At 34.2% G+C, this 226459-nt stretch overlaps 5 protein-coding genes and 3 long non-coding RNA genes across 12 annotated transcripts; 3 read left to right on the forward strand and 5 right to left on the reverse strand.

Moving 5' to 3' along the window:
* Positions 1-4409: 4409 nt before the first annotated feature.
* On the reverse strand, positions 4410-6765 carry LOC141483710 (uncharacterized). Its single transcript, XR_012466238.1, has 3 exons — positions 6277-6765; positions 6031-6179; positions 4410-4543 (listed from the first exon to the last, which is right to left on the reverse strand). It is a non-coding gene; the product is annotated as an uncharacterized lncRNA (long non-coding RNA).
* Positions 6766-13956: 7191 nt separating this feature from the next.
* On the reverse strand, positions 13957-39350 carry LOC111513589 (uncharacterized). The gene is made up of 4 exons (XM_023169812.2): positions 39112-39350; positions 32311-32452; positions 32046-32246; positions 13957-14280 (listed from the first exon to the last, which is right to left on the reverse strand). Exons 1-4 carry the CDS (start codon positions 39289-39291, stop codon positions 14114-14116), a joined length of 690 nt encoding a protein of 229 aa, XP_023025580.1. The 5' UTR covers positions 39292-39350; the 3' UTR covers positions 13957-14113.
* Positions 32405-39641, forward strand: LOC111513590 (uncharacterized). The gene is made up of 2 exons (XR_002723236.2): positions 32405-32542; positions 39383-39641. It is a non-coding gene; the product is annotated as an uncharacterized lncRNA (long non-coding RNA).
* Positions 39642-40988: 1347 nt separating this feature from the next.
* Positions 40989-44878, reverse strand: LOC141483712 (uncharacterized). 2 transcript variants are annotated; one of them, XR_012466241.1, is made up of 3 exons: positions 44739-44878; positions 44234-44476; positions 40989-43890 (listed from the first exon to the last, which is right to left on the reverse strand). XR_012466241.1 is itself a non-coding variant. In XM_074178508.1 (2 exons), exons 1-2 carry the CDS (start codon positions 44875-44877, stop codon positions 44295-44297), a joined length of 321 nt encoding a protein of 106 aa, XP_074034609.1. In that variant the 5' UTR covers position 44878; the 3' UTR covers positions 44029-44294. The 2 variants fall into 2 exon arrangements, 1 of the variants encoding a protein (XP_074034609.1); XM_074178508.1 differs by lacking the exon at positions 40989-43890 and having other exon boundaries at positions 44029-44476.
* A 12415-nt stretch (positions 44879-57293) lies between these two features.
* LOC111513592 (uncharacterized) lies at positions 57294-58273 on the forward strand. Its single transcript, XM_074178512.1, has 2 exons — positions 57294-57454; positions 57718-58273. The coding sequence occupies exons 1-2, from the start codon at positions 57298-57300 to the stop codon at positions 57897-57899; spliced, it is 339 nt and encodes a 112-aa protein (XP_074034613.1). The 5' UTR covers positions 57294-57297; the 3' UTR covers positions 57900-58273.
* Positions 58274-62257: 3984 nt separating this feature from the next.
* LOC111513591 (uncharacterized) lies at positions 62258-77583 on the reverse strand. Of its 4 annotated transcripts, XM_074178511.1 has the most exons (11): positions 77428-77583; positions 75807-75869; positions 75697-75741; positions 71783-71824; positions 71586-71627; positions 71359-71400; positions 70949-70990; positions 63669-64256; positions 63270-63614; positions 62825-62947; positions 62258-62744 (listed from the first exon to the last, which is right to left on the reverse strand). In XM_074178511.1, exons 1-11 carry the CDS (start codon positions 77486-77488, stop codon positions 62410-62412), a joined length of 1728 nt encoding a protein of 575 aa, XP_074034612.1. In that variant the 5' UTR covers positions 77489-77583; the 3' UTR covers positions 62258-62409. The 4 variants fall into 4 exon arrangements, with proteins under 4 accessions (XP_074034612.1, XP_023025581.1, XP_074034611.1 ...); XM_023169813.2 differs by having other exon boundaries at positions 63270-64256; XM_074178510.1 differs by lacking the exon at positions 71586-71627 and having other exon boundaries at positions 63270-64256.
* A 6234-nt stretch (positions 77584-83817) lies between these two features.
* On the reverse strand, positions 83818-210296 carry LOC111513588 (sodium channel protein Nach). The gene is made up of 10 exons (XM_074178497.1): positions 210214-210296; positions 198413-198607; positions 197779-197938; positions 197592-197722; positions 197450-197537; positions 194886-195011; positions 147746-147908; positions 105543-105708; positions 105388-105485; positions 83818-84391 (listed from the first exon to the last, which is right to left on the reverse strand). The coding sequence occupies exons 1-10, from the start codon at positions 210294-210296 to the stop codon at positions 84201-84203; spliced, it is 1401 nt and encodes a 466-aa protein (XP_074034598.1). The 3' UTR covers positions 83818-84200.
* A 2725-nt stretch (positions 210297-213021) lies between these two features.
* On the forward strand, positions 213022-214539 carry LOC141483711 (uncharacterized). Its single transcript, XR_012466239.1, has 4 exons — positions 213022-213544; positions 213619-213812; positions 213922-214081; positions 214282-214539. It is a non-coding gene; the product is annotated as an uncharacterized lncRNA (long non-coding RNA).
* Positions 214540-226459: the final 11920 nt, after the last annotated feature.

Below are 226459 nucleotides of genomic sequence, written 5' to 3' on the forward strand. Positions count from 1 at the left end.
AATCAAATTTCAGCAACTTTTTCAAGCAAACGAAAAAACTGTATTTTTTTACCACCCTGTATTGAAGTAACGGAGATTAGGCTGATGTGTGGGAAGTGTCCAAGTATCACCTAACTCCAAACCAAATTTCGATATCATAGTACTTCTTAACTAAAAGATATCGGCATTTCTAGAAGTCATGATTTTCGAAGAAAAAAATTGAAATTAATTTTTATTTCGAAAACGGTAACAGATAGGTATAGGGAAATATCAAGAAAAGTTGTCGGGCAATTGTTGGAGATTCCAAAAATAATATTATATACAGAGTGTTCTATTTGAAAAATCAAAGTTGCTACTGCTTTCTAATAGAAGCGGCAACACCGCATTGTCGAAAATATTTTAGTTGGCTAGAGAATGTCCGAATATGCCCTCCATTAAATTTTCAAAGTGATCCGTTGTCTGGTTCACCAGAAACGTCTAATGTGCCATCCACCGTGAATCAGCCTGTATAGTCATTGTGATTTTTATATAATCAGAAATGATTATTGAATAACGAAATCAGTTAACCCCCTAACCCTATTATTAAAGGGGAGTTTAAAGCAATGTATAATACATTTCTGAAATGAGCTCAGCTAGGGTAATGCGGAAATTGAGAAAAACATAGGCTGTTTCATTTAAAAAACTTGTGAAGACATCATTACATGAAGGTCGACCGTGTCGGTGCTAGATATCTCGTTTATCGTTGGGTTTGGAAGAAAATATTATTTTTAAAACTAGCGGTTATCGCCAAGAGGCAGATTTTATAAACAAATATAAATATGTAGGATGTTCCAAAATTGAGTGAAAAACTAAACTCAAGTAAATATAGGGGCATTTAAGCCCTCAAAATAATCAATAGTTTAAGCTGAAAAATCTTTGAAGTTGAAAAAGTGATTTTCAGCACCCTGGATTTTAGAAACTGAAACACAGTTGACCCCAAGTACTATAGTTTTTCGAAATCAGCACTTAGAAAGGAATCGAAACATGTAACATATAAACTATATGTTTGGTTCGTCTCTGAATTTTGGAGCAGACTATATATTTATGAATATTTTTAAAATCTGGTCCTCGACGATATCTACTTACTACTTTCAATTATAATGTTTTTTCGTGGCGCTAAGGATAACCGAGATATCTAGCTCCGTCTGATGCATTCGAATTTCATTTTAACCAGTTGATGTACTCAGCATATGACTTTACCTTATGCACAAGGCTATTAGTTTGCATCCAACATTTTTATTAATACGAGGATTTTTTTTTGATACGAGGATTCCAAAAAATTTGTCAATCGTTCGTAAAAAAACAATTATTTCGGGTGGAAAATTAAGAAAAATATATGAAAATGGAATTTTTCGAAAAATTGTAACATCAGATTTTGCTCATTCGCAAACTTAGCCTCAGTTTTTACGTTCTCAACCTACATTTGAAATTTCATTAAGAATTTTGGTAGCGTTTCTGAGTTATCGTGTTGACAGACCGACCCACCGATATTTTTCAAAAGTAGATTTTTTGGACTGGAAAATCGACCCGTTTCGGAAATTTCCAATTTTAGCTAATAATAAAGGTATGCTTTACTTTACGGAGTATATATCCAGTACCCGTCTCAGAATCTATTCAATATTTCGAATATATCGAGCGACCCATTCACGACATACAAGAAACAACTTTTCAAATTAGAATTCAAAAGTCAATCACTGTTACACGATATTACCTTCATGTTGAATATCTCTCATCCTTCGCTTCACAGTTATTAAACATTTTCTTAATATTGTGACGTCGAGAATAGCCTTTTGATAAAGGAATATCACCCCATACTCCGTGCTGTAAAATTGGATAACATTTTATTTTGTATCGGAGGAATCAGTCCAGTAATCACCCGAAGACGATTGTAGATACTAACAATCGAAACGTCGTGAACTAACGTGCCTTAACAACATTTTCTTTTTTCATTCCTTTATTTTTATTCTGTTTTTATTTATTCAATTGTTATATTTTTACTTGTAGTTTATTTCACTATTTCATTTCAGGTTTATTTTGCTTAATATAATTGTTATTTTCAGCTATTCATTTTTAATTATTCCTTTTCAGTTGTTTCAGGGATTTCAAATCATTTTATATAGAAGACAATGGAAGTCCGAACTAGTGAAATTCATCATGAAACATTGTCAGTCACCTTCAAACAATAAAATTGACGCTCTAAAGGCTATCATATATACGTAATGCTGAATAAGAGACGCCCAATTGTATATCGACTGAAAGGGCGCTATAATGTTTAGAAAATATACAGCAATATTTTGTTTTCCGTGCCGAAGTCCTTTTTTTTATTCATTTCCATCATCCTTCATCTATATCAAGAAGCTCAATTAACACTATTTCTGCAGATAACAACGGTGGACGCTATAAAGCGCATTTTTGTCTGGACGCTTCAACGATAGAAGGATTTATATATATATATATATATATATATATATATATATATATATATATATATATATATATATATATATATATATATATATATATATATATATATATATATATATATATATATTGTCAAATATAGGAAATAAACATGAAATAATTCAGATTCATTTGAGTAAATATATGAATTGAAAGATATTCCAACCTCACTTCAATATTTTAACACAAGAACACTCAGTATTCAGAATTCCATCTTTTGATATTTCAAGTTCATAGACATCGAAATTGATCCGATCACAGGATATGGAATATAAAACAATCTCCAAATATGCAAACTTGGCACAGATTGCATGCTGTGCATTTTACCTCAGTACAGTGACCGGATCAAAGTCGCAATGTCAGCGTATAATTCTTTATAAATATTGAGGGAGGTCAAGATCATGGATCAGAGTTAACAGTTAACAGTCAACAGACAGTATTCATTTACGTATCGATTGGGTCATCAGAAATGCAGCACATCTCCTTTTCTTCAATCCTGCTGGGTGGCAGTGTAATGTAAGTTTTTTGATTATTTTAATGTATTTTTTTTATTAACATTGAGTGTGAGTTTATTTAAAGTATTTTTCCGTTTCTTTCACAATAAATATTTTATTAAGTTTTAAATGAGTTCTTTCATTATTTGGGATGAATAAATGAGCGGGTGAAACAGCAAATAAAAATCCTCTCGTTAATAGCCAAGCGAGAACTGAGTTGCGACACGTGGTGGAGGCGCCTCTCTCGTTCTCGGGGGCTCCATTCTTCATAATGGGCCTGTGAAACTAATTTTATGATACAAAAAGTTGAATTGTTCAAGTTTTGAAAATATGTTGTGATAATTAGCAGAAAAGTGTATTTTTCTTTTGTTTTCCAATAATGAGAGAATTTAATAGCTGTTTCATCCAGTAAAATTACAGTTTTTCCTTCTTTTTAATATACTTCAAATAAATGTTTTTTTTTGATAGTTTGATAATTAGTTTTGAATATGTTATAAGTTGGTTTTGTGCTTCAATTGTTTTTTTTTAAATCCAAATATAACCTATCATTTCAGTCAACTTTCCATGTTTCCCTTCTCCTCAAATTATGAGTAATACACTTCCTAATAACTGTCATCAGCTTAGAAAGAAAAGTATTACTGAAGTTGAGCAATCATAAAGAATATCTGTTCATTCAGCTTCTTAAGATTGCCAATGGAATAATTTGAAAAAATTTTCATTTATCGTCTGTAAATTTCGAAAGTATGAGCGGTACATTTTCCAATATCTGTTTCATCAGCTTGGAACTGTACTGTTGAGATTGGCTAAACGTATGGAATATCTATTCATCCAGCTCCGTACGATTACCCATTACATGATTTCGAAATTTTGCCTACGTATCTGACTTTTTGAAAAATAAATGATACACCTACCAATATCTGTTTCATCAGCTTGGGAATGTGTATCATAGTATCAATTAGTTGGATTCATAAGATATTCCTTATTCCCAATCATCCTTCAACATTTTATTGGTAATGACTCGAAAAAAATTATAGTAGTCATCAATATCAGCTATTAAGTAATTAATACATTTAATTTAATCAATGAGAATATTGACACAAGAAAAAGGTCCATTTTTGAGTTTTATTAACTTTTTGAAAACTGTTGAGATAAAGAACGCCATCATGATCGCCAACATGAAAAAATCCTCATTTTTGAAATACAGTATAAATATGAACCCGTGTCGATTGGTTTATAATGTTGTTTTCGATACAGCGCAACGTAAAATATTCAAAAAGTCCCTCAGATTTACTATTTTTAGTAAATTCTGGAAATAGTTTCATTTTAATATAACCGGCAAATATTCAAACTTTTTTTTCTTTGAGTTTGAAGAGTAACAATTCATTTGCTATAAATAGTGATTGCGAGACTGATATCAAGAGGTAGTAAAAGATGATGGTCTTCAAAAATTTTATTAAAACATGTTTTACATGGCAGTGTTACACTTCAAGCATACTTACCTCTCTTTCACAAAAAGTGTTTTCCTCAAATACTATTGTTCACTATTTTTTGCATAATCTTAAGCGCCACGCCTAAAACAAAATGAAACTTGTTGAACTATACTCTGTAAATGCATGTAATCCTTCATGAAAATGTTCAGTTAATAATGTCCAGAGTACATATAATATTAAACAAAAATTAATTCATCTAGTTAAGTATGTGTTATACAAAAAAATTTCAGAAATCTGAATTGTTTTATGAATGAGTATCTTGACTCGAATTGCAATATACACTTTTAAACATATAAGAATCCAGAATAATTAGGGTATAATAATTAGAGAATAGTAATTAAATGAAAATGCAGATACAAAATATTTTTTCAGTTGCATTTTTCAAATAAAATTTCACATACAATTAACTAAGGAAAAATAAGCAGTAATTACATAAGAAAAGAAACATAATAATAATGAATGCATTATTGACACACCCTCTTGCCAGAAGTAGTACAAACAATTCAATGTCACCACATAGTTTTATTTTTTTATTTTGTATGGAAAGTAATAGGAAGTAGCATCTCAGACTGATGATCTACAAACAGTGAAGTTTGTAATATTATGAGAAATAAAAGAAGCGTATAGATATATTGAAAAGGTGAGAATTGATGATTATGTATTGAAGAAGAATCATTTATATAGGTAGACTATACACACAAGATGAAAAGGCAGACTGTGGAGGACGCTCCCAAAACAGCATGAAATTTTTCATTTTTGAAGGTGTGTAAAATATGTTAGATGTTCATGAGAAATGATGATGATTATAATATGAATTTTGTATGAGGCATGAAATGAAATGCGCATACATGAGGTCTTCGGAGGAAAGACAGGTACGATGTTGTAGAAAGTACGACACAGAAAGTTGTCTTAAGAAAAGACAAATATGATGTTTCAAGATGTAGAAAGTTACTACGTCATGGTAATTATGAAAAAAGGTGAAAGAGTATAAAGAGAATAATGATATATGCAAAATCTGAGAGATGCAATTTTCATGTGGTTTCTAATATATATATTCATCAGATATAATTCAATATTCGTCGTTGGTACTAGCCAGGAAAGTAGTTGTTTTCGATAAATATTTCCAATAGCTGTTTATTTTCATTGAAAAGAAAATAAATTGCTATTGCTATTTTCAATTTCCTATTATTCAGTGAAATGTATATCACATGAGGTGACAATTGAATAGGCAGGTGATAATGACTGTAAGGAATCAGTAAAAAATTGTACAAAAGAAATTAATGTTAAAATGGGTGTGTCATAAAGAACCAATGAATTTTGAAAGTATGCTCAAGCATAAATCAAAAAGTATGTTTCAAAGTTGAAAAAGAAAGTCTGTAAGCTATTTGCTATTTATTGTCAAATTAACTTAAAAGTATATTATATGTACTCTTAACGAATTAGATTAAACTGTCAAATGATTGTTAACTATAGAATGCAGTGATTTTTGTTGATTTTTTTTTTATTATCGAATTTAATAGTAACATAACCTAGCTATAAGAATAAAAGTATATCATGAAAGAACTTACTGCCGAATTTCTCTCTTGTTTCATGCAATCGAGGCAACACCACACCCCAAGGCACTTCGAGGCAGTCACTACTCCACTACTCCATCACCCCTGTTACGGTTTTCCACTCCAGGACATTCAGCAGATCGTACCACAGACAGCACGATGACCTAGGGAAACATTAAGTTGAACATCATGGCTCAAATGAATGGACTATAGGAATATCGCAGTCACTAGTGCCATATTCAACCAGAAACAAATACTTACGTTGTTGCGTTACCAGTTGTTCTGAGTAGCTGATAAACAGTTCCTGTGTGGGCAGACATCATCCACAGACATATTATGTGAATAAAATTGTAATACTCAAAACAATTCAGAATCACCATCATACCGTTGAGTACCAGGATAATCCAAATCCCAAGCAGCCTACAGAAAATATTTCGCAAGTAATTTATGAGAACGACGCTAGTTTCATAAATGCTGACACAACAGACGATGATGTTTGAAGTTTCCCAAAAGCTCTCGAAGGGGTAATTTCTATAATCCAGGGCCGCTAATAACTCGATCACACTATTACACGATGAACACACAGATATAAATATATTTCAAAGTGTAAAAACAAAATCACTTCATTGAACGAAAAATGGCGCTGAATATTCTCATATTCGTCAAATTATATGTATGTCATATGTCATGTCAAATCGTAACTCTACTTCTCTATACACAATTGAGAGAATAGGCATGGAACAGAATGACAAATACATTTCACGGAAACCATAAAAACATGTTCTGGTAATACGAGAAAACGCAAAGCACAACGTAATACGTAATTATAGTCCAGTCCAATTCAGTCCAGTGTTACGTTGCCAATGTTTCCATCCAGTTGAGTTGTGGTAGCCGAGCAGCCGTCAACCAAAACAGTATCAGAACCAAGACACGGAACGATGTGCGGACAGATTGGTGGAGTGACACAAAGACAGATAAAGTTCAGTGCCGGACTATGACAATATTAGTGTGGGAACTCATAGTTGCAGAATCAATTGGACAATATAGTTTTTTCTAACTTTTATAGGACATGTAGTTTGTAATTTATGTTTATGATCATATTTTAAACCCATTGTTTTTTATTATTGAAAATATTTTTATTGAGTTGTGAGTTTTCATTTGAATTTCAATTTGTTTTTTTTGTTTTTCATTACCACCCAGAAAGCTGGGGGCCAGCTTTAACGTGGAGGGGAGATGTGTCAAATATAGGAAATAAACATGAAATAATTCAGATTCATTTGAGTAAATATATGAATTGAAAGATATTCCAACCTCACTTCAATATTTTAACACAAGAACACTCAGTATTCAGAACTCCATCTTTTGATATTTCAAGTTCATAGACATCGAAATTGATCCGATCACAGGATATGGAATATAAAACAATCTCCAAATATGCAAACTTGGCACAGATTGCATGCTGTGCATTTTACCTCAGTACAGTGACCGGATCAAAGTCGCAATGTCAGCGTATAATTCTTTATAAATATTGAGGGAGGTCAAGAGTTAACAGTTAACAGTCAACAGACAGTATTCATTTACGTATCGATTGGGTCATCAGAAATGCAGCACATCTCCTTTTCTTCAATCCTGCTGGGTGGCAGTGTAATGTAAGTTTTTTGATTATTTTAATGTATTTTTTTTATTAACATTGAGTGTGAGTTTATTTAAAGTATTTTTCCGTTTCTTTCACAATAAATATTTTATTAAGTTTAAAATGAGTTCTTTCATTATTTGGGATGAATAAATGAGCGGGTGAAACAGCAAATAAAAATCCTCTCGTTAATAGCCAAGCGAGAACTGAGTTGCGACACGTGGTGGAGGCGCCTCTCTCGTTCTCGGGGGCTCCATTCTTCATAAAGGGCCTGTGAAACTAATTTTATGATACGAAAAGTTGAATTGTTCAAGTTTTGAAAATATGTTGTGATAATTAGCAGAAAAGTGTATTTTTCTTTTGTTTTCCAATAATGAGAGAATTTAATAGCTGTTTCATCCAGTAAAATTACAGTTTTTCCTTCTTTTTAATATACTTCAAATAAATGTTTTTTTTTGATAGTTTGATAATTAGTTTTGAATATGTTATAAGTTGGTTTTGTGCTTCAATTGTTTTTTTTTAAATCCAAATATAACCTATCATTTCAGTCAACTTTCCATGTTTCCCTTCTCCTCAAATTATGAGTAATACACTTCCTAATAACTGTCATCAGCTTAGAAAGAAAAGTATTACTGAAGTTGAGCAATCATAAAGAATATCTGTTCATTCAGCTTCTTAAGATTGCCAATGGAATAATTTGAAAAAATTTTCATTTATCGTTATTTTTTATCTTCTATTAATTATCTGCGAGCGCGAGAGCGCGAGATAACAGGATGACCAGTTCAGTTTGAGGAGTGCCAGAAGATGACAGTACTACCAACTGTCGAAAGCGCTCGCAGATAATTAATAGAAGATATAAAGCTTCAAATCCTTTTTGTATAATTTAATATTGAAATATATATATATATATATATATATATATATATATATATATATATATATATATATATATACTGACGGTACTGACGATGCCCAATAGGCTGAAACAGATGTATACCGGTGGCTCTTAAATTGAAATCAATATGGGAATGATCAAGGAGTACTTATCTATTTATTTTTTGATTTTCATATATATATATATATATATATATATATATATATATATATATTTATATCCTGGACTCGGAAGTCACGCAGGTAGCTGTAGCTGCTTCCATGGTGATGTTATGATATCCTAGAAATTCTAGGTCTCCTAATTGAAATCACAAATGTGCGGTGGGCTCCTGTTGGTGACTCCGTTCGTTTTGTGCTGTTTTTTCGTTTTTGACAACCAAGTGCTGCCCATCTCTGCACTTGGCTACACCGCGCTGATGAGGCCAATAGCCAGAAACACGTTACCGCGGTTTGCCAATAATTTTTCTTGAGTGCTGTTCCGACTAATCCTTTCCTTTTTGAATTAAATCATAGACACTCGATAACACCTCCTTATATATATATATATATATATATATATATATATATATATATATATATATATATATATATATATATATATATATATATATATACCCTCAATATCTCCCTTCCAGTACATAATATGAAAAAATGGTCAGACAGGTCAACTTTATTTGCAAGGGGGACACTCTGAATGAATATTTTCAACCCTCGGGGTTCAACCCCCTAGGAGGGGTGGATGTTACCCTCAGAATTTCAAATGGAAAGGGGGGTCAAGTGGCACATCATTTTGAAGGGCATTCAATTCGCTTGCCGACGGTGCCCTCATTTATTATTTTCCGATCAGCAGTATCCGAAAATGTAGTTCTAAACTAATAGAAGTAATTAGAATTGGCCTATACTAAAATGCCTGGTTATCAAGTTAGTATGCAAAGAAATACAATTTATTGACTCTCTTATAAGTAAAACTTGTGATGACGGGTCAGCTTTTCAACTTTCCATCAGGGGTAAAATTAGACAAGCCTCAAAAAATTTACATTAATTAGTTATCTGATTTCGGTGACTTTCATTTGGGTTTATTATCGGATTTAAAACTCTTATCCCTTTTTTGTTACTTCTGCTATAAAAAGTATCGTTTTTTGAGCAAAAAAGGTGTTCATCGCATTCAAGCCATTTGGTAGTACTATCATTTCAGTTTCATTTGTTGAGCTGATCAGCGATACCTTAGAAAGTGTATAAATTGTAAGAATGGTTTACACTATCCAAGACCGAATTGAAATAATTTTTATTTATGGAGAGGTGGGCAAGTGCGCACGAAGGGCGGCATCTCTTTTTAATGAAAGAAATCCAAATCTTAATATAAGTCACCGGTATGTGCTTGATTTGGTGACAAAGTTTTCCGAAACTGGTTCGGTGAAGAATAAAAAAAGGAATAACCCCAGAGTACTGAATGAGGATGCTCAAATTGAGGTGTTGGGAACATTTGCTGCAGAGCCGACTAGCTCCTTACGATCAGTAGCAGAACATACGGGAATGTCACACGAGACTGCAAGGAAAGCACTGAAAATGCACAAATTTCATCCATATAAAATGCAGATTCTCCACGAGCTCCATGAGGATGATTATGACAGAAGAATAGAATTCTGTGAAATCATGACTCTTCGAATCAATGCTTTACCTAATCTTCTGTTCAATATCTGTTTCAGTGATGAATGTTCATTTTTCCTGAATGGCAATGTTAATAGGCAAAATTGTCGCTATTGGAGTGACGAAAACCCTCACAATTTTCGAGAAGGACATACACAACACCCACAAAAAGTTAATGTTTGGGCTGGTATTCTTGGAAATGCCATTATCGGACCTTTATTTTTTGAAGAAAACTTGAATGGTGATCTGTACCTAGATATGCTTCAAGCACCTATCGATCCACTTATAACTCACGAGCTCGAAACTCAAATTGATGCACACGGTAATTTACTGTTGCAGGAAGATTTGTTACATTTCCAACAGGACGGTGCGCCACCTCATTATTTTCGCCCCGTCCGACAATGGTTGAACGAGCGATTCCGGGAGAGATGGATTGGCAGAAGGGGATCAATTGAGTGGCCACCGAGATCACCGGATTTGACTCCATTAGATTTTTTTCTTTGGGGATATCTCAAATCTGTCGTTTATAAAACACAGCCCACTGATATGGATGACCTCAAAGGACGAATTACAGCAGCATGCCGGTCAATTAGTGGTGAAGTTTTCCAAAATGTTCGAGAGGAGTTCGAAAACAGACTGTATTACTGTTTAGAGCAGAATGGACAACATTTTGAACATATTATCAGATAAAGCGTAACAAGATGGTTGAAATTTGTTTTTTGCAATTTAGTATTTTTTGTTTGCACTCGATGCGTATTTCGTTAACTAAGTAGTTCTACATTCCTCTCACATCCACGAATTCGAATATTACTCAAGGGTTGGAACGATGCTACCTAGTACGATGCTCACCTTTTCCAATAGTCCATTACAATCATTTGTTTTGAATACCAACCTGAATACCAAACATCTAGTGCGGGCGAGTTTTAATCATTTATTCTTATTCACTTCTAATCACCGTTCGTTTGGAACGTTATTGTTCAAAAACTGCTCATCAAAAACTAATGAAAAAGGTATCATTGGCAAGAGAATTGAATGCCCTTCAAAATGATGTGCCACTTGACCCCCCTTTCCATTTGAAATTCTGAGGGTAACATCCACCCCTCCTAGGGGGTTGAACCCCGAGGGTTGAAAATATTCATTCAGAGTGTCCCCCTTGCAAATAAAGTTGACCTGTCTGACCATTTTTTCATATTATGTACTGGAAGGGAGATATTGAGGGTGGGAAGTTTTCAAATTGACACACTGTATATATATATATATATATATATATATATATATATATATATATATATATATATATATATATATATATATATATGTTCCCACATTTTATGTGACAGGCAATATCTGGTTTGTTGAAGGAGATACACAAAAATGTTTCATACAGAAGTTTTAGGAGTTCATGAGAGCTATATTTTGATATAATTTTTAAATATACAGGGTGTTTGCTGTAGGTGCTACAGACCAAAATTCCATTTTTTAAAATAGAACGCCCTGTATATCATTACATATTCAGATGCTACGTTAAATTCTGATATCATTTCATGTTTGGTTTTTGAAATTCGGTTACGTCGTTGTTGAGTTATTGCACTTTTCCTTAAATATAAAGTTTCAAAAAAACTTATTTACTCGTACACGAATCCAGTCTATATCTTTTATTAAATTGAACTAGACTACTACTGAATACAAACCATTATTCTCACCTCTACGATACGATATCGATATCAGTTGAATATAATATTGAAATTTTTGAGAATGTGACTAACTTGAGGGTGAATTGCTTTATATTGCACAATTTCATCAAGTAGCTTATGCTTGTTGATGCCATAGTAACAAATGTTGTTGAATTGTATCTACTTGTCAGTTCGATTCAGTGATTCTTTGCAAAACAGTAACTGTGTTCTTTGTGCGAAAACTCCAGTATGCCTTTCGCGTTTAGTCCAAGTGATTGCATTGATATGTTATTAATTTTTGGGGAATGTCAGAAAAACTGCCGTCAAGCACAACGTCTATACCAAGAACGTTTTCCAGACAGACCCATTCCGTCACGAATGACTTTTTCGAGAGTTGTAGAAAAATTGCGAACTGGGTCATTTTCTTCTACTATAAAGCATCGTCATCATACGAGATCTGTTAGAACTGAATATTTAGAGATCAATGTGTTAGCTTATATTATTATTCATCCACATGTTTCTATCCGTACTCTTGCAGAAGAAGTCGGTGTGAGTAAATCTAATGTACAGAGAATTCTGAAAGAAAATAAATACCACCCATTCAAAATTCAGTTGGTACAAGGTTTGAAACTCACGGACTTTGAACGACGACTTGAATTCATTGCTTGTATTCAGGTAATATTACATGAAAGTCCTAACATATTCAGTCAAATTTTGTGGAGCGATGAATCGCTATTCCACAATAATGGAGTTGTGAATCGACATAACAGTCACTATTGGTCTCAAGAAAATCCCCACTGGGTCCGCGAAAGTAATTTTCAAACTACTTGGGGTATTAATGTATGGTGTGGATTGTTCAATGGCCGCATCATTTTTCATTCATTTTCAATGAAAATCTCAATGGTTTGCGATATTTACATTTTCTAGAAAATGATTTGATCCAGTTGATGGAAGATATTCCCATAGCAGAACGACAAGGAATTTGGTGGCAACAAGATGGTGCTCCTCCTCACAATTCACAGGTTGTTACTGAATATCTGGATAGAACGTACCCAAATAGATGGATTGGTAATAAGGGTCCAATTCGGTGGCCGGCTCATTCCCCAGATTTATCACCGCTTGATTTTTTTCTATGGGGTTATTTAAAAGATATTGTTTTCACTACTCCCCCTTTGAATGTGGATGATCTGAAAATGAAAATTCGACTAGCGTGCAGTGATATTACGCCTGATATTATAAGAGCGACTTGTACGAGAGAGCCTGTATAATATCTAATGGGCATCACTTTGAACAATTTTTATGACTTATTTCTAGGTACCTACCATTCCTATGAAATGATTTATCAAGTTATATTATTTACATTGTTATTAATTATTGTATTTGATATTTTGTATGAGATATTTTTAAAAATAATAGTCGTTCTCAAGACTTTACATTTTAAGCAATAACTCAACAACGCCGTAACCGAATTTCAAAAACCAAACATGAAATGATATCAGAATTTAACGTAGCATCTGAATATGTAATGATATACAGGGCATTCTATTTTTAAAAATGGAATTTTGGTCTGTAGCACCTACACCAAACACCCTGTATATTTAAAAATTATATCAAAATATAGCTCTCGTGAACTCCTAAAACTTTTGTATGAAACATTTTTGTGTATCTCCTTCAACAAACCAGATATTGCCTGTCACATAAAATGTGGGACACCCGGTATATATATATATATATATATATATATATATATATATATATATATATATATATATATATATATATATATATATATATATCCACTGTGGCTGGCCGCCACTGTTACATGGGCATGCGGTGCAGAGCGATCTAATAAGGTGATAGACATTTGAATAATAGTTGAAGTTTCAGTTAAAGTGTTTTGTTGTATTGATAGTGAAATAAAGTTGAGTTTGATCATTGTTCAATGTAGTCAATTATTGGTAAACCCCCAAAAAATATGATTTCGTGTTTTTATCATTCCTGTTTTTATCATCCGGTATAAACAAGAATATATTTTCAATTTTGAGAAGTCAAAATGAGTGAAAATATATAGGTGTTCTATTAAAACAAAACAACTTTGGTAAATCACACATTTATTGAACACCCGATATATTTATTAAATATTGAAGCACTGGAAAATTGTAGCAGAGAAGCATAAAACATTATTTTCCACAATTAATATTAGGTATCGAATGAAAGTATTTTCATTATTTCCGTTCCTCATACCAGCTTGTTATAAAAATTTCTTAATGTTCACGCGATTCTTTGATGAATGTGGAGGCTCGATTGTAGCTTCTATTGGCGTATCTTCACCTTCGTGATATGAGTCATCTTCAGAGTCTTCTTCATCTTCAGAGTTTTCTTCATCTTCAGAGTCATCTTCATTTTCATTTTGGGAACCTGAAAAATATATATTTCGGATGTTACAACCAAAGTATAAGGGGATATTAAGAAGGTTTTCAAAACACGCACTCTAGATGTGTCATTGTGCTCCAAACGCAGTTACCCACGAGCTCCAACAGTTATCCACGAATACTTTCCGCTATTTTTTTATTCGTACCTTTTGAATTCATCATGTTATATTACCTAATTCAAAATTGGAATTAGGAATTAATAATGATGTGACAGAAATTTATCCTTCGTTTTCAAGAGGAAATGAGAAAAATAAAACGATTTTCAAGCTGTCATAAGATCAATGATTTTTTTGTCACCACAGTTTGGTGTTGAAATAACGGTTTAATGTTGGGATAAAATTCCAGTAATATTCAATTTCTTTTTGCATATTTTTTTATCAGATTTATTCCAGTTGCCGTGGTTCAAAATTATAAGTGAAAATAATATTCAAACAAGTTGTACAGTTTTAATTCATTTTTAATCTCTACTTTTAACAGACATTCCAATCTTAAAAGAGTTAGAATCACTAAACCTCCCGCTGGCTGACTCAAAATCGCAGACTTCTTATGAATGAACGTAATGAAGCCCTCCAAAAATTTGAAAAAACAAAATCTGTCAATGATCCTAATAGACATGAAGAATTGAAAAATTATACGTTGTCAATAGTAATAATTGAAAAGAAAACCTATCTCGTCTCTCTGTTCTGAAAAAATACCACGCAAAACCTGGAATGCTCTTTAATCTCAATGTTCATTCAAAAAAACAATATTCATTACCCAATCACCTCTCGAATCTCGATGAAATAAACAACTATTTTGCTCAATTCGTAAGTTATGGAACTCGTGTGACCTCAATGTCCTCTAAAAACGCCCACCACAGCGACTTCCCGGACGGATGCTGTATCAGCCCTATTTTGATAAGCATTTGTATAAAACTGTTCGTAATGACGCCTCTCGTCACTCTATACTCATCCTTTGTACAACACTGAATAAAGTAATTTGTCATTTTCCAATTTCTAAGTTTTTCAACTCCTTTTTAAAAAGTGTTTTCGCCAAGCCACGACGAAAACTGGCGCAGTCGTTCGGATTTTGTCAAACGAAGTTTCTATCGAAGTGATTTCGGTTCGTATCCACGATTCATTGGCAAAAAAACCACTTGGAAAGCTGAGACTTTGGAAAACCTGCCGGAAGAGGACAAGAATCGCCAACTCCGACTTTAAGAAGACCAGGGACTACGGACAAGCATCGCTGGAAATCATATTGGCAACCTAGATTTAAGAAGAAAACCAAGAAACCAGAAGAAAGACTTCACAAAGAAATGAAAACAACGATACTACTACTGTAAGTCGATTTTAAGTACAACCCAACCTATCCAATTTCCAAAAATTACCTTCACCCAATAAGTGATAATATTATATTCTGATTTTCGATTTTCATCCAATTTTCGCGAACAAATTTTATGAACATTGAAAACGATTTAGATAATTTAAGTAGATTATTAGAAAACTCATTTAAAGAAAACCACAAAATGCCTGAAACAAACTTTCAACTATTAAGACTACATATTGACACAATACCTCAATATGAAGGAAATCCTCATACTTTAGGAATATTTTTAGATAACTGTGAAAATTTAATTGCAACCTTTCAAAGTCAGACCGATCAAACATTAAATAAATTTTTATTAAGAGCAATAATTGGTAAATTAACAGAAAGAGCCTTAACACTCATTGGTTCTCGCATAGAATTAAAGACGTGGACAGATATTAAAGCTGCTTTACAATTAAGTTTTGGAGATCAAAGAAATCTTGATTGCCTTGTTCAAGATCTAATTTCTTTAATACCACACAAAAACGAATCACCTTATAATTTTGGAATGAGATGCCAGGATTCAAGAAGCCTTATTGTTTCAAAAATCAATAACTCCTTGATTCAACAACAAGAAAAATTTTTAAAAATTAACAATTATGATGATTTAGCTTTAAAAACATTTATAAGAAATTTACTAGGATACCTACAAAATAATGTTAGACTTAGAAACCCAGATTCACTAGAAAAAGCAGTGTCTCTAGTAATAGAAGAAGAAAATTTTCTATATTCACAAAACAGATCAAATAGCGTGAATACACACAATTACAAACCATTTACGAGAGTTACCCCATCAAACCAAAAACCTATTTTACAAAAATCCAATCCTCATTTTCAGAAACCGCAATACCCTATGAATATCCAAAATAATTATAGACCACCTCAATATATGAAACCGAATTTTCAACCTTTTCATCAAACAATGAATAGTCAAAGAATTCCCTTAATGGAAACCGAATAACAATTTTCCAACACAAAAACACCCATTCTTTTTAAATCAACAAAGTCAAAGAATGAGAAATCCCCAACAACCTAGTCAATTTAAAACGAATTATAAACCAGAACCTATGGACACATCCTCAGGTAATACAAAAAAAATCCGCAAAATAAATACCATGCAACCGAATTATTTAACCAAGAATTTTCCAACTTTGATGAATATGACCCACAAAATTATTATTTCGAAAACCAAGAAGAATATGAAAACTTTTGTTACCAACAAGAATACGAAAATTACCAATACCCTTATATTCTCATACCGCTGAGAATCCAGAAAACCCAGATTTTGAAAACCAACACGAAAATGAAAATTCAACACGAAATTTTCAACAGGAAGACACCTCACTGGACCAAACATAATAACATATTTAGTTAAAGCCAATCTACCATATATTTTCATCCCCGAATTGAACGCAAACTTTTTAATAGATACAGGAAGTACTAGAAGCCTTATAAAACCTCAATTAGCTAACAAATTTTATAAAAATTATATTTTAAAAGAAGACTTTAATATTCAGACAGCACACAGCATAAGTTATCATAATGAAGTAGTAATTATTCCAATCTTTAAACAATTCAAAATAAATCAGAAACATAAATTCTTTTTATTCAATTTTAGTAATAAATATGACGGACTTATAAATTTCCTTGAACAAATTAAAGCCTCTGTAAATCTTGAGAAAAAATCCATTATGTATGAAACAGAAGAATTTTCAAATTTAAAGAAAAGTCTCAAAATAAAAAACCATTCAATTATTGTTCCACCCAGAACAACTAAAATAGTAAAAATACCCGTAAGCAAAGAAAAAGGTTTAGGATTTTTAAAATATCAGAAATATGATGATTTAGTCGAATCTCCTCAAGCACTTGTTAACATAGAAAATTATTTTGCACATACTACTATTACCAACGCACAAACTTTTCCAATCGAAATATCCATAAAAGAACCATTCGAAATCGAATTATTAAATACAATAGAAGTAAATTTTATCGAAAAAATGGAAACTGATGAAGAACTAGACAATTTCAAAGACAACATTTAAAAAGCAAATTTAAAAAATTTACGCCTCGAACACTGTAATTTAGAAGAAAAACGAGCAATAAAAAGCTTATGTTACAAATATCGAGATATTTTCTATAATGATAAATTACCTCTAACATTTACAAATGAAATTCGACATAAAATAAATTTAACAGACGAAACTCCAATTTATACAAAAACTTATAGATACCCTGAAATTCATAAACAAGAAGTTAAAACTCAAATTCAAAAAATGCTACAACAAGTTATAATTCAACCATCAACATCACCCTTTTCAAGCCCTATTTGGATAGTTCCAAAAAAATCAGACGCCTCAGGACAAAAAAAATGGAGATTAGTAATAGATTACCGTAAACTGAATGAACGAACATTAACGTTATTCTCGACAAATCAGGAAAAAGTCATTATTTTACCACACTAGACTTAGTAAACGGTTTTCACCAAATAGAAATGCACCCTGATGACATACAAAAAACTGCTTTTTCAACAGAAAACGGACATTATGAATATAAACGTATGCCTTTTGGATTAAAAAATGCCCCCAATACCTTTCAACGAGTAATGGACAATATATTACGAGGTCTACAAAATGAAACATGCTTAGTATATTTAGACGACATAGTTATTTTCAGTACATCTTTACAAGAACATTTAGAACGCCTACAAAACGTATTTGAAAGACTAAGACAAGCTAATTTTAAAATCCAATTAGACAAATCAGAATTTTTGAGAAAAGAAACTAGTTATTTAGGACATGTAATAACGCCAGACGGAGTAAAACCAAACCCCGATAAAATTGAAGCTATTAAAAAATTTCCAATCCCAAAAACACATAGAGAAATTAAAAGTTTCTTAGGACTTGTAGGATACTATAGAAAATTTATCAAAGACTTTGCAAAAATAGCAAAACCATTAACTTTATGTTTAAAAAAAGATTAAAAAGTAGTTCATGATACGAAATTCATAACAGCATTTAACATGTGTAAAAATATTTTGATTAATGCACCTATATTACAATATCCCGACTTTCAAAAGAAATTTATTTTAACAACCGATGCATCAAACGTATCATTAGGAGCTGTTCTATCCCAAGGAACAATCGGTTCAGATAAACCAGTAGCCTTTGCCTCACGAACTTTAAACGAAACAGAACAAAAATATAGTACAATTGAAAAAAAATTACTAGCAATTGTATGGGCCTGTAAATACTTCAGACCTTACCTTTTCGGAAGAAAATTCACAATTTATACAGATCATCGCTCACTTGTTTGGCTTTTTAAACTGAAAGAACCCAATTCAAAATTAGTACGCTGGAGATTGAAACTAGAAGAATTTGATTATGAAGTAATATATAAAAAAGGTAAATTAAATACAAAAGCAGACGCATTATCCCGAATTCAAATTAACGCAGTAGAAAATGAATCTATAATTAATAACCCAGGTGACATTGTCGAAGAAACCATATCATTATTGAGAAACTTATCAGAACATCCTATACAGAACACTAGTAAACCTCAAACTCAACAAAAAGTAAAAATTCTATCAGACATTCAAATTAAACCACCAACTAAAGAACAAACACCTCCAATCGTAGAAGATTCAGACAATACCCAACATAGTAACGTAAATGAAACGACAAATGAAGGAATAAAAATCCATGACGAAATAATTAATAATAAAATTAATCAAATTTTAGTATTCCCACATATTTACCCAATATTAAAAGTAAAACATGAAAACTATGAAAACTATAGAATCTATACAGTTAAAATTCCAGAGAAAAATAATGAAAATCTTATACTTGAATTTCTTAGAGACTATACTATTCAGAACAAAACTTATTGCATATATTTTCATACAGAAAAACTTTATAGAGATTTTAATGAAGTATATTTAGAACATTTTTCAGAAAAAGGACCTAAAATAATAAGATGCACAAAAAATGTAAATACCGTAACTGAAAAAAAACGATCAACTCCTATTTACAAAACATCATCACGAAAGTAAATCAAATCATAGAGGAATAGATGAAACCCTAGAAAAACTAAAAAAAAATTATTATTGGATCAATATGAAGAAAACAGTAACAGACTATATAAATTCATGCAACATATGTCAAAGAGCAAAATATGCTAGAAAAAACCCCTATGTACCATTTATGTTAACGGAAACACCTTCAAAACCTTTTCAAATTGTTCATATAGATATTTTCCAATATGATAAACAAATGTATTTAACTCTAGTAGACGCATTTACGAAATTTGCACAAGCAATACCAATATTAGGAAAAACCGCTATACACATTAGCAGCGCCCTAATTAAATATTTTTCTTCTTTTGGAATACCAGAAAATTTCATAATAGATAACGGAACAGAATTTAATAATGAAACTGTAAAAGAAATATTAAATTTACATAAAATAAAAATTCACTTTACTACCCCTAAACACCATGAATCTAACGGAATAGCTGAAAGATTTCACTCAACAATTATTGAACATTTAAGAATATTACAAGAACTATACCCTGAAGAAAAAGACCTTATGGACTATGCTATTATAGGATATAATGAATCTATACATTGTGCAACAAACTTCAAACCTTTTGAATTAGTTTTCGGACACACAAATTCACGTGATCCATACGAATTATTCACACCTCATTCATTTTTCAGACTATGCTGAAAATCATAAAAGAAAATTAGAACACGTTTATGATAAGACTAAAAAACTAATTGAAACCAAGAAAGCGAAAATTGTTGAAAAAACAAATATACACGGTGACACGAATAATGATTACCAAATAGGATTAACTGTATTTAAACAAAATCCACAGGAAAGAAATAAAAAACTTAATAAATTTATAGGACCTTATACTATAACGAAAATATTAGATAGAAATAGAGTAGAAATTACCAGTAAACAATACCCAGATAGAAAGGAAATTGTTCATATTAAAGAGCTTAGAAAGAAACTTCTTATTTCAGACTCTTCATCCAAAGCAACGCAGAGATGAAGTCACCAACATTTCATGAACTTAATGACAACCCCGGATTACTACCACTGAAACTAGGAAACGCTCAAAATAAAATAGACCAATGGTCATTTATTCAAATATTCGATATAACAGACATAGTAAACGCATTTAATATTTTAAGAGATAGATTACACCAATTTAAAAGTACAATTGATAATAAAACACAAGGAAGTAACTATCAAGTTGAATTTTACAACTCATATTATTTGACAGAATTATTAGAAAAGAAAATAATAACGCAAATTTATCAAATTGATCCTTCAATCAGAAGAAAGCAAAAACGAGGACTTATTGATGGATTAGGATCAATTATCAGATCAATAACTGGTAACTTAGACCAAAATGACGCGGAAAAATATGACAGAGCGATTGAAATACTATCATCCAATCAAAACAAAATGAAAACTCTTATATCAGATCAAATAACACTTTTACAAAGATCAATTGATAATTTTAGAAACAATACACAAATTCTTATGCATAATCAAGAACTCTTGAACTCTCGATTAGAAATCATTGAAAAACTCATACAAACTCAAGAAGTCAAGAATCTTGAAATGAATCAATTTTTAATAATACAATTAACGATTTCACAAATAACCACTGCATTCCAAGCAATTTATGATATCTTAGAGAAAATAGTAATTGCTATCACTTTTTCGAAGCTGAATATTTTTCATAATTCCATGGCTGAACCAAATGAGATATTTAAAGAAGTCGAAAAGATTCCCAAATATTTGACTACAAGTAAATTACCCTTTGAACCTAAAATAGAAAACATTTTACTATTTGAAAAGATAATCGATATCAAAGCATATTCGAAACATAACAAAATAATCTTTATTATTGAAATACCGATAGTCGAAATGGAGAACTATAATTATTATCATGTATACTCCTTACCAACTCCAAAGAATAATTCCTTTAAAACGATTATTCCTAAATCTAAATATCTTATCCTAAATGAAGAAAACTATGTACTTTTCGACACAAGCTGCAATGAAATCATAAATGAAGAATTCTTATGCCAATTGAACAATCCAGAAGTAATCACAGAAGAAGCCCCTTGTGAAATCCAGATGCTCAAATATTCAAAGAAACTAACAAACTGTAACCCAGTGCCTGTAATGATTAATAGAACAAAAATACAGAAAATTGAAGAAAATAAATGGATCATTATCACACCAAGTCAAAAAGTCGCTAAACAAACTTGCAGAAATAGTGGAGAATCAATTCCTCTCCAAGGAACTTTTATTTTAGAACTCACCTTTCAATGTGAAGTGAAAATAGACAATACAGTAATGAGAAGTTTTCAAAACCCTACAATTGAGTTTAAACCATTCAAATTTCCAAAATTGAATTTTGAAAATAATTATTCATATTTAAATCCTCAATTTCAAAATATTAACCCAATTAAACCGGAAGCCATTAACCTGGACGAAATGAAGCATATTCAAGAAACACTAGAAATCAAGAAAGAAGAAATAAAGAAGATTCAAGATGTACCAATCGATCAGAAATCAATTGATATTTGGACTATAATTTTTATGTTATATTTTTTATAGCCATCCTGTATGCAGCCTATCGATTTTATCCAATTAGATGCCTTGTTATACCGGATGCCCCAAAAGAAGGAGAAGCCGAAGGAACTTCCCGAAATTCCGAAATAAACCCCGGAATTTCACTCTAAGGATGGAGGAGTTATGGAACTCGTGTGACCTCAATGTCCTCTAGAAACGCCCACCACAGCGACTTCCCGGACGGATGCTGTATCAGCCCTATTTTGATAAGCATTTGTATAACACTGTTTGTAATGACGCCTCTCGTCACTCTTTACTTATCCTTTGTACAACACTGAATAAAGTAATTTGTCATTTTCCAATTTCTAAGTTTTTCAACTCCTTTTTAAAAAGTGTTTTCGCCAAGCCACGACGAAAACTCGTACGAAATATTTGTAATAATTGCGATGATAAAATTGAATTTTATAGCAATAATTTCGATTTGCTCCCGAAGAAGCTGTGCATGAAATCTTGAATGGTATTAAAAGCCAAGCCTCAGGCGTAGATACTATTTCAACCAGAATGTTGAAACTTTGCTGCCCGTTTATAGATAAATACATTATACATATCATCAATTGTTGTTTTGAACGTTCATATTTTTAGACTGACGTCCTTGAATCACATAATCTTCTGTAGGTGTTTGAAATCGTTCGAGCATCATTAACTCTATTTGGGAAGCGCTACTGATACAGTCGCCTGGAATTTAGGGTTGTTGAGGAAGTGATTATGAGGAAGAGGAGGAGGAAGAAGAATTGTCAGGCGCAAATTCAGAGGATGCGGATGAGGAATAGGATATTTTTTGAAGAAGAGGATGAGGGAGTGGATAAGGAAGAGGATGATAGGATATACCGGTGTGAAGTTAACAGCCAAAGTCAGCAGCTCTTTTTCCGAAAATACCCGAATGGTCAGTAGTGTACCGAAATCGTGATAATGTTTTTTGGGTTCCTGATGTGCCTTTACGTGAAAGCATATAGCTATACTGTATATTCTGTATCAAGGCAAATCTCTTCGGCCTCGTCCGAGAGGGTTAAACACACCCCCAAAATGAAAAAATTCTTGAAGTATGAAGGAAATGAAAAGCCACTTTGAAATCAATGCGAATGATTATTATCATAATATTCTTTATTCGGTATGAATGAAAATCTCTTCGGCCCGTCCAAGAGGGTTAAATACACCCCCAAAATGAAAAAAATTCTTAAAGTATGAAAGAAACGAAAAGCCACTTTGAAATCAATGCGAATGATTATTATCATTATATTCTTTACTCGGTATAAATGAAAATCTCTTCGGCCTCGTCCAAGAGGGTTAAGCACACCCCCAAATTGAAAAAATTCTTGAAGTATGAAGGAAACGAAAAGCCACTTTGAAATCAATACGAATGATTAGTATCATTATATTCTTTACTCGGTATGAATGAAAATCTCTTCGGCCCCGTCCAAGAGGGTTAAACACACCCCAAAATGAAAAAATTCTTGAAGTATGAAGGAAATGAAAAGCCACTTTGAAATCAATACTTATGATTAGTATCATCATATTCTTCACTTGGTATGAATGAAAATCTCTTCGGTCCCGTCCAAGAGGGTTAAACACACCCCCCAAATGAAAAAAATTCTTGAAGTATGAAGGAAACGAAAAGCCACTTTGAAATCAATACGAATGATTAGTTTCATTATATTCTTTACTCGGTATGAATGAAAATCTCTTCGACCCCGTCCAAGAGGATTAAACACACCCCCAAAATGAAAAAATTCTTGAAGTATGAAGGAAACGAAAAGCCACTTTGAAATCAATACGAATGATTAGTATCATCATATTCTTTACTCGGTATGGATGGGAATCTCTTCGGCCCCGTCCTAGAGGGTTAAGCACACCCCCAAATTGAAAAAAATTCTTGAAGTATGAAGGAAACGAAAAGCCACTTTGAAATCAATACGAATGATTAGTATCATTATATTCTTTACTCGGTATGAATGAAAATCTCTTCGGCCCCGTCCAAGAGGGTTAAACACCCCCGAAATTAAAAAAAAATCTTGAATTATGAAGGAAACGAAAAGCCACTTTGAAATCAATACGAATGATTAGTATCATTATATTCTTTACTTGGTATAAATGAAAATCTCTTCGGCCCCGTTCAAGAGGGTTAAACACACCCCCGAATGAAAAAAATTTTTGAAGTATGAAGAAAACGAAAAGCCACTTTGAAATCGATACGAATGATGTGTATCATTATATTCTATATTCGGTATAAAGGCAAATCTCTTCGGCCCCGTCCAAATCTGAAAAGGTAATCAGGAGGTTGTGCCAAAACTTTCATTAAAACAATTTTACGGGTCACGAGGGTTGGAAAATAGATATGAGGGATGTATTAACCACTGCTTCCTTCATGAACCAAAAATAACAAAGTTTATTAATTCACAGACAAATTTGCATGATGTAAATTCTGAAAAATCATGGAGACTTGTTTTCTGTTTGTATATATCGCTTCTCAGCAGCAATTCTGGGGCCTAACGTATTCAAAAAACACTTCATTGTGATATATTCAGTAAACAGTTATACACAAACGCAACACGTGTTTCGACGTGAAATGGCTTCTTCGGGCGTGTCTTTACTAACTTTACTAGTTTACTAACTTTACTAGTTAGTAAAGACACGCATGAAGAAGCTATTGTATGGCGAAACACGTGTTGCGTTTTTGTAAAACTGTTTAGTGAAAAGTGTTTTTTGAATACGTTAGTTATGGATTTTCATCAAGTATGGGCCAATCTCATCATATATTCTGGAGCCTATTATATAATTCATTATTTCTGGACATAAGGGATACAATCATAATATATAAAAAATAATGATTTCTTAGGGATTATTCAGCAAGTGAAACAAATCTTTTCAGTTTACACCAAAGTTAGTTAAGTCGACATTAGTCACATATATCATTTAGCATTTTCTCACTCAAAGTCACTCCTTTCTCAATTTCAGAAAGTAAAAGTAGGCAGTTATAGTGAATTAGTCTACGGCATGAGTAACATTTGAAAATATTTTCTTCGATATTTGCCTCAATGTTTCCCGATCAATACAGACATTTTTGTTGCATGTCACAACAACTGTGCAACAGTAACCGTTTTAATTCTTGCCGGTACATATTCATATCGCATTCAGTTGTCAAATGTTGATTCTGTACAATCATAGAAAAAAAATAAATTATGTACACTCCGCAGTTGAACCCATCTTTCTGAATAATGTGATTTAAAATTTCAAATAGCCAGTTTTCAGCACTTTGTGTTTTGGAAAAGAGAAAGTGTCTAAATTTCATCATATATATTTCATGAATACGTTCTTCTTTCCCGATTGGATCAATTACAGTAAGTTTTTTTTTCAAAAAATTTACTTTGACTAATACAAAATGTTGATTACTTGCAACTGGCATTATCACTTCATTTTTGATGAAGTTGACACTGTTTATGAAATTACTGTTAACTTCGATATCTCCAAAAATTATTGATGACTTAGCAACAGAAATTATCTGATAATAGTTTCTTTTATTCAGAATAGACAAGCAATGATCGATGATAAAACCATCAAGCCATGTTCCTTCATTCAAAATTGAAAAGTGGTTTATGAGAAGTTCCTTGATAGAAAAATCTACTGCTGGATTTACTAAGACAACGTATCCTCTCTTATTGGGTAACTCCTTATAAAAATCAATGTCTGCTACTAGACCATTATCTAAAAACTGAAGTTGTGTACATGTTGTCCATTTTCGAAAATCAAGTGGGATTGTATCATCGGGCTGAACAATAGCTGGCAGCATGTGGAAATAATAGAATGTTTTCAATTTTCTGAACATAATGTTCCAAAAGCTTTTCGATCGAAAAATCCTAACGATTTTAATCTCACGGAATGTGAAAATTACCAAATCGCACCAATTCCTTTTCGTTATTTAAAGGATACCTTGTATTTGATAATAATGAATATGATCATATAACATATCAGAATTACCTTTTTTAAAATTTGAAATGATATCTGAAAGGATCTTCGTTTCTGGCAGCGAATGGACATTTCACTTCGATTAAACCATCGTCTCCGATTAAACCATCAGGAGATACAGCTAGAAATGGATAATCTTTATGAATGAATAATCCAGCTGATTAGTAAGGTAACTTTGTCATGTCGATACATTTTATTATTGCTAACTTTTCATATTTTATTCCATGTAGTACCGCCGGACATCTGTTAGGTGATTGTTTCGAGATAGTATGGATGATATTTCTGAATGAGTCGACTTTCTTAACCTTACATATCCTTCCAAAATATGACGACGTGACTCTCACTTTTCTTTCTTCATGCCATCTCAAGCAATTTCTTTGTTCTCGATTAATCTTCTCTAAGGTGCGTTTTACAATTTTTTAACGTGATATTAAAGGTTGTAACTTCAGTTCTAACTATTAGATTGATGTCAAATTTCATATTTGAGAATATTTGAAGTAGCTTCACTTTCATAAAGTTGAATTAAGATTATAGCCCTATGTAAGGAAACACTTTATTCTTTAAATTATCATTATGAATTGAAAATGCAATTCTACTGATTTCTATCATGAATATTACCTGAAACTGATATCTGAAGAGTGTTTACTTGATTGAAAAATGATTTGGATGCAAGGGATTTTCTAGATTTACACTAGTTCCTACAGGGTGACTCTCCAAGAATTGCATCGGCTAATGAAAGTGTATGTAAGAGACAAATTATAAAACTTCAACAATAGAAGTTCGAAGAACTTTCGAACTGAGCGGCGAGATGTCAATAAAAAAGTTCATTATTTGCTATCCAGTGAGCTTCGAAACATTTTGTTAGAAAGTCATTTACGATTTTATCCGACGCTTTGCAGTTGGTTAATTGTCCAGATCATTCGATTCAATATTTTCACAAATAAAACCCATTATGCTTGATGAAAAATTTTGTTTGTAGGAATCGATTGTTCGAAGTTGGTTCTAGGACAAGAAGCCCTTGAGGTTTCACACATTCCCGAAAGTAGAAGTGATATGATAATTATTATGGAAAATAAAATTTGTTAACCTCAAATGAAGAGACAGAAATGACATTTTCGTATGTTTGTTTGAAGAAAACCAAACACACATGCTTTCTACTAGTTTAAGTATTATTCCATGTGAATTTTGTGTATAAAGTTTCGTTTGACAATTTCATATCTATAGGATATACCTTCATCTTTATCACTAACCTGTTCTATTTGAATAATATGAAAATTGTAAATTTATTAGGTTTCATAATCGAATATAAGCTTTATTGGTGGAGTCATGACAACATAACTCAAAATTCTCAATTTCCCTTCACAATTTTTGGCAATAAAGACAAATAATACATATTTCTCTTGAACGAGACCGAAGAAATTTTCCTCGATACCGAATATTAAATGTAACGATATAAATCATTCGTATCAATTCCAAAGTGGCTTTTCGTTTTCTTCATACTTCAAGATTTTTTTTCATTTCGAGGGTGTGTTTCACCCTCTTGGACGGGGCCGAAGAGATTTTCATTTATACCGAGTGAAGAATATAATGACACAAATCATTCGTATTGATTTCAAAGTGGCTTTTCGTTTCTTTCATACTTCAAGAATGTTTTTCATTTCGGGGGTGTATTTAACTCTCTTGGACGGGGCCGAAGAGATTTTCATTTATACCGAGTGAAGAATATAATGACACAAATCATCCGTGTTGATTCCAAAGTGGCTTTTCGTTTCCTTCATACTTCAAGATTTTTTTTCATTTCGAGGGTGTGTTTCACCCTCTTGGACGGGGCCGAAGAGATTTTCATTCATACTGAGTGAAGAATATAATGACACAAATCATTCGTGTTGATTTCAAAGTGACTTTTCGTTTCCTTCATACTTCAAGAATTTTTTTTCATTTTGGGGGTGTGTTTAATCCTCTTGGACGGGACCGAAGAGATTTTCATTCATACCGAGTAAAGAATATAATGATACAAATCATTCGTATTGATTTCAAAGTGGCTTTTCGTTTCCTTCATACTTCAAGAATTTTTTTCGTTTCGGGGTGTATTTAATCTTCTTGGACCTGGCCGAAGAGATTTTCATTTATACCGAGTGAAGAATATAATGACACAAATCATCCGTGTTGATTTCAAATTGGCTTTTCGTTTCCTTCATACTTCAAATTTTTTTTTCATTTCGGGGGTGTATTTAACTCTCTTGGACGGGGCCGAAGAGATTTTCATTTAAACCGAGTGGAGAATATAATGACACAAATCATTTGTGTTGATTTCAAAGTGGCTTTTCGTTTCCTTCATACTTCAACAATTTTGTTCATTTCGGGGATGTGTTTAACCCTCTTAGACGGGGCCGAAGAGATTTTCATTAATACCGAGTAAAGAATATGATGATACAAATCATTCGTATTGATTTCAAAGTGGCTTTTCGTTTCCTTCATACTTCAAGATTTTTTTTTAATTTCGGGGGTGTTTAACCCTCTTGGACGGGGCCGAAGAGATTTTCATTTATTCCGAGTAAAGAATATAATGATACAAATCATTCGTATTGATTCCAAAGTGGCTTTTCGTTTCCTTCATACTTCAAGAATTTTTTTCATTTCGGGGGTTTGTTCAACCCTCTTGGACGGGGCCGAAGTGATTTTCATTTATACCGAGTAAATAATATATTTATACAAATCATTCGTATCAGTTTCAAAGTGGCTTTTCGTTTCATTCATACTTCAAGAATTTTTTTCATATCGGGGGTGTGTTTAACCCAGTGAGCGAGGCCCAAGAGATTTGCCTTGATACAGAATATACAGTATAGCTATATGCTTTCACGTAAAGGCACATCAGAAACCCAAAAAACATTATCACGATTTTGGTACGCTACTGACCATTCGGGTATTTCTGGAAAAAAGCTGCTGATTTTGGCTGCTAACTTCACACCGGTATAGGATATTATAAATACTAGCGGACCAAACCCAAAAGTCGCTGTCCTGTCTGTACTACTCTGTACATAACTAGGTACATACATACACAAAAATTAATAAAAAGGGCATTTTTAAGTGGACCAAACTTGATAGAATGTAAACCATTCTCAAAACACACACAATAAAGAATCATCAAAATCGGTCCAGCAGTTAAGGAGGAGTTCGGTAACATACACATACACAACACACGCACACAAAAAAAAAGATGAGTGAAAGATACAATTTTATTTAGGAATTGAAATGAAAATAACAATGCAGTCTTCATTTCCTTTTTAATGACTCAAGTCGAATATCATTAATCAAAATAAAAGAATTGAATACTAATAATCAAAATTAATTATAGGGAGGTTAATTTTCATAAAAATCAATTTGGACGTTGTTTCCCCTGACAACCGGTTTCTCAGCTCATCATATACCAATCCAACATTGCTAAAAAGTCGTTCGGTGGGGACACTTGATGGAGGAGAAGATAGGTATTGCCGTACAGCTCCGTAAAGCTCCGAATATTTCGGATTATTTTTCCACCATAGAAGACTGTCTTCATGCATATTGATTCGTTTTTCTTCAATGTAGTTATTTAATAGTAACTTTAGTACCACGCATCTATTTTAGATTGGTAAACTTTCAATTTCATCGTTACTATTTGGTTCAGAGGCTAGCATTTCGGCTAACATTGAATCTACAATCTTTCCCGTGGAGGCGGTGGCTGTGGGGCAAGATGTGTTTACTACATCTCCAGAACTAGTGGATGGTTGATGGTGGATTTCCATGGGGGTTGGCTGGTTGATATTAGTAGTGCTAATTCAATGCGTTCTCTAGTTATTTCATTAAAAAAATTTGTTTTTTATTTTGGATCCAAATAAGTAGAGATGGCGTAGATATTATTATTATGAAGCTCACCGAAGCAGTTGTTAATCTCTTCTATCAGTTTTTGGATGCCATTTTTGCAATCTTGGTCATTACCGATGTTATCTTCTCTGAAAAAATTTTGCATTGTACATGTTAAGACATGAATCAGTCTTATAACACAGATATACATGCCTTATATACAAGATTTAGTTACCTCTTCAAAGGGTTTCAGAATCTTTGTACAATTTTCAAGTTTCAACCCATCACTTGGTACGAGCCTCAAATTTTGAGGAAGCGATAGCGGAAGAGGATTTTTTACATCCATGTATAGAGTTAATACTTATTTTCAAATTGATTACTTCCTTCCTTCCTTTGGAAGATTCCCTCATCCCTTTTTTTGTATCAAGATGGAGTAGTAGAAAGCCAAAAACTTTCTTTCCCAAAAATCAATCACTCCTAAAAATATAACCCCTTCAATTCAAATAAGATTCCTCTTGGTTGGGATTGAATCAAATAGGTGAATGAATGTCATTACGATGTCATCGATGACATAAGCAGATCAAGCTTATTCCGTGACATAAAAAATCGTAATTCATGAATGAATTGTGTGTATTTTCTATAATGTTATCCAATTTGGTACTGAAGAGCCTTGGGGCAAGTGTCTTAAGGCGTATACCAGTGAGGGTGACAGTGTTCCATGTAAGTGCAATTTATTACCATTCATTCAAAGTAGAATTCATGTGAATGATATCTGATTTTCATTCCACAACGAATGTTTGAAATACAAACTGAGTAAAGAAAAGTTTCTTCTGTATAATTCTGTGTTCATATAGAAGTATTTGTTTCGAAAGAATTTTTTTCTTTCGTGTAATTCAATGTTTATATGAAAGTAGCTGTTTCAGGAGGACTTTCTTTCAGTTTGTGTCTGAAAGTTACTTCTTTGTATGATCTACACATCCATGTAAAGAGTTACTTATTTTAAAATTGATTACTTCCTTCCTTTCTTTGGAGATTCCCTCATCCCTTTTTTTGTATCAAGATGGAGTAGTAGAAAGCCAAAAACTCTCTTTCCCAAAAATTAATCACTTTTAAAAATATAACCCCTTCAATTCATAATAACAATGTTTTTTTAATAAACAAGTTCATATGACGTGAATGATATCACATATCTAGTTAGAGAAGTGTCAAAATTGTTTATGTTGACAACTACGAAATTAGCACTCTAGAGAGCTAAGAAAATGATCTTATTACACTTCAACGGCTGATTTCACATAGGGGCAAGTTAATGAACGCATTTTATTATGACCAAATAGAGGGCAATTACAAAAATAATATTTATTTTGAAAACATTTATGATTTTGATAAAAATAATGACATGGCATGTCAAGAGGGATGACACTGATGAACATTAGGAAAACTTTTACCATGGAAAAATGTATGTTTTTGCGTACGTAAAAAAAGCCGAAGCGGTTTCAGAGATATGAGGTGGGAAATTATTTGTTTTATAATTTCAATATTATGTATCTCAGAAATGAAGCGGTTGTGGACCTATATGTTCATATGATATTTTTTTCTATAAATCATCTAAGGATGATTGCCCTTCAGATTCAGCATTCCATTATGAAACACCTTGTATGAAAGAAGAGTGTGTGAATTGTTATTTCAGATCGCGTTTTTGTTTTCTAATTTCAATTTGATTATGAATGTTATGCCATATTCTTGTAAGTAAGCGATGTACACCTTTGTTAGTATATTCTTCTCAATTCTGTGAAGATTGAGTAGGTACTCTTTCAAAACCTGAAATATTTTACAAACCTAGCTACTCCACCAAGAAATTATTTTATCTAATCGTAATTGTTTTAACTACTTATAACAGTTTCTTGCGTAGGAAAGTTATAATTTCTACTCCCCAAAAAATATTACAAACCTTGTTCGGGACTACTTGTACTTGTACCATGTGAAATTCCTCCAAACACATGCACCTCACTACATACTACATAACATCCAAATGGCTGTAGTAATTGCCTGAATTTGTACAATTTTTTGCCATGGTGATTTGCTAGTTTTAATATTTTAAGAAGTCTGTTTCTCTGTCCTGCGGTAAGATGATGGTGACCCTTGAACTTTCCTATAATGAAGGATTTATGTATTAACTTTAGGATAGCCAATTTTTTTCAGTATTTAGTACTTACTTGAGTGATTTCCTATTACACTGGGGATGACTGATGTTTCAAGAATTTGATTGATTGATTGACGTTCATGACTTGGTTGTCTGTTTTCAGATTTATTATTTGAAATACCAGTCGTATGCGATACCGTTGACGTTATTTCTTGCTGAAAAAATAGAAAACTTCAATAACATGAGGATTGGTTGGTTCAGTTCAAAGTGCAAAGTTAGAGGTATTCTGAGCAGCTCTAAACTGAGTAAGAGAGTAGATAGACTTGGATCCGATATGTAGAAGATGTATTTGCTAATTTTTTTCTTGAGAAAAATGAGACTTTGTATCAGCACTGAATAATAGATCACATCGTGCTCACAACAACAATTAACGAGACTACCTGCAGAATAGGTAAACGTCATGTCAGGATGATTGCTGAAATTAGTAACAAAAAAGCCTAAACTTTTTTCTAAGTTTGAATGAAAAATATTCAGATGAAGGAAATGTTTTACAATATGTTAATGTTCCCATTTCCAACCTACGAAATATTGGGGGGCGTCTTGGGCCACCAACAATACATCTCGGTGCTCTTTCAGTAAATCATAGCCAATAATTATGTCTGCACCGAGTTCCTTCATTATCACAAGTTTGAAATTTTCATCGCTTCTGCGATTGATCCATTTTTGTAATACTGACGTTATAGTCACTTGTGAAATCAAAGACATAGCTACATTATTTTTGGAGGGAAATTCGAAGGTTTCTTGCTTTCACAACTTTGTTTGATATTCAAATAACTGTGGTTTGTGGGAATTTCGGCAATGTTGACTCGAAAAATAATTTTGGATGTGAATTACAATTATTGTTTCCAGACGGACGTGAATTACGAAGGTGATAATCGTTTCCCTAAAAGTAACATTTCAAACAATTCAAATACTCTTGGGTTTGACTATATTGCAGTTTATCGTTTGAATTTTGTATAGCAGCAGCAGCAACAGTATTAAAACTCCCAATGGTGACGAAATTGCCTCTGAATGATATCGGACCTTTTCTGAAACTATATCATTATCGAAAGCATTCTGGTAAGCGTGTTGTCCGAGTCTAATAAGAGGATATCAGAATATCTGATGAATTCGTCTCTTCTCATTAGTAGCGACGGCTTTAAAATCACACTCATTTGCTTGAGAACTCGTGAGTACTGACCAACGAACTCTCCGACTTGTTGTCATGTTGAGACGGAGTGTCTAGCAGAAATTTCATTTATACGTTCGACATATAATATATAATATATTTATATATAATATATATAATATATATATATATATATATATATATATATATATATATATATATATATATATATATATAATATATATATATTTCCTCCTTTTGATTTACATCATACACACTCAATAATATATATATCTCTGTAATATATATATATATATATATATATATATATATATATATATATATATATATAAACTATTGGATAGTGGGGTATTGCAGCAAGTAAATGAGTACTCTTTTAAGTTAGTCCAAGCTTTCGGAAAATTTTATTTCCATCATCAGGGAAAATCTTATGTGAGGATGGTTACATTGATGTTGAAGAAAAAATGTTGATACATTGGAGAAGATGAAACTTGATATACAATTCTAAATGCTTGAGATTATTTTTTTTATAAAATATTGTTATTCGTCAGACCGTTATTCACGTTATTCAGACCGTTATTCACAGGTGAATAACGGTCTGACGAATAACAATATTTTATAAAAAATAATCTCAAGCATTTAGAATTGTATATCAAGTTTCATCTTCTCCAATGTATCAGCATTTTTTCTTCAACATCAATGTAACCATCCTCACATAAGATTTTCCCTGATGATGGAAATAAAATTTTCCGAAAGCTTGGACTAACTTAAAAGAGTACTCATTTACTTGATGCAATACCCCACTATCCAATAGTTTATATATATATATATATATATATATATAAATATCATTGATCATTCCCATATTGATTTCAATTTAAGAGCCACCGGTATACAGCTGTTTCAGCCTATTGGGCATCATCAGTACCGGGCAGGCGGTCCTCGATTGAAGACAAAATGAGAAAAAACCAAGAGAATACTTGATAAAAATAGCTGCGTAAACGCAAGCGAAACATAAGTGGAACCACCTATTGGTGTGACACCCAAGTCAACTTGCCAAGTTTTTTATGTCAGTGTTGGTGGTTTGACCAATCAACCGACAACTGCCGTAGCAGAAATTTGGGAAGCTAACCTGAAATGCCATCGGAAAACGAATCCACATGTTTCTAGAAATGATATGAAATCTAGAAAGGTTAATGCAGTCAAGCTGCTGGAAAATAATTCCATGGAAATAAAAAAATAAATAGATAATACCAATAGGTGGTTCTACTTATGTTTCGCTTGCGTTTACGCAGCTATTTTTATATATATATATATATATATATATATTATATATATATATATATATATATATATATAAAATAAGTAAAAAAAAATGTCGAACGGTTTAAATATATATATATATATATATATATATATATATATATATATATATATATATATATATATATATATATATATTTAAACCGTTCGACATTTTTTTTACTTATTTTATTTTCAAGTTTTTAGTTTCTAATTTTGTTACTCAATTCTTCTCATTCTACTTAGTTCATTTAGTGCCCCAGTATTGCAAGGTAATATGTGATCTGCCATTTAGTAATTGGGGCCATCTTGAATTTGCATTTGATACCCATATTGAGGTAGTTGTGAAACAATACCTTCAAAATTGACTACAAAAGATACTACTATTCTACTAGTCAAGCCCTATCATATTGAAGTAATTGTGAAAAAATATGTAATCCACCATTTTGCAGCTGGTGCCATTTTGAATTTGCATCTTTTTCAAAGTGTAGAACTATTCTACTAGTCAAGCCCTGTCATTTGATACCCATATTGTGGTAGTTGTGAAACAATATGTAATTCGTCATTTTGTATCTGCGACCATCTTGGATTTACAATGATGTAGAATCTATTGAATCGTATTGTCATCAAAACTGAATTTGTTTACCAAATTTTAGATCAATCTGTCAACAGGAAGGGAGTCAAATTTGACCCTCAAACAAACAGGGCAAGCTAAATAAAACCGTTTAGAAATCCCAACGTTTAATTTTCAATTGATATTTGAAATATGACCATTATTTGTTGAGGATCTCGTTACTCTGCAACAATCTTCTCAATATCCTTTGACCAATCAAGTTAGCGTCATCAAGAAATGAATGATATTAATTCATTAACACTAACTTCGACTCTCCATATATAATAGTCATGAATTAGTCATTAGTTCTCGATGTTGTCATGCCACTATTTTTAAGATTTACGAAGGTATTTGTTGGTGAAATACGATGGTTTCAATACGATTATTTCCTTCAAACCACCAAAACAGAGTTTTACAGCGATAAAACACTTCTATCAAAGAGCGATGAAACTAACAGAAATAAAACTGATAGCCATGAAATTTACATCTGGATGTAATTATTATTATATCATACGTGACTCTCTAGGCCTAGTTATATATCATTCTCACAATTCCAATCACTGTCACTGTTCTAATACGACATTTTCAATTCGGATGAAAAAAGATCCTTTTTTTGGAACTTCTGTCCAAGGGCACCGAAAATTATGATCCAGGGCTTATTCGATTCGGAATGGCCTCTAGCAACTTTTTGAAAAATTTCAAGAGGGGCTCGAATAAATACAAAAGTCATAAGCAATTTAGTACACAAAAAAGGGGGCTTGGTTTTTTGCAAATATCTCGGAAAATATTAAAGATATCCGAAATTTGAAGGAAGATCCTACCTCTCGGAACTTTGTCACCAATAATTATATATTTAATTCAGAGACGAAAATAGAGCTAAAAACGGGCGATTCGCATCTCGCACGCGCTGACCGATACGTACCTTCGAACAATAAAAATTATTTTAACCCATCAAATACCACTATTAAAAAAAATTCACATACCTTCTAGACATTTGAGTAAACGAAAATACATGGAAATCTTTTACCGTTATTATTTTATTATATATACTTTAGTTAATTAACTAATTTTTACAAGTTTTAAATTTACATTAAAACCCTGATAATTTTTAAACCATGAACCTCAAATTTTTTTCACTTTTTGGATCTTTTCTTGAAAGCCTTCAAAAAATATTCCCGTTGAAAAAATTGAAAATTTTGATTTTCCACTTTGTTATTAATAAAATCGAAGACGTTAAAAAGTGATAAATTCAATTGAAGCAATGACATTTTTTGGGGGATTTTTATCAGTGATGAATATCATGTTTTTTTTTAAATCGTTCCTTAAAAAAAATTATTGTTAAATACGCATTTGTTGATTAACAATTTTTTCTGCTAAAAAATATTAATATTAAAGAACGATTTTGTCTTTAAAAATCGTAATTTCTATTTCTCTTTGATATTCTGAAAAAACCTCTTTTTCGATTTATATTTCATTTATTTAATAAACAATTTGTTTTAGCCAAACAAATTTTTACAATATACTTTTTTGAAGATCACCAAAAAAAAACAAAAACAACCATGTGTCACTTTTATTGAAAATAAAAAAATATTCTCTATTTTTTTAAGACTTGCCAAACTGTAATGGCACGAGGGTTGATTAGTAACTGGAAGCAACCAGTGTTTTATGATTTTGATCAGCCAATGAAAAAAGAAATTTCAAACCAAATTATATCTGCATCATTCAATGCCGGTTTCACCGTGGTAGCCATAGTAAGTGACATGGGTCCTACGAATATGAAATATTTCTCGGAAATGAATATTGCTCACGATAAGGATTGTTCATTCCCACATCCTTGTAATGAATCTATGAGGATTTTTTTGTTTGTCGATGTACCTCATCTAGTCAAGTTGTTGAGAAATCACTTCATTGATCAAGGATTTTGGTTAAATGGTACATTTATGGATAAATCTCGTTTCGAAAGTCTCCTGGATATATCTACATCAGAGCTTTCTATAGTACATAAAGTCAGCAAGTACCATATCGAATTGAAGGGAACTGAAAGGCAAAAAGTTAGGCCAGCAGTGCAACTGTTCTCTAATTATGTTTCGAAGGCAGTTTCATATTGTGGAAAAAGCGGATTAATGTTATCAGAGTTACCCTGGGAACAAGTATCAGACTTCGTTCAGCTCATTAACAGATGGTTTGACGTTATGAATTCGAAAACGAAAATAAGGGCTAACGAACCATCTAAAAACGCATTTGGTATAAATTTAGAGGATCAGAAAAAAGTACTAGAAAAAACTTCCAATGTGATTAAAACACTACGAGTGGGAAAACATAAATCCTTCATTCAGTTTCAGAAAGGTATACTTTTGAGTAATAGATCAATTGTTGAGCTCTTCCTTCATCTTCAGAAGAGGCACTCTGATGTCCAATATATTCTTACTACGCGACTGAATCAGGATATTCTGGAAAAATTCTTTTCTTACATGAGAGGGATGGGGTCATCTAATGATCATCCAAATCCTCTGGATTTCATTTATAGAATGCGTTGGTTCATTTTGGGAAAACACTCAGCATCAGTTTTCACTGAGAACAGGAATACCGAAGAAACCGGAGAGCAATGTTTAACTAGAACAAACTTCAGAACATCCTAGTTTGAAGAGTTAAACTGCATTACTGCTGATATGTTTGGGAATATATCAACGGGAGCGGAATGTCTGGAAAACTCCCGGGAATTCCAAGATAAGAAAATTTGATTCCTTATTCCTTTATAAATCCATGTTATGAAAAATGTCACACTAATGGACCAGATATGTCGCAAGAGGCGTTGGAGTTACTCGGATTGAGAGAAAAAATAAACAATGACTCATTAACTTATATAGCGGGTTATGTGGCTCATAAATTCAAGAAAAAATATAATTTGTTCTTCCAGCTTCTTCCAAAGATTTAGATTGGTTGCAATTCATATCAAGGGGAGGTCTTCTAAGACCCAATAACTCATTCCTTCAAGCGGCACAAATAATGGAAACCGAATTTCAGAAAATGCATGGAAATACATTATCCAGAGAAAAAGGCATCTTCAAAACTTCAACGCAAAGAATCATAGGAAAGATAGAAAACCCAATACCATACGATGCATTACATTGTTTGTGCAGAACAAGGACCTATATAAGATTGCGGGAGATTAACAAACAAATAAGTTTCCATAATTTGAAAAACAGGATGGAAAAAAAATTAATAAGTTCGTAAATTAATGAAAGAAAACTTGATGAATTACCAAAATAGCTTCTATCTCATTTTGTAGTTCGTTGTCATATGTCTTGTTACTTCAAATAATTAGAATATGGAAAATTTGACCCATGTGCAATTTATCTTTTTTGAAAACAAAAGTACTTCAAAAAATATGTATTTTATTACCTAGCCGATTGAATTTGTCAAAAATATTGTCAAAAGTCGGAAATATCATCACAGTATGTATCACCCTCGGTTTCATCAATAGGGTGAGAAAATGACTCATAATTTTAGTATTCAGTAGACTCAGGAAACGAATATACCTACTTCTGAAAAAATCAACATGTATGTATTTATGCATCAAGACTAATAACTCCATTATGCGAAAATGCCTGGAGATATTCGACCGAATCTCATTCTCCTTCTAATGAATTGTGCGTTGTCCGGCTCCGTGCTTCGCAGTGACGTCAGGACAGAGAGATGCGCGTCGGCATACCGTTATGAGTGTATCGTGGGTTGAATATTTTAAAATTTTGAATTTCACGACATGTTACCTGTGTATTCGGATTCGGCCTCGTAGTTGTAGTTGCAGCATACTGTGATACGTGCGACTGCTGTTGATTTGTGCCGCCTGAATGTGAGAAAATAACTTCTATCGGACAGACAATGTTGCATCTGTTTGACCCTTTCGCGATAGGAAAAAAACCCTGTTTTGTATCTGCATTTCTCTGCATTTCAGCATTGTGTTTCTCCTTCTTATTCTCAAGGAAATCTGTAAAAATTGATCATGCATGCACAATTTATTGAAAATAGTTTCATTTTCAGATACATTTGATGAAAATTTCACCAGGACAGTTTTCAACCACTGAAATGTATATTTCGTCTAGGATCTTCCACAGCAATCAAGATATTTTTCGGAATTTCTTTCCCGGAGAAGTAACCTACAACGAGTTACGCAAATATGTAGTATGTGTTACATCGGGTTTTTATCGGAAGTTTAAGATGAAAAAGTAAAGTTAACAAAACATTGCTTCATATATAATAGTTTTGGATATCAATAAATGGTGAATTTTACTAGTTTGGACTCCCATTGTCTAATTGGTTGAGTGGTTCACAAGCAGTGCAAATAATACTAATTGGTCTAATGTCTTTGAGTTCCTTAGGATGTTTAATGCAGTTTTCCATTCTTGAGTTTGGATGATTTTGATCACAGGGATTATTGGTGGAATCATGTTTTTTATTCATTGGAACCATAATATAGTTCAGGTCATTCTCTCTCAGAGCACTTACAAAAAACAACTATAACCTTTAGGCTTTAGTTTTTACAAACTAAAGAGAAAACCACACATTGAATAATTAGCGATATCTAAGCAGTCTGTATAACTGTGCCAAGGTGGAATACAATAGTGATGATACCAATATTGACAATTAAATTCAAAATATAAATTTTTCCCAACAATTTCACATCGCAAGATCTGCAAAATGACAATCGAAAGAAAACCATTCTTAAGACCAGTAGCACAATTGAAGTATATATACCAATTCTTGTTCATATAGGCTATTCATAGAGGCTATAATCCTATCGGCACTTCTCGGTTATTGATGTTGAAATATCAGTGTGTGGTGCTTTGTTTTAGTTATTTCAACGGCCTCATGCGCTACTTTGAGAATATAGCAATCCAACGATTTGAAATAGTGCCAGGTTATTATTCGAAATTTAAGGTCAGTTTTCGAAACGAAAACCTTCCTATATTTTTTGTTTTTGAAGGAACGGATACGATCGCCTTGATTAAGTCTCTGAAGAACGTTTGAAGGTCAAGCACTCAAATTGATAAAGTAATAAATATATGAATTGAAGGAGTTATATTTTTAGGGATGATTAATTTTTGGGGAAGTTTTTGGCTTTCTACTACTCCATGTTGATACAAAAATGTGGGGATCTTCCAAAGAAAGGAAGGAATTAATTTGAAAAAAAAATCGTAATTCATGAATGAATTGTGTGTATTTTCTATAATGTCATCCAGATTGGTACTTGGTACTGAAGAGCCCTAAGGCAAGTGCCTTACGGCGAAACATCGATGTCTACCAGTGAGGATGACAGTGTTCCATGTAAGTGCAATTTGTTACCATTCATTCAAAGTAGAACTCCTGTGAATGATATCTGATTTTATTCCATAACGAATGTTTGGAATACAAACTGAGCAGAGAAAAGTATCTTCTGTATAATTCAGTGTTCATACAAAAGTATTTGTTTCGAAAGAATTTTTTTCTTTCGTGTAATTCAATGTTTATATGAAAGTAGCTGTTTCAGGTAGGCTTTCTTCCAGTTTGTGTCTGAAAGTTACTTCTTTGCATGATCTATACATCCATGTATAGAGTTACTTATTTTCAAATTACTTCCTTCCTTTCTTTGAAAGATTCCCACATTTTTTGTATCAAGATGGAGAAGTAGAAAGCCAAAAGCTTTCCGTCCCAAAAATTAATCACTCCTAAAAATATAACCCCTTCAATTCAAATAAAATTCCTCTTGGTTGGGATTCAATCAAATAGGTGAATGAATGTCATTACGATATCATCAATGACATAAATATATCAAACTTATTCCGTGACTTTCTTCCAGTTTGTGTCCGTAAGTTACTTCTCTTCATGATCTACATATCTATGTATAGAGTTACTTCTTTTGAAATTGGTTGCTTCCTTTCTTTCTTTGGACGATTCCCACATTTTTTGTATCACGATGGAGTAGCAGAAAGCCAAAAACTTTCCCAAAAATAATGAATATATTATTGGTAGTATGAGCGAAAGAAATGGTACGAAGTGTGTATTCACGATTTGTTCCTGATTGTCCGACGGAAGCTTTTTTTATCCTCAACCTTGCCAATTATCTCTTGTCTAAAAAACTATATTTTTGATCTCGGATAAAGAAGTAGAGGAGAAAAGGTATGAACGTATTCACCCCTAGTTCAATCTTTAAATTCAATTTTGAAGGTAAACATTCCAAATGATAAAGAAATGACGCCGGTAAATGTAAAATTATGTGTGGACCCAACAATTGAAGGCAGGGTAGTGTGTAGAACTAGCCAGTGGAAGCACCGTACATAAGTAAACAGAAGTAAATTCACTCCCGTCGGTCTCTTTGATGTTTCGGGTCGAGATTTTATTTTTTGCTGGCATGTGGCGGGGCATGAGGGTGTCGGCTAGGAGCTGTTGTGCACCTCTGCACGAGGTTCGATCAAAAAATATGTGACCATGATCTGACTTCATCATTGCTACGAGGAGCTCCCAATAAATGTCTCATATGATTGTGAACTGTTTAGGAATTGATAAAAAATAAGACAAGGTGGTGAAATAAACGTATATTTTATATGGTAAGATTATACAATTTAGGACAAAAACTTATGCTAATATATTTTAAAGGTTTTTTAGAATGATGAGTTTTTGATTTCTTTTTTGAACATTTGTTTTCAAATTTCTATTGGCAAATTTCAAAGTATAATGAATTCTTATCCTTGTGAAAAAAAATAACCCAAAGGAGAATTATCACAAGGGTGAGAAATGTTGTTATATGAAAACATTGTTTTGAGCTGGTTGCCTATGCAATCAGTGGCACATAAATTGTTGAAATGATTAATAAATTCTGTCTCTAGATGAATGATACATTGTAAAAATGAATCTGGAGGCATATATAAACTTCCAAACTGTTTGGCTACTGTACTACTATATGCCTTGAAATGACTATATACATTTGTTTCATTCAGTGTGGTACTAGCCGCCGTGGCAAAATTTGTACATACTTCACATGAATGTTTCCTTAAACATTTTCTCATTTCCTATAAACATTTTCTATACTATCGAATGTTTATAGGGATTTTTTGGGACTTTCACATCTGTAATACTAATCTCACTAGTATCTTCTAGACAGTTAGTTCCTTCTACCTGTGTGAAATATTGAAGAGTAAATGTGTTTTTGAAAGCTCTTATAATTAGAATAGGAGTTGGGTTCCTGGCATTTCCACAAGTATATCTAAGTAGACTAAAATAATTTTCCACATAGTCCTGATTTATATTTTTCGTCAATATGTAGGAGTGTCCTTTACTATGTAGGTTTCAACAAAGTTGCAGAAATGCCAAAATTGTTATCTGCCACCCCTCAATGAATCTCATTTGTCCAGTCGTGTTTTTTCCTTTTTTCGATATTACAGATAATTTGTTGAAAAATATTTTCATTTCTTTCAACAAATCAATTTGTTTTGATGTTCCAAAAAGAGGTTTATTGAAATCTTTCACATCGTCAAATCTATTTGAATTTAAAATATCAAACACTTTATCCATTTTTTCAATTAATGTAGCCGTTCCTATTGCTGCTGATGGTATCTGATTGAAACTGGCATACTGTAGCTACTGAATAACTGAAAACTTGACTGGCTTATTTAATCTTCATCCTTTGAAAGTTATTTGGAAATAAATGAGAATCAGTAAGTTTGGGTGCTAGTCTATATTACTTTTTCTTATCCAAGTTGTAAAGTTGTTCAAGATGACTTTTGTTCGTTGTATATTCATCAAATTTCAAAAAGTCATCGAAAAAATGGTTTCTGTTACATTTCAGCCTAACTCTCAATCCAATTTTTGATAATTGCCTAACAGCTTCAATCACAATACTTTTTATATTCAGTATCGATGTTGATGAATCGGTAAAAAAGTATGCAACACGCTACTTCCAGTTCGAATGTATGCTTTTTGCCATGACTACCAAGGCATATTCTGCTATAGAAGTAGTTTTCTTGTTGAATAATTCCTCAAAACCAACTATCCTTTCCTATATTGTAGAATAAGTGGAACTTGATGCTCATTTAATCGAAACAAATGTTGCAATCCTCATCTTGATTACTGAAGTTATTGATTTTTAGTTGGATGACATCAAAAATAAATTCATTGTATCCTGCATCAATAGGGCATTTTCTGGTGGATCCTCTGCAGTGTGGACCTGGAGGGTAGCTTGGAATATTTGGATAGATATTTATAACACTTTGGTCCTAATAAGAAGGCTGCCAGTGAAAATTGTTTCATACTATCTTAAAATCTGACCCCTTTAGTGTTTTTCTGCGATTCCGTTAATTGAAACTTCATAAAACTGGCAACTGTTTCGGAACAGTGTTTCTCTATGAATTTAGTGGCATCAGTCAAGTTCAAATTTTTACTAAACTTGTGTTCCTTCTGTTTTTTCTCAATATAACTCTTTGTTAAAATAGGTTTTCTGTTCCTCAGCTGAGTCTTCCGAGGGGAGTGATATGATAAGTGACTAGAAGTTTGCACTTTAACAGACCTTGATTTATCTGAAATAACAACAAAGAATTTAAAAAAACACTTGCAACAAATGCTATATATAATTAGTCTATATAAATAGATACATTTTCCTAATAACGATACTTATATTAAGCATTATCAACATTCCCGTATCTGAAGATAACATAAATTATTTGCATTTGGTCAATTATTGTAGTTGGGTTTCAAGTTGCCTATTGATATGAAAATGAAAAATTTCATCGAAAATTTAAAAAAACTCTTTCAGATGTGAGAATCACACACACACAAAAATAATTTCCAGATGCAAATGGATCTTCAAATATAAAAAAAAATAGTTATTTGCATGTCGTGAAAAACGGAAGAAAATCATACCTCCATCAAATGAGTGAGAATAATCAGTATTTGACACTGCCTCATCTTCATCTTTGTAAGCTTATTCCAAACTTGGAGCTTCCTCATCTAATTCAAGTTCCATCGATAATGAATCCATATCAATTTCCTTATCGAAAGATTCCTCGTTTATACAGATTTCTGATTCTTCTTCAAGTTCACTCTGACGTATGGGTTTCACGTCTCCACTTGTATGAGCATTTCCCGATGTCGTGGATATATCAACTGTTGAAAATATAATTTTTAACTTCAGTATGAATATTTTTCCCTAGAATACTTCCAGTCATAAATGAAAATGTGGCTCTCGAAAATTCCTTGACCTTATAGATCTCAATAGTCATTAGCAATTATGGCAGGTAGCCCAAAAACTGTTCATATTTGGGGAGATTGTCTTATATAATAATAGAATTATAACCTCCTGTGACTGAATTGAAGGAATTTCCAAGGTCGTTACGTTGTTCGATATATTGAGAACCGTTATTCTTACCTGAAATAATTGTGGGGATTGCATCTTTATTTAGGCGTTTTTCTCTGGTTGATGTAAAATATTTCTCATCAAAGTGAAGATGACATAATCTCATGTTTTTGTGACATTTTTCCAGAGGAACATCACCAACAAACTCCATAAATTTCTTCCCACTGCATGCATCTAGAGAATATATAAATATTGATAACAATAATCTTTATTGGCCCCACTAAACATTAAGTGTTTATAGTAAGGATCTTGATCAATTGAAAAATACAAACAAATATAGATACTACATAGACTGAAGCAGAATTTGATGAGAGACAAAAAAGGTAGGTAGTTTAGCAAACGTTTATTTCATTTTGTTTTGAATCGTTTTTCTGAAATATTTTTTTATATTATTGGGTTGATTGTTGTAAATCAAAACTTCAGTATGAAATACAGATTTCTTGGTTTTGGGTTGCCTAGTTTGCTGATTATCTCTGTTTGAATCTCTGTTTAAAATCTGTTTAAAATCTGTTTAAAATCTGTTTTTCCGTTAATCAGCTGCCGCCCCCATACGAACGACAACTCTCAGAAGTTGAGAAACGTGTGCGAGCTAAGGACTAACGAGGTCTTACCTTTCAACGTGTGATTCCTAACACGGTTGCAGAATCATTCCAGCTTCAACCAGATAAATTCTCTCGAGAAAAATATCTGGTCGAAGCGGGAATCGAACACACGACCTTCCGATCGTGAGTCGGACGCACTACCACCGCGGCCAATTCCACAATTATGAGTGTATCAATCGAATGAAATTCTAATGTTTTTCGTCATTGATGACAGAATCTAAGAAAAGATATATTTGCTATTTATAGTAGATTATCTGGAACATATAAATGGAAAGTAGGCTCCAAAAAAGGTTATTTGGATAGTAGATGAACAACACCGATTCTGGACCACTTGGGAGTGGGGGAAACGTCATCGACGCCGGATGGAACGAGTATCGTAGCGATTCAAGCATAGAACTCGGCCCCTTGGGACTTCGCATCACCGCTCAGGCCCTCTTGCGACTCTTCCTCACCCCTCAGCCCCCTTGTCACGTTCCAGTCACGTGATTTTAATTAAAAAAAGTTTATAGTTATGAGATTGGAACCCACGACGTCCTCGCGGTAGACATTGTCCTTAGCCTCTACACCACCGTAAGATATTGAAGTTAACTGCGAATGTTGGGTATTTATAGCGTTAGTTTTGTCGGGACCGAAATTGACTCATTCATTATACTTGACAGCATTTTTTTTATTTCCGTAGATTGTAATCGTCATTATCATATTGACGATAGGAAAATATACTTAGATTTGAGAAATGATTAATATTTCATGTAAAGATGTGCATGTGTGTGTGTGTAAGAGCGAGAGGCGCGTGTGACGTGATCGATGCACAAATGTATGTGGCTTTGCGTATATTGAGAGATTCATTTTAATAATTTATCGTACAGAATTGTTTCATGTCCTGTAATCAGTAACCGCACAAAAATAGGCGCTCGATTCATCGATACAAAAGTATATGGAAACAACAAAAGTCATAGAACACACAGAGTCATCTATGAGTCACTAGCTGAACTATCTATTGGTTGAAGAAAGACACTGTAAACACTAGACTCATAAGACTGCATCTGTCAAATGTCAATACATGCCAGATGGCAGGTTCGGCGTTGCCAGTTGTACAATAAATCATTGTTCATGGGGCAATGTAGCGTTGCCGGTTGACTCATTCATTATACTTGACAGCATTTTTTATTTTTGATTTCCGTAGAATGTAATCGTCATTATCATATTGAAGATAGGAAAATATACTTAGATTTGGGAAATAATTAATATTTCATGTAAAGATGTGTATGTGTGTGTAAGAGCGAGAGACGCGTGTGACGTAATCGATGCAAAGAGAGATGGAGATCGAGGTTTTACCGGTTGCTAGTGCAAGCAGGTGTTGCCAGTTGTACAATAAATCAATGTTTATGGAGTAATGTAGCGTTGCCGGTTTGAAAATTAAGTTATAGAACACACAGAGTCATTTATGATTCACTAGCTGAACTATCTATTGGTTGAAGAAGGACACTGTAAACACTAGACTCATAAGACTGCATCTGTCAAATGTCAATACATGCCAGCATGACAGGTTCGGCGTTGCCAGTTGTACAATAAATCATTGTTTATGGGGCAATGTAGCGTTGCCGGTTTTGGAATTATTCGTGAACTACTCGACGAAAATTGGAAGCGCGAAAGTGATATATTAATAATAATGAATCAGATTTAAGAGAAAACATTACAGATTAATGAGGCTGTATCGTTTCAAAGTGTGATCCCTCAATGTTACAAGGTATATCAAAATACATCATTGAAAACAAACATGGCGTCGAAGTGTACAGGGTGCGTCAAAATATATCATTTAAGGAAAAAAACATGTCGATTTGAAATATGATATTAATCTGTATGCAGGGCGTTTCAAAATACATCATTCAAGAAAAAACATGTCGATTCAACAGAAGTCAAGCGTTCCAACATGTCGGAAGTCTCGTATCTTTGTTAACCAAGTTAGCATCATCAGGAGAAAGAGGAGATCCAAAAGTGTCGAGAGGTTGAGCGTTGTGGACTCAACGTGAGGGCAATGGGGAGCGAAGTATTCGACAATGACATTTCAAAATACGTTGTTTTCCATGCGTTTTCGATCGTTTTTCGTGCGTTTACGATCGTTTTTCGTGCGTTTTCGATCGTTTTTCGTGCGTTTTCGACCGTTTTCCGTGCGTTCATTCGTTATCGTTTCATCGTTATTGTCATAACGGTTTTTCGTGTTTCAATATGACAGTCATTTATCATTTAACGCGTTTCGCTAACCAAGTTAGCATCATCAGGACATGACTAACGTCCATGCTTTGTCATATGAAGATTCTTTTGCGAATTTTCAGACTCTTGAGCGGAACCTTGTGGAACACCCAACCTAACTTCTGTTACAGAGTAGTGTCGGTCAGCCAATCAGAATGGAGAAATCAAATATCGCTCGATTGATTGTGCTAGATGAAATTGAACTGGAGAATAAGGGTGGAATAATAATAATAATAGTGATAAAACATTAAAAGCTTGAAAGTGACGTAGTCAGCGAGGCGTGTGTGAGGATTTGTGGAAATGAATGAGATATTACAAAAAATAATAGCGCAACTGTCAGAAGTGCACTGAGTTGTATATTCACTAATAATGATCGAATCGTCGTATACAGCACGTCAAATGAAAGGATAAGAAATGCAGAATTCATCGACAGAGAAAAAACAAATATGGCGTAATGAATATAATATTCAACGCCTAATGTGATATAACATAGAAAGAATTACAAATTCAACAAACTTGTAATTAAAAAATGTTGGGTTATGAACAACTATAAGTTTATTCCAATTGCAGAAGCTTGATCCAAACGCAGAATTTATTGACAAAGAAAATGAAAAAATCATTGGATACTGAAACATTTGATATATTTGGATTCCTTAGGGTGAGAAGGATTCGAATCCATCAAAAAACGACCACTTCCAGTTCTCACTTCCGGTCCTCCGATTTCGATGATTTCAACATCAATGGATTCGTTCAGATGTCATGAAACATAATTAATCATTTGTCGAAGCCAAAAGGGCCTTATAGCCTATTTTCATTATATTAGCAGCAACAGACCGATGTGGGTACTCATTTCAAATGATTTCATTTGTAAATTATGAAAAGTATGAAAAGTATGAAAAGTAATTATGAAAAGTATGCCCAATGTGAAATAGCATAGAAAGAATTGCTCATTTAAAGAAAATCATTGAACATATTCGAAATTAAAAGTTGTTGGGTTATAAACAACTACGAGTGTAATGTAATTGCAAAAGTTTTATTCAAAACACATAATTTGTTGATAAAAAAAAAGAAAAATCATCGTATACTGAAACATATGGTATTTTTGGATTCCTTAGGGTGAGAAGGTTTCGAATCCGTCAAAAACAGGTCACTTCCGGTTTTTACTTTCGGTCGTCCGATTCCGATGATTTTGACATCAATGGATTCGTTTAGATGTCAAAAAACATAGTTAATCATTTTACGAAGCCAAAAGGACCTCATAATCTATTTTCGCTATACTAGTCGCAACAGGTCGGTGTGGGTACTCATTTCAAATTATTTAATTTGTAGACTATAAAAAATATAATATCGAGCGCCTAATGTGAAACAGCATAGGAAGAATTGCAAAGAGAATCATTGAAAAAACTTCGGATCGTTACGTACATCATGTCAAATGAAAGAAGAAGAATTGCAGAATTCATCTATAAAGAAAAAACAAATATGGTGCAACATGTCAGAAGGGCACTAACCCACATCTTCATTAATGATTGTTGAATCTCAACGTGCAGCACATCAAATGAAAGGGAAACGAATGCAGAATTTATCGACAGAGAAAAAACAAATCTGAAGCAACATGTCAGAAGGGCACAAAGCCACATTTTCGTTAATAATTGTCGAATCGTCACGTACAGCACGTCAAATGAAAGGAAAAGAAATGCAAAATTCATCGACAGAGAAAAAACAAAGATGGCGCAGTATGTCAGAATGACACTACGCAACATCTTTGTTAATGATAGTTGGATCTCAACGTGCAGCACATCAAATGAAAGGGAAACGAATGCAGAATTCATCGACAGAGAAAAAAAAACGGAGACGATGCCAAGAGGGCACAAAGTTGTATCTTCACTAATAATAGTCGCATCATCACATGTAGTACTTCAAATAAAATGGAAAAAAAGCAAAATTCATGTGTTTGTTGCGTTATTCAAATCCAAGGTGACATGGATCAATGTCAACGCTGAATAGGCATCTAACAAAGACTCTTTGATTTTCTTTTGTTTCATTTCAGAATATGTCATCACTAATTTTTATATTCAAACCGAAGGTGATATTGATCACTGCCAATGCCGAATCTGCATCCGGAGATATGCAGTTCTAAAAGCGACGAAACAAAGGCTCTTTGTTTCATTTTAAAATATGTCATCACTTATTTTACCATAAATACGTTATGCATGGCGAAATGAGTTAGTTGCATCCATTGAAAGTGATACCAGTGACAAGTGCACCGATTTCTATTTGAAAGTAAGTGTTTTAAGTTTGACTTTTTCTTCAGATGAATTTATTCAAATGTAATTTAATTAAAAGTTGTTGAGAATTGTTGAATCCTTCAATTTACAAAATTTTTCTCGATATATATATATATATATATATATATATATATATATATATATATATATATATAAATATATATATATATAGATATATATATATATATATATATATATATATATATATATATATATATATATAACATGTGCATACATGTTCAATTTCATCTAAAACCATCATTCTACTGATATTTGATTTCTCCAGTCTGATTGGCTTACGACACCACTCTGTACCAGAAGTTAGGCTGATTGTTCCTCAAGGTTTCGTTCAGGAGTCTGAAAATTCGCAAAACAAACCTTCATACGACAAAGCGTGGACTTTAGTCATCTCCTGATGATGCTTACTTGGTAAGCAAAACGAGTTAAGTGTTAAATGACTGTCATATTGAAATAGGAAAAAAAACGACAATAACGACGATACGATAACGAATAAAGGCACGTAAACTTTCGAAAACGCACGCAAAACCGTCGCACGCAAAACTGTTGAATACTTCACTTTCCACAATTTCGAACGTTAACTCTACAATACGACACAGCATTATTTCTGCCAAAATTCGATAGAGAAGGGTTATGGGGGGTTCCAAACGACGTATTTCAAATATTGATTCAATTTGTATGTATGCGCTTATATTTCGTAGAATTTTCAATACGATTTCCACCACACTATGGCAAAATTTCCAACATGTGTGGACTATTATTTCTGCAAACTGAAACTCACTTTTCATATGTAACTGAAAAAATGAATCGCAAACGTGTTATGATTTCGATATATTTTGAGGTAATAATATTCAATATCGAACGAATAGTCATAAAGAAAATTATTTGCAATGTATTCCGAAAGCTTTGGACACCGAATGAATTTCTTAATACCTGTTGATGATCTTGACCTTCCCTAATATTTATAAACATTCATATTATGCTGAAGTTGTAACTTTGCCCCGGTCACCGTACTACGACAAAATGCTTGATGTGCATTCATGCAACTGTATTTGAAGATAGTTTTATATTTCTATATATATATATATATATATATATATATATATATATATATATATATATATATATATATATATATATATAAATATATATATATTATAATCGTATCAATTTTGATGACTATGAACTTGGAATAACGAAAGATGGAATTGTGAATACTGTGTGTTTTTGTTTCAGAATATCGAAGTTGAGGTTAAAATATCTTTGCCCCGGTCACCGTCACCCGTATATATATATATATATATATATATATATATATATATATATATATATATATATATATATATATATTATAATCGTATCAATTTTGATGACTATGAACTTGGAATAACGAAAGATGGAATTGTGAATACTGTGTGTTTTTGTTTCAGAATATCGAAGTTGAGGTTAAAATATCTTTCAATTCATGTATTCACTTGAATGGATTTGAATTATTTCATGAAGATTTTTCATATTTGTCTGTATCGTTACTTTGTTATGTTTATATGTACAAGAACTCAGAACTCCGAACAATTGAAACTCAGGTTATCTACACATAATAGACTCGTCCGGTATCTATATCAAAAGATGCTATTTTGAATGGGAATTTCGAAAAAACTACAATACGAAATGAATTTCCAAATATCACAATTGAAATTTAATGTCAAATGTCAATCATCTATAGTAATGTCCCAAATAAAATTCAAGATATAAAATGCCACTTTTTGTTATATCGACCCAACGAATCAGAATTTAAAATGACAGCCAAACTTATTTTCTTTATTTCTAAAATGTCCTGTTTTTGTCAACCTTGTATCTTTCAATATGATGTTTATTCATCACTATAAAATCTGGTATATAATTTTATGTTATTGCATATTTTTGACAACTTTCCCTGTATAAGTTTTCATTTTCAAAAAAAAAATGTGTGTGATATGTATTTCATTTATTTTGGTAGTATATTACAATGCCATTTATATAAAATATCAACGTTATTGGAACTGCAGCTGAACAAATTTCCTTTGGAATGACCCATACAGAACGGCGTGTTTTTCTTGAATTTTGGAATACACCACCATGAATCTTCAAAGTCTTCCAAATTCACTACGGTTGTGTATATATTGAATAGACGCAGTCTGTCCAACAAATCCCTGAATATCGACGAATTATAGCCTCATAATGTGCAACTATAGACTGAAAAAAATGGAAAATGCTGAGATTCAAACTCGTTCTGGAAAGGTTGCTGCGACGGTTCTGAATGTTGTTGTTGAGATGACTCTGACTGATACTGCACACGTTGATGTATCATTCTGAAATAAATTCGATTTTTCAATAAAAACATACACTGAAATAAATTCGATTTTTTAATAAAAACATACACTAAAAAAAATTTTTTGGCAACAGAGAGGGTAATGTCTTTCATGAAGTAATTGCTACACTTATAATGAAAATAAAAAAATCAAGTGTCATTCAAAATAATGAATTTCAAACACATATTCTGCACGTACTAAGTGAAGGAAATATATTGTATGGAAACACTACTTTATGCGGATCATATCTGTGAATGAGAATTTTTGACCCGAATGAAAAATATTGTATACACCCAAAAACTCTTTGCCTATAAAACAAAGAAAAAATTGGAAACAATACTAACCTTAATTTTGTACAATCTCAAATGAAACGACAAGATTCGGTTTCCCAATGTCCATTAACCCTTTGAACACAATAGCGTATTTTCCTGATGAAAATTCTTCTAAGTGAGGACGATACGCCTCCGTCACTCGGTGGGGTAGAAATGATACTTTATCTCCCAAATCCAACAAGACCGCCTCACCAAATTTTCCTTTCACGATTTTGGCAGTGAATATTCTCTGCGGCATGTCCACAGGCAAATCTGCTACTTTGATACTTGGCTTTCTCTTCACGATCGAACTTGCATTCAACTTTTGTAAATCCATCTGCGAAAAATAAAAAATGAAAGCTTTATGTTTTGATTTACAATATATGCGAATACTATCTCAAACAAACCACGACATGTAAAACATTCGACTGAAATCATCCAACATATATATATATATATATATATATATATATATATATATATATATATATATATATATATATATATATATATATATATATATATATATCGAGAAAAATTTTGGAAATTGAAGGATTCAACAATTCTCAACAACTTTCAATTAAATTACATTTGAATAAATTCACCTGAAGAAAAAGTCAAACTAAAACACTTACTTTCAAATAGAAATCGGTGCACTTGTCACTGGTATCACTTTCAACGGATGCAACTAACTCATTTCGCCATGCATAACGTATTTATGGTAAAATAAGTGATGACATATTTTAAAATGAAACAAAGAGCCTTTGTTTCGTCGCTTTTAGAACTGCATATCTCCGGATGCAGATTCGGCATTGGCAGTGACCAATGTCACCTTGGGTTTGAATATAAAAATTAATGATGACATATTCTGAAATGAAACAAAAGAAAATCAAAGAGTCTTCGTTAGATGCCTATTCAGCGTTGACGTTGATCCATGTCACCTTGGATTTGAATAACGCAACAAACACATGAATTTTGCTTTTTGAAGTACTACATGTGATGATGCGACTATTATTAGTGAAGATACAACTTTGTGCCCTCTTGGCATCGTCTCCGTTTTTTTTCTCTGTCGATGAATTCTGCATTCGTTTCCCTTTCATTTGATGTGCTGCACGTTGAGATCCAACTATCATTAACAAAGATGTTGCTTATTGTCATTCTGACATACTGCGCCATCTTTGGTTTTTCTCTGTCGATGAATTTTGCATTTCTTTTCCTTTCATTTGACGTGCTGTACGTGATGATTCGACAATTATTAACGAAAATGTGGCTTTGTGCCCTTCTGACATGTTGCTTCAGATTTGTTTTTTCTCTGTCGATGAATTCTGCATTCGTTTTCCTTTTATTTGATGTGCTGCACGTTGAGATTCAACAATCATTAATGAAGATGTGGGTTAGTGCCCTTCTGACATGTTGCACCATATTTGTTTTTTCTTTATAGATGAATTCTGCAATTCTTCTTCTATCATTTGACATGATGTACGTAACAATCCGAAGTTTTTTCAATGATTCTCTTTGCAATTCTTCCTATGCTGTTTCACATTAGGCGCTCGATATTATATTTTTTATAGTCTACAAATTAAATAATTTGAAATGAGTACCCACACCGACCTGTTGCGACTAGTATAGCGAAAATAGATTATGAGGTCCTTTTGGCTTCGTAAAATGAATAACTATGTTTTTTGACATCTAAACGAATCCATTGATGTCAAAATCATCGGAATCGGACGACCGAAAGTAAAAAACCGGAAGTGACCTGTTTTTGACGGATTCGAAACCTTCTCACCCTAAGGAATCCAAAAATACCATATGTTTCAGTATACGATGATTTTTCTTTTTTTTTATCAACAAATTATGTGTTTTGAATAAAACTTTTGCAGTTACATTACACTCGTAGTTGTTCATAACCCAACAACTTTTAATTTCGAATATGTTCAATGATTTTCTTCAAATGTGCAATTCTTTCTATGCCATTCTTTCTTTCCCATTGGGCGCTGTATATTATACTTTTCATAATTTACAAATGAAATCATTTGAAATGAGTACCTACATCGGTCTGTTGCTGCTAGTATAATGGAAATAGGTTATAAGGCCCTTTCGGCTTCGACAAATGAATAATTATGTTTCATGACATCTGAACGAATCCATTGATGTTGAAATCATCGAAATCGGAGGACCGGAGGACCGTTTTTTGATGGATTCGAATCCTTCTCACCCTAAGGAATCCAAATATATCAAATGTTTCAGTATCCAATGATTTTTTCATTTTCTTTGTCAATAAATTCTGCGTTTGGATCAAGCTTCTGGATCAAGCTTCTGCAATTGGAATAAACTTATAGTTGTTCATAACCCAACATTTTTTAATAACAAGTTTGTTGAATTTGCAATTCTTTCTATGTTATATCACATTAGGCGTTGGATATTATATTCATTACGCCATATTTGTTTTTTCTCTGTCGATGAATTCTGCATTTCTTATCCTTTCATTTGACGTGCTGTATGCGACGATCCGATCATTATTAGTGAATATACAACTCAGTGCCCTTCTGACAGTTGCGCTATTATTTTTTGTAATATCTCATTCATTTCCACAAATCCTCACACACGCCTCGCTGACTATGTCACTTTCAAGCTTTTAATGTTTCATCACTATTATTATTATTATTCCACCCTTATTCTCCAGTTCAATTTCATCTAGCACAATCAATCGAGCGATATTTGATTTCTCCATTCTGATTGGCTGACCGACACTACTCTGTAACAGAAGTTAGGTTGGGTGTTCCACAAGGTTCCGCTCAAGAGTCTGAAAATTCGCAAAAGAATCTTCATATGACAAAGCATGGACGTTAGTCATGTCCTGATGATGCTAACTTGGTTAGCGAAACGCGTTAAATGATAAATGACTGTCATATTGAAACACGAAAAACCGTTATGACAATAACGATGAAACGATAACGAATGAACGCACGGAAAACGGTCGAAAACGCACGAAAAACGATCGAAAACGCACGAAAAACGATCGTAAACGCACGAAAAACGATCGTAAACGCACGAAAAACGATCGAAAACGCATGGAAAACAACGTATTTTGAAATGTCATTATCGAATACTTCGCTCCCCCATTGCCCTCACGTTGAGTCCACAACGCTCAACCTCTCGACACTTTTGGATCTCCTCTTTCTCCTGATGATGCTTACTTGGTTAACAAAGATACGAGACTTCCGACATGTTGGAACGCTTGATTTCTGTTGAATCGACATGTTTTTTTTTAAATGATGTATTTTGACGCACCCTGTACACTTCGACGCGATGTTTGTTTTCAATGATGTATTTTGAGATACCTTGTAACATTGAGGGATCACACTTTGAAACGATACAGCCTCATTAATCTGTAATGTTTTTTCTTAAATCTGATTCATTATTATTAGTATATCACTTTCGCGCTTCCAATTTTCGTCGAGTAGTTCACGATTAATTCCAAAACCGGCAACGCTACATTGCCCCATAAACAATGATTTATTGTACAACTGGCAACGCCGAACCTGTCATGCTGGCATGTATTGACATTTGACAGATGCAGTCTTATGAGTCTAGTGTTTACAGTGTCCTTCTTCAACCAACAGATAGTTCAGCTAGTGAATCATAAATGACTCTGTGTGTTCTATAACTTTTGTTGTTTCCATATACTTTTGTATCGATGAATCGAGCGCCTATTTTTGTGCGGTTACTGATAACAGGACATGAAACAATTCTGTACGATAAATTATTAAAATGAATCTCTCAATATACGCAAAGCCACATAAATTTGTGCATCGATTACGTCACACGCGCCTCTCGCTCTTACACATACACACATGCACATCTTTACATGAAATATTAATCATTTCCCAAATCTAAGTATATTTTCCTATCGTCAATATGATAATGACGATTACAATCTACGGAAATAAAAAAAAATGCTGTCAAGTATAATGAATGAGTCAATTTCGGTCCCGACAAAACTAACGCTATAAATACCCAACATTCGCAGTTAACTTCAATATCTTACGATGGTGTAGAGGCTAAGGACAATGTCTACCGCGCGGACGTCGTGGGTTCCAATCTCATAACTATAAACTTTTTTTAATTAAAATCACGTGACTGGAACGTGACAAGGGGGCTGAGGGGTGAGGAAGAGTCGCAAGAGGGCCTGAGCGGTGATGCGAAGTCCCAAGGGGGCCGAGTTCCATGCTTGAATCGCTACGATACTCGTTCCATCCTGTGTCGATGACGTTTCCCCCACTCCCAAGTGGTCCAGAATCGGTGTTGTTCATCTACTATCCAAATAACCTTTTTTGGAGCCTACTTTCCATTTATATGTTCCAGATAATCTACTATAAATAGCAAATATATCTTTTCTTAGATTCTGTCATCAATAACGAAAAACATTAGAATTTCATTCGATTGACACACTCATAATTAGCAAACTAGGCAACCCAAAAACTATGAAATCTGTATTTTATACTGAAGTTTTGATTTACAACAATCAACCCAATAATATAAAAAAATACTTCAGATAAACGATTCAAAACAAAATGAAATAAACGTTTGCTAAACTACCTACCTTTTTTTGTCTCTCATCAAATTCTGCTTCAGTCTATGTAGTACCTATATTTGTTTGTATTTTTCAATTGATCAAGATCCTTACTATAAACACTTAATGTTTAGTGGGGCCAATAAAGATTATTGTTATCAATATTTATATATTCTCTAGATGCATGCATTGGGAGAAATTTGTGGAGTTTGTTGGTGATGTTCCTCTGGAAAAATGTCACAAAAACATGAGATTATGTCATCTTCACTTTGATGAGAAATATTTTACATCAACCAAAGAAAAACGCCTAAATAAAGATGCAATCCCCACAATTATTTCAGGTAAGAATAACGGTTCTCAATATATCGAACAACGGTAACGACCTTGGAAATTCCTTCAATTCAGTCACAGGAGATTATAATTCTATTATTATATAAGACAATCTCTCCAAATATGAACAGTTTTTGGGCTACCTGCCATAATTGCTAATGACTATTGAGATCTATAAGGTCAAGGAATTTTCGAGAGCCACATTTTCATTTATGACTGGAAGAATTCTAGGGAAAAATATTCATACTGAAGTTAAAAATTATATTTTCAACAGTTGATATATCCACGACATCGGGAAATGCTCATACAAGTGGGGACGTGAAACCCATACGTCAGAGTGAACTTGAAGAAGAATCAGAAATCTGTATAAACGAGGAATCTTTCGATAAAGAAATTGATATGGAATCATTATCGATGGAACTTGAATTAGATGAGGAAGCTCCAAGTTTGGAATGAGCTTACAAAGATGAAGATGAGGCAGTGTCAAATACTGATTATTCTCACTCATTTGATGGAGGTATGATTTTCTTCCATTTTTCACGACATGCAAATAATTATTTTTTTTATATTTGAAGATCCATTTGCATCTGGAAATTATTTTTGTGTGTGTGTGTGATTTCCACATCTGAAAGAGTTTTTTTTAAATTTTCGATGAAATTTTTCATTTTCATATCAATAGGCCACTTGAAACCCAACTACAATAATTGACCAAATGCAAATAATGTATGTTATCTTCAGATACGGGAATGTTGATAATGCTTTATATAAGTATCGTTATTAGGAAGATGTATCTATTTATATAGACTAATTATATATAGCATTTGTTGCAAGTGTTTTTTTAAATTCTTTGTTGTTAATTCAGATAAATCAAGGTCTGTTCAAGTACAAACTTCTAGTCACTTATCATATCACTCCCCTCGGAAGACTCAGCTGAGGAACAGAAAACCTATTTTAACAAAGAGACTGAGTTATATTGAGAAAAAACAGAAAGAACACAAGTTTAGTAAAAATTTGAACTTGACTGATGTCACTAAATTCATAGAGAAACAGTTGCCAATTTTATGAAGTTTCAATTAACGGAATCGCAGAAAAACACTAAAGGGGTCAGATTTTCAGATAGTATGAAATAATTTTCACTGGCAGCCTTCTTATTGGGACCAAAGTGTTATAAATATCTATCCAAATATTTCAAGCTACCCTCCAGGTCCACACTGCAGAGGATCCACCAGAAAATGGCCTATTGATGCAGGATACAATGAATTTATTTTTGATGTCATCCAACTAAAAATCAATAATTTCAGTAATCAAGATGAGGACTGCAACATTTGTTTCGATTAAATGAGCATCAAGTTCCACTTATTCTACAATATAGGAAAGGAAAGTTGGTTTTGAGGAATTATTCAACAAGAAAACGGCTTCTATAGCAGAATATGCCTTGGTAGTCATGGCAAAAAGCATACATTCGAACTGGAAGTAGCGTGTTGCATACTTTTTTACCGATTCATCAACATCGATACTGAATATAAAAAGTATTGTGATTGAAGCTGTTAGGCAATTATCAAAAATTGGAGAGAGTTAGGGGTATCATTTCAGATTTAGGTTTTAATTTTTTTATAAACTTGCCAGAAAAGATCTCGAAGGGATTGTAGAGCAGCCATATTTCTTGGTTGATGAGAAAAAATATTTTACTTTTTTGATACTCCTCATCTGCTGAAATGTAGCAGAAACCATTGTTTCGATGACTTTTTGAAATTTGATGAATATACAACGAACAAAAGTCATCTTGAACAACTTTACAACTTGGATAAGAAAAAGTAATATAGACTAGCACCCAAAGTTACTGATTCTCATTTATTTCCAACTAACTTTCAAAGGATGAAGATTAAATGAGCCAGTCAAGTTTTCAGTTATTCGGTAGCTACAGTATGCCAGTTTCAATAGGAACGGCTACATTAATTGAAAAAATGGATAAAGTGTTTGATATTTTAAATTCAAATAGATTTGACGATGTGAAAGATTTCAATAAACCTTTTTTTGGAACAGCAAAACAAATTGATTTTTTGAAAGAAATGAAAATATTTTTCAGCGAATTATCTGTAATATCGAAAAAAGGAAAAAACACGACTGGACAAATGAGATTCATTGAGGGGTGGCAGATAACAATTTTGGCATTTCTGCAACTTTTTAGTATGATCGACCTTCGAATGACATTCAGTGGTTAAATTTAGACTCCCTCAAAGTAATACCTCTAAGTAATTTTTTAAGTTTGTTTCGTTTCTGTATTATATCAGTGGTTCAGCCATACCGGGGCTTTTAAATAATTATACTCCATCAATAATTATACCCCATATACTTTTTCAAGGAATACTGGACTGTAGCTATACAATACTGGTAGAAAACCATATGTACAACTCTTTTGGAAGATCCTTGATGCCACCTTTGTTGAATAATTTGGATATATCTAAAGCAACTGCCAAAGAGTCTCTATATCTCTCACCATTGTGATACAAGCTAAAAGAGATCTTTGGTTCATTTTTATAGTCCTTGGACCCACTCGGAAATTTTTATGATCAAACTGTCGAGACTTCAAATGTTCTTCTTTAGTTCGGGTCGGACAAACTTCTGAAAAGATCATTCTTGATAGGAGGGAGTTTTTCTCGAGCAGGAATATTTATTAAGGTCCTCAATAGTTTCTAAAGCAAAAAAATCTTTTATTTTTTTCAATATCAAATAATTTCCCAATTGCGAAACGACCTTGGTCGAACCTATTGAAAAAAATTATAAACTCCTGATTACAAAAAAATATATTGAGCTCATAAATATTCATACTAGAATTAAATCAATGATTTATCTGAGATGTTGATAAACACCTCGTATCAAGGATTGTTATCTTCAAAAGTTAGTCTAACTCGGCCTAGACATCGAACACTTGAAGTTTCAATAGCACAGGTCTGCATAAAAAACTTTTTTGAAAATTGTTTTGATTTCGTTAACTGATCATTATGTAGTTTTTTGCGCTGCGTTTTATTTTTCCGTCAAAACTACTTTTGATACTTTTTCGGCTGTGTTCTTGTGAATTTTCCCTTTTTAACATCCAACAGTAGTCTGCCATCATGTTAACATTCCACCGACCTTGGTATCTGCGTTCCATTTCTTTTATGCCTTGATGGAACCGTTCTTCTTGTACCTCACTTACAGCCGCTGGATTTTCGGGAAAGTAGTCCAGATGTGAGTGAAGGAAATGGACTTTGACACTCATGTTGCAGCTCAACATTTTGTAGTTTTGTATAGATTCAGCAACCAAAGTTTTGTAGTTTGGGTCTTTTTTGTTTCCAAGAAAGCCTGTTATAACAACTTTAAATTAATTCCAGGCATTTTTTTTCTTTCATTTCCATTTTAGTGACAAAGCTTTCATCTTTTAAAAGTTTTCTTATGTCAGGCCCAACGAAGACTCCTTCTTTTAGTTCAGCATCGGATAGACCAGAAAACTTTTCAGAAAGATACTTGAAACAATCTCCTTCTTTGTCTAATGCTTCCACAAATTGTTTTATTAGCCCCAATTTGATGTGGAGTGGTGGAAGTAAGATTTTTTTAGGATCCACTAAACTTTGTTTTTCAGCATTTTCAACTCCAGGAATAAGACCCTTTCTTATTGGCCACACCTGCTTGACATAGTGTTGTTTTCTGTCACCGCGATCACATTCACATAGGAAACATGGAAACTTAGTGTAACCACTTTGTTGACCTAGTAACATTGAAATAACTTTCAAATTTTCAAATGGTCCACTTATGATCAGAGTAGCTGAGCTTATTAAGAACAAATTCAAGATTTTCGTAGCATTCTTTCAAATGGACTGAAATGAGCACAGAAGCATATTGGTTCCCATTGTGAAGAAGTACATCTTTCAAACTTCTCTTTGATGAATCGATGAAAAGTCTTCATTTCTCTGGTTCATATGTCATGTTGAATATTTCCATGACGCCGGGTATATTGTTGCAGAAAACTAGGTCACCCTCTTGTGTAAAAAAAGGAACAAATTCCCTTTCTCTAAACCGGAGGCTAATATAATATGTCTTTCTTTAAGTCTAGACCCTAAAACTTCGGCTGGGTCCTTTGGGAGGCCCAGCGAGGGGGCAGACTGACACATACATGCCTTGTTCCAGTAGGAACTGGATTTTCCCAGTTAAGATTCGTTTTGTTATTGAAATAAATAGATTAAAACCGTATTTTATCTTAGATATACATTCACATTGTGTAGTAACTTGTTCGTCATAAAAGCTCCATAATTCAGACTCAATTTACCGCTTATATAGACTATATAATACAGAAACATCGAACCGATACCGAACCTAAAAACCTATTTAATAAGAAAATTTGTGTGAAATTTGTGACTTATCTATAGGTGATAGAATTTTTTTACTATTTTTTCCGTTGTCTGCACACAAAATATTGTTAAAAACACTAGTTAAATATCCTAGGAAAAATGCTACAAAATAATTAATATTGAAGTCATCCTAATGTTAGTGAAATTCCATTTTTTTATGAGTAAAAAAATACACAGGTCGAACCAAAACTCGGTTGAATGAGTTGGATTGGGTTTTTTGGAAACCTTCACAAGTAATAGTCAACAAGCCTACATTCGTATAACAAGTAATAGTTATTATCACCTCTGCTTAACTAATTCAATGAATATTTATTTTTAATACTTCGATACACCAATTAAAATAATGATCTCTAGTTCAATATTCATACATCACACTGGAAACAATGCTCATGGGATAACGATGTTTTTCTATCTAATAAACCAGAAATATCAACTTATATATCTATATTCAATAATATCTTACAAATAAATGGTACACAAGTTATATATTTACAGAATCTTAATTTAAAATTGTATTGTCCGTTCTCGTTTAGCTATTTCCGTATATTATTTCCATTCATATTCGATTTCCTTGGATATGTCTAATGAATCTCTTGTCCATTGTGTGTAGCATGATGTTTCTCGTGGGGATGTGCATTATGATGTCTCTCTTGCCCATGTTGTTCATGGTGAGAGTTATGATGGTGTTTCTCTTGGGGATGAGAGTTGTGGTGGTGTTTTTCCTGGGGGTGAGAATTGTGGTGGTGTTTCTCTTGGGGGTGGGAGTTGTGGTGGTGTGTCTCTTGACTATGAATACCGTGATTTCCGTGAATTTCGTGATGCCTTTCGTGTTCATTAGAAACTCCATGGTGTCCGTGATGCTTCTCATGTGGAGTTTGATGATTTCTTGAATGAGCAGCATGGTGTTTTTCGTGTTCTAAATAAACGTGGACCAACGTTAATTACAATGGATGAAGTGAACTGCAAAATTATATATCCATAACTATTTTAACTAACCTGGGATATATTTTATGTTGCCTTCGTGACTGTACTTGTTCACATGGTGAATGAAGTGACTACCGTGATGACGTTCTTCTGAATCCACGGGTATGCATGCATAAGGACATTTTGGCAATCCTCCTAGAAACAGCATGATATTTCTCTGATTTATCGACATACAAAACATGCAGATCATCTTTTACCCAATAAAATCAAAACAGATACTGGTAAAATAGTAGTATATTATAATGGAATCGTTCTTTTAAATTATTTAATTTACTAACATCTCTAAGAATTTCGTTTCGATAATTATAATACCCACTCATGAGTAAAACTGATATTTGAATATGATTCAGTATTGGTCGAAGCTTGAATTCGTGTTGTACTACCGACGATTAGATTTAGCTCTATAAGCATCTTAGAATTTTTTGAGTCTTACAGTATATCTTTCAGTTATACACACCAGGAGTGCTAGTCGGGCCAGATGAATTACCGGTTGTATCACTAGAAGGAGTAGTATCTGTAACACCACCAGAAGAGTTTCCAGTTGGGGTACCTGAAGGACTTCCAGTTGTGGCACCATCAGGAGAAGAGCTTCCAGTGGGGTTACCTGAAGAAGTGCTTCCAGTTGTATAATCACCAGGAGAAGAGGTTTCAGTGGAGTTACCCGAAGAAGGACTACTAGTTGTACCACCACCAGGAGAAGAGCTTCCAGTGGGGTTACTTGATGAAGTGCTTCCAGATGTATCGTCACCAGGAGAAGAACTTCCAGTGGGGTTACCTGAAGAAGTACTTCCCGTGGGGTTACCTGAAGAAGTGCTTCCAGTGAGGTTACCTGAAGAAGTGCTTCCAGTGGGGTTACCTGAAGAAGTGCTTTCAGTTGTATCATCTCCAGGTGAAGAACTTCCAGTAGGGGTACCTGAAGGACTTCCAGTTGTAGCACTACCAGGAGAGGAATTTCCAGTGGGGTTATCTGAAGAAGTGCTTCCAGTTGTATCATCACCAGGAGAAGAGCTTCCAGTGGAGTTACCCGAAGAAGGACTACCAGTTGTACCACCACCAGGAGAAGAGCTTCCAGTGGGGTTACTTGAAGAAGTGCTTCCAGTTGTATCATCACCAGGAGAAGAGCTTTCAGTGGAGTTACCCGAAGATGGACTACCAGTTGTACCACCACCAGGAGAAGAGCTTCCAGTGGGGTTATTCGAAGAAGTGCTACCAGTTATATCACTACCAGGAGAAGGTCCTCCAGTTGTTACTTCTGAAGGAGTACCAGTACCGTTGCCAGGAGAAGAAGGATTACCACTCGATGTAGTTGTTTCGTCGCCTTCAGTGGTTCCAGAGGTATTTCCACCTGGACTACTCGTGGATGAACCACTTGCAGGTGATGATCCACCTGGATTTTTCGTAGTTTCTTCTCCGGAACATGGGGTTGGACTTTCAGATCCAGGACCTCAAAAGGAAATGTTATATAAAAATATAATTCCAATCACCTTGGAATCGAAAGAACTTTGTGGAGATACCTAATGTTAAATTCAAAATGACGGCGAGATGATGATAGTTCACTGAAATATTCAAAAGTGCCGTCAACTTTAGGCAATGCAACGAAAAGACAAAGAAAGCTTGCTATGTTTTATGCGAATGTTAAGAAAAAAATCTGTTTCGAATCTGTTTTTCCATTAACCAGCCTTCACCTTCTTACGAATGACGGTACCTCCTTACGGTAATGCGGGGCTCTGCCGTGATTGACCTTCTTTCCCTAGCTACTCGTAGGACTTTTATGGACAGTAAACTCGAAAATTCTTTCTGACGCTGAGTCTATAGAGGAGATGGATGTCGACCTTACGACTCCAACTGACCTCCCTGTAAATTTAGATCATGAGCGAGTCTACAGAGGAGATAGATGTCAAATTAACGACTCCAACCGACATTCCTGTAAATTTAGTTCAGGAGCGAGAGTTTCTCAACTCCTCAACTCCTGATCCAATAACTGAACCTAAAAAAAGGTTTGGTGGTGCAGCCAGGAAACGACTTAGTCGTCTCCTCAAGAGCAGGGTACCTTATAAAACCGCATTGCACCAAATTCTTGAGCGGCGTACGCAGAATCTGTCTCAGGTAGAGGAACAAACTCCCCCATGAGTAAGTTAGCAAACGTTTGCGTTCAAGTGATGATTCACCAAAACCAGAGGCGAAAAAGCCCTGCACGGTTGAATCTAAGGCATCGTCAGGTGTAGCTGACGTGCAAAAACCCTCATATGGGAAGGTTGTCGCGGGTAGCAAGGTGGGAATTTTGCACCTTGACTATGCGACTACCTCATTAACGATGAAACAGCAGAACATATACTTTGTGCCTGCCTCACTGGGGATCGAATCAGGTTTTTAGAGTTCGACAGAGCCGTATCCTTACTATCTGACCTGAAAGACCACTCACCATACAGACAAATCGGCTTCGTTTAGAAGCTGGATTTATTTGGTCGAGTGTGAATAGGCGTGAGCCACAATGAACCTAACCTATCCTTATGACAGGGGTTTGTAAAGTATAAGGAACTGTTGAAATAGTCTTGCTGAAAATTCTGAAGCAATTATTTTTATTCATCTGAATCTGAGTTCGAAAGCAAGTAAAATAGAAATAGGATTACTTGAGGGAAAGTCAAACTGGTCAACATATGAATACAGGAGCAGCTTATTATAACGATATATTCAAGGCGGTTGTATGTATACAAGGTAGTTGAAGAAAAAATACCTTCACCAGAAAACACAACCCAACCTCAGGAAACAGAGTATGAGAAGGAGTTGAAAGACTTTATTTAAGCAGACAATAATGCATTACTGATCCTTAGAGTGAATAGTATTCAAGAAACTCTTACAAAAATGATGCGGTACACTACTGCTCGTGAAGTGTGGTAAGAGTTACATAGGATATATAATGATTATGTTGAGGAAAAAACATATAATACGTGCATGGAATTGTTCAGCTTCACACGACACGCAGAAGATGACATTACATCTCATATATCCAAACTCAAAAACCTTTGGAATATTCTGCAAAATGAAATCACCAAGGATAAAGTAGTAAATGGAAACACCTGTAAATGCGATCTACCAGAATTATGGCTGATTTGAAAGATTTTGGAGACTCTTCCTCTACAGTACTTTTCTTTCAAGTTGAGTTTAACTAACCAACTCTGTGCATATGAACAAGCTTTATCATCCAAATTCGAAGTCAAAGAGAAAGTGATGTTCTTGGAAAATAGAGGAAAGTTCAGAGGCAATCACAATATGTTTTGTGAATATTGTAAACGGAAAGGGCATACAATAAAACAGTATTTCAAATTGAATGTTGATAATGGTGCTCTAAACCATATCACCAATCAGAGTAATATGTTTCGAAAATATAAACTTTCAACAGTCGATGAAGATTCAATCCCAGCTCTAGTTTAAGGTATTTTGAGAGTAGAAGCTTGTGTGAATGGAATAATTTTCACCGTGGCAAAAATATGTGCAAGATCAAAACTCGGATAGCCTATTTATCTCTAGTGCTGAAAAATGTCAAAATGAATTTTCCGAAAAACTATTTTAGTTGGAACAAGAAACAGATATGGATGATTGTACAAACTGAATTTAAAATTCATCAAACCCAAAGTTTCTGTTAATGTGAATACAGTTTGCAATGACGACATATTTGAGCTGTACCACGAGGACTTAGATATAAAAACAAGAAGCATGTGAAATCCGTATATACTCGAACGTGAACTTGGTATATGTGTCAATTTGGCGGAGGATGCGTTTAAAATGCCCATATAATCAAGTTTTGTATTAGAGAAAGAGCTGATGTTTCTGCACAACGAATATATGCTGATGTATGTGGACGTTTTTGTCCATATAAGTCAGGTTGCTGGTATTATGTCCAGTTCAAAGATGATGTTAATAGATTCCGTTATGTCTTCTTCATCAAAGAAAACTCTGAGGTTGTAGAAAAGCTGAGGATTTTTCTCGCAGAGATTGAAGCTATAGGCTACAACGTTCGGGAATTCTTATCTGATTGAAGTGAAGAATTCTTAAATAGAGAAATAATTAAAGTTCTCAATAACTATAAAATACGATACAGAATCTTTATTTCCGATACTCCTCAGCAGAATGGCTGCATATAACGCGAGAATTGAACAGTGAATAAGACGACAAGAGCTTTGATGCATGCTAGCGAAGAACGAATGAGTTAAAGCTTTTGGACTGAATGATCAATACAGCTGTTTATATTTTGAACAGATCCGGTACATCTGGTATCAAAGACAAATCTTCCTTCGAAATATTGTTCGAAAAGAAGCCAAATATGAGGCATCTGAGAGTAATAGGCCATTAGTGTTGTGTATGTATGTGTTGTGTATGTGTGTGTTAAAAAGACTCTATTCAGAGGCAAGAGACTTCCATTAAAAAATTTAGTTTCAGTTTTCTCTATGTTTAGTTTGAAACCCAAGCCTTTCAAGGTGGAATTGGCCGCGGTGGTAGTGCGCCCGACTCACGATCGGAAGATCGTGGGTTCGATTCCCGCCTCGACCAGATATTTTTCTCGAGAGAATTTATCTGGTTGAAGCGGGGATGATTCTGCAACCGTGTTAGGAATCACACGTTAAAAGGTAAGACTTCGTTAGTCCTTAGCTCGCACAAGTTTCTCAACTTCTGAGAGTTGTCGTTCGTATGAGGGGGACAGCTGATTAACGGAAAAACAGATTTTAAACAGATTACTGCTATGCACATATACCAAAAAGATGTCGATAGAAAATGGATAAAAATGTTATGAAAGCAGCACTTACTGGATATGATATACTGTGAGAAATCTAAGAGGCTGATAAGATCTCGTGATATAATTTTTCACGAAGATAAACCATTTAATTCTAATATGCCAAGAGTACCTTCTACTGATGAAAATGAGACGTTAGATGTTTCTCAAGAAGAAGACAAATCAGTAGACACAGATACTGAGAATACACCAGATATCTCTGGCTCCCAATCTGAAGAGAGAGAAGACCAACTTCTAGAGGATGAGAACATTGTGATCAAAAGGCAGCTAAGAGATAGACATGAAATCAAAAAGCCATTTCGTTTCGATGATTATGCCTTAGTTGTTGCTAGTGCTAGTGCTGATAGGATAGCGATTATATGTGTTCACAAAAGGCATCTGAATGTAGATGGTTTTATAAAAAAAATCAAGCCAGATTGATTATCGAAGGTTATTTACAAAGAAAGTGTGAAAACTACGATGAAAAATTCAGCCATGTAGCAGAAGGTAGTACGATAAGAACTTTTCTGAGTATTGCTGCTAGTAGACTCTCACTCAGTTTAATATTACAACTGCATTCTTCTATGGCAAACTTGATGAAGAGGTTTATATGAAGCAACCTGAAGGACATGAGGATAGTACTGATCGAGTATGTCGGCTTCAGAAAAGTTTATTTGGAATCAAGCAAGTATCAAAATGTTGGAATAAGCGATTTCACGATATTGTGAAGAAACTTAATTTTCAGCAAAGTAATGCAAATCCATGTTTATACATAAAAAAACATACGAGTGATATGATAATCGTGGTCCTACACGTTGATGATGGGTTACTTGCAACAACTAATCATTCTTTGAAGAATAAAATCTTGCAAAACTTGCAGAATTATTTCAAAATGACAGCGAAATCTGATTCCTAGGATCAGGAATCAAAACTGAAAACGATGGTTCATTTAATCAATTTAATCAAGCAGCTTAAACGAGAAAAATATTAGAACGCTTTGGTATGGAAGATTATTAACTCGTCTCAACATACATTGCGAAAAATCGTATTCAATCAGAGAACGAATTCGAAATGGATTTGAATACAACTTTTCTATACAAAGAGGCAGTTGGAGCTCTTATGTATCTAATGACAGGTACAAGACCGCAGCCATTGCTTATGCAATCAGTGTTGTTTCAAGATCCTTAAACGACTCCAGCAATCATTATTGTATCCAAGTAAAACGAATACTTCGAACGAATATTTCCCGAACATGTGTTATTTGTAAGTATGCTAGCGGTGTGATATCTTGACTCAGTCAACAACAAACCTCAGTAGCTATTTCCTCAATAGAATCTGAGAATATCATAAAAGTACTGAACATATTCATATAAGATATTTTTTTCTGAGGGAAGTGGTCTTGAACGGAGGTATTTCAACCATAAGAATGGCATCAGAATACTAAGTGGCAGATACACTTACCAACCCGCTGTTCAAACGAAGAATAAACATTTAACGACAAACAATGAGATTGAACGAATTATTCGATGAGAGAGGGTACACATTGTATATGCTTATAAGTTGTTAATAGATTTTGACGTAATGAATGATTTGAGTGGTCTCAAGAATTTACTTGAGATACTTCCTCTATTTCAGGGTTTCTCAAACTTTCTGTTCAACGTACCCCTATTAGACTTTCCAGACCACAGCGAACCCCTTGAAAAACTAGCTATTGATAGGTATATTATTAAAACCTAATACAGTTGATACCTATGTTCAGCATTATATAGAACAAATAAGGTATTTTTTTGCCTCAGGGTCTCGAGTTTGATTTCCATGTTTGGCAAAGTATTGGGCATTTTTCTGTTTTTAGAAAGTTTTTAGTAGTAGCAGGGAGTATGTAACCGTACTCGGTGTATGGCAATGGGCTCGCCCCTTCAACATGGGACTGATAACATTGCAAAAAGTGGGTATTACATTCAATGTGTCACCTATGCCTAGCGGCCTAGCCCTTCGGGGAATAAGAGGCCCACGGTCACGTTTGATTTCATGACTTTATCGCGCTATTTGCGAGTACTTCTGAACATATCACACATTGTGGCTCTGGGTTTTGAGATTCTTCTTTGCACACAAATCCAATTTTCAAATAGTTTTCGTCATATTTTTTCGTTTTGGTGATGAAATGTGTTTCTGAGATTCGCTCGTTTTCACAAAATTATTGTTTGAAATAAAACTTTAATCTGAAGTAGAATAGGACTCGACGTATTTTGTACATTTTGGGAACTGATTGACAAATATTGACTTTTGGGACATTTTATACGCGATGAAGCCGTTTTTTACTAGGCACCTTAGCCGCCGCCATTACGTATACTCAATCGCGTACCCCTTATGAATCAACTACGTACCCCCAGTGGAACGTGTACCCCACGGAACCTTGCTCTATTTCGAAAGTTTCGATTTTTGAACGTTGTCGTTCGTAGGAGGCCGTATGTTTCACCAATTTGTATTGATATCTTTCACGCCTTGATAACACTGACAAGTCTAATTAGCTAAAAATATATTCTGCAGTTTTCCAACCATTTTCCTTTTTTGGGTGATTGCTCATTATTATTTATTCTTCGATTTATACTGATCATACCCGTTAACATCTTTCAGTAGTTATATTCCGGACCCGAATGTCATACAGGTAGTTATAGTTTTCTGCGTGAACATGTTAGTCATTTCCGACGAATGAAATCAATTGAAACCAGAATGCGCTTGGCTGCACCGCGCTGAATTACCATAAATATAGATTCAACATATATATGGATATATTATATGACGTACAGTTTTTTGGGGTTGCAATCAACTTTTGTTCTTATCAAGCTTTCGGTGGTGCTTATCACTTTCCCCAGGATAACTGAAATATATTATACAACTATATTGTTTTTTCTACCAAAAAGTGATCTACCTTATAACGAGAGATTGAAAAAGCATTTAAGTGCTTTTACAAATCCTACAAATTTTTTGAAGGAAATGACCGACAGTGATAACAATTTTAGGGAGAAAAATTTTGATTAGAAGCATATTTGAATTTTTTCTTTTTCATATTTATAATATACGAGAGTCGTGAAAATAGGTGTTTTTTTCCATTCTTGCAATTAGCTATACTATACTGATAAGGTCCAACCGAAATATGTGCCCTTATATTTTGCTTTTTTCTGACTGGTAATGTTCGATACAATTTCCTTTCGGATTTATGTGAAAGCACTCGATGACGTGAATAAATCTATATATGAAAATATAATTGAGTGAATGAATTGAATAAGTGAATAATTTCACACATTCATCAAGAAGTTATGAAAATGCAATTTACAATATAAATTGAAGTCTAGAAAATTGATTTTTACCTGTAGGTATAGTAACTGTTGTTGGTCCTGATGATGTCACACCTAAAAAGATATATGTAAATACAATTATTACATAAAGACACTCGATAATTAACATAAATCTATATATGAAAATATAACTGAGTGGATGAATTTTATAGCTGACAAGTCTTAAAAATACAATACTCAATATAAATTGAAGTTTGGAATTTTGATTTTTACCTGTAGTTCCAGTAACTTTTGTTCTGATGATGTCACACCTATTGTATTGTAAATACAATTATTAAATTAAAGACATGCGATAACTAACTATATATGAAAATATAATTGATTGGATGAATTTTATAGCTGAATAATTTCACACATTCATCGACAAGTCTTAAAAATACAATACTTATTATAAATTGAAGTTTGGTATATTGATTTGTTACCTGTAGGTCCAGTATCTTTTGTTGGTCCTGATGATGTCACACCTAAAGAAATATATGTAAATACAATTATTGAATTAAAGACACTCGATAACTTACATAAATCTATATATGAAAATATAACTGAGTGGATGAGTTTTATAGATGAATAATTTTACACAATCATCGACAAGTGTTAAAAATACATTCAATACTTAATATAAATTGAAATTTGGGATATTGATTTTTACCTGTAGGTCCAGTAACTTTTGTTGATCCTGATGATGTCACACCTAAAGAAATATATATAAATATAATTGTTTAATTGAAAACACTCTATGACTTGAATGAACAAATGATTAACTTTATAACTGAATGATTTCACACATTTATCGATAACTCATGAAAATATAATATAAATTTACGAATTCACGATATTGATTTTTACCTGTAGGTTCAGTAACTTTTGTTGGTCCTGATGATGTCACACCTGAAAAAATATATGTAAATAAAATTAAGTAAACTCCGTGAATTATGAAGTTAACAGAAAATTCTTAAGACTATAGTAGCAAATATTTCCCGAACTCAATTGATCTTTGAATATTCGAAACATTTCTTAAAAATGATGTGGAGTTATATTGATTCAAATTGAAAGGGGTACATCCCCTTCTTCTTCCAAAGAAAGGAAGAAAGCAATTGATTTTAAAATAAACTCTACAAATATGTGTAGATCGTGCAAAGAAGTAACTTTCAGACACAAACTGGAGAGGGCTTTTTCTTCCAGGAAAGGTATGTGAATATAATTGAGCCCATGAACTATATGAGTGAAGAAATTGATCGAACAGTCAAAAAACGCAATGGTTCATATTTGTTGATTGGAACATTTTTAATTAAATGGAGAAATAATACATGAATAATGATGCATAGCTTTTTATTGCGAAAAGGTTATTCAAAAATAATTTATTTTATTATGAAATACCAAAAATGAGATGACAATTAAAGATTAAAGGTAACGTTTGTTTTAAAGCGAATAAGTGAAAACTTTATATTAACTATATTCAGTGTTCTATTGTGATTTGATTTAGTGAAATGTTGTTAAAATCGTATTAACTGACAATCAGTGAATGCGATTGTTTCTTTTTTTTACTTGACCTTTATTGTAATATGAAGAACTACCCCAGGAAATTGAATGGGGCATATTTTCAGGAAAGATTAGTTTTTGGGGAATACTAGTTTCAGCTTTTTACTACTCCATCTTCATACATACAAAAAATTTCAAAGGAAAAAAGAAAGCAATAAAATCTTCATAAAGATGTGTATAATGCATATGAGTTACCTTCAAATACAAACTGGAAGAAGAAACCTCCTCGAAACAATTACTTCCATATAAAACATTGGATTACATGAAAAAAAAACTTTCGAAAAAACTACTTCAAGATGAATATTGAATTATAAAATAACAATTGAAATATCTTTGATACCATCAAATATATAATAAAAAGAGGCATAATTTTTGTTTGTTCACAGTGACAGTCTTTACAAATTCTTATACTTTTGTATAGATGCCACTCTTTATGAAAAATTCAGCTCTTAATGTAAGTAAAACATAGATAAATTCAAACCAGTCAGAAGAGAATATCATTTCCAAATGTCTCGAAACTCAAATTGAATGTTTGGGTATGAATGAAAATGAATGGAAGAGCAAGGTCTGCTCATGTTGCGATTTCTCTGTAGCATGGTCAGAAATTGAATCCTGCCATTTGATAGAAGGTTATATATATATATATATATATATATATATATATATATATATATATATATATATTATTTTTTATTTTTTCTGTGTATTTTGTTTTCTATCAATAAGAGCAATTATTATTATTATTCATGGAATTTTGCATAAGTCTGCCTTGAACGGAATATTGTTGGAATAATGAAAGAAGTCTCAATGCTCTATTTTTGCATTGTAAATTGCAGACAATCTGCAAGCTGCTAATATCTCCATAATGATAAAGCATTGAATTTGCAACCATGTAAATCTTACGAAACTTCAATTTTTTCCTGATATGACCATATTTTTGTTGCAAGTTGTGTTCGCATAATCGATTGAGGTTTTTCAAATTATAAAATAATCACAAAAATTCTAATTCTTTGTTACAATCGAAAAAATATTGGATTAACAACTTCATAGGCAGAAGAAAAATTGAATTTATTTATACATATTAATTATTTTGCATTTTGAATCTTCAAAAAAATTGCAAAAGTTCTTCTAGCTGCACTGAGCACTTTGACCCATTATTTTACGTGATGCAAAAGATTTGCAACCGTCACCGCCCAAGAAACAACTTACAGAACTTTCGTTGATTTTCAACTTGTTTATACTGCTTGTACCGTCTATGTAAGTATAGTCGCTACAAAATATACATATAATAATACTATTTGTAGCAAAATGATATATATGAGGATACTACTTTTTCGTGCTAAATTATTGATTTTCATTAAAATCCAAGCTGGAAAATTTAAATGTTTCCTTATTAGATTCTTCATGAGAACAATAGGTAATTAAAGAAAATTTCACGAGAAAAATTTGTAGAGCACTACAAACTATCTAATACAGACGTTGAGCTGCAATATGGTAAGTACGAAATGAAAAGCTATAGATTGACCAAAAATCAATTTTGCTCTATTTCAACTTGAAAAAAAAAACTATTTCAACTATTGCAGAAAGTTAAAAGCCTAGAGCGTACTTTCCCAATGAATATATTTTTTTTCTTATGACACACTGATTTTGATATACTATAGTACTTTTCATTTTTGTTATCTGATAAATATTTGTGAATGTAAGTTTTTTCAATTTTTGACAAAGCAGTATTGATAGTGTGATAAATTATAAAAAAATTGAGGATTTGAGTATTTCTTATAAATTCACGAGTCACGGGGTTCCATATTATAAACTAGTAAGGAATTAATTATAACGCCACCACTGAGTTGTTGACCAAATTTGGAAATCGAATACTTCTTCTAAGCGTGCAAATTACTGGAAACAATGTAAATAAAAACGTCTATATTTGTAACCTCAATGGAAATCTTTTGTAATTTTTTCAAAATCTATTCTGAGGAAAAACCAGTTTAAATAAAGAAGGAAACTTTCCGTTTGACATAGAATGATGTATTCATATGCAGAAACATACAATTCTTTAATTTTTAAACTTTTTTGAAAAATAGTGATATAATTACATTTATGTGTGAAACGGATATTTGTTTTTTTTATTTACAAATTTATTATGGGATCTCAATTGCTTTTTCCTTCAACTTCACTGTTCGCATTCTTTTCACACAAAAAATGCAAAATTCATTCAATTCAGATTTTTAATGATTTCCTTTAAAAAAGGTGACGAAATCAGACTGAGCATCATTTGAATGTATTGTTTCATTTGACCGTCATTTCAAATTTGCATTTATTATTAAATTTTCAATTTTCAAAAAGCAGTTTACGTTTGAGACGTTACCATAAATGTGTAGTAACCTCTGATAGATATAATCTATAATATAACACTGAGAAAAATGTTCTTGAGTCGCTTTAATCGATTTTCTCCGCTATTTGCGAACCCTGTCATGTTCAATTATATCTTTATATAATTTATGATGAAAAGGCTATTGCAATTGATATTTGAATCAATATTATGTTCGGATAGTTCTTCAGATAGAAAACAAATGAACCCATTTTTATTTTGAATGTTTCCTAATGGTTTCTCTTTGTTTGTTTTTAGCGGCATGTGAATGAATGATCGATTGACTTCTCTCAGATGGTTCAGATCCTTCTTATATTTTTTTATAGTTCTCGAGATACTTCAATTTTCATCTAACTAAAGAACATTATGATTTGAATAGCAAATTCTCAAGAAATGGTGGCTTATATAAAAAGTATAGGACCATTTCTGCAAATAATTTGATAGTGTACAAAAGAGGTGATAACTTATAGCGTAAGTTTGATAGTTTCGGATGAGTTTTCTGTACCTTTGACTTTCATAAAAATATCTCCTAAAAATACATCCCTTTCGAAACAAAAGAAATGTTTCGCTCAAACTTATTCATTTGCTGATTGTTTGTTATGATAAAATGGACATCACGTTCAAAACCCCATGGGCTCCAACTTTTTCAGCAACGAAATATCATTGAAAGGTAGGAAGGAAGATTATATTTTCAAAATTATCTACATATATGTTAACACAAATCGTCAATAATAGGAACGACTTCTAGATTTCTGCTGAAGAGAGACAACATTCAGTATAAAGTACTGAGTAGATGATTTTTTTTATTGTCTAAACCTAATTTTGAATACTGATTTTTTGTGATACTTACCTGTGGTTGGTGTAGAGCCATTTGTTGTACCACCTGGTTCGGAAGCTACAAAAATATTCAGAATTGAATGAGTGAACTTCATAATACCATATAGGTTAAAAAATACTTACGTTTACATGTTATATGACAATGGCCGCCTTTGGCTCGGGTGCTTATGTGTCGAAAATTGGTACCTAGAAAATGTTGCTTGGGAACTAAACAAAACTACATGCACTAATAATATATTAGAATTATGATATGACATTTAGTTATACCATATATTCAACAGAATACAAATGACTCGATATATCCCATGAGCATTGACAATAGAGAGAAAAATTCGTATTTTCGATTTGTTCTTCTTTTGAGTGAGGCGTCCGATGTCTTTCCCTTATTATTTACGAATACAACTACTCGTTATATAAAAGAGAAATAATCGCAAAGAGAGTACTTTAATTATATTCTTTCTAGCATCTATTTAGCAGTGGAGATGGTGGTGACTTTGAGGAATTGAGGAACATTCCACTCAATACAATTGAAATGATTCATCATGAACATTTTATATACTTGATTATTTACAAATAACCATTTTTATTCAATAAAAAGTCACTTATAATTGTCATTTATAATTATCGATCGCTAACAAAATAATTGGTAAATATTTGTATACGTATATAACCAATTTTGATTTCGATTGAGTTTCTCTCATTTGCACAGTCGAAAAAGTGAACTTTCATTTTGATTTCTTCTAAACCTTTATGAGACATGATTTTCATGTTCAATCAGTTAGTATCTTTTCATGATTGCCCAAGATATAGTAAAGAAACAGCTATTCTAATGGTAGTTAATACAAATTACACAATCAAAAATTATTTTTTGCGGAAACTGATGTTACTTCTACAATTTAAATTATGTTTCAAAATTATAACATACTGTAGTTTCAAGAGGTTAGACGAGTTATAACTTGTATACGGCGTTTTTCCCACTAAAAAATATAGAAATTTGAATTGTCTTAAATTTTGACTCATTTAGCATTTATACAGATGGATGAATAAGATATATTGAAACCTGTTGCCCTTCATGAAGCAATTTATTGAATTTGATTTAAAACTAACTTTGAATATTGGATCAGTGGACGAAATCTGAAATTTGAAAGTTGTATTACCTACCCTTCAGACTCGAAACTACTTGTAGTATAATGAGTAGTATAAGTCTGCATTTGAATTTGTTATATGATAATGAACAATAAAAGTACCTATTCAGACTTAAAAATAATTTAAAATTTTTTTGAAATCTCATAAGAAATGAAAGATTGACAAATGCATTTTTTTCCTAGGGATGTGAACGGTCATATTCTGATAAAAGAAAAGTATTCTGATTTTGTTGTATGTGTATATATTGGAAATGAAGGCATGCTAGCTTTACATGAAGTAATAATTCTGAGGTCGTGAGTGATTACAGTTTTATATATTTTTTTTATGGAAATTATTAAATGAAAAATAATAATAAATAATTTTCCAATATATAAAAATAATAATATTGCTGGTACTGTCACTAATAAAAAAGTAATTGTTTCACTCCTTCAATTTTTTCAGATTTTGTTTTTTTGATGTTTTGGGTACGATGAAATTTTCCAAAATTTCAATTAAACTGGGAATATTTCTATTCTATAAGTCTGTATTATAAATATGATATAATATTATAACTGAAACAATTACATATATGTGTACCTGTTAGAAAAAAGTGACTTACCTGCAAAGGAAACCGATGAATGAATTAAAAAACAAAAAACGAACGCTACCCTAATTTCCATGTTGGTTTGCTCTGAGCTAACTTCTTCCCAGTTAGCAGCTGAAATTAGATAGTAACTGTCTTTGTTAATCCAATAGTTTTATACCTTGTTTCGGAATGTTAGTTATCAAGTTTTATTCATTCCTGAGATAGTTCATATTTAAATTCAAAGTGTTTCAGGTATACGAGGGTAGAAATATCATAACAATTTGGAATACATAATTCATGCTACCATTATGAAAAGTAACGAAAAACGTTTTCAAAATTTAGGTACTATATTTTTCCGGAATAGACTATTTCAGTTTTTTCATGGATATGCACAAGTGCTATCGGAAAATCCTTCTGTTTCTGATATAAACATTGCAATGGGGAATCAAGCGGGCTGAGTGAAAACTTCACGCGATAGTATCAAGGTTATGATTTTTTCTCTTGACATGTTTAGGGGCGGAGTGACGTATACAGGGTGTATCAACAAGAAGTTGGTGGACGATAGCTGACATTGTAAAGATATCAAAAGAACGTGTTGACTTTATATTGCATGACCTTCTGACTATTAGGAAACTATGTTGAAAGTGGGTGCCGCGCGAGCTCACTGTTGACCAAAAATATATATATTTTGATAATTCTGAGCAGTGTTTGGCCATGTTTAAATTTAACAAATAGGAATTTTTGCGTCGATATGTGACAATGGAAGAAAACATGAATCCATCACTTCACTACGGAATCAAAAGGATCGTCATCTGAGTGAAGAGCAACTGGTGAACCTCGTCCAAATCGCCCGAAAGCACAATAATCGGCTGGAAAAGATATGGCCCCGTTATTTTGGAATGTGCATGCTGTTATATTCATCGACTTTCTTGAGATGGGAAATACCATCAACAGTGAATATTACATAGCGTTATTGGAGTGTTTGAAGGTCGAAATTGCAAAGAAACGACCGCATGTGGCAAAAAAATATGTTTCATAAAGACAACGCACCGTGCCACAAGTCAATCAAAACAATGGCAAAACTCCCACATCCACCGTATTCGCCAGATTTGCCTTCCAGCGACTACTGGCTGTTTGCAGACCTCAAAAAAATGCACACCGATAAGAAATTTTGCTCGAATGAAGAGATTATTGCTGAAACTGAGGCCTATTTTGGGGCAAAAGATAAATCGTTCTACAAAAATGGTATTGAAATGTTAGGGCGGCGCTGGAATATTTGTGTGGCTCTTGATGGAGATACGGTTATTGAATAAAGCCAATTTTGAACAAAAAATACGTGTTTTCTTTTTAGGCCCTAGATTTTTCAGCACAGGTGTTATGATGAGTCCACTTTCAACTTTAATGGCAAGGTAAATATCCATAATACGCTAGGTACTCAACAGAAAACTCATATTGGATGAGAGGAGTCGATAACTAAACAGATGGTTTATAAATGTTTGGAAGGGCCTAATTGGTGATCAAGTCATAGTACCATATTTCTTTGATGATTCTTTGAATGAAAAAATTCATAGATAATTCCTCCTAAATGATTTATCAAATTTGTTGGAGGATGTACCGATTGACACAAGACATAGGTTTTATTACCAACATGATAAGGATATGATGCTTGGGTTTTCGTAGCATTGAATTCTTTTTGGTTTCTGTCAGCCCAGGTTGAAATCTTTTTCATCTTTTCATTGAGATATAAAGCCTCTTGTTTTAGTCAAAGATATGAATTGACAGCTGATATTCCGGCATCCAAATAGAATAAATAAACAAGTGTACTATAGTTAGCAAGAAAAAATAAATGACAAACAACAACTAAAGAACAAATATTAGGTTTTTGTGAAACAAAGTTTTAGGCTTTCTACTACTCCTTCTTGGTACAAAACAATGTGGGAATCTTCCAAAGAAAAGAAGGAAGCAATCAATTTCAAAAGAAGTAACTCTGTACACAGTTGTGTAGATCATGAAGAAAAGTAACTTACAGACACAAACTCGAAGAAAAAGCCCTCTTGAAATAGCTATACGAAAGAAAAATTCATTCGAAACTTTTATATGAATACTGAATTATTCAATAAACACTTTTCTCTACTCAGTTTGTGTTCCAAACTTTTGTTATGGAATTGAATTAGATATAATTCACATGACTTCTACAGAGTATACTAAATGAAAGGTGAAAATTTCACTTACATGAAACACTGTCATCTTCACTGGTAGACATCGATGTTTCGCTGTAAGACACTTGCCTTAGGGCTCTTCACTACCAGTTTGGATAATATCATAAGAGAATTCATAAATTACGATTTTTATGTCACGGAATGAGTTTGATCTACTTATGTCATCGATAACATCGTAATGACATTCATTCATGTATTTAATTAAATCTCAACCAATAGGAATCTTGTTTAAAAATATAACCCTTTCAATTCCAAGATTAGGTATTTTGTTTTGGTTCTCATTTATGGAATCTGTTAGAGGAGTGTTCTGTAACTGTAGTATTCTGTGCATTGCTTCTGCGTTAATTTAGAAAGTGCTTCAATAGTTCGAGATATAAAACCAAAACAAATATGTGTGTCGCTTGCTCTCACAGTGATTGGGCCATTTTGAATTTGTCGAAATGAGTATTTCCTTGGTAATGCATGATGATGATGATATTTTCGTGGCATATAAATACAATAGTATATAATGTGTCGTTTGATTATGTAGTTATTAAAGTTATTCAGTTATTTCTACAAAACATATCTTTGGAGTTAGTTGATACATAGCAAATGTAGCAGTGCAACAAGCTGTCACAGAAACTTCTTCAGTTCAATTATTTAAAAAGAAAACATTTTTATGGCCATAAAATATAACATGTGCTGGCTAACTATTATCCAGTATTTCAGAGTAGAATATTTATTATTTTGACATTTTAATTATTGAATGGTCTTACAAATAAGTGAGAATTTTTCAATATTCTTATTTTCGTTTCAGAAACGAGGAACTAAAGAAAAACAAAAGCTTCAGAAGAAGTAATAAATAATGAGCCATATCGCATCGTTGCTGAAGAATTTACGATAAAATACAAACAAATAGTCACTTGAGTTATAATTTGAATTATGCTGATAGTATTTCTTCTTGTAGTCACCCAAAATCTGGAATCGGTTAGTTATGTGAGAAACAATCAATTTTTTTCTGACGAAGTGCTCAAGAAATATTTAATTATTTAAGTCAAATGTACCTATTGGGTTGTTTCAATGTAACGTGTTTTTGCAGCTCTCTATATGAATAAATATTCATCTTACTGTGTCGTGGTGTATACTGATTGATAGAGAATTTGGACTCTTTACATTGATGATATTCATTTCCTTCCAACTGTTTTTTGACCCTTCTAAGCTTACTACTAAATGATATCGTTAGGCGATTTTCGGCCAATTCTTCTCTACAAATTCAAATTGAACCAAAGAACTGTCGAAACAGCCCTAAAAATTAACCAGGCATTTGGCAATGATAGAGTTAATGAATGCACTGTCCGACTTTGGTTTGCGAAATTTCGTTTTTTTAGATGTTGGACTCGAAGATAAGCCCCGAAGTGGTCGACCTACAGTAATCCAAGACAAGGATTTGAGAACCCTGGTGGAGACTGATTCATTAGGATAGCGAAAGAACTGGCCGTCAGCTCCCATGCGGTTTTTGATGGTTTGAAACGTATTGGAGAGGATAAATTCGTCACGTGTGATGAAAAGTGGATCATCTACGACAATAGGAGACGTTCAGGATTGTGTTTGGACATCGATGAGCCAGGCAGGCGCTTTCCAAAGACGAAAACCCACCAAAGAAGACTGTATGGTGGTTAGCGGCGGATGTGATTCACGGTAATTTTCTGCAACTGTGTAAACTATCACAATAGAGTCCTATCGTGAGAAAATCGACGAAATGTACCGAAAATTCCAACAGCAGCATCTGGCACTGGTCAACAGAAGAGGTCCGATTCTGCCCCCGTCGGCACGTTTCACAAATCACTGTCCGAAAATCAAACGAATTGAGCGTCAAAGTTCTGCCTCACCAACCAGACCTCTCGCCAACGGACTACCATCTCTTCAAGTACTTCGATATCAAAGCTTGGCTTTACAACTAACCGCCTTGAGGAGCCTCGAAATTTTGACTTCAATCCCGAAATTTCGACTTTAATCCCAAAATTTCGATTTTAAATTCAAAATTTCGATTTTATTCTCCAAATTACCTGTTTAAAATCACTTCCTTCCGTACGTTTCACAAATCACCGTCCGAAAACAAACGAATTGAGCGTCAAAGTTCTGCCTCACACACCATACTTCCCAGACCAATTCACCAATCAAGACCAGCCTTCGGCGACTTCATCGAATCCCGAGCACACAATTTTAATTCTAAAAGAATTATAGGACTTGTATTGAGTTGACAAAAATATATTGTTCCAAATTGCGCTCATTTCGATTCAATTGAATGATCATTCACTGATATATTACAATTTGAAGTGAACTCATGAAAACGGACAAAACTTTTGAAACAACATAACACGTAGGTGTGTCCACAAAAGGATTCGGGTCTTTGGCGTTTCAATATGCTGACAGAAACAAAATGAAAGTGCATACATCGTGGAAGATAAACATCATGGATTCTGAAGTTCAGCTTATTGTCTTAGACGTCAATGAAAATTAGCAACTCGAAGTGCTGAAGCTAGAAGTTTTGGCTGGGCAACCAGCTAAAACAAAACAAATGTTGACAACTTTTCGATTTTCTGTAGCATGTTTCATTGAGATATAAATTTGAATTTCAAAATACTAACAATATTGATGCAGCATCCCCATAGAATAATAGCCAATTATTTTCTGATTAGTAGTGAATGGAAGTTGAAATCCTATCTTCCAAATTCGTATTTTCCAGAGAAAAAATATAGATTCCATAGTGTATACGATGCAATGCCTGGATGAATATGTACTGCATATCCGTCGGATTAGGTGACGGAAAACGATTTTCATAAATTGAAAGAGGTATATTTTCAGACTTAAAGCACTTAAAGCCATTATTTGACAGACACACCCAATAAGTAGGAACTAGAAAGAGAACAATAAATTAAAAAATAAGAATCAAAACAAAAAGTAAAGCGTTGGGATACAAAATATTCAAACAAGCGATTCATTTGACAGGACAAGCGGGGTATGTAGATGTGCATTACAATTATAAAATAATCTGAAGAACAAAAATCGATGTTTTTTATACTAGACGGGTTTTTATTGTTCTTATGGCCGTATCTGTAACAACCAACCCCGCGATCCTTCCCCAACGCAGTTAATTACATTTGCTCATCGTTTATGCTAGACTTATCGAACGCTCGAGATTAGCATTTTTGTGAAGTAACACTTCCCGAGACATTTTTTGAATGGATATATTTTGATCATTCCCATATTAATTTCAATTTAAGAGCCACCGGTAAACATCTGTTTCATCCTATTGGGCATCGTCAGTACCTGGCAGGCGGTCCTAGATTGAAGACAAAATGTGAATAAAAAAGAAAAGTACTCAATAAAATAACTGCGTGAACGCAAAACGGAACCAGACATAAATGAAACCAGCTATTGGTGTGACACCCAAGTCAACTTTTTATGTCAGTGTTGGTGGTTTGACTATTTGCGGTAGTAGAAACTTGGGAAGCTGACCTGGAATGCTATCGGAAAACTAATCCACATGTATCTAGAAATGATATGAAATCGAGAAAGGATAAGGCAGTCATATAATTCCATGAACCAAACCGTTATTTTAACACCTCGACACGTGTTTTGATCTTTCTTTTGAAGATGATCACTTGGTAATCGAAACACCTGTCGATGTGTTAAAATAACGGGTTCGTGTTGAAAAAAAAACTCCAGTAATATTCATAGATGTGTATGTCAACTTCAATTGGATCAGAGCCTGTATTCATTTGTGTGTTTTGTCAATAAGAATTATATTCTTTCGACAATAAAGTACATTCTGATTATGTTTTTACGATTAGTTGCCTTGCAGTGAAAGCTGCAGTGAAAGATTATGAATGAATTTCGTTGGCGGTCGATATCGAAGCTTAGATTTGCAACTAACCGTCTTGAGGAGCCTTTAAATTTCGACTTCAATCCCGAAATTTCGACTTTAATCCCAAAATTTCGACTTTAAATTCGAAATAACGACTTTATTCTCCAAATTACCTGTTTATAGTCGCTTCCGTAAGCGCAAAATTTGAAATCAATCAATAAAGAAAAACCATACAACTATAATGGCTACCGTTGCTTAATAAATACAAAGCTTGTTGTATCGATTTAATTCTCTTTCAACCATTATAGCGTTTTCAAAGGTGAGGAATAATGGAAGAAATGAGTATATGACAATCAAACTGGTATATCAAAATTCACACTAGATGTACTCATTTCGAATGGCATATTGACTTGAGTACATATTGATAAACGAAGGTAGTTCAAGCGAAATTGGTATTTTTTGAACGATCCCCGTATTTTTTTGCTATCGAAATAGCAGTTCATGTGGTAGTCTAAATATGATATTTTTCAAAATTCCGGAATGTATTCAGAAATTCACCTATTTTATCTTCAATACTGCATAAGTTATTCATACGAATTGTTTACATAGTTCTGTATTCAATAATCTCAACTATGTTATCCTGGAATTGAAAAGGGAATAATTTGAAAACATTAAATTGTTGATTATATTATATTTCGTTATAGTCAACTTCATCACTTCAAACTTAATTTTATGCCACACTACGAAACTCTAGCTAACATTAAATTATTTTTCTGAAATTTAATTTTACCAAAACTAACAGGTTTTTTTCTTTTCTTCAATTTTTCTCTCGATATATCAGAAAACGGTCTTATGAAGAAGTAGTAGATCACTTCAACAAAACTCAAAATACTGGCTCCAAGAAATAGCGATATTGCTCCTCCCATTGACACTGAAAGTAAATATATTAATTATACATTTCAAAAATTAAAGCTGGAAACTACAGAGTATTTATCTTAGGAAACGTTCAATAAAAAAGCCATAGGTTCAAATTTTATTTTTCTAATTTCAGGAGAGCATTGCGATGTTTGCGTTGCTTTTTGAGACCATGCAATAAAACTTTTCACATAACAATTTCTAGTTTTTCGGTTTCTAACGATGATGTATCAACTCATTCAAAATCGAAATATTGAAAAAGACCACATACATTCAATATATTGCTTTGCTGATCACAGCAAAGTGATACAAGGTGTAACTGAATAAGTGTAAAACATTTAAGGAGGTGATTCTTCATCGAAAAAAAGATAGGATCTTTCATATAAAGAAACTTCATTGGAACATTCCTTGTTAAAATACAGCCCCTTAAAGGGGGTACTTAAAATTTGTATAACAATTTTTTTCACAAGCACTGAAAAAGTTACAATATTGAAATTACCCTGACGTTTTGTACCTACTACCAAAAAGACACTTAGTGAGTAATTTATTTGGTTTACCCCATAGTTGTAAGGGGTGGAAAACGCAACCCCTAAAATTTATTTCCAATGTAACTTTTTGTCTTATTATTTGTTTACCATTTAAAAATGTATTTCCAATAGCCTGTTTCATTCTAAACAAAAAATGTCTCCTGGGTTTTCTGCCCAAAATAAACCAGTTCGCAGCAAAATAGTATATTGTAAAACAAGTGCGTGAAATCGACTTTTTTACACAAGCGTGGAATTTGCGACACGAGCCCTCAGGCGAGTGTCGCAAACAACGCGAGTGTAAAAAAGTCTTCTCGCACATGTTGCACACTATACTTTTTCTACGAACATACAGAGAAAATTAGGCACCATTAGTTCAAAGAGCTTTATTGAATTTCAGAATAATTAGTAAGTAAAATTAACAATTAATTCTTATACTGAGATTATTATTTTTGGTTTTCACTCTGATGTGGAATAATAATGATTATTAATAGTAATCTTGGAACCTGTGACCATTCCAAAACTTACACCTGCAGCATTTGATTTCTCTATTAGTGTGTATTTGCCACATCAATTTTCTGAGTAATTGAGTTTTCTATATAATGCTCTGCCACTGCAGAGGATTTCCAACCTCCATGTTTTTTTAAGGTAAGCAAATCGCCTCCAGCTTCTACTAATAACGTGGCGGATGACCGCCTAAAACAGTGGCCTGTATATTGTTCAGCATGAGGTAAATTTAGGTATTTTGCGATTACCGAAGGAACTTTACCAATTTTATTTATACCAACGATCTGGCAGGTACATTTTCCACCTTGATAATTAATAAATAATTTTTTTTCTGCGTATTTTTGCGGACGGAGTGCCGTATATTTTCGGTATAATTCAAGATGTTCCGTGATGGTAAATTTTTTTGAGATTTTGGTTTTTGTATCATGGACGTTTACTATGAGTATTGTACCTAAATCTTCAATATCATCTAATTTCAGTTTATACAGTTCATCTCTTCTAAGAGCTTCAGCAAGTCCAAATATTAGTATAACCTAAAAGAAAAAGAAATTACAATATAGAAACTAAAAAAAGATTATGGCTGTCAGAAATCGAACCCAGGTCCTTGGGCGCGCGAGGCCGACGCACTACCGCTGAACCATTCGTATTTACAAATATATGTGTGAAAACGCGATTCTCAACGCCCAATTTGAAATAATTTAGAAGATCATAGTTAGATATCACATTAACATAGTTTTAGATAATATATCTGATTTGGCCAACTATACTTATTAGGATCTACTTTATTTATAGATATTATTTTCTATTTATTTAATACTACCGTGAGACATTAAACTTACCTTGGTCAATAAAAGTTTTTCGTCAGGAGCTTCTTGTATAAACTTCAGTATTTGTTCTTTCTCCAAAACTCTGGATTTTTTGGGAACATATTCCTCACTCTTCCTTTTTAAAAAAGCACGTACCTTAGGATAGTCAATATTTATGTTTTTTTTAATGCTGATGGTACTTTTTAGCATTGAGAAATTACTCCAAAGTGTTGCTGCCTTAAAGTTCTTGGATAATTTTGACAAATATGCCAATATTACGTTTTCAGAAAATGAATTGATATTCTTTGTTTTCCTCCATGCCATGAATTTCTCATACGCATTTTCATACATGCTCAATGATTTTTGGGGTAATAAAGTCTTACTAGCCTCATTGGCTGCATCCATAACATCCGGCGGGGTACTTCGTATATCTGAATGATCAGAATCCATTATAATATAATGTTAAAATATTAATAATTAACTCTCAACGATGAGCTCACAACAATTATGATCAAGCTATTTTGACAGTTTATTTATGATTTATTGCTGCTCTTAAACAAAAGATGCACTAAGGCCGCCTATCAGCGAAATATTCATGTATTAGGTCTTATGGACAGACTACAATGTATTTCTTATGAGTATATTTCACGCACTGGTAATAAAAACACTTGAATGTACCATGTTATTCTTATGGGTTTATTTCACGCCCTAGGGCGTACAAATAATTTCACGCACAAGGGCGTGAAATTACATTTTACGATTCGTGAACTGTGTGTGAAAGTACTATTTCACGTACGGGAGTAGAAAAAATCATTTTACGAACAACTACAGAGATACATCGTCATAAATGCGAACTGGATTTATTGTTATTTTGTAGTTAGTACCTGCATTAAACGATAAAAGGGTATTAAAAAAAACTTATTTATTAATAACAAAACACACAACATGTAGAAATCATAGTAAATGTTCAATATGTCTACCTTCAGACATTACGCATGCGTCTAGACGTCGGCGCATTGAGCCACGTATTCGCTCAAATATTTCTGGAGTCTCTCTGATTCCCTGCACGCATCGATGATGCGGTTTCTTAAGTCCTATACATCGCGAACAGGAGTACGATAAATCAAATGCTGTAAATGACCCCAAATAGAGAAATCGAGAGGATTGAGATCCGGGGATCGAGCGGGCCAGTTCTGTGGTCCTCCTCGACCTATCCACTGATTTGCATATGTTTCAGACAAATGCTGACGTGCTACTTGACTAAAATGGGCGAAAGCTCCATCATGCATAAAAAACATATCCCTTCTGATGCATAAAGTAACTTCCTCCAGCAGTACTGGATGCACTTCTCTTAAAAATTTGACGTATGCCTCACCATTTAATCGAGGAGGTAGAAAATGAGGCCCAATTAAATCATACCCAATAACTCCGAGCCACACGTCAAGAGAAAACTGTTTTGTATGGTTAGTTTCGACAATAGCGAGTTATGTGAAGAGATTTTGCAGACTATCCAAGGAAATGCAGTGCTTGCAGATTCCCACCCCGGATCCAGAAACGATTATCATCATAAGTTTTTATTCATTCATTTTGCAGATCTCGATGTGAGAAGTTCTCTAGAAATTTATATTGTAATTTTGAATAAAATAAATTGTTTTTAAAAACGGTTTTCGACTTCAAAGTTACTTAACTGGCGCAGTCGCTGTAGGATTATTTCGCAGTTCGTTTTCGCGAAGTTCACGGCATCGGGTCCGATTCCGAAAATTGAACGTGAGTTTCAACTCTTTGGCGTTTACTGCCTACCTCTGGAGTTCACACGAGGAAGCAGAAGGATCACATCAAAAAGCATCTCTGAAGTACAAGTAAGTACCGAGTTCCTTTTTACCCATTTCCCTGAATAGGAAAACAATAGATTTAGGCAAAATAGATAAGTATTTTTCTTGATTCTCAAATCCAATCCTGAATAGGATATTACATTGAATAATAACGTAAAATTTTGATGAATCTTGATTCAGAAATTGAAAATTTAATAAATAACTTCAATACTACTGTGGTTTTAGAAGAAACAATGCCTAACGGAAACACAGAACAAATTAACGTTAGTATGCTTAGATTATATGTAGATATGATTACGCCATACGATGGCAATCAAAACGGATTAAGTCAGTTCATTTCAAATTGTGATTTTCTAAATTCTACTTATTCAAATTCAACAGATCCTATTTTCAAACAGTATTTACTGAAGGTTATTCAATCAAAATCAATTGGTAGAGCCAATCTCTTAGTAGGAAGTAGAATAGAGTTAAATAACTGGGCCCTAATTAAAGAGGCGCTCATTCAATGTTTTGGAGATAAGAGAAGTTTGGAGTGTTTAGAACAAGACCTTCTTGTAGCCAGACCTTTCAAAAACGAACAACCATTAGATTTTGCAAAAAGACTACAAGTTCTTCGTAGTCATTTGATTCAAAGAATAAATTCTTATAGCATTCAAGAAATGGATGAAGCAACAAAAATTATTTATAGGCGACAATATCAAGTTATGTCATTGAGAACTCTTATAAGAAATCTCCCGGCTCCCTTACAACAAACAGTTAGATTTAAAAATCCGGACAGTATTGAAACTGCTATTAGTTATATGATAGAAGAAGAAAACTTTTTCTATGCACAAAATAATTTTAGACAACTCAGTAACCAAAACAATTTACCGAAAAATACCCCAGATCGTCCTAGACAGCAAACAACCTATTTGCAAAACCCCATTTCCAATACACAGCAATATTCTCGAACATTCCAATCGAATCAATCAAACCCCCCAATACAGCGATACATGCAGACAGTCCCTAACCACCAAATTCCACCTAGTTTTCAGAATTTTCAAAATAACCCAAACAGATTTCCTAGTAAACCCATACCGATCCAACCTAGACCCACTGTCACAAAGTATCCGACAAATAGACAAGTGTTCGGTCCCCCCAGAAATGTATTTAAGCCCACCGGACACGTTCCGAATTATAATCCAGAACCAATGTCAACAACTTCAAGGAATACATATAAAACTTCCAACATTCCCAAATTTAATCAATTTAGACCCACGGGTCCTCAAAATTTCCAATCTGAAGAACTTTACCAAATTGACAGTAAAGAAACCTCACCCGGAAATGATGACTATTTTGACGAAACTAATCAAATTGCCCAAAACGAAAATATATACTTCGGTAATACCGAATGCTATGATTACGAATACCCAACACACTACGATAATATCGAAGAAAAAGATACTGAACCCTCTCAACCGAACCCGGATGAAAATTTTTGGTCAACATCTCAAACCGATCCCCCTGTACAAACGAGATTTTCTCGGATTCCCACTCAACCGACCTACCGTTCATTGAAATTAAAAATCCGCCTATCAAATTACTAATAGACACCGGTAGTATGAACTCTATACTAAATCCAGCCATTGCAGAAAAATATTTTCCAGAATTTATATACCAAAATCCAACGAAAATCAAAACAGCTATCGTTGAGAAAGAATCCTTATTTAGAGCCGAAATACCGGCCTTTCTTGAATTTAAATCTTCCGATAAAATAAATTTCATATTATTTCAATTTCATAATCAATTTGATGGGTTACTTGGCCTTAACGATATTCGAAATTTAAAATTTTCTATTGATTTTAAAAGAAACCTACTTGTTAATGAAAATCTATGCATTCCAATTTTTTATAAGTTGAATAGACAACATTTCACAATCTCAGTGGATTCACATGAAATCGCGGTTATTAAAATTCCTGTTAATTTCTATGAGGGCGATGTCATTATACCCGAGATGAAACTTGACACTCTTTATTTACCGGAAACCTTATCTACTGCGAAACACGGATTTGCAAAGACAGAAATTATAAACAACACTGATACACGAGTTACCGTAGTAATAAAAACACCTATTGAAGTAATTCCTTTAACAGGGTGTCTCAAAGAAAAATTTGAATTTTTCCACGTTGAAAATTTTTTGCCTGAAAATTCAAAAATCACTTTAAAACAAAATATAGAACATCTAATTAGGGTCGATCACTTGAATTTAGAAGAAAAACAAGCAATTATTAAGCTATGTAAAGAATACACTGATATTTTTCATAAAAGCAATGAGAAACTTTCCTTTACAAATCAAGTTAAACATGTAATTAAAACAACGGACGAAGTCCCGGTCCATTCGAAATCATATCGGTACCCCTTTATTCATAAAGAAGAGGTGCAGAAGCAAATTTCAAGAATGCTAGAAGACGGAATAATACGACCCAGTCAGAGCCCATGGAGTAGTCCAATTTGGGTAGTCCCGAAGAAGACAGACGCAAGTGGTAAACAAAAGTGGCGAATTGTGGTAGACTACAGGAAAGTGAATGAAAAAACTATTGAAGACCGGTATCCCTTACCTAACATTAACGACATTCTGGACAAACTTGGACGTTGCCAATATTTTTCCACACTAGATTTGGCATCTGGCTTCCACCAGATTGAAATGGACCCCAACTCAGTTTCGAAAACTGCTTTCAGCGTTGAGCAAGGTCACTACGAGTATCTGCGCATGCCTTTTGGTTTGAGGAACGCCCCATCTACATTTCAACGTGTGATGGATGACGTCCTAAGAAATCTTCAAGGAAAAGTCTGCTTAGTTTACATGGACGACATTATTATTTTCAGTTCCAGCCTCGAAGAACATATCGCAAACCTCAAACTAGTATTCCAACGTCTCAGAGAAACCAAACTGAAGATTCAGCTCGATAAATCTGAATTTCTCCGCAAGGATGTGGAATTCCTTGGACATGTAATCACTCCAAATGGAATAAAACCGAATCCGAAGAAAATACAAGCCATAAAAAAATTCCCCTTGCCAAAAACTGCAAAAGAAATTAAATCCTTTCTCGGACTTTTAGGCTACTACAGGAGATTTATCAAAAACTTTGCCAAAATCACTAAACCATTCACAAAATGTTTGAAAAAAGGTGAAAAAATCGAACACAATCCTGAATTTTTGGAAACTTTCGAACTTTGCAAAAATATTTTGACTAATGACCCAATACTTCAATACCCAGATTTTTCCAAACCTTTTAATCTTACGACCGACGCATCAAACTTCGCAATTGGAGCAGTCTTAAGCCAAGGAAAAATCGGAAACGACCTACCAATAGCTTACGCCTCAAGAACACTCAACCCATCTGAGATAAATTACAGCACAATTGAAAAGGAACTTTTAGCTATTGTTTGGGCTGCCAAATACTTCCGCCCATACCTATTTGGAAGGAAATTCAACATTATAAGCGACCATAAACCACTCAAATGGTTGTTTAGTCTTGAAGATCCTAATTCAAAACTTATTCGCTGGAGGCTCAAGTTGGAAGAGTACGATTATGATATTCATTATAAAAGTGGCAAACAAAACACAAATGCTGATGCTCTTTCACGTGTTGAAATAAATGCTATTGAGAACGAATCCATTATTTGCAATCCAGGTGACATCGATGAAGAAATTGAAAATTATATACGGGATGCTTTATTAGGAATAGACCCGAATGAAATTCCACCACCAATCGAGAACAATACTAATAGTCAACCTTTAGACGAGAGACCCAACAACGAAGAAATACAAGAGATCCCCGAAAACCCCGTTGAGCAGGAGGTTACCACTGACGAAACGGTCCATTCAAATGTAGAGAATCCTGTTCTTGAAATACCGTATACTGAAAGTGTCACAAATTCATATAATAATCAAATAATAATAAGAAAGATCGATTCTAAAGCTTTCTATATGATAAAAAGCAAACCTTTCATTTCAAAATCTCGATTGACATTAAACTTCACCAAAAACCTCGAGAAAGAAATTATTGACACCTTCAAAAATTATATTGACCCGAAAAAATTATTCTGTATTTATGTCAAAGAATCAATCGAACATTTTATTCCAACGCTTGTAAGAACACTTCAAAATACATTTAAAAATCATTCCTATCATTTGGTTATTTCAAAGAAATTCGTCAAAGACCTAACAAACTCAGATGAGATAAAAAGAAATTTGAAATACCACCATGAGAGTAAATCTTGTCACCGCGGCATAAACGAAACATTCCAAGCATTAAGAAATAAATATTATTGGCCGAATATGAAAACGGATATCATCCGGTATATAAATGCTTGTGATATCTGCCAACAAGCCAAATATGATAGACACCCTCCGAAAATAAAATACTCCATCACCCTCACACCCACTAAACCTTTCGAAATGATACATATTGATGTATTTCAGATTCTACAGACGAAATTTCTAACAATCTTCGATTCCTTCTCTAAGTACGGACAAGCATACATCTTAAATAGCGTCAACACCGTGAACGTAATAGAAGAACTATACCTTTTCATCACTCATTTTGGCGTACCATGTTCCATTACTTGTGATAGTGGAACCGAATTCAAATCAGAACTCTTTATGGAATTTTGCAAACTTCACAAAATTCAACTTCATGTTACTACCCCACGCAATTCGAACAGTAATAGCCCCGTTGAAAGATTTCACCTATCTCTTCTTGAAAATACTCGCGTCCTGAAACTACAACATCCCAACACACCCATAAAACAACTAGTCCAACTAGCGATTATAGGGTACAATTCGTCAATCCATTCCGTTACAAAATACTCTCCTTACGATGTTGTCTTAGGTAATACAAAATCACTAGACCCTTTTGACTTAACGGACGAACACATAATCAATAACTTCATAAATGACAGGAAAAGTAGGTTGGTTACCCTTTACGAGAACATCCAGAAACGTTGTCAAAATAATAAAGAACGTGTCATCAATAAAAGAAACGAGACTCGCGAAGACCCTGTAGAGTTCACAGAAAATCAAGATGTATTTGTGCAAAATCGCGAAGCTGCTCGTAACAAAGCCAAACCTAGACACATTAAAAAACGAGTTTCTAAAGACTTAGGACTCAATATTAAAACAACAACAGGAGCAATAATTCATAAATCGAAAATAAGAAAACCACCTATTCACTCTCGACGTTCTTTACAGGATGACAGAACGGACCACACCGATCCTAATAATATCCCTTCGACTTCTCTTGATGACCCAGGTAATAACCAGCCAAGAAATTGAAATTCAACAACTCGACACTCCACTCTTACCATTAGAACTCGGAAAATCAAGAATCATTCAAACAAAACATACATTTTTACATTATATTGAAACCCCTCTCTTAAAAATGCAACTCAGAAATATTGAATTTTTCTACGAGAGACTAATAATATCGATCAATAATAAAACAGAATTGGAAAGGGACCAGATCATTCTGAATGATTCGTTTAATCAAGCTAAATATTTCCTAACCACTACAAAAACTAAATTGAGTAATATAATTTCAAGTAATCGCAAAAAACGCGGACTAATTAATGGTCTAGGCATAGCAAGTAAATGGCTTTTTGGAACGTTAGATCATGATGACGAAATTAAATACGATTCACAAATTGAAACACTATTTGAAAATCAAAATTCTCTCAATCATCAAATTAAACTACAGACTTCTCTTAATCAAAAACTGATCAAAAACTACAATGAAACCATAACCGAACTTCACGATAATCAAATCCTATTGAGAGATGAACTCAACCAACTAAGAGAAGAGCTCAGTAACCGAACTAATAATCTATATTCTTATTTTGCATCCTTGGGGGCCTTTAGCCAAATAATAGAAAATTGCCAAAGTTTGATAACATTTCTTGACAATTTAGAAAATGCAATCATGTTTGCCAACTTAGGTTATCTTCATCCTTCAGTAATTCCACTTAACGATTTAGTAAGTGCTATCGAACACATGGCCAATATCTATGGTCATAAAAAGATCCTCAAAACTCAAAATGCATACCTTTATTACCAGCTGGCAGGAACTCAAGTAAAAATTGAGAAATACAAAATTATTTTTGCAATACATATACCAATTTGCCTAGAAGACGACTTCCGAACCTATAATCTTATTAGTTTACCATACCAAAATACAATCATCACCCCCTATAAACCTTTCCTCATACTCGGTACCGAATATCACCAGTTTGAAGATAAACCATGCCCTCAAATAGATGGTGTGTTCCTGTGCCAACATCATGACGAAACTATAATCGACACCTGTATTATTGCTCTGATGAAGGACAAAAAACCCAATTGCCTGACGAATGAAGCCATTCTGAATCACCCCATAATAGAAGAAACCAATGACCGATTTCTCCTAATCCTGCCATCCAGTGAATCAGTTATAGCCCAAGCGGATTGCGAGAAAAGAAGTGTACACAGAATCGAAACAAATACTCTTCTGAAAATTCCAGAAGGTTGCAGTGTCGTTGTGAAAAACTTCACCTATAGAAACGAAGAAGAAACTATTTTGGGAAACCCACTTATTCTTCCCAAACTGAGATGGAATATGGCTTCCAAATCTAATGGTGACCAACACGAAAATAAGCCATTGATACTGAAGTCAATCAATTTCCAATCCATACGAGAACTTCAAACAGAAGCCAAGCTACTCCAAACGCCATACCTTAACCAATTAATACACCCAGCAATTTGGAATATTCCCGGTGTAACTATATGCGTTCTACTCCTTACCGGATTTGCCATACTTTGGTTTTGGATGAAAAAGAAAAATGGCCATCGCAATACCAACCGACAGAAGGACCCTAAAGAAAACAACCCTTTATCCGTATTGTTTTCTCCTGAGGAGGGAGGAGTTATGTGAAGAGATTTTGCAGACTATCCAAGGAAATGCAGTGCTTGCAGATTCCCACCCCGGATCCAGAAACGATTATCATCATAAGTTTTTATTCATTCATTTTGCAGATCTCGATGTGAGAAGTTCTCTAGAAATTTATAATGTAATTTTGAATAAAATAAATTGTTTTTAAAAACGGTTTTCGACTTCAAAGTTACTTAACTAGCGTGAGGCCTTTCATCAGCCCATATGTGGTAATTATGAAAATTATTAATCTTGTCCCGAAAACAACTACATTCGTCTGTGAATTCTATAATCTTCAGAAAGTCACAATTTCTTCTAATCATTTCCAGTATCCAATTGGGTAACAGTGCCTGTACTCGTTGCAGATGATAAAGGTATAAGAGTTGTTCCTTTAAAATTCGAAATACCGTCATATTATCAACATTTAGCTGGAAAGCAATCTTTCTAGTACTGGTAGTAGGTTGTTCTTCGATCAAATTAAGTACTGCTTTCTCAAATTGTGGTGTTCGTACTTCTCGATGGCGACCATTTTCCTGCGTTATTTTGTCAAATGAATCATATTCTCGTAATCGTTGATGAAGTCGAGCAAATATTCTATGTGAAGGATGCTGCCGTTGAGAATACATTTCAGCACATCTTCCAGAAGCTTCTAACCCATTCTCCTGCGACAGACCGTAAACGTAATGCATATCAGCCATTTCCTCATTCGTGTATGTCATTTTAATAACAAGTGAATAATTAAAGTAACAAATTAAGAACAGAACAACATCACACAGTTAGTAATAATTCAATTTCGAAAATTCACAAACTGACAGCGTCATACCAATTTAATTGTCACTATCGCTAATAGCGACCTACTAGATAGATTAGTTTCGTATTTTCGCATTTATGAAGATGTATCTCTGTAGTTGTTCCTAAAATAATGTTTTGCTGCGAACTGGTTTATTTTGGGCGAAAAACCCACGAGAAATTTTTTGTTTAGAATGAAACAGGCTATCGGAAAGAAATGTTTAAATGGTAAACAAATAATAAGACAAAAAGTTACATTGGAAATAAATTTTAGGGGTTGCGTTTTCCACCCATTACAATCATGGGGTACACGATATAAATTTCTGGCTAAGTGTCTTTTTGGTAGTACAAACCGTCAGGTTAATTTCAATATTGTAACTTTTTTAGTGCTTGTGAAAAAAAATGTTATACAAATTTTATGTACCCCCTTTAAGGGGCTGTATCTTAACAAGGGATGCTCCAATGAAATTTCTTTATATGAAAGATCCTTTTTTTTCGATGAGAAATCACCTCTCTAAATGTTTTACACTCATTTAGTTACACCCTGTATATTGGAGCAACCAAAAAGAAGTTGAGTCTCAAAATTCAATCACCTGGAAAACTCAATCACCTGATTAGGTGTGACTTTTTACAGTCAACACTATAAAAATAATTTATAGAAATGATCTTGTTTGTGTTACCTTATAATCCTAATGAATTGACTACTATTATTTTAGAATATTAGAGTGTATATTTTATTAGTGTGAGTATATTTCGGAATTCACATTTATTTTAGTAAACTGAGTTTTTTTTTCTCTCCAAAATTTAAACGATGACTGCAATGTATTTGAAACATCGACATCAGATAGATGCCTTCAGCACTGACAAAATAGTGCTGTCGTGGGGTACCTTGCAAAATTATTGACGCTTTGAATGTCACGCTTCAGATGGTTTGTAATAATATAATTCTGTTATGAAGTGTGGATGAGAGTGGGCTATAATTATTTGCTGTGACTTCCAGGGTGAATTATTGATTGTCAGGGGTGAAAATACTTTCTCGTTCTTGTCTAGTTTCTACTGTGTTTATTTATTCGTTACGACCGGTTTCGGCTTATAAGGCCATTTTCAAGTGGCATTGGAAATGGCCTTATAAGCCGAAACCGATCGTAACGAATAAATAAACACAGTAGAAACTAGACAAAAATATTTTCTTTATTCTATATAGAAAATACTTTGCTGATCAGTGAAAATCCTCCCAAATAGGACCTTCCTGATCCAAATAGCACGATTATTTCAGAAAACTCACATGAGTTCCACTTGATATTGATGCCACCGTACATACAAATATAATTCACCCACATATGGTGTGGGTTCATTCTTATGATTTTTCAAAATATTTTATTTACCGGGGCCTATTCATCAGAATATTTCAATCTTGTCATTTTTCATAATCTTCTGCCGGAATATTTGAAGCAAACTCCTTAATTTTATATATTTTTTATAAGTTATCATTGGTTCCAATGAGAAAAGTTGCATCGACCCCTTCCGAATGGTAGTTTACTCCCTTGATGTTTCATAATATTCTGCCGGTGTCATTGCCACCAATGAGAAAAACTGTTGTCAACCATCTTCAAACAATAACAACATAATGAGAAGGCAGATTAAAATATGGAGTTCAATCGAAATATTCCGATGGGAAAGCTTTGGTCACAAAAATATTTTTCATAATCACAAGAGTTACTATCCTTATATAAGAGTGCATTTCAAGCTTATGTACGGAGGCATCAACATCAAGTGAAACTCGTGTGTATTTCTGGTCTGGAAATTACCTACACTCGATTTTTAGTGGAGTATTTAAGTTTCATGAAAATCCGAAAAAGTTTATGAGGTCGATGGCTGTACTATATGAAAATAACCAGTATTCACCATTCACCAATATTTATTTGAATCAAAGTGGATAACTATGAAAATCGTAGCTCATATTGACATATATGAATAGATTCTCCGGCGCAGAATGAAAAAAAAATTAGAACCACTTTTTTCACACACTAAAATACTTCTTTCGACATCTACCTCACCAATCAAAGTATATTCAAAGAGCAAGTTTTCAAATGTATTGAAATGTTTTCAATAGATTGATTCAATCACCCAAAACTAGGTAACGTTTCGAATGGTCCAGTAAATAAATAAGTAGGAGATTTGAGCCGGTTCTAAGCCTCCTCCCACCACTGTGACGTATTAATTGCCTTTTTTTGTTGTTTAGTAACATCAAGGTGATGTGACCTTGAAGTGTCTGGTGCATGGATCATTCAGAATTTTTTTCATATGAGATTTTGAGTGTGTGTGTAATGACGTAATTACATTTGGTTGGTGTTTGTGTGTGTGTGTGTGTGAGAGAATGCACGATACAGGGTTTCATCATGTGCTTGTCTATGTACAAACATATGTCTGCATACTTCAAAGATCCTCCAAGTAATGAATGTTCCATCGATGTGAGGCCACCAAGTTAGTAGTGGTGTTACGTCACAGAAGCAACCGTTCGACGGTAGGAGAGCGAGATGTTCACTCCACGACGTGTGGCTGAGTAATGCGTATTCATCGATGTGCCCTTACCTCCCTCGATGTGGCGATGGCTATGACGTAACGTATGGCTCTACCCTCGCTCTCGATGGTGACGCGCAGGCGACGAGGACTGTGGTATTTAAGAAGCGGGTGAGAGTTGGTTATGTCAGTTTACATCGAGTGAGTTAGTGAGAACATATCATAGAAAATGTATTCTTGTGACTGTGGTAAATCTTTTACTCATAGTGTAAACCTTCGTCGTCATCAGCTCCAGAGTTGCCAAGGAGTCCATTAGTGAAACGAATGAGATCAGATGACGCTGCAACACTTATGTACACATGTAATTGTTGTTATGTGACGATTCCATTGACTCAAGTGAATTCTCACAATAGAAGTCTGCAACATAAGAATAATGCATGTGTACAATTCAGGATGGTGTTCAAATTATAAAGAGTGCCTTCAAGCGTCGGATTGCTACATATAGGGTGCAGAGTTCCATTGTTTCCACCGATTACATGTTATTCTTTACTGAAATCAGGCAGAAAGTTATTGAATTATTGGAATCAGCCATCAGGGTTCACAAAATCATCAAAGTGAATATGGAAGTATTTGGGAGTTATGTTATGCAAACGCAAGATCTGAAGGAAACCAAATCATACAACTCTCAAAATAGAACAGTTGACCATTCTACTGGTTTGAATTCCTTATTTGATGGATTTCGAAATCGAATTATCGCTCAAACTACAAACTACAGTAATTTTGATTCATATTTAAGGTTGGACCTGTGAAAAAATCATATTTCTGGAGGTGAACATCAATAAATGTGGATGTTCATATTTGAAGCTACCTGAATGTATCGAGCATAGGAAGGCCGTGGTTAATGTCCGTAATGAAGATCAGCATTGTTTTGCATGGGCTATCACTTCAGCACTACACCCTGCAATCGATAGAACGTCAGAAGTTTCATCATATCCACATTTCAATACTGTCATAGATGTTACAGGTATGAATTTTCCGGTAAATTTGAAGGATATTGTGGAATTTGAGGACAGGAATGATATTTCAGTTAATGTGTACGGTTTAGAAAGTAAATTCGAGGAGGGTAAAATGATGTAAGAAATAATTAGACCATTACGTTACTCTCAGAGAGAAGACTTAGGAGAGATGTCAATTTGTTACTTATCACAGATGATTTCGGTAATAGTCATTATTGTTGGATCAAAGATCTTTCAAGATTAGTTTCAAGCCAATTATCGGCTCATGAACATAAGAAATATTTTTGTGATGGATGTTTATTATATTTTTCTAATGAGCAATTACTATTACGTCATGAAATAAATGATTGTAATAACTTGAGTACTACAACACCATCAACCAATTTCAAAGTTAATAAATATGGGAAAATGGTGCCTGTAAATAAACTAACGTTTGAAAACTCTGACAAACGAATGAAGGTACCATCTGTAGTGTAGGCCAATTTTGAATCAGTACCTAAACCGATTCAAACCACTAAGCCAAATCCTGAATATTCGTACTTGATCAAGACATTCAAACATGAGCCTAATTCATTTGCTTATTTGATTAAATGTTCATACGATGATGATTTGTCAAAATTTGTATCGTATAGGGGTGTGGATGCAGCCCAGACATTTGTCAGCAAAATTGAAGATGATTTGACAAATGTTTATGAAAATCATCTCAGATTTCCTATTCCTATGGATGCACAAACTCCTGAGGAAGAGGAATAGTTTGCCTCTGCCACAAATTGTGGCATTTGTTCTAAACAATTCAATGATGGCGAAGTTGAAGTGAGGGATCATTGTCATCTCACAGAAAAAAAAAGGTCCCCTTCTGCTCATTCATCATGTAATTTGAATTTTAAATTACCAAATTTCATTCCTATCATTTTTCACAATCTGAGTGGATATGATTGTCACTTATCCATAAAAGAATTGTATAAAAACAAAGATAAAATGGATGGCATCCCACAAACTGAAGAGAAATATATATCTTTCATAAAATATCTCTAAACATATCTCTATACGGATAAAGATGGTAGGGATAAGAAGAATTATTTGAAAATGAGATTCATTGATAGTTGCAGATTCATGCCTAGTTCTTTGAAGAATTTAGGAGCAAATTCAACATCTGATCAGTGTATCGAGATGCGCAACAATTTCTCATCAAATTGAAAATTTCAATTTGATGAGAAAGAAAGGTGTATTTCCCTATAGTTTTGTTGATGACATCGACAAACTGAATCATGCAAGACTTTCAACCAAAAATCAATTTTACGATAAACTCAATTGTGAACATATATTAGATAATGATTATGGGAGAGCTCAACATGTATGGAATTTGTTCGAATGTCAGAATTCGGGTGAATACTCTGATTTATATTCAAAATCAGATGTGTTACTATTCTGTGACATTTTTGAAAACTTTAGAAATATATCTGTTGATAAATATAAATTGGATTCGGCACAATACTTCACCGCACCCGAATTATCGTGGGATGCCATGTTGAAATATACTAATATTGAATTGGAATTACTAACTGATATTGATATGGTTCACTTCTTTCAAAAAGGTATTCGTGGTGGAATCAGTCAATGTAGTGAAAGGAAACATAAAGCAAATAATAAATTTTTACCGAATTATAATCCAAATGAACCATCTTCATTCATTTCATATTTGGATGCAACAAATCTATATGGTGACAGCATGTCACAACCATTACCAACAGGTGAATTTTCATGGTTAATATCTCAAATTCTGAAATTCTCAATCTTGATATAATGAATCTGGATGTTGATAGTCCTTATGGAGATGTATTGGAAGTGGATACACATTATCCCCAAGAACTTCACGATAAACATTCCGATTTTCCATTCTTAGTTGAACCTCCATATGCCAAATCGAAAGTTCCCAAATTATTTCCAAATTTAAACGATAAAAGAAAATATATTGTTCACTATAGAAACTTACAGCAAGCTGTCAATCATGGTTTGATAGTGATGAACACACAAAGAGTATTGAGGTTCAAGCAATCATGTTGGATGAAGCCCTATATAGATTTGAATACTGAAATGCGTAATCGGTCTAATAACAAATCTGAAAAAGATTTCTACAAACTAATGAATAATTCAGTCTATGGAAAAACAATGGAAAACGTAGACAATAGAATGGATGTTAGACTCTTTACACATTGGGAAAATATAAAAAGAACGATAGGTGCTAGTTGTCTCATATCGCGACCAAATTTTAAAAAATGCTCCATTTTTACAGAAAATTTCATTGCCATTCAATTGGCTGGAGTAAAAGTTCATTATGATAAACCACTGTATTTGGGATTTTCCATTCTGGAATTATCCAAAACAGTTATGTATGATTTTTTCTATGGAGTTATCAAACAACAGTTTGGAGAAGATGCGTCCTTGCTCTACATTGATAACGACTTTCTTATTCTCAAAGTAAATACAGACAATTTCCATGAATTTATCAAAAATAATTTAAATAATTTCTATACATCTAATTATAAAATAGGAAACCAATTCAATATTTCAGTGACAAAGTCAGTTCTGGGTAATTTCAAGGATGAATTTCCAAACGATCCAATAATCAGCTTTTACGGTACAGGTGCTAAAGCGTATTATGTGAAATATGTTGATGGTCAACTGAAGAAGGCCAAAGGCATCAAACGATCTGTTATAAAGAATGAATTGACATGCGAAGACTATGAAAAAATTATCGAAGAGAAAGGTATGATATTCAGGAAGATGAACTCATTCAGAAGCGTATTGCATGATATTTACACTGAATTGAAGAATAAAGTCGCCTTATCATATCACGACGACAAAAGATTCATCATTCCGAATACCACTCGAACTCTTCCATGGGGTCATAGCGATATAGAATTTGATCGAAATGATCCTTTCACATACAGTCAGTGGGCATACCTGAAGACTGGCTATAAATCAAATTATCTAAGAACAATTCGTTCAGGCCAGTCTCAACTCCCTACACAGTAGGTTAATGGACTGACACCTATCAGAAAACAACTACTTTCCTGGCTATTACCACGAAAGGCGTTGAATTATATCCGACAGGTGTCAGTGCAGGATTCTTTACAGAAGTTATTCCTGCATATGCTGTTGGCGATACAACTGCCGCAATAGATTTTCAATTATTGGAACACACTTGCAGACCGGTTTCGGGCTGTTTGGCCACTCGTCAGTGCAAGGTAGTGTATATCATCAACATAAAGTCGATGATTTCCGATAATTGAAAATCGAATTCCGTCAGAGTATCATTCCTGGAACTAAGCTGAAGCATACAACAAACAACAGGTTTGTCGTCGCCCCATCTGCCTGTGAACGAGTTAACCAACTGCATATCCGAAATTTGCCCAATTTCTCGTATAAGGAAAGGAAACTTTCACATATAGTTAGTGGGCATACTTGAAGACTGACTATAAATCAAATTATCTAAGAACAATTCGTTCAGGCCAGTCTCAACTCCCTACACAGTAGGTTAATGGACTAACACCTATCAGAAAACAACTACTCCCCTAGCTAATACCACGAAGGGCGTTTAATTAATTGCGGCAGTTGTATCGCCAACAGCATGTGCAGGAATAACTTCTGTGAAGAATCCTGCACTGACACCTGTCGGATATACAACATAGATCCAATCTTGACTTGCTTACTGCATCCACATCTTTGAATGGTGGAACTGAAATCGAATAAAAAAAAACAATAAGCAACCTCCAACTTGTTTCCATGATATAATACTCACATTCCCATTTTTCTTGTAGTTATAAAGTGAGTGTATTCAATTATGTTAGTAATATTTATATTTCCATGTAATTATCATCTAAATCATCTTATATATGAATATTATCAAAACAAAAAAAAATTCATTATACATAATTACTATTATTATTCAATCATATTGAATTTAACTGGATATCGCGTTTTCATACCTGTAAAACTTAGCGGGCTCTGACCTCAATACACCAACGTATATTTTCCACCCGATCATCATCTAATATGAATATTATTGAAACAAAAAGAAATTCACTATAAATAATTACTATTATTATTCAATCATATCGAATTTGACTAGAGATCGCGTTTCCATGCCAGCAAAACTTTGTGGGCTTTGACCTCAATACACCATCGTATATTTACCACCCGATGAGTTGATACAAGTTATATCGTCATCACTGAATTGCAGCGAAATACGTTTTGATAGCCATGTTTTGAATAATTTATTATTGCTCACATCTTCCAAAGTTAATAAAATTGATTTACCGAACCTTATAGAATAAGTTGACATATTCTTAATTATATACATTTCATCAATTGGTAACGATGATAAAGCCTTTTGCTCTAGTATTTCAACCTCTTCCTCAATCAAATTATTGATTTTATTTAAGTCTACTTTTGAAACGAACATGATGAAAATATGTATGAGAATATAAACAATTTCCAACAGAAAGATACACTCACCGTCTTCCTTCTATTACGAACTGAATAACACTCTACCAATTGCTAACTGCTGCAGATATATTCCTCTACTGATTTCATAGTGTGCCAGGCATTTCTTTTATGTTAAACAGCGCGAGTCACCCCCACCATGAAACCGTGAAAGGTTCACATTGCTAGTTGCTACCCACTAGAGATGCCTGACGTCACAGCCAAGCCTACCTCCCAGCTGGATGCGTTAACATATGTCGATACGAACAGACAGTGATCGTTGCGCTCTCGTAGAGGGCAGACGTTAACACAGTCCTCGCCACCTGCGCGTCACCATTGACAGCGAGACTAGAGCGATGCGTTACGTCACAGCCTTCACCGCATCGAGGGAGGTGAGGACACACCGATGAATACGCATTACTCAGCCACACGTCGTGGAGTGAACATCTCGCTCTCTTACCGTTGAACGATTGCTGCTGTGACGTCACACCACTACTAACTTGGTGATCTCACACCAATGGATCATTCAGTACTTGGAGGACCTTCGAAGTATGCAGACGTATGTTTGTACACAGACAAGCACATGATGAAACCCTTTACCGTGCATTCTCTCTCACACACACACACACACACACGCACACTCACACGCACACTCACATGCGCGCACACACACACACACACACACACACCTGATGAAAAAAAAACTTGCCCACTAGTATATCTCAAATGATATATGGGTGAGGTGGTCGAAGGATAAAACAGATCTTCAAGTTATACACTTTTGGATTGAGATGATCTGATAACCCAGATTTTTTCCCCAAAACAGAATATAATGTAATTTCCACAAATTCAAAATTGTCACGTGACAGTATCTGTTTTATCGTGCAAAATGAAAAATTCAGACGTATATTCAGAAAAACGACTATCAAATATACTAAATGTCAGAAGAGATCATCTTTCTAATTATACAGTGAAAATGTGTGAATATTCACAAATATTGATCGAATGTCATTTTTTGTGGGTGAAATCAAAGTTTTCTCATTGACCTTTGGATATTTTTCCTATATACAGAATGGGCGCACTGCAAGGCAGAACTTGTCAGGGAAACAATTATTCGTTTATTTGTGAGAGTGACGAGTTTCCACCTAGAAACTATTGCAAATACTTCATCTCCTCAATCGCAGCTGACCTATCCATTGCTTCTTTGTTTCCAAAAATACGTTCAATAGTTTGAAAGATATGTAACTTTGAATTGCCAATAATACGTTTTCCGAAAAATGCATGAGTCGAAAGCCTATGATATTGATCAAAATGTTAAAGATAAATTATTTCGGAAGAATTTGCAGTTTGAGTGGTGAGTTTCGGGTTTATACTGGCTAAAAATTTATCAGATCTGAGAACGGTAATACTCTAGTTTACTAATTCAGTAAATTAATTTCAGAATAGTACATTTTCAATGAGTCGACATTTTGTCCAGAGAGCAGATACCCCCTGAATATTAATTATTAAGAACGTCCAAATATTTCATATGAATTGAACATTTTGCACATATTCTCTTATGTGACATTTTCATATTGCCAATTTCTCACCGACTAAATCAAGTTTTCCTCGAACAACTTTTCTCTTGAACATTTCAGTTGGCAATTTTTCTAGGGAGAATTCCACAGTAGCGTATTCATGTACAGTGCTAGAAAATAATTGATATAATAATTAGGACTTAACATATTTTTGAACTTGTTATTACCCTGTTTTATCATCCCTTATAACGGATAATTCAATTTCTGTGCAACTTGGCAGACAACCGCACACAAGTCCATTTCTACTTGACCAGGAGGCTTTCAAAACAGCTATCTGATGATATTTTTCATCCAAGCATTGCAGACCTTCGTATTCACATTGTTGTTCGGATGCTGAAAAAAAAAGTGGTACATGGTGGTTTTTTTTCAAAACCTAAATAAAACAAATTGACACTGTTTAACAGTTGAAATATCACTGGTGTTAAATTTTTTGAAAAGTCGATATTTTGTTATTAACCGACAAATAGGGTGGTATTGATAACTAACTTAAATTTAAGAAATGAAGGGTAGTTAAAGAATAGAAGATGTCAGTAGTCAAAATTATTGTCGTTATTTCACTGCAGAAACATTCGATAAATAATTGTTTTCGATATGTATTCGAGGTGATAAAATACTTCCCAATGGAATAATTCTACTCATCATTTTACTTATCAACTTGAAAGAAACGAAAATAATAGCAAGCAAACTTACATATTTTTGTTACATAATATATGAATTGGAAAATAACCGCCTGATTTCAGAAAAAAAATTCAACCCTAAGCATCACTGAAAAATATTTATTCTTGGGCTTAATTGGACATTTTCAAAGGGAAACTCCTGTTTTCGAACTGGATAGATGAAAACTGATGGTTGTGTCTGAGGGTCAAATTTTATGACAAATGGTGAAAACCATATATCAATATCTATCATCGTTTCTGAGCATGTTTTTCGAAAATGTGCATTTTTGAAAAGTTGCTGTAACTTTTTTCCTGCCAAAAATTTCTTGTTTCTATGAAAACATTTTACTTAGAATTCAATGGTATAAAAAACTTTTTTAATGAGACAACCTGTATATTTCTGCATATTTCAAAGAGCTTAAAATTCCCCTTCCAAAAATGTAGCACACTTGATGGTTTGTTAAAGTCATCTTTGAAATACAGAGCTTTTATGTTTTTACATGTAGACTTTGAAACGCACAATTTGATCAAGAAGTCTTTGGACGACGCGGCGCCGGCGATAAAACAAAAAGAAATTATTCATTAGTAGCAATCAAATGTTGAGAAAGCTTTTCACAGCAATAATCAAAACGCATAGGTTCAATAAAACTGATAACAATTCATACCGTGTATACTGCTAATAAATGAAACTTGATAATGAACAAACAATAAAATATATTTCTTCAGAGAATGTGTTCGAAATATCTACCAGCTTCTCTTACATACAGGCGACACCTTTTCTGAACGTTATTTGCCGAATCAATGAGTTCAATAATGAATATTACTGGATTTTTTTCCCAATACCAAACCGTTAATTTAACACCTCGACACGTGTTTCGATCTCCAAGTGATCATCTTCAAGAGGAAGATCCAGTAATATTCATTACTACACCAAAGGTTCCAAACAGTGTATCACTAATTCAGTAGAAGTGAGAAGCAAAACTTTGCATCACTGAGAGTTTCAATTCGTATATAGAATTGGTTGGCAATTCAAAAATAAAATGGGTCCGATGACTTGCCCGGCCAACGGTTGGGTCCTTGGTTGGCTACCCAATTATTAAGAAAATTTTCAGCCAAAAAATTGGTGACAATTGCAGTGTTGTAAGGCGATGCCCCGTCTCGTTGAGAAAATGTTTTCCTGAGTTCCATTAGTGCCAATTTATCAACAAGGGGTTCAATATTTTGCCTTGGAATTTCTACATACCTCTGAGATGTGCCATTATAAATGAACGGGCCGATAATTATATCCTTGAAAACACCTGCCAACACACTAAATCCAAATCTTCCTTAACTTTCCTGCTCCACAATAGAATGAGGATTTTGTTGTATAAGAATTGTAGCGGTTGAAAATGCCGGCACTGCTCACACAAGCTTCGTCTGTCCAAATACAATTCAACGAAAAATCACGCACTTGCTTACAACTTTCCAGGAACCACTGGCAAAAAGCCATGCGGCGTTCAAAATCTCCTGGTCTGAATTGATGAACTTTTCTGGTCCTGTCTGGCTTGAATTTATGTTTTTTCAGAATCCTCCTCACGTTAGTTTTTGGTAGGCATGTTGATATTTTCAAATTTCGCTTTGACGTTTTGGGATTATTGTCAACAGCTCCTAAAATGACTATTTTTTCCAATTCCTACTTATCCCTATTTGATTCATATAATTTTGGCTTTTTCTTTTCAAATTGACCATCATCAATTAGGTTGTGTCGCAATCTTGCGGAAATGTCTCTGAAAGGTTGTCTTCTCTCTGGATACCTCTCGTGATACAAATTGCTTGCTGCTTCTGCTTCTTCTCCAGTTTGTATAAAATGACTATCATATCCAATTTTTCATAATTATCATACTTCATTGCGAATGTGTTTGAAAATTGGACAAAAACCACTACTGAAAGAGCGTCTTTATGGCTCAAATAAAAATTTGACAGCTACCAGTAAAGAATTGCATTCTGTTTTATCGTCGTATTATAAAAATTCTGTACGCATCCCCTTACCACTAAAAGATATATATATATATATATATATATATATATATATATATATATATATATATACAGAGTGTCCCTGGACTTCCTCTTTTCCTCTCGGGAATGTATAGATGGGGTCAAAATATCACCAGTACTTCATATAACTTTTTTTCCTAAAAGTCTTCGTAACCAAGTTACGGGCCCTCGAAGTTACAAAATGAAAAATGTTTTTCTTTGATAACTTTTCAAGTGAATATTCAAAATCATCCAAATTTTGGTAATTGACTAAACAAATGAATTCCGTCGATGAGCTTTCATGTAGGAGTCAGTTGTTTTGATACAAAGTCAGGAACGGACTACCCCCCATGGTCCACACCCCAAAACTTTGAAATGACAGATATTTTCAATATTTTTCAACAAAATAAGGTTACTTGGACAATTTTATGAATAAAAGTACTCGTGTGGAAAGTCGATCGGAGCAACGAGTCTTGATAAAAATGTAGTTCTACTCGACGACATCAAACCCGCTCGTCCACCATTATTTGAAATGAATAATTATCAAAGCAGAAATAATAATGATAACGTTAATTCAACAACATTTATAACCAATTTGTGATAGCAGATATTTTTTCAAAAGAAATATCAAGTTCTGTAGATTCGTGGTGTTTTTAAACTAACAAGCTACTCTACTATGAAATATCGAATTCATTCCATATTTTGTATGTACATAATACGTGTGGAATAATCATGTTTCGTGTTGATCAGTTATCTGAATCTCATGAAACTCAACATTCGAATGTTTCAAATTCTTCTTCACAGCTGAACTGTTGAGGAGTTTCACTGATAATTATAATTTTATGGGAGAAATTCTTTAACACGAATCTAAATTTAGCTGAAAAAACGCACATCGGAAAAAATATTTACTATACTAATAAAAAGCAAACGAATGAACTACAAAAACGGCTGCACATGATCAGGTGAAAAATATCCAGGGAATAATATTTCTTTCACAGATGTTGACAAAAAAATCTTTTAGAAAGTTTTGATAAAAAATGAGAAACTGGAATGAGATTTTGTTTTGTTGAGTGGTGCGTTGTCATATGACTATCATTGTATTGTCAATATTCTATAGGACATTTTGAATTTTTTTGATATGGCCGAACAGTTTACATTCAATGAATATGCAGATATGCATGTATTTTATGGACGAGCATTTTGTAATGCTGCAGAAGCTCGTCGTCTGTATTCCGAGCATTTTCCCAATCGAACGGTACCGTCAAGAGAAACATTCGAGCGTGTCGATCGCAGCTTGAGGGAGACAGGTATGTAATAATTGATAATTAATTTGAGCACGTTGTTTTATTTCGATATTATTGTAGGTACAGTTTTGCCAAAAGGAGGTGGTCAGGGCGCTCCTAGGACTGTACGTACCGTTGTATTGGAGGAAAATATTTTGGAAGCCGTCGCTGATGATCCTTCAATGAGCATCAGAAATCTATCAGAACAGTTCCATACATCCAAGTCCACTATTCATAGAATAATTAGGGAACAACTGCTCCACCCATTTCACATCCAGAAGTTACATGCCATGACACCTCAAGATTTTCCAGCACGACTGAAATATGCCAATTGGTTCATGGATAGGCAAAGAGAGGATATGACTTTTATTAATCGAGTTTTATTCACTGATGAAGCAGGTTTCAGTAGAGATGGAGTTATCAACTCTCATAATCTCCATATATGGGCCGAATAAAATCCCCATGGGATATTGCAAACCAAACACCAACGGAAATTCAACGTGAATGTTTGGGCTGGTATCATAGGAAACCATCTTATAGGACCATTCGTTCTACAGGACCGATTGAATGGAGAACGTTATTTGGAGTTCATTCAGAACGATTTGAATGGACTTTTGGAACATGTTCCATTGCAAACCCGAAGAGATATGTGGTTTATGCATGATGGCGCTCCTCCTCATTTTAGTTTGATTGTGAGTGACCATCTGAACCATATTTTCCACAATAGATGGATTGGTAGAGGTGGGCCATATTCATGGCCATCGCGGTCTCCGGATATAAATCCATTGGATTTCTTTCTGTGGGGGCATCTAAAAAGCCTTGTTTACGCTACACCTATTCACACAAGAGATGCATTGTTGAATAGAATAACATTACATTGTGAAGCCATACGAAACGACCCTGGAATGCTATTTCAAGTACAGAGAGGGTGTCTTCGCAGACTAAGAAAATGTATAGAGAGAGAAGGTGGTCATATCGAGCAGTTTCTGTAGCGGATTTTTCATTTCTGTTTGCTCTTGAGGCTCTTGAGTTTCGTTAGTTAAACGTGTTTGCATTATAAAAATTCGTTATGAACATTTTACCTATCATTTCCATTTTCCTTAAAAACTAATATTTTCGAATAATGGTAGACATCTCAGGATTAATGTTGTTGAATTAACGTTATCATTATTATTTCTGCTTTGATAATTATTCATTTCAAATAATGGTGGACGAGCGGGTTTGATGTTGTCGAGTGAAACTACATTTTTATCAAGACTCGTTGCTCCGATCGACTTTCCACACAAGTACTTTTATTCATAAAATTGTCCAAGTAACCTTAATTTGTTGAAAAATATTGAAAAATATCTGTCATTTCAAAGTTTTGGGGTGTGGACCATCGGGGGTAGTCCGTTCCTGACTTTGTAGCAGAACAACTGACTCCTGCATGAAAGCTCATCGAAGGAATTCATTTGTTTAGTCAATTACCAAAATTTGGATGATTTTGAGTATTCACTTGAAAAGTTATCAAAGAAAAACATTTTTCATTTTGTAACTTCGAGGGCCCGTTACTTGGTAACGAAGGATTTTAGGAAAAAAAGTTATATGAAGTACTGGTGATATTTTGACCCCATCTATACATTCCCGAGAGGAAAAGAGGAAGTCCAGGGACACCCTGTATATATATATATATATATATATATATATATATATATATATATATATATATATATATATATATATATATATATATATATATATATATATATATATATATATATATATTGATGAAGATTTGGAAACATTCATTAATAATTTGATAAATAAAACTACTTATCATTCATATTTTTCATTTCAAAGCAGATAAAAAATATTTCCTGAAATTAATTCAAGAAAAACAATGAGTGAAGAGAATAAATTCGGAATTGTTAATTTGTTCTGCAAAGTAAATGATGAAACAACATTAAAATAAGAAACATCAGACGAAATGAAAAATCACCATATTTATAGACGACAAACAAATAGATACAGCACAGATACAATTGAGTTCAATAAAAATATAATGATAGACAACCAAATAATTATTTTACTGTTCCAAAGAGGACAGAGCCCCATGACGCAATTTATATTCAGACGACGCATTTCCAAAATTTTCATAACCTTTCCAGTAACCAAACTAATGGAATAAATATTATATATGCGTTTTTAACCTGTATATCACATAACAGTGTACCCTAATTCCAACGATTGTGATGGTGGTTCAGAACTTAATGTTTATGAAAAATGAGAAATGAAACTTGTATTTGTACTTGTATTTGTAACTAAGGTTACTGTACGTACGATTAATACACCTCCAGATCAAACAATCAGAAATCAAGAAATTAGCCAAAATCCAAGATACGAGTTATATCTTCTTGACAGGTACAAGATGTCCTTGAGCTTGCAAAAGTTGATCCCTCATTATTTATTTATTTATTTATTTATTTGCATCCAAAGAGACCAAAGGTCTAATCACATGGGGAATGAATATCAAATAATCTTCACATTATTATAAATCATGAGAGTCAGTTGTGTACCTACTCAAAAACTTTGAGGTTGAATAGCAATGAACTATATATACTCTGTTATTGAATATAGTTGTGCAATAAAATCGATAATAATAATATATGTAAATTAGCTTATCAATAGAAAATCATATTCGTGCACAGATGAAAATACTAAATATAATAAATTTGTATACCGTATCAAACATATGTAGTCAAGAAATAATCTAATATTGCTTTACGAAATACTCCCTGAGGTAGAGTCCAATCTGAATCTACAAGCACACTACATGTATTGGCCAGTCGTAGCATGGTCACGAGAGGGGATCTGTTCATTGTAACTACCAACGGAATATTGAATGGATAAGTTCTCCGAGTTCTACGGGAAGGGACATTGAATATCAGTAATGATAGGATTCCTGGTGCATTTATCCTGTTGTTTATTACATTATAAAAAAAATACATCATGGTGAGGGATCTCCTAGTTTCTGGAGAGATAACTTTGAAGTCATGTCTAAGTTGATTGGATCTGATAATTTCACAGTCAGCTCTAATACGGTACTGTTTATAATATAGCTTCCTGAGCAATTTATTTTGTATTTTCTCCACTGCATTGATTGTGGACCGATATTCACCTGACCATATTATACTTGCAAATTCCAATTTAGTTCTTACAAGTGAGTAGTATAATAATTTTATAGTATTGTTATTCGTAAAGTCCCGAGTTTGTCTAATAATGAATCCTAACATTCGATTTGACGATTTAACAATATTTTGAATATGTTTGGCAAACGATAAAGTACTGTTGTGAGTTATCCCAAAATCTCTAACCTCAGAACATCTGTGGAGGACTTCCTCATCCATCATATAATCAAAATTAACAGGATCCTTCAAACGAGTTATTGTGATGATGCTACATTTGTTAATATTGAATTTCAATTTATTTGTGATGCTCCACTCACAAATACTGTCGATGTCCCTTTGCAGATTAACACAATCCCTAACTGTTTGTATCTGTTTATATATTTTCAGATCATCGGCAAAAAGCAAACATTCAGAAAATTTCAAAATGGAAGGGAGATCATTTATGGATAGAACGAATAATAGTGGTCCAAGGTTAGACCCTTGAGGAACACCAGAGCTAGCATGAAATTTACCTGATGTGTTACCATTGTGTTTAACACAGAAGTATCTTTTTTGTAAATAACTTTTTAATAATTTCAATAAATTCTCAGAAAATCCAATTTTATTTAGTTTATATAACAAAACATCGTGGTCTACTTTATCAAAAGCTTTTCGGAAATCCGTAAATACAGTATCGAGTTGACTCTTTAATTCTAGTGTATTATATGCATAATTAGTAAAAATAAATAGATTGGAATTGATTAATTTATTGTTAACAAACCCGTGCTGTTCTTCCGTGATATATATTTTTGCGTAGTTAAATATTCGTGTATGAATAATTTGCTCAAATAATTTTGCTGGAGCACACATTATGGAGATTGGCCGATAATTTTCGATGTCACATTTTTTACCACTCTTATAAATAGGTGTTGTTATAGCAGTTTTCCACAAATCTGGAAAAACATTTGACTTGATGATAAGGTTGAATATGTGCAGAAATGGTATTTTTACCCAATCGCCACATGCTTTCAGAATGTATGGGGGTTTCAATTTCTTTATTGCATTTTCAAAATCTGACTCTCCTATGTCTCTAATGTCGCCAAAATTGTTAAATGTATCAGCATCATTCATGAAATTGATATTATATCCGGATTTACTTGTCTCATAAACAGATGAAAAGAAATTTGCAAATATCTCAGCTGTATCATTGTCATCTATTTGATTATTTTTGTAACAAAAGTTTCGTAAAGTCGACGAATTTTTACTATTATTAACATAATTTCAAAATTGATTCACATCGGTTTTTAATTCATCTTCTACCTTTGAAACGTATTCTTTAGATTTCAATCTTTAAGTTTGTTTCTCAATTCTTTATACCGATACTAGTCTTAACTTTCTAAATAAATTTTTTTCTTTCCATAATATTTTGACCTCTTTATCAAACCAAATGGGACATTTTTTTCCTTTTTTTCCATTTGGGCACGCATTCATCAATAATTGTGTTCCATATAATATAAAATTTATCTACAGCCTCATCCACAATATTTTCATATAACACACTATCCCAATCAGTATCTCTAACTCGTTCACTTAGCATAAGAAAATTATCTTTTTTGTATATAAATCTTGGTTCTGATAATTCGTTCACACGTTCTTTTTCACGTTGAATTTTCATAGTGATTTCTAAGGCCGGATGATAAATATCTTGCTAAACAAATGATAAAGAATCCCTTTGCACAGTACAATTATTTATATTACCTTCAGAAGTGATGACCAAGTCCACTGTTTTTCCCTGTAAAATATAACTGAAAAGTATTGAAATCCATAAAATCAGTTAAAATTGCAAGTTTTTCACTGGTAGTTGGATAGTTTAATATTCTACCAGTTATTTCCGGTATATTGAAATCTCCAAAAATATATGTTTTTTCAACATCATTTATATTACCTTGCAGAAATTCCATGGCCGATTCATGAACATTAATGTAACTATTTGAAGGAATATATAACACAAAATGTGTAATTACAACTATTAACTTTCACCCCCACAACCAGTGCCTCAAAAAGTGTCGATTTCCTAACTACTTGCAAAATTTTGTTTGTAAATTCGAGATCTCTGTCTGCTGGAACCAAATAAAACATTTGTGATATACTGTGATATACTAATATTCAGATAAAACATATCTGTATCTACGATTTCACCGTCTTCAACTCCCTATCGTAACCATGTTTCAGATGAAGCTATAACATCATAAGCACAAACTGAGGAATATCTGTAAAACTCAGTACATTTACTATAGTATACACTGAAATTACTAGATATGTTCATGTGGAACTTCCAGGGCTCAAACTCAATAAAAATATAATAATCTAATATCTAAGTGATACTGTTAACATGTTTTATGAAATAAGAGTAGCGACGAATTCCTAACTACTTGAAATGAAACTAAAATAAATTTCAATTACAAATGAACTATATGAGTGGAAAATAACAGCTACATATAATTTTAAACTCAATATTCATCATCATCAACAATCATTCTAGAAGTAGATTTATTCTCAATTGCAGCAAAATTTCAAAGTAAACAGTGTAAACCCACGTTAACCAAAAGACGAAAAGTAGAAAAAAAATCCTATTTCTTTATCTGCATGAAGTTTTTCTTTTTTATAATTGTTCAGCTTAAGTAACTGTGTCTCATTTCCAATTTGTTTAACAATGTTGCACCGCCTAACGAATACTCTTTCATTCCTAGACAGTAGTTGTTTATAGCTGATTCTCGGCCTCCCCCCACCACTATGACGTATTAATTGCTTTTTTATTGGTTGTTGTTTGGTGAAGTCAAGGTGATGTGACCTTGAAGGGTGTGGTGTATGGATCGTTCAGAATTTTTTTCCCGGTTCTAATCCTCTCCCCACCAATATGACGTGTTATTTGCTTTTTTTGTTGTGCAGTGAAGTCAAGGCGTTGTGACCTTGAAGTGTCTGGTGCATGGATCGTTCAGATTTTTTTTCATATGAGATTTTGTGTGTGTATGTGTGTGTGTGTGTGTGTGTGTGTGTATGTGTGTGTGTGTGTGTGTGTGTGCAAGAGAATGCACGGTACAGGGTTTCATCATGTGCTTGTTTGTCTATGTACAAACATACGTCTGCATACTTCGAAGATCCTCCAAGTAATAAATGCTCCATCGGTGTGAGGGCACCAAGTTAGTAGTGGAGTGACGTCACAGCAATAACCGTTCAACGGCTAGAGAGCGACATGTTCACTCCACGACGTGTGGCAGAGTAATGCGTATTCATCGGTCTGCCCTCACCTCCTCCGAAGCGATGAAGGTTGTGACGTAACGCATTGCTCTAGCCCCGCTATCGATGGTGACACCACGGCAGCCGAGGACCGTCTGCCTAAGGTCTACCCTCTCCGAGACCTCAACGACCACTGCTTGCTCGTATATCGACATCTGTTATCGCATTCAGTTGGGAGGTAATCTTGGCGCATGTAGTTGAGAAGTGGGGTTGGTTATGACGTCTTGACGGATCCTATCAGAGTGTATTTAAGAAGCGTACGAGTGTTGGCTATGTCAGTTTACATCAAGTGAGTTAGTGAGAACTATTATATGAAATGTATTCCTGTGACTGTGGTAAATCTTTCACTCGTAGTGATAATCTTCGTCGGCATCAGCTCCAGAGTTGCCAAGGAGGGCCTGCAGTGAAACGGGTGAGAGTGGATAATGCAACACCTATGTGTACGTGCAATTGTTGTAATGTGACAATTCCTATGACCCAAGTGAATTCTCACCGAAGAACTATGAGTCATAAAAATAATGCATGTGTTCAATTGTCTGACGGTGTTCAAATTATAACGAATGCATTCAATTGCCGCATTGCTACATACAGGGTGGAGAGTTCGATTGTAACCAGTGACTACATGTCATTTTTCAATGAGATTAGGCAGAAGGTCATTGAATTACTGGAATCAGCCATCAGGATCCATAAAAGCATCAAGGTGAATATGGAAGTTTTTGGGAATTATATTCTTCAGACTGATGATTCGAGGGACACGAAGTCATTTAATTCCCAAAATAAAATAGTGGACCAATCTTCAGATTTGAATGCTGTTTTTGATGGATTCCGTGATGTAATTGTGGCTCAAACGACTGAGTTCCAGGATCGTGACTCAGGTATTTATTTTTTAAAAATTTCAATAAGATTGAATAGTAATATTTTTTTTTATAATTCAGGTTGGACTTGTGAAAAAATATTGTTTCTCGAGGTCAACATTAATAAATACAGTCCACTGGAAGGACGTTCATATGTGAAGCTGCCTCAATGTATTCAATGGAAGAAAGCTGTTGTGAATGTTCGTAATGTAGATCAATATTGTTTTGCTTGGGCTATAACATCAGCATTATATCCTGCAGATAATCGAGTGTCCGAACTTACGTCATATCCACATTTTTCCACTGTTTTAGATGTCACAGGTATGGATTTTCCGGTTAAAGTTAATAATAAGAGTATTGAAAGATTCGAAGATAGGAATGATATTTCAATTAATGTTTACGGTTTAGAGAGTACATTTGAGAAGGGTAAAATGAAGTATGAAGTGATTGGTCCATTGCGATACTCACAGAGAAGACTCCGGAGACATGTCAATTTGTTGTTTATAACTGATGACTCCGGTAATGGTCACTATTGTTGGATCAAAGATCTTTCAAGATTAGTTTCTAATCAACTATCAGCTCATAGACAGAAAAAATATTTTTGTGACGGATGTTTGATATATTTTTCAGATGAGAGATTGCTTTTACGTCATAATATGTATGATTGTAATCACATTAGTACCACAACACCGACTACTAATTTAAAGATCAATAAATATGGTAGAATGGTTGCGGAAAATAAACTAATGTTTGAAAACTTTGAATGAGCCAAATCCTGAAAGTTCATACACGATTAAAACATTCAAACATGCCCCATATTCATTTGCTTATTTGATAAAGTGTTCATATAATGATGATTTGTCACATATAGGGGTGTAGATGCAGTTCAGAAATTTGTGAGTAGCATTGAAGATGATTTGAAAGAGATACATGAAAATCATCTCAGAAACCCTAAACCAATGGATACACAAACTGCCGAAGAAGAACAGTTTGCTGCAGCCAGAACTTGTGGTATATGTAATAAAGCATTTACTGATGGTGAAGTCAAAGTAAGAGATCATTGTCATGTCACAGGAAAGAAAAGATCACATGCCGCTCACTCGAAATGTAATTTAAATTTCAAAATACCAAACTTCATACCTATCATTTTTCATAATTTAAGTGGTTATGATTGTCATTTATTCATAAAAGAATTGTATAGGAATAAAGAGAAAGTTGATGTTATCCCGCAAACTAAAGAGAAATATATATCTTTCACGAAGCATCTCTTTACACACAGCTATACCGATAAAGATGGTGTGGTTAGGAAGAATTATCTCAAAATGAGATTTATCGATAGTTATAAATTTATGACTAATTCGTTGGAGAAGTTGGGTGCAAACTTGACCTCCGATCAATGTTTGGAGATGCACAAACATTTCCCACAAATTGAGAAATTCAATTTGATGAGACAGAAAGGTGTATTTCCATATAGTTTTGTTGATGACATTGACAAATTGAATTACCCATTACTTCCGACAAAAAATCAGTTTTATGACACACTCAATTGTGAACATATATCGGAAACTGATTATGATAGGGCTAGAAATGTTTGGAATTTATTCGAGTGTCAGAATTTGGGGGAATACTCTGATTTGTATTTGAAGTCGGATGTATTGCTACTATGTGATATTTTTGAAAACTTCCGCACCACAAGTTTAGAGATATATAACTTAGATCCGGCACAATATTACACTACACCTGGATTATCATGGGATGCCATGTTGAAGTTCACTAATGTTGAATTGGAATTACTAACTGACATTGATATGATTCACTTTTTTCAAAAAGGTATACGAGGTGGAATTAGTCAATGTAGCGAGAGGAAACATATAGCAAATAATAGATTTTTACCGAATTATAATCCCAATAAACCTTCCACATTCATTACATATTTAGATGCAACAAATCTATACGGTCACAGTATGTCACAACCTCTACCAACAAGTGAATTTACATGGTTGACACCAAATGAAATTCTTAATCTTGATGTGATGGATGTGAGTACTGATAGTTCGTATGGGTATGTATTTGAAGTGGACATTCATTATCCACAAGAGTTGCATGATAAACATTCTGACCTTCCATTTTTAGTCGAAAAAATAATACCACCTCGTACACAATCGAAAATTCCCAAATTAATTCCAAATTTGAATGATGAAAGAAAATATATTGTTCATTATAGGAATCTACAGCAAGCTGTCAAAAATGGATTGATTGTAATGAATACACATAGAGTATTGAAATTCAAACAATCATGCTGGATGAAACCCTATATAGATCTTAATACTGAAATGCGTAATAGGTCTAACAACAAATCTGTTAAAGATTTCTATAAACTAATGAATAATGCGGTATATGGAAAGACAATGTAGAATGTAGATAATCGAATTGATGTTAGACTCGTTACACATTGGGAAAATATAAAGAAAAATATAGGTGCCAGCACTTTCATAGCCAAACCAAATTTCAAAAATTGTTCAATTTTCACTGATAATTTCGTTGCCATTCAATTGGGTAGAGTGAAGGTTCATTACGATAAACCATTATATTTGGGATTTTCCATATTAGAATTATCTAAAACAGTCATGTATGACTTTTTCTATGGATGCATCAAACAACACTTTGATGAAAATGTCTTACTTTACACAGATACCGACTCGCTCATTCTTAAAGTAAACACAGAAAATTTTTATGAATTCATAAAAACTAACATAAGTAGATTTGATACATCCAATTACAGTATAGTTAACCAATTCAATATTCCAGTAACAAGTTCAGTCTTGGGTAACTTCAAAGATGAATTTCCAAATGATCCAATCATGAGTTTTTATGGTACAGGTGCTAAAGCATATTATGTGAAATCTGTTGATGGTGAATTTAAGAAAGCCAAAGGGGTTAAACGATCGGTAATAAAGAATGAATTGACATGCGAAGATTATCAAAAAATCGTCGAACAAGGTGGTATGATATTCAGAAAGATGAATTCATTTAGAAGCGTGTTGCATGATATGTATACTGAATTGAAAAATAAAGTTGCATTATCATATCACGACGATAAACGATTTATCATTCCGAATACTACCCACACTCTTCCTTGGGGTCATAATGATATTGAATTTTATGAAAACGATCCAAATGAGAACATTCGTTGGATAAGTAATATTATTCAACAATCACAATCTCAGGAGACTCCATTGGATCAATTGATTAATTTATTATCTGCCGAGATCAATGATTGAAATATCATTCAATATCTTCAAAACCGGAAAATTCATTATTGATATTTATGTAGCCATTTATAATTAATAATATATGACAGAAGTAATGTGATATTAATGTATTATGTATGTATGTATATGTATTACTGTAATGAATATAAAATGATTAAAATTTCATTTGTATTATTTCTATTTCCCTAATCAATTACTGCAATATATAGTATAATGTAAATGATAGAAATATCAGTTTGAAGAGAATCATCGTAGAGTGCACAATGTCTAAAACAATCGATAAGTTTGGTAGAAAAAGAAAATGGGGTGGTAATGTCATTCGAGGTCCTCCCGGGAATGGTTTTAAATTAACAAAAGATGGTCATTATGACATGCAAAGGAAAATATTGAAAAATACAAGTGAACCAATTGACAAGAGTGATTGTGTAACTGTATCATATCTTGAGGGGGAAATTAATGGAGCAAAGAAAGTTATACTTCTAGCCCTACAAGCTGCAATACAATCCACAATAGGCAATATTGCTCGGGACGCCCGGCAAGCATTTGACGATAAAATTGCAGAGGCTCGGATAACTTTCACTCGTATATTTGACAAACTTACAAGTGAGGGGGCCACGCCCCCTCCGTCGCCACCCACTTTTCAGAGACCCCGCCCCTTCCCGAAGCCCCGCCCCCTTTCCGAAGCCCCGCCCCTCCCCTCCCCTCCCCGAAACCCCGCCCCTCCGACTCCCAACATTTGCGCATGTACACCCCTACCCTCAACGCGCATGTGCGCTCCCACCATTTTCCCACCGCTCACGCATCGAAGTCGATACCCTCCGGAGAGCACTCCACAACATTCAGTTCGAGAAGTCATCTCATCGAGAGCAGTCCACTCCACAACAAGGCAGTACCTTCCAACGACCAACTTGACATTTGAGTAAGTAAATTAAGAATGTTATTTTTTATATCAACTAACTTTGTATTATTTCTTCTTTTTCAGAATGGCAACCAATACACAGGAGGTGAATAATGCTGTGGCGTCTATTCTGCCGGTGTTCGCTGACCAGGAGGAGGCAGCATCTTCGGGAGCGGTGCCGGGTGACCAGGCAACCACTTCGCGTTCGCGAGTTAGGTGCAGATCTGCTAGCCCTGACTTATTCGAGGAGGAGGAGGAAGTCAGGCCTGTGAAGAAGGTTTGCCAACGACCTGCAGCGAAGGTTGGTCCTATTTCTAAGTACCGAGCTACTTGCAATAGGACTAATCCTTATGCAGGTAGTTGGTCGACCTCTAGTAAGAGGGCCTCCACACCACCACCACCAGCAGCAGCAGTGGAAACTCCGAGGACTCCTTCTCCGGAGTTGGTGATATTGTCTCCGTTGGTGACGCGACTACCACCGCTGCCAGCGACACCGGCGGATCCTGAGGTGTTGGTGCCACAACCTATCGGAGAGGTTAGTGAAAAGTTTTGAGTGTTTTTCTGCAGAGATGTAAGGAAGCAGAACGAGCTTCCCGATCTAGCGAGGCCGCGTTGGTTACCATGAACCGGCAAATGGCTGAAATGGATAACTGACGGAGGGAACTCCAAAAGGAAATGGCCGAAATAGATCGGAATTATGCATCTCTGCAGGAAAGGTGTAAAGCAGAGACCTCTTCGATAGAGCTGTACAAAAAATTAATGACAATTATGGACACTTTTTTTGTAGATAAAGTGTAAATATAAGATTAGTTTTAGGTTAGTTAGGAATATTTAATTATGGTAGTTTTAAGTTTATATTTGTAATTTTAGGAACCAAAAAAAAATAAAATAAAAAAAAAGTGAAATAAAGGGTGTACATTGTTTTGGTTTGGTACACATTGAACAATGCGATGGTTGGAGCATTTTTCTTCACTTCCTCTTATTATTATTATTTTTTTTATTTCAATTCCAAGTTCTTCTAGACAAATACCTCACATCAATTTTTGTGTTCTCTAATCACTTGTAAATAATTTCATGTAGAGAAAATTTAAAAAATAAAAAATAGACATGTTTCATAGTGAAATCGACAAGTATATTTCATTTGTATTTTATCCATTCAAGTATCTCTTTCATTGAATATGTCTTATGTCACTTTGCAATTTACCCCTACTCATTGAATATGTCTTATGTCACACTGCAATTTACCCCTACTCAATGTCCCACTCCTCTCCCACTCCCTCTCAAAAGTATAAAAGTAGGAATCATCTGATGAAACATTCAGTTGGTCAGCTAGCTACTGAGCCCTATAGTGTCCCGGTGCCTCAGATGCCTTACTATGCATCTAAACAGGAAGGATTCGTGGACTCCACAACGGCACCTCATGACATTCCCTTCGAATTCATGAATAATGACTATAGGGTGCAGGTTCAGCATGTCACTGGGAGTGATGAAGCTGACCTATCGGACGGGGATTATCCGGATCCCTACCAATGGGATGACGAATGGGATGACCCACCGCCTGGAGACACCACAGATGATGATGACGACGACGACTCTGGCGACGATGCTGATGACGAGCTTGACGTTAGACGTCCTCCACCATCCCCTATCCTCATCGAGGATAGTCCTCCGCCATCCCCAATCCTGATCGATGATGATGTCCTCAATTCCGATGATGACATATAATCATTTACTCGTCCATCCTTTCCTTCCACGGAGTACACACTTTTTGGTTGGTGTACACGAGGCACTGCGAGGCTGGGGCAGTGTCTTCCTCCCTTCCTCTCCCTCTTATTAGTTTTTTTTTCATAATAATCACTAAGAATTTCTCCTAATAATCGCTCAGAGTTTCATTCTTGATGTTTTCGAATCTCAAACACTGTTCTACATTTACACTTCACCCCCTCCGTTTCATTTCTTCCAATATAAATATAGTATCAATCCCAGTTCTATATCATTCTTCCACAATGTCGAGTACAGGACCCATCCAAGTACATGAAATAGATTCAACGTCTGATCATTTGAGTACAACCTTCGCTCAATTTCTGCAGCGAATCTATGATCTTCCTGATGATTTTGCAGAACGAGTGGAACAAGGTATTCAGGACGACATAGATGCTGTTGACGATAACAATGCGGATGATGTGATTAGTATATCATCTGATTCAGATGATTATGACGACGACGACATCATGAGTATATCATCTGATTCAGATGACTATGAGGATGATATCATTAGTATATCATCTGATTCAGATGACGATACCATAATTATTGTTTCTGATGATGAGGAGCGTTAGTCCATATCATTGCATGGATTAATAAAAAAATAACAGCCCTTTTCAGGGCTACAATTAAAGACTGAAACAATAAAAAAAATAGCCACCATTATACTTTCAAACAGAAAAAGATTCATACCATTGTTAACATTATGTTAACATTATAATCTCAAACGAAATATATGTATGTGAAAGTATTCATCATTATATGCATACAATGATTGACAAAATGTCAACTTCAACTTTCATTTAAAGTAGTACTCATCATATGCATAGATATTCAATGACTATAAAATTCCAAATTTCGACTTTTCAGTCAAAGTAGTAATTTATTCGTCATATAATGTATAGATATTCAAAGACTAACAAATTTCCAACTTAGACTTTTATTAGTCAAAGTATTCATTTGTCATATAATCTATGAATACTAATACAACTAACTACTGTTTGTGTGAATAATGTAGCCCTGAAAAGGGCTGTTGTCTTTTTTTTTGACCAGTAGGTCCACGGTTATTGTGCCACAGGTTGGACATTATTACATATAATACATGTAGATACTCGGGTGAAGTTTGTTAGTGGCCTCTCGCAATTCGGTCCCATTTCCATAATTGAGACAGTGTTGTGGGTGTTGACATGGGCATACCACCCTCTATTATTGTTTCTATGCGAATAAAACCGAAAGCAGCACCAACATAGTTTTTCGTTCTCTCCATCTATTGTGCTGATCAATCCGTATGCATCCATTGCACAATACAAATCCAAGGGATCTTCCAGTGTCTCACTGACATTGAGCGTTCGCATACCGATCCTCAAAGCACCATCGCCTTCAGTTGTGTCAGCTTCTATCCCTTCATCATCTCCTTCTTCATCCATGACCCTCTCAAACTCCATCACGTCATCATCTTCGTCGCTTTGGTTGGCCTCGTTTTCAACTTCGTCTATCTCATCTTCATCGACTCCAACATCTTCTGCTTCAACTATCACTTCCTCTAGCGGAACATTGACATCCTCATCATCTGATTCGTCTATCCAATTGTTTTCATCAACAGCAGATATTCTATTTAATGCAGCATTTATTTTTGCAGAATTCATCTTGTTGTTGTTTGCTCACAGTTGTAGAGAGTGAATGAATGAACTCTAGGTTTGCAAGTCGACTTATATAGGAGGTGATGCGACTCCCACTTGACTCGTTTAGAGTGGAATAGTAGGAGAAGTTATCCCACTATACTTTCACATGATGTCGATTTGTATAAATAGAGATCGTAGGTATAGGAGAGAGCATTCAGAGTTTTTGTAAGTCATCTCTTAATATTTCTAATCGAATTAGTAAAATGCCGTTTCCAAAAGAGTGGAATGAAAAACCAAAAGTGTGCGTCTACCCAATGATGATTGCAGGGGCTATTGTGTGCTACTTTTGTCAAATAAGTAGACCTAAGGATTCAATCAATCCATGTACTGGTACGGATTATCGTCAACAACAGTTACAGTGTCTGAAGTGTTCCGAACCTATAATATTTAACAATATAGGTATCTGTAGAAATATTTGTGGTACCTGTGCTGCCGTTCCAACTCCACTGCAACGTTGTTTGCGTTGTGATACATATTCCATGAATTGTTGGAATCATGTATGCAATGCATGTAGAAGTACTTGGGATCTGTGTGAGAAGGTTGGTCAACTCTACCCCAATAGGAAAATCCATTTTTTTCAATGTTGGTGTTTGACGCACGAGCAACAACTATTGAGGAATAGAGTCAAAGAACGTTCCACATCCACAGAGACATATTAACATTTTTATATATATATATATATATATATATATATATATATATATATATATATATATATATATATATATAATATCGAGAAAGGTTAATGCAGTCAAGCTGCTGGAAAATAATTCCATGAAAATCAAAAGACGAATAGATTAGTACTTTTTGATCATTCCCATATTGATTTCAATTTAAGAGCCACCGGTATACAGCTGTTTCAGCCTATTGGGCATCGTCAGTACCGGGCAGGCGGTCCTCGATTGAAGACAAAATGAGAAAAAACCAAGAAAGTACTTGATAAAAATAGCTGCGTAAACGCAAGCGAAACATAAGTGGAACCACCTATTGGTGTGACACCCAAGTCAACTTGCCAAGTTTTTATGTCAGTGTTGGTGGTTTGACCAATCAACCGACAACTGCGGTGGCAGAAATTTGGGAAGCTAACCTGAAATGTCATCGGAAAACGAATCCACATGTTTCTAGAAATGATATGATATCGAGAAAGGTTAATGCAGTCAAGCTGCTGGAAAATAATTCCATGAAAATCAAAAGATGAATAGATTAGTACTTTTTGATCATTCCCATATTGATTTCAATTTAAGAGCCACCGGTATACAGCTGTTTCAGCCTATTGGGCATCGTCAGTACCGGGCAGGCGGTCCTCGATTGAAGACAAAATGAGAAAAAACCAAGAAAGTACTTGATAAAAATAGCTGCGTAAACGCAAGCGAAACATAAGTGGAACCACCTATTGGTGTGACACCCAAGTCAACTTGCCAAGTTTTTATGTCAGTGTTGGTGGTTTGACCAATCAACCGACAACTGCGGTGGCAGAAATTTGGGAAGCTAACCTGAAATGTCATCGGAAAACGAATCCACATGTTTCTAGAAATGATATGATATCGAGAAAGGTTAATGCAGTCAAGCTGCTGGAAAATAATTCCATGAAAATCAAAAGATGAATAGATTAGTACTTTTTGATCATTCCCATATTGATTTCAATTTAAGAGCCACCGGTATACAGCTGTTTCTGGTGCCCAATAGGCTGAAACAGCTGTATACCGGTGGCTCTTAAATTGAAATCAATATGGGAATGATCAAAAAGTACTAATTTATTCATCTTTTGATTTTCATGGAATTATTTTCCAGCAGCTTGACTGCATTAACCTTTCTCGATATCATATCATTTCTAGAAACATGTGGATTCGTTTTCCGATGACATTTCAGGTTAGCTTCCTAAATTTCTGCCACCGCAGTTGTCGGTTGATTGGTCAAACCACCAACACTGACATAAAAACTTGGCAAGTTGACTTGGGTGTCACACCAATAGGTGGTTCCACTTATGTTTCGCTTGCGTTTACGCAGCTATTTTTATCAAGTACTTTCTTGGTTTTTTCTCATTTTGTCTTCAATCGAGGACCGCCTGCCCGGTACTGACGATGCCCAATAGGCTGAAACAGCTGTATACCGGTGGCTCTTAAATTGAAATCAATATGGGAATGATCAAAAAGTACTAATCTATTCATCTTTTGATTTTCATGGAATTATTTTCCAGCAGCTTGACTGCATTAACCTTTCTCGATATCATATCATTTCTAGAAACATGTGGATTCGTTTTCCGATGACATTTCAGGTTAGCTTCCCAAATTTCTGCCACCGCAGTTGTCGGTTGATTGGTCAAACCACCAACACTGACATAAAAACTTGGCAAGTTGACTTGGGTGTCACACCAATAGGTGGTTCCACTTATGTTTCGCTTGCGTTTACGCAGCTATTTTTATCAAGTACTTTCTTGGTTTTTTCTCATTTTGTCTTCAATCGAGGACCGCCTGCCCGGTACTGACGATGCCCAATAGGCTGAAACAGCTGTATACCGGTGGCTCTTAAATTGAAATCAATATGGGAATGATCAAAAAGTACTAATCTATTCATCTATATATATATATATATTGAATTTATTTGTATTATTTTCTAACATTTAAAAATACATGCATGCAACACAAAGTTTTCCTCTTAAATGACAAAGATTGTTACATGCGTGAATAGTTTAGTGAGAGAGCGCATGTGCCAGTTGATGAAAGAGCGCATGCGCTAGTTTATTTTCTTCTATAAATGGTGAGGTCTCAGTAACATCATCACCTTTCCTATCCACATTCTATTGCTATCACATATCATTCCTCAGACCTCAATAATCATGAGCTCTATGCCGCTATTGATTGCTGAAGATGGTTCACCACTTGTTGATATCGATCAGACTGATTTTGAAAATATTCCAGTATTACATTTATCGAGTCAAGATTCGATAAATGATTTTGATATTAACGACTTCGTTAACTTTACAGATGTGCCAGAACCAAATGAGCAAATTATTATTGAAAATCCGATCGTTTCGCAATTATCATCACTCAAACACTCTTCATCTACCCTTCCTCTTGGTGTTGATAAGAAATCTAGAACAATCAAGAGGAAGGTTACTAAGGCATCTTCATCGATTGTCACTGACTTTAAAGAAAAGAAAGAATCCAAAAGTGTTGTGCGACAGAAAAAACCCGCAACGAAAAGTGACAGATCGAAGAGGAAGCCAAAAGGTACTCCTAAAGAAATGAAGAGTGATTTGAAAGCTGAACCGCTATCTTCTTTCAGTCCCCTCCATCGGTTTGGGGAAATGAAAAGGAAAGCAAAATGCCGTCTTGTAAAAGCACAGATGACTATTGCTGAACTTGAAAAGAGTGAGCGAGCTATTAATGCTTATAATGAAACTCTTGAAGCATTAGATGCCAAGATTGCATTAGCGAAGGTTGAATTGGCTAGAATGTCTAAAGATGCTGATGAACTCCGTTCAAAAATTGGTAAAGATAAGCAATTCCATCAACGTTCGAGAATGCAAGCTCAGGCTGAGCTTGAGGAATCGACTAAGCTTTATGAGACAGCATTATCAGTGAGAGATAATTGGCAAAAAGAGTTGGATACTGCATTTCAAAGTGACGGCGATTAGTTTTGGGAATGATAATGTGTTTTCAATATCGTGAGTTGAAAAATATAAGCGGGAATGGAGTATACAATTAATTTGGTTTGGTATACACAGAACATTGCGAATGGCTGGGGCAATGTTTACCGCTGCAATATTTTTCAGTTCACATACTTATAATTGAAATGAAAACAATAATGAACTTTAATATTACTTTATTCATAAAAGTCACTATTATATACATTTAAACCATATTTAATTCATCAATCCAAGAATTTTGTTCGCTAGGAAGGCCTAACCACTTTACATATACTTTATTTTTTCTTCTCTTCAACACCTTCTCAATCAGATATACGTCAGGATTCTCGGTTCGTAATAACTCTGCTTCGTAAAAACATCCTCTAATCGGCTGTTCATTCATATCTTCAAGATTATAAGTCGTTTGGATGGTTTTATTAATTTTAACAATCTTGAATAGCTCCGTGGTAAAATTCGCAGTGTAAGACTTTTCAAAAATATTTTTGTATTTACTTATACGTACAATATCATTCAATTGGAATTTGGGTTTACTTTGTCTTCCTCCAATTCCATTGATACCCTTGAATTTCAATTTTGTTGTTGAATCAACATTGATGGGTGCCATACCTATTGTACGATGAACTTTATTATTATATCTACTAGTTATAATTGGAAGAATATCAAGCCATTTGTGGTGACCTCTCATCGAAAATTCCTTGTAGAGCCATGCCTTTATTGTACGAATCACTCTTTCTGCTATAGCTGCCTTCTTTGTGCTAAATGTTGAATAATGATTGATATTATATTCTCGCATGAGAGATGAGAAGCTTTTATTGAAAAATTCTTCCCCTTGATCGCTTTGTATGTGTTTGGGGGAGTATTTGGCTTCTTTCAGTACATGTTTCATTGCATTAGTTACTGTACTACCTGTTTTATCTTCAACTGCTACAGTCCACAGATATTTGGAGTAACAATCTATCACTACAAGTATATATCGGTATCCTTCATTACTTTTTGCATAAGGTTGCAGTTCAGCTAAATCTATAAATCTATTTGCCATAGATCTGCAAAACCTTTGATGGTGGTTATTCTTCTACGAAAATTACGTCTTGCAGGTTTATGTAATTCATTAACAACTTGTCGTTTGACATCACTTATTTCATTAGTCATTCTATTTCAATATGATTGAAGAGAAAAGGTGATAATGTTTCTGCATTGAATGATGATGTGACAGTGATCATTACATGTGAATATGTTAATATATTATACCTTCTTCACGTAATTCTTCAATTATTGAAATTATTTCATTATCATGTCCGGTATGTCCAGCTGACTTTGAAGCTACCAATAGTCGTAGGCGAGCAACTAACTCTTTCGGTGAATTCCAGTACACATAATTCACAGGTTTAAAATTATATATTTTCTCCATTTTCACTCGTTTGAGTGCTCCACCAATTTTACTTCTACTTCTTATTGGATATTGTCGTGAGTCTAATAGAGGTTTGATAACTTCACGAAATTTTTTAGAATTTGTATTTTTAAAACCATTCTTCAGATGATATTGTTTATATGGAGCATTCGTTATTTTCAATATTTTGGAATATACTTGACGAGTTTCTTTATTCTCAACATCTTGTGGATTCTTCTGGACTACCTGCGCATTCATATTTTTTCACTTTATTAGCATCCCAAAATGAAATGTTTCCATCTTTGAAATGCACCACTAGACTTCCCATTTTCAGCTTTTGTGTAATAGGATCCATACGTACGCCAAATGTTCCATCATATGCTGGATTTCTAGATTTTACATTATTCAAATGTTTCATCAAAACATCTTCACCACTTTCATTCATATCAGGTGAGGTGTCAGGATCCGAGGAATCGATGTGGGACGATGATGGTGTTTCGAATAGAGTTGTTCTCATATCGTCTTGAAGTGTGCTCGTGTCACTATTCACAGATGATACACTACCAAAAGATTGTTTTCTTCCTATTGGAGTACTCATGGGATAATTTGAAGTAGATTGAACAGTTCCATGATTTGGTGATAACACTGGTGATTTAGAAATAGCGTTTGATGATAAAACATTCAATGGTTTCATTATGGGCTCATACAATCTTTCAAGTGTCGTACGATTTTCAATATTATCATTCTTGATAGAGTTGAATTTCTGCCTGACAGCTTCTGTTGTCTCTACTAGTTGACGTTTCAAATTCATTTCATTGTTTTTATTTTCAGAATCTTTTTTTGTATTCATAATGCCCTTTTTTGAATTAAAGCTTAATTCGCTGATGAAGTGACCTCTACAATATTCAGTGATCGAATAAGTTCCAAAAACAAGATCATGAGTATATAAAACTATCGAATCCTTTGCGATATCTACCTTCATTTATTTTTCTATCCTTATCAATGACTAGAAATCCATATTGGTCCTCCCAGCATTTAACACACATCAATTGGAATTGTTTGAATGTTACATCGGGTGAAACATGATCTGAATAAATGTGATGTAAATTCGTTTCATCTTGTTTGAACATTATAATGAAATTGGTATTGTCACGCACTAACTGTTTGGGTACCCGTGAATATGTCTGTGCTAGATAAAAACAATCAACATCCTTATGACGTCCCATACAGAAATATGATCTAATAATATCTTGCTTTTCACATATCACATCATCGAAAATGAAAAGAGAATTGGGCTTAGCGTCGGAGGGTTCCACTATTTCGGCATTATTGCTGAATGTATAAAAACCTAATCCTTTTATAGGTTCCAAAACACTTCGCAAGTACTGATATTTAGGTTGATTGAGTGATTTCGAATAGAGATACACATTTCTAAATCTCAGTCCTTGTGGATGTGTTAATAGTGATATCATTGCATTCGTCTTTCCACAATTTGAAGGTCCTATAATTAGTCCTCGAACTGATGATGGAAGTAGTGGACCATGTCTGAATACCCTTTGTCCATTCAATCCACACCCAAATTTCTCATCTAGATTATCTACAGCAAACTTTTCTTTCTGTTTTACAATGCGCATCGTGCCGTGGTTGGAGACTATATAAATGTTATTAACTTATTCATTTCAATGTGTACCATCAAACGATACGGACGTATTGGAAGTGATCGTAAAATTAAAAGAGTTTGTGGTTTTGTTAATGATTTAATAAACAAACTTCCTTTCGAATTACATCTACCCGGAGGTTATCAATACTGTGGACCGGGTACAAAATTGAAACAACGTTTAGCTCGTAACAACCGTGGAATCAATAAATTAGATATTGAATGCAAAAAACACGATATTCAATATTCCAAGCATCCATCCGATCTTGCAGCAAGACATTTAGCCGACAAAGAACTTGAATACAGCGCTTGGGATAGGGTTAAATCGAAGGACGCGAGTATTGGGGAAAGAGCAGCTGCATTACTTGTCACCAACATTATGAAAGCGGAAAGACATATGGGCATGGGTTGTAGTACCAATAAGAAAAAATGTAAAAGGAAACAAACGAAGAAAAATAAAATTAAAAAAGTTGCATTTGGTGCTGGGATAGTCCATAAAGTGCGAAATGTATTGAAGAAAGCTGGTGGGAATCAATTTGTGACGAATAATAGCAAAAAAGCTATAACTGTGGCATTGCAGGCGGCACGTAAATACCTTAAAGCTGCCGGTGGAAAGAAGAAAATCCGCACACCACGCATAATTCCTGTTCCCAAGATCGGTGGACTTTTACCATTGATACCAATTTTTGCTGGACTATCCGCACTAGGAAGTTTGGCGGGAGCCGCTGCTGGTATTACCAAGGCCGTGAATTCGGCAAAAGCCAGCAGAGCGGCTTTAATGGAAGCCAATCGTCACAATAAAACCATGGAGGCTGTAGCATTAGGCAAACGCGGAAGTGGAATATATCTCAAACCATACCGTAAAGGTTTAGGACTATATTTAAAACCATACAAAGCCACAAACAAAACAAAAAACTAATTGAACCCCTACCTCAGAGGCCTCTTACTGATCTCGATCTCAGTTTTTATGCACGAAAAATGAAAATTCCACATTTTCGTGGTGTTTTTATGCGTGATAGATTACCATCTTCAGGTCCAAAACAAAACGAGACAGCTATTGTTAATTTAGATGGAATAAGTGGACCAGGAACACATTGGGTGGCATATAAAAAATGTGGGAAAGAAGTCACATATTTCGATAGTTTTGGAGATCTACCCCCACCATTGGAATTGACTCGATTCTTTCGAAAATGTTCGAATTTAAAAATCAAATATAACTATGATCGACGACAGAAATTTAATACAGTTCTCTGTGGTCACTTGTGCTTGCAGTTTCTCTCTAAATAATTTTCCAAATAAAAATGGATTCAACACCAAAACTGGATCGGGAGGCTATCAAGGGAATGGGGTTTTCACTTAGAATGTTTTCAAAATATGGTACCTTGAAAAAAATGGATAAAGTGATGCTTGCAAATATGCCTAAGGAAGTGATACTTGCATGTGTTGCACATGAGATTGCATATGTTTGGGAAAAGTTGCCTAAGCATCTGCAAGATGACATCGATATAATGAAACATAGATATTGTTATGAGCACCACCACGATCAAAATTTAGATTCGGATGTTGATGATGGTCCTATACCTCGAAAATCTATGTGTTGTATTTGTAATATAGAGGATGTGAATATTGGTATCAATAAAAATGATACTTATTACAATACAACACCTTCCAAAAAGTGTAAATTGTCTCAAATGTGCTGCTGCTGTGTACAGCAGCAGCACATTGAAGACAATGACATAAATAGAAATGTGTTTCAAAATATTCATCAGTCATGTCACGAAAGTTCGAGCTACAAGCTGTCGGGACAAGTGTCTTGAGTGCGGATTTTTTTCCACCAATTGAATTGGATAGGAACAGTCGTTATGGATTAGGACTTTTGGGATTCTATGGATGCAATACAATCAAAAATATAACTGAGGCTAATAACTTAGTTAGTTTTAGAATCAGTAATGACAACTCATCGATACCCCAAAAGTTGACAATTGAAATTCCATGTGGTGCTTACAAAATAGAAGAGATCAATGCCGTCATACAGAAACATATCATGTTCAGATTGTTTCATGATAAAAAACCAAATGATGTCGTTGCAGATGATATTTTCTATCTACACGCCAATAATAATACATTCAAATGTGAAATGCGATCCAAATATGAAATTGATCTGACACATCCAAATTCAATAGCAGAAATGATGGGGTTCGCTCATGAAATATTTCCACCAAATCAGATACATGAATCATCATTACCAATAAACATTACAACTGTGAGACTTATCCGCTTAGATTGCAATATAATATCTGGTTCATATATAAATGGTGAAGAATCCCACATTCTTTTCTCATTCGATATTAATGTTGAACCTGGCTACAATCTTACTAAAGAACCACACAGTATTATGTATGTGCCTGTCAGTACAGAAGGTCGTCAATTGATTCACAACATTACAGTGCGTATTTTGGATGAAAAAAATAACCTTATCGATTTTGAAAGTGAAGAAGAGATTTTCATTATTTTGGAATTGAAGAAAATCGAATAACTGTTCTTATGGGTTTCATTTATAATAGACAAAATCGCATTGAACAATCCCAAACGAGTTGCACTATCAAAAAGAAAGGTGTGCATAAAAAGAAGATCATTCCACAAGTGTATGCTAAACAGTTAGCACATAACGCTCTGTCTGTGAGTGATCTTAAATTTTTGACATCAATTGGATTGAAAGTGAGAAAATAATAATGGTGCTCGAAACGAACAATGAAAAGTTGAATATATTCAATGAACTAGTGCTCGATCATTCTCTCATAAGTTTACATGAGCACACATATAAACCCTATGGATCACCGCTTTTCAGGAATTCGGATGAAATCAGAATTGTAATCAATAATCAAGATGTTATACTAGATATTGCCGAGAGCTTCATTTACATAGAAGGTAAATTCACCCCCAAAGATGTAGCGAAAACATGCTATCTCTCGAATAATGCAATTGCATTTCTCTTTGACGAAATTCGTTATGAAATGGGTGGTGAACAAGTGGCTGTTGTTAGAAAACCTGGGATAACATCTACAATGAAAACCATGATATCATTTGGACAATCTCATGCTAACACATTATTGACATCTGGTTGGGGACTTTCACAATTGAAGCAGATATCTTGGATACAAAAAGTCATGTTTTTAGTGGAAAACTACCACTGAAATATTTGATGGGTTTTGCTGAAGATTACAACAAAAGTATCTTGAATGCCAAACAGGAATTGATTTTGATTATCGCTCGATCATTCAAAAACTCATATATAGGTGAAGTTGATGCTGATTTGGAAATAAATAAAATCGAATGGAAAATAAGACATATTGTACCAGATGATAAACACAAGCTCAAACTTTTGAGTAGAATAAACAAAAGCGGTCTGAATGCCAAAATCAAGTTGGCGTATCGTATGTGGGACCTCTATGAACTACCATCATTACGTTGGACTTCTTCAGACATATGGGCCATCAAAACAACTAACGCATTGGAAACTCCTCGTTTTGTCATCATCGCATTCCAAAGTACTACCACATCTGAAGATAGAACACAAGATATTACAAAATTCACAACTGCTGATATCAATAGTATTCGAGTATACTTGAATTCTGAAGTTTATCCATATGAGCGTTGGAATTTGAATTTCGATAAAAAACTTGATGCTCCTGCTTATTATGCTTTTGAGAGTTTCCAGCGAAGTTATTATGATAAAGATATGAGTGAACCTCTGATGGACATTGGACAATTTAGAGAGAATCCACTATTCGTCATCGATTGTTCCCATCAACCGAATGCAACAAAATCATCAACTATTGATATAAAGATTGAGTTTGAGACGAGGAAGACCAAGTTTCCAGACAACACTAAAGTATATGCATTAATTTTGCATGATACAGTTTTAACATACAATGCATTGGATGGTTCAGTTCATAGCAGATATTGACACTTTTTTTCACTCTATCATGTACTGTTTTATGATCTTTTTTTTTTTATTTGTAACTGACTTATATCATGTATTGTATTTTATATCATATTTATTGTTTTGTAATCATTTTCTATTGTATTTTATGAGATTTAAATAAATAAAACATGAAAATAATACAAAGTTTTTTATTTGACATTATTTATGATTTACAGGAACATACAGACTATCTAAAATAACTTCTTCCTCATAATCATCATTTTCGCGACCATCTTCAATTTCCTCTCGATTTTCATCATTCAATTCAAAGTGATGAATAATCCATTCTGGCAAGTATGGTTGGAGGCTATACAGGAATCTTCTTAGGTTCAGTTCAATCATAACCTCACAAAGTTGCCACAATTCCAATTCATTATCCAAAAATTTGTTACAAACTTCTGCACCACTCCAATAGTTCTCAGCATCACGAAGGCATAATTCGATTTGTTTTTCATCATAGCATACACTCATATCATAATTGCTTGCATGTTCGGCTCCATCACCCAACACCTTCAATTTAGACGACAAATGTTGAACCTATGATTTGAGATCTACAACATCGACCCAATCTTGACTTGCGTACTGCATCCACATCCAATCGAATAAAAAAAAAACAATAAGCAACCTCCAATTTTTCAGTGATATAATACTCACATTCCCATTTTACTTGTAGTTACAAAGTGAGTGTATTCAACTAAGTTAGTAATGTTTATATTTCCATATAATTATTATCATCTAATATATGAATATTATAAAACAATAAGAAATTCATAATAATTACTATTATTATTCAATCATATTGAATTTGACTAGAGTTAGCGTTTTCACACCAAAAAACTTCGTAAGCTATGACCTAAAGAAATTCACTATAAATTATTACTATTATTCAATCATATTGAATTTGACTAGAGATCGCGTTTTCATGCCAGCAAAACTTTGTTGGCTCTGTCCTGAATACATCATCGTATATTTACCACCTGATGAGTTGATACAAGATATATCGTCATCACTGAATTGCAACGAAATACGTTTTGGTAGCCATGTTTTAAATAATTTATCATTGCTCACATCTTGCAAAGTTAGTAAAATTGATTTACCAAATCGTGTAGAATGAGTTGACATATTTTTAATTATGTACACTTCATCAATTGGCAATGATGATAAGGCCTTTTGCTCTAGTATTTCAACCTCCTGTACAATCAAATTATTAATTTTATTCAAGTCTACTTTTGAAACGGACATGATGAAAATATATATGAAAATATAACAGACAAATACACTCACCGTCTTCCTTCTATTACGAACTGAATAACACTCTACCAATTGCTAACTGCTGCAGATATATTCGTCTACTGATTCCATAGTGTGCCAGGCATTTCTTTTATATTGAACAGTGCGAGTCACCCCCACTATGAAATCGTGAAAGGTTCACATTGCTAGTTGCTATCCACTAGAGATGCCTGACGGAACAGCCAGGCCCATCTCCCAACTTGATGCGATAACAGTTGCCGGTACGAGCAAGCAGTGGTCGTCGCGGTCTCGGAGAGGGTAGACGTTAGGCAGACGGTCCTCGACTGCCGTGGTGTCACCATCGATAGCGGGGCTAGAGCGATGCGTTACGTCACAAACTTCATCGCTTCGGGAGAGGTGAGGGCAGACCGATGAATACGCATTACTCTGCCACACGTCGTGGAGTGAACATGTCGCTCTCTAGCCGTTGAACGGTTATTGCTGTGACGTCACTCCACTACTAACTTGGTGCCCTCACACCGATGGAGCATTTATTACTTGGAGGATCTTCGAAGTATTGGTGGGGGAGGATTAGAACCGGGAAAAAAATTCTGAACGATCCATACACTACACCCTTCAAGGTCACATCACCTTGACTTCACCAAACAACAACCAATAAAAAAGCAAATAATACGTCATAGTGGTGGGGGGAGGCCGAGAATCAGCTGTAAACAACTACTCTAGACCAGACAGCATTCACTCCAAATATCTTTTTGGCATCCATCTGCAGTTTATAATTATGTCTAGACAAATATTCATTGATGTATATGCCTGTTCCTTTCAAAGCCGACCTGGCCCGGTACACTTCATCTCTTTTCAGGAAGGAAATCAACTGTACGATGACTATTCTATGTTTAGACTGATTAATCTCATCAACTACTTTCCCAATCCTAAATAGATTGTTTAATTCCCATAAGGCAATTAGTCATTAATAAGAGTTAGTACCTTGGATGTAAGATTTTCATTTTGCCCTTTTTTTATTCCTGTTAGTCTCAGAGTATTTAATTTCAAACTCTGCTCCATAATATTCTGCCTTTCGTTCACAAATTAACACCTTTATCACTTGCCTGCATCATTACCTCCATTGAAGATACCTTTTGGATGAAATAATTCAGTGTAATCTCCATGTTCCTCAGTTTTTCGTAAGATTTTCATTTTGCTCTTCTTTTATTCCTGTTAGTCTCAGAGTATTTAATTTCAAACTCTGCTCCATAATATTCTGCCTTTCGTTCACCAAATTAACACCTTTATCACTTGCCTGCATCATTACCTCCATTGAAGATACCTTTTGGATGAAATAATTCAGTGTAATCTCCATGTTCCTCAGTTTTTCGTCAAATTTCTCAATCAACTTTGGTGCTTATTTGCTGATCATACATAGTATCAATTGTTTCATTATCGAGAGAAGTTGTTCCAGTGTTACTCCGTCCTCTTGTTTCCATTTTGAGTAAAATATGAGGTACAGTTCTGGCAACAGTGCTTTAGAGGTTTGGAATGCCGTGATCGATTGAATACAAAGTTTATCAAGCACACTTTTGGATAATATAACATTTAATTCTTCTCTATATGCTCACTTCTCCCTACTGCCAATATAATAATAATAATACGTCTTTATTATTTTCCTCATACAGTATATACCTATATACTGTATGTACATATACCTATGTTCCATATTCAACCATCTGATTTCAGCCAATTTGTGTGATATTCTTTGATACTTTTTGATGTCATATATCAATCTTAAGCAGGAATTCTGTATTTTCTGAATTTCATTTTATGTAGACAGTAGTCAAATTTGGGCCATACAATGAGTCCGCAAAATAAAAATTTGACAAAACTAAGGTTTCACATAATGTTATTTTAACACTCTGAGGAAAAAACTGCCGGTTCCCATAAATCAATTCAAGTGAGCTATATGCGCGTTGAATAAGCTTATTAATATGTTTTTCAAATCTTAAATCTGAATCTAAGATGACTCCTAAATTTTTGGATCATTTTTAATTTTAATGTTTATAGGCAGCATTTTAGCACGATTATAAGCAGAACCAAACAACAACAATTCAGATTTAGAACAATTAATCAACAAGCAGTGTTCAGAAGCTGAATCAGTGAAAGTTACTAATTCCTGATTTATAGTTTCACAAGCATTATCTACTAGTGAGGAAGGAAAACTGCAATAGATTTGGGTGTCATCTGCATATACGTGAATCTTACATAGCTTCAGAGATTTGATCAAATTGAGAGTGTATATAGAAAAAAGCAACGGACCCAGGATAGAACCCTGAGGCACCCCTGATTTTAATGCCAAATATTCAGATTGAACTGTATCAATTTTTACACACTGTTCACGATTACTTAAATAATTTTGTAAAAGAAAGGTGGCCATATCAGAAAAACTTATATAATCCAAAATGTTAAGTAGCAGGTCAGTATTTATAGTATCAAAAGCTCTGCTGAAGTCTAGAAGAACTAAAATTGTACATTGACCTTTATCTATGGAAGTAATTATATCATCAACAATATTAAGTAAAGCTGTAGTGCAGCTGTGACCTTTTCGGAAGCCCGATTGAACTGTGGGTAGTAATGAAAAGTTATACAAATGTTCTCTTATCTGTACTTCGATACTTCTTTCAAGAATCTTAGAAAGAATAGGTAAAATACTTATTCCCCTAAGATTTCTGTATTCTACAGGATGTTGATTTTTGGGTAGTACTTTTACTACAGCCTTCTTCCAAACTGACGGAACGACACCGTTCATGAGGCAAAAATTTATAATATGTGTAATATATGGAACTATAAGAGGGCAGCAACATTTGATTAACGTAACATTCAACCCATCACAACCCATTGCATTTGATTTAATTTTAGAAATATTATCATAAACGAATGTGTCATTTATTTCCTTGAATTTAAAAATAGGTGGAACGATTTTGTTCAGCCTATAATAATCCAGAAGATGATCAGGAGGAGCAACATTAGGAATAGAATTTACTAGGAAATTATTAATCCCACCAGGATTCTTTATGTTCTCAGAAATTTCACGCTTTCTATCATTAACAAAATTATATGATCTAAGTGTATGCCACATTTTTTTTGAAGTAGAATTATTAAATTGGTGAAGGAAATAAGCCCTTTTTTCTCTTATTATAGCCTGATTTGTAAAATTTTTCAAATCCTTGTAAAATTGTAGATGAGCTGGTGATTTTGTCTGCTTAAATTTCCTCAGAGCTTTGTTCCTCTCCCGTATCATTTGATTTATTGTATATGTTAGCCATGGGGCTTTATTTATCGTTATTCTATCAAATAAATTTATTGAACAATTCACCAAGTATGATACTTTTTCATCAAAATTTTCTTGGTCGAAAATACGGAAGAATGATATATCTCTCAAATCATTAATAAATAACACCTCAAAGAAATTTTGATAACATCTATAGGTACACATCTTTGGGACTACTACCCTTTTCAAATTGAGTTTACAATAGACTATGGAATGGTCAGAAATACTATGGTTTACTACACCCTTTTCAATCAATTGTTCTTTCCTAAGTATTATGTAATCAAGAAGAGACTCAGAAGTGACTGTTTTCCTTGTTGGCTCATCTATAATCTGTGCTGAATCAAAGACATCCAAAATATTGTTAAGTTTATTAAATATGGCATTTTCTTCAAGAAAATTTATATTGAAATCGCCTAAGCAAATCAATTCATCAACAGTTGGGAATATAGATCCTAGAGAATCTTCAAATTCATCAAGAAAGTCATTGTCATCTTGAATATGAGGTTTGTAAATCACCCCGATACCATAACTTTTTTTATTTATAGTCAATTTTATCCACAATTGCTCCCATACATTACCTTCATTTTTAACAATCAACTCGCAAACATATTTATTCTTTACGTAAATGCATAAACCCCTACCTCGTGCATTTCTGTCTCCCCTGTAGAGACTATAATTATTGATATTCAATACATCATCAGTTATATTCACAGATAGCCAAGATTCGCATATCAAAAAAACATCGTATTCATATCGCTGTAGTATGTTTTTTATTTCACGAAGCGATGGAAGTAATGATCGTGTATTTAAGCAGGCTTAACTAAAATAATCCATAAATTTATAAATTATCAATGACAACAAATACCTACAATACCAAATATACTCTCGAAACCAATTTAGTAGTTTTTTAAAATCTAAATATAAGAAAAAATTTTTGTAAAAAACAACCAATTCCACAAAAACGGACTACTTACTTCCTATTGAGGGAATAGACGAACTGCACATGGCTCGCTTATTCAAAGATTCAAATTATTTGTTTTCGTTCAAATAAAATATAAATACCTGTAATTAACTGTGTGAAGAATGGAATAAATGAAAAACACCCAAGAAATTAGAATATCAAAAATATACGTAATCGATAATATTCAGGAACTTATAAAGGACAATTAATTGTGGATTTACATAAGTACTAAGATAATAAAAAATAAACGAACAAGAGAAACTAGAAAGAGTGAACCAATGCATAAAAAAAATCCTTTACAGTTTATTCACATCCTCAATTGTTTTTATTCTGATGTCCGCTTCCTCTTCATTATATTTTAAGAAAATATTCCCTGAGTTGGTCCATACTCTTCCATCTGTGCCTAATTTATTGAGGGCTTCTTTCAACAATTTTTGTTGTATTGGTGTTAGATCTTCCCGAATTGTAATGCCGGTTTGTTTCAAAGACTTTTTGCTCTTGAATACGACACTTCTGTAGTAAAGTGATGAAAATTTCACTATTATCGGTCGATTCTTGTTTTTGAGAACCTTGCCTATCCTGTGACACGAATCCAAAACAGCAGGGGGTATATCTAGGTTCATCTTCCTCTGGAAAATATCCAAGACAGTCAGCGAGCAGTCTTCTTTTTCATTTTCTTTCACTCCATATATTACTATGTTTTTCGCTCTGAATAGCTGGTCGTACCGTTCTTGTTTATTCGTAAGTGTTTCGATTAAATGCTCTTGATCTCTCAAAATTGTGGTCATTTTTGAATTTTCGTTTTTTAATAATTCAATTTCCTTGACAAATTTTTTGCTGATTGTTTCAGTGATCGTAGCCGTCAGCTGAGCTAGGAATTCCTCCGACGTACATAGTTTTGTCACCAAAGTTTTGACTGCTAAGTGCAGTTCATCCTCGCCCTTCTTGTTTCGAAAACCCATAATAAATAAAAAAAAAGACTTACGAGTTCACACAACAGCCAAATTTCCAAAGTCGAAGTATTATGTAGTTTGTCAATCACACTATTCTTACACAATTTTCGACTTTTTATGTGTACGATTACTCTGAATTTTAGGCAAAAATAAGCAGCACTCGCAAACACGTCTACTCCATTAGCTGTCACACACACGGAATATATTATGCAGATACCAGTTTTGTCAAATAACCAAGATCCCCTTCTACTAGATGTTCACAGTGTCACCAATGTGTCTACCAACACACTCCAATAGTCTCCATTTTGTCATAGTGACAGGTCATCTTGAAATAATCCTAGGAAAACAGATAATGGTAAGACTTCCGTTGCCCAGTTATATGATTAGGATACCCGCTGTCATCTTACGGATTATTTGAAGTCCCAAAATGGTTATCGTGCTACCTGGATTTTAACAATGAGTGTTTAGAAATAATATGTGTAATTGATGACTTATTTACTTTGTGGAAATTCATGATCAGTTTGATGAAATGAATGAAAAACACTTTTGTCTAATTTCCACTATTTATTTTATTTTTACGACCGGTTTAGTGTTTTACCCACACATTTTCATGGATACACTAGAAAATACCCTCATCCTCAATAACACACTTTCTCAGAAACATATCGTGTTTTTTCGAAAAACTACACCTCACGATTTGATCTCCACAAACTTTATTTGAAAAATATATCCACAAACTTTATTTGAAAAATATATCCACAAACTTTATTTGAAAAATATATCACATCTTCTCAAGTGATTTGATTCAAATCACTAGCTAGCTACTGTGCTGTGATATATTTTTCAAATAAAGTGATTTGAATCAAATCACTTGAGAAAACTACTGTGCTAGCAAAACATGTTGTGATATATTTGGTTTGTGGAGATCAAATCGTGAGGTGTAGTTTTTGAAATTACTATGGATCTTCATCAAGTAACGGCTGAATCAATCAGAAAAAAAATAAAAAAATATTGTGTTTTGGTTCAGATACGTTGATGACTTACTGGTGGGCTTAATTTCTTAGATTTGAATATTTCAAGAGTTAATAATGGTCTTCAATTCACTATCTACCGGAAAAATATCTACACAAACTGTACAATTCCCTTTGACTTTTTTAATCCACTCTCACATAAATTATCCGTCTTTAGGTCAATGGTACACAGAGTTTTCGCAATCCCTTTAAATGAAAATAATTTCCAGGATAAACTAAAACTAATTAAACAATCAGGTATCAGTTTCTTTAATAGAAAAGATGATATCAGATAAAACTCATACACTTATAAGTAATATATACCCAAATATCAGAGAACACAATACATGAAAATATAGAAGCATTAATTGCTTGTGTAAACTTTCGGAAAATATTCAAAATTACTTCTCTAAATACAAAATAACACCAGCTTTCATAACTCAAACGAGATAGAATGAAACAATCAGGTATATATAAAATAGAGTGTGGTGAATACTCTGCAGTATATACAGGCCAAACCGGTATAAATTTTGAAGTAAGGCTTCGTGAACACGTCTGTTTAGACAAAAAAATCTACAATGTATGAACATTTTCAAAAATCAAAACACAAGATAAATAAAGATAATCTCAAAATCCTGAAAGAAAGAAAATGAATTTTTTGGAAACCATGAAAATAATCAATTAAAAACCCGAAATATATACTTGGGATCTCGGAAACTATGAGAGATACGAAGATGGTTAAATTGGGACAAAGATGCGCATTTATCTGACTAATAATATGCCGTTGAAAAAGTTCTGGAATTTCTAGTATATCCGAAGACATCCAGAAAAAAACAGAAATTTCGGAAAATGGTTTTTATTTTTTCCGACGTTTCGTCTTCCAGCCACCATCATCAACTTTATTTCTTATGAGCGCTGCATTGGATTCTTTGTGTTTTGAATAGAACCAGTTTTTACCTTTTCAATGATGTATCATGTTACCATTCTTTTTCGAAAAATTGAAGAAATTGAAAAAAAATAATTCTTATCATAATAGGCTTCAACTTTGATGTTTCTAAATTGGAATTTCAATTTGTTACACTCATGACATTTTGTTATTGTACAAGTCATTGGATGGCTTTCACGAATGAAGAAAAAAGAGATATGACAGAAATTTATTACAAATACGATAGAAATAGTGTAAGGACATCGGAAATGTTTTGAAACTTGTATTCCGAAACACGACAACCACATCGAACTATGTTCAAGTTATTGGATCAAAATCTCACCGAGTTTGACTCATTTGAAAAGCCGAGGAAAAATACGGAGACAGAATGGACCAGGAAACTAAAGAAATATCGATAAATGAGGTATGTATGAGGTAAGTTAGGCATTGTGTTTTTTTTTCAATAAAAATCAATAATTTGCTGATAAACATGAATCCGGGGAAATATACCTACACGTCTAATCTCCTCCAAAATGAATATTTGTCATACAAGTGCTTGAAGACATCTCAAAAAAGCGGTTTAAAATGTTACAAAATACACATATCTCAAAAATTGCTTCCAGGTGATCTCGAGAGGCGATTAGAATTTTGTAACCGGCTAATAGAAGGACGTGATTTTTCTGTTTTTCTGGAAAATGTAATTTGGACAGATGAAATCACTTTTACGAATTGTGGGATATTGAACCGAAATAACGAATACATTTGGAGCATTCTGTCTGCGTATTTTTTCCTCGGCTTTTCAAATGATCCAAACTCGGTGAGATTTTGATCCAATAACTTGAACATAGTTCGATGTGGTTGTCGTTTTTCGGAATATAAGTTTAAATACCTTTCCGATGACTGTTTCTATCGTATTTGCAATAAATTTGTATCATACTTCTTTTTTCATCATTCGTGAAAGCCATTTTTCGCCAAAAATCAATAATAATAATAGTAATCTTTATTTCAAAAATATGCCGGCTATTACAGCTTGTGCACAGACAACATAGAATGAAATAATGTCAACAAAAAAAAAGAAAAAAACTACATATACTCATGAATATATACATTTCTTTAATTCAGTTTGATCTAAATAGTCACTAACACTATATGATTATAAATCTATTAGATATTTTTTTATTTCTTTCTTAGATTTCTTTATGCTCATCAAATCTTTGATTCGATTAGGCAATTTATTATACATTGTTTAATGAGGAGTTTTTTCTGTTATGGTTAACCTATGTACAGGGAGCACGAAATTATTTCTTTTTTTCCATAGGAATGTTGATTATCATTGTTAAAGAACAGATGCATTAAACACTCATAAATATAAAGAGCATATATCGTCATTATCCCATTATTCTTGAGGACATATCTACACGATTGATTATACTTCAAATTACTCATCATTCTAATTGCTCATTTCTGAATTACAAATATTTTTGAAAGACACGCCAGATGAAGCCATTGTATGGCGAAACACGTGTTGCGTTTTTGTAAAACAATTTAGTGAAAATCTCACAATAAAGTGTTTTTGGAATACGTTACAAATATTTTATTTATATTACTATTGCTTTCCCAAAATATGATTCCATATATAGCTACAGACTCAAAATTGGAAAAATATAAAATTTTTACCGATTCTTTGTTGAAATATTTGTGAACCACCCTTAGTCCATACAAAATTTTACTCAATTTGTAAGCTGTATAATCAATCTGTTTGTTCCATTTCAAGAATTCATCAATATGAAGTCCTAGAAATTTGGCGTCTTCTGAATATTTTATGGTAATGTTTTCAATATCCGAATTTTGAGGTCGTTCTATTTGTTATTGATTAGTTTGATTAGAAAATACATACATACAAATTAATCGGCTTCGTTAAGAAGCTGGGGTTATTTGGCCGAGTGTGAATAGGTGTGAGCCACAATAAACCCTCATGGATTGTGGTGGAGGGTCGAATAGAACCACTCACTTTAGACCTACCTACTTTATTATTTACATATAAAATCAACATGGCATCCAAAGTGCGTTTCCATTCAGCGATTTCATTAATGTTGATATATTTAATATTTTCATTCCTAGTAGTAACAGACCTAATCGGAAATCTTTCATTAAATAATATCATGAAATTTTTCATAAAAATATTCCATTGTTGATCAACCTCTGATCTATCTAAGTAATATACTTCATCCCAAGTTAATGTATTGAGTTTGTTACTAAATTTGATTATCTTATCTTTAGAGAAAACTCTTTTGTAAGTATGATAATGTATCTTTTTATTTGCCATTTCCCACGTTGATATTTGAGCTTCGTGATCAGAAATGTGAAAGTCTATAACTGTTGCCTCATAAGTTCCTGTATACTTTGCAAGTATGTTGTCTATACAACTTTTTGTGGTTGGAGTTATACGTGTGTAGTCACTGATTGTTTTTTGAATATCAAAACACTGAGCCAGCGTTAGCAAATCTGATTTTATCTTATTTTCCTCTTTCAATTCTATATTAAAGCCTCCAGCCATAAATAGAACCTTATTACTATCATTAAGTTCATGCAGCAATCGTTCAAATTTGTCGAAAAATACATTTAATGAACCACCAGGTGGTCTATACAAAGAAACAAATATTTAGGTTAATTTCAGGTAGGGCAACTTCGACTGCTGAGCACTCGAATTCACCCTTTGTTGACATATTTACTATTTTTTTTAGTGATTTGCACTCTATTCCTTTTTTACAATAAATGGCTGACCCCCCCATGTTTACTTTCCTCTCTGCCAAATAATTAAGCTAACTTAATTTTTTTTATTCCTATGCTTTCAAGTTCAAATTGTGATTTCCAGTGCTTTGTAGCGCATATAAAACCTCAATTCGGATTATCTCTTAGAAAACATTCAATTTTTTCAACACTGTTTCCCAATGATTTCATATTTTGATGTATTAGACTTATCCTAGAGAAATTACTATTATAATTTGTCAATGCCTGCTCATTTACTTTAAAGAAAAAAGTATTCAGGATATTCTTTTTGTTAATATTCATTGTATCTTCTAAAATCAAACCTGCGAAAACCAACTCCTTTGAGCTATAGAGGAGGTCTGTACAATTCCCCTCTACATACGAAATCAGTTCCTACCATAAAACATTTTTTATTTGGAATATTCGATTGCAGTTCTTTCACAATGAAGTTTTCAACTTTTCCCAGTCTGATTTTTAAATAACTTGTAATGTGTTTATCTTCTACTACTGGTAACACCCTGTATATTTACATCCATGTTCTTTGTTGTACTCCCACAAAGCCGTAGTTGTTTCCAGCTTCAGCCTGTCCTAATTGTCTGGTTGCTGTTTTTTCAAATTTCCTCCGTCTTTTTGACTTCACTTCTGTAAATCCCTCTTCATTTTCCAGTTCTGATTTTTCTGATTCAGATGACTCGTTGTTTATTATATTTTCTTTGAATGACCCCTCGGTATTATGCTAGCCAACAAAAGGTTTTTGTTGGCTAGCATTTTTCGAGTTTTTATTCTTCGGTAGACAACCATTTTTTATTTTAATAGTTTTTTTGGCTTCTTGGGAATTTATAATCGTATTTGTTATAGGTTTTTTGTTCCGCTCCGTGAGGTTATTGACTTTTTCCTCCAACATCAATTTATTTTCAAGAAAAATTTTATATTTTTCATCCTTTTCGGATAATATTTTCATGAGAAACTCATTTTCTTTTTTCAACCATTCTATGTACTTATCTTTGTTACTCTCATGGGTATCATTAAGCTTTTCATCTACTACTATATAGCCTTTTACCTTTGATTTTTCTGACATTTCTGCTTCATACCATAAGATTCGTGTTTCATCTATTATTTGAACTTTTTTTCTCTCTAGACAACTTCTATGGTATGCTTTCCCGCATTTAACACACACCATTGTTGACACTTGTTTTGTTTCACAGCATTCGAACATTTTATCTCCTTTTTTATCTAAGAGCTCTTTACTACCACTTACACTATCTACCATCTTGGATTACTACAATGACTTGTACAATAACAAAATTTCATTGTGTATAACAAATTGAAAGTCAAATTTAGAAACATCAACTTGAGGCTGCTAGATTCTATCAAAAAAAGAGCTATTTATACACTCAATTGGAGCCTGGAAAATTAAAAGAAGGTTGGAGACTTGTCTCATTTTTTTTATATACGTAAAATGATTGATTGACTCAGCCCATTTGATCTTACCTAGAGCGATATGTCAGAAGTTAATGGCAAAATATATGCCAAATTATAAATGTGACAATGACGGAACTACATTTAGTAACTTTAGAGGTGAACGTTTGCATCTTTTCGAAACTATACATATAACTATCGCTACATTTTTACTCACTGGTATTTGGCATGAGATGATGTGTACAACCGCACTTTTGTAATTGCGCCTCTTTTCTACATTGTACGCAACAGGCACTGTAGCTGTAGTACCGATGAACATCCATGTTTTCATTTTCTTCTGGAAAACGACATTTTCTTTGTCTCACACTCACTTCTTTGACCTTAAACACATAATGATTAAAGCTGAATCCATTATTTTTTTCCAATCTATCATATGAATTTAGTGATGCATCCCTGGGAAGCAAAGCAGGATCTAAAAATGTTCGCCCTCATTCCTCTTGCAAGAGATCTTCAATAAAAGGAAAGAAGAGAACTGAACTGAATAATCCTCCATTAAAACGACCTGAATATCCATAATTGTATCTCTGATAGTTAAAAGTTGCAGCTATCATGTAATTATTGAAAAATCATTTTTTTTATTTTGGTTGTTTCTAGAATATTAATTACTTTCGAAAAAATAAAAAAACCGGTATAAACAATTAGAAACGTATTTGTAAAAAAAATTAATGATTCTGTTGTTATAACAACAAAATGGTAAAAGAAACAAATGACATAAATATGTAACCAGCATTCGTTACTGCTATTGTTGATTCAGAAAACGGTAATGATATAACATACAATTTTAAAATATTTTTTGAATAATTGATCGATTTCAACTTGACAAAATAAAAAACTATCAAAATATATTGTTTGTACATTACCTTCTCAAGTATATATAATTAAATTTGTGGAGTCTATTTAGTTATTCATTTGGTCACATCAGCGATAGCTCTTGTACTCCGTACATCGAAGAGTTAATAGTCCGTATATAAATAATCTGCTTAACTGGACATTTGGGCAAATTTTGATCAATGCACATTCTCTAGAAGTTTCAAGTTAAAATATTGTGCAATCTGCGAGTGAAAGTGCTATAATTAACTCAAATAATAACAAAATACGAGTCATAAATATTTTATCTACCTACTCACAAAACATTCCATCAATAGCAAGATGGTCAAGTATGGGTGCTAGAAAACGAAAACTTTTCCAATTAATTAACCTTATAGAAACGACGTCAATGTGAATTGAATGATCTATAAGAATACTCTCTTAACCTCCAAATAACTTAATTTACTAGAATTGGGTAATAGTAATAATAATAATAATATTTATTCACCATTTGTGATACATAGCGTATATATGGTAGGTCAATGATTATTTACAAAAAACAGTACGTCACTTATGAATAAAATTATGGAATCAAAGCTTAAATAAAAATTGATATTTGCATATACAAAGGTATAGGTACATATAGACATATAAAATGCTAATTAAAAAATGATAAAAAAAATGTTGCAATTTTGCTTGCCGTAGTCAAATAAATATACATATGTATATATTTACATATGTACATATATTTACAAACATGTATACACATATTTAAAAAAAAACGATAAAATCGCCAGTCAGAACACTGAAACTAAAGCAAAACAGCAAGTGAAAATTTAGAACGATTATATATCTTATTATTCTTCTGTGAAAGAATTCTCTAAATATTCCTTATGATTGTAGTAACATTTGTCCAGTAATAAGTTTTTAACTTTCTTACTGAACAAAGTTGAACAATTCAACCTCTTTATAGAAAGTGGCAGTCTGTTATAAAAATTTATGGCATTATATAATGGAGATTTTTTGAAATGATCACTCTTATGTGAAGGGACCCTCAGAGCAGTAGCATGGCGAGTATCTCGACCATGAATACTCAAGTTCGTTATATACAAGTCAAGGTTCCAGTGCACAAAAATGACACATTTCATTATATAAATTGCGGGTGCAGTCAACAAGCGTTCTCTTTTGAAAACGGGTTTACAACTTTCTTGGTACCCCAGGTTGAATATCAATCTTATCAGTCGTTTTTGAGAGATGAAAACTCTAGAAAATTCCTTTGCACATCCCCAAGCCATTATGTTGAAACTAATGTGGGAGTATGCATTCGCAAAGTAAACATTTAATAAACCAAACCTATCCAAACAATGTTTTAACTGTTTGATCGAATAATAAGCGGAATTGAGTTTACTGCACACTTTTTGTATGTGACTTCTCCAGGTGAGATTCTCATCTAAAATAGTTCCAAGAAAATCAACTTCTTTTGATATTTTTATGTCATTCAAAGTGACTAAATTACAACAGGAATCCCTCCTAACAAATGTTTTCATCAGTACTGGCTTAGATTTATTTAAAATCAGTTTGTTACGTTGACACCAACTACTGAATTCGTCAATAACTGAATTAATTTTCATCGATAATTCATTCTCATTTTTTCCAGAAACAGTGATTGTATTATCGTCAGCGTACATAGTTATGTGAGAATCTGATATGAATTCAGGCAAGTCATTGATAAAAGTCAAGAATAATAATGGACCCAGAACAGACCCTTGTGGAACACCTAGTTTCACATCATAAGGAACTGAAGTAATTCCATTATATTTAACCACCAAACTACGGTTTTCCATGTACGATTCTATCCAACACAACACATTATTGGGAAAGCCCATTACTAGTAATTTTTTCAATAGAAATTTGGAAGAAACAGTATCGAATGCTTTTGATAGATCTAAAAAAAGTGAAAAAACCAGGTTATTATTATCCACATGTGCATAAATATAGTTCAATAGTTGATAAGATGCAAATTCAATTGATTTACTCTTCCTAAAACCATGTTGATTATTGCAGAATATGTCATTTTGTTCAATATACATCAAAATTCTATTACCTATTATTTTCTCAAAGAGTTTTGAAAAGGATGAAATCAACGAAATCTGCCTTTAATTGTCAATTTCTGTTATCCGACCTTTTTTGTGCAGTGGAAAGACAAGAGCCCTCTTCCATTCATCTGGGAAAAAGTCCCCATAAAAGGACTGGTTGAGCAAAAAAACTAATGGTTCAATAATTATATCAATAATTTGCTTTACAGTAACAATAGACATATCATCAATACCAGCTGAATTTTTGTTCCTCATATTATCTAAAGTTTTCAAAACTTCAAGCGGTGAAATTTCTGAGAGATCGAATTCATTTTGAACGACAATATCCTTGGCAAAAGTACATGGTAGAATTAAGTTACATCCAAAATGATCCGAAATTGCTGTTGCAGCCGCTGAAGAGAAATGCCCAGCAAACAAATCTGCAACCGTATGTTGATTTTCAATTTCTTGATTGTTATATTTCAAAGCTATACATGCTGGATTTTTATTTTTAGTTTTTTTCCCAAGTTCATTATTTATGATAGTCCATACTAATTTCAATCTCATAGAATACAATAATTCCATAAGGCAATTATTCACATAATGGATATACTTTGAAGTTAGTTGCGACTAGATATCTGATCACAGTACTTATGATGCATTGTATGGAACCTCTGGTGTAGTAATGAATTTTACCGAAGTTTTTTCCCAACATCAAACCGTTATTTTAACATCTCGGCACGTGTTTAGATTACCAAGATAAAGATTAAAAAAAAATTAAAATCTTCCTGGAGTTTTTTCCAAACTCCAAACCTTTATTTCAACACATCGACACGTGTTTCGATCACCAATTGATCATCTTCAAGAGAAAGATTAGAAAATATTAAAATCATCATCTTAAAGATGACTTGGTGATCGAAAGACGTGTCGAGGTGTTGAAATAACTGTTTGTTGTTGGGAAAAAACTCCAGTAATATTCATCTGATCACAGGGTTACTGAGAAAAATTGACCACTTGAAATCGAGAACGAGAACGAGAGGGAAAATGAAGCTACTTACCATGAACAAGATAACTTCAGCGGCAACCTCAAGACGAATATTTCTGCATACATTTTTATGGGTACAGCTACCAATGAAAACAACCAAATTTCACTGATATTTCTCAACATTCCATCATTACGTCATAAAGTCGTCGAATTTTACATATTTTTATGGCAACAAGATTTTCCGCAAATTGTCTTATTGTTCGAACACTGGCTGAAGGAAAGTAAGCAAGCCTATTTACCAGATTTTACACGTATTATCAGATACTGCAGATTGGGATTAACACATGGAGAAACTATTATTTTTGTTGAAGATTCAATAGCAGATACTTTTTGTCTTGGAACAGTAGATGATTAACGGATTAATAGCTGATTATTGGAAAAACAGATTTTAAACAGATTTTTAAACAGGTAGACAGAGTAGATACATTTGATGGTATCCTTTAAATAAAAAGTTCGAATGTTCAATTATCAATAGCAATAACATTTACATGTATAGTATAAAAGGTTGCATTCCCAATGAATTAAAAACTTGTTCACTCATCATGAATCAAGTATCGTCAGTTGTGCAGGAAGCTGATTGCACAAGTGAGCTTCATTTCGTTTCTTCTGAGGGTTCGTCCTATAGAGAGATTCAAGTGAAAATTATCAATACGACTTGTCCGGGCGACGACTTTGATGGCTATTCAGAAACGTAAATTTCAATTCGAGGCTGATGAGTATGGTCACAAATAATCCAAATGTCGACTTGGCGGTGGGTGATGAATGAGTTTTTCCTTATCTTTCGGGAATCAACCATCCCCGACATTATGGAGCCGTATTTGGATGCATAACTTGAACAAAATCAATTCGCTGACCCACCAGAAATCATTGTGATATCTGATTTCCCGGAACTTGACATCGTCATTATCGATGATGATTAGGTTAGTTTTCTCGGAGTGAATATAATTTGGTTGATGCACACGGAATACTGCGTAGTTTGGGGCAGTGTTGAACCTAATCCAATATATTTTTTTAAACTAATCACCCATGTCTATCACTTTTAGATAATAGAAAAAATTGGAATAAATCAATGCAAATTCCGATATGAAGCATGCAACAGACTTCGGATGATAACTGGTTATTAGTTATTTGTTTTGATTGTTGCTTGTATTTTATTTTATTGTGATTTCAGGTTTTTTGCTTGATATAATTGTTATTTTTCAGCTAATCTTTTTAATTTTTATAGATTCTTTCAAGGAATTCAAATAAATTTCTATCATATTGAACAATGGAAGTCTGAGCTGATAAAATGCACCACGAAACATTGTCAACCACGACCGCCTACTGGTTCAACAACATTCTGCAACCGCTTATTCTGAATGTCATAATTATCATTTAGTGTGCGAATGAATCCAACACTCGATCTACTAATACCACCTCTTCTACGCCCTAGCAACTTTTGATGTTTCATAAAGCTCAGATCAGACCTTCTTTGGAGTATTGACCTTCTTTGGATGTGTTTAGGAGCTCTGCCCCTAAACACATCTTCGAACTGCTGGATTCTATCCAGGAAAGAACCTGATTGGAGACGCGAACATCACTTGCAACCTTGATAGTCTGAAACATCGAAGAAATGTTGGAGATTTGTTTCTCTTATACAGATAATTTCACTCGAAGTGTTCAAGTGACTGGTACATTTGATTCTAGCAAGAGCGGTACATATCAGAAATACGCGAAGGACTGTTTCTGCTCATCATTTTAGGTTCAACTCGAACTTCACAGTTCAAGAACTCATTCATTTAGAGAATGGCGTTTATGTGGAATACACTTCCTAAGAACGTTTTCCAAACGGATTCAATCTCCAGCGATTCAAATAACTACTTTCACACCGGCACCGCTCTAAGAGCGCCTTAAGGATTTTCGTGCAGTGCTTGTGTTTTTGTTTTGTCCTTGAAAAATTGTGGTATGCATAGTTAGATTGTCTGTGAGTAACTGAGCCAGTTTCACATAACATAATATTTCGGTCTTGACGTTATTCCTCAATTATGGCTAATATTTCATTTTCGTGTCCGGTATGTCCAGCCAATCATGAACTCCAAAGTAATCAAAGGCGATCAATCAATTCGTCCAGTTTTTTTTCTGGAAGAATTGATTGATCTGGAATCGTTAAGAAAGTGCGTGATCTTCTACACAAAGCGGGAGGAAGTGAATTTTTTGTCAAAAATTCTAAAACAGCAGCTGAAATTGCACAAAAAACAGCACGCAAATATACGAGGGCTGCAGGCGGGAAAAAGAAAACCCGCACACCCGATTTCTAAAATTGGTGTAATACTACCACTCATTCCAATATTTGCTGGTTCATCAGTGCTAGGTAGTTTAGCCGGTGCTAGTGAAGGCATAACGAAAACACTTCAAGAAGCAAGAGCGACTAGGGACCATTTGAGTGAGGCAAATCGGCATAATAAACACATGAAGGCAATTGCTTTAGGTAAACAAGGAAGTGGTATCTACTTGACGCTTTCCCGTAAAGGATTAGGACTCTATTTGAAATCTCAAAATTAAAAAAACTCATAAATTAGCTTCCTGAAAGAGCTCTCTTCAACATCGACCTCAACTATCATGCTGAGAAAAATGATGATTCCATATTTTCATGGGGTATATATAAATGACGGTTTGCCAAAATCAGGACCACTCCCATATGAATCTGCCATAGTAAATTTGGATAGTCGACATGGTCAAGGGACACATTGGGTAGTATACAGAAAAAATGGCACTTCGGTGAAATATTTACTCCCTCCCAAAAATTGATATAATTTTTCATATGGGTTCAAATCCTATCAATACTATCACATATAACTGTGAGCGTAAGCAACAATTCAACACATTATGGTGTGGTCATTTGTGTTTGAAGTTTCTCAAAAATAAGATATGAAAATAACACCAAAGCAGGACAGAGAGAACATCAAGAGGATGGGTCTTTCACTGATTACATATTCCAGACTTCGCACTTTACAGAAAATGAGTAAAAAAAACTCGCTCATATGTCTGAAGAGGTGTTGATTGGGTGTACATTACAACAAATTGCATCTGTATGGGATAAGTTACCCCAAAATTTACAGAGTGATATTAATGTCTTGAAGTATCAGTACTGCCAAGACCATTACAATGATTCCACCGGCAACAGCAGTAATTCCGATATGAATGATGGACCATCTACGAGAAAAAATCTGTTATTGTAAAGTGAATGATGTGAATGTAGTCACACATAAAAAGATGGATAGACCACCCAGAAAGCGAAGTTTACTTCACAATTTCTGGTGCCAGCTATAAAAAGACGCGAAGCAGTGAAAATTCATCAGTCATGTCACGTTTTCATTGTCGTGATACGTACTCTAACGAGTTGAGCGCCAACTCCTACCTACCCATCAAGTTGGATACCGGTAGTAATTATGGTTTGGGATTATACGGTTTCTATTCCTACGCCATATTCAATATGTATGTGAAAAATAATGTTATCGGCTATTCTAAAGAAGCTAACTCACCCCCAACCATTATAAAAATTCCTTCTGGATCATATGAAATTGATGAAATTAATAAAATGATTCAAAAATCCATCAAATCCAAAGAAATACAACCAGGAAATGGAGTTGAGAAGAAGTATTTCTCCTACATACAAACAACAAAATCAGGAGAGGGTTTTCTTCAGACGTCTTGGAGTATTGAATAAAATGCTGGATATATTGTATAAAATGAACTTCTTCCATCCAGCCTGATAGATTGGCACTTCCATCGATTCCAGGCGGGGCATCTCTGAGAAAATTGGGGCTTGAAATGAACACGAGGAAATATGATGAAAGGTGGCACAGTATATCCAGCAGCAGAAACAGCACACGCCAAAGTTACAAGCGTACCGCGTTCTGTCGAAGTAACTCTTTCCACTTGTTTGACACCACGTCTACCCACAATTCGGTCAGGTCTCTGAACTGTAGTAATCCCTGTTTAATCCATATTCCAGATGTCCACAGGACTAAAGTTATACCTTCTAAGAACAATTTTTAGATTGCTGAAAAGTCTGTCTACATTTGTTTTATTGAAGCTCGTGGCTCTAGACAAACTGGTGGCTTCAGGTGTCCTTATAGCCAATCCAGCATTTCGCTTTGAAAATGAATTAGTGTGAAGTTACCCACAACTTTTCATCCACAGTTTATGACGAGGGACAATCGAACAGGGTTTAGAATGAGATTTGTGAACAGTGTTGCCAGATTGCAAATAATAAGAATTTTACCTGTATTTTGATGTTATCATTTTAAAAACACGATATATTATTGAAAAATGTCGAATTAATGAGTCAGCATTCTACATAAACTCATTATATCAGCCAACTGTCCCTATACAAGCATTAATACCGAAAAAAATGTAAAATAAGAGTATAATATTATTCAGAAAAAATTCATTTGTATCGAAACAGGTAGCGTATGGAAACTGGCAAATTGGTTTCTCGGTAAAAAGTTCATGACTTGTAAAAAGTATGTCATTTGAAATATCCTGCGTTGAACAATACCGAATGCCCAGGAAAGACTCATCCACAAAATATAAAATTTCCCACTTATCAGAAATACTTTGTTGATGAAAATTTTAGAATATATTTCTTCTAAAGTATATCTATCGACGTGTTCAAACAGATTTGCGTACCATACGTTCCTTCGGTGCGAAAAAAAAAGTTCCGTATATTCGGAACTGAATTACTCAAAAAAGTCAAATTACTCACTCATCAAAAAATAGTTTGTTGATTAAAATTCTAGAATATATTCTTCGAAAGTATATCTATCGACGTGTTCAAACAAATTTGTGTACCATACGTTCCTTCGGTGCAAATAATAGGTCCGTATATTCGAAACAATTACTCAAAAAAGTCAAATTTCTCACTCATCAAAAATAGTTTGTTAATGAAAATTTCAGAATATATTCATCGAAAGTATATCTATCGACGTGCTCAAACAGATTTGCGTACCATACGTTCTTTCGGTGCGAAAAAAAAGTTCCGCATATTCGAAACTGATTTACTCAAAAAAGTCAAAGTCAAGTATATCTATCGATGTACGTAAACGAATTTGCACCATACATTCTTTCGGTGCAAAAAAAATAGTTCCGTATATTCGGAACTGAATTACTAAGAAAAGTCAAATTTCTCACCTAACAAAAATAGTTTGTCGATGAAAATTTTAGAATATATTCTTCGAAAGTATTCCTATCGACGTGCTCAAACAGATTTGCGTACCATACGTTCCTCCGGTGCGAAAAAAATTTGTCGGTATATTCGGAACTGAATTACTCAGAAAAATCAAATTTCTCACATATCAAAAATAGTTTGTCAATGAAAATTCCAGAATATATTCTCCAAAAAGTACGGATGACGCACAATTTTAAGTAAGTAGGAGATTTGAGCCGGTTCTAAGCCTCCCCCCACCACTATGACGTATTAATTGCTATTTTATTGGTTGTTGTTTGGTGAAGTCAAGGTGATGTGACCTTGAAGGGTGTGGTGTATGGATCGTTCAGAATTTTTTTCCCGGTTCTAATCCTCCCCCCACCAATATGACGTGTTATTTTCTTTTTTTTGTGCAGTGAAGTCAAGGCGTTGTGACCTTGAAGTGTCTGGTGCATGGATCGTTCAGATTTTTTTTCATATGAGATTTTGTGTGTGTATGTGTGTGTGTGTGTAAGAGAATGCACGGTACAGGGTTTCATCATGTGCTTGTTTGTCAAACATACGTCTGCATACTTCGAAGATCCTCCAAGTAATGAATGCTCCATCGGTGTGAGGGCACCAAGTTAGTAGTGGAGTGACGTCACAGAAATAACCGTCCAACGGCTAGAGAGCGACATGTTCACTCTACGACGTGTGGCAGAGTAATGCGTATTCATCGGTCTGCTCTCACCTCCCTCGATGTAGTGAAGGATGTGACGTAACGCATCGCCCCAGATTCGCCATCAATGGTGACACGCAGGCGGGCGAGGACTGTGCTAACGTCTGTCCTCTCCGAGAGCGCAACGACAATTGCTTGTTCGTATCGCTCTCGAAGCAGTGAATGATGTGACGTAACGCATCGCCCTACCCTCGCTATTGATGGTGACACGCAGGCGGGCGAGGACTGTGCAAACGTCTGTCCTCTCCGAGAGCGCAACGACCACTGCTTGCTCGTACCTGCAACTGTTATCACATCAAATTGGGAGGTGGACTTGGCCGTGACGTCAGGCATCTCTAGAAAGTAAATTCGAGAAGGGTAAAATAATGTATGAAATAATTGGACCATTACGTTACTCTCAGAGAAGACTTAGAAGACATGTCAATTTGTTACTTATCACAGATGATTTCGGTAATAATCATTATTGTTGGATCAAAAATCTTTCAAGATTAGTTTCAAGCCAATTATCGGCTCATGAACATAAGAAATATTTTTGTGATGGCTGTTTATTATATTTTTCTAATGAACAATTACTATTACGTCATAAGATAAATGATTGAAATCACTTGAGTACTACAACACCATCAACCAATTTCAAAGTCAATAAATATGGGAAAACGGTACCTGAAAATATACTAACTTTTGAAAACTTTGAGAAACAAATGAAGGTACCATTTGTAGTGTATGCCGATTTTGAATCAGTACTGAAGCCGATTCAAACCACTAAACCAAATCCTGAATACTCGTATTCGATCAAGACATTCAAACATGAGCCTTATTCATTTGCTTATTTGATTAAATGTTCATACAATGATGATTTATCAAAATTTGTTCCGTATAGGGGTGTGGATGCAGCCCAGAAATTCGTTAGCAAAATCGATGATGATTTGAAAAATATTTATGAAAATCATCTCAGGTTTCCTATTCCTATGGATGTACAAAATCCTGAGGAAGAGGAACAGTTTGCTTCTGCCACAAATTGTGGCATTTGTTCCAAACAATTTAATGATGGCGAAGTCAAAGTGAGGGATCATTGTCACCTCACAGGAAAAAAAAGGTCCCCTGCTGCTCATTCATCTTGTAATTTGAATTTTAAATTGCCAAATTTCATTCCTATAATTTTTCACCATCTCAGTGGATATAATTGTCATTTATTCATAAAGGAATTGTATAAAAACAAAGATAAAGTGGATGTCATCCCACAAACTAATGAGAAATATATATCTTTCACAAAACATCTCTTTACACACTCCTATACGGATAAAGATGGTGGGGTGAAGAAGAATTATTTGAAAATGAGATTCATTGATAGTTTCAGATTCATGCCTAGTTCTTTGGAGAATTTAGGTGCGAATTTAACATCTGATCAGTGTATCGAGATGCGCAAACATTTCCCACAAATTGAAAATTTCAATTTGATGAGAAAGAAAGGTGTATTTCCCTATAGTTTTGTTGATGACATCGAAAAACTGAATCATCCAAGACTTCCAACCAAAAATCAATTTTATGATAAACTCAATTGTGAACATATATCAGATAATGATTATGGGAGAGCTCAACTTGTTTGGAATTTATTCGAATGTCAGGATTTGGGTGAATACTCTGATTTATATTTAAAGTCAGATGTGTTACTATTATGTGACATTTTTGAAATTTTTAGAAATATATCTGTTGATAAATATAAATTGGATCCGGCACAATACTTCACTGCACCCGGATTATCGTGGGATGCCATGTTGAAATATACTAATATTGAATTGGAATTACTAATTGATATTGATATGGTTCACTTCTTTCAAAAATGTATTCGTGGTGGAATAAGTCAATGTAGTGAAAGGAAACATAAAGCAAACAATAAATTTTTACCGGATTATAATCCAAATGAACCATCTTCATTCATTTCATATTTGGATGCAACAAATCTATATGGTCATAGCATGTCGCAACAGGTGAATTTTCATGGTTAGCACCTCATGAAATTCTCAATCTTGATATAATGAATGTGGATATTGATAGTCCTTACGGATATGTATTGGAAGTGGATATACATTATCCCCAAGAACTTCATGATAAACATTCCGATTTACCATTCTTAGTTGAACGTTTGATACCTCCATATGCAAAATCGAAAGTTCCCAAATTAATTCCAAATTTAAACGACAAAAGAAAATATATTGTTCACTATAGAAACTTACAGCGAGCTGTCAATCATGGTTTGATAGTGATGAACACACATAGAGTATTGAGGTTTAAGCAATCATGTTGGATGAAGCCTTATATAGATTTCAATACTGAAATGCGTAATAGGTCTAATAACAAATCTGAAAAAGATTTCTACAAACTAATGAATAATACAGTCTATGGAAAAACAATGGAAAACGTAGACAATAGAATTGATGTTAGACTCATTACACATTGGGAAAATATAAAAAGAACTATAGGTGCTAGTTGTCTCATATCGCGACCAAATTTTAAGAAATGCTCTATTTTTACAGAAAATTTTGTTGCCATTCAATTGGCTAGAGTAAAAGTTCATTATGATAAACCACTATATTTAGGATTTTCCATTCTAGAATTATCTAAAACAGTTATGTATGATTTTTTCTATGGATGTATCAAACAACAGTTTGGAGAAGATGCGTCCTTACTCTACACTGATACCGACTCCCTTATTCTCAAAGTAAATACAGACAATTTCTATGAATTTATCAAAAATAATATAAATAAGTTCGATACATCTAATTATAAAATAGGAAACCAATTCAATATTCCAGTGACAAAGTCAGTTCTGGGTAATTTCAAAGATGAAGCGTATTACGTGAAATCTGTTGATGGTGAACTGAAGAAGGCCAAAGGTGTGAAACAATCTGTTATAAAGAATGAATTGACATGTGAAGACTATGAAAAAATCATTGAAGAGGGAGGTATGATATTCAGGAAGATGAACTCATTCAGAAGCATATTGCATGATATTTACACTGAATTGAAAAATAAAGTCGCTTTATCGTATCATGACGACAAGAGATTCATCAATCCGAATACCACTCGAACTCTTCCATGGGGTCATAGCGATATAGAGTTTTATCGAAATGATCCTAATGATAACATTCGTTGGGTGTCTGAAATCGTTCATTCTTTTTCTCAAGAGAGCGCCTTAGACCAACTAATCAATTTGTTGACTGTAGAGATGAATAATTGAATTATAATTCGAAGTATTATTGCTTATTCCTTCAAACCGAAACATTCTTATTTGTGATTATTTGTGATTATTGTATTATGTATTGTATATGTATCACTTTTACCAAGTTACTTAGATGAATAAAAAATGATAAAAATATTATCTGCTTCATTTCTATTTTCCTAACCAATTACTGTAAAGTATATAGCATAATGTAAATGGAAGAAATATCAGTTTGAAAAGAATCATCGTAGAGTGCAAAATGTCTAAAACAATCGATAAGTTTGGTAGAAAAAGAAAATTGGGTGGTAATGTCATTCGAGGTCCTCCCGGGATTGGTTTTAAATTAACAAAAGATGGTCATTATGACATGCAAAAAAAATATTGAAAAATACAAGCGAACCAATTGACAAGAGTGATTGTGTAACTGTATCATATCTTGAGGGGGAAATTAACGGAACAAAGGAGGTTATACTTCTAGCCCTACAAGCTGCAATACAATCCACAATAGGCACCCGCAGCAGTAGTGGAACAACCCAGGGCGCCTTCTCCAGAGGAGCCACCAGTCGTATTGTCCCCATCGGAGGAGGCTCCCATCGTATTCACTCCGTCGGTGGTGCCGCTTTCGCCGATGCTGGCAACACCGGTGACGAATCCTGAAGTGTTGGTGCCACAAGTGCGACAGCCTATCGGAGAGGTTAGTGAAATGTTGGGCAGTTTTCTACAGAGATGTAAGAAAGCAGAACATGTTTCTCGATCTAGTGAGGCCGCGTTGGTTAACAGGAAGCGCGAAATGGCTGAAATTGTTAACCGACGGAGGGAATTAGAAAAAGAAATGGCCGAACTAGATCGGAAGTATGCATCTCTGGAGAAAAAGTGTGAAGCAGATACCTCTTCGATAGAGACTTATGAAAAGTTAGTGACTTTCATAAAAACTTTTCCATAGATTAAGTGTAAGTGTAGTAAGATTAGTTTTAGGTTAGTTAGGAATATTTAATCAGGATAGTTTTAAGTTTATGTTTGTAATTTTAGGAAATAAATATAAAATAAAAAAAAAGAAGTGAAATTAAGCGTGTACATTGTTTTGGTTTGGTACACATTGAACAATGCGATGGTTGGAGCATTTTTCTTCACTTTGTCTTATTATTATTTCCTTTTTTTTATTTCAATTACAAGTTCTTCTATGCAAATACATCACATCAATTTTTGTGTTCTCTAATCTCTTGAAAATAATCTCTTGGGAAGAAAATATGTTTCATAATGAAACCAATAAGTATATTTCATATAATTCATATAGTATTTTCAATTTTCTCTTTCATGGAATATAGCTCATGTCATTTTTGAAATTCATTCCCACTTAATCCCCTCTCCTCCCCACTCCCTCTCAAAAGTATAAAAGTAGGAATCATCTGATGAAACATTCAGTTGATCAGCTAGCATCGAGATGGAACCTGATTCAACTACTGAGCCCTATAGTGTCCCGGAGCCTCAGAGTCCTTACTATGCATATATACAGGTAGGATTCGTGCACTCCACAACGGCGCCTCATGACATTCCATACGAATTCAGGAATCATGACTACAGAGTGCAGGTTAAGCATGTCACTGGGAGTGATGAAGCTGACGTATCGGACGGGGATTATCCTGATCCCAACCAATGGGATGAAGAATGGGGTGACCCACCGCCTGGAGACACCACAGATGATGATGACGACGACGACGACGATGACGCTGGCGACATCAGACTTCCACCATCCCCAATCCTTATCGAGGACAGTCCTCCGCCATCTCCCATCCTAATTGATGACGATGATGTCCTAAATTCCGACGACGATATGTAATCGTTTCCCTGTTTCTCCCACCCTTTCCTTTCCTTTCCTTCCACGGAGTACACACTTTTTGGTTGGTGTACACGAGGCACTGCGAGGCTGGGGCAGTGTCTTCCTCCCTCTCTTTTATTAGTTTTTTCATAATAATCACTTAGAATTTCTCATAATAATCGCTCAGAGTTCCATGAAGATCGTCATTCTTAATGTTTTCGAATCTCAAACACTGTTCTACATTTACACTTCACCCCCTCCGTTTTATTTCTTCCAATATAGATATAGTATCAATCCCAGTTCTATATCATTCTTCCACAATGTCGAGTACAGGACCCATCCAAGTACATGAAATAGATTCAACGTCTGATCATTTGAGTACAACCTTCGTTCAATTTCTGCAGCGAATCTATGATCTTCCTGATGATTTCGCAGAACGAGTAGAACAAGGTATTCAGGAGGACATAGATGCAGAGTTTGAGATGGCTGTTGACGATAACAATCTAGATGATTATGCGGATGATTTGATTAGTATATCATCTGATTCAGATGATTATGATGACGACGACATCATGAGTATATCATCTGATTCAGATGAATATGAGGATGATATCATTAGAATATCATCTGATTCAGATGACGATACCATAATTATTGTTTCTGATGATGAGAAGGAGGAGCGTTAGTCCATATCATTGCATGGGTTAATAAAAAAACAGCCCTTTTCGGGGCTACAATTAAAGACTGGAACAATAAAAAAAAAATAGCTCTTTTCAGAGCTATCATTATACTTCCAAACAGAAACAGGTTCATACCATTGTTAACATTATGTTAACATTATAGTCTCAAACAAAATGTATGTATATAAAAGTATTTATCATTATATGCATACAATGATTGACAAAATGCCAACTTCAACTATCATTTAAAGTAGTACTCATCACATGCATAGATATTCAATGACTATCAAATTCCAAATTTCGACTTTTCAGTCAAAGTAGTAATTTATTTGTCATATAATGTATAGATATTCAAAGACTAACAAATTTCCAACTTAGACTTTTTATTAGTCAAAGTATTCATTTGTCATATAATCTATGAATACTAATACAACTAACTACTGTTTGTGTGAATAATGTAGCCCTGAAAAGGGCTGTTGTTTTTTTTTTTGACCAATAGGTCCAGGGTTATTCTGCCACAGGTTTCACATTATTGCATATTACGCAAGCTGATACTCTCGTGAAATTCGTAAGCGGTCTTTCACATGCCTCACACCAATATTGACCCATCTCCATCATAGAGACCGTATCGTGGATATTAACGTGTTGATACCAGCCACCGTTATTGTTCCTTATTGAATAAAATCGGAAACAGCACCAACATAACTTTTTTATGCTGCCATCAATCGTTTCGATCTGCACATGCGCATTCATCACGCAATATAAATCGGCAGGATCTTCTAAGGTATCGGTGATGTTGAGCATTGGGTGACCGATTCTCAAAGCGCTATCACCTTCAGATGAGTCTGCTACAACCCCTTCATCTTCACCTTCACCATCCACGACTAGCTCAACGACCATGTCTTCATCTTCATCGCTCTCAGCCTCAATTTCAACTTCGTTGACTTCAAGGTCAATCTCCACTTCATCGACTCCAACACCTTCTTCAACTCCAACACTTTCTTCAAGTATCACTTCCTCTAGCGGAATGTTGACATCCTCATCATCTGTCTCGTCTATCCAATTATTAGTATCAATAGCAGATATTCTGTTTAATGCAGCAACTATTTTTTGAGTATCCATCTTAACGTTTTCTCACAGATGCAGAGTGAATGAATGAACTCTAGGTTTGCAATTCGACTTATATAGGTAGTGGTGGTAGTGCGACTCCCACTTGACTCGTTTAGAGTGGAAGAGAAGGAGAAGTTATCCCACTATCCTTTCACATGATGTTGATTTGTATAAATAGAGATCGTCGGTATAGGAGAGAGCATTCAGAGTTTCTGTAAGTCATCTCTTAATATTTCTAATCGAATTAGTAAAATGCCGTTTCCAAAAGAGTGGAATGAAAAACCAAAAGTGTTTGTCTACCCAATGATGATTGCAGGGGCTATTGTGTGCTACTTTTGCCAAATAAGTAGACCTAGGGATTCAATCAATCCATGGTATGTGTAGTGATTGTGTGTCGCGGATTCAACTATCGCCTCCTTCTCATCCGCCGAAGCGAACAAAATCGGATTATCGTCAACAACAGTTACAGTGTCTGAAGTGTTCCGAACCTATAATATTTAATAATATAGGTATCTGTAGAAATATTTGTGGTACCTGTGCTGCCGTTCCAGCTCCACTACAACGTTGTTTGCGTTGTGATACATATTCCATGAATTGTTGGAATCATGTATGCAATACATGTAGAAGTACTTGAGATCTGTGTGAGAAGGTTGGTCAACTCTACCCAAATAGGAGAATTCATTTTTTTCAATGTTGGTGTCTGACGCATGAGCAACAAATATTGAGGAATAGAGCCAAAGAACGTTCCACATCCACAGAGACATATTAATATTTTTTATTATCGTTATTGTCCTCTATTATTAATAAATATATATATATATATATATATATATATATATATATATATATATATATATATATATATATATATATATATATATATATATATATATATATATATATATATATATATATATATATATATATATATATATATATATATATTAAGTTTATTTGTATTATTTTCTCACATTCAAAAATACATGCATGCAACACAAAGTTTTCCTCTTAAATGACTAAGATTGTTACATGCGTGAATAGTTTAGTGAAAGAGCGCATGTGCCAGTTGATGAAAGAGCGCATGCGCTAGTTTATTTTCTTCTATAAATGGTGAGGTCTCATCACCTTTCCTATCCACATTCTATTGCTATCATATATCATTCCTCAGACCTTAATAATCATTATCATGAGCTCTATGCCGCTATTGATTGCTGAAGATGGTTCACCACTTGTTGATATCTATCAGACTGATTTTGAAAATATTCCAGTATGACATTTATCGAGCCAAGATTCGATAAATGCTTTTGATATTAACGACTTCGTTAACTTTGCAGATGTGCCGGAACCAAATGGGCAAATTATTATTGAAAATCCTATCGTTTCGCAATTATCATCACTCAAACACTCTTCATCTACCATTCCTCTTGGTGTTGATAAGAAATCTAGAACAATCAAGAGGAAGGTTACTAATGCATCTTCATCGATTGTCACTGGCTTTAAAGAAAAGAAAGAATCCAAAAGTGTTGTGCGACAGAAAAAACCCGCAACGAAAAGTGACAGATCGAAGAGCAAGCCAAAATGTACTCCTAAAGAAATGGAGAGTGATTTGAAAGCTGAACCGCTATCTTCTTTCAGTCCACTCCATCGGTTTGGAGAAATGAAAAGGAAAGCAAAATGCCGTCTTGTAAAGGCATTTTGCTATTGCTGAACTTAAAAAGAGTGAGCGAGCTATTAATGCTAATAATGAAACTCTTGAAGCATTAGATGCCAAGATTGCATTAGCGAAGGTTGAATTGGCTAGAATGTCTAAAGATGCTGATGAACTCCGTTCAAAAATTGGTAAAGATAATCAATTCCATCAACGTTCGAGAATGCAAACTCAGGCTGAGCTTGAGGAGTCGACTAAGCTTCATGAGACAGCATTATCAGTGAGAGATAATTGGCAAAAAGAGTTGGATACTGCATTTCAAAGTGATGGCGATTAGTTTTGGGAATGATAATGTGTTTTCAATATCGTGAGTTGAAAAATATAAGTGGGAATGGAGTATACAATTAATTTGGTTTGGTATACACAGAACGTTGCGAATGGCTGGGGCAACGTTTACCGCTGCAATATTTTTCAATTCACATACTTATAATTGAGATGAAAACAATAATGAACTTTAATATTACTTTATTCATAAATACACTATTAGATACATTTAAACCATATTTTATTCATTAATCCAAGAATTTTGTTCGCTAGGAAGGCCTAACCACTTTACATATACTTTATTTTTTTTCTCTTCAACACCTTCTCAATCAGGTATACGTCAGGATTCTCGGTTCGTAATAACTCTTCTTCGTAAAAACATCCTCTAATCGGTTGTTCATTCATATCTTCAAGATTATAAGTCGTTGGGGTGGTTTTATTAATTTTAACAATCTTGAAGAGCTCCGTGGTAAAATTCGCAGTGTAAGACTTTTCAAAAATATTTTTGTTATTGCTTATACGTAAAATATCATTCAATTGGAATTTGGGTTTACTTTGTTTTCCTCCAATTCCATAGATACCTTCGAATTTCAGTTTTGTTGTTGAATCAACATTGATGGGGGCCATACCTATTGTACGATGAACTTTATTGTTATATCTACTAGTTATAATTGGAAGAATATCAAGCCATTTGTGGTGACCTCTCATCGAAAATTCCTGGTACAGCCATGCCTTTTTCGTACGAATCACTCTTTCTGCTATAGCTGCCTTCTTTGTGCTTTATGTTGAATAATGATTGATTTTATATTCTCGCATGAGAGATGAGAAGCTTCTATTGAAAAATTCTTTCCCTTGATCGCTTTGTATATGTTTGGGGGATAATTTGGCTTCCTTCAGTACATATTTCATTGCATTAGTTATTGTACTACCTTTTTATCTTTAACTGGTACAGTCCAAAGATATTTTGAGTAACAATCAATTACTACAAGTATATATCGGTATCCTTCATCACTTCTTGCACAAGGTTGTAGTTCAGCTAGATCTATTTGCCATAGATCTGCAAAACCTTTGATGATGGTTATTCTTCTACGAAAATTACGTCTTGCAGGTCTATGTAATTCATTAACAACTTGTCGTTTGATATCACTTATTTCATTCGTCATTCTATTTCAATATGCATGAATGATGATGTGACAATGATACCTTATACCTTCTTCACGTAATTCTTCAATTATTGAAATTATTTCATTATCATGTCCGGTATGTACAGCTGACTTTGAAGCTACCAATAGTCGTAGGCGAGCAACTAACTCTTTCAGTGAATTCCAGTACACATAATTCACAGGTTTAGAATTATATATTTTCTCCATTTTCACTCGTTTGAGTGCTCCACCAATTTTACTTCTACTTCTTATTGGATATTGTCGTTAGTCTAATAGAGGTTTGATAACTTCACGAAATTTTTAAGAATTTGTATTTTTGAAACCATTCTTCAGATGATATTGTTTATATGGAGCATTTGTTATTTTCAATATTTTGGAATATACTTGACGAGTTTCTTCATTATCAACATCTTGTGGATTCTTCAAAAAGATCATATCATACAATTCTGGACTACCTGCGCATTCATATTTTTTCACTTTATTAGCATCCCAAAATGAAATGTTTCCATCTTTGAAATGCACCACTAGACTTCCCATTTTCAGCTTTTGTGTAATAGGATCCATACGTACGCCAAATGTTCCATCATATGCTGGATTTCTAGATTTTACATTATTCAAATGTTTCATCAAAACATCTTCACCACTTTCATTCATATCAGGTGAGGTGTCAGGATCCGAGGAATCGATGTGGGACGATGATGGTGTTTCGAATAGAGTTGTTCTCATATCGTCTTGAAGTGTGCTCGTGTCACTATTCACAGATGATACACTACCAAAAGATTGTTTTCTTCCTATTGGAGTACTCATGGGATAATTTGAAGTAGATTGAACAGTTACATGATTTGGTGATAACACTGGTGATTTAGAAGTAGCGTTTGATGATAAAACATTCAATGGTTTCATTATGGGCTCATACAATCTTTCAAGTGTCGTACGATTTTCAATATTATCATTCTTGATAGAGTTGAATTTCTGCCTGACAGCTTCTGTTGTCTCTACTAGTTGACGTTTCAAATTCATTTCATTGTTTTTATTTTCAGAATCGTTTTTTGTATTCATAATGCCCTTTTTTAAATTAAAGCTTAATTCGCTGATGAAGTGACCTCTATAATATTCAGTGATCGAATAAGTTTCAAAAACAAGATCATGGGTATATAAAACTATCGAATCCTTTGCGATATCTAACTTCATCTAATTTTCTATCCTTATCAATGACTAGAAATCCATATTGGTCCTCCCAGCATTTAACACACATCAATTGGAATCGTTTGAATGTTACATCGGGTGAAACATGATCTGAATAAATGTGATGTAAATTCGTCTCATCTTGTTTGAACATTATGATGAAATTGATATTGTCACGCACTAACTGTTTGGGTACCCGTGAATATGTCTATGCTAGATAAAAACAATCAACATCCTTATGACGTCCCATACAGAAATATGATCTAATAATATCTTGCTTTTCACATATCACATCATCGAAAATGAAAACAGAATTAGGCTTAGCGTCGGAGGGTTCCACTATTTCTGCATTATTGCTGAATGTATAAAAACCTAATCCTTTTATAGGTTCCAAAACACTTCGCAAGTACTGATATTTAGGTTGATTGAGTGATTTCGAAAAGAGATACACATTTATAAATCTCAGTCCTTGTGGATGTGTTAATAGTGATATCATTGCATTCGTTTTTCCACAATTTGAAGGTCCTATAATGAGTCCTCGAACTGATGATGGAAGTAGTGGACCATATCTGAATACCCTTTGTCCATTCAATCCACATCCAAATTTCTCATCTAGATTATCTACACCAAACTTTTCTATCTGTTTTACAATGCGCATCGTGCCGTGGTTGGAGACTATATAAATGTTATTAGCTTATTCATTTCAATGTGTACCATCAAACGATACGGACGTATTGAAAGTGATCGTAAAATTAAAAGAGGTTGTGGTTTTGTTAATGACTCAATAAACAAACTTCCTTTCGAATTACATCTACCCGGAGGATATCAATACTGTGGACCGGGTACAAAATTGATACAACGTTTAGCTCGTAACGATCCTGGAATCAATAAATTAGATATTGAATGCAAAAAACACGATATTCAATATTCTAAGCATCCATCCGATCTTGCAGCAAGACATTTAGCCGTCAAAGAACTTGAATACAGCACTTGGGATAGGGTTAGATCGAAGGACGCGAGTATTGGGGAAAGAGCAGCTGCATTACTTGTCACCAACATTATGAAAGCGAAAAGACATATGGGCATGGGTTGTAGTACCAATAAGAAAAAATGTAAGAGGAAACACACGAAGAAAAATGAAATTAAAAAAGTTGCATTTGGTGCTGGGATAGTCCATAAAGTGCGAAATGTATTGAAGAAAGCTGGTGGGAATCAATTTGTGACGAATAATAGCAAAAAAGCTATCACTGTGGCATTGCAGGCGGCACGTAAATACCTTAAAGCTGCCGGTGGAAAGAAGAAAATCCGCACACCACGCATAATTCCTGTTACCAAGATCGGTGGACTTTTACCATTGATACCAATTTTTGCTGGACTATCCGCACTAGGAAGTTTGGCGGGAGCCGCTGCTGGTATTACAAAGGCCGTGAATTCGGCAAAAGCCAGCAGAGCGGCTTTAATGGAAGCCAATCGTCACAATAAAACCATGGAGGCTGTAGCATTAGGCAAACGCGGAAGTGGAATATATCTCAAACTATACCGTAAAGGTTTAGGATTATATTTAAAACCATACAAACAAAACAAAAAACTAATTGAACCCCTACCTCAGAGGCCTCTTACTGATCTCGATCTCAGTTATTATGCACAAAAAATGAAAATTCCACATTTTCGTGGTGTTTTTATGCGTGATAGATTACCATCTTCAGTTCCAAAACAAAACGAGACAGCTATTGTTAATTTAGATGTAATAAGTGGACCAGGAACACATTGGGTGGCATATAAAAAATGTGGAAAGAAGTCACATATTTCGATAGTTTTGGAGATCTACCCCCACCATTGGAATTGACTCGATTCTTTCGAAAATGTTCGAATGTAAAATCAAATATAACTATGATCGACAACAGAAATTTAATACAGTTCTCTGTGGTCACTTGTGCTTGCAGTTTCTCTCTAAATAATTTTCCAAATAAAAATGGATTCAACACCAAAACTGGATCGGGAGGCTATCAAGGGAATGGGGTTTTCACTTAGAATGTTTTCAAAATATGGTACCTTGAAAAAAATGAATAAAGTGATGCTTGCAAATATGCCTAAGGAAGTGATACTTGCATGTGTTGCACATGAGATTGCATATGTTTGGGAAAAGTTGCCTAAGCATCTGCAAGATGACATCGATATAATGAAACATAGATATTGTTATGAGCACCACCACGATCAAAATTTAGATTCGGATGTTAATGATGGTCCTATACCTCGAAAATCTATGTGTTGTATTTGTAATATAGAGGATGTGAATATTGGTATCAATGAAAATGATACTTATTACAATACAACACCTTCCAAAAAGTGTAAATTGTCTCAAATGTGCTGTTGCTGTGTACAATAATGAATTGAAATGTGTTTCAAAATATTCATCAGTCATGTGACAACTAATCGATACCCTAAAAGTTGACAATTGAAATTCCATGTGGTGCTTACAAAATAGAAGAGATCAATGCCGTCATACAGAAACATATCATGTTCAGATTGTTTCATGATAAAAAACCAAATGATGTCGTTGCAGATGATATTTTCTATTTACACGCCAATAATAATATATTCAAATGTGAAATGCGATCCAAATATGAAATTGATCTGACACATCCAAATTCTATAGCAGAAATGATGGGGTTCGCTCATGGAATATTTCCACCAAATCATCATGAGATACATGAATCATCATTACCAATAAACATTACAACTGTGAGACTTATCCGCTTAGATTGCAGTATAATATCTGGTTCATATATAAATGGTGAAGAATCTCACATTCTTTTCTCATTCGATATTGATGTTGAACCTGGCTACAATCTTACTAAAGAACCACACAGTATTATATATATGCCTGTCAGTCCAGAAGGTCGTCAATTGATTCACAACATTACAGTGCGTATTTTGGATGAAAAAGATAACCTTATCGATTTTTGGAAGTGAAGAAGAGATTTTCATTATTTTGAAATTGAAGAAAATCGACTAACTGTTGTTATGGGTTTCATTTACAATAGACAAAATCGCATTGAACAATCCCAAACGAGTTGCACTATCAAAAAGAAAGGTGTGCATAAAAAGAAACTCATTCCACAAGTGTATGCTAAACAGTTAGCACATAACGCTCTGTCTGTGAGTGATCTTAAATTTTTGAAATCGATTGGATTGAAAGTGAGAAAATAACAATGGTGCTCGAAACAAACAGTGAAAAGTTGAATATATTCAATGAACCAGTGCTCGATCATTCTCTCATAAGTTTACATGAGCACACATATACGCCCTATGGATCACCGCTATTCAGGAATTCGGATGAAATCAGAATTGCAATCAATAATCAAGATGTTATACTAGATATTGCCGAGAGCTTTATTTACATAGAAGGTAAATTCACCCCCAAAGATGTAGCGAAAACATGCTATCTCTCGAATAATGCAATTGCATTTCTCTTTGATTAAATTCGTTACGAAATTGGTGGTGAACAAGTAGGTGTTGTTAGAAAACCTGGGATAACATCTACAATGAAAACCATGATATCATTTGGACAATCACATGCTAACACATTATTGACATCTGGCTGGGGACTTTCACAATTGAAACAAGATTTCTTGGATACAAACAGTCATGTTTTCAGTGGAAAACTACCACTGAAATATTTGATGGGTTTTGCTGAAGATTACAACAAAAGTATCTTGAATGCTAAACAGGAATTGATTTTGATTATCGCCCGATCATTCAAGAACTCATATATAGGTGAGGTTGATGCTGATTTGGAAATAAATAAAATCGAATGAAAAATAAGACATATTGTACCAGATGATAAACACAAGCTAAAACTTTTGAGTAGGCCTGAATGCCAAAATCAAGTTGGCGTATCGTATGTGGGACCTCTATGAACTACCATCATTACGTGGGACTTCTTCAGACATATGGGCCATCAAAACAACTAACGCATTGGAAACTTCTCGTTTTGTCATCATCGCATTCCAAAGTACTACCACATCTGAAGATAGAACACAGGATATTACAAAATTCACAACTGCTGATATCAATAGTATTCGAGTATACTTGAATTCTGAAGTTTATCCATATGAGCGTTGGAATTTGAATTTCGATAAAAAACTTGATGCTCCTGCTTATTATGCTTTTGAGAGTTTCCAGCGAAGTTATTATGATGAAGATATGAGTGAACCTCTGATGGACATTGGACAATTTAGAGAGAATCCACTATTCGTCATCGATTGTTCCCATCAACCGAATGCAACAAAATCATCAACCATTGATATAAAGATTGAGTTTGAGACGAGGAAGACCAAGTTTCTAGACAACACTAAAGTATATGCATTAATTTTGCATGATACAGTTTTAACATAAAATGCATTGGATGGTTCAGTTCATAGCAGATATTGACACTTTTTTTTCACTCTATCATATACTGTTTTATGATCTTTTTTTTTATTTGTAACTGAATTATATCATGTATTGTATTTTATATCATATTTATTGTTTTGTAATCATTTTCTATTGTACTTCATGAGATTTAAATAAATAAAACATGAAAATAATACAAAGTTTTTTATTTGACATTATTTATGATTTACAGGAACATACAGACTATCTAAAATAACTTCTTCCTCATAATCATCATTTTCGCGACCATCTTCAATTTCCTCTCGATTTTCATCATTCAATTTAAAGTGATGAATAATCCATTCTGGCAAGTATGGTTGGAGGCTATACAGAAATCTTCTTAAGTTCAGTTCAATCATAACCTCACAAAGTTGCCACAATTCCAATTCATTATCCAAAAATTTGTTACAAACTTCTGCACCACTCCAATAGTTCTCAGCATCACGAAGGCATAATTCGATTTGTTTCTCATCATAGCATACACTCATATCATAATTGCTTGCATGTTCGGCTCCATCACCCAACACCTTCAATTTAGACGACAAATGTTGAACCGTTTATTTGAGATCTACAACATCGACCCAATCTTGACTTGCGTACTGCATCCACATCTTTAAATGGTGGAACTGAAATCGAATAAAAAAAAACAATAAGCAACCTCCAATTTTTCTGTGATATAATACTCACATTCCCATTTTACTTGTAGTTACAAAGTGAGTGTATTCAACTAAGTTAGTAATGTTTATATCTCCATATAATTATCATCTAATATATGAATATTAATAAAACAATAAGAAATTCATTATAATTACTATTATTATTCAATCATATTGAATTTGATTAGAGTTAGCGTTTTCACACCAGAAAACTCTGTAAGCTATGACCTAAAGAAATTCACTATAAATTATTACTATCATTATTCAATCATATTGAATTTAACTAGAGATCGCGTTTTCATGCCAACAAAACTTTGTTGGCTCTGTCCTAAATACATCATCGTATATTTACCACCTGATGAGTCGATACAAGATATATCGTCATCAATGATGATAAGGCCTTTTGCTCTTGTATTTCAACCTCCTGTACAATCAAATTATTAATTTTATTCAAGTCCACTTTTGAAACGGACATGATGAAAATATATATGAAAATATAAACAATTTCCAACAGACAAATACACTCACCGTCTTCCTTCTATTACGAACTGAATAACACTCTACCAATTGCTAACTGCTGCAGATATATTCGTCTACTGATTTCATAGTGTGCCAGGCATTTCTTTTATATTAAACAGTGCGAGTCACCCCCACCATGAAACCGTGAAAGGTTCACATCGCTAGTTGCTATCCACTAGAGATGCCTGACGTCACAGCCAAGCCCATCTCCCAACTTGATGCGATAACAGTTGCCGGTACAAGCAAGCAGTGGTCGTTGCGCTCTCGGAGAGGGCAGACGTTTGCACACTCTTCGCTCGCCAGCGTGTCACCATTGATGGCGGGTCTGGGGCGATGCGTTACGTCACATCCTTCACTACATCGAGGGAGGTGAGAGCAGACCGATGAATACGCATTACTCTGCCACACGTCGTGGAGTGAACATGTCGCTCTCTAGCCGTTGAACGGTTATTGCTGTGACGTCACTCCACTACTAACTTGGTGCCCTCATACCGATGGAGCATTCATTACTTGGAGGATCTTCGAAGTATGCAGACGTATGTTTGTACATAGACAAACAAGCACATGATGAAACCCTGTACCGTGCATTCTCTTACACACACACACACACACACACCTGTCGCGCAATAGAAGTGTGGACACCACGCCCTGGTGTGAATTGTGGGGTCATCGAAGTTATTATAACCAGGCGGTAGAGGCTCATTAGGTGAATACCCAGCTATTTCCAGTTCTCCTTTACACACCGAAGCCAGTGACTTTTCATCAAAACAGACATCTGTGGCCATGACCACACCTCAACGGTAACTGCAGGTCAACCCACTGATGTCATTTTGTGGCCACATACACAATTCACACACCTCAAAATTTCAAGGTCATTATCTCCAAGGACATTATTTCCGGTATCATTATGTGGCCATATACACTTGTTTTATATAGTGTTTATATAAAATTATAGAAAATTTCCTGAAAGCTGGCAATATAGATTTTTTCATTTCGATTATTTTAAAAACAACTGAAAGTATTAAAAACTCTAACGGGAATGATTGTGATGATTCACTGAAAAATCTTAGTAGGGTGAAAAGATACTGAAAATGAATAAAGAAATGATAATAATAACGTCTTTATTATTCTCAAATATATATTTCTTCTCACAATTCTTTAGTCAATGTTGAATAAATTGAAAATTAAATCCGAAGTTCAACTCGGTGGCAAAAAAAGCCAGTTCATTGTTCTTTCATGAAAGTTATTATTGTTTTTATTTTGATTATTTTCGAAACAACTGGTACTTTTGGGTTCTCTACAAATACCGAAGTCGGAAACTGCACCGTTCGCTCCATGTCAATATACTGATGCCACTTAGTGGCCACATACACACTTCACACACCTCAAAATTACAAGTTTATTATCTCCAAGGTATCAGGTATCATTATGTGGCCATACACCGTCATATCCAACTGCGTTAATAAAACAATAATCAACGAATCTTCATTAGTTTCATTTGTACTACAATTCCCAAAGTAAATTTCATAATTCACTTCGAAATCTATCGAAACAAAATCTATAATAAATTAAAATATTGAAAACCCCAATATGTAATATGGAGTCAGGTGCTAAAAGTCTCTTCAAATGAGTTGAAAAAAAGATTTGTACAAATTCCTTTGGAAAGTGCTCACTCAAAATTAGATCTCACTATTTTGAACATATTTTCTATCAAGCTCAATCTTTGAAAATACAAGAAGTTGGATATGTTCTTTGGAAAGTAATCGATCGTATATTGTTGCCGATTTATCAACCTTATTCTGACAATTAAACACGTCTTCTTCCACACTGGTTTAATTTACTTATCAGTTTTTTCGTACACACTAAAGCTTTCGACTTATCATCGGAAATAACTACAATGCATATCAACCTATTGATATCATTTTGTGGCCAAAATAATTATGTGACCATTCATACACAGTCGTGCCCGAATGCCTTAATAAAAATAATGAACTCCTGGCCACTGAAAGTGGATTGAAATTCCATGAATTGAAATCGGAATTGAGCATGCGCACAAAATGTAGTCATCACAATTGATCTTATTGATATATTTCAATGTATGGAATTCCCAACTTTGATTTCATTAAATAGTTGTAAAACGTAATTCAAAATGTGAAATTTAATGGAAAAATCTTTCAAATTTTGAAATTTAATTCATTACAATTAGTTAGGAACCAGACTGATGAATGTGCTACCGTCCGCCCAAGATGTGTAGAAACCCTGGTGACATTACAGATTTGTTTGGCGTGAAATCAAACAATTGAGTAAAACCATTGTAGAAATTTCATCATATTTTACTGCCGAAATAATTCACAATTCATAACAAAAAAAAAGACCCACAGAATTTGCAGTTCGGCCAGTTTTCATCGAAATAAAGAAAATATTAGCATTTGAAGAAATTTTCTGACAACTGTCATATTTTAAAATAAGTTCGTCAACAACTAATCAGAGTGTACCAAATTGTCACGTAGTGTCCTCAAACTGTCACGCAGCTCACCAGCTAATCAGTGCGCACACTTTTGCATCACAGAACATCGTGGCGGGAAATTTTAATTTTCTGTGGACATAAATAGTTCAGGCAGACAGACGACCAGACGTATCCCTCAACGAGACGGACCGCCCAGTCACGTGGCGCGCTTACGTTTGCCCATCTTTTTGCTCAACACATTTTTGTTTCACGACGTCTTAAAAAAAGTTTTCGTTGGAGAATTGAACGCAGGTCTTTGGTGTGATAGACTCGATCGTTAGCCTCAACACCTCCGTTAGATATTGAAAGTAATTTCGAACTGTTGGTAGTGATGGCCTCGGTTATTGCTTTTCGAATTGTTTTTACATTTGAATTATGATCACTGTTCAGTAAAACATATTTAGTTTCTTTATGAGAGTTAGTGGGGCGGAATGGTTCAGGTATTTTCAGTCGTAGAACCAGTACAGAAATATCAACCTGCCTAGGAACCTATGCAAGCTGTGCTGAGCAAGATGAGCTGACGTAAGTGCGCCCCGTGACTGGGCGGTCTGTCTTGTTAAGGGATACGTCTGGTCATCTGCCTGCCTGTATTAGTCATGTCCACAGAAAATTTAAATCTTCCGCCACGATGTTCTGAGATGTAGAAGTGCGCGCTCTGATTAGCTGGCGAGCAACGTGACAGTTTGGTACTCTCTGATTGGTTCACGGCTGGGTGACAGAACACCACGTGACAATTTGGTATACTCTAGTTGACTGGGTGGTTTGCCTGCCTTGACTGGCGAGCTGAGAGGCAACCTGACTGCTGTGACGACGTCACAGTCTGCCTGAAATGAGGTAACTTCTACTTGGTACACTCTGATTGGTTCACCGCTGGGTGACAGGACACCACGTAACAATTTGGTGTACTCTGGTTGACTGGGTGGTCTGCCGCCTTGTATGGCGAGCTGAGAGGCAACCTGGCTGCTGTGATGACTTCACAGTCTGCCTGAAATGAGATAACTTTTATTGTTAAGGTCCCAATAATCCCTTATTTCTCACTTTAGGAAAAACATTTATCAATATTTTCAATTATTGAAATTTCATTTTCTACCAGAAAAAATACTGCAGGGCCTTCTATTAGAACAAGAAATGTTACCTAAAAATTAAAAAGGCAAAGCTCAACTAGTTTTTGTTATTCCTTGCATGTTGATGAGTGTAAACAACACTCATTTGCTAATGTCATTTCTTCATTAACAAAGTCAATAATGGTGCTTACTCAATTTATTTCAACTTCTATATCCATTAATGTAACTAATAAACCACCTTGTAACAAAGTGAAGCGTACCTTTTGGTACAAATTTAAAAAAATTAAGAATTCTCATAGTACCGTTTGAGCATTAGTAAGTACTTATAAGGCATTTGCATAATATTGTTTCCTGGCTCAAGGGCCTGCACAGGTTTTTATTATTTTTAATTTTTTTTCGAAAAGTGATCACGACACGATAAAAATACATGAGAGCATGACATTGTATTTTCAATTCTTTATTTTGATATTGATAACCGAGTTGTATAAAACTGGTGATGAATATTGATTTTCACCACGTATATCAATCAGACAACTTTACCAAGTTTTATCACAATCGCCAAAATTTCTTTTGCAAGTAATACAAAACTTATTACAACTTCAGCATCCTTACTATTCGGGAAAAGTGATAAAGCACTATGTTTATTCAAAGTTTTTTATAAGATACGATGAAATGAGAAACTGACAAGTTTAAGGAGTCTTTTAGTCGCAAATTATTCAAACGCGGTTTTGTACAATTAATTCCTAATGATTCATATATTTTAAAAACCTTTATTGACAAAACTTCGTGAGATTTTCACAACCAGTTCAGTAAACCAGTAATATTTGTTCTCTTACACAATAGCGTCAACAGGCTTCGTTATTGGTTTTTGGAGTAGTTCATTTTTGAAAGATATATAGTCAATATTGTGAAGATCACCAATTACCACACTCTTCAACGATTGTCTTACGTGGAAAGGACAATCTTTTATTTTTATTCTGATTATGAAGATCTGTACATATTTCTGTGCAGTTTCGCATTATCCTGGAATTATACAATTAGATATACTGCCTATGTTCTATTAATTGAATCATGTCTCAAAAGGCTAATGAATAATACTTTCTACGATCTGTATGATTTTTTGTTGAAAGCCATCCTAAATTTGGGATGTGGGTATACCTATTATGGACGGATGTTGGGATTTATTTAACCCCCACCTTTTTAGCGGCAAGAATTGATTGTAGGTAGTTAGTCTTCTTTGAAGAATTTGTTTGACAAATTTTGAAAAGACTAGTTCAATAGCTCACTAGTTGAAATCTGTAAATTGTGTCACATATCATATCATATTTGAATATCTTTTATTTGCATTAGCTGAACAAAAAAGTTTCATTTCTGAAGATCGTAAGAAAAACCTCTTGGCCTTACTAAATAAGGAACACTGTCCACACAAGGCACTTTTAAACACAAGTTGCGAGAATTCAATTTTGCTTCAGTCCGCTCGATAAATAAATCGAGAGTCTTTGAAAGTAGTTTCCAAGATGCATGTTATTGTAGAGGCAGCACTGGGCAGACGAAAGTGATGGCCACATGAGGTAGAGACAATTTTGATGAGTTAACACAACTTTTGACACATCCCTGAACCATCACTCTGGGGTCAAACAGAGAAGTAGGTACCATTGTGATCAGCAGACCGCGTAGATTCGTTTAAAATAGGTCCGCATTTAGTGGCCTCAAAAAATGGCCGCTCAAAGTAGGTAGGCCACAGCATGCGTGTTGCTAGACGGCATGTGGCCACACAACTATTGCGCGACAGGTACACACACACACACACACACACACACACACACACATACACACACAAAATCTCATATGAAAAAAAAATCTGAACGATCCATGCACCAGACACTTCAAGGTCACAACGCCTTGACTTCACTGCACAACAAAAAAAAGCAAATAACACGTCATATTGGTGGGGGGAGGACAAGAACCGGGAAAAAATTTCTGAACGATCCATACACCACACCCTTCAAGGTCACATCACCTTGACTTCACCAAACAACAACCAATAAAAAAGCAATTAATACGTCATAGTGGTGGGGGGAGGCTTAGAACCGGCTCAAATCTCCTACTTAAGTAGCGTATCTTGAAAACGGTAAATGCTATCAATAATACATTTTTTGCAGTTATAGATGCCAATCACTATGATGAAATAAAAAAGGCATACGATCTCATTAAACTGAATGATTGTATTCAACTGAAGAACATAAACTACTCTCTTCACACCAAATTCATGCAAGTATCCCTAATAGCCCAAGCAATTATGTAAATTTTCCCTCTATATTGACAAATGACGTTTTCTCTTATGCGATTGGATTTCAGGATTTTTACTTGGATTTCTGCATTTCACCGAGGATTTGTGAATTTGATCTATTTATAGCATTCAAGATGTGCCATAAAAGGCATAATAACAATGCAATTGCCATGCAGCACTTAGGGTAGTAACATATTATCAAACTTGTAACCTGATATGCTGATATCCAAAATATTTTGCATGAATTGAGTTTATATTTGGTAGTGACATTGGATTTCAATTTGAAATGACAATAGATATGCAAACTCTACAAAAATGTAGTAAATGAGGATTTAATTTAATGAATAAGTCCTATCCTGATTTTCTTCTAGATTCTCCATCTTGGCCTGAATTTATTGATTGTGAGAGATGTTGATCAGATTTTTATATATTTATAAGTTAGTTAAGGGAGGTTTTTCCCAACGACATTTCGATTCTAGTTATTTTTGAAAAGCTTGAGTAAATAATTATAGATTTTTCGAAGGATTATCTCAGGACGTCATAGCCAAAAAATTTACTCCTATTGGTAAAACAACTGTAGTTACTAAGAATTAAAATGAAATTTCACTTTGTGAAATATCTTTTTCTTTAGTTTATATTCAATTTGTATTATTAGTTAGTAATATTTAGTTTTAACAATTGAAAATGTTAGTTTAATGAGAAATTACACTTTTAATAAAAACTTACGAAAATAAAAATACGTAATACAGTTTAAGAGAAATACTCGCGATAGATGTTCGAAATATCACCCTTCAGCGATATTACATAACCCGCCCGCAGTTTCGAATAAAATTTCTTTGGAAAAGATGCTAAATATTAGCAGATTATTTCGTATTTCTTCCACCCCAATATGAATTCGTACGTGTAATTCTTGTTCGTTATTTCATTCACATACGCTTCTTGATGTAGTACTGAATAAATTTAGATCTGGGGACATCGGAGGAGGAGGACAAATTGTGCCGAAGCCCTTTCTGACAAAAACCAGATAATTCTAGTTTAAAGGTATTTCTTGCAAGATTGGCGGGACATTTTGCAAAAATCATAAAAACGGCTGTCCACCTACTCTTCAGATAGCTCAAAAATATTTCATTTATTATACCAGCCCATAAATCAATAATGAAGTGTTGCTGTAAGCAAATATTCTTTACTATTCATGAGTTTTCTACTGTCGATAGTGTAAATTGTATGTGTTGAACGACAAGTGAACGACTGAGCTGATTACCGCCGATCTTCTTAATTTCATAACATTATCTGGGAATATATTTTGATATATGTTATTCAAAATCATATTAATAATTATTGAGTTTTTTAATTGCTTTTTTATTCTATATTTTCTCACTAAAATATAAAGGTTATCTGGACATATGACAAGCAATGCCTCTCTCTATTATCAAGAAATGTTTAATTGAAATAATCTGTAAAATTTGTTTCGTGCATCTCGTGCATTCAGCATTTAGCTTGCTGAAACCAAAGAAAAGTACTGGTATTAAAAAGTAAACCTTTTTATGGAAGTCTAGTCAATAAGATCAATTAGGCAATACTAAGGAAATATGATGTATTGTAAAAGTTGTCTCCTCTAAATAGTGACTTTGAAAATGTAACTTTGGCATCATTGAACTAACCCCCCTATTTGTCAAGAATCAAAATTTTAACACTCCACTCACTCACTCACTCCTATGACACACCTTTGAATGAAAATGAGGAAAAAATCCGCAAACAGACAGTTTGCGGATTTTTTCCTTATTTCTCTGTTCATTTTGAATTCATAGGGCCCGAGCAAGCATATTCACATCTGTCTATGGAACTGGAAGACATGTCTCAAAAAAAGTATGCATATCGGTATATAGTTAATATTTCTGAGAACAACAGGTGTGTGGTCTTTGTATATCATCTATGAGATGAAATGACTGTTTTCGGGACATTCTTCACTTGAAAATGTTGAAATATATACACGATATATAAATATCAAAGGAGACCTTCATTGAATAAAGATATATTTCCTTGTGGAATTTCAAGATGGTTTGAAATGCATATATACCAATATTTGTTAAAATTGAATCGTGAACAAAAATTTGTTGAAGCAGTTATGCTTAATTTAGATATTTAATTGGAATAGATATTTTTGTCATTTTTGAACCACATTAGATTCAGGTTCGTAATGGTTACGATTGAGGATGTACGAAATTTCAGTTAAATCGGATAGTAAATAAAAAGTGTGTCTGTCATTCTGTATTTTTTTAATCACTAAATTATATGACACCCCAAATAATTGCACGTGTGCTTCCGTTCAATCGATTGGACAACTTTTTTTTCATTCAGTTTTGCACTGTACTAAGACCTTTTGAGATTAGTCTTTGAACCGGAAAATTTTATATTTGACTAGATACACACGTCGTATATCTCCCGACTGAATCAAAATATAAATACGAAAGAGTATATCCGCCTATATTAGTGAAAAATTATCTAATAATATCGCAACCAAAATAATTAGATTATTATTATCAACACAAAAGAGGTATGCAGGTGAATTTCCAGATACCCTAATTTACAAATGTCATATACCTTGACGTTGTTTAACCGATTTTAGTGTCGAAAAAATATTGAGAATTGAGAAACATACAAACAAAATTCATGTAGCTTTCTTTGCCTCTTTATGTTATTGTGAAAAAATATTGCATTTACTCATTTCTGTTCTGAAATGTTTTACTTAGAATTTCCAGTTTTCTTAATACTGAAAACTTTTTTGCACGATTTATTTTAAGAACCCTATTCTGATTTACAATGAAATATTTGATTACCATTCTTACTTCTAGGATAATTCCAGAATAAATTTCACATTTGCTTATTTACCACAACACTTTTTCATGCCATAGGTCTGTAATGAATGTACCATAGATAAAGTTTGATATAATTCTCAAGTTGTATTTTGTTTTTTGGAAAATCTTAGAATTTCTCAGAATAATTTTTCTAATTTCTTTTTCTTTGGCTCCTTTCAGCTTCAGCGTCTTTGTATATTCGACCTATTACGTGGTGTTAAGCTATTAATACCTGGATAATTAATTTCACTTAGAAAAACAGGATTTGACTCGAATATATTTATATCAATGTTTTCTGTTACCATTTGTAGAAGTCATGCGAAATTTAAACTCCTTCTGTTTCAAATGTGCTGCACAGCGAAATCTCTCAAAAACAAGTAGATGACCTGCATACAATAATTCACTCCGAACTTTGAATTTTTTCAGTTTTAAGAATTGAGTATCAAAGAAATGGTGTAAAAAGGTCAAACATCATCAACAACATTGCGTTAAAAGTTCAAGTATATCATTTTCTTGAAGTATATTCACTATCAATATCCTTTTAGGAACAATTTAATCAACTGAACAAATTTCTGAGATAAGATTTTTTTTAAATAAGGTGAATAATACTAATTGGGGTATGATGGACTCTTTTGTGTTAACAATTATTATCAATTACTTTTGGTTACGGTTGTTTTGTTATTGATGTGGTTTAATTAATAATAAATTAGTATCAACAATATATATTGGTATTTATTTCAATAGTCTTACAATCCGCCCAGTTGCATTCACGGTTGAGCTCAAAGAGCGAGAGAGGTGCCAAGACCACTTTTATGACAGCTCCCCTTCGCCGTGTCTTTAACCCGACCCGCTAAAAGTCCACAACATGAATGATAGAACAGCGGTATCGTTGGGGGCACTTTTCAACATTATACAAGCTATACCCTTTGTACAAAATATTGATCTTACAGAAATGTGCCAAGAATACATTTTTGAGAAAATTTCAACATGAAATAATTCCGAAACTATTGGCGATACTGAAAAATTGTATTATAAATTAAAAATTTCATGGTTCTTACAAAAATTTTATAATTTTCTTAATCAATATAATATTACGGGAATTAATGTTCATTATGTATGATATATATTTATAAAATATTAAAGATATCGAGAGCAATATATATTTATTTTTGGGAAAGAAAGTTTTTGGCTTTCTACTACTCCATCTTGATACAAAAAACAAGGATGAGGAAAAGAAGGGAGTAATCAATTTTAAAATAAGTAACTCTATACATGGATGTGTAGATCATGCAAAGAAGTAACTTTCAGACACAAACTGAAAGAAAGTCCTCCTGAAACAGCTACTTTCATATAGACATTGAATTACACGAAAGAAAAAATTCTTTCGAAACAAATACTTCTATATGAACACTGAATTATACAGAAGATACTTTTCTCTACTCAGTTTGTATACCAATGGTATACGGTGTATACCAATGTATACCGGTGTTGGTTTTTACTCATTTTGTCTTCAATCGAGGACTGCCTGCCCGGTACTGACGATGCCCAATAGGCTGAAACAGCTGTCTACCGGTGGCTCTTAAATTGAAATCAATATGGGAATGATCAAAAAGTACTTATCTATTTATTTTTTAATTTTCATGGAATTATTTTCCAGCAGCTTGACTGCATTAACCTTTCTAGATTTCATATCATTTCTAGAAACATGTGGATTCGTTTTCCGATGGCATTTCTGGTTAGCTTCCCAAATTTCTGCTACCGCAATTTTCGCATATATATATATATATATATATATATATATATATATATATATATATATATATATATATATATATATATATATACATATATATATAGAAACAGAAGTTAATATCAGCACTCAAAAAAGTGGCAAACCATAGACACGTGTTTCGAGCTTTTGGTCCATCATCAGTATGGTGCAGCCAAATGCTGCACATCCTTACACTTGGGTGCACCATACTGATGATGGACCAAAAGCCCGAAACACGTGTCTATGGTTTGCCACTTTCTTGAGTGTTATGTCCGATATTAACATCTGTTTCTATATCAATACACTCAATAACTTTCATATTTGTATGATTTCCTGGACCTGGATGTCACGCAGGTAGCTATAGCTGCCTCCGTGGTGATTTTGATAGTTTTCTTGTAAACACAAGATTTATCAACTGAAACCACAAATTTGCGGTTGGCTCCTGCTGGTGGCTCCATGCATATATATATATATATATATATATATATATATATATATATATATATATATATATATATATATATATATATATATATATATATATATATATATATATATATATATATTTATATATATATATATATACAGTAGAATGAAATAACGGGGTCTCTCAGTCAAAAAATCAAAAACTCTGCTTTACTTTGCCAAGCTTTCGCTTCTAGTGTGAAGCTTCTTCAGGGCCTATAATTTATTGAGTTGTGGGTTTTTTTGCCAATGAATAAAATCACAAATCATACTTACAGTAAAAATGAGTGAAAAACAATTAATTGAACATATAAATCGACGAAAAAAGTTAAACATCAATGGAGTTTTTTGGTTTGACAAATGTCATACCTTCACATAATTTTTGATTTCAAAGGGAAAGTTGATTGATACAATTTTCATTATTATCAGACCCCGTTATTTCATTCTACTGTACATTTCTCCAGTCGCCAAGATTCTCAACTTCAAACTATATATTTATATATATATATATATATATATATATATATATATATATATATATATATATATATATATATATAATAAATAGATAAGTACTCTTTGATCATTCTCGTATTGATTTCAATTTAAGAGCCACCGGTAGACTGCTGTTTCAGCCGACAAAATGAGATAAAACCGAGAAAGAACTTGATAAAAATAGCTGCGTAAACGCAAGCGAAACATAAGTGGAACCACCTATTGGTGTAACACCCAAGTCAACAAACCGCGGACACGTGTTTCTGGCTATTGGCCTCATCAGCGCGGTGCAGCCAAGTGTAAAGTTGGGAAACACTTGTTTGCCGAAAACAGAAAACAACACAAACGCACGGAGTCAAGTGTTTCCCATCTTCACACTTGGCTGCACCGCGCTGATGAGGCCAATAGCCAGAAACACGTGTCCGCGGTTTGCCCCCCCTTTTTTGAGCGTTGTGTCCACAAATTGTTTAATTTTTGATTTATATCATGCACACTCGATAAAATCTCTATTTGTATTTATCCTGGACCCGGATGTCACGCAGGTATATATATATATATATATATATATATATATATATATATATATATATATATATATATATATATATATATATATATATATATATATATATCAAAGCTTGTTACGATATTACCTACCTACATTATTATATGATGCTGAGTTTTATAGAAAACTCAGCATCAATTACAGTCGAAGATTCTTCAAAGTAAAGAAACTGAATCAAAAAAAAATCCAAAATTTAATTTTAACTCATTCTAAAGAAAGTATCTCACAACCGAATTGGATTAAAAATTTGATTGACGTTGAGATTTCACAGGATATTAAGAATGTTTTGGCTTAGGCCCCAAGTTCAGTATACAACCCTGTCTTAAAGACATAAACGTCCCACACCTCTTAGCAGATATTGATTATATAGTTGATAAATCAAAAATTCAAAACAAAAACTCAATTCTTTCCAAATCTTGCAACCTAGTTACGAATTTTCTTCACAATGACAACAATTTTAACAATCACCTTAATGTAACGTTTAACAAAACGAAGAAATTTCTCAAAGACAATCCCAATATCAGAGTCATCATCTCTGATAAAATGAATGTCACTACCATTATGACAACTTCTCAATATGAGTCTCTAGCAAATGATACTCTCAAATATATGAATTATTACAAAGTACTCCGCAGGGACTCTTCCAATACAATTCAGCAAAAAGCCAACAAATTCATTTCCAATTTAGTCCAAAATAACATATTAACAGAAAATGAAGGCAAGACTTATAGAAATTACAATGGAGTGATTAATAAATTTTACGGACTGCCAAAAATACATAAATCAATTTTATCACTCCGTCCAATCATTTCAGGAGTTAATAGCCCCAACATGGGAGTTGCACAATTAATTACAGATATATTAGCCATTGCTTATAATAAGGATAATAACTTCTTTGTCAAAGACTCTTTTCAATTTTGCAATTTCATCAATGAATTTCAATTATCTCCCAACCACATTATTATTAGTCTAGATGCGAAAGCTCTTTTCAACAACATTTCTTGCACCACAGCCATAAATAGTATTACCAAACATTGGAATGACATTTCTAAGTGTTGCAAATTAACTCTTTCTCAATTCATTCAAGCAATAGAGTTCTTATATGACTCTACTGTATTTTCCTTTTCCAATAACATTTCTAAACAAATCCAAGGCATGCCTATGGGCAGCCCAGTTTCACCCATTTTAGCACAATATGTAATGGATGATCTGGTAGAAGCATGTATTAATAAATTATCCTTTCAAATTCCTTTTTAAAAAAAAAGGTTGATAACATTATTCACAGTATTCCACATAATGGAATCAATGAAATTCTGCAGGTTTTCAACCATTATGATGAACTGGTACAGTTCACTATTGAGGAAGAGGATTCCAACAGAAGTGTTCCCTTCTTAGATTCCCGACTAATACGGAGAGAGGACAATTCCTTAATAACTTCGTGGTATAGAAAACCAGGATCATCTGGCAGATTTTTACACTATAACTCTTTCCATCAGGAAAAACAAAAAATTAATTTAATATTGGGGATGAAAAATCGAGTGGTGTGCACTACTCATAGCAGCCTTCGTTCACAAAATTTAAAAAAACTTGCAGAATTGTTTCTTCAAAATGGCTATCCAAAATCTCTCATTTATAAACTACTCTTCAACAGATCTTCCATTAACACAATTCTAGATAATAACAATTTGTATGAAAATAATAATTTGCATAATAGTATTAATATTACTAACAATAACAATTCCCCACAAATGACATTCTATTTCTCGTTACCTCATCTAGGTAGCCTTTCATACAATCTTAAAAAAAATTTTAGTCAATTTGAACATGTGAAATTAGCTTTCAAAAATCAGAAGACTATTAAGACACTTTTTTCCAACTTGAAAGACCAAGAAGATATCATCAATTTATCCAATGTGGTTTATTCCATCCCATGTTCCAGTTGTGAAAAGATTTACATTGGACAAACGAGTAGAAAATTAAAAGACAGAATCACTTCGCACAAGAGTGACATAAGATGTAATAAACCGTCATGTACCCTTTCTAATCACACCATAAATTTGGATCATACTTTTTCTTTTGATAATGTTGAAATTTTAAACTCAGAAAATAATACTCAAAAAAGAACTTTCTTAGAAATGTGTCATATATTTAAAAATTCAAATATTATTAATTCCAGGACAGACATTGAAAGTCTCAGCCTGATTTATACCTATCTCCTTTGCTTAAATGAAGAAAATAAATTTGATAATACTTAACAATTTCAGAACAGAAACTCCTTACCTTTACTCTCTGTGATTCATCATTTTACAGTTCTGTGGAATCTCATTGGCAGCAATGCATTGGTCAGAACAAGAAATTCTGTCAAACTTAATGTTTTGTGTCAATCATGTCTGACTACCTGTTGAGTTCAATTTTCAGATTCTTTGTTTCATATCATTCGTGCAATCATCTCACATTATTGCAAAATTCTGACTGAATATTTCATGTTTTTTACCAATTTTAATTTCGACATACAAATATGAGGATCCTCTTTGTTACTTATGTGTTAACTTCATTTTAACCTCACTTTCGTAAGTATGAACACGTTGTCCATATCCGTTTGTTTATTCAATAATTATTGTAGAGTTCCCGATGAAGAGACAATAAACGCCTCGAAAGCTTGAATGTTTCAGGCTAGATGTTAGATGTAGCCAAACCATTGACCCGCCGCATAGAAGGGCAGATCCAGTTCCAGTGGTCTGAGGAATGCTAAGACTCATTCAAAAAATTGAATAGAGCTTTGATCAACGCTCCTGTTTTTTGAGCTATCCCCTACCTGATGGAAAGTTCATTTTGAATACGGACGCCAGCAACGTGGGACTTGGAGCAGTCCTTTCTCAAATCCAGGATGGACAGGAGAAAGTTATTGGCTACTTCAGCAAAACGCTCAGTAAACCTGAGCGTAATTATTGTGTCACCAGGCGAGAACTGTTGGCCGTAGTCGAAGGTGTAGAGCATTTCTACAAATATGTGTATGGAAGACGATTTCTGTTGAGAACGGACCATGCAGCTCTCAAATGGCTTCTGCAGTTCAAAAATCCCGAGGGCCAAGTAGCTCACATTGTCGACGAGCAGAAGAGAAGGAAGCAGCTATTTGTAGAACTACAGCTGTAGACGACAACTGGGAGGATAATAAGATCAAGGAAGACCAAGAGAAAGACCCAGATCTTGGTTTAGTCATCGGATGGAAGAAAAGTAATCGAAGACCATCATGGCAGGAGGTAGCAGGTCATTCGCCAGCGGTTAAGTCCTACTGGGCACAATGGAACTCCCTTACCTTGGAAAACGGGGTTCTGAAGCGGGTGTTGGAGTCTGAAGACGGTACAGAAGAAAGGCGCCAGACAGTGGTACCCCGGAGCAGACGAAGGGAGGTGCTCAAAGAAATCCATGATGGAGACACTGGAGGACATCTGGGAGTAACGAATACCCTCCAGAAAGTAAGACAACGGTTTTACTGGGTTAATTGTCAAGCCGACGTCAAGGACTGGTGCAAAAAATGTGCTGTATGTGCTGCCAGTAACGGACCTCGGATACGACCGAAAGCTCGCCATCGACATCGCCGGCCCGTTCCCAGAGTCCGACCATGGAAATAAATACGTCCTAGTAGCCATGGACTACTTCAGCAAGTGGGCAGAAGCTTATGCCCTGCCCAACCAGGAATGTATATGTCGATTCGGTGTCCCATTGGAGCTGCATTCGGACCAGGGCAGAAATTTTGAGTCCAACCTGTTCCAAGAAATATGTAAACCGTTGGACATTCGAAAGACCAGAACCACAGCCTTACATCCACAGTCCGATGGAATGGTAGAACGAATGAATAAAACCATAAACTTCCACTTGTCCAAGGTAGTCTCTGACCATCAAAGAGGCTGGGACCAATACCTCCACCTGTTCCTGCTGGCTTATAGTTCGGCAGTGCACGAGTCACCCGGTTAAACCTCTGCCAGTATTATAATGGGACGAGAGCTGCGGCTTGCTTGTGACCTGAAATTTGGGACGCCGTCAGAACAAGATACTGCGGGAGAAGACTATGTCAGCAAGCTCCGGCAGAGAATGGACGATATCCATGAACGAGTCCGTCTGAACATCCGGAGTGCCAGCGATAGGATGAAGAAGGCCTATGACATTAAGGCGAATGCTGGAGAATTCGAAACCGGTGACCTAGTTTGGCTGTACAACCCTAAGCGACGCCGTGGTTTATCACCGAAGTTGCGGAACTCGCGGGAAGGTCCGTTCAAAATCATGAAAAAGATTAATGACCTCGTCTACCAAATCCATAAGTCCCTCGAGGAAAGCCTATGGTCGTCCATTTTAATAGATTGGCTCCTTATGCTGGAAATCACGACCAAGTTCGCGCCCTCAGACCACTAGAGGATGGAATAACGTTCCAACAATTCATGTCTTTACACTCGAACGTACATGGGGTATCTCGAGAAGAGCCACGAGACCTTTTCAAGGTTCCAGTTTACGCACTAGCTTACTGCGTGGCAATGGGTATCGCTGTGGTATTCAACAAGAAATTCGGTCAGCTCCAAACATTACGAGAACAGAATCCAGAAGTCGGAGGAGTGCTACAGTTGAAGAAAGGTCAGAGAAACATCTTTTACTTGGTGACCAAAAATCATTCTCGAGACAAACTGTCCTATGAAGATGCCTGGAGGAGTCTTACTAGACTGAAGGAGACGATGCTAGACCAGAATCTCGTGGAGTTGGCAATCCAGAAATTAGCCTCTGAGCTCGACAGGCTGGACTGGAGAATTGTGAGAAGCATGTTGGAAACGATCTTCAGATCCAGCGACATCCAGATTTTGCTGTGTGGTAACCATCTTCCACGACCGAGCATAAAGACTGTGGAGTGTTACTTCCATCGAACTTCACAGTACAAATATGGAGAGTTCTGCAGGTATCGACACACGCCAAGGATGACATTTCGGGGCGAAACGTCTTTAAGAAGGGGGCAATGTAATGAATCTGAAGCCGGCCCTGACCGATATCTCAGTCAGCAAACGGATGTCTTATCGCGAAACAGCGCGAAAGGTGTGGATGAGTCTCGAAATCCCCAGAGAGATCCGGAGCGTTCGTTAACGATGTAAAATGGTCGCTCTCCGTCCCGAGCAGTAGTCTGTATCTAGAGAGAAAATCGAGTGATATTGTTAAAAATAAATTTGTTCAAGACAGTTAATTCTTTAATTCGTTACACTATTTTTGATAAGTGAGAAGTTTGAATTTTTTGAGTAAGTCAGTTCCAAATATACGGAACTTTTTTTTTCGTACCGAAGGAACGTATGGTACGCAAATCTGTTTGAACACGTCGATAGATATACTTTCGAAGAATATATTCTGAAGTCTTCATCAACAAACTATTTTTGATAAGTGAGAAATTTTATATTTTGTGGATGAGTCTTTCCTGGGCATTCGGTATTGTTCAACGCAGGATATTTCAAATAACATACTTTTTACAAGTCATAAAATTTGTACCGAGAAACCAATTTTCCAGTTCCCATACGCTACCTGTTTCGGTACAAATGAATTTTTCCTGAATAATATTATACTCCTATTTTACTTTTTTTTTCGGTATTAACGCTTGTATAGGGACAGTTGGCTGATATAATGAGTTTATGTAGAATGCTGACTCATTTATTCGACATGTTTCAATAATATATCGTGTGTTTGTTTGAAGGTGATTGACAGTTTCATGATGAATTTCACTAGTTTGGACTTCCATTGACTACTATATAAAATGATTTAAAATCACTGAAACAACTAAAAAAGAATAATTAAAAATGAATAGCTGAAAATAACAATTATATTAAGCAAAATAAATCTGAAATGAAATAATAGTGAAATAAACTACAAGTAAAAATATAACAATTGAATAGATAAAAACAAAATAAAAATAAAGGAATGAAGAAAGAAAATAAAAATAAGTGTAGAGATTCCAAGTCACGTTAGTTCACGACGTTTCGATTGTTAGTATCTATACAATCGTCTTCGGGTGATGACCCGATAACATCAAAATTCAGGTAAAATTCTTAATATTTGCAATCTGGCAACACTGTTCGCAAATCTCATTCTAAACCCTTTTCGATTGTCCCTCGTCATAAACTGTGGATGAAAAGTTGTGGGTAACTTCACACTAATCTCCGTTTTAGTGTTCATGTGAACTTCAAAGACGGTATCGTATGAAAGATTTTTCGATGGTAACTTTTTTTATGTGCATTTGCACCTCTTCCCCATTATCAGCTATTTTAGGTGATTCTAAATCTGAAGTTGTCATTGGTGAGACCTGAAGATTCTTCGAAAAAGCTCCTTCGACATCGTTCCCCCCTGTGATCGTAATTATATTCTTCAAATTTAAGTTTCATCTCAATTTTAATTTTAGATTTCAAGAGGAATGGTTTAGCACTATTTTTTTTCTGCATCACAGATGCAGATGCACCTCCACTATGGGCTGTTATTGCTTCCAAATGTGTTATAATTGGCTCATAGATTCTTTCGGTTGCTGATTGATCACCTAGGCGACGATTCTTGATGTAAATAATTGAATTTCTTCAGAACTGCATCCGTTGCTTCAATTAACCTCCTATTCAAACATATTTCATCATCATCCTTTCCCTTCATAATATATTCACTTCGTCTACACTATCTAATACTCAAATTATTAAATTTCTCTAAGAACGTCAAGCATGCATCTAATCCTTTGTGATAACGCCAACTTCGCACTTCTCTATTCTTATCAATAACTGAAAATTTATATTTATTTTTATGAGGAAAATTGAACTTTAGTTTAATTTTTCTCTTGAAGATGATCACTTGGTGATCGAAACACGTGTCGAGGTGTTAAAAATAACGATTTGTTCTCAGGAAAAAACTCTAGTGATATTCATTACTACACCAAAGGTTTCAAACAGTGCATCACAATTTCCACATTCACAATCTCCCATTCGAATTACACTAAACTGGTTATTAGTATTGTGGTCCAGGCATGAATTCACAGAAAAGGTTAGCGAGAGGTAATCCAGATATCAATCAACTCGATTTCGTTTGCGAAAGGCACGATATTGCCTATTTACAGAATTCAAATGACGTCGCCGGCATACACAGAGCAGATCAAGAGTTCGAAGAAACTGCTTGGAGTTGATAAGGAAGCGGCTGCTTGGCTGATAACAAATATAATGAAAGAGAAGCGTTGATTTGGTATGGGGTATGAGTCATAACCCAAACCACGTATAAAGAAGAGGCGTACTCTTGAAAAAAAAAGACTTATAGCATCACGCTAATATACGGGGCCGCATGGGGGGTTTATCATCGATAGGTGATTGAGCTGGTGCTATAGCTGGCATAACAAAAACCGTTCAAGCAGTGAGAGCAAGCAGAAAGCTTGGTTTGAATATGGCTTTGGGTGAATTAACTTCGCGAATGTTTTCTGTGAATTGCTCTGTGACACGTTTTAGAAGCCATGATTTGGAATAAGTATTACTTTTTTTCGTCCAATAAAATTATTTGAATGGATTTATCATATTGTGAAGAAAGCATAGACATTTTCTCAATTTCAGTTCCTGCTCTAAAACTTCACTTTGTTGAAAAATTGCAAGAATAATTTCTTCAATTGACGACTTGTTTATTTTGTGGAAATTCATGTTCACTGAGGATACACTACAAAAACACACTTTTGTCTATTTTCCACTATATTTCTTTATAAAGAATATAGTGGAAAATAGACAAAAGTGTGTTTTTGTCTACACTACAAAAACACACTTTTGTCTATTTTCCACTATATTTCTTTATAAAGAATATATTGGAAAATAGACAAAAGTGTGTTTTTGTAGTGTATCCTCAGTGCAAGAATAATATTTCCAATGTCAAGTTTGAAATTATCCAATTCCAAAAAATAGTTCAAAAATATGAAATATGTCCACCTCTATGACGATGACGACAACGACAACATTCACTGCTTGGATTGGTAAATACTTGTCGCTACCACCTTGAAACTCAACAACTACTCATCACCTGATCGAATACTTTAGGTTATCCAAACTGAATGTGAAAGCATGAAACTCCGAGTTTATATAGAAAGTATCATGAAAAAAGAGGTTCAAGGTTACATCTTCTATACATTCTCCTGTTAGGTATCCTCATATGGAATTTGAAGTTTTACAATTACCGTCCCGATGGTTGCATGAGGATTTTCAAGGCTTTGAAGTATGGATTCGTTTCGAAAATTGATTCAATAATGGTATCGTCGAAAACACAGTCTTCAAAAGAAAAGCAGTATCGGCTATTTGCCGACGAGTACCACGACGGCAAACATACCAACAATGGACACTAGGTGACCGATGGTTTCCACGTCGGCTACTACTGCTGGCCGAGGCATGATGATTCCTCGGTCCGTGCAGGAGGAACAGGTGCTGAAGCCCCAGGTAAAGCTACTTCATTTGCTGTTTGGCAGGTGCAGCGATATGATCCGACATTAATAACTCCCTCATAGGGGGATGAGGTTGCTCATCATTTGAGATCATATGGTATTTCTTTGTCGAGTTTTGCCGAATTTCATTTTTTTTGGTTTTAGTGAATTTTGCTGTTTTGTTGTAATTCAACTTCTATTGAATTTTTAAATTACCTAAATTTGCGATAACAATTCATATTCATCTTCACTTACCTCTGGCTGATTTTCTATTTCTTTAATTGAGAAAAATCGCTGATAGTGGATGTGATGAGTAATTTGCATAACGTCGGTTGTAAGGCTTGTTAACGAAGGCACTTCCTGCTCACCAAGTGTATAGAGCTAAAAACAACTATATATTATGAACAAGCTTGGATGTTTTGAAATCATGAAGGTTAATTGTTGATAATCAAAAGCATAATTAGAATGAAAATGGGGATACCATTTTTTGCTGGCAGATTATTGTTTTTTCTACTACCCACCTCAATATTCATATTAGGCCAAGAATTAGTGTGAATTGTACAAACCATCTATATTCGCAAGAAAACGTTTTTGGACCAACTTTTTTCAAGCGTCTGATTAGCAAAGTGTTCTAGTGCACTAGACAGCTATATCATCTGGTCTCTTTCTGTTGCATTTTTGCGTTCGAATACCTACCATTCTTGTGAATCTCTGACACTCTGAGTTGCGACGAAGAATTGTTAGGGAATGTCAATTGGTGACCCCTGGTAACTTTAATGATCTAAGGAAAGGTTTACAAAAATGTCAAGTTATTTTCGGTGACTGCTGGAAATCATTACTCATGAAAACAAGTTTTTTCAAATGAAACACGCCCAGTGGATATTTTTACAGAAAACGACTGACTTAGCAAGGCTTCCTTGTGTAATACATTTTCTAAATGGTTTTACCTTGAACTTATTTTGTGAAAATCGTCGGTGAACATAATAAATGATACAAAAAAACTTTCCAGCACTTGTAACATTTTTTGTAGCTGGAAAATAAATTTATTGTATACTGATTTTCATCTTATGATTTTTTTGGCATCGTATAAAAATAGCACCTTTATTAGATAAATATCAAATTGGTGAATTTGTTCTATAAATAATAAAATCTTCCGAAATGAGCTCTAATATTGTACTGTACTAGGTATTTATTATAATTAGTTGTTTAATTGAAAAAAGCCGATATATGAGTATAGCTCCATTTTCAAATGAATATAGTTTTTTTAAATCTGGTTTTGCCGTTCAGTTGTTACTTTGGGTGTTTATGGCCCGGAGTATCTGTTATTCATTCATGAATTCGAAAGGAGATTAGTCCAAGCAACGGAAGATAACCGTTCTACCTCTTTTTTGAAAGAAATGATTAGTATTCATTCAACGTGAAAATGCTGCTTCGATCCCTGGAACTATTCCTCCAATTTTGATGAGATCATGCATTGCCCTCATTCCACTACTGAACCTAAATCTCTTCGAAACAAGCCGACATATGTATATATTCATCAGTCTCCTATCAAGGTTAATTCGCAAATGATTGATCCACCTTTTTCTTTGTAGTGCGGTCAAGGATCATTCTTGCCCCTCAAATATAAACTGCAGTCCTTATGGTATTGGTTCTTTCAGTGGAAGAATTTCATTAGGCAAGAGCCGTATTGATCCCTCTACGAAACCCTTCATCACTTTGAAGGATTGAGTGCAGCTTGAGAAATGGTTTTGATGAAGATTCTGTGGAACATACTTTTGATGCAGATTCTGTGGAACATGTTCTTCCTTACGAATCAGTAGACAGTTGTCCTGAAAATCTTGCGAAGAAAATTGGATTAGATAATTTAGGAAACATTTGCTACATGAATAGCATTTTACAAGTGTTGTTCATGACGAAGCAAGAACCAGGTTTCAACGATTAACAAGAACGAGAATGTTTCCTACTCATTCACCAAAATCAAACACCTGTTCATGCAGCTGCAGTATCATTAAAATGTATCATCTTTCCCACAAACCGATTTCCTAGAGTCTTTGAAATCCACTCTTCGTGGGCACGAAAATAGCAGAATCAATATTTCTGAACGCTCTGAATTGAATGATTCCGTACAGGCTATTTCGTCTTGTGTTTGTAGATTTTTTGCTGGAAAAATTCTCACTAGTTTAATTTTTTAGTACATATTCAAGAGGTGGCAAAAACGTATGTGGCTTTCTGGAACTTCAAATAGCATTCTCTAATATGACTAATAACATGTCCGTGCGAAGCTCACTGTTAAATCATCTAAAAATGAAACTTTTAACGGGTGATTATCAATTGTATAAGACAACAAGTATAGCTGAGGCACCAGTCAATCTAATAATAAAACTGATGATCTTCAAACATGACTAAACCTCTGACGGAAGCACCAAACTCTTACGAAGGTTAGAAATAGATGAACACTTCAATTTAGCAGACCACTAGTATAATCTTCATACAGTCATTGCGTCAAAGACGAAACGGACTGGTTTGTTTGACAATAGTCGTGTCAGTGAATATTTTGGCGATATCTTGAATTCATTTGAGCCTATCGAGATACCCTACATTTTATTTTAAGAAAGAGAGGACATTGGCAGATCAAAATCTTCAAATTATGTAGTGTTACAACTGAAAAAGCAAATGTGCCACTGGAATCAATCAAGTCGCTCCGGAACGCCAATTAATTTTTGTTGTTGTTTCATAATTTCATAACTTGTATTAGGTACTTTTTTTATATATTAATAAATAATTACAATAATGAAATAGTGGTCTCAAGTACTCCTTACATTCGTCATTCCTTTTAGTTCCAAGTATAAAGTTCCTATTCCAGTGAACTTGTTAGAACCCATTTTATAAACTGGAGGATTTTTTTCTCTACAAAAATGTAACTTGAATTGTTTATTGAGATCGATTCGAAAATATATATACCGTGTTTGTATAGAGTTAATAGCGAAACATTTTCCCAACTCTGTATCAATTTCTCTGAAATATTTGCAACAGTCAAATTCCTTTCCATGCCACTTACACGACTGAAATATGTCTTTGCAGGAACTCTTCACCTGATGATACAAAAATGTGAATTCAGATGAAAAACAAAGAAAAAGATTATAAAGACCTCTTTTGCAAAATAGCTGAAATTTCTTAAGAAGCAGTTTTCTGTTCTATTCGGCACATGTGCTCCACACATTTGAAGAGTATAGATAGACAACCCTTTGTAAAATACCAACTCTTTGACGATTTCATCCAAATTATAATCGTGAGGGTCACCAAAAGTCCTGAAAACAAAGATGTATTCAGTAAAAGGGGTATATCTATATGAAAAATCGGTCAAATTTTCATAGAGAAAGGTGAGGATGATTTGGTTTATGCATTAATCGCTATCAAAATGCAACGGTGCATACGGTCCTGAGTCAAATTGCTATGTTGGCAAAGATTATATTGAAGAACAGGTTTTATGAAGGTAGGGGAAAAGGTAGAGATCTAATTACGTTGGTACGCTTGTTCTATACGACCACTTTCCAAAAGGTGGATGTTAGGTTAGGTTGATGTTAGGACTCCAGTTGTTATAATAGCAGATGTTATATTTTTGTTCAAACTACGTTTAATCAATAAACAAAGGATAGTTAGTTGCTGAGAAGTAGATAAAGAAAGATTATTGCTGGGATTAAAGTCATTGAATCGATAGTCTCTGAATTTTTTTCAACATATACTCTCATTTAAAATCAATCTATAGTAAATGACATATTTACTTATCTGTAATTTCAGCAATTTTTTCTTGATTGTCATTTTCACAAACAACTACCGAGGGGAAGTTCGTGTTCCAGTTCAAATAACTTGTTTCCACCACGAAACTGATTGCATTATTTTGAAAATCTTGCCAAGATGAGTAGATCAGAAGGCCTGTTGCTATCCAACTCAAAATGCAGCAAATGGTCCAAAAAATCCTGATGGAGACACAAATAGAAAATAAGATATATCAGACACCAAGTGGTTCAACCAGAATCCAAATTTTAAATAAATCTTTTTAAGAATATATGTAGAAGATTATAAATGTAATGGACGGTAAAAATGGAATCTCTGTCGCTAACTTGGTTGGTTGGTGAATCGCTCGCCGAGACGTGTATTGCATTTGTAGTGATTGAGAAAAGTGCAAAAATTTATAAATAGACCATTGAAATAATATATGCGAAACCACGAATTTATCTCACCTATTATCTATAAGACATATTCATAACGTGAAAAAATATATTCAAAAATAAAATAAATGTCTAACCCCCTCACTGTTACGGAACAAGGTGGCAAAACAAAGCCGTTACTCTGTGAGAAGATAATTAGTCTGGTCCACACAATTTCAGTTCACCTCCATCAAAAATTATGATCGAGGTGTCATTCCATTCGTAATTTCACACAAAGTAATTTACGATTATAGTCTAGTTGCGCTAACAAACAATTGAAAGTTATGAACAATTGAATTAAAGAAAAAAAGAGGGGTTAGTGTTTTACGAATATCCCCAAATTATTGCAGATATTCAAAATTTGGAAAAATATCCTCGATGAACAGAAAGTTTCGCAAGACAATTTTCATCTCCGGAAACTGTACCACTAAAATTGATACTTTCAATTGAGTGGTTGAAAAACGGTAAAGTTGGGTGATTCGGTTCGCATAGGCGATTCGGTCACTTCAACAAAAAAAATATTTTTACTCAAAAAATACCAATGTTCAGAGATTAAAAATCTCAGTAATTTGGTGGGTAATAGAATGAAACTTTTTCATTGAAATTTTTTTCTCAATCATGTTTTCATTGATTAATAAGTTTTCAAAAATTGAAGGTTAACATTAAAAACCTTAATAAATTTTATAATTGCAGCCTGAGTTTCTCCTTCTTTCCTTCTAGAGATTATTGTAACTGGAGAAATTGAAAAAAATCAATTTTCGTTTCATTTGTAGACATTAAAGCACTGAACAAACTCATTTTTCAAATAAAGGATTGTTTTTTAGAAGCTACATAATATTATATATTGCTCCAAAAAATGCATTGTTTTTAAATTCAGTGGAATGTTTTCTAATCGTTTCATTAATATTCTTATTGCATTAAAACACATTAGTAGATGAACAACACCGATTCTGGACCACTTGGGTGTGGGGGAAACGTCATCGAAATCGACGCAGGATGGAACGAGTATCGTAGCGATTTAAGCGTGGAACTCCGCCCCTCGGCCCCCTTGGTACTCCAGCTAACCTATCGGCCCCCTTGGTACTTCACCTTACCTATCAGCTCCCTTAGTACTCCGTCCTCGGCCTCCTTAGTACTCCACATCACCGCTCAGGCCCCCTTGCGACTCTTCCTCACCCCTCAGCCCCCTTGTCACGTTCCAGTCACGTGCTTTTAATTAAAAAAAGTTTATAGTTATGAGATTCAAACCTTGATCGTCCGCGCGGTAGACATTGTCCTTAGCCTCTACACCAACGTAAGATATTGAAGGTAACTGCGAATGTTGGGTATTTACAGCGTTAGTTTTGTCGGGACCGACATTGACTCATTCATTATACTCGACAGCATTTTTTTTTTATTTCCGTAGATTGTAATCATCATTATCATATTGAAGATAGGAAAACATACTTAGATTTGGGAAATAATTAATATTTCATGTAAAGATGTGTATGTGTGTGTAAGAGCGAGAGACGCGTGTGACGTAATTGAAGCTAAAAGAGATGGAGATGGTATCGAGATTTACCGGTTGCTGGCGCAAGTAGTTGTTGCCAGTTGTAAAATTTATCGTTGTTTATTGGACAATGTGGTGTTGCCGGTTTGAAAATGAAGGGTTAGGAATACGAATGTGTACAGGATGTCTCAAAATACGTCATTAAGAGAAAAAACATAACATGGAAGTGTACAGGGTGCCTCAAAATATACCATTTAAGAAAAAACATGTCAGTTTAACAGAAGTGTAGCATTCCAACATGCCAAAAGGGCACTAATTCTCGTATCTTTGTTAACCAAGTTAGTATCATCAGGAGAAAGAGGACACCCAAAAGTGTTGAGGGGTTACGCGTTGTGGACTCAACGTGAGGGCAATGGGGGAGCGAAGTATTCGACAATGACATTTCAAAATACGTTGTTTTCCGTACGTTTTCGATCGTTTTTCGTGCGTTTACGATCGTTTTTCGTGCGTTTTCGACCGTTTTTCGTGCGTTTACGGTTGTTTTTCGTGCGCTTTCGATCGTTTTTCGTGCGCTTTCGATCGTTTTGCATACGTGTTCTATTTTTATTGAGAGTATCATAAGGCGGTGAGGTTAGATGAAAAAGTAGAAATTATTTAGAAATTTATTATACATTTTTATTTTGGTAATATATCACAAAGCCATTTGTATAAAATATCTACGGTTCGGATACTGCAATTGTAGTTGGTTCGCTTGCGAATGTGATGCATACAGGGTGAGACACCTTCGTTGTTGTCGAATGTGGGAACCATCCATGTTGTATTGTCATAGCCCTCCAAATTCACAACGCGTGTCGGTATATTCAACTCGTGAAATTTTTCAGTTAGAAAGTCATGTTTTTGATGTCCTCGCACATAAATGACATTGACACCTTGTAGATTTTCCGTGAGGATGGCATCCAATTGATTATATTCCACAAAGCCAGAGGAATACCTTGATCCGTGAATGTTTCGCTCCAAGTAACAGGCGGTACGACGATCTTCTTTACTCAAACTGGAAAATGGTGTGTTTGGCAGCAGTAAAAAGTTACTACACTGAATTCCAATCCTAATGGCTATTTCTTTAGAATAGAATTTTTGCTCGACGGTTAAGCCTTGAATATCTACAACAGCTATTCTCATGTTGACTTTTCGAATGATACTGAAGCAAAATCACATGTTCAGTTCAATTTTTTAATAATTTCGCTGAGTTGGAGTGTTCTATGACAGTGTCGTGCACAATTATTGCAATAGGCTCGTCGGTGTAGATGAGAAAGCCTCTATCAGTACTAACAATTCCAAGTTCACGAACTGCTTCCAATTCCTTACCACTCTGCTCATAACTAGCAGATTGAAACATGAAAGCACCAGCATTGTTTACGAATGACACCTCACCGTCCCCTTTGGTCTTCTCAATTTTTCCACTAATGAACAGCAGACTATCGTACAAAGCATCGTAGGCATCAGATTGATTGATGTTGATTTCAATAACATCGTTGTTGCGAAAAGATTTGACATATGGATAGTAGATCCGCCACTCTACCTTTTGTATGGACTCATCGATTTGCGGTTTTCGGAAAATGTTGAACACTTGATTGGACAACATGATAACCAAGAGATTCCAGAAACAATTTATTTTCCGTTGTCCATAGTTGTCGACTAGTGAAGGTCTTGGTGAAGACTGACTTGGGGTACGGAGATGAATTATTTTTATAGATATTCAGCACCATACTTCCGCTTCAATTCCAAACGAATTATTATTTCTTCGTTTCGGAAATCAATGAGCCTAGAATGTTGGTCGAGCACTCGCAGCGTAATATTGTTTATTTCGTCTCTATGTGCAATAGGTAGGTGAATGGGGTGATTATGTGTTTCGTCAATTGCATACCCAGGATCAACACCAACAGCAAATTCGTATATCGTATGAGTCGGTGTGTCGTTGTAGAAGGCTCCAAACGTAATGTTGCTATATATGTATATGGTGCGTACTTTAATGATATCCACAGGTAGATCGGATTCGTAATGTTCGTTTGGTTTGAGAAGAGTAGATGAAAACCCGAGTATGCGAGCTAAGCTATTTGCAGGTCGGAAATCAATCGAGTGCTTCAGACAGAATATTTCACTGTTCAGCGTATTATTATTCGGTTTTAGATAGAAAAAATCCTCAGTGTTTTCCTTGAACATTTTAGGCGTGATGTATTTGTTTATTAATTCTTCAACGTCACCAATTTCGTAAGATCCAACAGGTATATCGATGCTTTTCTGTTTAGTTTTGTCAGCGTTTTCATAGTAGTAGAATTTCGTACCTTCTTCAATGTTGGGTATACTGTTGTACGAATGAAAACTGAGCAAAGCCAAAGTATATTCAGAATCAGAACTAATCGAATAGGTGGATTGAAATCGATGGAGAGCGTTGAAGAATGATATAATGTCAGTATCTCCTTAAATAATGATTGAATCAACAACAACAAACAACAACATTTTACATAAAAATCCTTTATTTCTACAATAATAACATTCTATTTGCGAACTCACAGGACCATAATACATTGCTTTTTGTAGCGATGATGCAGCTGATGTAGGTGGTGGTACCTCATGTCGGTAATGGATGAAACATGTTAAACGAATCTGCAAAGCAAATCGATGTTGGTAGTCGTTTGGTAATCTATGCCAAACATCCAATAATTCCCAAGGTTTAGCATTCTCAATCAAATAGTTGATCGACAAAGTTTTCAATTCAGCATCGGTTAAATCTCGCAAAGATTTATCTCCAACCATTGTTGCAGACATTATGGAGCAGAAACTGTAGGCACAGATGTCCGCAATTACTCTGGTCGAAATTTTGATACTGATCATTGTTACGCCCTTTGCGTTACTGTTGTTCCTTTAGGAACAGACCAAATCCTCGAAGTGTTTTGCGTAGGTACAAACCGGAACCTAAATGTTCCATAGCTTCATTGTGACGTTGATCTTCTTCAAGTTTCTTTTTGGCATTTTTAGCATCTATTACGGATTTTGCAATAGCGCCTGCTCCACCTGCCAACGGACCTAAAGCTGAAAGGGCAGCGAATATAGGTATGATGGGAAGGATTCCTTCAGATTTTGCTTCGAATGGTATTATCCTAGGTATCCGTATGTTTTTACGTCCTCGGGCTTGACTCAATGCCATTTTAGCAGCTCGCAAAGCCGAAGCACTAGATTTCTTAATATTGCTAGGATGTGGCTTCCAATTTTTAGTAATTTTTTGAAGCATATTACGTCTAAAGGACAACCCCATGCCGGGCTTACGTTTCGCTTTCATTGTTGTAGTTACGAGCCAAGCTGCAGCTTTTTCACCAAATCTAGCGTCTTTCGATTCAACGCGTTCCCAAGCTCTATTTTCCAACACTTGATCTGCTTTATGACGGTCTTCTGATGAGTCGCTTTGAGAGTACGCGATATCGTGATCTTTACAATATTCGTCCAAAGGATCCACACCGGTGTCACCGCGTTCCAATCTCTTTTTCAATTTGGTGCCTGGTCCGTAAAACTGATAACCAGGTAGATGTAATTCGAACAGGAGCTTATTGATAATCGAATTGACGACACCTGCACCGGAGTAAGTCAACATTGAGAATGATTGGGTGATGACTGTGATGTTTTTATTTATAACCGTAGCGCACTCATTATCCAGCATCACATCATGAAAGTCGTTCAACAAGACAAGACATTACCTATTGAAAATTTAGACTTTCTGAATGAAGCCAATAATAGTAGTGTTGTTGGAAAGCATGGTATATTATTACCCAATTCGTTTCGTACAATAATTTGTGGGTCGAGTGGTTGTGGAAAGAGAAACGCTATCTTAACATTGCTATTCCACCCGAATGACGCCAAATTTGAAAATATCTACGTATATTCAAAATCATTGTATCAACCTAAATATCAAGTTGTTCAAGAAATTTTCAGTAAAGTCAAGTGGTTGGGATATTATCCGTTCAGGGAAAATGAGGATATCATAAGCCCTCACGAAGCCAAATCAAATTCCATATTCATTTTCGATTATGTCGCATGTGATGGCCAATAGAAAATTCGTGAATATTATTCTGTATGTAGGCATAAGAACATTGACGCCGCCTATCTTTGTCAGACATATTCAAAAATCCCCAAACAATTGATAAGAGACAATTGCAATATGATTGTACTTTTCAAACAGGATGAAATGAATTTGAAACATGTATTCGATGAACACGTCTCTCCCGACATGTTTTTCCATGAATTCAAGAGAATGTGTGCCGAATGTTGGCAACATCGATATGGAACCGTTGTAATAATGAAAGATTTTGATAAGAATGGTGGACGTTATCGTCGAAGATTCGACAAATATATAAGTATACACAGTGTGTGATGTAGTATCATTCACCATGATGAAACCGTTGAGCAAAGAAGTTGATGTAATTCGAAAGAATAAGATCAACGAAATTGCACGCATCATTCGAAAAAAATATTTGGCTCTGAAATTGGGCAAATCCGAAGAAGATGAGTCATTGCAAAGATTTTTCAAACCTCTGTCTATTCCATTAAGGAAAATAGCGAATAAAACAGCAACACAGTCAGCTACTACCCCATTGAAAACTGAGGCAAAAACCGAAATCAAACCAGAGACAGTGGAAGAGCCTAAAACGACTCCATTCCAATCCCTCGTACATGTTGCAGGTACAGATGAGGATGACGATAATGATGAAAACGTCTTTAGTGGGTATGCAGAAGACGACCAAGACGACAACGTTGCGTCAGGCATAAATGAACAAGTTTTAGAAGAATATATCGATCAATATCCGATAATGTCTCAACCGTACATTAAAAAACATTGGGGAAATGACAAGGAAATCGACAAAGTATACGGTCCCATATATGATGAGGTATCTTCAAAATGGTTCCTAAGCCAAAAGGAAATCGATTTTGACAAGCGTAGCGGATATATAAAATTGGCTGGGTATCACTGGAAAGGAACACCCGGTATATATGAACTATTATTTCTCGACATGCCTGAAAATTATAACAGTGAGGATTTGAATGTATACAAAAAGATTTTGAATTTATCGAGCTATCACAAGAAATCGGCTGGGCATCTAAACGGCACACAGAGATACAAGTACACCAACATAATCAAACCGTTGTTTCCTACAGCAGGAAATCGTCGTAAAACTGGTACTGGGTTTTTTCAACCTAAAACACCTCTTACTACTGCTACTGCGATGACATCATGTCTACCCAAAACGTCACCTCTAGCAATGACATTCAATTCGAAACCCATTGAATACATTTATTGGGACGATCCCAACTAGCTATGCGAACGTCCCAAATTATTGCTAGCCTCTCGAGATGCAGGAAATAGGAAATACACACAACAATGAAATCATTGCCATTTGAATGAACTCAAAGAGGCAAAAATAATTCTATAAGATACACTACGTTCCCCAATACATTATCATTTTCAAAATGATTATCGATAAGTTTGGACGTAGCGACATCAACAGAAAGCGAAAATTGCCAACGCCCTCTGGAGGATGTTTGTTGCATTATACCTCAAATGGTAATATTAATTGTGGTGATGTGAAATTGTGTCATGTGAAGAGCCCCACCACTGATTACGATGTTGCTTATAATAAGTATGTGGATGGAACCGATAATGAACTTGCTTCATTTATATATCAACTAGCTAAGAAACACGAAAAAGAAGTGATCCAAGTAAATGAAAAACTAACCAGATTTCAAGGTGACATTTCCAAACAAATTACCGAAATAAATTCGAAGGTACAATCTACTATCAAGATAATCAAAAAGATACAAAATGAAGTTCAAGCATAACCATAATAAAAGAGCGGGGTTCACACATCTTCACCATCAGTCGTCATGACTTCCAAAGACAAGATTCAACTTGTCAACGAACTACATACACCAATTAGAAAAAATTATCCTCGACGCCGTACAGTTATCAAAGGAATAGATGACTTATGGCAGATGGACTTGGCTGAGATGAGATCGTTCGCTCACCAAAATCGAAATTTCAAACTGATTCTAGTCGTCATAGATTGTTTTTCGAAATTTGTGTGGACGCGACCACTGAAATAAAAAACCGGAGGAGAAATTACGAAAACGTTTGCAGATATCTTGACACATACGAAACGTTGTCCAAAAAATTAACAAACCGATCAAGGTGAAGAATTTCACAACAATCAAACTTTGATGAAAAAACATGGAATAAATCACTACAATACGTATATTATCACTAAGGCTTCTATGGCTGAACGTATCATTAGAACATTAAAAGAAAGACTTTCCAAATATTCCAGTCTGAATGGCACCTATAAATGGTTGAATGTCTTGCCTGAAATCACAAAATCCTACAATGATACGCGACACTCGAAGACGGGCATACAACCTTCGAAAATCACCAAAACTAACGAAAAACAAATTCTCAAATCAACGTACACCCATCTGAAAATAGCTGGACCGAGAAAATTCAAAGTCGGTGATGTTGTACGAATCAGTAAGGCGAAACACGTTTTTGAAAACATCAAAGTCGATATTACCAACCCCGCCACCTTCATGCTAGAAGATATGCAGGGTGCACCTATTAGGGGTGCTTTTTATGGAGAAGAATTACAAAAAACTGCAAATCCTGATATATATCTCGTTATCTTGAGGAAGGAAGATGAAAAAATGTACGTAAAATGGCTGGGTTTGCATAACAAACACAACAGTTGGATCGAAAATGTCGATTTTGTATAGAATCTTATTGAAAACAAGCACACTGACAATGTATTGGGAGGGCCTTTTGTGAAAAAATATTTGTGTGCACAATATCTGAAATGGACCACGTGATCTGAAGCTATGAGAGCGCATGCAAACACAGATGAATATTCAGTTTGAAAATGTCTCTCGATAGTGGTTACGGTAGTAAAGTTGAAGTAATGTTCGACAGTAATGATGAAGATCACAATGGAACTCTAAATGCAATAGACAGAGCGTTGGAGCAATGCGAAATGGCTGCTCGAAACCAACATCAATTGCTGTTGATGGCATTCCCCATGTCATCTTATGAAATTCGATGTGGCCTAAGTCCATGCAGAGACTCCAGCCCATGCATAATTTTGAAGCAGCAGTTCTCCATTCGTTCCATCAATTTAACAAGTTATGAATGGGCGACTCTCATTGACATCCTACGTCACACAGTACATCGAAAGTAATACCAAACAAGTTTCCATTTCCAAGGACACCACGAACATGGAGCTATTTCAACGAGATGTAAACGAGATGCTGAATACTCAACTTGGTGTGCTCTCTGACCGTATCGCTATGCTGGATGCTTTGGATTTTGTGATTATTATCGAGGTGTTTTCAATATAATTAAATCATGGTTACGTGAGAATGAAACTAATTTAACTTTGAAAGAAATCATAGAAGGTTTTTTTCAAGCCTCAGCTCTAGATAGTCTGTATGCTAATGCTTTACGTGAATATTTATTTTATTATAAACAAAAAATAGTGTATGATTTATGTAATAAATGAGAAAATGTTGTAACATTTGTTTCATTTAATGTATAAAACGAAAAAAAAATCAGCTTCAAAAAGTTATTTGATGGAATAAAACACCAAAATTTCAATATATATTTTATTCAAATTTTATCAACGTGTGTGTACAAAAATAAATAAGTATATAAAATTTCAATATATTTCATTCAAATTATATCAACGTGTATATGTACAATAATAAATAGTATACAAAAACTGAAATACTCAAACATATTTTTGTTTGCAGTCAATTCTTGAAAAGTTGGTGGTCTCCTACCGCTGTTGAAAATTCTCAGAGTAACACACACCTATCAGTCATATTCAAACAAGGACAAAATTTATCAATGAATCGCATCAATAGAAATAAAATCCGAATGATAACCTCATTTCAAGCTATAGTGCCCCCAAGGTAAAGTTTCGGATGATTTGGGGATTAATTTTCGTTTATCGTCGTGTGGACTTAAGCCTATTTTCACGTTATGAGCGTATGATCGAATAGTGAACTGCTCACATATTTTTTCTTTAAAATTTCTGAGACAATCAATATAATCTTCGAAATCAATTTTATTTTTGACTATATTATATCGAATTCCCTTTGATTTTTTGATAACTTTTCCACCCTGCACTTTGTAGGTGTACATTTTGGAACGTAACCCTGCAAAGTGCGTGATCTTCACACGTTATTTCGTAGATGAAGCTATCTGTATCTTTATACATTAACTTGCAATTTTCTATACCTAGAGTGATCACCATGAAATCGTAATGGAAATCAAACATGCATGTTTTTGAAATATCTAAAATTGCCATTCCGATGTACAGAGGTTTATTGAAAACAAGTTCAGTCTTTTTCAATTCAATAGCCACCAAGTCTGTATCTAAAACGGTTCGACTCTGAAATCGAGGGCTCGCAATTAAATTTTTGGCGCCATAACGACCGTTCCAGGAATTCACCAGTTTGACCACCCTGTGTAACCGAATGTTTTCCATCGTTTTTCCAAAAATAGCATTAACCATTGGTTTATATAGTTTTTTGCCAAAAGAACTGGTGGCTGCAGCCCTTAAACGAGTATTCAACTCGATGTAGGGACGCAGCCATACAGATTGTTTGAATTTCACAACCCGATGAATTTTGGTTAGAATCAAACCGTTTTTTAATGCTTGTTCCAAGTTGCGATAATGCAAAATATATTTGCCTTTGTTATACAGGGTACCCATTATTATTTTTGTTTGGAATTTGTTGGTGCTTGATGCTCTGGACAAAACGGAAAATCTTTATGTGAATCATGTAATCTCTCAGGGTATTCCAAATCAACTTCCAATATGTACCCTTCTGAAGAATTGTCAGGAATTTCAGTTACATGTTTGTCAAAATTTTCCACCCACTGAAAACCGTCGTAAGGTAAAAATTCTGATATTGCCCACCGATATAAATTATTAACGTCTAAATATAAAAGATATTTTGGAGGTTTTTCGGGATTGTATGCTTACATATATTTATTATTTGCTTCAGAATATCTATTCGAACAAACCGATATTCCGCACCTTATCCTCTTTTCTACAAACATAATCATGTCAATGTCTTTTAAAATTTGTAATTTACACTTCGTATACTTCAACATGGCATCCCACTGTACCCAGGCATAGTATAATACCATGCGGGGTCCAACCCATAAGTTGCCATGCTTTTTTGACGAAAATTTTCAAAAACGTCTGCCAATAATAAAATATCTGTTTTCAAATATAGGTCCGCATACGATCCCGAATTTGTAATTTTAAATGATTCCCAAACATTTTGTGCGTAAGCATATTTCTCTTCTGTTATGTATTCATCATTTAATTCATTATAGAATTCTTTTCGTGATGGTAACTCGGTGATGTTCAATTTTCCCATGCTATCTATATAATCATATGGAAATACTCCCTTCCTGGTGAGAGGAGCGAATTTCTCATCATCTAAATGACTAAATTCTTTTTTTTTAATTTCCAAATCATTTTGATCTAATGTGGATACTAATTCATCCAACGATGTTCCTATGAATCGAAAAGAATCTATAAATCGAAATTTGATTTTAGTTTCAGCATCCTTCTGTGTAAAGGAAATGTATTTTTCTTTATTTGAGGAAAGTATGCTCACAAAGCTTTTTTTTGCGATATCTCTGATAATGAAGTGACTGTCGTATCCTGAAAGATTATGAAAAGTAATGGGTACCACGAATAATTTTCGAAAGTTGACATTACAAGGGGCTTGGTGCGCAAAACCGCGGACCGCCCCCGTATAGAGATCGTGATCGTACACGATAACATCTTTGGGGGCGAACGGTTTTTCGCAAATATGACAAGTCGTTGCAGCACCAATATTATCTAAAGGCACTGTCATCGGCTCAATATTCTTAATTTTGGATTCAACAAACTTTGCAGTATCAGACAACTCATCGGCAAACCATTTCATACAGTCCTCACCCCGAATAGGTTTTGAAATGTGAGCTACTGTCGTCATAAGATCACTTGAAGTAGTAGCCTGCACTGAAAGGTATATGTTTCTGGTATTTTGTAGTTTTGTTAGATATGTTTTCGTTACATTTTTCCAACAGTGACTCGAAATCAGCAAAAATCATAGTCGGACATTTTTGTTTATAAACATAATTTCGAAATTCCACATAATCGTATGTAGGAAAGGAAATTTCACAATCATTCACTTTTTCGCACAAAACAGTATGATCATTTAATTTTTGCTGACTTGAAAAATAATTGAGGCATCTATCACAAAAGAATTTTTTCCCTATCTGTTCAATTGTCTACTTAATAACCGGGACATGTCTTTGATCCAACAATAATGGAATTTAATTTCAGTCTCGTCATCGTCATTAATAGGTGGATCCTCATAATCGTTCAATTTTGGAAAATATTTGTTTTGAATTAATAACAAATTAACATGTCTGTCTCATTATGTTGTCGTGAGTCTGGCAGGTACTACTAAAAAAATGATTTTTCCTTTACTTGATTCAATTCCAAAGTGTAAACATTTACAGAAATATCATTGAGAATTTCAAATTTGGTAATTTGATGTAAGTCCATTGGAGTATTCAGCCCTGTAGTATTCAAAACTGAAGAAAAGTGTGGATATTTTGACACTCTATTAGAATGTATTGCTACAGGATGAAAGGTGCTAATAATAATCCAAAAGAAGCACATTTCGTCATCGTTTTGTACATTAATGCATGCCTTCTTCCTTGCGATTTCTTGTGGCAGTGGAATGAAAGAAAAACCGTTACCAATCACATATTTATTAATTGCTACTTCCAAAAAAAGAATTTTACTCAAAGCCCACCCCGACAATTGTTCTTCAAATTCGCCTAATTTATTCAATATAACATCCACAGCCTTTTCATTGTACCAAGCAGTCAAGTCCGTACCTGAATCGATAACCTTATTTGGTGTAGTGAAATATTTACGATCAACAATTTCCCCATCATTCGATTTCTTAATAAAATCCCCTGAAAATGTAAAATTAAATTTGAGACATAACATTTGTTTTAAAATTTTGGAAATCTCACGTTTGAATAATGAAAAAGCATCGCCTAAAAACTTTTTAGGAACTTTATGAGTTAAATTGATGATTACCCCCGTTGTAACTCTACGAATGAAAACATTGTTAACAGTTTGCCACTTTATCCTGAAGCTTCGTCGCTTCAAACCCGAGTCTGTATGTTTATTATTCATCATTTTGATAATCACTTTGAAGCGTTTCATTTCCCCAATTTTTGTAATTATTTTCTTTTTTTCTCCAACCGAAAATTTAATTTTTTTCATAGCTAAAACGCATTTCCTTATATGTTTATTAATAAATTGTATAGCTTGTTTGGCAATATATCCTGAATAATTATCTCTAATGCCTAAAAGGTAATTATCAATTACCGACTTGGTTTTTGGAAAATCAATCATTTGAATTTTATTTATTGACATGACTCACCGATATTTTGTTCACAAATGGAATTTTTGATGTGATGAGTAGGTTCTGGAAGCTGCAGAGAATTGAATCTCGTTCTGTGGAAACTGTTGAGATGGTTCTGAAAGCTGCTGTGATTTGAAACTCATTGTGGAAAAGGTTGCTAAGACGATTTTGATGTAGCTGTTGAGATGACATTGAAGTTATACTGCACAGGTTGATGTAGTGTTCTCAAATAAATGCAATCTTCAATACAAACATACACCAAAGAAAAATAAAATTCAAGAGTGGGGGTAATGTTTTCCATGGAACGATTGTGAAAAATGAGCGAGCTACAGTTATAATTGAAGAAATTAACTGTCATTCAAAACAACGAATTTAAAACACATATTCTGCACGTACTAAATGAAGAAAAAATATTGAAAACACTTCTTTATGCGGATCATACCTACCCAGCAAACAATGAATCTCTGGCCGTCTTCTGGCCCAATGCATGATCGGTCGGCAATACGCTGGCAACGGCAAAGCTACATAGGCAAAATGTCGGCCCAATGTATGGCATATTGTAATCGGATACCTACAATCCAGCCAGCAATGGGCCAATACTATCAAAATTGTGTCTTTCGACCGACATCATAAAAATGAAGGCCCGTTTCAAGTGTTATTGAACAAAATTTTCCAGAACAGACCAAAACCTTTTACGAATAAAACCTCTTGTTCAACAGCCAATTGAAAACAAGTTATGCTATAATCGAGAACTGTCATACGAAGCGTGAATCTACCGTGATACGAACTGGCGGATAGACACATATAGAATTCCTATATAAATATATATATATATATATATATATATATATATATATATATATATATATATAGGAATTCTATCCTTATGACGTGCGTATGTCGCATGAACAGATTTTTTCAACTCAGTGGTTATTCTGCCTAGGTAAGGTTAGTCAGGTCAGGTCAGGTTAGGCTAATAAGTCACAGATTTTCAAATCGCAAGCTAGGATAGTTTGCTCAGGTTAGGTTTGTGTGTAAAATCGTGAGCGAAAAACTAAATCACACATTTTCAACTTGCATGCAGCTGTCTTGTCGTTTAAAGTTCCCGCTATTTCATTTATGACAGAGAACAATCAAATTCAAATCTGATGTTCATGTGACATGCGCACTTCAAAGATCGAATGATTCTGTGATTGTGATTCAAGGACTCATTGATGTATTTTTGTGATTTATTAACTGCGATTAAACGAGTGTGGGTTAGTTTAGTGAAGAAGAATGATGACAACTTCTCCTGATGAATTGAGGTAATAGTATTTATTTCTATAATCAATTGTAGCGTCAGTTACAAGAAACAACCTTCATTAGTTTTTGAGGTTAAGTATATATCGCCAAAATCTTGTGCTGAAAATAACGACAATGTTCAAGAATTATTGCAGAAGTTATAAGTATAAACTTATTAGGAAAAATCTGTAGCCTTGAATGGAATTGACGAAACAGTCACAACACAGTACAGAAGCCGAGGTTCTGATATACTCACATCTACCTCTAGGGAGTCTAGGGTACAATCAGACTCATATGAGCCCACCCCATCAACACTATTAGAAATAAATCAGACAATAGCCGAAAACTTCCAGCTTTACAAAGTTCATGCTGTAACTGCAAGAACACGGAAGGTAACTAGTTTAGCATGTTTATTTTTAAATTGAGTTTGATCCTAGACATGTGAACCATATAATTTTTTTTTCAGCAAAGCTGGATTCTGCAATTAGGAAGATTGATTTACTAGCACATGACGTTAAATTTTTGTTACAAATAGTACAGCGAAATGCCATTTGTGAAGCAGTGGAAACTCCTGAAAATTTGAATTTACCAATAAATCAGGAGTGTGAATTGGAAGAATTTGATAGAAAATTGGAAGATGAGGATTTTTTTCGAAATATGGTATGTATTTTGATTCAATAACCTTTTACTACATTTTATGAATAAATATATATATACACATGTATATATTATTATTTAAAAACTTGAGGTTCATGAAAGTTTCTTTCAGTCCGCATCTTTGTTAAGTATTGGAGGCAAAGACATTGGAGATTCAACAAGGAGAATAATGGCCAAACTAGTCTCCCATGAGTTATCTCTTCAATATAACTGGACTGGAAGGGGAAAAAAAGAATTTAAGAGCTTAAGGAATGTTCTAAGAATGATATTAGGTGAGTTGCAATCAGAAATGAGTGTATTCATTACAGGATATTTTTATGGTTCTGTATCTCAGACCCTTAAAGTAATCACTCACTTACTAACTTAAATGTTAAAATCACTCGCTAACTGGCATAGTAATAAAAAAAATATGTTCTTGAAAATACCATTTATGTGCCCGTTACACTCGCACTTGACCCCAGTTTTTTTTCAGTTTGTCTTCGGAAAAATCCGTTTTGCAGAAATGCCACAGAAACCGAAATTGCCAGTGTAATAAAACTCTGGCTAAGAACTGCTTCTGACCGTCAAGGGTGGAGAAACAGAAGGACAAAGCCGGCAGAGGAAGGGGGAGATGATACGCATTGAACATTTCAATATTTGTTCCTTCATACCAAAGAATTGTTTTTATGTTGTTTCTTTTATTTCATTTAATATTTGTGATATTTTTTACTTTATTTAAACCAAAGAATTGTTTTAATGTTGTTTCTTATACATGTTAGGTATGTGTATTTTATTAAAGTATATATGTATAAACTTTGGAACTTTCTCCAGTTTTTTGTGATATTTTTCTATGAATTTCATTTTGGTTCAATTGCTCAAGGTAAATTTGAACTTTTTTTTCACTCAAAATATATAAAACTTTATTCATTATCTCAGAATTTGAGCATATAGCTCGAGAGTTTTTGGGAGATCGTTTAGTAACGATAGTCGTTGCCGACCGATGTTTCACCCTTTTTACTCCCATATACACCTACGACGTAGGCTTAATATGGCACATACCTGTTAGAAAACAACTACTCCCCTGGCTAATACCACGACGGGTATTGGATTACATCTAACAAATACTTGTGCAGTGTTCCTCATTACAGAGGACACAATTGCAAGTGCTTCCTGTAACCAACTAGTAGAATCCTGTACCGACCCGGACTTGCACTGATGATAGGCAAAAACCTTGAAACCGGTCTGCAGGTGATCCCCCTGTCTGGGTCGGTACAGGATTCTACTAGTTGGTTATAGGAAGCACTTGCAATTGTGTCCTCTGCAATGAGGATCATTGCACAAGTATCTGTTAGATGTTATCCAATACCCGTCGTGGTATTAGCCAGGGGAGTAGTTGTTTTCTAACAGGTATTTGCCATATTAAGCCTACGTTGTAGGTGTATATGGGAGTAAAAAGGGTGGAACATCGGTCAGCAACGACTATCGTTACTTTATTCATTATTTTTCAATTAAAAGGCAATCAGTAAATGTGTATAATTCACAGTGGTCCAACCCTCTGAGTAGGTAAATTCCATTGCAGTATTTCTACTGGGCCATCAATGATTTCCACAGTTTTGCCTGCAGAGGCCCGTCATTCAAAAGACACTGTTGTCAAGCATTGGCCCTGATGATGGCCGGTGTCTCCTATTTTCACTGGCCCGCCATAGGCTATAGGTGCTTTGCCGTTCAGGCCAGATCTGGCCAGCATATTCTGGGCCGGAATAAGGCCGATCAAAATTGTTTGCTGGGTATGAATGAAAAAATTTTTGAGTCGAACAAAAAATATAGTATACAACCACAAACTCTATACATATATTGAACAGAAAAAAAAGAGCAGTACTAACCTCGATTTCGTACAATTTCAAATGAAACAACACGACAGCGTATTTTCTAAATGCCTCTCACGATGTTGGCTGTCAATTTCCTCTGCGGCGTCTCTACAGGTGCATCTGCTATTTTGTTATTTGGTTTCCTCTCCACGACTGAACTTGAATTTTAGGAAATCCACCTGCGAGAAACCAAAAATAAAAAAACAATTAATGTTTAAAATTATACGAACACTCTCTCAATAAACGACAATATGAATGAAAGTTATTCGTAACTTACTATGCCTTTTATTCAACTAGAAAGAGATAGTATTCGAGAAAAATGGATATCAGCAATTACCGGTTCTCATCTTTTATTCATTATTAAAGATTGAGAAATATCAGTAATTGTTATTTCTTATCTTCTGATGTATGTAGGATAAAAATAGTAGTCCAGGGTTGGCTTGAAGAATACGTAAATACCTTTGAACCGTTTTGTATTACAAATAAATTGAAAAAAAACGTTAATCCTCAAAAAGTATGTATAGAAAAACACTCAAGTATATTAATCTGAGAAAAATTTTGAAAAATTAATGATAATTCAACAACAACTCTCACGACCTTTGAATTAAATTAAATTTGAATAAATTCTTTTGTGAAAAAGTCAAAAACGTATAAAAAATCTTGCAATAAAAATTCATAAAGTGAACATGAAAAACACTTACTTTCAGATAAAATCGTTGCACTTGTCACTAGTATCACTGATACAACTAACTCATCATTTTGCCTCGCAGGAGGTATTTATAGGAAAATAAGTGATGACATATTTCAAAACCAAACAAAGAGCCTTTGTTCCATCGCTTTGAGAACTGCATATCTCTGGGTGCTGATTCAGCATTGACAGTGATCAATGTCACCTTGGGTAAGAATAGGAAAATAGGTGATGATATATTATGCAATCAAACAAAGAGTCTTTGTTTCGTCACTTTGAGCCACGTGTCTGGCTTTATCGATAAGTTATAGCGATAATTCTGCATACCTATATTATATATTTTTACCAACTTGAAATGAAACAAAAAATTCACTCAATAAAAATATTCATTTTTTTATTAAATTTCATAATTGTTGTACAAATCTAATCAAAATTTTTTCTCTAGCCTTGTTGCGTATTCTGGAACAAATTCAACACTTTTTTTTTAATAACGAAGATCTTGAAATATCTTTTTCAATTCACATTTGAATGGTGTATTCTTTGGAATTGTGCCTGCGCAAATACTGCTAACTGACCCTCATTGATTGATGTCGAACGAATCGATTTCCATTGTTTACACTAGCCTTCACGCATATTTCCTTGAAATTTCACCCACATTCGGAACGTTTACATATTGAACAGAAATTATTGTAGTCGGAAGTACAAAATTTGTTTTTCAGCATCGTTGATGACATATTCTACACTCTGAGGCTGGAACACTTTGTCTTGAATGTCTAAATTATTCAACTGCTTGAGAACCATTTTCTTCTCCTCATATAATTGAATATCATTACTCATTTGTTGGACACGTCTCTCAAACTCCTCTACTTTACGTCTATATTCTCTGAATGTCATTATAATACTAATTTTTGTTTGTCAACGACGAACGGAACATCGTTTTCTTTCGAAACTTATGCAAAATAACGTATTTTGAAATGTTATTGTCGAATACTTCGCTCCCCCATTGCCCTCACGTTGAGTCCACAACGCGTAACCCCTCGACAATTTTGGGTCTTCTCTTTCTCCTGATGATGCTAACTTGGTTAACAAAGTTACGAGATTTAGTGCCCTTTTGGCATGTTGGAATGCTACACTTCTGTTAAACTGACATGTTTTTTCTTAAATGGTATATTTTGACGCACCCTGTACACTTCAATGTTATGTTTTTTTCTTTTAATAACGTATTTTGAGACATCCTGTACACAGTCGTATTCCTAACCCTTCATTTTCAAACCGGCAACACCACATTGCCCAATAAACAACGATAAATTTTACAACTGGCAACACCTGCTTGCGCCATCAACCGGTAAATCTCGATACCATCTCCATTTCTCTTTGCCTCGATTACGTCACTCGCTCTTACACACACATACACATCTTTACATGAAATATTAATTATTTCCCAAATCTAAGTATATTTTTCTATCTTCAATATGATAATGATGATTACAGTCTACGGAAATAAAAAAAAATGCTGACGAGTATAATGAATGTGTCAATTTCGGTCCCGACAAAACTAACGCTCTAAATACCCAACATTCGCAGTTACCTTCAATATATTACGTTGGTGTAAAGACTAAGGACAATGTAACCGCGTGGACGATCCAGGTTCGAATCTCATAACTATAAACTATTTTTAATTGAAATCACGTGACTGGAACGTGACAAGGGGCTGAGGGGTGAGGAAGATTCGCAAGAGGGCCTGAGCGGTGATGTGGAGTACTAAGAGAAAAACGGAATAATGTTGGGGATGCAGTCAAAATTGCTGGGCTGTTGTTTAAAGAATACTCTTTGTTATATGGTCGAGCTTTCGAGAATGTTTATTCCCTTTATCAAGACATTAACTTGAGGTTATAGTAAAAAATCGAACGTTTCACTGAGAAACACAAATTTAGTCCTTTTCATTATGTAGAAAAGTGTCACACATAAAATTCTTATGGTTTAAAGAAAAAATATATATAAAACTTATTCAGAAGTAACATTTCAAGAATTTTAAATTTTAAATTTTATTTTAACGGCCATGCATGGCACTTACTAGTGGCGTGATAGCAACTAGAAACCTCTGCGCATTAATGTTTTCCTCAAAAAACAAAGGACCAATAATTCGTTCGTTCAATATCCCACACCAGACGTTGATTTTTTGGGATTATCCGCTGCCAAATAGCGACAATTCTGTGATGACACTACTCCATTTGTAGTGAAAGTGGCTTCGTCGGTATATAAAATATTTTTTGGGAAATTTCTATTGTTTAAATATTTCCCTTGGGCCCATAAACAATATTCCAGGCGTCTTGCTTCGTCGCCTTCTTGAAGTGTGTGTCAAAATTTTGGCTTGAAATGTTTAATATTCTTCGCTTTGAGACATCTCCGAATAGTTTCTCGTGGAATATTCAAATCTAAAATGGCATTCCTTATACTGGCATTAGGATTATTTCCGAAATAATCTAAAATGATTTGATCATTCCTGTCATTCCTGTTTCGTCTTTGTACAGGATTACTTTTTAACGTCATTTTTGATACTGCACCAGTTTCATTGAATATTTTATTTATTTTATTTACCGTACCCCAGCTAATACGAGGACGATTTGGATATCTCTCATTAAATACTCTACAAACCTCTCTAGCCCTTCTAACGTCATCTCCCGAAAGGCGTACAACTTCAATTTTCTCTCTTACGCTCAATCTTGCAGCATTGACACAAAATAATTCGAAGAACTGTAAGGTGAATATTGTTGACAATAGTACACTTGAATCTTTCACAAGTGTCAAACTGTAATATTATTTCCACGACAACTAAGATTTAAATTGAAATATTAGGTTTTAGTTTTAGTTAATTTGCGTGAAAACTTGAATGTAATTCCGTTATTTACATTAAAAATATTTACGCTATTTATTTTTTTTTTCATCTGGCGGCACTTTATTGTTGAAATCATAAAAAAAAATATTCTCATGGCTATATCTGTTGATATAGGGTGTTTTTGTAACTGTTAGCTGTGTGAGTTTTCGAATTTTTGAGTTGTCATAACTTTGTTAATAATGAACATTTTTCCATGAAATTCTGATCACACCTGTTTAGAGGCACTCTGAATCCAGAGGCGTAGTGATTTTTTCAATAGAAAAATCGCTAATAAAAAATCCCGATTTTCGACTAAGAAAAAATATCGTAGTATGCCCTGAAACTGTAATAAGCATTTCAAATTTTGTCCCAAGGTAGACCTTTTAGTACTTGACATTTAAAAAAAAAATATTAAAATCGGTTCACAACTTCAAATTTTAGGGGGGTGTTTCCATTAAAAATGGGTCACACTGTATATATATATATATATATATATATATATATATATATATATATATATATATATATATATATATATATATATATATATATACAAATGAAGATTTTATCGAGTATGCATGATATAAATGAAAAATGAAACAAATCGTGGACACAACACTCCAAAAAAGGGGGCAAACCGAGGACACGTGTTTCTGGCTATTGGCGTCATCAGCGCGGTGCAGCCAAGTGTAAAGATGGGCAACACTTGTTTACGTTTGTGTTATTTCCTGCTTTCGGCAAACAATTGTTGCCCAACTTTACACTTGGCTGCACCGCGCTGATGAGGCCAGTAGCCAGAAACACGTTTCCGCCGTTTGCCCCCCTTTTTGGAGTGTTGTGTCCACGAATTGTTTCAATTTATATATATATATATATATATATATATATATATATATATATATATATATATATATATTTATATATATATATATATATATATATATATATATATATATATATATATATATATATATATAGAAATAGGAGTTATTAATCGGACATAGCACTCAAGAAAGTGGCAAACCATAGACACGTGTTTCGGGCGGTTGGCTCCTGCTGGTGGCTCCGTGCATTTGTATTTATATCTTTTGGTAACCAAGTGTTGCCCATCCTTACACTTGGCTGCACCATACTGATGATGGGCCAAAAGCCCGAAACACGTGTCTATGGTTTGCCACTTTCTTGAGTGCTATGTCCGATTAATAACTTCTATTTCTATATCAAGACACTCAATAACTTTCATATTTGTATATATATATATATATATATATATATATATATATATATATATATATATATATATATATATATATATATATAATATATATATATATATATATATATATATATATATATATAATATATATATATATATATATATATATATATATATATATATATATATATATGTATATATACAGGCTGATTCACGGTGGATGGCACATTAGACGTTTCTGGTGAACCAGACAACGGATCACTTTGAAAATTCAATGGAGGGCATATTCGGACATTCTCTAGCCAACTAAAATATTTTCGACAATGCGGTGTTGCCGCTTCTATTAGAAAGCAGTAGCAACTTTGATTTTTCAAATGGAACACTCTGTATATAATATTATTTTTGGAATCTCCAACAATTGCCCGACAACTTTTCTTGATATTTCCCTATACCTATCTGTTACCGTTTTCGAAATAAAAATTAATTTCAATTTTTTTCTTCGAAAATCATGACTTCTAAAAATGCCGATATCTTTTAGTTGAGAAGTACTATGATATCGAAATTTGGTTTGGAGTTAGGTGATACTTGGACACTTCCCACACGTCAGCATAATCTCCGTTACTTCAATACAGGGTGGTAAAAAAATACAGTTTTTTCGTTTGCTTGGAAAAGTTGCTGAAATTTGATTATTTTGAATGAAACACCCTGTATATTATTGAAAATTCGGAAAGCTGCTGAAATTTGCTTTCTTTCTATGCATATCATACCTATACCTAACTAGTCAAGTTTCGGACTTATGAACATTTATTTGTGAAAATGTCCCTTCAGAATGGTATTTCCATTCGGTATTTGGTAAGCAGGCCATGATTACTATTTGACAGTAGCGTTGTGACTTTCTCCTAATAATATCGACATTTTCGTCACTTCAGAAGTTGCAAATACCTTCAAAACGATGGAACAAAACTATTCAAACGAAGTTCTTATGAATTTGTTTATTATTTTTGGACAGTGTGACAAAATTATCAGCAGAACATGTAGAAAGTTCGATGAAATGTATCCGAATCTACCGCCAATGAACCTCAAGAAATTTATACGAATTCAGAACAATTTCAATAGGTTTGGATAAACTTTAAAAAAGCACCAAGAAACTTGAAATTGGAAATATTGATATGAATAATTATAAAAAAGTTAAACAATCATGTGGAATATTTCAAAATATGTTCGAATCGCTGGCCGTTCACTTCCAAGCACTTTAAAATGCGGGTGTTGACTGCTTTCGTGGTGGCAGATCTGATTTCATTGGGATCCAAATCTTCAAATGTTTGGGCAATCCTTTCTAACAATTCATCTCTCGAATGCACGGGTATTTTGTAAACTTTTTCTTTAAACATTCCCCACAAATAAAAATCTAATGGATTAAGATCGGGTGATCTCGCTGGCCAATTCCATGGTCCCAAGCGCCTCATCCACCGATCGTCAAATAGTCTATCCAGTTCTGCGCTCACTTCTCTTGTGCAATGTGCAGGAGCTCCGTCTAGTTGGTACCAACAGTTTCGATAATCTTCGAGTGGCAGATTATCTACGAAACTGTCTACAGTATTCTCCAAAATATTCAGGTAGCTTCTGGATGTTAATGACTCCTCGTATATCACGTACCTCAATTTGTTGTCCATCAACATGCAGAAGACATTAAAACTAAATTTTTCTTGAAATCCGGCTTCTTTTGTGACGTGAGGATTTTCACTGGACCAATAATGACGATTTTTTCTATTGAAAATCCCTTGTCTCGAAAATTTCGATTCATCAGTCCAAATAATTTTATTTAAAAAAAGTGGATCTTCTTGAATGCGTGTCAACAACATTTCACAAAATTCTACTCTCTGTTGAGGATCTTGAGGCTTCATTGCTTGAATTTTGGTGAATTTATAATCATGCATTTTATGTCTTCGCAAGATTCTTTGAACCGATGAATATTTTATACCCAAATCTTCTTCAGCACTTCTTATCAATGACTCGGGAAATGCGTGAAAATATGCTAAGACATTAATCTGGTTGTCTTCGAAAGTTACCGGTCGAGGCAAGTTTCTTGGTGCTTTTAAAGTTGATCCAAATGCATTGAAATTGTTCTGAATTCGTATGAATTTCTTGAGGTTCATTGGCGGTAGATTCGGATACATTTCATTGAACTTTCTACATGTTCTGCTGATAATTTTGTCACACTGTCCAAAAATAATAAACAAATTCATAAGAACTTCGTTTGAATAGTTTTGTTCCATCGTTTTGAAGGTATTTGCAACTTCTGAAGTGACGAAAATGTCGATATTATTAGGAGAATGTCACAACGCTACTGTCAAATAGTAATCATGGCCTGCTTACCACATACCGAATGGAAATACCATTCTGAAGGGACATTTTCACAAATAAATGTTCATAAGTCCAAAACTTGACTAGTTAGGTATAGGTATGATATACATAGAAAGAAAGCAAATTTCAGCTGCTTTCCGAATTTTCAATAATATATAGGGTGTTCCATTTAAATAATCAAATTTCAGCAACTTCTTCATGCAAACGAAAAAACTGTATTTTTTTACCACCCTGTATTGAAGTAACGGAGATTAGGCTGACGTGTGGGAAGTGTCCAAGTATCACCTAACTCCAAACCAAATTTCGATATCATAATACTTCTTAACTAAAAGATATCGGCATTTTTAGAATTGAAATTAATTTTTATTTCGAAAACGGTAACAGATAGGTATAGGAAAATATCAAGAAAAGTTGTCGGGCAATTGTTGGAGATTCCAAAAATAATATTATATACAGAGTGTTCCATTCGAAAAATCAAAGTTGCTACTGCTTTCTAATAGAAGCGGCAACACCGCATTGTCGAAAATATTTTAGTTGGTTAGAGAATGTCCGAATATGCCCTCCATTAAATTTTCAAAGTGATCCGTTGTCTGTCTGGTTCACCAGAAACGTCTAATGTGCCATCCACCGTGAATCAGCCTGTATATACTATATATACTATACTATATATATATATATATATATATATATATATATATATATATATATATATATATATATATATATATATAATGACTGAATCTATGAATCAATCAGATGGTATCTTGAGGTTGCAGTCAAGGTCAATGATGAAGAATCTTTTCTAGTTTGTCAAGCTTTCGGAATTGTTTATTTCCTTCTTCAGGACAACTGAAAAGATGATTCATGATAGACATAAATGAAGAATTAAAATCCATGAATGAAAAAACTGACTTGAATGGTCTCAGTCAAATTTATACTTATTTGTTCAAATTAGATAATGATAATCGAAGAAGAAATAGTAATGCTGATTCATCCAGTGTGTAACTGATGTAAAATAAAATATTATTTTTATGTTATCAACAAATACTTGTCATTTATTGATTCATGTCAAAATTAATTTTCAAAATATTTTTCGTTTCGATTTGCTGCTAATTTTTTATATTAATCTTATGTTGAGTAAGTTATATCTGTAACGTTTTATACATATATTTTTACAATCGTCTTTTCAGTTGTCCTGAAGAAGGAAATAAATATTTCCGAAAGCTTGACAAACTAGCAAAGAGCTTTCATCATTGACCTTGACTGCAACCTCAAGATACCATCTGATTAATATATGATTAATATATATATATATATATGTATGTATATATATATATATATATATATATATATATATATATATATATATATATATATATATATATATAAAAACAGAGTTCTTTACAGCAGGGAAAGAGATTGTAGAAGTACAGACAGCAGAAATTATGGCATTTTTGGGTTTATTATTTCTGATTGGGACTAAAATAAAGAATAAGACGAATTTGTGCGAAATATTCGCGAGAGACGGTTCAGGAATTAAAATATGTAGAGCTGTTATGTCTATAAAAAGATTTATCTTTTCACTCACAGCCATTAGATTCGACGACCAAGCTACCAGAGAAATTAGAAAAAATTCAGATAAACTAGCAGCAGTCCGAACATTTTTTGATAAATTCATAAAAAATTGCAAACAGACGTATTCACTTGGATAATTCATGACGATTGATGAAAAGTTACAAGCATATCGAGGTAGATGCTCTTTTATACAATACAAAACCAATAAACAAAGTATGGCATCAAAATATATGCTTTGGTGGACTCGAAAACCTTCACGTATAATCTTGAAATACATTGTGGTAAGCAGCCTGCTGGACCATTTCAAGTTAGTAATTCTCCATCTGATGTAGTTCTTCGATTGGTAGAGGGTTCAGAGCATTCCAATAGAAACTTAACGTGTGATAACTGGTATTCCAGTTGTGAATTGAGTAAATTCCTATTGGAAAAAGGCACACGTTTATTGAAACTCTAAAAATGAATAAGAGGGAAGTTCCCGTGGAATTTTTATCGAATAAGTCGAGAGCTGTTGGAACTTGTTCATTTGGATTTCAAGAAAATCTTACACTAGTTTCCTATGTTCCCAAACAGAAGAGAGCCGTTCTTCTTATCTCTACGATGCACGATAATGACTCAGTTGATGTGGAAACGGGAAAACCCGAAATAATTCTTGACTATAAGCGCACCAAGGGAGGTGTTGACCAGAAATGTAATGCATATTCAGTATCTTGAAGAACAAAACGATGGCCATTTGCCACATTTATGGCATTTTTCAATGTAGCAGAAATAAATGCATACATTTTATATACATATGGAAAACTCAACATTGACATGGGTCATCAACATCACAATAATAATAATAATAATAATAATATCGTTTATTATGCATAAAAATACATTTAGACATAAAAGGAAAAGGGTGAGCCAAAGGCTATCTTCCACCCCTCCCAAAAATTATACAGTGAGTATAAGAAAATAATTATAAACATAATTATTTACTATCATAACAATAATAGAGAAGAGAAGAAAATAATACATCAAATAGTTGCTAATAACTCTTGAAATTCCTAACATTATTTTGGTCAATTTAACAATTTCATTGCTCTACCATACATTGAATTTTAATTTTTTTAAATTAGCACTGGGCAGTAAGCATCTATGATTTTATTTATTTCTTAAATTGATGAATAGTATGATTTAAAAGGGGTAAAATTTCATTCAGATAAGAAACAAAAACATCCTTGAAATTTGGAAGTACGGTGCCTACGTATGTTGGATGAGTTAATTCTCAAATTGACCATATATATGTCAGAATGCCTGCTCAATAAACTATATGAATAACTAGGTGTTTCAGTTTGAAGCAACTTAAACTAAAACATTTATATCAAATATTGGACTCTGTGCCTCAATTCAGCTCCTTCATTTTTAACAAAAATGGGGTGACATGTTCACCATATGGTATACAGCATACGAATCGCATGCAAGCATTTTGTATACGTTGTAACTTCTGCTTGTTATATTGCGGCAAAAAATTGTAATACACCGAACAACAATACTCGATATGGGGGTAAATAAGAGTTTCAACTAACCTGAGTTTCATTTCTTCTGATAACTGATACTTGAATTTATATAGCGATTTGAGTTTGAAGAATGATACTTTGAAAATGTTTGTCACATGTTCATGGAAAGACAAAGAGCTATTATCTATGGATACGCCAAGATTTTTAGCACTGTCTACCCAGTCAATGTCTGCGTTATCGGGAGTGAGCCTAAAGCTATACTGAGTTTCTACTATTTTTCTTTGAGACCCTATGCATAAGGCCAAAGTTTTATTTGGATTGATTTTCAGTCCATGATTCTCCGAGTATAGGAATATTTTGTGCAAATCTGTGTTTATATCGGCCACGCAACTTTCTGTATCGGTGTTATGAGAAGACAAATTTAACTGTGTATCATCTTCGTATAGAATTACTTGACAATGTGATAAGACACTGGGTTAATCAAAAATAAACACTGAAAACATCAAGGGTCCTAAAATATTTCCCTGCGGTACACCTGAGATTGTTTCTTTTAGGGATGACCATGAGTAATCATCCAGTTTGACCT

The sequence above is a fragment of the Leptinotarsa decemlineata genome, unplaced genomic scaffold (genome assembly GCF_025532065.1).
Source record: "Leptinotarsa decemlineata unplaced genomic scaffold, Ldec_3_MD MMD2_tig00003902_RagTag_RagTag, whole genome shotgun sequence".
In the NCBI taxonomy this organism is placed as follows: domain Eukaryota; kingdom Metazoa; phylum Arthropoda; class Insecta; order Coleoptera; family Chrysomelidae; genus Leptinotarsa; species Leptinotarsa decemlineata.

What these genes read in the sequence shown, in the direction of transcription:
- LOC111513589 (XM_023169812.2), bottom strand. Translation starts at nt 39,291, where the DNA reads ATGCAGAGAAATGCAGATACAAAACAGGGTTTTTTTCCTATCGCGAAA. An exon ending in GGCCGAATCCGAATACACAG is followed by an intron (nt 32,453 to 39,111) that starts GTAACATGTCGT and finishes CTATTTTTTCAG; the next exon opens with CAAGAAATAACGTCAACGGT. An exon ending in TACAAGTAGTCCCGAACAAG is followed by an intron (nt 14,281 to 32,045) that starts GTTTGTAATATT and finishes TATATTTTTCAG; the next exon opens with GTTCCCAAAATGAAAATGAA.
- LOC141483712 (XM_074178508.1), bottom strand. Translation starts at nt 44,877, where the DNA reads ATGGAGTTTGTTGGTGATGTTCCTCTGGAAAAATGTCACAAAAACATG. An exon ending in AATCCCCACAATTATTTCAG is followed by an intron (nt 44,477 to 44,738) that starts GTAAGAATAACG and finishes TATTTTCAACAG; the next exon opens with TTGATATATCCACGACATCG.
- LOC111513592 (XM_074178512.1), top strand. Translation starts at nt 57,298, where the DNA reads ATGCATTGGGAGAAATTTGTGGAGTTTGTTGGTGATGTTCCTCTGGAA. An exon ending in AATCCCCACAATTATTTCAG is followed by an intron (nt 57,455 to 57,717) that starts GTAAGAATAACG and finishes TATTTTCAACAG; the next exon opens with TTGATATATCCACGACATCG.
- LOC111513591 (XM_023169813.2), bottom strand. Translation starts at nt 77,488, where the DNA reads ATGGAAATTAGGGTAGCGTTCGTTTTTTGTTTTTTAATTCATTCATCG. An exon ending in TTCATCGGTTTCCTTTGCAG is followed by an intron (nt 75,870 to 77,427) that starts GTAAGTCACTTT and finishes AACATTTTCTAG; the next exon opens with GTACCAATTTTCGACACATA. An exon ending in CAACATAAAATATATCCCAG is followed by an intron (nt 62,745 to 62,824) that starts GTTAGTTAAAAT and finishes ACGTTTATTTAG; the next exon opens with AACACGAAAAACACCATGCT.
- LOC111513588 (XM_074178497.1), bottom strand. Translation starts at nt 210,296, where the DNA reads ATGACAGTGCCTTTAGATAATATTGGTGCTGCAACGACTTGTCATATT. An exon ending in GCCCCCAAAGATGTTATCGT is followed by an intron (nt 198,608 to 210,213) that starts GTACGATCACGA and finishes TGTCTCCATCAG; the next exon opens with GATTTTTTGGACCATTTGCT. An exon ending in AAATAGAAAATCAGCCAGAG is followed by an intron (nt 147,909 to 194,885) that starts GTAAGTGAAGAT and finishes TATGTGTTTAAG; the next exon opens with GTCAAAGAAGTGAGTGTGAG.